Source organism: Sorex fumeus, unplaced genomic scaffold (genome assembly GCF_029834395.1).
Source record: "Sorex fumeus unplaced genomic scaffold, SorFum_2.1 ptg000055l, whole genome shotgun sequence".
Classification (NCBI taxonomy): Eukaryota; Metazoa; Chordata; class Mammalia; order Eulipotyphla; family Soricidae; genus Sorex; species Sorex fumeus.
The window spans coordinates 16,719,269-17,007,626 of record NW_026606112.1 but is presented as its reverse complement, the minus strand read 5'-3'; the positions used below and the strand labels follow the sequence as shown (position 1 = coordinate 17,007,626).

At 43.9% G+C, this 288,358-nt stretch overlaps 2 protein-coding genes across 2 annotated transcripts; one reads left to right on the top strand and one right to left on the bottom strand.

Annotated features, from left to right (window-relative positions):
• The first annotated feature begins 97,759 nt into the window (after positions 1 to 97,759).
• SOD3 (superoxide dismutase 3) lies at positions 97,760 to 102,726 on the top strand. Its single transcript, XM_056125596.1, has 2 exons — positions 97,760 to 97,822; positions 101,638 to 102,726. Exon 2 carries the CDS (start codon positions 101,654 to 101,656, stop codon positions 102,395 to 102,397), a length of 744 nt encoding a protein of 247 aa, XP_055981571.1. The 5' UTR covers positions 97,760 to 97,822; positions 101,638 to 101,653; the 3' UTR covers positions 102,398 to 102,726.
• Positions 102,727 to 109,411: 6,685 nt separating this feature from the next.
• Positions 109,412 to 260,819, bottom strand: CCDC149 (coiled-coil domain containing 149). The gene is made up of 14 exons (XM_056125578.1): positions 260,716 to 260,819; positions 198,449 to 198,610; positions 195,738 to 195,776; positions 177,187 to 177,294; positions 160,019 to 160,135; positions 157,727 to 157,899; positions 156,360 to 156,432; positions 152,976 to 153,060; positions 149,984 to 150,128; positions 137,463 to 137,539; positions 136,068 to 136,100; positions 132,318 to 132,434; positions 113,545 to 113,872; positions 109,412 to 109,583 (listed from the first exon to the last, which is right to left on the bottom strand). Exons 1-14 carry the CDS (start codon positions 260,761 to 260,763, stop codon positions 109,412 to 109,414), a joined length of 1,677 nt encoding a protein of 558 aa, XP_055981553.1. The 5' UTR covers positions 260,764 to 260,819.
• Between the last annotated feature and the right edge of the window lie 27,539 nt (positions 260,820 to 288,358).

Sequence of the window (288,358 nt, the reverse complement as noted above, 5' to 3'; positions counted from 1 at the left end):
GATTTCCCAGTATTAGAAAGTCAGAATAAAGCAATCGTGAAAGGGGTCCAGATAAAAGACAATTTTGGGGGTAGATGTGCTCCTAAGTGATGCTCATGTCATCTGGAAGTCCCACTGGTTATTCTCAGCCAATCTGGATGGTGGTTCAATGCCAAGGCCCAAGAGTAAACTTCTGCTTGGGTCCTACTGAGCTGGGATTACCTGGGTCACCATGGGGTTTATCTGCTGATCCTTTGGCGGGGGGTCCCTGTGTCATGTTCCCTAACTGCAATACTGTCTCCTGGCATGAGAAGAACACATCATTACCCATAATACCCTCTGACTGCCTTAGTGTCTAAAGCCAGCTGGACTTGCACCTTCCACCTCAGTCCAGCGGGGCGGGAGGGGGAGGCGGGGGGTCCACAGAGAGAATGAGACATACATAAGGAGACAATCAAACACACACAAGGACTGTCAAGCTTTAGGGCCGCTGTAGAATTGGAAAGTCATGGGGGGTGGGAGAGTATAATGACAGCAAATGAAGATTTGTCACATGAAATTATTTTGAAAATGATATAAAACAAAATGCATATTAGCAGTAGTAGTACCAGTCAACTCACTCAGCCATCAGTCAGCTCATAGGCTGCCCATTTATCCAATACAGTATCGCTCCCCAAACCTGGCTCCCAACATTGTTTAAGTTGGCAGAAACATTAAGGACACTTAATAAGCACATCAACATTCAATAGTCCCCGAAGAGCAGGGTTGGGGTTTCACATTGCCAATCACCAGGCACCCGCAATGAATACAGTAAAGTCACGGCAATTTCCTATTCTATTCTTGCCTAACATGCCCTCTACATATTAAAGATCCTAAACAATTTTATTCTATTATTTTCTGAGCACATTTTTATTTGCTCTGTAATCTATTCTATTATTTCCTGGGATGCTTCCCCCCCCCATTTCTGTTTGCCTGGATAATATTCTAAAAGACAAACTGGATTATAAGCTAAAAGACGAATTATATTCTAAAAGGACTATCCCAATCTGGAGATTGTTGTTAGGGGGGTTTCCCACACCTCAGGGCTCCTCCCAGAGAGACCTTCTGGGTGTCTGAAACACTGTTTAGGTCATAGACTTTCTTAAAAGTTTTGCCATGTGGTCAACTGACCTGAGAACACTGTTTTTATCCTGTCTCATGCCCACTCTTGTCCTTAATTTCACTTTTTACTAAGGAACAATTCTCAGCAGAATAAGTTCTTTGGGGGCCCCCAAAGGCAGGAGGTTCTAGCAAGGCTTTTAAATTTTTTCCCTAGACTTACTATTTATTGGGAGGTCTTTTTCCACTTACTGAGATCTTGGGACCACAACCAAAGGTGCTGATCCCTGGGGAGATAGTGCAGCAGGTAAGGTGCTTGCCTCTCATGCAGACACTTGGGTTCGATCCCAGGCATTTCATATGGTCCCCCAAGCACTGGCAGGAGTAATTCCTGGGTTCAGAACTGGAGTAAGCCCTGAGAATCCCTTAGTGTGCCCCCCCCACTACAATGCTTTGTCACTCAGGGATTTTGTAATCTGTTTCCTCAGATTGGGTCTTTTCACTGCAAATCCAAGAGGTCTGTCTCTTTGACTCTTTTCTCTTTTTTTTTTGCCATTAACTTGTACAAATATATGAATATATAAATACTTATAAAAATAATACCTTGTACAAATATACAAATTTTCCTAAGCGTGGCTTCACTGATAGTTCTACTTATGTTAGAAGTCTTTCCCCCACACTTTCAAGGGTTTCTTCATCCTCCATGTGTATCCATAACTTTTTCTTTTTTTTCTTTTGCTTTTTGGGTCACACCTAGCAATGCACAGGGGTCACTCCTGGCTCTGCACTTAAGAATTACCCCTGGCGGTGCTCAGGGGACCATATGGGATGCTGGGAATCGAATCTGGGTCAGCCGCGTGCAAGGCAAATGCCCTACCCACTGTGCTATCGCTCCAGTCCCATAACGTTTTACTGATAAAACTTTTTTTTTGGCATGGGAGGAATAAACTCTGGTGATGTTCAGGGAACTATGCACTGCCTGATCCATCACATCTGGGTTTCCTACCTACAAAGCATGCACTCCAGACCTTTGAGTCAGCTCTTAGCCCTTTCTGATAATAATTGATGTCCTAATGATCACTGATATCAAGGCCTGGAAAACTATAGCACACAGACAAAATCCAGCCCCCTATCAGATTTTGTAAATAAAGTTTTATTGGAAAACAACCATGTCTCATTCTCAAGAGTCTGAATGGTTTCCTGAGGATATTAAGGAGTCCATGAGTGTCCAATGCAAGAGAAGTCCTCAGCCGATGTAGCACCCAGATTGCTGACAGGTCCTTACCTCTTATTGTTCATTTCTACCCCATTTGTCATTCTTCTACCCCATTCTATCCATGTGCGTCTCCTTCATTCCTGATGCCCGGTCAGCTGTCCCATAGCCTTACCTGAGACCTAAAGCCATATATACTGGCCATGGCTCTGTCTTCAGAGAATGAACAGAATGACCCTCCTGAGGGAGGGTCCTGAGCAGACCAAGAATGGACCCGCTGGAATAGCATGATCCTGGGCATGTGGATCATAGTCTGAATTTAAACGTGGAATAGTCTGTGAAACAAGGGGAAAGACTTTGGTAGGACACCCCCTGGGTTTGTATACTCTCTGCCTGATGATGGGTCCTCACCCCGGGGTAGACCCAGTGGGAGAGATCTTGGAGCCTGTGAGGGGCAGAGACATGGGGCCAGACTGGGTGGGAGTAAGATAGGGAGGGCGTATGGGTTAAAAGGCTGTTATTTTAGCTCATGGGACGGTGTTCTGAGCAAGGAGCAGGGAAAGAACAATCCAGAGAGAGAATAAGGAGGAGCTGAGAGGCCTGATCCTCTGATCAGTGATGTAGTCTTGCTCCTGTACAGTCTGATCAGTGGCACCATAGCTGGGGAGGTCGCTGTTTTCATCACCAGGAGCAGTCTTTGAACACAGGGCATTGGAGGTTACAGATGGGAAATGCAGGGTTGAATCAAATACATATCCCTCCAAGGAAGTGAGATCTAGAGGTTATCTGGAGAAAGAAGGTGGATGGTGAAGGAGGAGGGAACAGCCTTCCAAACAGGACTGTGGAGAGGAGGACACACACACACACACACACACACACACACACACACACACACACACGGGGGATAGGGGGTTGGGGGAGCACATGGGAGGTGCCTCAGTAAGTGATTCATCTAAGAAGGGAGTCTGAATCCCCAACCAGTAGGGAACTGTCAACCTTGACTCCTAGCTCCTTTTCGTTGGTGGGCTCGTAAAAGTATAGAAATAATTCAATCTCAAAGAGCTAAAGACAAGAAATGACAGAAAACAACAAAATACCCACAAAAGAAAAGAAAAAGACCTGTCGATACCTCTTCATCGATATAATGAAAATAATTTGATGTTTGACCCAGGCAAACAACTGAAATATCAACAAGAGTTCTATGACTTAGACGCACATCACACCATTTCTGTTATTTCTTGACGAGTTTATGTTTGAGGCCAAAACAGTCCCAGAGGACTCCTGGGTCAGTTATCTCTAGATGGAACATTGTGTCTATGCTCTTTGCACAAAGCAGGGCCCACTTCCAAGAAGATATTACGTTTAACCCATCCATAAAGTTTGATTTTTATGGGTGTTTAAAATCATACTACCAAGACCCATTGGTATTATGGGTAAGTGCTGAACAGGCTCCAGGACTCAAACCTGCCAACATCCATCATCTTCTGAGCTCAGATGCCCTAAAACATTGCCCTTGAGGTTCTTCCCAGAAAGGCCAACCTTGCCAATGTTTCAGTACTCTTGAAATAAGAAAGAACTTTCTGAAGATTGGAAGTGCTTTGAAAGGGCTTGTGCTCCTCTCCAGGAGTGCTGGGTGAATTGCTTTCCTTCTAGATTGCCCTATTCAATGGCAATGTCCACTTCAACTACTTGCTACAAAATGATCCTTTTCTTTTCTCTTTGACCAGTAACCAAGATTAAAATTTTAATTTTTATTATTGATCTAGCAATGCATTGTAACAATATGTAAGTTTTGAGTGTGTATCATTAAAAATCAGCATATGCATGTACTATATTAAGTTCACCAAGAACATTTTATTCTAGCCTATAATATATCATTGACTTTACTTTTAAAAATTTTATTTTAGGCACTCTGCTTTATAATGTTGTTAGTGGTAGTGTTTCATACATCATACAATCTATCACCAAGAGTGTCACTTCCCTCCACCGTTGTTCCAGTGTCCCCCACTTTCCCCTAATCCTCTCCTGTGGTCAACTTCTTACTTCAGGTCAGTTCTTCATTTGTGTTGTCATTAGGCAATTGTTATACCTATACTATGTTTCTTTATGTTCCACATCTGAGAGACTTTTACCTGACTTACTCATCCCTTCTTCCTTCCCTCCTGGTAACTGATTAGTCTTATAGCCTGAAAGCCTTTTAATTCATGCATCTATCTGTTTTCCCTAAATACTGAGTGAAAATTTGTAGGGTTCTTGCCTCTCTGTTGACTTCTTTCATCAAGCACAGTGCCCTATAAGTCTATCTGTCTTGTTGCAAGTGGCAGGATTCCATTTTGGTAGTGGGTGGGGTGGGAGCACAACCATTGGTGCTTAGGGGATATTCCTGGCTCCATATTCAGAATTGACTGTTGATCGTACTCAGGGAAACATATGTAATGCTGGGGATCGAACCAGAGTTGACTACATGCAAGGGTTGGCTACCTACAAGGCAAGTGCCTTGCTTTCTATACTATCTCTCTGTACTAGCTCTAAAAACTTTCACCTTAAATAGAGTTCTACGGTGACAGTTTTGAATAACATGTAAGACCTAAAATGAAGGCTCCATAATACAAGCTGCTGTAATATTTGGCAAAATTGACAAAACCTTACATGGTCCAATATCCCCTTCTAAGGTCTTCTAGCCAAATAGCTTTCTTAACTGAACAGGAGTACTTCTTGCTCCTCCTTGAACCTTGAGGAATGGCTTTCCATTCCTTATTCGCCTGCAGAACTGTTCTAACTGCAGAAGAACATTGCCCTTTGATCCCCCTACAAAGCCTGCCCTCCCCCATTCCCCAGCCCCTAGTGGGTTATTCTACCTCCAAATTCAACCTCCTTGTGGTCCTGCAAGCACAATGTCCTCCCCAGTCTGAATCTATGTGACTAAGAAAACGGTAGCAGTTTCCCAGAGCCAGGCTTTGTGTACTTGACTTTCCTGGGGAGGGAATCTCTCCTCACCACCTGTCTGAATTGGAGGTAACTAAACCACAGGAGCCTGATAAAGTCCCCATCCTGCGCTAGCCCAGGTTTTGGTTGGTGTAATGGACACATTGTTTAGCTTCTCAGAGTCTGAATTCCTGCCGCTACAGTGCAAAGACCTGTTTTCTGGGTTGTTGGGAAGATTAAGTGGAATCATCTGCTCAACAAATCTTTATGAGGACTTCCTAGGTGCCAGGAACAGGCACCTAGAATGAGGAGCCAAAGATAGTTTTTGTCCATGTAGAATTAGGATTCTAAGGGGAGACACAAACCACAAGCATTTAAAAATTAATGAGATGGTTATGGATGATGTGAAGTGCTATGAAGAAAAATATCAATCAAGCCACAGGAGAGAGATGGCGCATGATGGGCCAGGGTTTGTGGGGAGTTATAATAGATCAGGATATCATGGAGGATTTTCCAGAAGGAGGTACCATTAGGGCCAAGACCTGAGTGATAAGGAATCAGCCACTGGAAGAGTTGGGAGGTGCATGTAGGGGGAACAGTTGTTACAAGCTGAGGGAATAGCGGGCATGAATACACCAAGGTAGGAACAAACTGGCATTTAAAAATATTTTTAATTATTTTTGTTAAAGAACTGTGATTTACAAAGCTATTGATAGTTGAGTTTTAGGCATATAATATTTCAACACCAATTCCATCACCAGTATCAACTTCCCTCCACCACTGTTCCCATTTTCCCTCCCACCCCGGCTCCCACTCCAACCCTGCCTGTCAACTTGACAGACACAGTACAAAATTTCAGTGGTTGCAGCTTCCAGCTCATGTTTGCAGTATTGTTGTCTGTATGTTGGGTATATGGCTATGTCATTCACTCATGTCACTGGCATAACTGATGCCTATTCACCCATAACTTCTCATTCTCCTTCCCCTCGACCCCCTTGATTTCTTTCCTTCTTTGTCTGTCTCCTCTCTAAACACTGGGGTCAAGGGTGATCTAGGACTTCCCCTTTCATTGCAATACTTTTCTCCTCTACAAACTGGGTAATTTGGATCAACCAAGTAATCACTGGGGCAACATCTGAGGGAGTGTAGTTTTTTTGTTTTTCTCTTTTTGGATCACACCCAGCGATGCAGAGGGGTTACTCCTGGCTCTGCACTCAGGACTTACTCCTGGTGGTGCTGGGGAGACCATATGGGATTCCGGGGATTGAACCCAGGTCGGCCGCATGCAAGGCAAACAACCTACCTGCTGTGCTATTGCTCCAGCCCCCAGGAGTGTAGTTCTTTTTTTCTTTCTTTTCTTTTTTTTTATTAGTGAAACACCATGAGGTACAGTTGTAGACTTACAAATTTTTGTGCTTGGATTTCTATTATACAATGATCAAATACCCATCCCTCCACCAGTACCCATTTTTCACCACCACGGGTCCCAGTATCCCTCCCACCCCCCATACCCCCATCCCACCCTGCCTCTGTGGCAGGGCAGTCCCTTCTGTTCTCTCTCTCCTTTTGGGTGTTGTGGTTTGCAAAAGAGGCATTGAGTGGCAATCATGTTGGTGCGGATGTGGCGAGAAAGGAGTGTAGTTCTTAAGAACATACAGCCTTTGCCCGAAGTCCTTGAAAGTCAATGTCCTGCATGTCACCCTCTCTGGTATCACAGGGAAGCAGAAGACACAAAATTCTGAGCCGGAAGGGTCAAGAAGGAAAGAATCTGGAGGAAGGGGGTAGAGTTTCCTGTCTGAACTAGTGAAATGTCTGAGAGTGGATTTGTTTGTTTGGGGGCCACACCCAGTGATGCTCACAGATCACTCGGGGTGTTCTCTGGGATCCAGCCCAGATTGACCTCAAGAAAAGCAGATGCCTTTTGCTCTTTACTCTCTCTCTCCAGCTTCCTGAGACTGTTGATAAGGAAATGAAGCCTCTCCAGAGGTCAGAATCCAAAGAGAACAAAGAAGCTTCAGCAAATGGAGATGCTGCTGGGAACTGCCTCCATCAAGAGTTACCAACTGCTTGAAACTAACACCACAACATAAGGAATCACCAGATCTCTATAGCCATTAAGGGACTGGGAAAATACTTGATTTTCCCCAAACTTGGCTGATGGAGTATCTACCAGTGTTTGCAATCAGGCAGCCATTGTTTTTTAGATATGCAGTTTGGACATAGTTTTTCACAGAAAAACCTCAGTTTCCTCATATATAAAAGGGAAATAAAGGTGATGATGATGACAACAGCACATGTTTGGTTTTTTGGGGTTTTTTTTGGCTTTTTGGGTCATACCCAGTGATGCTCAGGGGTTACTCTTGACTCTGCACTCAGGACTTACCCCTGGCAGTGCTCAGGGGACCATATGGGATGCTGGGAATTGAACCCAGGTAGGCTGCATGCAAGGCAAACGCCCTACCCGCTCTACTATCGCTCAAGCCCCAACAGCACATCTTTGAAGTTATTGGAAATATTGGAAATCTTAACCAAAATAATCTCTGGAAAGGTGTTAGCATGTCCTGTCTGGTTTCAACCTTAGTTCCTAAGGCTAATTCAAAATTTTGTGAGATACTTCACTGGTGGGAATGTTGACTGGTTCAGCCCTTTTGGAAAACAGTATGGACGATTCTCAAAAAATTAGAAACTGAGCTCCCATTTGACCCAGCAAAACCACTCCTGGGAATATAACCTGGACAGGAAAAAAAGTACAGTCAAAATGACATCTGCACTTCTATGTTCATTGCTGCACTATTCACAATAGCCCAAATCTGAAAAATCCCTAGTGCCCAAGAACAGATGACTGGTTAAAGAAACTTTGGTACATCTACACAATAGAGTACTATGCAGCTGTTAAAAAAGATGAAGTCATGAAATTTACATATAAGTGGTACTACATGGGAAGTATCATGTTAAGTGAAATGAGTCAGAAAGAGAGGGATAGGCATAGAAAGATTGCATTCATCTGGGGAATATAAAGTAACAAAATGGGAGACTAAAACCCAAGAATAGCCAAGATAAGTGCCAGGAGGTTCACTCCATGGCTTGGAGGCCAGCCGCACATGCTGGGGGAGAAGGCAGCTCAGATAGAGAGGGGAAAACCAAATAAAGGGTGTTGGGAGGATCCTCCCAGGATGAGAGATGCATGCTGAAAGTAGGCTATAGACCAAACATGATTGCCACTCAATGCCTCTTTTGCAAACCACAGCACCCAAAAGGAGAGAGAGAACAAAAGGGAATGCCCTGCCACAGGGGAGGGGTGGGATGGGGGGTGGGGAGGGGTGGGAGGGATGCTGAGAGCATTGGAGGTGAGAAATGGGCACTAGTGGAGGAATGGGTACTCAATCATTGTATAACTGGAACCCAAGCACAAAAATTTGTAAGTCTACAACTGTACCTCATGGTGTTTCACTAATAAAAATTTTAAAAAAATTTGTGAGTTGGTGTACATTATTTAATACAGAGGTTAAAGTTGTATTTGACTTTGGTTTATATTGCAACCCATTTGAAATTATTAGGACACTGCTAAAAAAATCTTTTCTATTAATTACCCCAGTGCTTCCTGACATAACGAGATCTTAGAAGAAAAAATTTATGTTAAACAATACAGACCAGCTATAGGGATTATGGAAAAGACAAATATTTGGAAGGCAGCTATGCTAACCACTATACGACCAACGCGACGGCAAAAGACAAATATTTGAAGAAACACAAAATCACCTCTAATTTCACTCACCCAGAGTTTTCTATTTTAGAATTTCTTCTTTCTGTCTTATCTATATGCCTGTAAAAATAGAGTTAATATCTTATATTTCTTATTTTTATCCTCATTTTCAAGTTAATTGTATCATAAACATTTTATGTTATTAAAGGCTTTTATAAACATTATAAGTGGCTACATAATATTCTGTTATTTGAATTTATCCTAATTTGCATAATAACTTTATTATCATTCGCTATGTTGTTACCTTCTGATTTATAACCTGGCATGGAATCTTTTGTTATAATATTGACATTATATCTTTTTTTCAAATCATGCTTAACTAGAAAATGAATATATATGATGCTCAGTTCAATATACTTAAATCTTTTATTAAAGATAATTTCATTGGTGAGTTACATGAAAAAGGAAATATTATAAGTATTATAGGGGGTTAGTAAACTATGGATTTTAGTCACATCAAACCAGACTCTTTTTTTGGATTTGGGGCCACACCTTATGGTGCTCAGAGCTTGCTCCTGGCTCTGTGCTCAGGGGTTACTCCTGGAAGTGTTTGGGGGAAACATATGCTGTGCTGAGAACTGAAACTGGGTCAGCCATCTGTAAGACACCTGGCCTACTGGTAATACTATCTCTCCAGCCCTCTGCATTGATTTTTTTTTTGGTGCATAGTTTGTCACACCTTATGGTAGTAGATGCTTCCAGATGTACGTCCATTAGTATGCATCTTCTGTTCAAGCTGCCCTTACTTTATACCACTGAAGTATTTTAACAATGCTGAGATAAAAGTTGCTCAAGTGTAAGCTCTTAAGGAACAGAATGCCAGAGTCCTACTCATATCTTCAGGATAGTAGGGCTGAGTCAGGATACTCATGCTCCTTCGTTTCAGCTCCACTAGACAGTTCTCAGAATGGTTATATAATCCTATATTCTATCAACAGTGAAGGAAGTTTCTTGTCTTCTCACATCCTTGCCAAGGAGTAATAGCTTTCTATTTATAGGAAGAGGGCTGGTCCAAGTCATATCTATTTCATTGATGTTTTAAAATTTCCAATTATTCATTACAAATGAGAGCCAGTGTTCCACCATAAACTTATGCTTTATTCAAGACTTTCCTTCTGTGAACTGCCTCTTCACACCTTTCGCCCATCTTTAACTGGCTATCTCTTTTCCTTATTGACATCCAGAAATTCCTGGAATGTTCTGGATGTCAATACCCTTGTTGGTTTTGGAGAGTGCAGAACTTTTCCCCAGTCTGTTTCCTTTCTTAAAGTCTAGTGAGCTTCATTGAACCAAATGTCTGAACTTTAATGTAGTCAAATAGTCAAATTACTTGTGTGTTGTTCTCAGAAGTTCTTACCAAGCCTTTTAATTCTTTTACTTTTATCTTTTCACTTCATTTAAATACTCTGGTTTATAAAGTTGTTTATGGTACAGTGGTTATGACATTCAGTGTTCCAACATCAATCCTACCACCAGAGTTAAGAATATAAAAAAAATACACATTTTTAAACTAACTCCTCATGCATAGTTAATTTTTATTTTTATTACAAATACAGGAAACACACTGTTTAATAGACTTATGATAATGTCATCAAAATAAACATCTGAAATTTTCAAAGTAGGGCCAGAGCGATAGTTCAGCAAGGAAGGTGTTTGCCTTGTATTTGGCAGATCTGGTTCTATTCCTGGCACTCCAAAATATCCCAGGGCCTGCCAGGAGAAAGCTCTGAGCATTGCTGAGTGTGGCCCAATATCTGCCCCCCACTGCCAAAATTTTCAAAGCATATTTTATTTTACATTTTATTTATTAAATATACTTAAATATCTCTTATATTCAAAATTGCTATTATTGGGTTACTACTAGATTTTATTCATTAATATTAATATCTGATGCTAATAAAACATCACTTCACAAGTTTTTTAATATTTGCATGTTTTTTCCTTGGTAATCCTACCAAGTTTAATTTGTGCATTTCAAAACTTTATTCTGAGTGGACTATAAATTTCCTCAGATAACCAAGAAGACCTATGTTGAGAACATACTTTATTTTTTTTTCAATTTTTATTAATGGAACACCATGAGGTACAGTTGTAGATTTACAAAGTTTTGTGCTTGGTTTTCAATTATACAGTGATCAAACATCCATCCCTTCACCATTGCTGATTTTCCACCACCACAGGTCCCAGCATCCCTCCCACCCCCCCAACCCCCCATCCCACCCTTCTTCTGTGGCAGGGTATTCCCTTTTGTTCTCTCTCTCCTTTTGGGTGTTGTGGTTTGCAAAAGAGGCATTGAGTGGCAATCATGTTTGGTCTATAGTCTACTTTCAGCATGCTTCTCCCATCCTGGGAAGATTCTCCCAACACCCTTTATTTGGTGCTCTTTTCTCTATCTGAGCTCCCTTTCCCCCTAGAATGTGTGGCTGGCTCCAAGCCATGGAGCAAAACTCCTGGTACTTATCTTGGCTATTCTTGGGTGTTAGTCTGCTATTTTGTTACTTTATGTTCCCCAGATGAATGCAGTCTTTCTATGTCTATCCCTCTCTTTCTGATTCACTTCGCTTAACATGATACTTTCTATGTAGTACCACTTGTATGTAAATTTCATGACTTCATCTTTTCTAACAGCTACATAGTACTCCATTGTGTAGATGTACCAAAGTTTCTTTAACCATTTATCTGTTGAGAATATACTTTAACTTTCATATTTAGGTCTTTATCTGAAGTGCCTCTTTCTATTTTAATTTGAATCAGATTCTTACCTCACATCATATGTCAGTATCATATACAGAGGAATACTTCTTTTTTCCCACTGATTTTTTGGTGTCATCTTTATTATGATAAAAGTTTTTATACATACCTGACTTCTGTCTCTGATTTCTATTCTATCAATCTTGCCTGCTAAAATTCTAAAACACGAGATGAAGGGTAAAGAAAATGTGGTTGGGTAAGCCCATAAAGTCTACATATGAGTTTTCTTTGATTTTTGACAGTTTTAAAATTGTTTACTAATTTCCCCTATGTTTTTAATGTAATGAATTTAAACAAGAAATTAAAAATATTAAGAAAAATTTTTGTTTCAGATTGTTAGATTTTGAGTGAGAAAGTTTGAATTTTCTCTCATTCTGTTCCCAAGAAATAACCAAATTTTTCTGTACAGAGTCAAATAATGAATATTTTAGGTTTTGCTGACCTAATGTATAAAGTTTTGCTTTCTTTATATAAAACTATCATAAGCCATATGGAAGAAAATGAGCACAACTGGAGTTCTAATAATGCTTTATTTATAAACAGGTCCAGAGAAATAGTACAGCAGGTAGGGCTATTATCCCCAACCCTTCCAGGAGTAATCTCTGAGCACAGAGCTCAGACTTAGGAATACGTCCTAAGCACAGCTAGGTTTGACTCCCAAACCAAAACCAAGACCAAAAATATGAGAGTATTTGAGTGATTTTTTTATCATGCATCGAGAGTATCTCGCCCACACGACATACTCAATATGCCAAACATAGTAACAACAATTCTCAAAATTAAGACGTTACTGGGCCCGCTCGAACAAATTGATGAACAGCGGGAGGACAGTGGAGTGCAGTGCACTGTGTTGATAAAAATTAAAAGTTAGAATACCAAGAAAAAAATTTAGCATGATACTATTTGTTAACTTAACAAAAAATAATTCAAAGTTTCAAGGTATCCATGTCTTCAGAATGAATGCACAAATGCACCAAGGCCAGATCACATAGAAAACATTTTTGACTTGTAGCAAGCTGCCCAGAAGACCAAACCCTGATCGATGATAAGCATCCCTGGAAGCCAACCTACTGAAGTCATTCATGTAAGACTGTCATACTGCTAAACAACCCAGAAAAGTAAACACTGATTTCTTGGCAATCAACCCCACATGGCACAACTTGATCAATTAAAGCCCCTTGATCAATTAAAGTCTCTGTCCCATTTCCAGCTCTGGAGCACCCAGAGGATTCTAACGGAGGCCTCACTTCTAGTTACTCTACCTTCAATTCCCCCAGGCCAACAGCCTCCAAGGGGAAAAAGCAAACACCTCGCTCCCTTCAACTCTTCCTCACTCTGCGTCTTTGAGTCTCTGTCCTCAGGCCAGCGGTGAAGGCTGGATTTCTTCCCCTAGTCAGGTGGTTCTCATTTTGGAGGGCAGGGGCTGGGGTGGTCTTCATTCATATCCACCACTTTCAGAGACGGGCCGGACACTGTGAGGGGTGACTCTTTGTAATATGGGAATAAATGGAAGTGGAGAACAGAGCCGCCTAGATCCAAAGACTGCGTTCCCTCTGCCTGCTGTGGGCAGGGCAGACGAGTAAACTGAACTCCCAGAGAAAGAGAAACGTGAACAATTGGATGCTTTTCATTTTCCGTACTGTAATTTTCTTTTTTTGCTCTTTCCTTCGTGTTATAGGTAGAGGGGGCCCTTCCCAAGTGGTGCTCAGGGGACCTGGGGATCACTCCCAAAGCTATCACATCCTAATGCTAGGGTCCCAGAACACCAGGGCCACATGCTCAGGGGGTCTCCAGACTGGGTGTGACCCAGGTCTCATCCACGCAAACCTGTGCCGCGGATCCCACCGCTCGCCCTCTGTTCCTGCTTCTGCCCCATTCAAAGCGTTTTTCCCTCTGTCTGGCCTTCCTTGAGTGCTAAGAAGCCAGTTCATCCTTCAGCTAGATAAAGCTCTCTCGGTGTCAGAACTCACCTGGCTTCTCAGGACTCGCAGCTGCGCTGTCAGGGCCAAGCTGCCTTTCCCTGGGAAACCCCAGCAAGGGTGCAGGCAGGAGTCTGGGATCTAGGTTTGCCGCCTACAGCCTGGTTTTATCTCTATTAAAGCATAGTTTAAAGCTCATGTCCTCCTTCTTCCCACTCAATGCTAGAGATTAAAGGAAAAAATAGCCCCAATGATTTCATCTTACTCCTTTTTGGCGAAAATTACTTCTCAGAGCTATTAAATCTTCCGTGAAGGTTATAATAGAGGACTTAGGTTCAGCTTAGCCTATTTATTAAGATATAGGCTACCCAGGCCCAATAGAAAAAAATAGAAAAAAATAAACAAACAACTAGCCGTTTACTTGGATTTATGCACAGTTTGTCTAATCAATCAATCTGTAAACACTATGCAAATGTGTGTAAACCCAAACCTAGCCCAGACTTTACGTATGCAGTTATGTAAACGATCAATCTTGTTAATGCAAATATTAATATAAACCTGACATTAAACACAGTTTACACAGCCTTGTTGGTTGAAGGCAACTTGATTTACATTAAAATGTAAATAGCAATAGTACTCTTTTTGGGACTTTGGAAAACAGTGTCTGGAGTTGAATGGGTGGCCTGTGCCCACCAAGTTCTCCAGATCTAGAACTCATTCCTTCATTCAAAGCAATTCAAGAGGAATTCTGAGAGAATTTGCAGAACTCATTATTAGTCCTGTTAATGGTGTTAATGGTTTTGAAATCTCCAGTCCTCAATCCTTCCCTTGGGACCACTGTTAATGGCCCGATGGTCCCAGAGTTTGAGTCAAAGGGACAGGAAGAACCATTTCCCAACATCCATTCTCCTCTCAGGAGAAGGCTTGCAGATGAGTAGTGTGTGTCTGTTTTCAAGTTCACCTCTTTGGGCAAGCCTTTCTGGCTTCTTGAAATTGAGGAAGTAATTAACGTTTCTCTTCAATTATTTTGTAGCCTAGCACCAGTATGTCCTATCCACAATGCTTCTCTCAACTTGTCAAGGAATAGTTCCATATTTCTGTGCTTGATTTGTTTAGGACCTCCATCAACGAGTTTCATGGGATCAGAGTTATGTGTACTTTGTTCATTACTTTATCCTTAGTGTCAAGCATAGGGGACATATTTAGACATTTGACTGACTGACCAGCTGGATAAGTGGATGGATGGATGGATGGATGGATGGATGGATGGATGGATGGATGAGTGGATGGATGGATGGATGGATGGATGGATGGGTGGGTGGGTGGAGGGATGGATGGGTGAATTGACACATAACTCTAGAAATTTGTTGCTTAGTGCAGAGGTTACCTTCTTCTCAAGAGCAGTCTCAGGAAATTGCTCAGTTCTGTCTTCCTTTTGGTCCTGGGCTTTATTTTGAAAATACTGATAATCTGCCTTGTTTTCTTCAGACAGAGATAGATTCTGTGCTCTGAACTCTTGCCAAGACAGGTGAAGTAGTATCAAATATTCAATAGCTACTAGGGCCCAGATATTGTACTATATGTTTCATCTGCATCATCTCATTCAAACACTAATCCTGAAGCCTATTTCTCAAAAGACCTGAGCTTCATATAAAGTCCAAAGTGAAGGACTGGGTTTTGGTAGCACTAAACTATTTGATAGTTCAGTGAAGTCAGTTACATCTGAGTTTGACTTGATCACATGAGTTGCTTTACCAGTTGTGGATCTTGGGGAAGACATTTTGTTCAGAGCCTTTACTTATTGAGCAGGAGAGCAAGGAAAGTGAATTTTTCCTTCATGGAGAAGTGAAGTTCTCCAGGGTGGTTGTAATGTTTAAATGAAATTGACAGTAGAACACAATAATTTAGTAACTATTAGGAATTAATGTGGCTCTTACACAAAGGTTCAGACATCTGGAGACCAAAGACCAGGTTGATTCTCTTCGGTCTATTTGTCTTCTTTGTCCTCCTCAGGATTCTTAGCTGCTTTGAGCTCTCTAGCATTCCTTCTTGTAGAGAAATTGAATGGGATTCTGGTATTGCTTATGGTCTATCCACTGAGATCAATCACCTCAAATTGAAATTGAGGAAGTGCAGGTGGGAGAAAGAAACACTAAAAATGACCCTGGAACTCTTATCCACACCAACCAGTTCTAATCCCAAAGGCACTGAAACAAAGGGAGTGGAACTAGACTGCGCAAGGCACAGTTAATTGGTCACAGCTTCCAGCTAGAGCACAGCTATTACTGGCCATGCCTATTTATGTCCCTGGAGAGCAGGCCTGTGTGTTACTCATCTCTGTAACTCAGCAGCCAACACTCTGCCAATATATGGTGGGTGTGCAAACAGTTTGTTGAATGCCCCTTCTACCCTACCCACTCGTCTTTTTGACTTTTACTTTCTTAATAATTTTGGTGTTTCTTTGGGAGGGGGTACTTTTAAGGTTGTCTTTGATTATTTTAATTCATGGGGAACCAGGGTACTTGCTGGGGAGAAGACCACAGCAACTAGAATATCCTATAGAGTGTCTCAGTTTTTAAACTGTTTCTGTAGAGGCTGAGTCTTCAATAAAGTTTATTCCCAGAGTCAACACTTGTGTATTTACTGAAAGGCAGCAGTGCTCTATCTCGGTGCTCTACCTCTCTCTCACCGACTGTGTTCATGGTCCCTGCCTCCCCCACCCTGGGGAGGCCATTGGCAATGGGCAGGAGAAGGAAGGAATGAGGGCCAGGCTGGTCGGTATCAATTGCACTTTATTCCAATTGCACTCCATTCTCTTCTGATTCCCCTTCTGCCTCTCTCTCTGGATTCCCCCTCATTCTTCTTCCGGCTTTCTCCAGCCCACTCTTACTGCCTAGTTTATATAGAAATCATGTAGGGTGGGGATACAAAGGTGGGGTTGAACATTAACAAATTAACAAAGAGAGGTAAGGTCACTCCTCCGGGAGATTAACTCAAGGATAAAATCTCATCTAAAGAGATTACTCCAGATTACTAGGAGATCCACTCATGGGCCGATTCCATCCAGGGTGTGTTGCTTTCTTCCTTCCTCAGCTAGCACTGTAGCACTGTCCTCCCGTTGTTCATTGATTTGCTCAAGTGGGCACCAGTAACATCTCACAACAAATTGTGAGACTTGTTACTCTTTTTGGCATATTGAATACGTCATGGGTAGCTTGCCAGACTTTGCCGTGTGGGCAAGATATTCTCTGTAGCTTGCTAGGCTCTCCGAGAGGGGCGGAAGAATCAAACCCGGTTCCGGTTCCGCAGCATGCAAAGCAAACACCCTACCTCCTGCTGTGCTATCGCTCCAGTCCCTCAGCTAGTAATCCACTTAAATAGTTGTAGTAAATTTACTTCTAATATTTCTAGCAATGTCATTTTGTATGAACACAGTAAGAGATATATCAAGCCTAATGTTTGGTTCTTCCTGAGGACATCTCACTATATATTCCAGACCACAGTCCTCAGGCCAGGTTGGTCTTCCTAACCCCAGCAGGGTTCTTATTAAGTTACCTCTTTTGGGTCATGACAGAGTTTGTCCATTTCCATGCTCTTGACTTACAGCTGGCCCATTTTGATGCCAGGTAGCTCACAGCTTGCCCTGGGTCCATTCAGTTCCTTGTCAGGACCCTATTTTTAGGGTGCTAGGCAACTAAGGGCAACTGAGACTTAAGTCGAAAAAACAGATATCTAGGAGTCAATATTATTCAAAGTCAATTAATTCCCAAGTTACAAAAGCATAATATTACCTGTCTCCCTGTGTCCATACAAAAGGACATTGCTTTAAAGTAAATTATGCAAAAGATGGGCAAAAGCAATATTTAACTTACAATATAAGCTCGGTGTCCTTAGAAGGATCTGACCTTACAAGTTAACAGAATTTGATTATGGGGAAAAGGTGATTAACTGGTTGGGGAGAAGAGCACAGAGAAGAGGTTACAGATAAGCACAGATGAATGGGAGTGATTCGTGAGCACTGTGATGGGTGTAACCCGATAAACCTAAGGTCCCTGTGGCAAGGGAGAAAGGACGAACCAATGTTATCCTACAAACACTGACCATTCCTCCAGCAGCTGCAGGCCCTCAGGCTCCAAACAAAACCAGAAATGCACACAGAGAGGAGAAACTTTCCTCTGCCCATAGGAAAAGTACAAAAAACTAAAAAGGAGTAAGAAAGTGGGTGGAACTATTAGCCTTACATGGGATATCATATACCTTTAATGGAATAGCAGAAACTGCCCCTGCTGTATTCTGTTAATTCTCACCATCCCCACCTGGTGGATGTATATCTTCCAACACAGACCAGCACGGCAGCTGGAACTTTCGGTGTGTAGCTGCTGCTGATCTTTCATGAGAACTCTAACCTTTGTGCAAGGCTCTTTGGAAGCATCTCAAGGTGAGTAAAAGGTTGGAAATAGTCCCCTGGAGGTCCCCAGGTGGAGTAACTATTTGTCCCAGGCTCACATGCCTTTCTTAGACAAAGGAAATGTTAACCAGAATGGGATTCCCCCCCCAAGAGAATTCTTCATAAGAATTGCCAGGCCCTCTGAGCTTCCACCTTGACATGACAGTCTCCCCCAACCCCCCCCCCCCCACCAGTGCCCTCCTCCCCCAAGAGACAAAGTGAAAGGGCCTTGCTTAATGTCTCATCCAAGGGTATTTGCAGCGCTGGCTTCATCATTCAAAGCAGGAAAGGCCTTTGTCATGGTCAAATGGCTTTAATGTGTTTTGAATGCTACATAAATTCAAACTTGATGGCTCATTTATTTGTTGGATTGAAGTTTTATACAATAAACTAAGCCTTGGTATTTACTAATAACGTGTGCACTGCCCTTTGTTTGTTTAGAACAGCCAGAAGGCAAAGAAGTTGACCGAGTCCCTCATGGCCAATATGGTGTTCACATCCTGGCATTTCCTGGGACGGTTTATGGATCAGCGAAAGGGATGAGGGAAGGTTGAGAAGAGGTGTGTGTGTGTGTGTGTGTGTGTGTGTGTGTGTGTGTGTGTGTGTAGGAAGCAGGGCTCATGCTGGGAAAAGGAGGAAACTGGGAAATATTTCAGCTAGGTGTTTGACTCCAGTCTTACTTAGTATTGCTCCAATCCAGCAGCTTCAGCTGCTAAATTCAGAACATTGAGTGACAGACCAAGCTTGGCCAATGACTTGTCGCCTGACCTTGAGAGATGCATTGTCTCCTGCTATGTATCATTGACTTGCTTGGAAAAAAAGCAAAAAGAATTAGGATGGAAAGAAAGAAAGAAAGAAAGAAAGAAAGAAAGAAAGAAAGAAAGAGACAGGGAGGGAGGGAGGGAGGGAGGGAGGGAGGGAGGAAGGAAGGGAGGAAGGAAGGGAGGAAGGGAGGAAGGAAGGAAGGAAGGAAGGGAGGAAGGGAGGAAGGAAGGAAGGAAGGGAGGGAGGGAGGGAGGGAGGGAGGGAGGGAGGAAGGAAGGAAGGAAGGAAGGAAGGAAGGAAGGAAGGAAGGACATCTACAATAAGATCTATTCATCATTCAAGGTGAGCTTCCTTAACCATTCTCCTTTCAGGAAACCTTTGCTCTTTACACCTTGACCACCCACAAACATTTCTCTCTTCCCCACACTTGGCTAGGAGTTATTTGGCCCATGTGTTATGGGAAAGGACACAGGTTTTGGTGTCAGACAAAGATAAGCATGAGTCTCAACTCTGTCATTCAACCATTTTTTTAAAAAAAATTGGGGGTCATACCTGGCTGTGCTCGGGGCTCACTCCTGGAGTGCTCAGAGGACTATATGTGGTGCTGGGGGCCAAGTGGTGTCAGCTGCATGCCAGAAAAGTGCCACAACCTCTGTCTGATCTCTTTATGTGCTCAGTCATTTATCTAAACTTGAATAAGGTTAGGGAATGTCAGGGAGCTTCTAGTTCCTCCCCTGAAATGGAAAAGAAATTCACATCCCAGTATGTTGCAGAGAAAAGTAAAGGTACAATATGAGTTCACAGAGCATTGCATGCAGGAAGTACTCTTTTTCCATTGGAGCAATATTAATTAAAACATGTTTGGGGCCCAGAGTGGATAGAAAGCTCCTTGAGGGAAGTCCCTTCACAGCACCCAGCCTGAAGAGTTGGACTCATTTTCCATGCTAACAGCCTACCTCTCAGAGATGGATCAGGTGCAACATTGCTGGGTTCATTTGAAGGTGTTAAGTCACAAAAATTCTACCAAGTTGATTTTAAAGATCTAATTGGCATTATCTGACAATTAATGAATTCTGAATTGGCAAAGTCCCATCTCGCAAATAGAAAAGTGCTCTGAAAAGCTATACAAATTAAAAGGACTGTATAATCAGAGAGAAACTGGAGAGAGAGAGAGAGAGAGAGAGAGAGAGAGAGAGAGAGAGAAAGAAGGTCATTCATACTGGAGTAAAAGTAAGTCCTAAATCAATATAGCCAGTTTCTTTATAATGAGTGAAGTTTGTAACACAGACAAAGGAAGAAGACCAAGCGATGGTGGAGAATAAAGAAATTGGAATGATTCAACTACAAAGCTTAAGACCAAAGATTTTGCAACACCAGAAATGAATAAAGAGGCAAGGAGCAAATTCTCCATCAAAACTCTTGGAAGCCCACACCTTGGTTTGGGACTCGACTCAGCAGAACTGAGACCATAAATTTCTGTTTTCTTAAATCACCCATTGTGTGACACTTGGTGACGGCAGCCCTCAAGAGCTGATCCTGTTTTTGACTGCAGGGGACCTGCTGTACCATCCTACTACCGCAAGGGGTGTTCCCAGCAAAGAGTTGGATGAATCCTGGGGTTTGGTGAGCTTCTCAATTAACGTGCCCAGGAAATTACCTTTCTCTAAACATTTTTGGATATGAGATAGAACATTTCCTTAGTGTTCCAACCATTTGGGATGGAGTTTTATGATACATGCGGACAAGAGCATCTGAGAGATCCATGGGTCTCATGATCTCAGACAGATCTTTCTGCCAAGCTCTCTTCGTGAATGAAATCACCACCCACTCAAGGGAGAAACTCAGTTGTCACCCTCGGTACTTTCCCCTCCCACCAACCCATACTCAGATAATCCGAATCCATCTCCAGAGGTAGGGCAGAGGCACTTGGATGATTCTGGAACATAAGAACTCTATGGACAAACACTCTCCCTTTATCTTGCTCCACTCTTAGATTCTTGGTGCTCAGCATCTATGATCAGCAGCCAACAGACAACAGCAAATATTTGTTGAATAAGTGAGGAAATGAGTTTCATATTAGCAAGTGATAGGCTTATATCACCTCATTCGCGTTGCTGCAACTGGCAGCGGTTTAGCTTTTTTCACAGGTAAAATGAGAAAAGTAATTTCTGCTAGGAAGTGATGCTCTGAGAATTCAAAATATATCAAGCACCTTGCATACCTTATGACATCTAGTAGCTGATTAAATAAAATGGTACTGTCATCATTAGGGGCCATTGATACCACTCAGATTCAACCCCCAAAATACTGGGTTTAAATTTGGCTGCCTACTCTCAGTCAGGAGAGGCTAAATTAGGCTGAGGTGATAAGCCAGCCCAAAACTTCAGAGGATAATTCAGGGAGGTTTGTTGTTAGCCTTCTTGTTAGTCACAGCTTGACTGGGGATGTCAATTTCAGTCCTGTGGCACACAGCCCCGTGACCAGGAGAGCAAAGGAAAACATTCAACAGGATTTTCCACAGGCAAATATTCAGCGTACAAGCAACTCACCTTGCTTACTCAAAGGATTGCAAAAAGTACAATCATAACAGATGCCCGGAAGACAAAGAATTTTGATAAGCAACACAAATGATTAGCACAATTGTTCTCAATCACACTGCACTACTCTACACATATTTACTCTGCCAACAGCAGAAATCAGTGATGGTCAGAGAAACAAGGAGCTATGGACACTTGCTGTTTTTTTGACACCCAACAAGACTTTCTCTTTCTTATGGAATCCACACTGAAATATATACATTTAAGTTAAAAACAACATAATGAAGTCTAATTTTAGAGATGACAAATTTCATCTGTTGCAAACGTACAATTTAATGATGCTTAGTAAATTTAGTTTTGCAACCATCACCACAATCTAGCATTTCTTTATTTTTTCTATTTTTATTAGTGAAACACCATGAGGTACAGTTGTAGACATACAAATTTCTGTGCTTGGGTTTCGATTATACAATGATCAAATACCCATCCCTCCACCAGTGCCTATTTTCTACCACCATGGATCCCAGTATCCCTCCCACCCCCATCCCCCCCATCACCCCCTGCCTCTGTGGCAGGGCATTCCCTTTTGTTTTCTCTCTCCTTTTGGGTGTTGTGGTCTTCAAAAGAGGCATTGAGTGGCAATCATGTTCGGTCCATAGTCTACTTTCAACATGCATCTCCCATCTTGGGAGGATCCTCTGAACACCCTTTATTTGGTGCTTCCCTCTCTATCTGAGCTGCCCTTTCCCCTAGAATTCCCAGCTGGCCTCTAAGCCATGGAGTAAACCTCCTGGTACTGATCTAGGCTATTCTTGGGTATTAATCTACTATTTTGTTACTTTATGTCCCCCAGATGAATGCAATATTTCTATGTCTGTCCCTCTGTTTCTGACTCATTTCGCTTAGCATGATACTTTCCATGTAGTACCACTTGTATGTAAATTTCATGACTTCATCTTTCCTAACAGCTACATAGTACTCCATTATGTAGATGTACCAAAGTTTCTTTAACCAGTCATCTGTTCTCAGGCACTCAGGTTTTTTTCCAACAATCCAGCATTTCTGTCATCTCCCACCCTAGTTAAAATCAATCCCCCACAAGCCAACCTCTAACATATATCCAACTTGGCCTCTCTGTATTGACCTTTTCTGAACATTTTACACAAATACAATCACAGGATAGGTCGTTTTTCGTATCTGCCTTCTTTCACTTTGCATAATGTTCTTGAGATTCATTCATACTGAGGCACTCGGGGGAGGGGTTCGAAGCATTTCAGCAAGGAAAAGGATCACACTAGCAAAAGTGGCACTCACAGAAAGCTTTGTGAGGGTGGTGCTTAGGAAGGCACTGAAAAAAAGAATTGCTTTCAGGGTGATAGCATCCAGCACCACCAGTGGGAAGCGGAGAGCAAGGGGCTCCCGAAGAAGAGTGAGAAGAGAGTGGGGGGTTTTGTCTCGAGGTACAATCATTCAGCAGTAAAGTGGGTCTTTGTTTTAAAGAACACTGAAGGACAGATGTAGCTTGGGGTCCTTAGGGTCCAGGGCTAAGATAATAAGATTTTACTTACGAATAGTAGGTAAGGCTTAGTGGGGAATGCAAAACAGGAAGTCTAAATGATCAAAAATCTGCTAGTACAACTATTTAATTTTTTGTTTGTTTTGGATTTGGGGCTACACCTAGAGGTGCTTAAGGTTGGTTCCCAGCTCTGTGCTTAGGGATTACTACTGGCTAGCTTTTGGGACTATGTGGGTTGCTGGGGCACCGAATCTAAGTTGGATGTGTGCAAGGGTACACACCTTCTAGCAGGTTGTACTATCTCTCCAACTCCATTTCTATTTTTAGAATAATTGGATTGCAAAATTTTGAGTTCCATCAGACTTTTCTACAAATGGGTCTCAGCCTGAAAAAAAACCTAGGGGCCAAAACACAGTTATTTTTGCTTCATTTATATATCAAGCATACATCAGTAAACAATCTCTTTCACATTTTTTCTCCTTTTTGCTGAATAGTATTGCATCATATTTGAGTCACATTTTATTTATCCATGCCTCAGTGGATGTACATCTAGGTGTTTCCAATATTTGTTTAACATGAATAATGCTGTTATGAACATTCACAAACAAGCTTTTTTGTTAGAATATATTTTATTTAGGTAGATTGCTGGGAATGGTATTGTTAGATTGTATAATAAGTTTATATTTACCTTTCTTGTCTTTTATATGTGTGTCAGACTCTGTGGTGTGAGATGATATTTCAGTGCTGGTGTTGATGTGGGGAGAAAGGGACTGTCACTTATTATTGGTGAGAATGTACACTGGTACAGCCTTACTGGAAAGCAATATGGACATTCCTCAAAAAACTAGAAATTAAGCTCCCATTTGACCCAGCAACACTACTTCTGGTAATATCCCTGGGGACCCAAAAACAGCAGAAATGCCATCTGCACTATTATGTTCATTGAAGCACTATTTACAACAGTCAGAATCTGGAAACAACCAGGGAACAGATGATTGGATACAGAAATGATGGTATATCTACACAATAGAATATTATGCAGCTATTAGGAAAAATAAAGTCATGAAATTTGCTTATGAATGGGTGGATAATGAGAGTATCATGCTGAGTGAAATGAGTCAGAAGGAGAGGGACAGATATAGAATGACTACATTCATTTGTGGAATATAAAAAAAATTGTATGAGACTAATGTACTATTCGTCTAATATACTATTAGCCAGGAAAAATAGGGACCAGGAGAACTGGTCAATGGTTGTAAGTTTACCACAAGTATGTGTGGGGCAAAGGGAAGTTAGAATCGAGAAGGGACCAGTATGATAATAATAACTGGAAACGATCACTCTGGACAAGAACTCAGTGTTGAAAGTAGGTAAAGAGATATACATGATAGCCTTTCAGTATCTGTATTGCAAACCATCATGCCCCAAAGAGGAGAGGACAGAGAGAGGACAGAGAGGCAGAGACAGACAGAGACAGAGGCCAAAGAAAAAAGTGCCCGCTATAGAGGCAGGTGGGGGCAAGTGGGAGGGAAACTGGGGACATTGATGGTGGGAAACGTACAACGGTGGGATTTATGTAAAAGGATGGGTGTTGGAACATTATATGACTGAACCTTTCTCCCCACCCAAAAAGGTTCACATGTTGGGAACCAGGTTGAGGAAGTGATATTGTATTGACTAAATGGCCAGTCTGTGAGCTCCTGGTGCCTGCCTAGGTGGCCTCAAAGCTTGCACAGTAGAAAAAAAAAAGTTTATATTTACATTTCTTAGAAACTGCCACAGTGATTCCAGAGATGTGACGTGGCAGTGGGACACCTGCGAAACGTGCTTCTGGAAGCACAACATAAGGTATGCAACCTCTGCACACTGCAGCTACTGTGCTAACACACAGCTGAGGGTGTAGAACCAGCTCAGCACCACAACAATTGAGAGGGAAAGAGGGGGAGGGAGCGGTGTTCCAGAAACCAGATTCTAGATTCATTGTAACTGTATCCTGTTCTTTCTGCAATGTGTGAAAGATTTAATTTCTCCACTTACTCAGCATTTGTTTTTATCTCTTATCTCTTTTTGAGTATAGCCTTTCCGATTGGTGTGAAGTCTGATTGTGGTGTTAATTTGCTCTAAAGCTTATGGCCAATGCATTAAAACTGATGGGCAAATGATGATGAGCATTTTCCATGTGCTTCTCAGTGAGTGATTCATGCATCTTCTTTGGTGATATGTCTGTTCGAATCTCTCACTTGTTTTCAAAGTGAGTTGTCATCTTCTTTATTCTGTTATTTATTCTGGACAAGTCTTTTATCAGCTATGAAATTGCAAATATTTTTTCCCAGTCTGTGATTTGCTTCTTCATTTCTGATTGATGTCTTTTGAACACCAAGTTGTTAATTTGGATGAAGTTCAATTTATTAATTTTTTTCTTTTATGTATCATGCTTTTCGTATCTAAGATCTCTGTCTAATCTACAATCACAAGGACTTATTCTTATACTTCTTTTTCGAAGTTTTATAGTTTTAGCTTTTAAATTTACATCCATCATCCATTTTGAATTACTTTTTTTGCTAGCATGGTATGCAATAAGGGCTAAATTAATCTTTTTGCATATGGATATTCAATTACCCCAGCACCATTTGTTGGAAAGACTATTCTTTTCCCCATTGAACTGTCTTGCCGTCTTCATCAAGAATCAATTGACCATAAATACGTGTTCATTTCTAGAATTGATTCCATTTAATTTAAATATATGTGACACTCTCTCACTTTCTTGAATACTAGTAGCTTAATAGTTCCAAAGTAAAAGTCACCCTGTATTTTTATTCTTTTTTCTACATCATTTTGGCTATCCTGAAAATTTTTTAAAGTTTTTTTTTTAAAGAAAGAAGTTTTATTTTATTTTGAAAGGTGGGTGTTTTGAACCACATTCTTGGCTGTGCCTAGGACTTACTCCTGGCTCTGTGCTCAAGGATTACTCCTGGTGATGCTCAAGGGTCCATACAAGGTGCTAAAATTGAATTAGAACTGGCTGCGTGCAAGACAAATGCCTTATTCCTTGTTCTATCTAATTTAAATATTTAAATCATTAAATTAGTTGTTTTCTATGAAAGGAAAGAGAGAGAGAGAGCAACAGAGAGAAGGAAAGAAGAAAAGGCTTACCATAGAGGCTGCCTGGAGGGAGATAGAGAGGGTTGGGGGAAGAAAACTAGGAACATCGGTGGTAGAAAATGTACAGTGGTGAAGGGATGGGTGGTGGAACATTGTATGACTGAAACCCAAACATCAACAACTTTGTAACTGTGTATCTCATGGTGATTCAATTAAAAAAAATCAAATACAAAAAAAAAGTTTTTGCTATACTTTGCTAGCTAAAACTTAACATTTTCAAATAGAAAATGGCTTGAGAGTACATGTTTTTTCAGCATGATATTTAGCTGTATGTTTTTCATAGACCTCTTTTACCAGCTCAGGAAAGTTTCTGTTTATTCACAGTTTTTTTTTTAAATTTATTTATTTATTTTTTTACAGTTGTAGATTTACAATTTTTTTTGTGCTTGGGTTTCAATTATACAATGATCAGATACCCATCCCTCCACCAGTGCCCGTTTTTCACCACCATGGATAATATCCCTCCCACCCCCATCCCCCCATCCCCCCCTGCCTCTGTGGCAGGACAATCCCCTGTGTTCTCTCTCTCCGTTTGGGTGTTGTGGTCTGCAAATTATTCACAGTTTTTTAAAAGACTTTTATGTGAATGTTTGTTGGGTTTTGTTAATTGATTTTTCTGTATCTATTGGATAATCATGTGGTCTTTGTCCTTTATTGTACTAACATAGTACTTTAAATTAATTAATGTTAAGTTGTTAAACCAACCCTGTACTAAGAGATAAATCCTACATGTTCCAGGTGCAGAATTCTTTTTATGTCTCTCTTGATTTGTTTTGCTAATATAGTTGGAGGATTTTTGCTTTTTTATGCATGAGGATATTAATCTATCTTATTATTTTCTTGCGATAGCTTTGTCTGATTTTGGCATCAAGATAATACAGGCTTTATAGAATGAATTGGAAATTCCTATATTTGGGGAAAGGTTTTTGAAAGTCCTAATCATTTATTAGGAATATTTAATAGAATTCATTAATGAAGCCATCTGTGTCTGAAGAGGTTTATTGATAGAAATATTGTTAATTGCTAAATCTATTTTAGTAAGTCTATTTTTATTTTGTACCTTTTTAGTTAGTTTCAATGACTTAGGTTCTAAGGATTTTAATTTCATTTAAATTATTTGATTTTTTTGTCATAATCTTCATACTAATCTTTTATAATTATTTTATAGAATCTCTTTTAGAATTAGTTTTTGTTTTTTCATTCTTTTTCTTGCTCAATCTAGCTGGAGTTTTTCAGTTTTATTAATCTTTTCAAGTAACGTTTTATGCCATTGATTTTTCAGTTATTTTATTTTTCTCTTACTGACATTCATTGTAATTTTTATTACTTTTTCTATGCTTGCTTTCTTTTCTCCCTTCCTTACGTTCTCTTTTTCCTTTCTGTCCTTCTTTCTTTTCCTTTCTTCTTTCTTTCCTGCCATCCTCCCTCCCTCCCTCCCTCCCTCCCTCCCTCCCTCCCTCCCTCCCTTCTTTTCTTCCTCCCTTTCTCCCTCCCTCCCTCCCTCCCTCCCTCTCTTCCTTCCTTCCTTCCTTCCTTCCTTCCTTCCTTCCTTCCTTCCTTCCTTCCTTCCTTCCTTCCTTCCTTGTTTCCTGGGATCAAATTCAGGGTCTTGTACATGCAAGGCAAGTGCTGTACTGCTGAACTACGTACCTGAGCCTTCTTCTCTTCTTCTAGGTTCTTAAGATTGGAATTTAAGTTATTTATTTGGTATAGTTTTTTTTTCTAATGTAGACTTTTTGTTTGTTTGTTTTGGGACACACCCAGTGTGCTCAGGATTTACTCCTGGTTCTGCTCAAGGATCACTCGGGTATATATGGGTAAAGCAGATTGAACCCAAGTGGGCTAGGCACAAGGCAAGAACTCTATCTGCTGTATTATCACCCTGGCCCCTAATATAGGCATTTAAAGCGTCCATTTTCCTTTAGCTGCATAAATTTTGATATGTTGTTTTATCTCTCCATTTTTGCTAATTTAAAAATACTTTCAACTTCCCTTGTAATTCTTTTCTTTGTTATACTGGTGACTTTTAAGTATGTTATTTAATTCCCAAATGGCAGAGAATTTACCTGTTCCATTTCTGTTGCTGATTTCTAACTTAATTGGGATTGATTCCTCCTAGCACATTTAATATGTCCTCCTTCTGGCTTCTGGTCGCCGTTGCTTCTATGAAGGCCTTAATTCTTTTCCCTGTTTGATTTGTTTTTGATACTCAGGGGTACACTTGACTTTGTACTGGTGGTTGCTCCTGGCTGTACTTGGGGGAACATGAGGTGCGGGGTATGGACCAGGGCCTCCTGCAAGCAAAAAATGTACTCATCCTGTTTAGCTATCGCTCCAGCCTTAGAATTAGTTCTTAATGGAATTTTTTATTTTTTTCTTGCTGCAGTCAAGCTTGCCAATTGCTATTTAATAGTTGGTATTTGAGGTATTTAGGTATAGATCTAATTACATTTGTCTTACACTTGGAATTCCTAGAACTTTTGAATCTGTAATTAACATTTGCTATCAGGTTTAGGAAAAGTCTGTCCATTATTTCTTCAAATATTTCTGTACCTTTTCTTTCACTTCTCTCATTTTGAAGGGTTCACTTGACTTTCGTGGAGTCTTTTAGCTTTCTAAGTTCATACTTATATTTATCTAATTTCTCTTCCTCTTAGGGTCTTCAGATGGGTAATTCCTATCAATTTATATTAAGTTCACTGTTTCTTAATTATGCCATCTCAAACATTGAATGATTTTTACTGTTGACAGTAAACAACTCTAGATTTTCCATTTGATTCTTTTAAAAGTATAATTTATATAATTGTCAATAAATTATATTTGATGAGGCACTGTCAACATACTTTTTCTTAATTTTAACGGGTAATTTCTCTTATTTTTAGTATTTTTTATTAGCGGCTTTTCAGTGTTTTTTTTTCTGCTACATTCATCGGCTTCGAGGCTTCTCAGAATTTATCTTGACTGATTTTCCCCATTTCTTCTGGTGTTCTTTTCTTAAATGTCCTGTAATAGTTTACTGGAACTGAGACACTTTCTATAATATATTATAGCAACTCTGAATTCTCATTCCTTTCTGGGAGTTGTTTCCATTACTATTTTTTGTTTACTGACTTGCTGGTCTTATTCTGTAAAATATCTCTTTACTTCCATGTGTGACAGCTAATGTCTTTGAAAGTTTTCTTTTTTTGTTCTTGCTTTTATTTCCAAGCTTGACTTTTTACCCTCCTTCCTGTATTCAAGTTCCGGAAATAGCTTCCTCATTGATCAGAGGCTGTGCTCAGACACAGAGTCAGTAAGGTTGCTGCTCTTTGCTGATAGTCTCTGTGGATTGGGGAACACATTTAAAATGCAGATAGTTTACAAACCTGCCTGTGCCCTAACTTCCTATTGAGACTGTTTGTGCCCTTGGTGCAGGTACATGGGATCTGACATTCATCCCGGAATCCATAGTGAGCTGGAATCTTCTCTAGCCTTTTCAGAGTGTGTGCCCAACTTTCAGCATGTTTGCAGCCTTGCGGGTCTCTTGGGATATGCTGGAACTTCTCTAGGCCCAGTTACATGCCTAGGTCCCTAGGTGCCCCTGTCAAATTTCTGGCTATGCTTCCAACGTGTTCTTGTCCTAACCAATACGATAGCTTCAGATTAACTGTGGCATTGGCCTTCTCCATTGGCTTGCAGATGCAATCTCCACTTTTTCCCTTTATATCTGGGGCATGGGATTTTTTCTGTGCTTCAGTACTTCAGTCCAAATCAGGTCAGATTCTTCCGGAAGAAAAGGTGTTGGTTTTTACAGCTTATCTTGAGCTGGTAGATCTACAAAATTCAGGGAATGCAGGGAGGATGGGGGTTGCCTCAGGCGAAAGCATCTTACTATCTTTACCCACATTTCAGTATATTTGAATAAACACTTCTCATTTTTTTTTGCATGGTTTCCAGTGCTTCAAAGGTACTTTTTTAAAAAAAAAGTTTCTCTCAGTTTTTATAGTTTTTTCTGGTTTTGGTTGGAGAGAAAGGGATAATTTGCTGAGCTCCTTTCTCTGTCATTCTGGAATTCTTACCTCTTCAATGTAATTGTATATTTTCATCTCCCCATTGAAAACTGTTTTGTTGAAGCTGCTGATGAGAGGTCAAACTATATTTGGGAAGGGAATTTTGGACCATCTCCAGAGGTGCTCATGGCTTCCTCCTGGCTCTGTGTTCAGGAATCACTCCTAAGTTTCTCAGAGAGTAATCTACAGTGACAGGCATCAAATTCAGTCATAAGCAAATGAAGTCCTTCCCCGGTTCCGTCTCTCCAGTCCTGTCTCATCATATTCTGTCCAGTAGGTACACACAACTGAAGTCTCAAGCTCTCTTAATTTAATTTTAAAATCTTGATGGAAGTGATAGAAACTCCAGAAAATACAAGCCGTCCTCGATTCATCTTAACCACGTGATAACAAAGTATCCACTTATTTCCTCCCTTTGTTCAAAGTCTGATTCTCTAGTCTTCCATCAATTCTGGAAAGATCCCCCAAGTAGCGCCAAAATATGCCTTTCCTATTCAAGTTAGCCAGAGCCTGTTTCCATTGCTTGCAAACAAAGAACCTGGACTGATGTCGTTTCCAAAGGACGTGCAGAAAGAAATCTTTTAAAGACTCTTGGTAAGAGACCGATTATTCATCTGACAGTTTTAGGGATTGCTACAATGCACAAGTGCCCGTGGGAAGCTCCTGAGTGGGAATGTGCTGTGTGCCTGAGGAGAGCCACTGGAGAGGCCTAGTGTGCACCTGTCACCAGCCACAAAGAAGATCCAATTTTTATCCATTTCATCTGGAGAACCATCTGGGTCGGGAATCTGTAATAATAAAAAATCATTGTCACCAGATTTCTTCATAGATAGTGATGATTTTGTTGTTGTTGTTGCTTTTGTTAAAAATCAAGTTTTCAAGTCTGGTGAATAAGCAGCCAGCAGTAGTTATACTGGCTTTCAGAGCTATATGACACAGTGTTGGGACTGAGCCTGGGATTGTGATGTAAAGAGACTTGGCAACTGGAGAGATTATATAGCATGTAGGGCACTTGATTTGCATGCAGCCAACCCAGGTTTGATCTCCAGCACCACATATTGCACCCTGAGCTCTACTAAAAGTGCCTGAGTGCAGAGCCAGGAGTAAGCCTCAAGAACAGCCTGGCAAATTTTACTCCATGGCTTGGAAGCCAGCCACACATGCTAGGGGAAAAGGGAGCTCAGATAGAGAAGGGAGCACCAAATAAAGGGTGTTGGGAGGATCCTCCCAGGATGGAAGATGCATGCTGAAAGTAGACTATAGACCAAACATGATTGTCACCCATTGCCTCTTTTGCAAACCACAACACCCAATAAGAGAGAGAGAACAAAAGGGAATGCCCTGCCACAGAGGCAGGGTGGGATGAGGGGGATGGGGGGTGGGAGGGATACTGGGATCCGTGGTGGTGGGAAATGGGTGGAGGGATGGGTATTTGATCATTGTATAATTGAAACCCAAGCACAAAAATTTGTAAATCTACAACTGTACCTCATGATGTCTCACTAATAAAATTAAAAAAAAAGGAGGAAAAAATTTTTAAAAAATTACAAAAAAAAAAAAGAAAACCCAGCCTGGCAATGACTGGAAGCTTGCCACAAGAGTGCATGTGTGTGGGGAAGGGCAGTTAGGATAGAGAAGAGAGCAGCATGGCAATCACTGTCCTCCCGTTGTTCATCGATTTGCTCCAGTGGGCCCAGTAACGTTTCCATTGTGACAATTGTTACTGTGTTTGGCATATTGAATACATCACGGGTAGCTTGCCAAGCTTTGCCGTGAGGGTGAGATACTCTTGGTAGCTTGCCGGGCTCTTCGAGAGGGGCAGAGGAATCGAACTTGGGTCTGCCATGTTGGCTGCTTGCAAGGCAAACACCCTACCCGATGTGCTATCGCTCCAGACCAGCATGGCAATAATAGTTGGAAAATGATCATCTTGGACAGGAACTGAGTGTTGAAAGTAGGTAAAGGGATACACATGATAACCTTTCATTATCTGTATTGCAAACCACAAGGCACAGAGAGAAAAAGAGAGAGAGAGAGACAGAGAGACAGAGAGAGAGAGACAGAGAGAGAGAGAGAGAGAGAGACAGAGAGAGTTCCTGACCTAGTGTCTAGTGGCAAGCAGGAAGGAGAAGGGCAGGAAGGGCAGGAGGGAAACTGGGACCATTGGCGGTGGGGAAAGTACACTGGTGAAGAGATGGGTGTTGAAAGATTAGATGACTGAAATCCAGTCATGAAAAACTTTGTAAATGTGTTTATCACTGTGATTCAATAAAAAAGAACAGCTCGGCATGACCTCAAAAGAAAACATGTGCAGTACTGATATATGGAAGATGCTTAAAATTTGTCCTCTCTCCAGTGACAGAGGATCAATGGACAGAAGCTACAATGACATTTGAATTCTATTAAATGTGTCCAAAAGACACATTTTAAGTTGCATTGTAAGTTGCAATAGTAATAACAGGTATGGGTTTTACATTTTTGAAGTTAATGCAATATACATACAGCATTTGTAAAAGAAATATGTTTGGTTTTGAGCATTTATTTACGTGAGGGTGTTTAAGAGTGTTTACGTAAAGTTTGTGAAACAATGTGTGAGAATTCAAAAAAACTAGAAGATACATACACGAATCATACCTTAGAGAAGAGATCAGACAGCTGACAAGTGAGAAGCAAGCGGTGAACCTGGAGGAAAGAGTGAGAATTAGAAGAGATAGGGCTCTACACCTGTCAGTTAGACAGAGCAGGGAATAATGCATCAGCTGTAAATTGAGGCAGATGGGAACATTGAATGTTGTTAGAACTTTGTGTACCACTTTAAAATTGGACTGTAGGACCACCACTCTTTTGCCATTTAAAAGGGCATCCATGGAAAGTTCAGTTCTACATACAATTGTCTCAGATTTCCAGATTTACCCAGTTTTCACAGTGATTTTAATATGGGACACACACATATATATATATATACAGATATATATATATGTATATATAGCACTGTCCTCCCATTGTTCATTGATTTGCTCTAGCAGGCATCAGTAACATCTCCATTGTGAGACTTGCTGTTACTGTTTTTGGCATATGTGAATATGCCACGGGGAACTTGTCAGACTCTGTCGTGCGGGCAGGATACTCTTGGCAGCTTGCCGGGCTCTCTGAGAGGGATGCAGGAATCAAACCTGGGTCAGCCACATGCAAGGCAAAATCCTACCCACTGTGCTATTGCTCCAGCCCATATATATATAATGATTTTCAATCATGCATATCGGGAAACATAATATAATTACATGTTACTTCTGTAGCAAAGTTTATCTGAAAATTACAGGAGTTAGACTTAGGAACATAGTCAGTGTATCCAATTCCTTTGAGTATATTAGAAAAAAAAACCCTGCCAGGCAGGTGCATTCCTGTAGGTGCTGTAGATGAACCTTATGGAGAGAGGAAGGTGTGCTAGACTTTAGCTTTCTCACACCTTTTGCTGAATATATTTGTGCAGGGAATAATTATGCCCATGGAATTGAAAGTTTTGATACCATGTGTTTCTATGTTCTGAAACTCCTGTTTAGAATGCTATACCTTTAGGATGAAATAAGAGAATGAGTTTATTCATTGTGTTTGGAAAGGAAAATGCCCTATTACATAAACAGGTGAGAAAGAATTTTTAGAGCTATTCAAATTTGTAAAGTTTTAGGAAGAAGAGAATTACTCATAACTAGAAAACTTCTGGCAAAGGTTTAGTTATCAGAAGCCAGAAACCATTCGAAGATGAAAACACACTGGAATAAGGAGCAGAGACGGTGAGACTGTGCCAGTGGATTCCAAATGTTAGGGTGCATCAAAACCCCTTAGAAATTTCAAACACGTATTGATGCACCTCGTAATTTTGCTTTTTTGTTGTTTGTGTGTGTGTGTGTGTGTGTGTGTTGGGGAGAATTATGCAGTGCCAGGCATTGAATCCCAGCCTCTGACATACAATACACATCTTCTGTTTGTGGGTTATCTTTCTGACCCAGAATTTCTGACTACACCGGGGTTCAAACAGGTCTCTAGATTAATGAACTGGTCCAGAGACCACTCTTGGAGACTGGCCTATACTGTCATTTTCAAATTTCAATGTTGGTACAAGTCACTTGGAGTATTGTTAAAATATAGTTTCTCTTTTAGTTAGACCTAGGATGAGGATCTGAGGTTCTTCATTCTCCAGACATGCTTTCAGGTACAGGCTAAATATTCAGCTTTTAAGGCAGAGCAAGGGCCCGGTTCCATGGTATATGCTGAGGCTGAAGTCATTTGAAAAATTATCTTAACTGTAGAGGCTAAAGGGTTGCTAGACATAGAATCAGGTAGTATGTTCATGCCTTCCGCAGATATGATTGCCTATAGAGTGCCTGGTGCTCCTAAAAGTGTTGGAAATATGGCACCAAAAAGAGAAGCTCTCTTTTTCATGAGTTCACATTCCAAAGAAGCAAAACCATGGATGCAGCTCATTCCCAAATATCTCAGAGGATTCTTTTTTGACAGTAACAAATCACAACTAATTCCAAGAATGAAGAAGAAATATAAAGGACTGCTGAAAAGAATATTAACTTAAAATACTTTTTTATTTAGGAAATATAAGGCTGGAGCAATAGCATAGTAGGTAGGACATTTGCCTTGCACATGGTCGACCTGAGTTTGATTCCTCCACCCCTCTCAGAGGGCCTGGCAAGCTACTGAGAGTATTCCGCCTGCACGGCAAAGCCTGGCAAGCTACCCGTGATGTATTCGATATACCAAAAACAGTAACAACATGTCTCATAATGGAGATGTTACTGGTGCCTGCTCAAGCAAATTGATGAACAATGGGAGGGCAGTGCTACAGGAAATACAACTTTTCAAAAACTGGTGAGTAAAATTTTCAGAAAAGATGTTCATATACTATATAGGTATACACACTTTTACTTTCTAGAAGTAATTTTTACAACATTTATATCAAGATGTGTCTTAGTGCCACTGAAATATAAAAATACAGATGTGTTTATAAGTCAGCCTAAACATTGACTTTAAATTGGGATTATTCAAATATGTGGATTAGGACACAGTTAGAAGACAGTAGACAATATGGATTAGGACAGAGCTGGAAGATGGTAGACAATGTTTAAAAGAAATTACTGGGAATTTTCAATGTTTTCTAGCCATTCCCAATCAAGTCTAGTTTGAATGGAAAGGAAACAACCAATATGTAGATGAGACTGTAAAGTGAAATTGCCCAAAACATGGGTTGAAATCTTGCTCCTATTACGAATATATTATGTGGCCTGGTAAAGTTACTTAATGCCTCTGATCCCTACTATCCTCATCTGAAAAGAAATAATACTATTTTTTTTTCGAGCGGGTAGGGCGTTCGCCTTACAAGCGGCCAACATGGCCGACCCGAGTTCGATTCCTCCGCCCCTCTCGGAGAGCCCGGCAAGCTACCGAGAGTATTTGATATGCCAGACACAGTAACAACAAAGTCTCCAATGGAGACGTTACTGGGCCCGCTCGAGCAAATCGATGATCAATGGGAGGGCCTTTACCTTTACCTTTATACCAAAGGTGTCTATTTTGCAAGGTGGTTGAGAGAATGCAAAATAGCATGCATAAGGCTCATAGTAAACTTTCAATGTTAGTGGTATCAAGCTAGAGGTATACCAGAAAGCCATATAGTCAGGCCAATTTTGAGAGACATATAAACTATCAAGTAGGATAGATGTATCTCAGGTTGCTAATGTTCTCCTTGGATAACTTCTTAGAAGGAGGCTTGGAGCATCATCCTCAATGGGGAAAAACTGAGAGCCTTCCCTCTAAGATCAGGGACGAGACAGGGATGCCCACTCTCTCCACTGCTGTTCAATATAGTACTGGAAGTACTTGCAATAGCGATTAGGCAGGAAAAAGATATTAAGGGCATTCAGGTAGGAAAGGAAGAAATCAAGCTCTCACTATTCGCAGATGATATGATACTATACTTAGAGAACCCAATAACTTCCACCAAAAAACTCCTAGAAACAATAGACTCATATAGTAAAGTAGCAGGTTATAAAATCAATACCCAAAAGTCCATGGCTTTCCTATACGCAAACAGTGAGAGAGAAGAAAGCAACATGAAAAAAACAATCCCATTCACAATTGTGCCCCAGAAAATCAAGTACCTAGGAATCAGCTTAACTAAGGAAGTAAAGGACCTGTACAAAGAAAACTACAAAACGCTACTTCAGGAAATAAAAGAGGACATGAGGAAATGGAAAGATATCCCCTGCTCATGGGTCGGGAGACTTAACATTGTCAAAATGGCAATTCTACCGAAAGCATTATATAAATTCAATGCAATCCCTATAAGGATACCCATGACATTCTTCAAAGAAATGGAGCAAACACTCCTGAAATTTATATGGAACAATAAGCCCCCACGAATAGCTAAAGCAATTCTTGGGAAAAAGAAAATGGGAGGAATCAACCTCCCGAACTTCAGACTGTACTACAAAGCAGTAATAATTAAAACAGCATGGTACTGGAACAAAGGCAGAACTGCAGACCAATGGAACAGGGTTGAATACACTGACATCTCTCCTCAATCATATGCTCATCTAATCTTTGATAAAGATGCAAGTAATGTGAAGTGGAGTAAGGAAAGCCTCTTTAATAAATTGTGTTGGCATCACTGGACGGCTACATGCAAAAAAATAGGCTCAGAACTCTGCCTAACACCATGTACAAAAGTAAGATCAAAATGGATTAAAGACCTCAACATCAGACCAGAAACCATAAGGTACATTGAAGATAAAGTTGGCAAAACCCTCCATGACATTGAAGCTAATGGTATCTTCAAAGATGCCATGCCACTGGCCAAGCAAGTGAAAACAGAGATAGATAAATGGGACCATCTTAAACTAAGAAGCTTCTGCACCTCCAAAGAAACAGTGACCAAAATACAAAGACAGTCTACAGAATGGGAAAGGATATTCACCGAATACACATCTGACAAGGGGTTGATATCCAGGATATACAAAATACTGGTTAAACTCCACAAGAAGAAAACATCCAACCCCATCCAAAAATGGGGCAATAAAATGAACAGAAACTTTCTCAAAGAAGAAATCCGAATGGCAAAAAAGCACATGAGAAAATGCTCTACATCATTAATCATCAGGGAGATGCAGATCAAAACCACAATGAGATACCATCTCACACCTCAGAGACTGGCCCACATTCAAAAGAACAAAAGCAACCGATGCTGGCGCGGATGTGGTGAGAAAGGGACACTCCTTCACTGTTGGTGGGAATGTCCACTGGTTCAGCCCTTCTGGACAACAGTATGGACGATTCTCAAAAAATTAGAAATTGAGCTCCCATTTGACCCAGCAATACCACTCCTGGGAATATATCCCAGAGAGGCAAAAAATGTATAGTCGAAGTGACATCTGCACTTGTTTGTTCATTGCAGCACTCTTTACAATAGCCAGAAACTGGAAGAAACCTGAATGCCCAAGAACAGATGACTGGTTAAAGAAACTTTGGTACATCTACACAATGGAGTACTATGTAGCTGTTAGAAAAGATGAAGTCATGAAATTTACATACAAGTGGTACAATATGGAAAGTATCATGCTAAGCGAAATGAGTCAGAAAGAGAGGGATAGACATAGAAAGATTGCATTCATCTGGGGGATATAAAGTAACAAAATATGAGATTAATACCCAAGAATAGCTGAGATCAGCACCAGAAGGATTACTCCATAACTTAGAGGCCAGCCAGGTATCCTAGAGGAAAGGGCAGTTCAGATAGAGAAGGGAGCACCAAATAAAGTATGTTTGTAGGATCCTCCCAGGAGGGGAGATGCATGTCGAAAGTAGACTATGGACTGAACATGTTTGCCACTCAATGCCTCTTTTGCAGACCACAACACCCAAAAGGAAAGAGAGAACACAGGGGATTGCCCTGCCACAGAGACAGGGGGGATGGGGGGATGGGGGTGGGAGGGATATTATCCATGGTGGTGGAAAATGGGCACTGGTGGAGGGATGGGTATCTGATCATTGTATAATTGAAACCAAAGCACAAAAAATTGTAAATCTACAACTTTAATAAAAATAAAATAAAATAAAGGGAAAAAAAAAAGAAAGAGGCTTGGAATACAATAGAAGAATTGTCAGAAAAAAGGAAAAACACCAACCAGATAATAAAGAATGGAGTTTAGCTGAGTAGGGGTGGATTCTGCAGCTATTAGTATGGATATTTACGATCAGGATAATGACTTTACAATGGAGATACAGGTATAGATTTTAAAGTTGTAATATTTCAAAACATGTTTTAAAGTTACAGTACCCAAAGCTGGTGAAGTTGTAATAAAACTGCTATACTCATGAGTATGGCAAATTGATGTTATCTTTTAGGAAGGTATTTTGACAGAATTCAAAGTTCTATAAATATTAATATTGTTAAATTTTGGAAAGTTACTTTATTTCAGTTTTTATGTTTTGAAACTTCATTTAAACACCAAAAAAGTTGCTCATAATACAATTGTTTAAGGCAATGTTCCAATACCTCCTTGCCACCAGTGCCCACAGTTTCCTATCCCTCCAAGCCTTACCCCTTAACAAGCACAAAAAAGTTTATATTGATTGTTACAACACACACTAACACATAAGGTAACTATTGCATTAATAATTCCCCTTGTAGTCAGGGTTGTTGCTTGGAATGCCAGGATGGCATATTCATTTGGCTCTCTGAGATTGTACATGCATGTTTATTCTCTGAGGTTGTACACACATGCTGGCTCTCTGAGGTTGCACATGTGTGCTGTTTCTCTGAGATTGCAAACATCAGCTGTGATGTCAGCAAATTTGAATGCTCTGCTCATTAATTTGGTTGAACACACTGTCATTTCCCTCCTACACTCCAATCCTGCACCTTTAGCAGGCACAAAATAATTTATTTTCTATTATTTGTTACAACAAGGGATTATCAGAAAATAGGTCAATAAAAGTCAATTTGTGATCACTGTTATGTCTCATGATATCTTACTGAAGTCATTGTCTAAGGATTTACTTAGCTGGTTGGTGCTAGCTGAGCCTTCTGTGTTATTGGTTTTGCTCATTGAGTTTGGTGATCTTCTACATAACTTTCCCGTCACATTTGCTGTGTTCCTACTGGGCTGTCAGTACTATGAAATTTGGAGGCATTCTAGAGCCATCGATGCTGCAGGGTCTGAGCAGCAATGCATCCTTGGGTGCCCACACTGAACCAACAATCTGGTTGGCCAAGAATTGTCTGGAGATCTCCCAACACAACTTAGAATACTTCCACCTCCTCACCAAAAGCAAAAGAAAAAAAAAAGAAAAAGAAAAATCAAGGGGAGGATTTAAAAAAAATTTTATTAGTGAAATACCATGAGGTACAGTTGTAGACTTACAATTTTTTGTGCTTGGGTTTCAATTATACAATGATCAAGTACCCATCCCTCCACCAGTGACCTTTTTCCACCACCACGGGTTCCAGTATCCCTCCCACTCCCCATCCCCCCACCCCACCCTGCCTCTGTGGCAGGGCATTCCCCCTTGTTCTCTCTCTCCTTTTGGGTGTTGTGGGGCAGGTTTTCCAGATTGGCTAACCCATAAAGATTTTGGGAGAACAATTTACCTAAAGAGGGTATGAAAGCTCTGTCTTTCCTTACATATTACCCTATATATTTCTTTTATTTTATGGTTGATTCATATCTTTTATATCTTTTAGTATCATTTGTAATTAATTGGTAATTCAATGAGTAAAGGGACTTCTTACATTAGTTATATACAACGTTCTAGCAAATCAAGTGTGAGGAGGGTATCATAGAAACTTCTGAGATATAACCAGTTCGTCAAAAGCACAGGTGACAATCTAGGCTTGCAACGTGAACCTGGAGCAAAGAAGGGGAATATAGAATTTCCATTCTGTAACTGGTTGACCAGAAGTCCAGGTGGAAGTCTGGACAAATGGCCAGTTTGTGTAGTGAAAGCATTTTGGGTACACTGAGCTCTTAACTTCTGAAATGTGATATTTTTTTGGGTGGATAGTATCAGATTTGAGTTGAATTCTGGATCACCCTGCTGGTTTCTGAGGATGGCTTGTTAGCTTGGAGAAAACTCCATATAAACACCCCTCTTAGAAATCAGTTCCAGAAAACTACCAGTGCAGAAGTATTTTTTATTTTCAATTTTTCAGAGGATTTTGAGAAGGATTAACATTACTTCCTATTTACATGTTTGGCAGAATTTACCAGTTAAATTATTTGGTCCTAGGCTTTCTTTTGTTGGGATTTTTTTTCAAAATTATGTATTCAACCTCCTTACTTATGAGTCTGTTAATATTTTACAGTTTTACATGTTTGTCTTGGTAATTGTATGTTTCTAGAAATTTATTCATTTTTTGTAGTCTATCCATTTTTCAGTTTATGATTATTCACAGTTGTTGCTTATGATTCTTTTTAATTCTATAGTTACTGTCACTGTCCTCCCGTTGTTCATCGATTTTTCTCGAGCAGGTAACGTCTCCATTGTGAGACTTTGTTGTTACTGTGTTTGGCATATTGAATACACCACGGGGAGCTTGCCAGGCTCTGCCGTGTGGGCGAGATACTCTCAGTAGCTTGCCGGGCTCTCCGAAAGGGGTGGAGGAATCAACTCGGGTCGGCCATGTCGTCTGTGTGCAAGGCAAATGCCCTACCCGCTGTGCTAATTCTATAGTATCAGTAGTAATATCTTTCATATTAAATTTTCTCATAGTTTCATTCTGTTTTCCTTATTCTAAATTATGGTGAGAAATGCCCAGTCTGTGATCCATATAAGGCCTATGAATTCAGGTAGGTCTGGTTATGGCATACGATGGTACATACATGGTATATGAAGACATATGTACTTCTCATCACAGCTCATATACCTGTATTTTGGGGCCAGTAAATTATGTTGTACATCTCCAAATGGTACTTAGTAGAAAAAGGTGCCACACTTCTTTCATATTTTCTAAAAATACCCAAAACCAAAACCTCCCAAAAGCTCATCTATTACAGGATAAGGCTTTTTATCTCTTTCAGCTCTAGCTGTAAATGAGGTTGTAAATTAAAGAGGTTAAGGAATAAAATAACCACAATAGAGGCCTTATTTTCTAACAGGTATGAATGGGAGGTTGAAGGTAGTTATTAGTTCATGGATCTTAGAAAACTGAGCTAGACGACATGTGAGAAGTTCTTGATTAGGATCCCAGGCTGTTCCTTAGGAATTACTCTCCATGACTCTTAGCTAACACATCTCAGCTCTTGACTCCTCCTTCTAAGTCACTCCTCTTCTCCTATAATAAAAAGCCTGTTTTTGAGGCTGAGCAGTTCGCTCATTATGCTTTCTTTCTCATCAAACTTTGGGGATCCGAAGGCTTCTTTCATTTTGTTCTGCTTCTGTCATTTTCAGTCCAATATGATGTATCTTCTGTCAATATAATTTTCTTTAAAATTTTGTAGGCTTTTATTAATCTCATTGTAGATTCCTTTTATTAGACAAAACCCACTAAGAGTCTTTGAAACAGGTCCTTCTCTCTGTCTTAGATTCCTAAAGGAGAGAAATGTCTTTAGGATCCTAGATACTATATTACATAAGAGGTAGCAATTTACAAGTCTGAACTTATGATCTTTTTACCCCACTATATTTAAAACTGTGGTTTACAAAGTTGTTCATTATGATTTATTATAGGCATTCAATATTTCAAAACCAGTCACACCACCATCACCTTTCTTCCATGGTTGGCTCTGTTTTCCCAACCATTCCTCAATCCTGCCCCCTCAGCAGGCCCATAGTTATTGATTTTGTTTGCTTGTTACCACTAAATAGCTAATGGAATTATCAAAAAATACGTCAGTAAAAGAAAATTTGTGAAAATTGTTGTACCTCACGTTGGGGACATTAAGTCCTTGCTTGAGAGTTTAGGGAGCTGTTGTTGCTAGTTAAGCCTTTTGTGTTGATGTTTTTGTTAGTCTAGATTATTTGGTTTTGACGTTATATTCCCATCTAATCTGTGTGCTCCTACAGGGATGCTTGTATTGTAGAGTTTGGAGATGTTGCTCCAGAAAATCCATAATATTTAACTAGGCAGTCTGGCCAGAGGCATGGTGGCCCCTACTGGGGTATGAGTGTGTCTACTGGGACTTTGGTAGGGCATGCATTTGGTCGTCTCCCTCCCAAGGTCACCTTGGATGGAGGTCTCAGCCAGGATTGAGTAGTTTAGAAATTATTTTTTTGGAAAAAATATATTTAATTTGAAATAATTATTACAAGAAGGGGAAAAGTGACCTTTGCAATGGGGAAGGAGAAAAAATTATAAAATGAATATATTATTTTTATCCATAAGATATCTGCAATGCTGCCCCATCACAAAGCTGAAGGCGAAAATACCCCGAAGGATCACACACTCACACTCGAGATCCCTGTGCTGCGTAAAATTCCCCCCACTGCAACCACCAAAGCCCCACATCTTTCTAAAGTCTCCGAAGCAACTCAAAACCCAGACACCGACGAGATATATGGGAGTGAAAAACAACCACAAAAGCACCCCAAAAGCTGTCACGGTCTATTGGTCACAGTACAGGGACTGGAGGTGAGAGGTTCTCACATCCTGCCACTAATTGGACTTCAGTGTCCCCTTCGACAGTGAAGTATCACGTTGTCCTTTAAATGTGTGCCGATAAGAGGCCTGATCCTCCTGACATCATTAGGAAGTAACCGTGCACTTGGAAGACTCCCCTCTGTGACATCATCCATCACCAAGGAGGTTTAAAGTGCAACATTCCAAGTGTAGAGAGACCATTAGGTCAGCTCAGGTGAATCAGTGCAAGGGGTATAAAGGAGAGGAGAGGCAAGAGCTGGTGGCCGAGTGTGCAGCGCGCGCCTCCTAGCTGCAGACGCTCAGGTCGCGGCTGTTCAGGACGGCCCAGGAGCAGAAGAACGCCTGGAGAAGCTCGACCAGACCGAGGACCAGCACCTGGTGGAGATGGAGGACGCCCTGAACAAGCTGCAGGAGGCGGAGACAAAGGTAAAGCACCTGGAGGGTGGCCCCGGCGAGGACAGCCAGGTGCGGGGGCAGGAGACTCTGTGCTCTTCTCTTCCGGGCGCTGGGTTTTATAGTCTCTGAGTCTTATCATCTCATTCCTACTTTGGACAAACTGGCAAGCTACCAAATGTATCCTGCTCCACGGCAGAGTCTGGCAAACTCCCCGTGGAGTACCCAATATGCAAAATACCAGTAACAATGATGGATCTCATTCTCCTAACTCTAAAAGAGCCTTGAATATAGCACTTTTTAAAAAATCTCAGGGTTAGGACGAAGGAGACGTTACTGGGGCCTGCTCGAGGCAATTGACGAATAACAGGATGGTCGTGATCGTGGTCGTGATATCTGCAATAAATGACAATAAAAATCTGTAAACTCTTTTTTTTTAATAGTGAAACAACATGAGGTAGATTTACAATTTACAATTTTTTGTGCTTGGGTTTCGATTATACAAAGATCAAATACCCATCCCTCCACCAGTGCCCATTTTCCACCACCATGGATAATATTCCTCCCACGCCAATCCCCCCCATCCCACCCTGCCTCTGTGGCAGGGCATTCCCTTTTGTTCTCTCTCTCCTTTTGGGTGTTGTGGTCTGCAAAAGAGGCATTGAGTGGCAAACATGTTCAGTCCATAGTCTACTTTCAACATGCATCTCCCCTCTTGGGAGGATCCTCCAAACACCCTTTATTTGGTGCTCCCTTCTCTATCTGAGCTGTCATGGGTATCCTTATAGGGATTGCATTGAATTTATACAATGCATTTGGTAGTATTGCCATTTTGACAATGTTAAGTCTCTCGACCCATGAGCAGGGGATATCTTTCCATTTCCTCATGTCCTCTTTTATTTCCTGAAGTAGCATTTTGTAGTTTTCTTTGTACAGGTCCTTTACTTCCTTAGTTAAGCTGATTCCTAGGTACTTGATTTTCTGGGGCACAATTGTGAACGGCATTGTTTTTTCCATGTTGCTTTCTTCTCTGTCACTGTTTGCATATAGGAAAGCCATGGACTTTTGGGTATTGATTTTATAGCCTGCAACTTTACTATACGAGTCTGTTGTTTCTAGGAGTTTTTTGGTGGAGGTTATTGGGTTCTCTAAGTATAGTATCATATCATCTGCGAATAGTGAGAGCTTGATTTCTTCCTTTCCTTCCTGAATGCCCTTAATATCTTTTTCTTGCCTAATCGCTATTGCAAGTACTTCCAGTACTATATTGAACAGCAGTGGAGAGAGTGGGCATCCTTGTCTCATCCCTGATCTTAGAGGGAAGGCTCTCCGTTTTTCCCCATTGAGGATGATGCTTGCTGTAGGCTTGTGGTAGATGGCTTTAATTATGTTGAGGAAGGTCCCCTCTATACCCATTTTGGCTAGGGTTTTCATCATAAAGGGGTGCTGGATCTTGTCAAATGCTTTCTCTGCATCTATTGATATGATCATATGCTTTTTATCCTTTCTTTTTTTTTAATAGTGAAGCACCATGAGGTACAGATGTAGATTTACAAATCTTTGTGCTTGAGTTTCGGTCATACAATGATCAAATAACCATCCCTCCAACAGTGCCTATTTCCACCCACTCCCCCTCCCACCCTGCCTCTGTGGCAGGGCATTCCCCTTTGTTCTCTCTCTCCTTTTGGGTGTTGTGTCTGCAAAAGAGGCATTGAGTGGCAATTATGTTCAGTCCATAGTCTACTTTCAACATGCATTTCCCCTCCTGGGAGGATCCTCCAAACACCTTTCATTTGGTGTTCCCTTCTCTATCTGAACTGCCCTTTCCCCTAGAATATCCGGCTGGCCACTAAGCTATGGAGTAATCCTCCTGGTGTTGATCTCAGCTATTCTTAGGTATTGGTCTCATATTTTGTTGCTTTATATCCCCCAGATGAATGCAATTTTTCTATGTCTATCCCTCTCTTTCTGACTCATTTTGCTTAGCATGATACTTTCCATATTGTACCACTTGTATGTAAATTTCATGCCTTCATCTTTTCTAACAGCTACATAGTACTCCATTGTGTAGATGTACCAAAGTTTCTTTAACCAGTCATCTGTTCTTGGGCATTCAGGTTTCTTCCAGTTTCTGGCTATTGTAAAGAGTGCTGCAATGAACAAACAAGTGCAGATGTCACTTCGACTACACATTTTTGCCTCTCTGGGGTATATTCCCAGGAGTGGTATTGCTGGGTCAAATGGGAGCTCAATTTGTAATTTTTTGAGAAACGTCCATACTGTTTTCCAAAAGGGCTAAACTAGTCGGCATTCCCATCAACAGTGAAGGAGTGTCCCTTTCTCACCACATCCGCGCCAGCAACGGTTGCTTTTGTTCTTTTGAATGTGGGCCAGTCTCTGAGGTGTGAGATGGTATCTCATTGTGGTTTTGATCTGCATCTCCCTGATGATTAATGATGTAGAGCATTTTCTCATGTGCTTTTTTGCCATTCGGATTTCTTCTTTGAGAAAGTTTCTGTTCATTTCATTGCCCCATTTTTTGATGGGGTTGGATGTTTTCTTCTTGTGGAGTTCAACCAGTATTTTATATATCCATGATATCAACCCCTTGTCAGATGTGTATTCGGTGAATATCCTTTCCCATTCTGTAGACTGTCTTTGTATTTTGGTCACTGTTTCTTTGGAGGTGCAGAAGCTTCTTAGTTTAAGATAGTCCCATTTATCTATCTCTGTTTTCACTTGCTTGGCCAATGGTGTGGCATCTTTGAAAGTACCATTAGCCTCAATGTCATGGAGGGTTTTGCCAACTTTGTCTTCAATGTAACTTATGGTTTCTGGTCTGATGTTGAGGCCTTTAATCCATTTTGATCTTACTTTTTTATTTATTTATTTATTTATTTACAGTTGTAGATTTACAATTTTTTTTGTGCTTGGGTTTCAATTATACAATGATCAGATACCCATCCCTCCACCAGTGCCCGTTTTTCACCACCATGGATAATATCCCTCCCACCCCCATCCCCCCATCCCCCCCTGCCTCTGTGGCAGGGCAATCCCCTGTGTTCTCTCTCTCCGTTTGGGTGTTGTGGTCTGCAAAAGAGGCATTGAGTGGCAAACATGTTCAGTCCATAGTCTACTTTCGACATGCATCTCCCCTCCTGGGAGGATCCTCCAAACACCCTTTATTTGGTGCTCCCTTCTCTATCTGAACTGCCCTTTCCTCTAGGATACCCGGCTGGCCTCTAAGTTATGGAGTAATCCTCCTGGTGCTGATCTCAGCTATTCTTGGGTATTAATCTCATACTTTGTTACTTTATATCCCCCAGATGAATGCAATCTTTCTATGTCTATCCCTCTCTTTCTGACTCATTTTGCTTAGCATGATACTTTCCATATTGTACCACTTGTATGTAAATTTCATGACTTCATCTTTTCTAACAGCTACATAGTACTCCATTGTGTAGATGTACCAAAGTTTCTTTAACCAGTCATCTGTTCTTGGGCATTCAGGTTTCTTCCAGTTTCTGGCTATTGTAAAGAGTGCTGCAATGAACAAACAAGTGCAGATGTCACTTCGACTATACATTTTTGCTTCTCTGGGATATATTCCCAGGAGTGGTATTGCTGGGTCAAATGTGAGCTCAATTTCTAATTTTTTGAGAATCGTCCATACTGTTGTCCAGAAGGGCTGAACCAGTCGACATTCCCACCAACAGTGAAGGAGTGTCCCTTTCTCGCCACATCCACGCCAGCATCGGTTGCTTTTGTTCTTTTGAATGTGGGCCAGTCTCTGAGGTGTGAGATGGTATCTCATTGTGGTTTTGATCTGCATCTCTCTGATGATTAATGATGTAGAGCATTTTCTCATGTGCTTTTTTGCCATTCGGATTTCTTCTTTGAGAAAGTTTCTGTTCATTTCATTGCCCCATTTTTGGATGGGGTTGGATGTTTTCTTCTTGTGGAGTTTAACCAGTATTTTGTATATCCTGGATATCAACCCCTTGTCAGATGTGTATTCGGCGAATATCCTTTCCCATTCTGTAGTCTGTCTTTGTATTTTGGTCACTGTTTCTTTGGAGGTGCAGAAGCTTCTTAGTTTAAGGTAGTCCCATTTACCTATCTCTGTTTTCACTTGCTTGGCCAGTGGCGTGGCATCTTTGAAGATACCATTAGCTTCAATGTCATGGAGGGTTTTGCCAACTTTATCTTCAATGTACCTTATGGTTTCTGGTCTGATGTTGAGGTCTTTAATCCATTTTGATCTTACTTTTGTACATGGTGTTAGGCAGAGTTCTGAGCCCATTTTTTTGCATGTAGCCATCCAGTGATGCCAGCATAATTTGTTAAAGAGGCTTTCCTTACTCCACTTCACATTTCTTGCACCTTTATCAAAGATTAGATGAGCATATGATTGAGGAGAGATGTCAGTGTATTCAACCCTGTTCCATTGGTCTGCAGTTCTGCTTTTGTTCCAGTACCATGCTGTTTTAATTATTACTGCATTGTAGTAGAGTTTGAAGTTCGGGAGGTTGATTCCTCCCATTTTCTTTTTCCCAAGAATTGCTTTAGCTATTCGTGGGGGCTTATTGTTCCATATAAATTTCAGGAGTGTTTGCTCCATTTCTTTGAAGAATGTCATGGGTATCCTTATAGGGATTGCATTGAATTTATACAATGCTTTCAGTAGTATTGCCATTTTGACAATGTTAAGTCTCCCGACCCATGAGCAGGGGATATCTTTCCATTTCCTCATGTCCTCTTTTATTTCCTGAAGTAGCGTTTTGTAGTTTTCTTTGTACAGGTCCTTTACTTCCTTAGTTAAGCTGATGCCTAGGTACTTGCTTTTCTGGGGCACAATTGTGAACGGGATTGTTTTTTTCATATTGCTTTCTTCTCTGTCACTGTTTGCATATAGGAAAGCCATGGACTTTTGGGTATTGATTTTATAGCCTGCAAATTTACTATACGAGTCTATTGTTTCTAGGAGTTTTTTGGTGGAGGTTATTGGGTTCTCTAAGTATAGTAACATATCATCTGTGAATAGTGAGAGCTTGATTTCTTCCTTTCCTACCTGAATGCCCTTAATATCTTTTTCTTGCCTAATCGCTATTGCAAGTACTTCCAGTACTATATTGAACAGCAGTGGAGAGAGTGGGCATCCTTGTCTCTTCCCTGATCTTAGAGGGAAGGCTCTCCGTTTTTCCCCATTGAGGATGATGCTTGCTGTAGGCTTGTGGTAGATGGCTTTAATTATGTTGAGGAAAGTCCCCTCTATGCCCATTTTGGCTAGGGTTTTCATCATAAAGGGGTGCTGGACCTTGTGAAATGCTTTCTCTGCATCTATTGATATGATCATATGCTTTTTATCTTTTCTTTTGTTGATATGGTGTATTATGTTGATTGATTTCCGAATGTTAAACCATTCTTGCATCCCTGGGATGAATCCTACTGGGTCGTGGTGTATGATCTTTTTGATGAGTAGTTGGATTCTATTTGCTAGTAGTTTGTTGAGGATCTTTGCATCTGTGTTCATCAGGGATATCGGCCTGTAATTCTCTTTCTTTGTGGTATCTCTGTCTGCTTTTGGTATCAGTGTGATATTCGCTTCGTAGAAACTATTCGGAAGTGTTTTGGATATTTCAATTTCGTGGAAAATCTTAAAGAGTATGGGGAGTAAGTCCTCTTTACAGATTTGGAAGAATTCACTAGTGAATCCATCCGGGCCAGGGCTTTTCTGCTTGGGGAGAATTTTTGTTACCATTTCAATTTCCTTGATGGTGATAGGTTTGTTCAGGTATTCCAGGTCTTCTTGGTTCAGCCTTGGGAGTCTGTAGGAGTCTAGGAATTTATCCATTTCCTCGAGGTTTTGATGTTCCGTGGCATAAAGCTTCTCAAAGTACTCCCTGAGGATCCTTTGAATTTCTGTAGTTTCTGTTGTAATGACCCCCTTTTCATTTCTGATTCGGTTTATTAGGGTTTTCTCTCTCCCCTTCTTTGTGAGTTTTGCTAGAGGCTTATCGATCTTGTTAATTTTCTCAAAGAACCAGCTCTTGGTTTCATTGATCTTTCAGATTGTTTTTTGGGTTTCCATCTCGTTAATCTCTGCTCTGAGTTTTATTATTTCCTTCCTCCTGTTCGGGTTGTGCTCCTTTTGTTGGTCCTTCTCCAAGCTCTTAAGCTGTGAGGTTAGTTTATTTATGTGCGCTCACTCCTCCTTTCTGAGGAATGCTTGTAGAGCTATAAACTTTCCTCTTGAGACACCTTTGCTGTGTCCCATAAGTTTTGGTAACTCGTGTCCTCATTTTCCATCGTTTCTAGGAATCTTTTGATTTCTTCTTTGATTTCCATTCTAAGCTACTCGTTGTTCAATAGCGCACTGTTTAATTTCCAGGTGTTTGATTTAGTTTTCTGTTTTTGTGTGTGATTTACTTCTAATTTAAGCGCATTGTGGTCTGAGAAGATTGTTGATACAATCTCTATCTTCTTAATTTTATGGAGGTATGTTTTGTTGCTCAGCATATGGTCTATCTTGGAGAATGTTTCATGTACGCTTGAGAAGAATGTGTATTCAGCCTTTTGAGGATGAAGTGTCCTGTATATATCTATTGAGTCCCTTTCTTCCATTGTTTCCCTCAGATTAAGTATGTCCTTGCTAAGTTTGAGTCTGTTTGATCTATCCAGAGGTGACAAAGCGGTGTTGAAGTCTCCCACTAGTATTGTGTTGTTATTGATGTCTTTTTCCAAATCTATGAGTAGTTGTTTTAAGTACTTTGCTGGTCTCTCATTAGGTGCATATACATTTATTATTGTAAGTTCTTCCTGTTGTACAGATCCTTTGATCAATAAGAAATGGCCTTCACTGTCTCATATGACCTTCTTCACTCTGAAATCGATGTGGTCTGATATTAAGGTGGCTACCCCAGCTTTTTTATGGGAGCTGTTTGCCTGTAGGATTGTTTTCCAGCCTTTGACTCTGAGTCTGTGATTGCTTTGATTGTTAAGGTGTGTTTCTTGCAGTCAGCAGAATGTTGGGTTCAATTTTCTAATACATCCTGCCACTCTGTGTCTTTTAATTGGTGCGTTTAGCCCATTGACATTGAGAGAGATTATTGTTATGGTATTTTGTCCCTTTGTTCTGTTGAAATGAGGTGTATTTGAGGGGCCTGTCCTTTCTTAAAGTAGCCCATTTAGTTGTTCTTGTAACGACGGTTTTGAGTCTATGAAGTTCCTGAGCTGTTGTTTGTCTGTGAAACTGTGTGTTGTTCCTTCTATTATGAATGAGAGTCTCGCTGGGTAAAGTATTTTTGGAGAGGCATTTATTTCATTGAGTTTTCTCACTATGTCCCACCACTGTTTTCGGGCCCTGAGGGTTTCATCAGAAAAATCAGCTGTGAATTTTAAGGATGCTCCTTTGTAAGAGATTTCTTTCTTCGGTCTTGCTGCTTTCAGAATTTTGTCTCTGTCTAAGGTTTTGGTCATTTTGATCAGGATGTGTCTTGGGGTATTTTTGTTCGGATTTCTTCTAGCTGGTACCCTTCGGGCCTCCTGAATGTGGTCACAAGTTTTCTTCAGCTCTGGAAATGTTGTAGCAAAGATGTCTTTGACAGTTTCTTCTTCATCAGGGTTTTCTTCCTGTCCCTCTGGGACTCCAATAATTCTTATGTTACCCCTCTTGGCTTCATCACGATCTTCTCTTGCCATCTGTTCCCGAACTGTGAGTCTCTTTTCCATTTTCTGCTCTTTTCTGGCGAGTCTCTGAACTTCATCTTCAAGCTCACTGATTCTGTTCTCAGCAGCTGTTACTCTGCTTCTGAGGCCTTCCACTGAGGTTTTCAATTCGCCTACCAGGGTTTTCAGGTCCGACATTTCCGATTGCATTTTTCTCATTTCTGCCTTCAAATCCTCTTGTCTTTTATTGGCATTGCTTTCCATTGTTTCTTTTAGTTCCCTAAGCATCCTAAGTAGCTCCCTTCTGAATTCCTTGTCAGAGAGGTTGTCTAATACTACAATACTGTTGGTGTCTTCTGGGCTAGACTCTTCAATAAGAAAGTTTGGTGGGCTTTTGCGTTGCTTTACCATTGTGACTAGAGTGCTTTAGTCCTTCACCTTCACTGTTACTATTCTGGCTGGGTGAGGAGAGAGTTCCCGGATCCCTTCAGCTTTGTTGCCGCGGGATCTGATGTTGCCTCAGTTCCGGTCCCATCAGGTCAAGGGAGAAAACTGGCAATTCTAGGGGATCAAGGTAGCTGCGCATTCCCTGGGGGAGTCTCAAGCCGTGGGGCAGGCTGTACCTGGTTGAATGAGGAAAGACTGCCAGGAGCCGTTCAGTTTTGTTGCCAAACAATGGGCCTCGGTTCTGTCCAGCACAGATTATACTATTCCCTCTTACAGTGGGAAGGGATTATGGATAAGTTTTTGTCCATGGTAGGCACCCTTCTATGTTTCTGAGTTTGACGTTCTTCTCAGTCAGGCGTTATTCTTTGTTTTATAACAGACATTGAGTGAAACTTTTGGAGGAGGTGTTATTTGGAAATGAACTTATACAGCTGTTTTCAAACAGGTCTTTGTTGGAAGTTGAGTAGGCGAGTGGGATGTTGTTGGATTGCATTAGAAGAGGTGGGAAATGTTTGGTTGGTATTAGGCAACAAGTTGTGGGATGGGAGTCCTCAGTGCTTGATGTGAGTGATATAACTGCGGCCGCCCTCCAAGGAGAAGGCCACGCCCACTTTAAGAGGCCATGCCCCTTTCCTGGTGGCCACGCCCCGAGCCTGTCCCAGGCGACACCCACCAAGGATCCTGAAATGGAGGAAGGGTGGTCTACAGTCTCCCCACTGGGCTTCAGCCGGGAATCTGAGGCGCGGCTGGGGGGGCAGGAGCACTTCCCGGCTGGACGCCCCCGACCCACCTGGAGGGGAGGAGCCGACGGACTGGTGGTCGGTCCCTCGGAGATGGATGGGCGCTTTCCCCACTGGGCTTCAGGCGGGAATCTGAGGCGCGGCTGGGGGGCAGGAGCAGTTCCCGGCTGGACGCCCCCGATCCATCTGGAGGGGAGGAGCCGACGGACTGATGGTCCTTATTTTTTCTTTTGTTGATATGATGGATTATGTTGATTGATTTCCGAATGTTGAACCATCCTTGCATCCCTGGGATGAATCCTACTTGGTCATGGTGTATGATCTTTTTGATGAGTAGTTGGATTCTATTTGCTAGTAGTTTGTTGAGGATCTTTGCATCTGTGTTCATCAGGGATATCGGCCTGTAATTCTCTTTCTTTGTCGTATCTCTGCCTGCTTTTGGTATCAGTGTGATATTTGCTTCGTAGAAACTGTTCGGAAGTGTTTTTGATATTTCAATTTCGTGGAAAAGCTTAAAGAGCATCGGGAGTAAGTCCTCTTTAAAGATTTGGAAGAATTCACTAGTGAATCCATCTGGGCCGGGACTTTTCTGCTTGGGGAGAATTTTTGTTACCATTTCAATTTCCTTGATGGTGATAGGTCTGTTCAGGTATTCCAGGTCTTCTTGGTTCAGCCTTGGGAGTCTGTAGGAGTATAGGAATTTATCCATTTCCTCGAGGTTTTGATGTTCCGTGGCATAAAGTTTCTCAAAGTACTCCCTGAGGATCCTTTGAATTTCTGTAGTTTCTGTTGTAATGACCCCCTTTTCATTTCTGATTCGGTTTATTAGGGTTTTCTCTCTCCCTTTCTTTGTGAGTTTTGCTAGAGGCTTATCGATCTTGTTAATTTTCTCGAAGAAGCAGCTCTTGGTTTCATTGATCTTTCGGATTGGTTTTTGGGTTTCCATCTCATTAATCTCTGGTCTGAGCTTTATTATTTCCTTTCTCCTGTTCTGGTTGTGCTCCTTTTTTTGGTCCTTCTCCAAGCTCTTAAGCTGTGAGGTTAGGTTACTTATGTGTGCTCGCTCCTCCTTCCTGAGAAATGCTTGTAGAGCTATAAACTTTCCTCTTAACACAGCTTTTGCTGTGTCCCATAAGTTTTGGTAACTCGTGTCCTCATTTTCCTTCGTTTCTAGGAATCTTTTTTTTTCCCCTTATTTTATTTTATTTTATTTTAAAGTTGTAGATTTACAATTTTTTGTGCTTTGGTTTCAATTATACAATGATCAGATACCCATCCCTCCACCAGTGCCCATTTTCCACCACCATGGATAATATCCCTCCCAGCCCCATCCCCCCATCCCTCCTGTCTCTGTGGCAGGGCAATCCCCTGTGTTCTCTCTCTCCTTTTGGGTGTTGTGGTCTGCAAAAGAGGCATTGAGTGGCAAACATGTTCAGTCCATAGTCTACTTTCAACATGCATCTCCCCTCCTGGAAGGATCCTCCAAACACCCTTTATTTGGTGCTCCCTTCTCTATCTGAACTGCCCTTTCCTCTAGGGTACCCGGCTGGCCTCTAAGTTATGGAGTAATCCTCCTGGTGCTGATCTCAGCTATTCTTGGGTATTAATCTCATACTTTGTTACTTTATATCCCCCAGATGAATGCAATCTTTCTATGTCTATCCCTCTCTTTCTGACTCATTTTGCTTAGCATGATACTTTCCATATTGTACCACTTGTATGTAAATTTCATGACTTCATCTTTTCTAACAGCTACATAGTACTCCATTGTGTAGATGTACCAAAGTTTCTTTAACCAGTCATCTGTTCTTGGGCATTCAGGTTTCTTCCAGTTTCTGGCTATTGTAAAGAGTGCTGCAATGAACAAACAAGTGCAGATGTCACTTCGACTATAAATTTTTTGCCTCTCTGGGATATATTCCCAGGAGTGGTATCGCTGGGTCAAATGGGAGCTCAATTTCTAATTTTTTGAGAATCGTCCATACTGTTTTCCAGAAGGGCTGAACCAGTCAATATTCCCACCAACAGTGAAGGAGTGTCCCTTTCTCGCCACATCCACGCCAGCATCGGTTGCTTTTGTTCTTTTGAATGTGGGCCAGTCTCTGAGGTGTGAGATGGTATCTCATTGTGGTTTTGATCTGCATCTCCCTGATGATTAATGATGTAGAGCATTTTCTCATGTGCTTTTTTGCCATTCGGATTTCTTCTTTGAGAAAGTTTCTGTTCATTTCATTGCCCCATTTTTGGATGGGGTTGGATGTTTTCTTCTTGTGGAGTTTAACCAGTATTCTGTATATCCTGGATATCAACCCCTTGTCAGATGTGTATTCGGTGAATATCCTTTCCCATTCTGTAGACTGTCTTTGTATTTTGGTCACTGTTTCTTTGGAGGTGCAGAAGCTTCTTAGTTTAAGATAGTCCCATTTATCTATCTCTGTTTTCACTTGCTTGGCCAGTGGCATGGCATCTTTGAAGATACCATTAGCTTCAATGTCATGGAGGGTTTTGCCAACTTTATCTTCAATGTACCTTATGGTTTCTGGTCTGATGTTGAGGTCTTTAATCCATTTTGATCTTACTTTTGTACATGGTGTTAGGCAGAGTTCTGAGCCTATTTTTTTGCATGTAGCCGTCCAGTGATGCCAACACAATTTATTAAAGAGGCTTTCCTTACTCCACTTCACATTACTTGCACCTTTATCAAAGATTAGATGAGCATATGATTGAGGGGAGATGTCAGTGTATTCAACCCTGTTCCATTGGTCTGCAGTTCTGCCTTTGTTCCAGTACCATGCTGTTTTAATTATTACTGCTTTGTAGTACAGTTTGAAGTTCGGGAGGTTGATTCCTCCCATTTTCTTTTTCCCAAGAATTGCTTTAGCTATTCGTGGGGGCTTATTGTTCCATATAAATTTCAGGAGTGTTTGCTCCATTTCTTTGAAGAATGTCATGGGTATCCTTATAGGGATTGCATTGAATTTATACAATGCTTTCAGTAGTATTGCCATTTTGACAATGTTAAGTCTCCCGACCCATGAGCAGGGGATATCTTTCCATTTCCTCATGTCCTCTTTTATTTCCTGAAGTAGCGTTTTGTAGTTTTCTTTGTACAGGTCCTTTACTTCCTTAGTTAAGCTGATGCCTAGGTACTTGATTTTCTGGGGCACAATTGTGAACGGGATTGTTTTTTTCATGTTGCTTTCTTCTCTCTCACTGTTTGCGTATAGGAAAGCCATGGACTTTTGGGTATTGATTTTATAACCTGCAACTTTACTATACGAGTCTATTGTTTCTAGGAGTTTTTTGGTGGAAGTTATTGGGTTCTCTAAGTAGAGTATCATATCATCTGCGAATAGTGAGAGCTTGATTTCTTCCTTTCCTACCTGAATGCCCTTAATATCTTTTTTCCTGCCTAATCGCTATTGCAAGTACTTCCAGTACTATATTGAACAGCAGTGGAGAGAGTGGGCATCCCTGTCTCGTCCCTGATCTTAGAGGGAAGGCTCTCAGTTTTTCCCCATTGAGGATGATGCTTGCTGTAGGCTTGTGGTAGATGGCTTTAATTATGTTGAGGAAGGTCCCTTCTATACCCATTTTGGCTAGGGTTTTCTTCATAAAGGGGTGCTGGATCTTATCAAATGTTTTCTCTGCATCTATTGATATGATCATATGCTTTTTATCTTTTCTTTTGTTGATATGGTGGATTATGTTGATTGATTTCCGAATGTTAAACCATCCTTGCATCCCTGGGATGAATCCTACTTGGTCATGGTGTATGATCTTTTTGATGAGTAGTTGGATTCTATTTGCTAGTAGTTTGTTGAGGATCTTTGCATCTGTGTTCATCAGGGATATCGGCCTGTAATTCTCTTTCTTTGTCGTATCTCTGCCTGCTTTTAGTATCAGTGTGATATTTGCTTCGTAGAAACTGTTCGGAAGTGTTTTGATATTTCAATTTCGTGGAAAAGCTTAAAGAGCATCGGGAGTAAGTCCTCTTTAAAGATTTGGAAGAATTCACTAGTGAATCCATCCTGGCCAGGACTTTTGTGCTTGGGGAGACTTTTTATTACCATTTCAATTTCCTTGATGGTGATAGGTATGTTCAGGTATTCCAGGTCTTCTTGGTTCAGCCTTGGGAGTCTGTAGGATCTAGGAATTTATCCATTTCCTCGAGGTTTTGATGTTCCGTGGCATAAAGCTTCTCAAAGTACTCCCTGAGGATCCTCTGAATTTCTGTGGTTTCTGTTGTAATGACCCCCTTTTCATTTCTGATTCGGTTTATTAGGGTTTTCTCTCTCCCTTTCTTTGTGAGTTTTGCTAGAGGCTTATCGATCTTGTTAATTTTCTCGAAGAAGCAGCTCTTGGTTTCATTGATCTTTCGGATTGGTTTTTGGGTTTCCATCTCATTAATCTCTGGTCTGAGCTTTATTATTTCCTTTCTCCTGTTCTGGTTGTGCTCCTTTTTTTGGTCCTTCTCCAAGCTCTTAAGCTGTGAGGTTAGGTTACTTATGTGTGCTCGCTCCTCCTTCCTGAGAAATGCTTGTAGAGCTATAAACTTTCCTCTTAACACAGCTTTTGCTGTGTCCCATAAGTTTTGGTAACTTGTGTCCTCATTTTCCTTAGTTTCTAGGAATCTTTTGATTTTCTCTTTGATTTCCTGTCTAAGCCACTCGTTGTTCAATAGAACACTGTTTAATTTCCAGGTGATTGATTTAGTTTTCTGTTTTTGTTTGTGATTTACTTCTAATTTCAGCGCATTATGATCTGAGAAGATTGTTGATACAATCTCTATCTTCTTAATTTTATGGAGGCATGTTTTGTGGCTCACCATGTGGTCTATCTTGGAGAATGTTCCATGTACGCTTGAGAAGAATGTGTATTCAGCTTTTTGAGGATGAAGTGTCCTGTATATATCTACTAAGTCCCTTTCTTCCATTGTTTCCCTCAGGTGAAGTATGTCCTTGCTAAGCTTGAGTCTGGTTGATCTATCAAGAGGTGACAAAGCGGTGTTGAAGTCTCCCACTAGTATTGTGTTGCTATTGATGTCTTTTTCCAAATCTATGAGTAGTTGTTTTAAGTACTTTGCTGGTCTCTCATTAGGTGCATATACATTTAGTATTGCAAGTTCTTCCTGTTGTACAGATCCTTTGATCAATAAGAAATGGCCTTCACTGTCTCTTATGACCTTCTTCACTCTGAAATCGATGTGGTCTGATATTAGGATGGCTACCCCAGCTTTTTTCTGGGAGCTGTTTGCCTGTAGGATTGTTTTCCAGCCTTTGACTCTGAGTCTGTGTTTGCTTTGACTATTGAGATGTGTTTCTTGCAGGCAGCAGAACGTTGGGTTCAATTTTCTAATCCATCCTGCCACTCTATGTCTTTTAATTGGTGCGTTTAGCCCATTGACATTGAGAGAGATTATTGTTATGGGATTTTGTCGCATTGTTCTGTTGAAATTTGGTGTATTTGAGGAGCCTGTCTTGCCTTAAAGTAGCCCATTTAGTTGTTCTTGTAACGACGGTTTTGAGTCTATGAAGTTCCTGAGCTGTTGTTTGTCTGTGAAACTGTGTGTTGTTCCTTCTATTATAAATGAGAGTCTCGCTGGGTAAAGTATTTTTGGAGAGGCATTTATTTCATTGAGTTTTTTCACTATGTCCCACCACTGTTTTTGGGCCATGAGGGTTTCATCAGAAAAATCAGCTGTGAATTTTAAGGATGCTCCTTTGTAAGAGATTTCTTTCTTCGGTCTTGCTGCTTTCAGAATTTTGTCTCTGTCTAAGGTTTTGGTCATTTTGATCAGAATGTGTCTTGGGGTGTTTTTATTCGGATTTCTTCTAGCTGGTACCCTTCGGGCCTCCTGAATATGGTCACAAGTTTTCTTCAGCTCTGGAAACGTTGTAGCAATGATGTCTTTGACAGTTTCTTCTTCATCAAGGTTTTCTTCCTGTCCCTCTGGGACTCCAATAATTCTTATGTTACCCCTCTTGGCTTCATCACGATCTTCTCTTGCCATCTGTTCCCGAATTGTGAGTCTCTTTTCCATTTTCTGCTCTTTTCTGGAGACTCTCTGAACTTCATCTTCGAGCTCACTGATTCTGTTCTCAGCAGCTGTTACTCTGCTTCTGAGGCCTTCCACTGAGTTTTTCAATTCGCCTACGAGAGTTTTCAGGTCTGACATTTCCGATTGCATTTTCCTCATTTCTGCCTTCAAATCCTCTTGTCTTTTATTGGCATTGCTTTCCATTGTTTCTTTTAGTTCCCTAAGCATCCTACGTAGCTCTCTTTTGAATTCCTTGTCAGAGAGGTTGTCTAACACTACAGTACTGTTGGTGTCATCAGGGCTAGACTCTTCAATAAGAAAGTTTGGTAGGCTTTTGCGTTGCTTTACCATTGTGAGAAGTGTGGTTTAGTCCTTCACGTTCACTGTTAATATTCTGCTTGATATGCAGTGTGAGTTAAGATAGGCTTATGAGTTATTGGCTACTGTGTTTCTAGTGACTGAGCTAAACTAGAGAAGTTTCCATCTAAGAAGATAGCTTATGGTTCCTATGGCATATGTAGTGGGAAAATATTTCGTGGCCGCATTAGCGGCCGGGGCTCTGGAAAAAGTCCCTGGCACTGAGCGAGGAGTTGGGAACGTCTACGGTTGGAATAAGGAGCCGTTCAGCTTGGTTGCCCAGAGCTGGGCCTCCTTGCCTGTCCCGTGCCGATCAGGGGAGAAAACCGGTTTTCCAGGACATGCAGCTAGCTGTGCATGCACAGAGAGGGTCCCAGGCCCTTGGGGATGGGCTGTACCTGGTTGGAATAGGAGCCGTTCGGCTTGGTTGCCCAGAGCTGGGCCTCCGTGCCCATCCCGCGCAGATCAGGGGAGAAAACCGGTTTTCCAGGACATGGAGCTAGCTGTGCATGCGCAGAGAGGGTCCCAGGACCTTGGGGGTGGGCTGTACCTGGTTGGAATAGGAGCCGTTCAGCTTGGTTGCCCAGAGCTGGGCCTCCGTGCCCGTCCCGCGCAGATCAGGAGAGAAAACCGCTCAATTTCTAATTTTTTGAGAATCGTCCATACTGTTTTCCAGAAGGGCTGAACCAGTCGGCATTCCCATCAACAGTGAAGGAGTGTCCCTTTCTTGCCACATCCATGCCAGCATCGGTTGCTTTAGTTCTTTTGGATGTGGTCCAGTCTCTGAGGTGTGAGATGGTATCTCATTGTGGTTTTGATCTGCATCTCCCTGATGATTAATAACGTAAAGCATTTTCTCATATGCTTTTTTGCCATTCTGATTTCTTCTTCGAGAAAGTTTCTGTTCATTTTATTGCCCCATTTTTTGATGGGGTTGGATGTTTTCTTCTTGTGGAGTTCAACCAGTAATTTATATATCCATGATATCAACCCCTTGTCAGATGTGTATTCGGCGAATATCCTTTCCCATTATGTAGACTGTCCTGGTATTTTGGTCACTGTTTCCTGGAGGTGCAGAAACTTCTTAGTTTAACTATATCTGTTTTCACTTGCTCGGCCAGTGGTGTGGCATCTTTGAAAATATCATTAGCTTCAATGTCATGGAGGGTTTTGCCAACTTTGTCTTCAATGTACCTTATGGTTTCTGGTCTGATGTTGAGGTCTTTAATCCATTTTGATCTTACTTTTGTACATGGTGTTAGGCAGAGTTCTGAGCCCATTTTTTTGCATGTAGCCGTCCAGTGATGACAGCACAATTTGTTAAAGAGGCTTTCCTTACTCCACTTCACATTTGTTGTACCCTTATCAAAGATTAGATGATCATATGATTAAGGGGAGATATCAGTGTATTCAACCCTTTTCCATTGGTCTGCAGTTCTGCCTTTGCTCCAGTACCTTGCTGTTATAATTATTACTGCTTTGTAGTAGAGTTTGTAGTTAGGGAGATTGATTCCTCCCATTTTCTTTTTCCCAAGAATTGCTTTAGCTATTCGTGGGGGCTTATTATTCCATATGAATTTCAGGAGTGTTTGTTCCATTTCTTTGAAGAATGTCATGGGTATCCTTATAAGGATTGCATTGAATTTATAAAATGTTTTTGGTAGTATTGCTATTTTGACAATGTTAAGTCTCCCGACCCATGAGCAGGGGATATCTTTCCATTTCCTCATGTCCTCTTTTATTTCCTGAAGTAGCATTTTGTAGTTTTCTTTGTACAGGTCCTTTACTTCCTTAGTTAAGCTGATTCCTACGTACTTGATTTTCTGAGGCACAATTGTGATAGGGATTGTTTTTTTCATGTTGCTTTCTTCTCTCTCACTGTTTGCGTATAGGAAAGCCATGGACTTTTGGGTGTTAATTTTATAGCCTGCAACTTTACTATACAAGTCTATTGTTTCTAGGAGTTTTTTGGTGGAGGTTATTGGGTTCTCTAAGTATAGTATCATATCATCTGCGAATAGTGAGAGCTTGATTTCTTCCTTTCCTATCTGAATGCCCTTAATATCTTTTTCTTGCCTAATCGCTATTGCAAGTACTTCCAGTACTATATTGAACAGCAGTGGAGAGAGTGGGCATCCTTGTCTCGTCCCTGATCTTAGAGGGAAGGCTCTCAGTTTTTCCCCATTTAGGATGATGCTTGCTGTAGGCTTATGGTAGATGGCTTTAACTATGTTGAGTAAAGTCCCCTCTATACCCATTTTGGCTAGGGTTTTCATCATAAAGGGATGCTGGATCTTGTCAAATGCTTTCTCTGCATCTATTGATATGATCATATGCTTTTTATCTTTTCTTTTCTTGTTGATATGATGGGTTATGTTGATTGATTTTCGAACGTTAAACCATCCTTGTATCCCTGGGATGAATCCTACTTGGTCATGGTTTATGATCTTTATGATGAGTAGTTTATGATCTTTAGATGAGTAGTCTATTTGCTAGTAGTTTGTTGAGGATCTTTGCATCTGTGTTCATCAGGGATATCGGCCTGTAATTCTCTTTCTTTGTGCCATCTCTCTCTGCTTTTGGTATCAGTGTGATATTTGCTTCGTAGAAACTGTTCGGAAGTGTTTTTATATTTCAATTTCTTTTTTTTTTAGATCTATGTCTTATTTTATTTTTTTTATTTATTTTTTTATATAGTTTATTTCTTTATTGAATCACTGTGGGAAAAGTTACAGAGCTTTCGGGTTTAGGTCTCAGTCATGTAAGTATCAAACACATTTCCCTTTACCAATACTTATTTTTAACCGTGAGCCCCAATAGCACCCCACCTCCCACCCCTCCAAATTCCTGTGAGGCAGATGAGTTCTAGTTAATACTCTATCTACTTTGACTAGATACATTGTTTCGATAGAAGATACACAATTATTGTTTAGAGTTAACGACCCCCCCACCCCAATCAGATATGCTGAAACAGTGTTGTGAAAAGATTTGCTTACTACAGCTTGGTTTAATAATAAAATGATGTTGCACGGCCGCGGTAGCGGCCGCGCGGTTTTGGATTTCTGCTGTTTCACTTATTGACCCTGGAAGTGTTTCTATTAAAAGTTAGATAGTTAAGAGATTGGTTTCTGTGCTCTGGAGTCGTGGCCGTGCAGCTGGTTCTCTGTGCTAAGTCCTTGTGCCTCCGGGGCCGTGGCCGTGCCGGAGAGCCGCTCGTGGGGGGCAGCCGGTGACCTCAGTCGGGCGTGAAGGACGGCCCAGAACGCCCCCTTTCCCATGAGGCCCCCGCTGCCCCCCGCCCCCGGCTCAGACCTGCTGTCCACAAGGCTCCCGTGCGGCCGCCATCTTTCTTTCCAGAGAGGAGCAGGCGAGCAGGACAACACCCTTTCCCCTCCGGGCAGGCTTGGATTATATTTCAATTTCATGGAAAAGCTTAAAGAGGATTGGGAGTAAGTCCTCTTTACAGATTTGGAAGAGTTCACTAGTGAATTCATGCAGGCCGGGACTTTTGTGTTTGGGGAGACTTTTTATTACCATTTCAATTTCCTTGATGGTGATAGGTCTGTTCAGGTATTCCAGGTCTTCTTGGTTCAGCCTTGCGAGTCTGTAGGAGTCTACGAATTTATCCATTTCCACGAGTTTTTAATGTTCCGTGGCATAAAGCTTCTCAAAGTACTCTATGAGGATCCTTTGAATTTCTATAGTTTCTGTTGTAATGACCCCCTTTTCATTTCTGATTCGGTTTATTAGGGTTTCCTCTCTCCCTTTCTTTGTGAGTTTTGCTAGAGGCTTATCGATCTTGTTAATTTTCTCGAAGAACCAGGTCCTGGTTTCATTGATCTTTCAGATTGTTTTTTGGGTTTCCATCTCGTTAACCTCTGCTCTGAGTTTTATTATTTCCTTCCCCCTGTTGGGGTTGTGCTCTTTTTGTTGGTCCTTCTCCAAGCTCTTAAGCTGTGAGGTTAGGTTATTTATGTGGGCTCGCTCCTCCTTCCTGACGAATGCTTGCAGAGCTATAAACTTTCCTCTTAACACAGCTTTTGCTGTGTCCCATAAGTTTTGGTAACTCGTGTCCTCATTTTCTATCGTTTCTAGGAATCTTTTGATTTCTCTTTGATTTCCTTTCTAAGCCACTCGTTGTTCAATAGAACACTGTTTAATTTCCAGGTGTTTGATTTAGTTTTCTGTTTTTGTGTGTGATTTCCTTCTAATTTCAGTGCATTATGATCTGAGAAGATTATCGATACAATCTCTATCTTCTTAATTTTATGGAGGTAAGTTTTGTGGCTCAGCATGCGGTCTATCTTGGAGAATGTTCCATGTATGCTTGAGAAGAATGTGTATACAGCTTTTTGAGTATGAAGTGTCCGGTATATATCTACTAAGTCCTTTTTTTCCATTGTTTCCCTCAGATGAAGTATCTCCTTACTAAGCTTGAGTCTGGCTGATCTATCAAGAGGTGACAATACGGTGTTAAAGTCTCCCACTAGTATTGTGTTGCTATTGATGTCTTTTTCCAAATCTATGAGTAGTTGTTTTAAGTACTTTGCTGGTCTCTCATTAGGTGCATATACATTTAGTATTGCAAGTTCTTTCTGTTGTACAGATCTTTTGATCAATAAGAAATGGCCTTCACTGTCTCTTGTGACGTTCTTCATTCTGAAATCAATGTGGTCTGATATTAGGATGGCTACCCCAGCTTTTTTTATCGGAGCTGTTTGCCTGTAGGATTGTTTTCCAGCCTTTGACTCTGAGTCTGTGTTTGCTTTGACTATTGAGATGTGTTTCTTGCAGGCAGCAGAACGTTGGGTTCAATTTTCTAATCCATCCTGCCACTCTATGTCTTTTAATTGGTGCGTTTAGCCCATCGGCATTGAGAGAGATTATTGTTATGGGATTTTGACCCATTGTTCTGTTGAAATTTGGTGTATTTGAGGGGCCTGTCCTTTCTTAAAGTAGCCTATTTAGTTGTTCTTGTAACCATGATTTTGAGTCTATGAAGTTCCTGAGCTGTTGTTTGTCTGTGAAACAGTGTATTGTTCCTTCTATTATGAATGAGAGTCTCCCTGGGTAAAGTATTTTTGGTGAGGCATTTATTTCATTGAGTTTTCTCACTATGTCCCACCACTGTTTTTGGGCCATGAGGGTTTCATCAGAAAAATCAGCTGTGAATTTTAAGGATGCTCCTTTGTAAGAGATTTCTTTCTTCAGTCTTGCTGCTTTCAGAATTTTGTCTCTGTCTAAGGTTTTGGCCATTTTGATGAGGATGTGTCTTGGGGTATTTTTATTCGGATTTCTTCTAGCTGGTACCCTTCGGGCCTCCTGAATATGGTCACAAGTTTTCTTCAGCTCTGGAAATGTTGTAGCAATGATGTCTTTGACAGTTTCTTCTTCATCAGGGTTTTCTTCCTGTCCCTCTAGAACTCCAATAATCCTTATGTTACCCCTCTTGGCTTCATTACGATCTTCTCTTGCTGTCTCTTCCCGAATTGTGAGTATCTTTTCCATTTTCTGCTCTTTTCTGGAGAGTCTCTGAACTTCATCTTCGAGCTCATTGATTCTGTTCTCAGCAGCTGTTACTCTGCTGCTGAGGCCTTCCACTGAGTTTTTGAATTCGCCTACCAGGTTTTTCAGGTCTGACATTTCCGTTTTCATTTTCCTCATTTCTGCCTTCAAATCCTCTTGTCTTTTATTGGCATTGCTTTCCATTGTTTCTTTTAGTTCCCTAAGCATCCTAAGTAGCTCCCTTCTGAATTCCTTGTCAGAGAGGTTGTCTAACACTACAGTACTGTTGGTGTCTTCTGGCCTAGACTCTTCAATAAGAAAGTTTGGTGGGCTTTTGCGTTGCTTTACCATTGTGACCAGTGTGGTTTAGTCCTTCACGTTCACTGTTACTATTCTGCTTGATATGCAGTGTGAGTTGAGATAGGCTTATGAGTTATTGGCTACTGTGTTTCTAGTGGCTGAGCTAACCTGGAGAAGGTTCCATCTAAGAGGGTAGCTTATGGTTTCTATGGCATATGTAGTGTTAGCGGCCACAGCTCCGGAAAGGGTCCCTGGCACTGGGCGCAGGCTGTACCTGGTTGAATGAGGAGAGAGTACCCGGAGACATTCAGCTTTGTTCCCGAGAGCTGGGCCTCAGGTCTCGTCCCGTGCAGATCAAGGGAGAAAACTGACTGTTCTAGGGGATCGAGCTAGCTGCGCACGCCCAGAGAGAGTCCCAAGCCCTGGTTGAATGAGCGAGAAATTTTTGCTCTTGATCGCTTTCAAAATATAATTATGAGTATTCAAAAAAGGGCCGGTAGATGAGCTTATATATGTGGGGGTGGTGGTGGGACATAGGTGTGACTGTAGGGGTTTTCAGAAGTACAGGGATGTGGGGTAAGGTTGTCCATCCCAGGTCTGGGGTTTTCAGGCAAAAAACCCCAGTGTACCTGAAATTTTCAGCAGTTTAGGATCTCTTTGAAGGTGATCTTAAGATATTTAGATGCTTCTTACTGGGCTGACAGTATGTATGAGATATCACTTGAAATTTTCTGAAAAAAATAATTGGGGAAGGGGGGTTGGGCCACAATCACAATGCTCATGTGTTACTCCTGGCTCTGCATTTAGGAATCATTCCCGGTGGTTCTTGGGGGAACCATGTAGGATGCCTGAGATAGAAACCAGGTCAGCTGTATACAAGGCAAGCAACTTACACTTTGTACTATCTCTCCAGTCTTGAATTTCTGAAATCTTTTAAAAGGTTGTTTTTTCAGTCAGAGCCTGGCTTCCTTTATATTCTATAACCACATTTTCCTAAAAATAGGCCTTTCATACTTTACCACCCTTTGCTGGATGAAAATGTTCTCTTAGTCCTTTTGCAGTTCCTCCAAATTCCATTTGAAAATAGAGTAGTTGGGTTTTCAGTTTACCTCTGTATCTGTTTGTTCTTATTTAATAATGGCTTGAGGAAACACTCTGTCTATAAGAAAACTTAGCTAGACTTAGAGTTCATTGAGTGCAGTTTCTACTTTCCTTCTTATCACAGTAAGTGAGTTTTCTACACTTTCTACTACTATATAACAATGATATCCTTCCCTTTGGTTTCTTGTAACATTTTCTTCACACTTTTTAAGTTCTTGCTAACTTACTCTGCAAGGTCCATGAATCTCTTTTCCATTTCCCACGGTCAAAGATAATGCCACATAATTTAGCTTCTCATCAGAGAATTATCTCATTTCTAGGCACCCAATTTTATTTTGGTTACTATCACTATGTGGAGAATTGCCGCAAAACTTAGTGGCTTAAACCAACCATTTTATTTTTTCTCATAATTTTGTACATAGAAATTTGAAAAGGGCTCAGCTGAGCAGTTCTCACTTGTGGTTATTCATGCAGTTGCAGTAGGATGTCAGCTGGGACTGCAAACATCTGATGACAGGGCTGGAGATCCAAGATGGCTCGCTCACACAGTGAAGAGTTGATGCTCACTGTCTGACTGTCAGCTGTGAGCTCAGCTGCGCTGTTGATCGGTGTCTCCATGCAGGCCTTCCAGCATGGCGGTCTCAGGACACTTGGCCTGCTTCCATGATGCTAGTTTCCCCTAGAGCTAACATCCCCAAAGAACCTGGCAAACACCACATAGCCTTTTTTGACCCAGTTTTGAAAATTGCCACAGAATCACTGCTGTTGCACTCAGCTGGCTATAACCAGGTCACTAAGTCATGCCAGATTTAGAGAAAGGAGATTTTGACTCTCTCAAAGAGAGGAATGACAAAGATTTTGCAGGTATTCTTAAAAGCTGTCATATGACACATTAAATTCTCAGACTACGTACAAAGACAGAATCTAAAGTTGCACATATATACTGTCTCTGAAGCGATACACAAGGAATAAACATATGGAAAGTATTATTTTTCTCCTTTTATGGTAGGGAAAAAAAGATAAAAAGACAAGAAAACAACATATGCAACATATTTCAAAGTGAATTTATGGGTTTTCCCCTAAGTTTTCTTTTGTCTTTTTAAGTAGTTTATGCATCAAGTAGCCATGAGCTTATGTTAACCTGGATTTAGGGGCATGGTGATATTTTAAGAATATGTTTAATTGGAGGCAGCCCTGTGTGTGTGTGCATGCATATGTGTACGTGTAGGGAGTTTACTGACTTTCAGTTATTCATGGGCTTTTAAATGTCACTTCTGGATCTATCTATAGTCATACATTACTCAATGCTCAATCAACAAAAAACTGTATACAATGGAGGTACCAGTAGAATACAAAATTTAGCCAAGAGTGTGGTAAGGTTATACCATCTGGTTTGCATAATTTCTCTCTATAATGTTCACACAATGAAACCATCCAATGACATTTTTTGAATGTATCCATACCACTAAGTGACTTATTACTCTAATTTAGGGCTGGGAAGAAGCCCAGAGGTGTTGTCTTCTTTGTTGCAGGACCAAGACCTCCCAAAGTAGATCTATATATTCCACTGAAACCCATTTGTGACTGTTCCCTAAAATAATTAACAGGAGAAATAGAACAAATGCTTAAATTGAAAAGTGGTACAATCCTGTTCAAACAGAATGTGCTTGCATTCAGTCCAAATGATTATAGGAGAAAGAACAGACGAATAGAAGACATTCTAAGCTTGCTCCTAGAGTTCTTCTGACACGCAGACCATCATTTATGGGGTAACTTTTACTTCTGGCACAGTAAATGTTCTAGGTTGTCTGATGATTTTTCTGCAGGTAGTGGGTAGCAAAGTGTACCCATAAGATGTCCCAGTCCTTATTCACATTATGAAATTGCCTTTTGTGAAGAGCCAGAAAATAAATTTGAAGAACATTAGTAATTTCTCCTGAGGAATATATTGAGAATAAAAATTTGTTTAAAGTTAAGAAAACGAGAACTATTTATTTCTTTTTATCTTTCTTCTTCTTCTTCTTCTTCTTCTTCTTCTTCTTCTTCTTCTTCTTCTTCTTCTTCTTCTTCTTCTTCTTCTTCTCCTCCTCCTCCTCCTCCTCCTCCTCCTCCTCCTTCTCCTTCTCCTTCTCCTCCTCCTTCTTCTTCTTTTTCCCCTCCTCCTCCTCCTCCTCCTCCTCCTCCTCCTCCTCCTCCTCCTCCTCCTCCTCCTCCTTCTCCTCCTCTTCCTTCTCCTCCTCCTTCTAATTCCCCCCCCTCCTCCTCCTCCTCCTCCTCCCTCTCCTCCTCCTTCCTCTTCTTCCTTTCTCATGAGAGCTATTTCAAGGATGAGAATGGCTTACTTCTGACCATTTGAGTAAGTGGAAATGATGCAGAGTTGCAATAATCAGGCTTAGATTGTAAGGAGAATGGAAAGCTTAACTCATTAGAATGGGCCAGGTACAAATTGAAAACAACTTTTTGAGGGAAGACCTTGAAGTTATGAACTAATTTTTAACAAATCTAATGTGTCTACAATCTCGGAGTTAAAAGGGAAGACAGAATGCTCAAGACCCAGTTCCTGTCTTCAAGGAATTTGCAATTTAGGGAAAGTTTTTTTTCCTTTTTTAAAAATTTTATTGAATCACCGTGGGATAGTTACAAGCTTTCATGTTTGGGTTACAATCACACAATGATCAACTCATACCTCCACCAGTGCACATTACCCACCACCAATCTCCCCAGTTACCCCACTTCCCCACCCTCCCCCTGCCTCCATGGCAGACAATATTCCCCATACTCTCTCTCTACTTTTGGGCATTATGGTTTGCACTACAGACACTGAGTGAAAATAAAATTTTATTTTGAAAAGAAGGTGTGATATTTATACTCGGTGGTAGGACTATACATAAGGCTCAGAGGTAAAGTACATGCCTTGATGTGTGGGTTTCTGGATTTAATGGGACAAATTCCAGAAGTCAGAGAGAAATTTGAGAGTTTTGGCTGATTTCCTGAAGCTGCTGTGGTTTGGTAGGAGGAAGGCCCATCATGATTGGAGCAGTGTTGCTCTTTTGATTCATTTTCTGTCACTGCCAGATAGGGAAAGATTTTTATTTACATGAGCTGCCAAAGTGAGTTCATGAAATACACAAGAATACTTTTCTCATGCTGGCCAAATAAATCAAAGGACTCATTTGCTGATTCAACTGACAGACAGATTTCAAAGTGAGACGGCACAAACTTAACGTCAATGAGGAAAGTTGTTTGAAAAGTTCAGGAGAGAAAACTATACCCCCTGCAAATGAAGTTGACCCATCATTGAAAAAAGCCTATTACAAAAGAAACTACAGAATGAGGCAATGAGGTTCACATGGAAACATGGAGCTATTAGTGATCATTGCGCTTGTGTTTGCTGGTGTTAAAAAAGTGTGTGTGAACAATGTTAACAGGAACAAGGTAATTGAAGAACTCGAGAAACCAGCACGGTGGCTAAGGATGCCTCTTCTGACACCACCTGATAATTGGTGAAGAAAAAGCATCCTGTTAATGTATCCTTCTCCAAACTTCTCATTTTCAGCTTTTGTTCCATATGAAACCCAACACAGGTCTTAAGCTTAACTTCATGCTTAACTCACGAACATCATATGCCTAGTTCATTTTGCAACATTCTAATAATTGAGCACTTTTGAAGACTGCTCCAGTTCCCCACACGGAAAATGCCTTGTGTAACAGTTAAAGGCCCAATATTTGGAGTGATAATCTCAGTCGAAGTCCTTAAAGATTCATAAGTTTTATAAGTTTGGTGGAGTTAAGACTTTCTGGACCTTGTTTTCCTATATAAACAATAGAAATGATAATAAATACTCTCATGGGAAGTGGGGTATACCTGAAAGAAACCTTGTCAGAGTCCTTTGAAAAGATGCTTGGAGAAAGACTGACAGAACCTGATGCAAGCTGTTGGTATCTCACAGCAGGTCCTGGAACTATGTCAGAAAATAATTTAGTCCTAATTATGTCACTTTGTTGAGGTAGCTTGTTCTGTGCATGTGGAGACATCTATGAACTTTCTGATGGTGATGGTGAGGAACTCATCCTAGCCCCCAGACAACTCAGGGTTTGTCAGGGAAACTGACCTGTTAAGGAAGATAAGATAGTCTTAGGCCTATCAGCTCTGCATGTTTGCATGTTTTTGCCTTCTTGAAATTATTCCAACATTTACCTTAGGTTTCATTAAAATGACACCTGAGTCTCTGGCCAGGTGGAAAGGCTTGCACATGTTTATAATTCAACACGAGAAGGTGGGTACTATTTCTTTGAAGTCATTTTGATGATGGTGGTAGAGTCACCAGGTGAGGATATTTGAAATCAGAACCATGTATGTGGCATGATGAAGGGGCCCAAATGATATCTGTGAAGAGTCTATGCTCCAAACACCTGGGAGAAGACAGTTGGAGGATGGAAATAACTGGAAAATGCAGTGATATAATGAAGTGGTATTTTCTGCTAACTAGGTACAAAGGCCTGTGAATTAGGGGCTGGCAATAATCCCTTTGGTTGCCAACACAATATTTTCCTTTGATGGAGCACACAGACACCCACACTCTGTGGCTTGTTATTCACTGTATTTAACTCCTTCTGTATTTTCAAGGACCAAAAGATATAGCTGACCCTAGTGCTAAAATTTCTAATCATTTATAGAAGCCAGAATACCCAATTGCTGGTGCCATGGAAAGGCTCCAAAAACCATTTTTAAAGAAGAGAAGGAGAAAATTGAGTTGTCTATATTTTTCCAAATAAATCATAAATTCCTTCTTGTTGAGACTTTTAGAATCCTCGATGTCAATCATATTTGAATTTAGAAGTTTGATGCCAGTAATCTTTAAGAGAAGAAAGGGAATCAGCTTTTCTTGATTCCCCACAGTCCCATGAATGAGTTCTTTGCTTGGGCAGTCTGTGAAGTTCAGAGGAAGGTGGTTGCAAGTGGGGAAAAAGACAGAGATTTGGGTCAATGAGTCAATGGTCTATATACTAAGGAGTATTTCAATGTTTTAACATGTGATCCTCAACATAACGAATGACCTGACACCTGAGTTGAACAGGAGGAAGAGAGCAGCTTGGAATGCCTTCAAAAGCGTCAAAGAAATAGCTAAGAGGAAGAAGAACCTCCGGCTCTGGGCACAACTCTTTGATTCCACTGTTTTTCCTGCATTAACATACACCTCAGAGTCCTGGGCCCTACGAAAACAGGATGAGAACGCTATTCAGGTCTCCCAAAGAAGAATCAAAAGATCTATGCTTGGAGTATCAGGCTTCACTCAAGTGAAAGAAAGAATCAGGAGTTCCGACCTCCATTGATGATCGAGAGTCAAGAACGCTGTCTTGTTTGCCACGGCGTCGAAAATCAGATGGGCTGGACATGTAATGCGATTTGGAGATGACCACTGGACTAGAGCCATTGCTGACTGGATTCCACGGGATGTCAAAAGATAGCGTGGTTGCACAACTATAAGATGGTCAGACTTCTTCTTCAAGACCCTGAAGGATCGGTTTGAGGCTTTTCGTGTTCCTGGAGCGAGCAGATACCATTAGGCTACACTAGCACTTGACAGGAATGAATGGAGACATTACTGACTCCCACTCAAGCAACTTGATGAGTAATGGGATGTCAAGAGATCAAGAGAACATGTGATCAATGGGTACTGGGGCGTGCTCCATACTTATACACAATGAACTTGTCTTCCCCTGGATGTCAATTCCTGGCAGGATTTAGATAGAGAACTTAGGCTTTGAGTCTCCTGAACTTTAGCTGGGAATAGGCTAGGAGGATTTCCTTGCTTCATTCCAGGCCATCTCTATTCTTAGGACTTTCCACAGGTCCTTGTGAATAATCAGGGACATTATGTGGGAGAGACATTGTGTTATTGTCTCTTTCCCTTGAGTCTCCAAAATAAAGCAGGTCCTCATGCCACAAATTCTGTTTTAGAGCTAGACTCTGTCTTGCTAAAAATAAAAGTTTGAATTATTTTTAATTTGAGCTCTTCAACTTCTGGACCTGCATAAATGTTAGTTGATTTGTATATGATAAAATGAGACTATTTTGATGGGTACAGAAACCCATCCAGGGTCCTCCCCAAAGTCAACCCACACTCTTCTACTCAAAACCAACAAGGCTGACTCAGTTTCCTGATGACTCACAGCTCTCCTGGCTTTACCAGTCAGTTGGTCTCATGGGTTAAAAGTGGCTCCAGGCAGAATCTAAGAGCCCGGGGAATCAGAGCATCACGTATGGCAGCTAAGAGAGGCTCAGAATGAGTCCTTCCCCTCCCTGTGCTGTCTTTGTGGCCTGGATCTTTTCACTAGATTGAATATGTCCAGTTTGCACTCCAAAATGGGAACTAGAGTAAGAGAGAGAGAGTGTGTATTGAGGCTTTGAACTTGTGTTTTCCCCGGGAAAAACACAAGTTCAAAGGCTCCAGTTCCTCATCTGTTCCTTGAATTCAACCACTGTGGGAAATTCAGGCAGCCAGATGGTCAGCTGCTTAGTAAAACTGAATTCTAAGCTAAACTTTCAATAAATTATGGGAGAAAATAACTCCCATTGCTGGTGCCATGTAAAGGCTCTATATCCCTTTTATAAAGGAGAGAAGGGATAATTAGGTTGTCTATGATTTTCTCAATAAACCACAATTCATTTCTGTTGAGACCGATTGAACTCTCCACACTAATCTTTCTTAATACTGGGTTTGATACTAGGGTGCTTTCAAGAGCAGATAAAAATCAAGTTTTCTTAAAGGAATATATGTATAGTTTAACATATACCTTTTTATAACCATGTTAGTGAATCTCCTTGCAGATTAACACTCATTCTTTCTGACAAAGTAAAAGTTGGTGGTAATCTTCAAATAAAAATATCCAATTCTGCTGATGAAACAAAATACTCTTATATTAACTCTTAATTTTAATAAAATATATAGACTCTGGGAATGGGGCTTACAAGTCACTAGTAAATGTTTTCTTTTGAGGGGAGCAGCCAAGGTATTTCAGAATCTATCTGCAAGCAAACAAGAGAACTACAACTTCAAATTATAAACAAACTTCTGTATTTAATTCCTAAAGATGAAGTGTTTGAGACTTGCTAAATATTTGTTCAATTTTGATGACGAATTTGATCTGTCAACTTGGCTGCCAACAGAGCCCAGAGAAGGTGGACCAACACAATTCAAGATGTTTCGGTAAGAGTCTTTGGATTAGACTCACAGTCAAATCTGTGGACTTCAGGATAAAGCAGATTGCCATTTATAATGTGAGCAGGCCTCATCAGTCAAAGGTCTGATTAGAACTAAAGATTGGTTTTCTCCAAACAAGAGGAAATTCTGTGGCTGATACCCCTGAGACTCCAATTGAATTGGCTCTTCCTTGGACTTCAGCCTGAAGTCCATTCTGTAGATTTTTGAATTTCTGCCTCTCTAGCCTCATGAGTCAATTCTTTAAGATAAATATCTTTACATACACACACATCTCACTGTTCTATGTCCTGGAGAACCCTGCCTAATACAAAAATGTTCCCATAGTTTCCTAATTTTATTCCCTCCACATTCTCTTTCACTTGAACAGTGGAATCACCAAGAGACTTTAACTACAGTTAAAGTTGAAATGATTTCGTCTTGACTGTGTCCTGGCATGGAGAATTTTTTTACATTTCCCAGCTAGTTCTAAAGTATAATCATACTTAGAAAACAATGTCTTAGAGTTCCTTGGTCGAAAACTAGGCAAGAACTGAACTATACATCTTTTCAACTATCCTATTTCCTGGTCCTTATGTTGGTTTTCTTTGTAGCCAATATTATCTGTATGAGACTCAAGGACTCAAAATGTCTCAGGCATGCATGTTTTTCTCATCTATCTTCTTGTGACAGCTTGTTAGGGTGGTCAAGTGTGAACCATTGACTGCTACACCATTTCCTATCTCTAAGAAAAAACATTTGTTTTTCCATTTTATTTCAAAGTTCTAGATAAAAATTTTTTATGTCTGCAAGTGGCTAGTTAATTTGCATCTGCAGGAAACTGGAACAGAAACAGATCATTCCTCTGCAAAGAATTCCTCCTAACAACCATGACTTTCCAATGAAGGAATACATTTTCTCTTTGAAAATTTTGTCCCATAGTAATTCTCAGTAAGTAATGGGACCAAGTTGCCACTATATTCACTCGTGAGCACAGTGATGTGCACACAAATGTATCTATTCAACCCAGAAAAAGCCTGGAAACAACTTGTCACTCAGGAGTTACTGGTCAAAAAATTTATCATTTATCCTAAGATAATATGTTGTTCATTCATAAAAGGAAATGAGGCCACTCTTTATACTTTAATGTAGAATGACCGAAATGTGCTGAAGATGGATTGGAACACTTCACTAGGGCAGGTGTTATAATGTCTTCCTACTCCACAGTGTTCTTAGTATTACTTGAAATTATTCACGTTGGAATTATATTTAGAAGTGTATAAATGCTACCAACCAGAACACTCCCTACCCCCAAAGAGATACCAACATATACCAAACATAAACTAGCCCAATGCTGGAAAGATATCCAGAACCCATTGTTACCAACATATACCAAAGAGATATCAACATATACCAAACATAAACTAGCCCAATACTGGAAAGATATCCAGAACACATTGTCAAGGTATTACGGAAAGGTATAGTACGATGTTTTACTTATTTATTTATTTTTTAATTTTTATTAGTGAAACACCATGAGGTACAGTTGTAGACTTACAAATTTTTGTGCTTGGGTTTCAGTTATACAATGATCATGTACCCATCCCTCCACCAGTGCCCATTTTCCACCACCACGGGTCCCAGTATTCCTCCCCTTCCCCATCCCTCTGTGGCAGGGCGTTCCCTTTTGTGTTCTCTCTCCTTTTGGGTGCTGTGGTTTGCAAAAGAGGCATTGAGTGGCAATCATGTTTGGTCTATAGTCTACTTTCAGCATGCTTCTCCCATCCTGGGAGGATCCTCCCAACATCCTTTATTTGGTGCTCCGTTCTCTATCTGAGCTGCCTTTTCCCCTAATGTGTGTGGCTGACCTCCAAGTCATGGAGCAAAATTCCTGATAGTACAACGTTTTAGAAGTTAATCTGCATTCACAAGTGTGAAAATAAGGAAAATACATGTTTTTTTTAAATTTGGATTCCTCAATATCTTAAATATAAAAAATTCTTCCATTTAAAGACAGAACCACTCTTTGACCCCCTAATTTCTCTCTGAAGTATATACTCAAGAGCAATGAAATCCTATACCTGAAAAAAGTGTGTATATATGTATTTCTAGGAGCAGTATGCTCAGTAGATAACGTATATAAAATTCCCACCAATAAATGAGTCCACAAATTGTGGTGTATATGCACACCCAGAATACTATTCAGTCACAAAAAGAGAAACAGACCGATAAATGCTACCACTTGGATAGACCTTAAAAACCATTAGCCTAAGTGAAAGAAACCAAACCAAAAAGTCCATGTATGAGTCTGTTTATATGCTATATCCAGAGCAGGCACATATGAAGAGTGGGAAAGCAGATTCAAGGTTATCATAGGGAAAAAGTAGAAGTGAAAGTTATTATTTCTTGGGTAAATTTTTTTTCTGTGGTGATTAAAAGGTTTCAAAAGGCAGCAATTGTACATCATTACACTAAATGCCTAATAGGAGGACCAGAGAGATAGTACAGAGGTTTTGGAGCTTGCTTTGCACATAGCTGACCCCAGTTCAATCTCCAGCAGTACACATCCCCCCCACCCCCCGGAGCACCATCAGGAGTTATCCCTGAGCACAGAGCCAAGAATAAACCCTGAGGGTTACCAAGTATGGCCCCTCAAAACAAACAAGAGGATCAACAAAGAGGGATATATAGGAATTTCACCTCAATTAAAATAAAAACCAAATATTGTGAAACTGGTAAACTAATGGTCACAGAGGGGAACTGGGTACTTGCCTGACAGAGATCAAGGATGCCTTTCCATTGTATATATATTTGTGTACTTTCAATTTTTGAATAATTTGTATAATGGAGATGATGAAGGTCTTACAGATGAAAGTATCACCTTTACAAAGCTTATCATAAATAGAGAAGGAATAAAATGGTGGCATATCACAACTTAGTAGCTACAAAGTGAGGTTCAACTCAGTTGTCCAAGCTCTAGTTTTCCAGAGACTTGATTGATTTCCAGAAACTTGAGCTCCATTCACCAGTGCTTGTCAGGTGGATATCTTATCCAAAGGACATTTGGGAAGCAGGATTTACTCTTGCCTATAATGGGAAGCTGCATCAGAATATTTGGCATAGTGGGTGAAGCAGTTTTAAGAATCACCACGTGTCCTTGGGCTAGATCCATCACTTCTTTGAACCTCAGTTTTCTCCTTGTTTAAGGGGATGATAGTAGGGCAGGTAGTACATTTGCCTTCCACATGGAAGACCCAGGTTCAACCCCTGAACATGGCCAGGAGTGATCTCTGAGTTTAGTGCCAAAAATAAGCCTGGAGCATTTCCAGATGTTGCCCCCAAACCAAAATAAATTAAAAAATTTTAGAGCATGACAATACCTAGCTTTTTTAGTTGATATGACAAAGTAATAAAGAATTAAGATAACATAGGTTTGTGTCCAATACCTTGTAGGACCGTGTTAATATCTTTCCCACTAGGGAACAATACTGCAGGTTCCTCTGACTTTCTTGCTGATGGCTGAACATGACGATTTGTTTAGCTGTTTTGTTTCAGCTAATTCAGCCACTAGAATTGTCATCTTCTCATATTTTTAAAAGCCTCTTCCTGGTGGAGGGATTGGTATTTGATCATTGTATAATTAAAACCCAAGCACAAAAATTTGTAAGTCTACAACTGTACCTCATGTTGTCTCACTAATAAAAATTAAAAAAAAAAATCAAGGGACCGGAGTGATAGAACAGTGAGTAGGGCATTTGCTTTGCATGCAGCCAACCTGGGTTCGATTCCTGGCATCCTATATGGTCCCCCAAGCATCGCCAAGAGTAATTCCTGAGTGAAAAGCCAGGAGTAACCACTGAGCATTTCTGAGTGTGACCCCAAAAGCATTAAATAAATAAATAAAGACTATTATTTCATTGAAGAGTATATTAGAAAAAGTGGGTAAGGGCTTTTTTCCCCCTCAAGCTGTTGTTCTCTCAACATGTATTTCTTTCTCTCCTCTGCTTTTGAAAAACACATCTCTCTTTAACAAGTATTTCTCTCTCCTCACACTTTTCTAAATTTCTTTTAATTAAAAACTATTTTAATTAAAAACTATTTAAAAATGCAAGAGAATTAGACTTTTTATTGTTCCCTAAAATGGTTGAACCAGTTGACATTCCCATCAGCAATAGATAAAAGTTCCTTTGCCCCCATAGCTGAACCAGCAGTGGTTATTTTGACTTTTTATGTGTGCCTATCTCATTGGGGTGAGGTCATATCTCATTGTTTAGGTTTCTAATTCTCTGACTATAAATTATGAGAAGCAATTTTTCAAATACTTATTATGCATTTGTCTGTCTTCTCTAAGGAAATGAATGCCCATTTCTTCTCTCTATTTTTTGATAGGAATATTTGGTATTTATTGTTGTTGTTGTCAAGAAAAAACTTCTCACCGAACCAAGAATTGAGTTTCTATACAACCCAGCAATTCCACTTTTTGGCAAGGGCCCAAAACCACTATCTTGAAAATAACATAAGAGCATTACAGCACTATTCACAATAGTCAAGATCTGGAAGCAACTCAAGAATCCAAGAATACATGAGTGGATAAAGAAACTGTGGTATATAAACACAATGAAATATTAGTCATCTATAAGAAAAGATGAAATCATGCAAATTGCTGCTATATGGATAGAATTAAAGGGTATTATGTTGAGCTCACTCAGAAGGAGAGGGCATATACAGAATTATCTCTCTCTTTCATATGTTGGAATATGGAGAAACATAGCAAGGGAATAACAAATAGCCAAAGTCAACAGAACCTGAGAGTTGGTCTAAAGAACTAAGCTTACAAAGGAGGGATGTCAGGGAGGGGGTTGGGTGGAAGAGGACTTAGGACATTGGTATAGCAAAGGGGGCACTCTGGTGGTGAGTGTAGTGTTGGAACATTACCTGCAACAAATTATCATCAACACTATTGTAAGTTACTTTGCCACAATAAGAATTGGAGAATAGAGAGAGAATTAGAGTCTTAAATAAGGTAACTTAGAATTGTGATTTATTGAGTGCTTACCTTGAGCCTCATTATTTAAAGGTATTATTTCTAACTCTTACAACAGCAGTAGAATTAACATATTACAACTCAAATGTTATGGGGCTCAGAGAGTCACTCACTTGCTCATAGCCACGCAGGTCTAAGTCAGGGATTGGAACCCAGGATCCCATGACTTTCCACTATATCATATTCCATCATGAAACCCCACTGGTAACTGGCAAAAATTCAAAACTCTCATATGGGTTTGGAACAGTCATGGAATATGGATGAAAGTTGGAAGAGGCCCTGAAGATTACTGAGTCTGAGCCCCACCTCAAAAGAAACCCTTGCTTCAACATCCCTGATTCTTTGACAGGGAGCTCCCCACCTCATGTGACAGCCATTCCATTTTTAGACAACTCTAATTACTAGGGAGACTCATAATGTGCTATTTGCCAGTCAGATTCACCTGCTATTTTCATTACAACTTCATACACCCTGATGAGGCCATCATTAAGACACCCTCAGCTGAAATCCTGAACTCCATTACCTCCTGGACTTGCAATAAGGCCTCTAACACCATTGCCAAATAAAGTTTCTTCAGAGCATCAGCAATGCAGACAAAGTCATGAAAGGGATGTTGATTGCTGCTTCAAATGAGTCTGGGATAGGTGATTATCTCTTCCTGAGAAAAGGTTATTCTGGATGGGATGTATTGTCACTCGGGACAGAGGTATAGCATATATTGCAGAAGTTTAAAATAATCAGAGTCGTGTATATGCAACACAATTCCTTGGTTAATTAAAATGCTGTGAAAAGCAATGAAAGCTGATTTTTTAGTTTCTCCTTCTTCCTGGTTTTCAGCTTCTCTGGCAGTTTTCTGTGGCATTGAAGGACAGTCAGCTTAAAATGATCAAAAATGAGTTAATGTCGCTAGCTTCCTGTACCGAGGGAGCGTATAGTAAGATCCAACAACAAAATAATGGAGATTAAAAATGGACCAAAACAGGAAGGAGGGTATTCAAGGTCTTCTGAGTGAGTGCGATGTGCTCATCTGATTCTCTGCAGGGGAAACAAAATACGTTTACATGATTGTGCGAATGGCGAGGAACTAAAAGATGCCAGGGTCAGAAGAGTAATGTGGTTCCTTGGGGATTTGGGTGGCAAATAGGATTGAAAATCTTAACTTTAATGAAGACAACAAAAATCACATAATTAACACACACTGTTAACACCTCATTAGTCTCCCGGGGCTTAAGTTATGCTAAAAATAATCAACACATTTTGTTTAAATAAGGTGTGCTTGCTTACAGGTGTCAGGAGGACTCCTTGGCCATAGCAAAATGAGGCCATTTTCCCACTTTTTTTTTCAGATCCTATAAAACAGGCCTTATCTTTATTCTGCGGAAAGGATTGCTAAAAAACATCTGTGGAACTTATCGAGTGGAAATGAATGTGTTCTTGAGAGCCTCTGAGCCTTGAGAATTCTGAGTCTGGCTCCAAGAACTTGCACAATGCTGTTTCACATCTTAAGATTGTCTCCCAAATAGCTGGGAATGATCACGCTGAACAAGATCTGAGGGTTTAAAAAGTAGGAAAGGGATATTCTTGATAACCTTTCAGTATTAATATTGCAAATCACAATGTCCAAAACGAGAGAGAGAGAGAGAGAGAGAGAGAGAGAGAGAGAGAGAGAGAGAAGGAAAGTGCCTACCATAGAGGCAGGCAGAGTGATGGGAGGGAAACTGGGGACACTGGTGCTGGGAAATGTATACTGGTGGAGGGATGGGTGTTGAAGTACTACGTGACTGAAATCCAAACATGAACAGCTTTGTAATGGTCTAAAAAAAGAGAAAAGATAGTCTCCTAAATGAATCTATTGGGAGAAGATCAGTGCTGGCTTGAGATCAATATGAAAGAGGTTCATTTGGTGCCTTCTTTGTGACATACTATGCTTCCTGTGACACGCTAAATGGTAAAACTCTAAAGTGTTATCTATCTTCTCTCACCATATCTAGGTTTGGTGTATGACTGCTTTGAGCAATGGAATTTGGAAGAGATGTTTGGGGAATTCTGAGAACAGATGCTAAGGCCTTTAGTCAGACCCTGACCCACCAGATAGGAAGTCCTAGTATCTCTGATATGGAGTGAGACCACTGAAGGGGCCTTGCAGAATGAGTCAAACTATGGAGTGTGACCATGTAAAAAATATATGCCCCAGTGCCAGCTTCAGCTACCCACTAGCTGCAATTAAAAGAAAGAACTCAAGCAAAGCCAGTGAGGAACTGCCAGCCCATCCCCAGTCAACCCCAATCTATCAATCCACAAGATGGGTTAGTGTTTTCAACAGCTGCCTTTTGGGCAGATATTATGAATGCAATAAACAACTAAAACACCTCCTCTCTGCTCCCTCTCTGAGTGCTGCTTCCCCATGGACTAGCTCTCTACACTTCCAGTTCCAGTTCCTTTCTACAGGCTTTTGAGAAAACCATACATGCATTCACATATATTTATGGAAAAAGGTCTCTCTTCTATGGAACCTATTTTGAGTAAGAACCTATCTTATCTCTAGCAATCTAGAACAATAAAATTTTACCCGTCAGCCTGACTCAAAAGTCTTATCTACTCACTGATTTATCCTTTTTGATGACTACAAAAGAATAACAACATCCTATTCTTTCCCATCTGTGATCGGGAAAGACAAGAGAACACCACTGTCGATTTTTACAAAAAGACTCCTCTTTGCAACATCCCAATCAAAGCAACCTCCTGTTAACCGAACCAAAATTTTAAAACAAATTAACTGAAATTAATTAAATAACTTTCTTAATCCTTTCAAAACTCCTACCGATTACTTGTTTATTGCAGCACTCTTTACAATAGCCAGAAACTGGAAGAAACCTGAGTGCCCAAGAACAGATGACTGGTTAAAGACACTTTGGTACATCTACACAATGGAGTACTATGTAGCTCTTAGAAAAGATGAAGTCATGAAATTTACATACAAGTGGTACAACATGGAAAGTATCATGCTAAGCGAAATGAGTCAGAAAGAGAGGGATAGACATAGAAAGATTACATTCATCTGGGGGATATAAAGTAACAAAATATGAGATTAGTACCCAGGAATAGCTGAGATCAGCACCAGGAGGATTAGTCCATAGCTTAGAGGCCAGTTGGGCATTCTAGGGGAAAGGGCAGCTCAGATAGAGAAGGGAACACCAAATAAAGGGTGTTTGGAGGATCCTCCCAGTAGGGGAGATGCATGTTGAAAGTAGACTATGGACTGAACATGTTTGCCACTCAATGCCTCTTTTGCAGACCTCAACACCCAAAAGGAGAGAGAGAACACAAGGGATTGCCCTGCCACAGAGGCAGGGTGGGATGGGGGGGATGGGGCTGGGAGGGATATTATCCATGGTGGTGGAAAATGGGCACTGGTGGAGGGATGGGTATTTGATCATTGTATAATCGAAATCCAAGCACAAAAAATTGTAAATCTACAACTGTACCTCATGGTGTTTCACTAATAAAAATTTTTAAAAAAGAAAAAGAAAAAAATACTCCTGCCGATGTTCAATGGAATACCATTCAGTCATCACGATCACGATCATCGTGTTCGGTGATTGCCTCGAGCAGGCACCAGTAATGTCTCCTTCGCCCTAGCCCTGAGATTTTAAAAAGTGCCATATTCAAGGCTCTTTCAGGGTAAGGAGAATGAGACCCATCATTGTTACTGTTATTTGGCATATTGGGTACACCACAGGGAGTTTGCCAGTCTCTGCCGTGTGGGCAGGTTACATTCGGTAGCCTGCCAGGTTGTCCAAAGTAAGAATGAGATAATAAGATAGCGATGAAGATTTTACTATTCAGTCATAAGAAAAGCAATTTGATGCAACATGGAACTAGAAGATACTAGGCTAAGTGAAGTGAGAATGACATGGACAGATACAGAATGACCTCGATTGTACGTGGAATATAAAGAACTATAGCAAGGAATAACAATTGGCAAATGATGTCAGATTCTGAGGGTTGCCCTGCAGAACAGTTTGCCAAGAGAGGGGGGTGGGTATGGGTGAGGACCTGTGGATTTGGTGGAGGGCGCTGACACTCTAAAGAGAGGTATAGTGTTGGAACAGAGTATGCCCGAGGCTACATTATTGACAGTATTATAAAGCACTCTAAGTAGAACTGGGGAAAAAAAGGATAAAATAAAAAGGATAACAAATAATATGATTAAATAAAACTCCTATCAGTCCTATCCTGACAGAACACACATTGTGTCTGCCTTTGCTGTAACAGGCCAACAGCATGATTCCTATTCTGGAATCAACACTTTGTTACATTACTTCCTTTTTAAGGCAACACTCCATGGCTTGGCAAAAACAATCATATTTGCTGGGATTTAGAGATGAGACTGCAGTTCTTCTTGTCTCAGGGAGAATATTAAGTTTCCTGTTCTTATTTACTCCTCATGTTAAACAGAAATGCTCATCTACAATCATGGGGTTACACACTAACCCCCTCGTGACGTGATGGGGAGTGGTGTGCTGGATCAAGTGCGGGGTGAGACTCCGTGTTTAACGACGCTGTGTGGGGAGCTTGTCTAAGTTTCACAGAATCCATGAGAGCTCTCTAAAGAGATTTTTTTCAAGTGATACTCAACTTGTAAGTTTTTCTGTTCCTGTCAAAAGTGAGGGCAGACAAAAAACACTGCTTCCAATTCTACAGCGAAAATTGGAACTTGCTCAGAACAGACAGAGGCAGAAAATTGCCATGTAGCTTTGCTGGAGAGAAGTTTTTAAAAAAACATTTTGAGAGCACATTTGAAAAAATATTTACGCAGACTCGTACAACAGCCTCAGCACTTACAAAGCTAATGTATTGTCAACAAAGTCTTTTTACTTACATTAAATTTAGAAAATTTGAGGCCCGGAGCAATAGGACAGTGGGGAGGGCGTCTGCCTTGCATGCGGATGACCAGGGCTCGATTCCTGGCACTCCATATAGTCCCCTGAGCACCAACCGCCAGGACTAATTTCTAAGATGCAGAGTCAGGAGTAACCCCTGAACATCGCCCAAAAACAAACAAACAAACAAACAAAAAGGATTTTAAATTTAGAAAATTTGGATTCAATGAAAAGATGGATGGATGGATGGATGGATGGATGGATGGATGGATGGATGGATGGAAGCATAGGTGGTTAGATAACTATGACAGGAAGAGAGCACATTTACCCGCCAGCTCTGCTTGAGGGAAATAACCACATATCATTGTGGGACCTAAGATCTGTGAATAGAGCATAACCAGGATGATGAGGAATGAAAAAGGTCTGGAAGAAACATTTCCCTCAGCTGCTTCAGGTTAAGATTTACATTGCTCCTTACTGATAAGGAATACACAAGACTTTATTACAGTTGTTTGTAGTTTGAGATCTCTTTATTCATGCTTCTGTAACAGTGAGCAGTTAATTCCATGGAATGAGCCTGGTCTTTCTTAGTTAATCTTCTTGCTGTCGTTTTCAATTCCCAATTAAAGAACTCCCTTAGTTCCTTAAAGAACTAAAGATAAATATCTGAAGTGCCATGGCCAGCATTGCTCACTGCCTACCTAATAAACATTTTCCCTTCCTTCTTAATAAAGAAAATTCAATTTTGTGAGGGCAGCATTATGTTCTGCTAAGAACACTGACTCTGCCAGATTCCCGTGCATCTAGGGATACATCTCTGGTCATGAGACATAAATTGATGTGATCTGGGAAATAGGGTGATGTTACTTCCCCCTTATTCCTACTTGAAATGAGGTGCCACATCTGGAGGCGTTTAAGGCAAAGTGCACATGCCAGGAGGCAATACTGCTGATGGGAATGTGGGTTTAGCTCCTGAATGGCATGTATAATGGAGATACCTTGTGAGTGCTGGATATTTTGTTGTTTTATTTTTCAGGGACCACACCCATCAGTGCCCAGGGCTTACTCCTGGATCATAATCACTCCTAGCAGGACTCAGGGCACCAGTTGGGGTGTAGGGGATTAAACTTGGGCTGACTGGTAAGGCAAGATCTGGCCTCCTGTACTATCTCCCTGATTATGAGCTCTGGACCCTTAATTCCAGGAACAGATGCCTAATTGTTTAAGCAGCTTTTAAAAAATTATGTTTACTGTTATTTTTGGCTAAAGAGTTACATTACTGGCAAATGCTCTTTGGTTGATCCCATTGGAAATTGCAGTCTGTGTTCTGGCACCCAAATCAAGCAAAGGAGTAAACATTCTTGGTGTTTAAATAACATGTCTTAACAATGGGCAGCTCCCCACAGACTCTGGCAAGTGTATAAAAGCCTGGGGCTGCAATTAAAAGAAACTCATGACTTATACTAACTTAATGGCATATCACAGAGTTGGAAGCCTACAATAAGAAAGGTATTGATACAGGGACCTCCCAGCTCCTGGGCTCGATTACTCCACTCTCTGCTTGGCCATCTTGGAGAACCCATGTGTTCGCTCAACTAGATTAATCAGGAACTTTCCCTGGTGTCTCCTTGAACCCCATAAGGCACAGCCGCATATCAGAATGAACAGCATACCTGTTAGAAATTAAAGCAGGAGTCAACAGTCAGAGGAAGCCAGAACACACAAAAGAGCTCATCACACACTTTATAAAAGAGCTTCGCAGAAAGTAGAAAGTCCACAACTCCAAAATAATGATCTTGCCAGCCTTGGGCTAACATTTGTTTGAACGCTTTCTGGCTGCCCTTTGGAAAGAAAGGAGGGTGTGTTTTCTTGTCTATTCAGCCAACATTTATGACTTCTCACTGAATGACATGATTCATTCATTTTATTTGACTAGTCTTATAAGAGGAAGTAATTAAAGTGGCCCAAGGAACCAAATAACCTGCTCATCAAAATGGAATAATTAATAAATAAAAACGATTTCTCTAAATGAAGCTATCTTCACTGTTCAAAAGGATGAAACTAACATAAACCCAAGCTCCGTTTAAATGGAGAGTTTCCATAGTCTATTTAATAATAAGACAAACTTCTGGATGCCTATTAAAATAGTCTTTTCTTTCTGCTGTGGAGCTAATGTTCTTAGGAATTTTAAGAACTGGTGCCTCACTGGGAATAGATGTGAAGACTGAGTGACAGGCTCATCACGTGATATGGAGGCAGCTTCACAGGAGTTCATTTCTCCCCAGAACACTAATCTGCTTGTGCATAATCCACCATGGCATTCTGCGTGCACACAGAGGGCAGAACAATTTGTAAGGCTAAGAGCCACCTGCCAGCCGTAGAGAGCTAGGACAGCACAGAGCAGCACCTGTGTTTCCCTTGGGGGTCTGTCTTTCCTCCGCTCCCCAGGAGGGTCTGGGGACACTGCCCCCACTCCTGACTGTGGGGTTTACTCATGACATTTCACTGTGTCTCCCACCCCCGTCATCAAAGCAATATTAGGTTCAGATGAGGAACTGTGACCCAAATAGTTTCAGGAAGATTCTGGGTCTTCTGTGGAAATTACTAGGTGTAGTGGAGCTACTGGGATAGCAGTTCCTAGAAGTTTTAGTGAGGTGAATCAATACAATTCTCTCCTTTTTTTGGCTAAAGTTTGGGCAGTTTCAATATACCTTCCAATATACTTTCAACATAATATTGAAACAAAATATACCAGTATCTTGAGTTCTAAGGAGGAGCCATAGAACTTTGTCCTATATTAGGTTACCTCTCACCTGGAAGGTCCTTTTTTTTCTCTTATCCTTTCCAATAAACTTTTCTACTTTGGAAAATGAAAGAGGAGAAACATGGCAGAAGCAATAGTACAACAGGTAGGGTGTTTGATTTGCACATGATTGACCCAAATTTAATCCCTGGCACCACATATGGTCCCCCAAACCCTGCCAGGAGCAACTCTTGAACACAAAGCCAGGGGTCAGTCATGAACACTGCTGAGTATGGCCCAAAATATAATACAATAAAATAAGGAGAAATAGTCACTTGTGATGGGAAAAGAAACTCATTTGCTATTCACCGCCATCATCTCATCCCCAGCCCATACCTTTGCGTGCTATATAATCTGCTTTATAACATGAATCATCCTTAGAGAACAGTAGAACTGGAGAACAGGAGATACTTGATACTGTTACCACCTGCCAAGAGTTTTCTGGGTTTTTTTGTTGGTTGGTTTCCAGACCTATGGCACTGAATCTTGACACCAAGCTTTATTGTGGACAAACACTGTGAAGGGTGTGCTAGTTTGGTGAGCCTGAAATTGGAACAGACTGTCCCACTCTCTCATGGCCACCCCAGAGGAAAGCGTGTGTGGCAGATTTTTCCAGGACTCTTCAGCTCCTCAACAAGACAGTCAACCCAACAAGAAGTAAGAATACCTTCTCTGTTATCTGGAAATCTCTCCTGCTCATGAGAAGTCTGATCTCAAATTCTGCAAGATTGATGTTTTTAGTCAATTCATTTCTTCTTTCTTTCATTTATTGTTGCAAAGCATTAGGGTTGTACATTTTGGGCGTGCAAGGGGTCACCTTCTTAGTTGTGGCTCTGTGAATTACGCTGGCAGACCCAGGGATCAAACAGGTGTCCCTACACATATGAGGCAGGCAATCCACCATTGAGCCATATCCAAAGATTTCTGCAAGACTGATTTTTTTTCAGAGGGTGTTATTTGAGGCTATGCCTGGCTATATTCAAAATCCTGGCTGGACCAGATGGGGTGCCTGAGATCAAACCAAAGTCAGTCGCATGCAAGAAAATGTCCTAACCCCTGTGCTATCCCTCTGGCCCCAAACTGAATATTAATGATCACCAACCTCAATAAAAATTCTGTTGGATGATCTTTCCTAGAAAAAATTGAACCTGAGGTTATCCTCACACCAGTGAAGTCAACCCAATGGCTGTCTCCTTTGTTACTCTGCTAGTGTTTACAAATGTCTCTGCTTTTGAAATTGATTGAGGTACAACTTACAAGCAATAAAATGCATGATCTGTGACAAATGTAAACTCTTGTGCCAGCAACCCACATACAAGATATAGAATCTATCAGCTAAGATAGAGTTCTTATGCCTCCATGGCTAAGTACTACTAACACCCAATACTTCTTCACCTCAGTCCTTAGAAACCACTGTTCTGATATTTTAAGATTAGCTCAGTTCTAGAACTTCAAGGGAATAGAATCATATACTAGGTACTATGGTGTGTGTAACTTCTTACACTCAGGACAATATCAGTGAGGTTAATCCAAAGTGACATAGTACCATTATTTAGTCCTTTTTATTTTTGAATAGTTCTCAGTTGTGGAAGTATGATACAAAAGTTATGTTTGACTGCTGATCGACATTTATGATGTTTCCAACAAAATGACTTGAATAATACTATATTACAAAAAATATTATAAAAGTATGTGTGTAGATATACATTTTCATTTCTATTAAGTAAATACTAGGAATGTGACTATATTTTATGTACATATTTAACCCCATAAGAAACATCTTTTGCAACATGGATATATCATTTAAGCTCCCTTCATAATGTATGAGAGCCCTAGCGGTCTGCAATCAGGTGAACAGTAACGTTGCCATATTTTGTTTTTAGCTAAGCCTAGTGACATTGGAACACACAGCAGATCTACTGAGAGGTTTCTACTGATCCCCTCCTTGGTTTTCATTGCCTTCTGATTCACCCATGGTTCCAACACTGAATGGGTTGAGTGACAACATTACAATAAAAAAAAACTTCCCAGAATGTGTTATGGACAAGAGTGCAATTTTTCTTCTCCACTGAGGAACAGCACTTTAAAAAAATGATAGTTGCATTTTAGACATATAGTATTTCAACACCAGTCCCACCACCAGTGTCAACTTTGCTCCACCAGTGTTCCCACATTCCCTTCCCATCACAACCCCCACCCAACCCCGCCTGTTACCTCGAAAGGCATATTACAAAGTTTCAGTGATTGCAGCTTCAATCTCATATTTTCATTTTTGTTGAGTCTGTGTTTTGGAGGGGCTGGAGTGATAGTACAGCGGTAGGGCGTTCGCCTTACAAGCGGCCAACATGGCCAACCCGAGTTCGATTCCTCCGCCCCTCTTGGAGAGCCCGGCAAGCTACCGAGAGTATTCGATATGCCAGACACAGTAACAACAAAGTCTCCAATGGAGACGTTACTGGGCCCGCTCGAGCAAATCGACGATCAACGGGAGGGCCTTTACCTTTTACCTTTATCTGTGTTTTGGATGTAAACCTATAGCACTCACCCATTCACCAGAATAATTGAAGCCCTGATGCCTGTTCATCCATTACTTCCCATTTTCTTCTCCCCCACCCCCTTGACTTCTTTTCTTCTTGTCCTTCTCCTCTCCAAATACTGGGGTCAAGGGTGATCTAGGCGTCCCCTTTTGCTGCAGTACATTTCCTCATCCAGTATTCTATATCCCACAGAGAAGTGAGATCATTCTGTGTTTGTCTTTCTTCTCTGGCTTACTTCACTCAACGTGATTATCTTCCAGTGCCTACCATTTTGTAGCAAGTTGCATGATTTCATCATTCTTTGCTTCTTCAAGGAATACAATAGTATTCCATTGTGTTTATATACCACATCTCCATATTCCATTCATCAGTCATTGGGATTCTCGGTTCATTCCATATCTTAGTTATTGTATTGAGAGCAGCGATGGATAATGAATAATAGTGTGCATATACCCTCTTGAGAGAGCATTTTTATGTCCCGGGAGTAGCTGCTTCAAAGTGAAATTGCAGGGTCATAAGGCATTTCAACTCTAAGTTGACTGAGAACTCTCTATACTGTTTTCCACATGGGTTGTACCAGACAACATTGCCACCAGCGGTGGATAAGAGTGAAGAACAGTATTTTTAGTAAGAATGGCAGGTGTGTAGAAATTACTTTATGATTATCTGGCACACCAAAGTCCTTAATCAATGTTATCATTTTATTACCAGCAATAAAGAATAATTCTTCTTTTCCTTATCCATCTCACCAGCAAGAATCGCTGATTTACTATGTATTAACCAAGCTTGTTTGGAGTAGTGGAACACGTTTGGTTTCACTGCTGCACTTTCCAGGGACTCTCTGAAAGATCCTGGGTACTCTGTGCAAACTGATGCCACGCAGGAGTTAGACTTTTAGGGAAGGAACCTGAAGTTAGACTTTTAGGAAAGCTGCTTTCAAAATATATCTCTTTCTGATAACCACTTTGTTTCCTAGTGGAATTTTATTCTATTGGCTTTCTTAGGAGTGATAGCTAAGCCTGGAGGGCACTTGCCTCACACGCAGCCAACTCGGACTGACCCCGATTCAATTTCTCCAACCCAGACGGAGAGCCTGGCAAGCTACCGAGAGTATCGCGCCCACACAGCAAAGCCTGGCAAGCTTGACTATTTGATATGCCAAACACAGTAACAAGTCTCACAATGGAGATGTTACTGGTACCCACTTGAGCAAATCGATGAACAACGGGAGGACAGTGCTACAGTACTACAGTGGCTTTCTTAACATAGTAACAAAAAAGAGAGGTTATTTACCCTGGGTATTCCTGCTTTAAAAAATACAAAGTTTTCTATCCACTGTTCTATAAAAAAGGAGTACTTTCAGATGCATCACTTAATACTGCTTTGTTATAGTATTTGCTTGATTTTTAAAAAGTGTTGATTAGGGCTAGAGAAATAATACAATGAGTAAGGTGCTTGTTTTGCATGTTACTCACCTGAGTTCTTTTCTTGACACCCCAGGAATAGTTCCTGTGAACAGAGCCAGGAGTAAGTCCTGAGTACTGCTGGGGTGGCTCCCTAAAACAAAATCCATTTTATATCAACATATGTGAATGTATGCTCCAACCCACTTCGATCCCTACCACCTCAGAAAATCCCCTGAGCATGGAGAGTTGTGGCCCAAAAATTAAAAATTGGGGGCCCAGGGAGATAATATAAAAAGTAAATAGCTTACCCTGCTTTTGGTTGTTCTGGGTTTGATCTCTGGAACAATATATAATCTTCTGAGCATACCAGGAGTGATCCTTGAGCACAGAGCAAGGAATAAGCCCTGAGCATAGCTGGGTGTGGCCCATTCCTTCTGAAAGAATAGCTCATTTTTTTTTCGGCCAGCTAGGTCCCATGCTCACTCACTGGTCATTTTATGTTATATTTCTAAATGTTAATGTTCCCTGACAGAAAATAAATTGGAATATTTTATTAATTATCAAATTGTTAATTTGGTAACATTTTTCCAAAGAGGAAAAAAATGTGACAAGAATGAAAGGTTGGGTTGAAGAAATAGTGCAGATCCGGTTTTCACCCTTGATCTGCGCGGGACGAGAATCCAGGCACATCACGCAGAAACAATGCTGAACGGCTCTTCACATTCTCTCCTCTTTCAAACAGGTACCTCCCGGGGCCCAGTGCCAGGGACTCTTTCTGGTCATGCGCAGCTACCTTGATCCCCTAGAGCAGCCGATTTTCACCCTTTACCCAGCGAAACTCTCATTCATAACAGAAGGAACAACACACAGTTTCACAGACAAACAACAGCTCAGGAACTTCATAGACTCAAAACCATGGTTACAAGAACAACTAAACGGGCTACTTTAAGGCAAGACAGGCTCCTCAAATACACCAAATTTCAACAGAAAAATGGGACAAAACCCCATAGCAATAATTTCTCTCAATGTCAATGGGCTAAAGACACCAATTAAAAGACACAGAGTGGCAGGATGGATTAGAAAATTGAACCTAACATTCTGCTGCCTGCAAGAAACACATCTCAATTGTCAAAGCAAACACAGACTCAGAGTCAAAGGCTGGAAAACAATCCTACAGGCAAACAGCTCCCATAAAAAACTGGGGTAGCCATCCTAATATCAGACCACATCGATTTCAGAGTGAAGAAGATCACAAGAGACAGTGAAGGACATTTCTTATTGATAAAAGGATCTGTACAACAGGAAGAACTTGCAATACTAAATGTATATGCACCTAATGAGAGACCAGAAAAGTACTTAAAACAACTACTCATAGATCTGGAAATAGGCATCGATAACAACACAATACTAGTGGGAGACTTCAACACCGCTTTATCACCTCTTGATAGATCAACCAGACTCAAGCTTAGCAAGGAGATACTTCATCTGAGGGAAACAATGGAAGAAAAAGACTTAGTAGATATATACCGGACACTTCATCCTCAAAAAGCTGAATACACATAATTCTCAAGCGTACATGGAACATTCTCCAAGACAGACCACATGCTGAGCCACAAAACATACCTCCATAAAATTAAGAAGATAGAGATTGTATAAACAATCTTCTCAGACCATAATGCGCTGAAATTAGAAGGAAATCACACACAAAAAAAACAAAACTAAATCAAACACCTGGAAATTAAACAGTGCACTACTGCACAATGAGTGGCTTAGAAAGGAAATCAAAGAGCAAATCAAAAGATTCCTAGAAACGGAGGAAATCAAAGAGGAAATCAAAAGATTCCTAGAAACGAAGGAAAATGAGGACACGAGTTACCAAAACTTATGGGACACAGCAAAAGCTGTGTTAAGAGGAAAGTTTATAGCTCTACAAGCATTCCTCAGGAAGGAGGAGCGAGCCCACATAAATAATCTAACCTCACAGCTTAAGAGGTTGGAGAAGGACCAACAAAAGGAGCATAACCCAAACAGGAGAAAGGAAATAATAAAACTCAGAGCAGAGATAAACGAGATGGAAACCCAAAAAACACTCCGAAAGATCAATGAAACCAAGAGCTTGTTCTTCAAGAAAATTAACAAGATCGATAAGCCTCTAGCAAAATTCACAAAGAAAGGGAGAGAGAAAACCCTAATAAACCGAATCAGAAATGAAAAGGGGGTCATTACAACAGAAACTACAGAAATTCAAAGGATCCTCAGGGAGTACTTTGAGAAGCTTTATGCCACGGAACATCAAAAGCTCGAGGAAATGGATAAATTCCTAGACTCCTACAGACTCGCAAGAGTGAACCAAGAAGACCTGGAATACCTGAACAGACCTATCACCATCAAGGAAATTGAAATGGTAATAAAAAGTCTCCCCAAACACAAAAGTCCCGGCCCGGATGGATTCGCTAGTGAATTCTTCCAAATCTGTAAAGAGGACTTACTCCCAATCCTCTTTAAGCTTTTCCATGAAATTGAAATATCAAAAACACTTCCGAATAGTTTCTACGAAGCAAATATCACACTGATACCAAAAGCAGACAGAGATGCCACAAAGAAAGAGAATTACAGGCCGATATCCCTGATGAACACAGATGCAAAGATCCTCAACAAACTACTAGCAAATAGAACCCAACTACTCATCAAAAAGATCATAAACCATGACCAAGTAGGATTCATCCCAGGGATGCAAGGATGGTTTAACGTTCGAAAATCAATCAACATAACCCATCATATCAACAAGAAAAGAAAAGATAAAAAGCATATGATCATATCAATAGATGCAGAGAAAGCATTTGACAAGATCCAGCACCCCTTTATGATGAAAACCCTAGCCAAAATGGGTATAGAGGGGACTTTCCTCAACATAGTTAAAGCCATCTACCACAAGCCTACAGCAAGCATCATCCTCAATGGGGAAAAACTGAGAGCTTTCCCTCTAAGATCAGGGACGAGACAAGGATGCCCACTCTCTCCACTACTGTTCAATATAGTACTGGAAGTACTTGCAATAGCGATTAGGCAAGAAAAAAGATATTAAGGGCATTCAGATAGGAAAAGAAATCAAGCTCTCACTATTCGCAGATGATAGGATACTATACTTAGAAAACCCAATAACCTCCACCAAGAAACTCCTAGAAACAATAGACTTGTATAGTAAAGTTGCAGGCTATAAAATTAATACCCAAAAGTCCATGGCTTTCTTATATGCAAACAGTGAGAGAGAAGAAAGCTACATGAAAAAAACAATCCCGTTCACAATTGTGCTCCAGAAAATCAAGTACCTAGGAAACAGCTTAACTAAGGAAGTAAAGGACCTGTACAAAGAAAACTACAAAATGCTACTTCAGGAAATAAAAAAAAAGTGGAGTAAGGAAAGCCTCTTTAACAAATTGTGCTGGCAAAACTGGATGGCTACATGCAAAAAAATGGGCTCAGATCTCTGCCTAACACCATGTACAAAAGTAAGATAAAAATGGATTAAAGACCTCAACATCAGACTGGAATCCATAAGGTACATTGAGGAAAAAGTTGGAAAAACCTTTCATGACATTGAAGTTAATGGTATCTTCAAAGATGTCACGCCACTGACTGAGCAAGTGAAAACAGATAGATAAATGGGACTATCTTAAACTAAGAAGCTTCTGCACCTCTAAAGAAACAGTGACCAAAATACAAAGATAGTCTACAGAATGTGAAAGGATATTCACCGAATACACATCTGACAAGGGGTTGATATCAAGGATATATAAAGTACTAGTTGAACTCCACAAGAAGAAAACATCCAACCCCATAAAAAAAATGGGGCAATGAAATAAACAGAAAGTTTCTCAAAGAAGAAATCCCAATGGTAAAAAGACACATGAGAAAATGCTCTACATCATTAATCATCAGGGAGATGCAGTTCAAAACCACAATGAGATACTATCTCACACCTTAGAGACTGGCCCACATCCAAAAGAACAAAAGCAACCAATGCTGGCGCGGATGTGGCGAGAAAGGGACACCCCTTCACTGTTGGTGGGAATGCCGACTGGTTCAGCCCTTTTGGAAAACAGTATGGACGATTTTCAAGAAATTAGAAATTGAGCTCCCATCTGACCCAGCAATATCACTCCTGGGAATATATCCCAGAAAGGCAAAAAAGTATATTCGAAGTGACATCTGCACTTGTTTTTTCATTGCAGCACTCTTCACAATAGCCAGAATCTGGAAAAAACCTGAGTGCCCAAGAACAGATGACTGGTTAATGAAACTCTGGTACATCTACACAATGGTGTACTATGTTGCTGTTAGAAAAGATGAAGTCATGAAATTTACATACAAGTGGTACTACATGGAAAGTATCATGCTAAGCGAAATGAGTCAGAAAGAGAGGTATAGACATAAAAATATTGCATTTATCTGGGGGACATAAATAACAAAATAGGAGATTATTACCCAAGAATAGCCGAGATCAGTACCAGGAGAATTACTCCATGGCTTAGAGGCCAGCCGGGAATTCTAGGGGAAAGGGCAGCTCAGACAGTGAAGGGAGCACCAAATAAAGGGTGTTTGGAGGATCCTCCCAGGATGGGAGATGCATGTTGAAAGTAGACTATGGAGCAAACAAGATTGCCACTCAATGCTTCTTTTGAAGACCACAACACCCAAAAGGAGAGAGAGAACAAAAGGTAATGCCCTGTGACAGAGGCAGGGTGGGATGGGGGGGATGGGAGTGGGAGGGATACTGGGATCTGTGGTGGTGGGAAATGGGTACTGGTGGAGGGATGGGTATTTGATCATTGTATAATCGAAACCCAAGCACAAAAAATTTGTAAGTCTACAACTGTACCTCATGATGTTTCACTAGTAAAAATTAATTAAAAAAAAGTAATAGTGCAGTGGGGTACAGCGCTTGCCTTGCATACAGCTAACCTGTTTTGATCCCTGACATCCCACATGGTCCCCTAAGTCCACCAGAAGTGATTCCTGAATGCAGAGCCAGGTGTAAGCCCTGAACATAGTTAGATGTGGCTCTCCCAAAAAACTAAGGGGGAAAAAAGAATACAGGTCAATGCCCCAGTACCTTCTTGAGAGAAGTAACTGTTGTTACAGGGGCGAATGAAAATGTTTGGGTGCTTCTGATGACCTGTGTTTGACATTTCTTTTATCTCTCTTTTAGATTGGGAGATAATATAATGTATCTATGAAGGGACCCAGCTAAGGAGTTAGTGAATCTTGAGTTTAAATATACTTTGTCATTTGCCAGCTTTGCATCGTTGAGGCCATTGTTATTTCTGAATCTCCTTTTCTTATCTACAGAGTGGCAAATTAATATCCATCCCACAAAATTGTTGCAAGTATTAAGCAAAGTACTATGTGGTGAAGTGTTTTGTAAATCCAGATGGCCCATCCTAAACAACTTGAGTTAAATTGAAGGTACAGAGTTAAATAGAAGGTACTTATTTACATAGTGAAAACAGAGCTTCAGGTATGGCTAGATTACAGGAGATCAAAATCTGCTGATAAGTTCAGATTTGGTTCCATTTTTATTCCACTCCCCTTCACCTTGGATCTATTCTCAGATTGATTCTCTTTTAGTGGAGGCAAAATATCTACAATCATTCCTGTCTCCCTCCTCCAGCTCAGGGTCCCATGAAAAAGAGAGGATATACTTTTCTTCCAACAAGTAGATCCTCTGAGTTGGAGAAAAGCACCATTGCATCTCATTCATGCGCTCAGAGTGTATTATCCTTAGAACAAACACAGCATCATAACTGGGAATGCTAAGCCATGGCCCCCTATTCTAGGTGTACAACCTGCGCAGAATGAAATTGCCATGGCTTTTTAATTAAATCACAGTGAGATACATAGCTACAACATTGTTCGTGATTGGGTTTTAGTCATAAAATGTTCCAACACCATCCCTTCACCACTGTACATTTTCCACCAATGTCCCTAGGTCCCTTCCCTCCACCGTCCCCTCCTGCCTGCCTCTCAGACAGACACTTCTCTCTCTGTCTCTCTCTGTCTCTCTGTCTCTCTCTCTCTGTTTCTCTCCTTTTGGGAATTATGGTTTGCAATACAGGTACTGAAAAGATATTAGGTATATCCCTTTACCTTTCAAAACCTAGTGCTTGTTCAGAGTGATCATTTCCAACTATCATTTTCAAGTGGTCCCTTCCATGTCCTGAGTGCCCTCCTCTACCCCACCCCATCCCCCACCCCCCACCCCTGCCACTTGTGGCAAGCTTCTAACAATGTTCCAGTTCACCTCACCCTCGTTTCTGCTTGCCTTGGTTTCTAAGCAGAAAACTGGGGAGCTAGTTCCAAAGGAAATGGGAATGAGCATTGCCAATGTCAGGATGGGGAAGGGTAAATTTTCCCTAGAATGCCTAGAATTTTCCCTAGAAAGTAAATATGGACTTTAGCATTAACTCAGATCCTTCTTCCTAAACTGTGGGTTGAATCCCAGACAGGGTCATGTTACTGAATGTGGGAATCATGAAAAAGGTGAAAATGGGACTTGCTTTTGGAATGCGCAAGAACCCAACATTTATTCAAAGTCAGATGCATCTTGAACCTGAGTATTTCTGGCAGTGCCTTCCATGTTGCATCTGGAAAATGCTGAATAAAGCCTGGTCTAGAGCACCAGAATGGATGGAGCTCTCCCTCAGACCTTAAAGGAAAGAAAATTAAGGAAAACAAAGATAACTTCGCACAATTCATGGATTTACGGGCTATTTAAAAAACTGAATGAACATGCTGATTTTAAAAGCTAGATCAAAGATCCACAGTGAGAAATCAGAGTTTGAGGGACTGGAAGAAAGCGATAGGGACCCAGAACTTGTGAGGCAGAATGGCTGTCCTGGAATGAAATTCTTCAGTTGGATATGTTTCTGTCAACCGGTAATTTTTTCAAGTTTGTTTGTCTCCTGGAGTAACCAGGTTTTTGTTTTGTTTTGTTTTGGGGCCACCCTGGCAGTTTATGTGTTCAGGGGTAGCTCCTGCAGGTGCTGGGGTGGGCTGTGTGTGGGGGAGAGGTACCTGATGCTGGGGATCGAACCCAGGGCTCTCGTATGCGAAGTAAGCAGGAGACTGCTTGAGCTCTCGCTCAGCCCAATGACCACCTTTAAATCTTTTTTCGATTTATTTCTATTCATGTTTCCTCTGTCACCACTTTATCTCTGCAGTCACTGGGGTTTCACTCTCGGTTGTGAGGCTCGCTGGGGTCTCCCACTTTTAGCTATGGTGTGTGGCTGACCACAACATGCCACACATGTCACCAGGGATGGCAAATACAGTGGCGCCACTGCTCAGTCTGTGGAGTGGACCTCACACCCACCCACAGGGCTCAGGGGTCTGGGTTTAGACATTTTCCGGCTGCCAGAATTCAAGTTCAGGGTTTCACGGATGGGACTCCGCCTCTGCAGGGGCTCACTGCACTGTACACTCCCAAGACTGGCTCCCTGGAGCAGGAAGGCCCCCACCCCCCCCCCCCGGAGAGGGCCATAGCACCCGCTCAACAACGATTCAAGGGGGACCCGGGCCAGAAGCGCTGGCAAGCATTTGGCTGCTCCCCACGTGGGAAAGAAAAGCTGCTATTTTTGGAGTGCGCTTTTGCAATGGAGAAAAAGTCATGGCAACAGCAAGGACTTTGGGGGGCAGGGGGTGTGGAGACTCACGGGGTCTTCCAGAGCGACCGCTTCAAAGATGCTTCTGTATCTTTCATAAATAACTCAAGTACAGAAGCACCATGAAAAGGACAGTCCTCTCTGCCAAGGGCACCCGAAGCCAGCTCTGGGTTGACACCATCAACCCATTTTATTTATTTATTTATTTATTTATTTATTTATTTATTTTTGGGTCACACCCGGTGATGCACAGGGGTTACTCCTGGCTCTTCACTCAGGAATTACTCCTGGCGGTGCTCAGGGCACCATATGGGATGCTGAGACTCGAACCCGGGCGGGCTGCATGCAAGGCAAACACCCTACTTGCTGTGCTATCACTCCAGCCCCAATCAACCCATTTTAAAGATGATGAAGGAAGGGGGTATGAGCTTGTGACCGTGGGGATTCAGCAGCCCTGTCCCCACCCTCCTGTCACCTCCCAAAGGCACCGTGGCTTGGTTCTAAGGAATCAAGTGTCCACCACGACCTCATGGACAGACCTAGCCACCCTTGGTTCAATTGCTGAGCAAGTTAGGGGTGAGCTAGAGGCTTCTCAAGAAAGAGGCCATTGTTCGTCTCTCCAAAGAGGCGATTTTCTGGCTACTTTTGACTCCTCTGCAGGGCGCTGAAGGTCATGGGTTGCGTCTGCAGAGGCCAGTGAAGTCATGAAATGAAATACTTGGCCAGGGAACTCGGGGCTGTGGAGGAAGAGGGGTGCGGGCTGGAGGGGGTGAGGCAATCTGAGCAGAGACAGACTGGCCAGCCCTCCCTTCCTGCCTTTCTCCCAAGGTGACCACTCCCCCAGGCTGGCTTCTGGGCTTGCCCTTAAATAGTGCAAGCTCCCTAGAGTCAGCCTGAGTTCCTGGGATCCGCTGAGTGGGCGCCCCCACTTCTCAGCAGGGCAAGCTCTCTCTGGAAGGGCTGGAAAGGTGGGTGATGAGCGGAGGTTTAGCTGATTCTTCAGAGCGGGCTTTGCCAGAATAAGAAGTGGGATGGGACCCTAGGCCTCCTCCTGAGAAAGGACTTGATGATTTTCTGGAGAGAAAACTCCTTCCTGATGCTCCCGCTCCTCTGATGGGTGGAGCTGGGTGCCAGGGGAGATGGCTGGGAGCCTATTGCTTCCCTTCGAGCCGGTTGGGTGCTGCAAGGGTTGGGTGGTTGGATGTACTCAGGAAGTGCTACCTGCACTTCGGGGTGGTGGAACGGGGTGAACGTGGCTGATCCAGGCTCATAGCCTTTCTAGAAGCGAGTCAAGGAGTTCCCCAGATGCAGATGTCAGGAAGAGGCCCGGGGTGTGCTGGGTCCTTTGTCCTCTTGAATAAGTTTGTCCTCCAAAACTATCTTGGGCAGTGGAGGGGAATCTTTGCTCCAGCAAGAAGGAAGAACTGGGTACAGGCCTGCTTCCAGAGTAGAAATAGAAAGCTTTCGGAAGAAGGGATCTGCTGACTCGGGGGGAGGAGGGAGGAGAATTTTCTTTTTTGGTGGGTGGTGGGGGGCATGACTGCACAAATACCCCTGCTTGGGATTCCTTCCAACTCAGAGCTCAGGAGTCACTTCAGGCAGTTCTTGGGGGACCATGTAGTGCTGGGGATCAAACCCAGGCTGGCTGCATGGAGGCATTCAGCCCTTTGAGCTCTCTCTCTGGCCAGGGAAAGTCATCTTTTAGGAGAAAAACATCTCGTTTAGGAGAAAAACATCTCCAGAGCAGTTTAAAGGCATCTCTGTCCGTCAGGGCCCCACCCACCAGCTGCCCTCGCTCCACTTTCAAGTTTTCTACCTGCAGGTGGAATGAACAGGAGGACCTGGGAAGGAAGTGGGGTGGGGGGAGTTTTGATGATGGAGAGTTGAAGCCCCCTAGGCCATCTCAGGGGTGCACCCTGAGGTCCCTTCCTGGGATTCTCCTGCCTTTCTGCTTGTCTCTTTCTTGTGGCTCTCCTGGGCGCCGTTCCTCCTGGGCCATGTCTAAACCCTGAGCTTACAGCTGAGCATGCATTTTATGTTCAAATCTTGTCCTCAGCTTTCACTGCAGGCATCACCTCAGGAGGTGCTGGCACTCTGTGCCTCAGTTTCCTGCACAGGGATAATCATAACTCACCGGGTTCTTGGGATGAGAATCAAGCTCTGCTAAGAGCAGATCACAGACATGGCATACACAGCCCATAAATGTTAGCTACTGGACAGTGTCCTCAAGGGACATTGCAGGCCTCAACGGTGAGAATGGTTACCCCTCATTGCAGTCTGTAAACTGGGGTGCAGGGGGCAGCTGGAGCCAGGCGCATACCTGTGCAGCATCTGTTCTATGGTCTGCTCCAAAAGCAAGAGGGAGAGCTACCCCGGAGGGGCCAGAAGGGGTGGGCTTCATTGTCCATCTTTGGATCCCACCTCCATTGCTCTCCGGCAACAGTTCAGGGTGGGAGAGAGAAAAATCAACCCGGGAATCTCAATATGATCCCACATTGGAGGCTGCCAAAGGCCTTGGAATGTGTCCTGGCCATTTCCCTCCCCTGACCCCCCAGGCTCTCCCTCTGCCCCTGCCAAACAAACAAACAAGGAGGCCATCACAGTTCATTTTGGGCAGACTGAAAAAAGTGAAATCTGCCAGATACACAGGATCTTGTTTACTCTCATGCAGCCGTTACGGTGTCGCAAACTCCTCTGTAAAACAAGAGCCATGGAGAGTCAGTAATTCTCCATGACGTGGTCGTTGAAGTTGGGATTGGCGTCTGTGTCTGACTCAGATTCCTGGCCAACAACCAGGAACTTTGATAGAGTTTAAAACTAACAAAAACCTCAGGGCCAGAGTGATAATACAGTGGCTGACCCAGGTTTCTTTGCTGGCACCCCATCTAGTCCCTCAAGCCCACCAGGAGTGATCCCTGAGCTCAGAGCCAGGAATAAGCCCTGAGCACCACTGGGTGTGCCCTCTTCCCCAGACCAAAGCCAGGAAACCAGCGCTGGAGAGATAGCACAGGGGTTAAGGTGCTTGACTTGCACATGGCTGACTGGCCTGGGTTAGATCTCAGCACTGTGTGTGGCTCCCCCAGGCACCACCAGGAGTGCTCCCTGAGCACAGAGCCATGAGTAAGCCCCGAGCACAGCTGACCATGAACCCCAAGCCACCCTTTCCACCCCCAACACAAACATAAAGTAACAAGCCCAGTCATGCCCAGTGGATAAGTCTCCCGGTCTGGGGTGGGAATCTGACGTGCCTGCCCCCACCCAGCCGTGCAGCCTCCCAGCGCCCCCGTCCCCTCTGTAGCTCTGCTGAACTCCCTCCCTGCTTTCTTCCCAGAGTCTGTCCCCATGTCTCCTGCTGAGGCCAGACACCCTACACTGCTCCCTCTTTCCTGTCTTCCGGGCCCATGCCTCTCCGTCTTGACTACTGCCATCCGGGCCAAAGCTTTCCCATTTCCGGTTTGAGTTTCTGCCCTGGCTTCCTTGCTTCTCTCCTTCTCCTCTTCTTTTGTCTCCCGTCTCTCTTAAGGCTCTTCCCCTTCCCTTATGCCTCATCCAGCCTCACATCCTCTCTCCAGCCAGACTGAACGAGCTAAAATCATCTCATCACCTGGTTCTCTGCCTGCCAACCAACACCAGCTCCACAAGCACCCGCAAAGCCACACTCCTTAGCACGGTCAACCCGCAGTCCAAATCCTGGACCAGTCTTCCCTCTTGAGTCTCCACTCCCCTTTGGTGGCACAGGCCATGATACAGGCACACCTAATTTCCTTCTTGTCCCAAATAGCATCCCTCCCCCACCTGCAGTCATATCATGCTGTGTCTCCCAGATGATGGGTCCCCCAGGCCAGAGAAACAGTACATGGGTTAAGGTACTTGCTTTGCATGTGGCTGACTCGGGTTCAATCCATGGCACTGTAGAGACAGCCCTGAGCATCACTAGGAATGATCTCTGAGCACAGAGAAAGGAGTAAGTCCTGAGCACTGCTCCGTATAGCTCCCAAACAAAATTAAAAACAAAAGGAAATAAAGTGAGAACGAAAGAAAGAGAAAAAAGAGAGGAAGGAAGGGAGGAGGGAGGAAGGAAGGAAGGAAGGAAGGAAGGAAGGAAGGAAGGAAGGGAGGGAGGGAGGGAGGGAGGGAGGGAGGGAGGGAGGAGGAAGGGAGCGGCGGGCTCCCTCCTAGACACAGGTTGTAGAATTCATATTCTATGGGACCTGCACAAAAAGTCACCTCCTCTGGAAAGCCTTCCTGGAGCTCCATCCAGCCTTGATCACAGAAGGGTTTGCTGACAGCTCTGTGTCCCCAGGGGAGTGCCTCATTCAACAATCACTATTCAACGCCCCTGACTGCCAGGTGCAGGCCCAGGTGCGGCCCAGGTGCTGGGGACAATGGTGAAGAAAATCGACTTTCTGCCTCCCAAGCCTGCTGAACAGAGAAGGGGCGGTGGGGCTGGGCCCTAAGCAGAGGCAGGGGTGGGCACGGAGGCTTCCCGGCGCTGGTGGGGGAGGCTGCTGGGAGGGGGGAGAGACGGGGGAGGGAGGCCTCTGAAGCTCCCCATTCGCCCCAGCTCCCAGACACCTCCCCCAGGCTCGGAAGGACAGGGGGTAGGCTCAGGGCGCAGCAAGGGTCGCCACCAGGAGACGAAGCCCAGAGCCCCCCAGGGCAGCCTGGACTAGCCGGGGCAAAGAGCCGGGGCGCCCGGTGGGGTAGGGGGTCGCGGGGCGAGCGCGGGGCGGCCCCGGGGGCGGCGGGGTGGAGTGACAGTGACGCAGCCCGGTGCCCGCAGGTGCCCGTCTGCCGTTATGCTGGCGCTGCTGTGTGCCTGCCTGCTGGCGCGCGCCGGGCTCGGGGCGTCCGCGGAGCCCGCGGGGCTGGGCGCCGACCGCACGGCCGAGCTCATCCGCGACCTGCACGCCAAGGTGACGGAGCTGTGGCGGGCGCTGCGGCCGCGCTGCGCCTGCGGCCCCGACGCCAACCCGGCGCCGCTGTTCGCCTGCTGCGCGGTGCAGCCGTCGGCCGCGCTGGGCGCGTCGGAGCAGCCGCGCGTGGCGGGGCTCGTGCTGTTCCGGCAGGGCGCGCCCGGGCCCGGTGGCTCCCTAGAGGCCTTCTTCGACCTGCACGGCTTCCCGGCGCAGCCCAACACCTCCCAGCGCGCCATCCACGTGCACCAGCTCGGGGACGTGAGCCGGGGCTGCGACGCCGCCCAGGGCCACTACAACCCGCTGAAAGTGCCGCACCCGCGACACCCTGGCGACTTCGGCAACTTCGTGGTGCGCCGCGGCCGCCTCTCGGTGTACCGCGCGCGGCTCTCGGCGCAACTCGACGGCCCGCACTCCATCCTCGGCCGCTCCCTGGTGGTCCACGAGGGCGAGGACGACCTGGGCTGCGGCGGCAACGAGGCCAGCCTGATGCACGGCAACGCTGGCCGACGCCTCGCCTGCTGTACCATCAGCCTGTGCGACAGCGAGCTCTGGGAGCGCCGGGCCCAGGAGCACGGTCAGCGCCTGCGGCCCAAGAAAGAGAAGAGCGAGTGCAAGAGCCCCTGAGCGTGCCCAGGAGCGGGGCGTCCCCCGTTCCTGGCCCAGACCCTCCTCCCGCCTCCCTGCGCTCGGAGACCCCTCTCCCGGGCTCCTTTCTCTACACCCTCCGTGCCCCAACGCCCCTCCCTGATCCCTAGAACCAACCCTTGGCACGTCGTGTCCCAGGACCCGCTCCACACCTTGACACCAGCCTGACCCACCGCGCAGACCTACTCCCAATGCCCTAGAAATTAGAAATTTCTGCCCCCAGCACCTGCACGGGTTTCAGTTCTTCCTTCCAGCTGCGCCTTGAAGTGGGGTACAGGATGGTTTGGCACATTAAAATTCCCGTGATTCAGTACCGCACTCGGCTTTTGGTGACCTTTTTTTGTTTGCTTGTTGGAAAGTGTGCCTCCCGGGCTCATTATTTTGGAAATGGGAAAGTCCCCCCAAATCCAGGCCCGAAGGACTTCTCCACGCCCCAACTCTGCTGGCCACTGAGCCCCATCGCGGATTATCCAGCTGTTCTATGGTTCTCCGATCAGGCGGCATCAGATCACTCAGGGAATGAAGAAAAGAAGGTGATAGTGGGGCCAGAGAGATTAAACAGCAGGTAGGGCCTCTCCTGGCACGCAGCTGACCTGGGTTGGAACCCCGGCACTACCTATGGTCCCCTGAGCCTTACCAAGAGCCAGGAGCAAGCTTGGGCGTGGCCCAAAAGCAAGGGGAAATAAGGCAATGCACTTCTGGGGTACATGGCAAAGCTGTGCAAACCCAAAGAGGGAGGAGTGGAGGGAATTGGCGGAAGCTGCCCAGTAGTACAGATGCATGGGCCACTGGCTGATAGGTGGGCCAACACCAAGAGCCTCTGGACCGCCAGGGGGCTGTGAGACAAGGGCTGTGAGGCTGGCGTTGGTCTATTTCCGGCTCTCCCCAACTCAGACCAGATTCTTCATCCTGGTTTCACAACACAGCAGAATTCGGAGGCAGCAGGCTCCAAAGGCAGGCTGATTCAATCAGAACTTGGGAGTGTTTGGGATGTGACTCTGCTGATAGATCTCTAGCTTCGTCCCTGGGTTCGATTCCCAGCACCAACCAAAATGGAAAATTGCTGGAAGTTGGGTGGGGGGAGGTGGTGTTCAGTGTCCTTTGGAAAATTATAACCTACACTGAGACTTGAATCTATCCCATCATTAGTGAACCAAAGCAACTCCTAATGTCCTTGATATCCCAGAGGAGAGGGAAAGTCACCTCCTAGCAGTGACTTAACACGCCGATGTCTCAGGATCCAGCTTCCATTCCACCCCGACTCTGAGGTGGTGAGTCAGCCTGCACCTCAGCCAGAAACCCATCCCCGGTGGTTATTTTTGCCACTTGCAGGGACTAACTTCTTATTTTAAAATCCTTCCCTGAACCCAAGTGACAACTGGGAAGAAAGGCAAGCGCCTGGTGACTTTGCTCCACCAACTGGTTCCGCTGGTTTGAAATATTAGCTTGAACTTGAGCTCTGCAGGTCAGTGCTGAGTGAATGAGCAAACAGAGTCCTTAAATATCCCACTCTCAACCGTGTTTGCCTCTCCCCGCAATTAAAGGCAGTGCAAGCCAGGCTCTGGCGGCAGGAACACAGGATGGGAAGGAATGAAATGCCAGATGCCCAGTCTTGGCTTGTGCTGCCTGGATTAGAGGTTCACCCAGGGCCATGCAGGAAGCAGAGGCTTATTTATGTCTTTATTTGGAGAATTTTTTTTAACCACATCCAGCTGTGCTCAGAGATTACTCTGAGCTCCATGATCAGGAATCACTCCTGGCGGAACTCAGGGAACAATACATGATGCTGTCAGATTCTGGTCAACTGCATGCAAGGCAAGTGCCCTACACATTAGACTATCTTCCAGAAGTGGTAGAGGATTATTTTATTTTATTTTTTTTATTAGTGAGACACCACGAGGTACAGTTGTAGACTTACAAATTTTTGTGCTTGGGTTTTAATTATACAATGATCAAATACCCATCCCTCCACCAGTGCCCATTTCCCACCATCACTGATCCCAGTATCCCTCCCACCCCCCATCCCTCCCATTCCACTCTGCCTCTGTGGCAGGGCATTCCCTTTTGTTCTCTCTCTCTCTCCTTTCGGGTGTTGTGGTTTGCAAAAGAGACAATGAGTGGCAATCATGTTTGGTCTATAGTCTACTTTCAGTATGCTTCTCCCATCCTGGGAGGATCCTCCTAACACCCTTTATTTGATGCTCCCTTCTCTATCTGAGCTCCCTTTTCCCCTAGCATGTGTTTTTTAATGAAACTAATTAAGTTATTTTTGGTTTGGGGGACACACCCAGCGATGCTTAAATGTTACTCCTGCTCTGCCTTCAGGGATCACTCCTGGTAGTGCTTGGTGGACCATATGAAATGCCAGGTAACAGACTTGGATTGGCCATGCATAAGCCAAGTGCTCTACCCATGGTACTCTCTCTCCAACCCCTCAAGGCTTTTTTTAGGAGCTTAATTCTTCTCTCTCTCATATTTTTCCCCAGGAGTCCTGGGGATAGAGAAAGGGAGAGTCCTCCCAAGTGGTATTCTGGGGACTCGACCATGACTCCCAGAAATTCACAGCCAGTCTGGCCCTGTAGTTGATTGTAAGGACATGAGGATGTAATGCTGTGGTGCAAGGGGACCACCAGGGACACCCCTGCAGTGATGAGGGGGGAGCCCCAAGACTGCATCCAGTGGTACTGGGAGTGGGGGAGTCATGGGGGTGCCACTAATAGAACTGCCCGGGGACCCTAAGCCCTGTCCTACCCCTGAACACGCTGCTATCACAACATATCACAGAATGGGTGCCTTATTAGTGACACCCACCACCTGGCCCCCTGGCGCCGTGTAATCCCATCAACGGCCAAGACTCAGAGACTATAAAATCCAGCTCCCGGACGAGACCAGTGCAGTCAGTCTCCTGCCCCTGCGCCTGGCTGTTCCTCGCTGGGGTCCCTTGGAGGGGAGCAGGTTGAGCTTTCCTCCCCGCCCCGACCAGGGCTCCAGCAGCCGAAGACCTCCAGGACCAGCCACCACCATGCTGAGACCACTCTCCGCACACATGAAGGTACTGGCAGAGGGACAAAGCCACGCGGGTTCCGGGGCCGAGATCTCCAAGCCTACTCGAATTGGAGTCAAGCATCCTCCACCCAGATCCTCCAAATTCCAGTAGGCGGGGGTCACACCCACCACCTGGCCCCCTGGCGCCGTGTAATCCCATCAACGGCCAAGACTCAGAGACTATAAAATCCAGCTCCCGGAACCGCGCGGCCGCGACATCTTATCAGGACATCTTTTTATGATATCTTATTATCTCATTCCTACTCTGGACAAACTTGCAGGCTATCGCATATAGCCTGCCCACAGGGCAGAGTCTGGCAAACTCCCCGTGGCGCACCAAATATGCCAAATACCAGTAACAATGATGGGTCTCATTCTCCTAAAGAGCCTTGAATATAATCTCAGGGCTAGGATGAAAGAGACGTTACTGGGGGCCTGCTCGAGGCAATCGACAAATAACAGGATGATGAATGAATGAATGAAATTAGTGACACATTTCTCACCGTTCTTGACGCTGAATTTGGGCGTTCCTCACCCTGCCTGTTTGCCCTGACCTCACATGGTAGAAAGCTCCATCTCATTCCTGAAGGCTCTCCTGCATACATGAGGCACCTCCCCAAGCCTCACCTCCTCAGGTCACTTTTGGCGGTTAGGATTTCAATATATAGATTGGGTGGGAGTAGACAGAGACCATAACACCTTCTGTCCTTAGCATTTCTCTACTTTTCTTCACCCCTAAATTAAAGGGAAGCTTCCAGAAACTATGTTCTATTTCTTCTCCATCCATGTATCAGAATGGAATCAATGAATTCTTATTCTGTAGCATCCCAGACCAGAAACCTAGAGAGGAAACTCCAGAGCAGTGTTTTTCAACCCTCTTCCACCTGCCAACTGTCCCCTGTCCTGCACACAGGTCCACAGACCGGCAGCTCTAAGTAGGGTTTTCCATCTTTCTTCACTTGTGGTCTATGGAGGCTTGCAGTCTGTGTGTCTGGAAGACTGAATAAATTGCTCTAAAGAGGGTCCTGGCCCTTCTGGTTACTGGAAGGGCCAGAACTGCCCCAGCTCCTTGGGAAAGGCAGGAACTCTGACTCTACCGCATCTGGAAGCTATGTGATCTGAGCGAGTCACTTCCTTCCCCTGCCTGGGTTCAACTCATTTCACCTGTCAAATAAGATGCTCACTTTGGATGGTTAGAACACCGCATCATGTTCATCGTGAGCACTGTTATCACAGAGCCTCCGAACTCTTGTGTCAACTCAATGACCAGGGCCAAAGCTGGGAAAATAGTGATGGGTTGCTTTGGCCTCCTCTGTCAGGGAGTGAGTGTGACACCCTGAGAAGGCTTCAGTTCAGGAAGGGGTGCTGCCTCGAGTTTGTTCCTGCTTCTGCATCCACTGAGACTGGATGAGATGTTGGCAGAGAAGCCAGTGCTTGGAGCTTGGGGGAAGGTCTCTAAAGTGAGGGATTATGGGTAGACAGACATCTGGCTCTTGGCACACAACCTCCCATGCGCTACCAAGTCCGCCCATAAGACCCCACTTGGCCCCGGAGTCTATTTTTACGCCCCTCATCTTATAGATCTATTTTGTTACTCTCCTTATATTTGCTGTTTTGACTCCCCAGCCAGCTTGCTAATCAGTTTGCCTATTTGACTCACAGGGTTTGCATTTGTCACTGAGACTTAAACACACACTTGTTTTGATTTCTTTTTGTAAAATTAGAAGTGTTTGATATAATGACTCTACCTAGACACAGCTGGTAAAGTGAGAATAATGCTCAATTTTGCACAGTTTAAACACAATGTAGACAATAATTAGAAATGCTATCTTTAGATATTTAGGATAAGCTTTTTCTCAGAATTGCAGTGAATTTTTTCCAAGTGAAGCTGAAGCTTTTCAGTGTGTGTGTGTGTGTGTGTGTGTGTGTGTGTGTGTGCACACATGCGCGTGTGCGTGGACACACACACACTAAAAATGTAAGAAAATAGAGCAAATCAATGAAGGTTTGGGTTAACTTGAAAGGCTTCAGGAAATAAACCAACTGATTTTGGATCTGGCTTTTTTGGGGATGGAATATATAAAATCTTTACATACTTCATATTTTTCATGACTACTGTATGATCTAATACTTGGAGCTGACAGATTGCACTGATAAGTTGCTACAATATTCTAGAAGCAACGCTCAGACTATGCTTGGCCTGCAGTGAGGGTGGAGAAGAGGGAGGGAGAATGACGCAAGTAATAAAGATAATTAATCATCCCTATCAGGAAAATTACCACATTTTTATTTCAGGTAACAAAAAAGATATAGTTACAGGATGACTATAGATTGCAATAAAGCGAGTTCTGCGAATGAATACAAGTCACTTTCCCCCCTTTCTATTAACTACAAAATAGCAGCTGATGTACTTTTTATTTTTAAAGACAATTGTTTCCATTTATGAGGCTATCATCATTGACCTCAGGTAAGCTCCCCAAAATATATTCCTGGGCTTACATAGATTCCAGAAACTCATACTTGCCAGGATTATGCCGATTTCCCTAAGAAGTCTGCACACCTCTAGTTCTGCTTTTATTCTGATGTTTTTGTGTATGTGCAGTGCCAGGTAAGGAACCCAGGATCTCACAAATGCAAGATAGCTGCTCTACTAATAAGTCCCACCCCTTTTCACTAGAGCCTGCATTTGAATACATTGAAGCTGGCATGGACCACTGGTGGCTCACACTTGAATGTGGTTTAAGAAGCACAAGAGGCAGCATTGGCATCAATGGTTCAGTTTCATTACTCAGGCTTTGGGGCTATTCCCAGTGGTGCTCAGGGCTTACTCTTGGCAAGATTCAGCAGGTTTTATGGGGTGCCATGATTGAACCTGGGTTGGCTATGTGCAAGGCAGGCATTCTACCTGCTGTACTGTTGCTCTGATCCCTGGCATCATTTTTAATGACTTTCATGCCATAGAGCATGTTTGGCCTAGCTTTCATGAGCACTCATTGAAAGAAGGGTCCTTATTTTATTTATTTCTCATTTCTAATTTGGTGGACTCCATTGCATTTCTGATGTTCAAATTTGTCTCTTTTCAGAAACATAGTTGGGGGAAAAAAGAGAATATATTAAAATAGAGAACTGAGGGGAATCCTTTGTCTTTTTGACATCTCAGAGCAGTGTTTAGGAATCTTCAATATTATTGAGGAGGAATATTGTTCCAAAGGGAAGCTTCCAGAATGAAGGAAGAGTGCAGGAGAAGGTGCTCAAGTAGAAGCCCTTTTCTTTCTTTCTTTCTTTTTTTTTTTAGCTTTTTGGGTCACACCTGGTGATGCACAGGGGTTACTCCTGGCTCCGCACTCAGGAAATACTCCTGGTGGTAGCTCAGGGGACCATATGGGATGCTGGGAATCAAACCCAGGTCGGTCGTGTGCAAGGCAAACACCCTACCCGCTGTGCTATCGCTCCAGCACCTAGAAGCCCTTTTCAAAGACAAGTAGAGCACCAAGTCACCCATAGGCCTGCAGGGAAGGATAGGGCCAGGAAAGAACCCCAGGATTTTTGGGGGGTGGGGTGGGGAGTTGGGGCAGCAGACAGAAACAAGAGGGTCAGAAGCATACAGTCTTTTTAAAGAGACGGTGGAAAGAACTACAGGTGAGTAGTTCACTGGCCTGAAAATCGTTAAGGACGTGATGTTACATGGGCTCAACTGCTCCAGTCCGATCCCAGGTCAAGATCTGTCTGGCGGCTGGAGAGAGTATAGTAGGTAAGGTGCTTTCTTTACACGCGGTTGGGCCGGGGCTCAATCCTCGGCATCCCATATGGTCCTTGAGCATGGCCAAAAGTGATTCCCGAATGCAGAGCCAGGAATAACTGCTGAGTTTGGACTCGACCCCCGCTACCCCGCCTCTGCCAAATTCTTTCCAACAGGTAAGTCACTGATAGCAGAGCACTTTCCTTAGATTATCCCCTCATGGAGGTGCGGTGGTGGTATGCTGATGAGGGAGTCACAGGAGAGGGACAAGGAGAGGGACACTCATTTAGCTTGCTGAGTTTGCCAGTGGGGAAGAGGAGCCTGCAGGGATTGAGCTGAATGCCATCAGGAGCCTCCGAGCTCCAGAAGCTTCCTGGGCGTCTGTGCCAGGGGCTGCTGAGAGGGTGGGGGAAGGCAGAGAAGACAAGGTGAGAGAAGGAGTTAGGGATGAGAAATGCCTGGTTGACAAAAACCAATCTATTTCCCCAGGCCTTAATTAAAAGAAAGACAAACACTCATATGTAAAAGCGCACACCTAAAGGCTTCAGGTACCGTGCACTCACCAGAAATGCAGTGTGTGCAAACAAGCTTTCATTAAGAGACCTGTCAGCTCGGTTTCAATTATCCAGACTCCTCTGCATTCTGCCCGCAACGGAGCTGGAGAAATAATGGCAGGATGGCCACACTTGAGGAGGGAAACAAAGGTGAGAAGTTTCCAGCTGCAAAACAGGACTGACTGAGACAGGATCCAGGGAGAAGAGATGAGATAGCATTTTTCTTTTCTTTTTGTTTTGATTTTTGGAGGCTCGAGGTTTACTCTTAGCCCTGCACTCAGGAATTACTACTGGCGGTATTCAGGGAACTACAGGGGACGCTGGGGATCAAACCCAGGTGAACCATATGCAAGGCAAACACCCTACCTGCTGAACTCTGTCCCCAGCCCCAAGACAGCGTTGCTCTTAACAAAGATCACCACCACCCCTTGCCCCAATTCAAATCTCTGCAGTGACATAACATTTTGAGGCTGGAGCGATAACATAGTGGGTAGGGCGTTTGCCTTACACGCAGCCAACGTGGCTGACCGGAGTTCGATTCCTCCGCCCCTCTCAGAGAGCCCGGCAAGCTTCTGAGAGTATCTCGCCCGCATGGCAAAGCCTGGCAAGCTCCCCGTGACGTATCCAATATGCCAAGCACAGTAACAAGTCTCACAATGTTACTGGGTCCGCTCAAGCAAATTGATGAACAACGGGAGGACCGTGACCGTGACATAACATTTTAGAGCTTTAAAGGAAAGAAAGAAAACTTTAACAGATGAGTGGGGTTTAGAGCCTCTGTCCACCCACAGTCTCCAGCCCTCCTCAGACATAGCTTAGTCTAGGAGTCTATCCAAGATCCCTGTCCGTCAGCCTATGTGCTGTGAACTGGGGCTGGTTGGCAGAAGTTTCCTGGTGATCCACCAAGAATATGTCCCCAGTCACATAGCAGCTACCTTGGTGATTTGAAAGCGCTAAGCTGTGGCCCACTGCTGGTCCTTGGCTATGGCAGGGCTGAAAACCACAGGTCTAGCATTGTGGCTATTAACTCCCAGTCCCTCATGGTGGCCTGTGAGTGGGTGCAAAACAGTTGAAAATTATTATTGTAGAAGGTCTGCGGCCATCATCAGAGGGTGACTGTGATGAACCTAAACCCATTTGCCAAGCGAGGGATAGGTTGGACATAGGCATGTGACATGTGACGTGATCACACAGACACAGGAAATAGACAAGAACTGTGTCCTGCTCTTGAAACACACACACACACACAGACACAGACACACACACATCCGACAGTGAGAGAAACTTCTTTCTGCCTTTGAATACAATGTGAGGATAGGTGATGCCTGGAGCTGCTGCAGCCATCTTTTCAGCATGAGTGAAGAGCTGCCTCTGGAGTAGGTAAAACCAGCCAAAAGAAGCCCAGAAACACAGTCCATCCCTGCTAACTTTCTTGAATGAACCAGTCCTGGAATTGTCAAATTTCTGAAGTTCTTTTGATGCGGCACCATTGTTTTTCCCATGTTTAAGTATCTGGAAGTCTGAATGGGAGCAGAGAGAAGAGTTACTGGCGCAGGGCTACCTGGTGGAGGAAGGTCGAGGATGCTGCATGAGTTCGCAGTGACGCTGAAAGTGACAAAAGACAACCACAAGTCATTGACCAAATTTTCTTTAATGTCTACGGGACAGTACCAGGCTGGGTCATTGGACTGGGTCAGTATCCCACCCAGGCTGGGGGCCAGTGTCGAGTAAACAGTTCATTGTACTGATTCCGTCTAATACCACAAGCCCCCTAGCACCTTCTGCTTTAGCTGACTGCAGGCAGAGTTTGGGTGACAGCTCCCTAGGACCCCCACCCCCCACCCATGAGCCCTGGGCTACACTCCCTGGGGCTCTCAGGAGCTTCCCTGCTCGCGATGCTGCAGTTTAGTAGAAGCCCAAAGTGATGAATGGGCCCTAAAGATGTGCACCTGGTCGACTGTGTGTCAAACCCAGAGCTTCTGCAGGGAGAGATTTTTCTTTTTATTATGATTGTATTAAATCTGGCTGTGTTTTCCTGTGGTGGCGGCCTATGCAATGGGGCTGAACATTTGCAGACAGTTAAGTTCTCACGTGCAGCAGGAAATTTATTTCTGGGGCTGGTGGCCAGCGAAGGCCTGCAGCTGTGGAAGTGGGGGTGGGTGGGAGGGGAAGGGGGTGCTGGGGAAGGGAGAGGCTGGAATGAGTGAGAGCTGGGCAGGGTACTGAGTCTGGTGGGCAGGGATGGAGGAGATGCGTGAGCATCTCACAGCCGCAGTGTGTTTTGACCTGGTGGGGACCCCCATTCATAACTGGGGGGTGGCCTCTGGCGAGGGAGAGGAAGCAGCTGGGGGTGCACAAGGGTATGTATCCGGCAAAGGACTTCATGGGGCGCAGGTGGCCTTCCTTTAAAGCGAGACAGCAGGAGGCCCAGTTCTACCGGGCTGGGCCCGGTGGCTGGGGTTTGAGGGGACCCGGCAGAGGTGTCGGGTTGGCCACACAGCTGTGCAGGGCACCTGGGACTGGGGGAAATGCCTGCTGGCAGGACAGTGTTTCTGCTCCTTCCGTCTCCAACACGGCTCTTTATTTCCTGTGGGAACAACTCCAGATGTCCAGAGCAGTGGCCTGAGAATCTGGGGGGCTGGTGCTTTCGGGGTACAGCTCAAAGACAGCTCTATTGCTGGATGGCCACCAGATGCCACTAAGAAAAAGCTCCTATCACCCCAAGGCCAGGCTGATGTCCTCCTTCTGCGGACACATATGTGCTGCCCCGCTGGCTCTTATCACTCTCTACCCCAGGCCGCCAAGCTCTGAGTCAGGATTCTGCAATCCCATGAGTCGGCAGGGTTTGGGAGTGAAGGTTGAGTTGGAGTTCAGAACTGAGAACTGAAACTCAGTTTCATGTGGGAAACTGAGTCAGCCACAGGCAACACCAAGGCATCACCTTGCAATGCTCTGGGCAGCTCGGGTGGAAACCAACGGGTGCCCCCAACACCAAACTCTCATCTCAGAAACAAAAAAATCGGACACCACTGCCCTCCACCCGCGTCTGAGATCATGAGATCCGTTCATCCTCCAGAAGGACGGGCTGCAAGACTCTTGTAGTCCTGGCTCTATGGGGGGCTGTGGAGGTTGGGTCTGAAACCCCACGTGAGAAGCTGGCCCCGGCCCCTCTCTGCCTGCCAGCCGGTGGGTGCTGTGGCTGGCAGCGAGCAGGGCAGCAGGATGGGATGCCGCCCACGGGCAATCTTGGGAGCGCTGACATAAAGAAGGGGTGCAGTGGGCAGAGGCCAATAAAGCATGACAAAGCCGGGACCCCAGACTGAAAACCCCATCCAATTCAAGCTCGGCCTGTAATTTCCCTCCACAAACATTCAATGCCCATAGGAAAACATCTGATTGAGAATAAAACAAATGCTGACTGGGTTAGAGGGCGGAGGCTGAAACTTGGCCATCTGGCGCCAGATTCCACATGGGTCCCGTTCACAGCCGTGTCTTAGGCAGGGAGAGATGGCCCGGAGAAGCACGGGGACCTGTGTCTCCTCACCCCAACGCTGCTGTCTTCATCACGACAGTCACAGTTGGCAACGGTGGCGGTGTGGGAGCAGAAGGCGACGTTGGTGAGCTGTTCTGAGCTAGCCTCTCCAGTTTCAGGAGCCTCTGGTCACACCATCGGGTCTGATCTTGCTTCTCCCGTCCCAACCCCTCCATCCTCCAGGGTCTCCTTGCCGTCTTCCCATGGGTCAGGGGTACAGCAGCTTTCCCTTTGATTGAACTCCAAGGGGTCTTACCCAGATTCAGGAAGCTCCCCCTTGGATGCCAGGCCCTGGGCTTGCAACCCCACCGCCTTCCCCGCAATTTCCAGGAGACTTTCACTCCTGACATCTTCCGGGTCTGCCTCTGTCTGGTCCTCAGCCAATTGCACGACCTCCCCTGCCAACCTGTTGGCTGCTTCGGTCTTGGAAGGCAGCGGGGGCAAGGGTGGGTGAACTGGCTGACCTGGGGTCCCCTGGTTCTGGTTTCCTGGGGAGAGGCCAGCGGCCCTCCCAGAGTCCTCCAACACCGCCAATGCTTCCGAGTCAGGTCGGCTGTCATCTCCTTCTTGGCTCAGAAGCTCTCCTAAAAATGAGACGAAGATAGCATCACAGCTGTAGGAAATCTCCCAAAGACAAAGCGAATGTCCATATCTTAAGGGCAGGTGGCTACTCAGGGCCTGCGTCCTTTCCCTTCCCGGGACATCTCTTCCCAGGACTGGAAGGGATGTATCCAGCCTCTGTAAAGCACCAGACAGCATTCATATTCTTTCTTTCTGGACACCAGCTGATCGCCCATTTCCGTCTCTAGCGGGGGTGCTGTGAACCCACAAAATAATCATTGACTCACCTACTTGGAGGATGTGGGGTCATGCCCCTTGGTGCTCAGGAGCTACTCTTGCTTTTGTGCTCAGGAGTAACCTTTGGTGGTGCCATGGCTTCAAGTTGGGCTTAGTGGGATACAAGACAAGAGGTATATGCCCTGTAACAACTCTCCAGCCCTCTGACATAGTGAAACGGAGGACAAAGTCTTCGTGGGTTCTGTGACTCAGACAAGACCTGGGACTCTCCAGGACTGAAAAGAGACCATGTCTGTCCTCTTAGTGGAAAATGGGGTGGGGGGAGCTGTTTGGGGAGTTGCTTCATGTTCCCCGTAACCTGTTCATTTGAAGCCTCATTTGTGGCTTCCTCAATTTCCAACTTAGGCAGAATCTGCAAAGGTAGCGCCAAAGTCTCCACCTTTTAAACTCAATGGTGGTTCTTAAGCCCCTTCTCTCCATAGTAAAAATTCAACATTTTCAACTGGAGGGGGCTGGGGTAAAGGAAAAAGGGGGGGGGTGCTTGGGGGAAGGGGTTAGGCTCCCTTTCCTATTGCATTGTTTTGTGAGCAGAAGGACCCGTGAGGCTTATTTCCCAGACACAGTCCTGAGTGCCCAAATTCTCTGATGTCCCTTCCAGGATGGACGATCTGCATGACCCAGAAGGGCTTTCCTGGGGAGTGAGATCCCAGCACCCAGAGTGGCAACTTCAGCACCAGAAGTTAAGACCTTCTTAGCACTCAGGACAAAGAGGTGAAATGTATAATGAGCTTCACCGGGCTAACTTTAGCCCAAGCTGAGGTGTCCAGGGCTGAGGGCCCAGCAAGGACACTCCCTGGCACCCCTGGATCAGCCGCAGTGGAGCCCCACACCAATTAGCCTTACTCAGCTGCATGTACTCAGCACGGCGCTCAGGTCAGGGACGGAAGGAAACCTAGAAGGGAAGCCGGCCTGACAGTTGGGATAGAGAAGGGACCACCATCAGTTGGGACAGAGAAGAGACAAAGATAGTTGGAGATGATCAGTCTGGATAAGAACTGTGTGCTGAAAAGAGGTAAAGGAACACATATGATAACCTCTCAGTACCTGTACTGCAACCCATAATGCCCCAAAGGGGAGAGAATGAGAGAGACAGAGAGACAGAGACAGAGACAGAGAAAGAAGGAAAGTACCTGCCATAGAGACAGGCGGAGAAAAGGGTGGCAGGAGGGAAACTGGGGACATAGGTAGTGGGAAATGGACACTGGTGGAGGGATGGGTGTTGGAACACTGTGTGACTGAAACCTGAGCATGATCAGCTTTGTAGCTGTGCACCTCACAGTGACTCAGTCTAAAAAAAAAAGAAAAAAGAAAAAGAAAGCAGCCTGTTTCATCCACGTCATTTGTTCTCCTATGCAAAGCCCGTCCTAGGGCCTGTCCCCTCAGGGATAAGTTTAAGTTCCTCTGACAAGCTTCCTTCTGAGATGCTTCTGTGTCACCCTGCAGCCTCCCTCTCCACAGCTCACACACATTCATCTGTCCTCTGTCTTTCAGTGCTCCCCTAGGTCTCTACACATACCACTGCTTCTCCCCTTCAAAAGCGAATGCAGCTTCCCTCCCTGCCGAGACCAAGAGTTGTGCCCCCCCCCCCGCCCCAAAAGTGGCTCTCCGGCACAGCCATGGCCCCAGAGGCACATGGACCTAATTCAGAACCCAAAAGCTTTTGGCAGAAATGTGAATGGACTATGCATTAAGCTACGATCCCTGCCCCCCAGGGAGGGAAAGGGTGTCTGTCTTTTCCGCCTTTCCACCCCTCCCCACCCCGTGGCACAGCGGCCACCACCTCAGAGCTTATTGGACAGCCAGGTATGAGCCGGAGGTGATGGGGCAACTGTGGCCTCATGGGAGGCGGAACCGGCACATCCTTCCCACTCCGCCGAGACCACCAGTTGCCCCCCACGAGCGGCTCTCCGGCATGGCCATGGACCCAGAGGCACACAAGCCAATCTCAGAACTATGCGGCTTTTGGCAGAAATCCCTCCAGATTAATTAGTAAAATATCATAATTCCAAAATTGTGATTGCGGCCGTGCAACATCATATGGTCTTCATAACCAGCAATAGAAGACATTATTTCACAATGCCTTTTCAGCAGGTCTGATTGTTGGGGTAAAATTTCAAATAATAACGGTGCATCTTTTGTTGAAATAATGAATGTAATCAAAGTAGAGAGAGAGAGTTAAGTGGAAAATCATCTGCTTCACAGGAATGGGGAGGGGTGGGATAGGGGCGTATATTGGGATTCTTGGTGGTGGAAAATATGCACTGGTGAAGGGATGGGTGTTTGATCATTGTATGACTGAGACTTAAATCTAAAGCTTTGTAACTGCTCTCACAGTGTTCAATAAGTAATTTTTTTTTACAAGAAAGTGAATGCAGTGAACACTTAAAGCAACAACTGCTCCTCTAAGTTTGGTGCTAGGTTTTCTTGTTCAAGAACTGCATCTCTCAACCCGGGGCACATGGCCCCCAGTGGATCCCCAGGATATTCTAAGGAGGCCACACCACAGATAAAAAATTGTGTCAACTGGTGTCCAAAGAACAAGACTAAGTGGACAGGAGGCAGAATGGGGGTCAGGAGGAGCACTAGAGGAAACCAAGGTCAGAAGGGGAACCATGGCTGGAAAAAAGTTTGGAAACATTAACTAGAACATAACAAAAAGGTCTCACCTGATCTGTTCAACTTTCTTGGCACATTCTAAGCATCCTAGACAGACGCTGAGAAACAGCAGCTCCAGGCCCGGAGGCCGGCTCAGGGCGCAGCATGTCCCTGCATGCTTAAGGCTGGCAGCTCAGCTCTGGGTGCTGCTGTGTTCACCAAGTGAGATCCTGGCTCGTGGGTGCTACACGCCACCTCAGCAGAGTGTGTGTGAGCACCAAGAGGAAAGAAGCTGCGACCCAGCGACCTCGAGTGTGACTACAATGACCGCCCCCACCCCCATGAGCACGCCAACTAGAATGTGCGTGAGTGACCACGCCCCCTCCTCCATGAAGCTCCCACCCCCACCCTGCCAAAGGGAAGCCTCCACGATGGAAGGAGGGCAGCTGGGTGTGTGAGCACCCCAACGTGCACCACAGCCAGGGTGGTGTGGCCCTTGCAACCACAACGAGAAAGGGCAACGGGGGGACTGGAGTTCCTTGCTTTCCTTTTCTTGATAGAAAAAACATAGAAGTATTCTAATTTAAAGTTGACATCTCACCAATTTCCACAAAGTGAACAGGGCCCTGTAACCAGCAACTAGGACCAGAAACAAGGGTCTTACAAACAGCCTAATCCTGCCACTCCCCCATGTCTTCTGCCCAGGGTGACTGATCTCCTAATCCAGACTTTGAGGATATATTCTGCCTGGTCCTTGGCCTTCAGCCATACAGAGAGAAAGAGTTCAGCTGTGTAAACAGTTGACCCCAATTCAATCTCCAGAATCCCATACGATTTAAGAGCATCACAAGGCATTCTCCTCACTCTGACTTACTACTCTTAATATGATACCTTCCTGATCCATCCACATTGCAATGAGCAGCAGGATTTCATCTTTCCATATAGCTGCATAGTATTCTACTACATGTATATGCACACCACAACTTTTTTATCCAATCATCTGTCATTGGAGGATATTTGGGTTGTTTCTATACCCTATTATTCATAAGAGTGCAATGAACACAGGTGCACATATATCTTTTTGAGTTAATATTTTTTTGGTTATTTGAGTAGATACTAAGGTGTGGAATTTATGGGTCATATGAAAGCTCTATTCTTAGACTTTTTTCTAGAAGTCTCCTTACTGTTTTCCATAGAGGTTGAACAAGACAATAATCTCACCAACAGTGACTGAAGGTCTCTAGTAAAAATTTGTATAGGATTCTTGGGAAATAGTTATCCCAATTCTCAATCCTAACCCTTTGGCCCTGTAATTCCACTACTAGGAATTCAAACATGGGTGAGAGTACAAAGGTTTGCAAACACATAGACTTGGATGCTCACTTTTGTGTTTTCTGATTCAGTTGGTGTGATTTCTTTCCTTTGGGGGTTGGGGACTTCCTACACAGTGCTCAGGACACAGTGGGTCCCTCCCAGAGATTCTTAATTGTCCGGGACAGCAGTTCAGTGCAAAGGCCTACGTGCCCTTGCTATCCGGGCCCTGCTATGCCAGGGATGACCTGGGCCACTTGGCAGTGCTGGGGCGTCTGCTGTACTCAGTGCTGGGTGGTCTCCAAGGCTACGCCTGGCAATGCACAGGATTGTTTTTAATGGAAGAAGCCTGAAAAGAGACTGTCCATCAATGAGGGAGGGGTTTGTAGATGCTTGCTAAGCCTTGAGATGTATGCTGTGCTGTATCTAGTAGGTTGCCTCTGGGAACCAAGACTGAGTGTCAGAGCAGGAAGGCTTTACATTTAATAGTAAACCTTTCTGTGTTATTACATTTTTAAAACATGTGCTAACTATTGCTGTTTGACAAAGATATGCAAATCCCAATAGGTTTTTGTACCACTTTAATATGCACCACTTCCATTTCTCAGTATGGAGTCACACCTACACCCTTCAGTGGGCCTCGATGCCTTCACTTCCGTGCGCTCTGTGCCCCCAGATCCAGCATACTTTACTCAGGAACTTCCGAGAAAAGTCCTATTTTTTTATTTATGTTTTGCCTTTTGGGTCTCACCTGGTGATGCACAGGGTGCATCCTGGCTCTGCACTCAGGAATTACTCCTGGTGGTGCTTGGGGGACCATGTGGGATGCTGGGAATTGAACCCAGGTCGGCCGCATGCAAGGCAAACACCCTACCCGCTGTGCTATGACTCCAGCCCATTCTGTCCTTTCTAAAGCATGTGTCCCATTGTTCATACCCTTCTGTGGACTACCTGTTCCTTCCTCTGGTTTCCTGAACACCACCACTCCCTTCTGTTCCACTTCCAAGCTCTGTGAGCACATCGTATTCATTTTTTTTTAATTGCAGCTGTAACAAATTTAGTGGTCTAAAAGAACAAATGCTTATACAGTTAGAGCTTTGGAGATAAGAAGCCGAAAACAGCGCCGAACGATTGTACATGGGCAGGGCATACTTGCTTTGTACTCGGCTAACTGAGTTTTAATCCCTAGCACCCCTAGTCCTGCCAAGAGTGATCCCTGAACACAGAGCACTGGGTGGTGTGGTTCCCAAACAAAAACCAAGTCCAAAATGAGTTTCCCAGGGCCAAAACTAGGTCCAATTGCCTTGGAGGGCGGGTCTTCAGTTTCTGGCGGCAACTGACAGTCCTGGGCTCATAACCACATCCTGCCAATCTCTGGCTTTGGGTTCACATTGTTCTCTCTGCTTTGTGTGTATCAGATTTCCCTTTGCTTCCCATGTGTAAGGATAGGGTACATGTGATTGCACGCAGGACCCAACTGGATTATCCAGGATAATCTCCACATCTCAAGATCAGGAAATCAATCATATATGCAAAGCCCCTTAGCCAAATATTTGTAGTACTAAGGATTAGGACTTGAACCCTTTGGGGAACCATTTTCAGCCTCTCAGTTTCTTCCTTGATCCTGATTGATCTTCTGGCCTGGCTGATTGGGCATCACCTGTGTCTTTCATCTTCATTTGTTCTCCCTTATTAGTTATGCCATGACCTTCATTACTGCCCGTCCACGAGTGCAGATCGCAAATCTGTATTTATGACTCTGACCTCTTTCTGTCAGGTACAGACCAGGTTTCCAGTTGTCATGTGGATTCTGCCCCACTTCATGTCCCACCCTCCTCTATGCTGTGCTTTGCTGAAGGTATTCTCTTCCCTCCAAGGCAGTTGGGTCTCGGTCCAAGGAAACCCATTTTGACCTCAGAGACCTCTCGCTGGCAATGTTGGTACTTCTTCATGATAAGATTGGCTATAGAACTTGAAGCCACATTGGTGCATTTCTTTTGCATTAATTTCCAGGTACTATTAGCTATTTAAATAGGTGGTATTCAGTATCAGTTCTATAGATTTAAATAGTTGTATTCTCACTCCACACCTCCAACCCCCACTCCTATGTTGAAGGCCTAATCCACAGCGTGAAAGCATTTGAAGGTAAAGCCTAAGGGAGGTAATGAGGTACAGTGTCGTTATGAGGATGAGATCTCTGTTGAAGAATTAACTTCCCCCTTTTAAGAGGAAGGGGATGCTCAAAGCCACTCTGCACATGCTCAGAAAACCTCACCCAAGGGGGGGGGGCGAGCCTCATCTAAGACGGGATGAACTTTACCCGGGAGCAAACCGGTAGGAAAACCCAGGCACGTGGAAACCCGTGACAGATCTTCAAGCCCACTCAGATCAGGACTGATCTCCTCCTTCCAGCTCCCCAGTTTTCCAAGTTTTCCAGTAGTGTGGCAGTCACACCCTCAAACTGCCTCCCACCCCATGCAATCTCATCAATGGCCAAGACCCAGAGACTATAAACTAAAGCTCCTGGAAGAGAGCGACACAGAATTTCTGGAGGCTATTAGTATAAGAGGCCTATAAGAGTATAGACCTCTTATACTCTACCTCACTTATTTATCAAAAGTATGACACATTTGTTTGGTTTCTAATATATTTGCTTGTATTCTCTTATATTTGGGCTTAAATGGCTCCAGAATGAAATACAACAACCCTTATACACTTCCTTCTTATTGTGGTGGGAAGGTGCTAGGTGGTGGGATGGTATTTGAATATTATCTGTAATGAACAATTGTGAACTACTTTTATAAAAATAAAAAATAAAAAAATTAAAACCCCAAAAAACAAAAAGAGGAAGGGAGATCAGAATTCTCTCCCTTCTGTGTAAGACAGTGATCTCAAGTCAAGGAATGGGCTCTCCCTAGATACTGAGTCGCCCAGCACCTAGATCTTGGATTTTTCAGGTACAGCAACTGTGAGGAAAACTTACCTGTGGTCTAAGCCACCTAATTTGTGATATTTTATTTTACTGTTGCCTAACAATACATACAGAGACAGCTTTTGCTTCTGCCCACTCTTCTCCTTTCTGAGTATAGACTCTTGCCAACCATGGAGTGTTTTCTTATTTTTTTTTAATTTGGGGGCCACACCTGGAGGTTCTCAGGGTTTATTCCTGTCTCTGTGCTCAGGGATCATTCCTGGGAGGGCCTTGGGGACCATATGGGATTCTGGGGATTGAATCCGGGTCGGACACATGCAAGGCAAGTGCCCTACCTGCTGCACTATCTGTCTTGTCCTTACTTGGGTTTCTGAGGCTCTCCCATGTACACACTTGGGCATTTTTACCTGAAGCTGACTGTGACTTTCATACCACCAACTCAGCCAATGAGCAGGTAAGCACTCAAGAAAGTGAATGCAAACCATTATATAAACTCAGACATCAGAGCATGGCAGAGGTACAGTGACTATAATAATTAGACCATTAGTACAATTACTAATTGTATTACTCTTAGCAATACAAAAAGTAATTTGGAAAGATAATTTGTATATATTAGAAAGACTATACTTAAAAGTATGTATATCTAAGTAGATACAACTGTAAACATAAGTAGAATATTAAATTCAGTCCAGAATTTCTGCACATGTAACAGTGGTATTATATGTACGTCACTATAATTTTAATGCAAGGTATTGGAACATATTTATTAATAAGAATAGCATATGAAATGAGTATCCATCTAAATGCCTCTAAGTGTTTTTGAGAACGTGTTTACCTAATCAAGGGTTTTTAAAGGTTTGAAGCAAGAGAAAAATGTTCAAGTCCTGAGAGTCATTCTGAGGAACTGCAGGAGAAATGAAATATGAGTGTGAAGATTAAATTAGAGATCAGTTGGACCATAAAATGGAAATGAAGCTGTCGATGGCCCCTGACTTACTCTGGTTTGACTTGGTGATTAATTGATTTTTATGACAGCACAAACGCAATCTCCATTCAGTACTTCAAAGTGACATGGAGTTCTGAACTGGGATCTTTTCTGGGGCAGTTTGGTGCTCCCTTGTGATGTTTGGTAGGCAGTGAGCCAGGGACTGGGCCAGTCCTGTGACTCCGAGGGATGACCACCTGTCTATAATCCCCAGTGTGCTGTGTGGCTAATGCCTTGGGATATTTTCCACTCATGATGAGATTCCTGGGACTGGAACCCTTCTTACATCAAGGACTATCTTGGGGCTCACGGGTGCTCAGTGGCAGAGTTCCCGCCTTGTAAGTATATGGGCCACCTCACGTTCTTGAGTATGATCCCAGCAGTTCTGCTGTTTGGGACCCTCAGGGTCAACCATGAAGTGTGTGATCTCTAGTGTACCACAACCAAGAGTTTGCAAGCATGACAACTCACGACTACTCATGGCCCCAATCTCAGTAGGATGAAACTCCACTGAATGGGAGAAAACATTTACTCATTGTACATCTGACAAACAGGCTAATACTCAAGATTCATAAAGCATCCACAAAACTCAACATGAACAAAAACAGACAACACTATCTCAAAATGGGGAGAAGAGTCGAACAGACACTTTTCCAAAGATGACAAAAAGAGAGCCAACAGGCATATGAAAAAGTGCTCATTATCATGGATTATCAGAAAAATGTGAATTGTAACAATAGTGAGATATCTCACACAGTTGAGAATCTGTCACTGTCACTGTCCTCCCGTTGTTCATCAATTTGCTCGAGCGGGCCCAGTAACGAACGTCTCCATCGTGAGACTTGTTGTTACTGTGTTTGGCATATCGAATATGTCACGGGTAGCTTCCTAGGCTTTGCCGTGCAGGCGAATTACTCTTGGTAGTTTGCTGGGCTCTCCGAGAGGGGTGGAGGAATCGAACTCGGGTCAGCCATGTTGGCCGCTTGCTAGGCAAATGCCTTACCCACTGTGCTATCGCTCCAGCCCACAGTTGAGAATATCTTATGTAAAAAATGTCTAGAAAAAAACAATGTTGAAGGGATACAGGGGTAAAGAAGCCCCTACTCACTGTTAGTGGGACTGTCATCTACGGAAAACACTCTATGGGAAAAGGTATGGAGATTCCTAACATAATGAAAACCAGAACTACCATATGACTCAGCTATTCCCTTCCTTGGTATTTATCCCAGGAACACACACACACACACACACACACACACACACACACACACACAAAACCATGAATCTATATAAATATATGTACACTTATGTTCACTGCAGTGATATGTATGGAAGACAAGATCTGGAAACAACCCAAATATCCAACAAGAGATGAGTGGATAAAGAAATTGTGTAGAATGCTACTCCTCTCTGAGGAAAAGGAAGACATGCATTTTTCTACAACATGGAGAACTAAAGGTGGTCATGTTATATGAAACAAGACCAAAAGAAAAGGACAAATATAGAAAGGCCCCACTCATATGTGGAATGCATGAAATAAAGCAAGCAAACATACAACAGCCTGTGAAAACAAACTCTCAGATGCTAATAACAGAACTGAGTTTACTGAGGAAGTGGTGATGGTGAGGGTTGGGAGGGGGAAGGAAAAGTGGAGTGAGACCCAGGGGCAGTGGGGAAAGGAATGCAGGCTCTTTGACAGTGTGATCAGTTGTATATATAAGGCACAAAAATCAATACTACTGTAAACCACGTGACAACATATATTACATATACACACACACATATATAATAGAACTATGTGAGTTTGGAAAAAAGAAAATGTAGATATCTATCTATATCTATATGTATATATACATATATATTATGATCCCAGAAGTTCTACTGTTTAGGCATATATATATATATATCACTATATATATCACTGTATCACTGTATCACTGTCCTCCAACTGTTCATCGATTTACTTGGGTGGATGCCAGTAATGTCTCCATTTGTCCCAGCCCTGAGATTTTAGCAGCATCTCCTTACTCATCTTTACCAACACTGCCATACTGGGGGCTCTTTCAAGGTCAGAGAAATGAGACCCGTTATTGTTACTGTTTTTGGCACATCGAATACACTATATATATATATATATATATACATACATACATATATATATATATCACTGTTACTGACCTCCCATTGTTCATCGATTTGCTCGAGCAGGTCCAGTAACATCTCCATCGTGAGACTTACTGTTACTGTGTTTGTTTGCCATATTAAATACATCACGGGTAGCTTGCCAGGCTTTGCTGTGCAGATGAGATACTCTCAGTGGCTTGCTGGGCTCTCTGAGAGGGGCGGAGGAATCGAACTCGGGTCAGCCATGTTGGCTGCGTGCAAGGCAAACGCCCTACCCACTGTGCTATCACTCCAGCCCATATATATATATATATATATATATATATATATATATAATTGTTGCCTACTGTCTAAACCTCACCAAATATGGTGTGGTAATTATGAAAAATGGGTAGGAAGTGTCTTATGATGTGTCGTGACCATGTGGTCCAGGAATATGTTCATTCATATGTGAAACTTGGCCTGAGTGCATGGAAAGCGGCCTGGAGTGTGGTGGTGTTTGGGCAGTGGAAGTCAGCTGCCAGGGCTGAGTCCCTTGGGGTGGGGAGGGCTCTCACCTGTTCCCCTCTGGAGTGCCCCTAGTGAAAACAGCCTGGCGCTGTTATATATATATATATAAAATCCCAGTAGTTCTACTGTTTGGGATTATATATAGAACTAAATGAGTTTGGAAAATATAAAGTGTAGAACTCCCAGCCAAGCTCTGCAACTTAATATGAGAGCAACACCATCAACTGTGGAACTCTTAATCATGCAGAAACAATAGCCACCACCATAGAAAGGAAGGTGAGTAGTGTGGGGGATACCAAGGAAGAGCTTCACTAGGACAAACAGGGAGGAGCTCAAGGAAGGAAGAGAAAAACCGTCACAGACAGATGGGTCTGTAATTACGACGATTGCCGATACTGGGGAGGAGCTCCGAGGAGCTCTGACAACCCTCTCCACGTCCCACCTCTAGTCTTTCTACAGAATCCCACCTTACATCCCCAAACTAGTACTTCCTTTCTCTTCCTGCTGATAGACAAAAGCCCAGGGCCAAGTGTTGAACCCTGTTCTACTTGATACAGGCTAAAGCCTGTATTTAGTCCCGGACAGCTAGGCATTACTCACCTAACAGCTCACTGACTTCAGAAAATACTGGACCTGAAAAACAAGGCCATTTCTGGGCACACAATGAAATTCATGAATGTATAAATGAGTGAGTGAGACAAGTCCTGATTTTTAAAAACAACCATTCAGAGTTGTTCAGCCGGGGATAATGGATGTGCATTTCTGACAGGTCTCTGCTTCTCATCGGCTCCTGCTCTAAGATAACTTATTGGATACGGGACCTTCCCTCAAGTCTTGTTGTTCAAAGTGGGGTCCAGACACCAGCCATAAGGACTGTCCAGGAGCAACTGAACCTGCAGGACCTATCTAGACCTACCTGTTTAGAATTTGCCTTTCAATGAGATTCAATGCACATTACAGTGTGAGAGCATTGAGACATCTAAATGGAACCATCACAGCAGTGAACGTCCAAAGGCTGCCACTGTCTTGGGCACAAAGATCAAGCTCTCATCCTCTCATTCAAGACCTCCAAGGATCCAACTTCCATCGGTCAACTGCTATCTCAAGTCCTCTTTTCCTGTACACTCTACTGGCATTCCAGTCCACCTCCTGGGCTTTGCTTAGGAGGTGACTCTCACAAGGACCATCTTCTCGATTTGCAGGGGATCAACTTCAAGAGTGCGCTCTTCCTCAGCCTCCTCCAGAAAGCCCACATGACTAATTTCCTTAGTTCCCCAAACCCCAGTGTTTGGGCCAAGAAGGGAACTGAGCACTTTTTTACATTCTACCCTTAAATTGTAACTCACACATAGGTAGTATATAAATACCACCTGAAATATTAAACCATACTGGAATAATTTTCTCAACCTTGACCATGTGATATAGTGGGGAATCAATAAATATCTGATTAAATATTTAAATCTAAAGGTATATATATGAATATATGAATAAATTAATACATTAGTACATCTATTTCAACACCCTGCTCCAATAAATGAATGGAATTTAGGAATTTATGATATTTGTTTCTGGTTGCAACCCGAAAAGTTCTTAAAATGGCACTTTCAAAAAATTTACAAAAAGAGGGCTTTTAATGTCTAGCTACAGCCAAAAGCAATCACATTTTCATACTAACAAATGAACATTTTTATAGTGGTTGTACAGGAGACCCGGGACGCACTGAGGTAAAATGAGCACGTTTTCAGCTGAGTGCGGAAGGAGTAAATTATAGTCCTTTCTGCAGTTAAATTTTTCACCAACGTGAGATGAATAAACGCCTTCTGGAAATTACTCTTATGAAATTACTTCTTCCAGGACACTTAATACTATATTCTAGAGCCCCTGAAAAATTAATTAACCTTACCTGCAACAACCTAACCCCTAAACCATTTGTGGTGTTTTTACTGCAGGTCAGGTTAATCTTCTCTGCCTTAATTTACATTTAAGTGAGGGTGGTCTAAATTACATGGGGGACTTTTGGTCACTTTGGCCTTATGCCATTTCTTTTGATGACATTATGCTCATATCCAAACATATGAATCATTTTTAAAATGGCAAACCTCTGAGATTACCAAGGAGAACTTTTAAACTTGGTTATGGGTTGGGGGTGGGGACAGGGTGACACTGCTGTCATCACTGCAGTGAGATGTCCCTTAACAGCAGACTAGACTCCGAGAAACGTGTCCTTAGGTGATTGCATTATAATGCAGAAAACACAGACCACACTTACACAAACGACATGACAGAGCCTAGTGCATACCTAAGCCCCTCATTGTAGGGGTGCAAAAATCCACTGCCCCCAAATACAAGTTTGTCCAATACATGTCTGTATTTCATGGGCTCTGTAGTCTCAATGGGGAGTGCCTTTGAATGAGATACTTACATGCAAAGTTCTCCAGTAAAAGCCAGCTACTCCCTCATTCAGTGGAGGAAGACCTATTTGTCTCATCACTCCAATGGAGAAGCCAGACCTAAGCCATGCATACCTTGGTCTTCTTGTGCTTCTAGAGTAACCTTCCCAACCTGTCCCTTCTTCCCAGTGTTCTCCGTGGTAATTATGATACACATAATTACAAACAAGGATAGTTTTGCGGGGGACCACACGAGTATGTTACTCAGCCTTGCTGGGTTTGTTTCATACCTACTGAAGGTGGGCATGTTATTAAAAAATTTATCCCTTAGTAGACATAAGGGCGAAAAGGATTCCCCCACAGCTTGGAAGCTGACCTCACATGCTGGGGGAAAAGGCAGTTGAGATAGAGAAGGGACCACCAAGCAAAGGATGCTTGGAGGACTCGCTCAGAGAGGGAGATAAGTGCTTAGACTATAGACCGAACATGATGGCCATTTAATACCTGTACTGCAAACCATAACACCCAAAAGGAGAGAGTAAAAGGGAATGTGCCTGCCACAGAGGCGGGGATAGTTGTGGTGGTAGAATGGGGTGGGGGTGGCAGGAGGGATACTGGGAACATTGGTGGTGGAGAATGGGCACTGGTGGAAGGAGGGGTACTTGACCATTGTATGACTTAAATGTAATCACAAAAGTATGTAAGTCTGTTAAAAACAGTTCGATTCCTCTGCCCCTCTCGGAGAGCCCGGCAAGCTACCAAGAGTATCTCGCCTGCACGGCAGAGCCTGGCAAGCTCCCCGTGACGTATTCGATATGCCAAACACAGTAACAACAAAATCTCCAATGGAGACGTTACTGGGCCCGCTCGAGCAAAAAATAAATAAATAAATAAATAAATAAATAAATAAATAAGACTTATAAAAAAATTGCCCTTCTGTGTTCATGCTAGACACCAACTTCCCATGCTTTAAGGAGTGTCTGTCTTTCTTTCTTTATCTTTCCTTTAAACAAATGCTTCAGGTGAGAGAGATAGTACAAGTCCTTGCCTTGCATGTGCCTAACCCAGGTTGGATCCCTGGCACCACTTATGATTCTCTGAGCCCTGCCAATAGTGATTCCTGGCTGCAGAATCAGGAGTATGCTCCAAGCACTACTGGGTCTCACCCTCAAAACAAAACAAAAACAGAAAAAACAAATAAATGACTCATTTACACCCCAATCCCCCCAATTCTCCTCCATCACCCTCCTGTCAGTCATATGCTTGTTGACTGTTTTGCCAGTCATTGAGGAATTCAATGAGGGATGGGGAGTGGAGGGGGGTAGAGGTAGGATATTTCATTTTGCACCCTGGCACTATCCACAGGATGCTGCTATTGATGTGGTGCATCCTTGGCTAAAGTCATTTAACAGTGCAGGATGTCACTGTCATGATGCCTCTTCAATATGGACAAGAGTGACATTTTATTGTTTGATATTATTAGGCATTTCTTGCTGAGATAGGGTAGATTTTCAGAACCTCGGACCAGAAGATATAGGAGCCAAGATCTGAGATGGTACTGTTGGTAGAAGAATCAACCAATCATCTTTTCTCTTTTGTTTATTCAATCTAAAAAGTCAGGGCTAGAGTGATAATAGAGCGGGTAGGGCTACAGTTAGGGTTAGGGTTAGGGTTGCATGCGGCCAACCCAGGTTCTATTCCCAGCATCCCATATGGTCCCCTAAGCACCGCCAGGAGTGATTCCTGAGTGCAAAGCCAGGAGTAACCCCTGTGCATCACCGGGTGTGACCCAAAAAGAAAAAAAAATTCATCTAAAAAGTATGTGTACTTTTCTCCACTACCAGGAGAAAAACGTTATTGAAAATGCTTCAACTACTGAACTACACCTCGAACCTCTGTTTCGTCCCCATTCGAGTTGAATCTTCCTCCATCCCGGTAATTCTGGAACATTCACTCTCGTCTCTGGGAGTTTGAGAACAGACACAGAGCTATGCCATTTTCATAAAAAATTTCTGAGCAAGCCAAGAGTTGGAAAATGTCACTACAAATAATAGTAATTATTCTGTCTGTTTGAGCAAACAGAATTAGCGTCATTAATACTTATTATTAATTTACCCACAATACACATATCAAAGATGATGAGGCAATCAGTTGATAAAAATGCATAATGACAAACCGCGTGGAAAGGAAAAAAAATTTTCCTCTAAAAGATCAAGGAACCATAGGAATCTCCGTAGGAAAGCTTGCTGGTCTCCTAAACATGTGCAACCCTCCCCCACACCCCTGCCAGCATTGGTCCAAAGGGGACATGTGGCTTCTTTTGTTAACTGGTCCCTGATGGGCTTTGTCCTCCTGAGTGTGAGCTGCTTTCAGTTGGAATTAATCAGAGAAGCCAGGGTGATGAGGCCATCCCAGCCGCTGACAGCCATGCTATAAATGCTTCCTTGTTCCCACCCGCGCTGGCGAAGGAAGAGGTTGGAACAATGGGAGCTAATGATGGAACTCTGGGAGCTATCATTTCGAATCAGGCCATCCCTTATGCCACCCTTGTGAAAATTCAGCCAGGCTCATGCTCCCTTTCAACTTAGCAGACTCTCCCCCACCCCTTGGCTCAGCGAGCCCAGAGCCAGCAGGGGGCTTCGGAACTCTATGTGGATACCAGATACCACACAGGAGGACCAGCAGCCCAGGGAGCTTCCAGATCACACAGTGACTGTGGCCAGTTACAGGCCAGCTTTGCCCACGGTCACATGCTGCTGGTTGGAAATACCAGCTTTGCCTCTGGCGCAGGTACAACTCACCAGGAAAGCTCTCCAGGAATCCTACCCTGCAAACGCTTGGGCAATCTCTCTATTGAAATCCCAGAGCTGTCCTGGCTTCTGTTCTTACCACTCCATGCGCTACTATGAGTGATTTGAACAGGCTTCAATACACAGCCGTACAGATGCATGAGTGAGCCTGGCCGAACCCAACTCAGATGAGCAGAACTGGCTGTCGGACCCATAGACACAGGGTGCATAATACACACTGCTGCTCAAAACTCTAATCTGGGGGGTGGGTAGTTTATCACACAATAATGGTGGCTGATACATCTGCTGAGTTCAGGTTGATGAAAGGACAGCTTCTATGTGGGCTAAATATAAAGATAGATCGGACCACGAGGCTTCAAATTTTAAGGGGAGTCACTGGGGATCTTTAAGCAAGAGTACACACAGCATGGAAAGCAGAGTTCCAGAAGCAGGAAGCAGAATAAAGGACTGAAGGAAGGAGGCAGGAAGTGCTCAGAGGACAGGTGAGCGGCGGGTATGGAAGGAAGGCTGAGAACAGCCAAAAGTGACACCAAGGTTCGAGAATATGACCACAAAGGACAGTAGCAGGAAAACTGGATGGAGTCATTACTGGAGAAGTCTGTAGAGTACTAGATGGGGAAGTTTTGCATTTGGAAATGTGAGGCCATTTAGCTCTGTGGATGAGGAAAACTGTAGCACTGTAGCATTGTCCTCCGTTGTTCATCGATTTGCTTGCGTGGGCCCAGTAACATTGTGAGACTTGTTGTCACTGCTTTTGACATAGTGAATATGTCACGGATAGCTTGCCAGGCTTTGTGGTGCGGGCGAGATACTCTTGGTAGCTTTCCAGGCTCTCCGAGAGAGGAGGAGGAATCGAACCCGGGTCAGCTGCAGGCAAGGCAAACACCCTACCCACTGTGCTATAGCTCCAGCCCATGGGGAAAACATTTAAGGCTATTTTCACAGAGGTGATGATGGTGGAAGGCTTGACTCCAGGCAAGAGAAGATAAAGTGTAGCTGTCTGGGTGAAGAACCTTGACACCCGTGGGCCAGGTGTATTTGCTGCTATTATCATTCATGGATTCATTCCTGGCAGTGCTCAGGGGATGGTAGGGAGTGCTGGGGATTAAATCCAGATTGGCCGTATGCAGGGCCAACATCTTTCCCACTGTACTATTGCTTTGGCCATTGCAGTGTTAGATAGTAACTGTGATACTAGCTGGTCCTAGAGGCTTAACTTGGTAAACAGCAGCTTTCTGCAGGTACCCTATAGAGAGATGTCTGCCTGTAGTCAGAATTCGGGATGTTTAATTTTAAGAAAGTATTTTTTGTGTTATTGTACATAATGGGCTGGAACGATAGCACAGTGGGTAGGGCATTTGCCCTGCATGTGGCCGATCCGGGTTGGATTCCTCTGCCCCTCTTGGAGAGCCCGGCAAGCTACCCGAGAGTATCTCGTCCACACGGCAGAGCCTGGCAAGCACCCCGTGGCATATTTGATATGCCAAAAACAGTAACAACAAGTCTCATAATTTGTTATGAGACATTACTGGTGCCTGCTTGAGCAAATCGATGAACAATGGGAGGACAGTGCTACAGTGCTATCATGCAAAAAATGTACCTGAACAGGTAGCAGCTTAAGACTTGGGAGAGCGGAAGAAATGTGGCTCCATGGTTTTAGCTAGTAGGCTCTCCTGAGGTTGTTGCCAGAGTCGGTGGCAGTGGAAGAAGGGATTGGGGATGAAAAGTGTAATTCCAAGATGGCTTACTCATAGGGTAGATGACTAGAGGCCTCCATTCACACCTTGTGCATAGCCTGTAGTGTACCTGAGTATCCTCATAACATGGCAACCAGCTCCCTCCAGAGGGAATGACCCAAGACAGACATCATATGTTTTTCCCTCTTACAAGTCACAAAGACCAACAACACTGATGCAATGTGGAAGAGGACTACCCCAGGGCACCAAGAGGTGGAATTCACCGGGAGCCATCTAGGATGGAGGATGTAACTAATGACAAGAGGACTGCCACAGAGAAAGAGACGCGACACCCATGCCGGCACATTCTCCATGGAGCACCCTGTCTCCCAAAACTGGACTGGTAGAGTAGAAGCTTATTTCTCTCATTTGCCTAATTTCTAGACCACTTATTACGGGCCAGGAATGATACAGAAATTCTCCTGAAATTGACACCATCATCTCACCACTTGCAGTAAGAAAAGCAGGCCTGAAATTACCCGGCCAAGTTCTTACCATCAATTTGAACTGAGACTAGACTAGGAACTCAAATTGGCCAACATTGAGCCCTCACCAGGAACCTCGATGCTACTAAGCTGATTGTAGTGGAGTGGAAGTGGTGGTGGTGGTGGCGGGGAGCTGACTTCCTCTGTTGGAAACTCTGGAACAGGTGACTTGGTGTGAGCCACACGAAGAAACACGAGCAATGACCCAAAGGTGCCTGTAGCTAGCAGCAGAAGCACAGCGTCATTCCCCTGCTGTGCGCCGGACAGTGATGGAGAAATCCAGTGGAGCTTACCGTCCTTGGGACTTGCTTTCTTCTCAGTGGGCAGCTCAACAAACCTCAGGAGAGGGGATCTGGATCTCTGTAGCGTGGGAAGAGTGGAGTCACTGAACAGGATGGTGTCCTTTCCCCCTGGCAAGAGAAGAGGACAATGGACATTCGATGTCTCCAGAGAGTTGGGGCAGCATCCAATCCACCCTCCCTCACTGGACTGGCTGTCTGTATGGATCAGGCATCCTCTCAACTGTGGCAACACTGTGAGGGAGAGAGGGCCAGCTGGACCTGTGTACAGTATAGAGACAGAGCCAGGAGCCGACTAAGAGCTCTGGGATCAGGAAAGGGCCGCTACAATGGAACCATTACGGGACAGCATCTGATATTAACCCAGCAGACTACTCCGAAGGAGATAATTACAATAGCAACAACAATAATGGATGGTACTGGCATGCGGGGTGGAGAGTACACTGCAGAGTTTGTGCTCCGGGTTCTGTCATCGCTTGCAAGCTGGGTGACCTTGGACACATCTCTGAACTTCTCTGAGCCTCAGATCCCACTTCTGTAATATACGCATGAAACATGGCAACCATCTTGCCCCCCATTCCCTCCACCCCCGACTGGGACTGGTATCAAATGCAGTGATTCATGTAAAGTTCTTGGGTGTTCTGCCAGCACTCAGTAAATGCCACCTCCTGAAATGATCAAAGTGTAGATAGCATTGCTGTAAACGCTCCATCTGATTTCATTCAATTATAGGATTAAATAGTAACAGCATCACAAGACAGGGAGTATCGGGTCCCCCAAAGGACCAGAGCTGAATTTCCCTTACCAGGGAAGCCCTACTCCTTATCATGTGTACGCCTCACAGGGCCAAGGAAAGTCTCAGGCAAGGACAGGAGAAACAGAAAACCATTACAACTCTATTTCCCATGTCATGGCAAGTTCTAAATGTGAGCTGCTGAACAGACACATGGTGAACAAAACAAGTACAGGTGGCCACCATGCCACACTGCCCAGGGGATGGTGGAGTCCAGATGCAGGAGGCAGAGCCCAACTTTGGTCCAAGAGACCTCTGTATTCTCTTGGTGGGAATTGTTGTGCCACAAAAGGAAAGTACGTGTGTGTGTGTGTGTGTGTGTGTGTGTGTATGTTCCTCCCTATGTTCTAGCCTTAATTGTGTGTCTCCAAGCAATACCTATTCTGAAGCCGAGTCACTTGTCATATCTGAGGTTCAGCTATGAGATTCTAAAATTCTGCAATTTTGTTTATTTGCAACAGAACACAAACTGGATCTGTGTCAAGACACCCACTAGTGTGTGTGTGTGTATGTGTGTGTATGTGTGTGTGAGTGTGTGATGGTGGGGGTGCTGTATCTCAAGTGTTCAAGAGCTTCAAGGACCCCTCTCCATGATTCTTAGTCAAGACTGTACCCCATGATACTCAGAGGACCATGTGGTGCTGGAAATTGAACCAGGAGTGGCTGCATGCTCTCTCTACCAACCTTACCTACTAGCCTACTGCTCCCCTACCTCCCCCACCTACTCACCTACTCCCTTCCTATCCCTTTATATGTTGAGGACAAGCTGGCTCCCAGACTCAGCCATGGAGCCCTCTCCTTGTTTACAGTATTGTCTTTCATTTGGCCATGTCTTACTGGATCAGTTTCCAAGACTAGAGAATCCTGAGCCCATAGTAAGTTCTTTAGAAATATCTGATATGCATCTGGTGCATTCTTGAGGCTCTGGGTCTGCACCATACTTGCTACCATGGGAAGATGGGGGGGCAGAGGTAGCCCCAACTTCTGCAATCTAGCATCAGCCTGGAAGAGGAGAAATTTGATAAGGGCCAACCCTAAAGCTCTCTGACAGCCAACTCTCATCTCATGGGTGATAAATTCAGCATTCTCAGGGCCTTGGTATGGAGCGCCTCCCGAAGAGGGTCAAAGAGCAACAGCAGAGGGGGCTACAGGAGGGTGCCAGAATGAAGTCCGGCTGGAGGGGTTGCTCTGTTCTTTCCACCAAGGACTGTGGGCTTGATCTCTCTCGCAGGAAGGGAGGCTGGCCACCATCTAGTCTTAAGAGAACTCAGAAACACTCCCCCTCAACCCTTCCTGTGCCTCAACCAACCTTCCAAGCCCCCTCTGCCCTGCTGACCACACGCATACACTGATATCCACTTATACACATCACACACACACTCTACCACACACACATCTACTTGCCCCAACACACATCAACACACCCACACACATACATGCACATCACATCCACCACACGTCATACCCATCCTATCACACACACTCACACACACTCATATCCACCCACACATATCACCCCACTCAACCCCACTCACACACATTTGCACACACATACTCATATCCACCCACAAATGTCATACCCATCTATCATACATAGTCACACCCAATCACCCACACTCACACACATACACACACTCATATCCACTCCCACATATCACCCCCACACCCTCACTCACATACACACACTCACACATGTACTCATATCTACCCATATACTGCATCCACACATACCCACTCACTACATACATACACGCACACACACATACTCATAACCATCCAGACATGTCACACCCACTCTGTGACACACATTCACACCCACCACACTCACACACACTGATACACATCCTCATACTCATCCATCCACGTCCACTCACCCCTGCCACAGACTCACACACATATACACCTTCACACACATATACCATCCACCTACACTTACATACAAACACACATACTCATTTCCACACAAGCACACTGACTCTCTCATCCCTGTCACAGACTCACAGACATGCACACTCACACACAAACCCACATACACACACCACTCACACCCTCACACCCACAGATGCCCCCTCCCCCTATATCACAAACACACATTCATACTCTGTGAATTGATTTAATGGAGGAGACATGGATTCTTTCAGAATTCTGGTGAGAGGAAGAGAGAGAGAGAGAGAGAGAGAGAGAGAGAGAGGAGACATAGAGAGGAGAGAGAGGAGACAGAGAGAGAGGAGAGAAAGAGAGAGGGGAAACAGGGAAACAGAAAGGAGACAGAGAGAGAGAGAGAGAGAGAGAGAGAGAGAGAGAGAGGAGAATAATTCTCTAACACCATTGAGAGTCTCCTCTGGGCTGTTGGAACACCAAGACTTGGCTCCTATTCAGGCAGAGAGAGGAAAAGAAAGAAAAGGAGAAATCAATGGAGGGTGAGGAAGAAGAAACAGAGGAGGGGAAGAAGGAGGGCAAGGGGCAAAGAGGAAGGGACAGCTCGCTGCCTCTGCCTGCCGCACCAGGGGCCCGGGATGATTTACACCAGGAAGCACCCCCCCCCCCTCACTCCCACCAGCTCGAGGATGAAGCAAAGGCAATGGCGCTTCCTGGGAACATCCTTCATCACCGTACCGGGGCAATGCTATTGCCCCCGTGGTGAACGGTATCTATCAGAGCCGGGGAAATGGCCACTCTTTCTGCCTGCCTCCCACTTCCTATCAACGTGGAGGCCAAAGATTAGAACAAACACTCCATGGCATAAACTCCATTCAACCGGGTCCTTCAAAGCTAATTTTGCCATTTAATATTTGTTTTGTGCTAATTGAATTCTCTGTTTTCGTGGACTCTTCTCATCAGGAAAATGCAGGGATACTTAGAAAATGCGTTTCTATTTATTTCCATGCAATGATGTTGCTAATGCACTGTGGATATGAGCCACAAACACAGATATTTCAAAGAGAACATACTCCCAAATCCCACGGAAACATTGTAGCTCAGGCCTTTGGGCAGCAAAAGGAAGGAAAGAAACAGCCGTTATTACACAATAACCATTTGAATCTAAGTGAGACCCAACAACATCCAGACAGAAAATTCTCAGCATTCCATCCTTTGATTCAACCGCCATCTTTTTTACATAAGTCAGAGAAATAAAACATTGGGAAATTTCACGAAGGCATTTGATGAAGGGGAAGGGGAAGAAAACAACAACTCGAGTAAACGCACAGAAATAGCAATCTGCCTGTGCAAATAGACGATCCCTTTGCCAGGCTGTGTTGAAATTCAAAGCAGTAACAGAAAGGCCTTCAAAGGAGATAAGGTTTAACCACATCAAAAGATTCATGTGCAAAGTGGATCATCCAAATCCACAGGACGGGACTCGCCACTAATTAGTTCTGTTAGGTCTTTTGACACCAAGTTCAAGGAATCGCAGCTAAACATTCTGATTTATGAAACACACTTCCGGCAACCTCAGGCAGCTTTTCAACTTTACATTCAGAAAAGGTATGGTTGCTTGTACTTGTCCCTGTCCCCGTGGCAATGTTCATTTCTCATACATTAGAGGGGAGTCGCCATATGATTCAGGGGAGAGGAGATCAGTGGGCACAGAAAGGTTAAGTAACTAAAAATATCTGTACTATGTTGCCTCCGAGGAATGAGGCGGTGGAGGGAAATGATAAATACAAGTTTCTGGGGAAAGGGGACTAGCTGTCGGGGGTCTTGGTGAAGGGGGTATTTTACCAAGACAAATGGGATAAATATAGCTAATTAAAGGGAGATTATCAGAGTTTCCACACACCGGGTACAACTGTGAAAAAAGATATCCCCACAGGAAATTTTGATTTTTAAGCTACATAAAAAACAGGATGGGTGAAGAGGGGGAAAAGGGCGTTGTGTAGTATATGTGGGTTACAATAATTTGTATTTAGATTCATGTTTAGGAAGGCTGATGAAATCGAACAAGTCTTACTAAGTTCTTATATATTCATCTTCGGGAATAATTAAATTGAGCAACGCTTTGTAAGTTCCTATCTTCATGTTTAGAATTGATGATTAAATTGAACACATCTTTATAAGATACCCACAGGTAAAATAAAAAGGAAACAATTTATTATATACACATATGCACACACACTGATGATTTCAGAATTGAAGTCAGCAGAACTTTACAGTGCCACAGAGGGGAGCTTGCATATTTATTGAATATTCTCAGATTTCTTCCCAAAAGGATGTCTTGCTAAGTTTAGAACACTTGTAGATTTCCCAGCAATGAGCTTCAAATAAAAGGGATATTTAAAAGGTAGCATCTCTATTGCAAATGTTTTTGATAAAAAAGGAAAACTATTTTCATGACGTTTTCTTACCTGGAAGACTCCACAAACCAGAAACTTCCAGAGTTCTTAATTTTTTCTCCAATTCGGCCACTCGATTCCCTAGAATTCTGGAAATGGGGAAGAAAGGGCAGCAAAGTATTACTGAGTATCTCATCAGTTCTTGGCTGCAGGTAGACCAACCACTCAGCAATCTATTAGGTGTGAAAAATCTATTGAGAGAAAGGTTTGAGATTCATTATAGTCATGTCAAGAGTAACATAATGACAGTTGTCCAAGACCAGTGTCCTACTCCCCTTAGTGTGAGGATGATTAGCCAAACCAAACACGATCTAGGTTTGGATGATCACACTCCTTGATGTTTGCAAAGTGATAAAATCTAACACTCATTTATCAGAAGGGATTCCAAGGAGGAATAAATCCACAGTATCTATGCTAAAAATGGGGCATTTGTTAATGTGAATCATATATAAACACATGCATGAGTCCACTATTAAAAAAACACCAAAAATACATGTGAATTATTAGAGAAAGACTAAGATGTTGTCCTAAAAGTGATCCTTTTCCACAAAAAAGAGATCCCCTGGGAAACCAAACCATTTCACTAGTATCCTATAAAATTTCTTTTGGGGAATTGCTGACCTTGAAAACTAGCTTTGAGTAGTTGTAGTATCACATCTGTTTGTTTCTGTTTCAGGGCCATATCTAGTGGAGTTCAAGACTGACTCCTGGCTTTGTCCTTTTTTTTTCTTTTGGGTCACACCCGGCAATGCACAGGGGTTACTCCTGGCTCTGAGCTCAGGAATAACTCCTGGTGATGCTCTAGTGACCATATGGGACACTAGGAATCAAACCCGGGTTAGCCACATGCAAGGCAAATGCCCTACCCGCTGTGCTATCACTCCAGCCCCTCCTGGCTTTGGCTTAAGGATCACTCCTGACAGGCTTGGGAAACTATATGGGGTGTCTGGGATTGAACCTGGGTCTGTTGTGTGCAAGGTAAGTGTCCTTCGACTGTACTATCTTTCAGGCTCCAGTGTATCACATATTCATTCATGGAGTGTGAATTTTAATTCTGCAAAGCAAAATATTATTTTTTTTTTAAATAGAATCACAGTGAGATACAAAGTGGTTCATGACTGGCTTTCAGTCATATAATGTTCCAATATCTGTCCTTTCAATATTTTCCACCACCAATGTCCCCAGTTTCCCTCCCACCCCTGCCTGCCTCTATGATAGGCACTTTTCTTCTCTCTCTCTGTCTCTCTCTCTGTTTCTCTCTCTCTTTCCATCTATCTGTCTCTCTGCCTGTCTGTCTCTCTCTCACTTTGAGCCTTATGGTTTGTGATGCAGATACTGAAAGGATATCAGGTATCAGGAGAAGGGCAGTTAGGATAGAGAAGGGACCAGTATGACAATAATAGTTGGAAATGATCATTTTGGTCAGGAACTGAGTGTTGAAAGTTCATAAAGGTAAAGGGCAAACTTTTAAAAAAAATGCATAGTTTAGTTTATTCTGGGCTGGAGCGATAGCACAGCGGGTAGGGCGTTCGCCTTACAAGCGGCCAACATGGCCGACCCGAGTTCGATTCCTCCGCCCCTCTCGGAGAGCCCGGCAAGCTACCGAGAGTATTCCATATGCCAGACACAGTAACAACAAAGTCTCCAATGGAGACGTTACTGGGCCCGCTCGAGCAAATCGATGATCAACGGGAGGGCCTTTACCTTTTACCTTTTTCAGGCCCATTTAAGCTGTACTCAGAGGCTGTTTCTGAGCCTGTGCTTAGAAGTAATACCTGGTAGATAGAGGTTTGCTCAGGGAACCATATGTTATGCTGGAGACCAACTGGGATTGGCAGGGATGACAGGGCACCCTTGTACTACCTCTCCAGTCCCCATGAATTTGAATCCTGGAAACAACTTTGTCTAACAAAATACAATGGGTAAACATGTCTGGATAATGTTACTAAGTCAATAAAATAGTAATATCTGCTTTATTCTATCTGTAGAACTATGTCTTTGATATGGAGAATAATGCTTGGTAGACAGGAGGTGTTCAGCAACCACATTTGATGAAATACATGCTTTTCATTTCTCATGGCTTGTAATTATCTATGGAGTGAATTTAAAAACAGGTATTTCAAGAGAATTTGCAATGGCTGCAGAACCAGAAGAATAGCTGTCTTGTTTTCCAAGGTGACCATTCTGACTCACTGTGAAAATGAACCACACTGGAATGTGTGTTTAAAATTGTTTATCTGGAATCCTCACTTTCTCTATATGCATGGACATAAATGTGAATCTACATTTCCCCTCCTTCATGCTACACAAAATTAAATATAGTTGGAAATGATTTGATAGTCATCTGAAACTTCAATCACTTTCCATTGGCTGGAAATTGAAAAACCAGTCTTTACATTATTTGGGGGATTTTCTTGGCACTGCTGTGCTAAAATGATGTGGAAATCACCTTAATAGCAAAGTTTCAATGCCTTTCAGCGGGAGAAATCAGAACGCCAGAATTGTTCTCCCACTTCTCTCTTTATATTCCAGAGATAGCAGCACACACCCACAGACATACAGAGCCATGAATATGTATATATCTGCACATATATATGTGGCTTTGAATTCATCTTTATTTTACCTGAATTGACTTGCAGCATCTTAATTAATATTCCCCTTGAGTTCACAGAGAATTCTTTGACATTACTATATGTGTTTTCTTCATCTAGGTACTTAGGGATTTTCTTCTTTTCCTTACATCTCAAACTCTGCATAGTCTTTATCAATTACTTTCCATTTCCACTCCATTTCTTGGGACTATTCCACTTTCCTGTCTCTAGCCCTTCAAGAACCACCATTCTTCATAATCCCACTTTCAATATTTTGCTCAGAACTTCTGATGCAAGCTTCCTTCCGCAACTGATGGGTTTGCCAAGCAATCATAGCGGTACTCAAGCTGACACCTGTTTCTTAACAAGATCAGATCATCTGTATGTGGCTGCCTCTCGGAAACAAAAGATAAAGCTAAAATCCTCTGTGTACGCCAAAAGATGCCATCAGGGTGCGGGGAAGAGACTTTTGATTTTTTTTTTTCTGAGGTTCCTGGATACACAGCCATGTCTGCCTGAGGTGAATTTGCTGGTGTGCCCAACAGTCTCCTTAGGCGTACCCTGCCTATGACAGCCAGTGGTGACTGCTTTTTCTGGCATCCTGCCTTCTCAAGCATCCTTTGTAGGACTGGAGCTAGTAAAATGCATCCCATAGAAACCTTGTAAAAGTATACTGGTACTAATGCCTCAGTCATAATAGCAGCTCCACTACCATCAGCGGAGAAAGTAAAAGTGACTGCCCCTGAGTCTGGGTTCTGAGCAAGAGCCCAAGCTCTGCTTAGTAGGAACATCCAACTGAACTTGCATTCTTTTCCCACCTGAAAATAAGTCCTGCAGTGTGCATTATATCATGACTCTCCTTTATAATACAGACCCTAAGGAACAGAAAGGTTAAGAATTTTGCCTCAAGCCACACAGCTCATTATCAAACCGTGCCTTTTCCCAATACCTACTATTTTTGTGCCACACACTCTACTCTGCCCATTAGGAAACGAACACAGAAGTTTGTTACACTGACCCAAACCACAAGCAGGATTCAATTGGTGATGAGTCCAGATGAGCCTCAGTTTATTTCCAAAATGCATGTTCTTAACTAACACCTCAACAGGTTACTTCTTATACTTCTTATATAATATACATCTTACATTATTTCTTGAGTCTGGGGCTGGAGTGATAGCACAGCGGTAGGGTGTTTGCCTTGCGTGCAGCCAGCCTGGCTGAGCCGGGTTCGATTCCTCCTCCCCTCTTGGAGAGCCTGGCAAGCTACCCAGAATATTCAATATGCCAAATACAGTAACAAGAAGTCTCACAATGGAGATGTTACTGGGCCCCCTCGAGCAAATCGATGAACAATGGGAGGACAGGACAGGACATTATTTCTTAAATTATATGGCCTGGAGAAGTATTCTCTAATTATCATTCACACTGTGATAAGAAGGGTAAAATGTAGGAAGTCGTCCACAGCTGTTGACTTGCAAAATACAACCCAAGAGTCTTCAAATGATAAAGCAAAGACCCTCTGACTGGCTTGACACTGAAAAATTAATGGCAGGGGGGTCAACTGGATGTGGTGTGATGCAGCTCAGAGGGGAGAAGATTATTTGAGATTTCCTGGAGCAGGCACTATGGAGCTGGAGCTGATGGAAACAGCAACTCCGTCCACTCGATTCAGCTGGACCAGCAGATAATGATCATGGACAGAAGGGAAGATGACAAGAAATAGACTCATTCCCTGTACCTGAAGGAAAAGTGTGGTGGGAGACAGACAGATGTTTGTTTGTTTACTTATTTATTTGCTTTTGGGTCACATCTGGAGATGCACAGGGGTCACTCCTAGCTCTGTACTCAGGAATTACCCCTGGCGGTGCTCAGGGGGACAATATGGGATGCTGGGATTCGAACCCGGGTTGGCCGTGTTCAAGGCAAACACCCTACCTGCTGTGCTATTGCTCCAGCCCCCGGATGGATGTTTACACATAGACCACAAGCACCTAGGCCAGTGAAAATATCAGTATCTCTCAATATTTCTTCATTGCTGGTTATGCACCAGGTATGATTCTAAGTGCTTGCTGAGACATTCTCTCCTCCAGTCCCTGACCACTGATGTGAGAGCTTTTATTATGATAACTTTGTTAGATAAAGAAACTAAGACTTTCAGAGGCTCACGCAGAAGATAAGGGAGGGCCCAGGGTCAATGCCTGGGCCTGGAAACCCACAAACGCTTTGGTGGAACTAGACAGTGGAGCAAACTCAGTGAAAGACGGATGAGCTGGTTGCCATACTGAGAACATGCAGACTGGTCAAAGGGAGAGATAAAGAAGTTTGAGGAGAGAAGTCCAGACGTACTCAAGCACAGAAGTATTCTGGATGTGAAGCTAAGAATGGGTGGCAGGGGTGGAGAGGGGGAGGGCTGCAGAAATAGTACAGTGGATAGGCTGACCTAAGCTTAATGTCCCAGCACCATACAAGGTCCCTAGATCACCAAGCGCAGAGTCAGGAATAAGCCCTGAGCACTCGGGGTGTGGCCAAAACATCCCGCATCCTCCCCATCAGAAAAAGAATGGAAGGGAAGGAATTGCCAGAAGAAAGACTTGTTAGAAGAGATTATCCGGATGTTTCCTGATGATGACCCAGAACAAATCTGCTGGACTGTGGGGAACTTTCACAAGGGCAATAAGGAGAGGCAGCAGAGGGTCCAAGATACCCATTAGTATGCAGCAGGGCAGGCAGGAAGAGGAAATATTTGGGAATGCACAGATAAGAGTGTAGGCAGTTCACTGAGACACAGAGTGGGAAGTTAGAGAAAGGGGGTTTAGAATACTGGAAACAGAAAGAGAGGCCCTGGGAACACAGTTGGAGAGGGAGGAGGCCAGCCTGGGCAGCGTGGGGCTGGACGCCAAGGTCAGGGAGAATTCCAGGTGGGTTGGCGAGCGCGACGCTGTGTTATTCCAGAACACGGGCATGCAAGAGGAAGGAGGCTTCTTAGAGGCCATGCCTGAGCCCTGAGAGAGACGTTGCAGGGCTGAGGATAGAAAATTCAGTCACGGTGGGCCAAGAGGAAGCTGGGCCAGTGCAGAACTGAATCACTGAGAGGGGCCCAGAAGGAGTCTGGGAGGCCAGGAGCGGGAAGGCATAAGCAGACTTGGAAGAGAGATTATGAAAGTTGTTGCAGTACAAGGCAGACAGGATCAGATGATCTCACACCCTTGGCCTTGGATGAGGGAGATTACTGAGCAGTGGGGGGTTGGGGGGAGGGGAGACTGAGATGGGACCAGAGTTGACATCAGGACAATGGAGACTGAGATAGGGCCAGAGGTGACATCAGGAGAGTGGTGGCGGGTGAAGAGTACATCGGTGGTGCTGAGGGGCGGTAACTGTGCACACTGGAACAATAAGTACTGAGTCTGGACAATGGGACAGTGGGTAGGATGTTTGTCACACATGCAGCCAGCCCGAGTTTGATCTCTGGCACCCCATATGCCCTCTCGAGCACCACCAGGAGTAATTCCTAAGTGCAAAGTCAGGAGGAAGCCTTGAGCATCACCAGGTGTGACCCCAAACAAAACCCCCAAAATACATTTTTAAAAATTCCACAAATTTTAACACTGTTGTGACCCTGATACCTACAAAAAAGTAAAAATAATAATAAAAGCCAAAAAATAATAATAAAATAAAGCAAAGATTTTTATTTAACTACAGTTTGAAGTCAGGGCCGGTTTCACCGTGCATAGAATTAGAAAAGAACAAGGGCTGGAGAGATAGTACGGCAGGTAGGGCGCTCGCCTTGTATGTAGCTGACCAGGGTTCGATCCCTGGCATCCCACATGGGTAGGCAAGACCACTAGGAGTGATTCCTGAGCGCAGTCAGGAGCAAGTCCTGAGCACCACTGGAAGTGGCCCCCAAACAAAACAAAACAAACAAAGAACAACCCAAAACTAACCTGGGGATTTGGACCACAGCACTGAGGTTGGAAGGAGAGGGTAAAAGGGGACAGCGTTGTGATGGGGGCCAAGTGTCTGTGATGGAGTCAGGGGACACGTTGGCTGTGGGTATAGTGTAATGACTAACTTCTAGAGACGTGTGAAAAACACACCTGAAACACACATAATGGTGCAAACTGGTGTTTCCTCAATTAAAAAAATAAAAAAGCAGGCATTAGTACACTCCACCCATTTTTCTAGAAGCAGTGTAAGACACCAGGCTCAGCACAGGGGATACTGGTTCTCAAATGGCCAGGGGAGTTCCTGGCCCCACCTCTCTCAGTTGACGCCTTTTGAATCCCTGCTCCCATCCACAGCAGCCCATACCATACTGGGACCGGTATCTCGGACCTCCAAACTATTTCGTCTTAGCCAGGGAAGGAGAAGGTCGCTGAGAAGTTCTATTTAGACTCATTTATTTGGAGGTGCTGGGAACTGAACCCTGGTCTTTGACGTATGACGCCAGCACTCTACTGCTGAGCCATGTCCATGATGTCAGGAAGTTTGAGCAGGAAGGATTGCAAAGGGGAAATAGGTCCTCATCTACCAACCATGACCAAAACTCCTGGCAAAGGGAAGGCTTGCTGGGCAAAGCCAGGAGAGCAAAACGTTTGGGACCAAGAGTCCTTCAACAACTATCTATTAATGCTTCGGCACCTCCTTATGAGACAATGGCCATCGAGTATCACAAGTGAAATGTCTATTAATTGAACATCCTTTCAAAATGTCAAGTATAGGAGTCAGTTCTTCAAGATGGCTCCCACTGGACTCTGTCAACTGGACAGTGGACAACCAGGAGGGGGTGTACACACCCATAGAACAAAGCCCACTGCATCGCGCTCCACCCAAACACAGGGCTTCTCTTGTTTTAGTCACAAAGGGGTATACATCAGCAGGACAAAGGAATTCATATTTTAGTGCTAGCTACCAACTCCACTGAGGCTACTTCCTGCCATGAATTTTCCCCGACTCTCATACTCATGGAAAGTAGGAAACTTAAGATCTTCTAAGTATGGAAATGACACATTATACGTGATAAGGAGAATCGTCAAGATCAATAGTTAGAGGGGAAAAAGCAATTGTGGAACTGTGAAAAAGACACACACGTGTGTGTGTGTGTGTGTGTGTGTGTGTGCGCACGCGCACGCGCACGAATCCAAGTTGTAAAAAATAAGCCATTTGTAAATAAAATAAAATTAAAAAGTATATCAATATCTAAACAAAGATATGATTACGTCCATCTAATAAATACATACACAATGCATTTGTGTATATATGCATCCTTGGGAGGAGACATAAGAAATGAGGGATGAAGGTTTCTGCCAGGAAGGGAAATGAGCAGCTAAGAGATAGGAGCAGCCTGCCAATGTATCATTAACCTTTTAAAACTTTGTGCTAGGAGATCAAATTTATTATATAATTGTCAAAATGAAAAGGTGTATTAAATCAAGCACAAGCCTGGGCCAGGCAGCTAGTGCAGGGAGCTTGAGCATATGCCTGGCAGGTGGGCACCCAAGGTCTGACAATCGGATACCCAGCACTGCACAGTGCACCTCACCCCACCGCCCTGGACCCCGAGGCTGCCCCAGGTGGCCCCAGTACTGCCAAGCACAGCACTGAACCTTCAGTTCACAGAGCAGCAAGAGTGACCCTAGGGATCCCTGACCACTGCCAGGAAAGTTCCCAAAACATGAACCCTGGTAAGAAGGAAAGGCCAACCCCTCTTGGTGGGGGGAGGCCAGGGATGCTCGGGTGGGAGTGGCTGTAGCAGGGGGTGATGGGGTCACATCAGGGAGTCACAGGGAGTGGTGTGCTAATCGGAAGTGCTGAGCTCAGCAGGCGTGGGGACTCAGTGAGCTAAGGAAGGCTGTGGGGGGCAGGTGAGTGGGGGTCAGTGGGTGGTGGGTGAGTGAGGTCAGTGGGTGGCGAGTGAGTGGGGTTGTGGGGGGCAGGTGAGTTGGGGTCAGTGGGGGGCAGGTGAGTGGGGGGTTTGTGGGGAGGTGGGCAGGGAAAGTGGGCTGAGGGTGCCATGTACAAGAGGATTTCCTCACAACCAAGGGTGGGCTGGTGAGTAGACAGTAGATGCAGGTGGAGGGTTGGCCCTTGGCAATGACTCTGGGAAAGAAAATACTGAAGAACTGAAAGCATGTAGCTTAATGAGCAATTGGGTGTAAGCGTCAGGGAAAGGGAACAAGCGTTAGGAAATCTTTCCAGCGGACTCATCACTTGACCATGTGCAGATCACGGGGCCCTGTGCTGTCTGAAAGAAACCTGAATGTACAAGCACTGTGCCTGGAGCAGTGAGGAGTGTGTGAAGACTCAGCACAGCCTTTGACTGTGCTTTGTTGCACTTTTAATGTTCTGTTTCAGGGATATTTACCTTTTTGGGGGGAGGGTTATTGCACACCTGGCAGTGCTCAGGGGTTATTCCTGGCTTTGCTTGGGGGTCTTCCCTGATGGTTCTGGGGGTGTCATGCGGGAGGCAGAATCCAGGCCTCCCCATGCAAAGCAGGTCATCAGCCTATTAGGGGTGCCCTGGTTCCACATCGCACTTTAAATGGCTGCATGATATTCTGGCTGATGGATTTACGAGGATCTTAATCATGTTCCATTAAACACATGAGTTCTTTTTCTCCTTAGTTCTTACAATTAAATACCAAAGTAAATTATATGTACATATACAGACATATACATATATATGTTTTGATCCTTTAGTTTTGTGGGCCACACCAACTGTGCCCAGGATTTACTCCTGGCTCTGTGCTCAGGAATCACTTTGGGTAGGGCTCGGGGAACTATATTAGGTGCCAGGGATCAAGCCTGGGTCAGTTCGTGCATGGCAAACACCTCACCTGCTGGACCATCTCATCAATATTTTTTATAGAAATGTTGGGGTGTCATTCTGATGATTATCTTATACAATAAATTCCTAGAAGCAGATCATCTAGGTCAACACACACAAACGTGTGTGTGTGTGTGTGTGTGTGTGTGTGTGTGTGTGTGTGTGTGTTGGGGGGTAGAAGGCGGGGGAGGCTACACCTGGCTGTGCTCAGGGATCATTCCTGGCCCCGTGCTCAGGAATCACCACTGGTGGGGCTTGGGAGACCGTATGAGGTGCTGGGAACTGAACCGGGTTTGTCTGCCTGAGAGTATAAGAGAGTGTAAGAGATTATATCCCTTCAACTCTCTTTGGCCCCAGTACAAACATTTGAAAAATGTCCTTGAGTCCACTGCAGAGAGAGCCCATCCTGACTTAAAGCTCGCTGGAATGTAGCAGCTAAAGGGCCATCCAAGGAAATTCTCTTCTCCAGAGCTCCCGGCTGATGCAGGGTGCAGACAGGAAGATGGTTCTGAGAAGAATCTGCTGGGGACTGGAAGGACAAAGAGAGGCTGGGACTGAGCCCCTCAGGAGGGATCAGAAGAGGGGAGAAGGGGAGGGGGGGGAGGGGCCGGGTATCATTGGCAAGAGGCGAGGAGCCCAGCAAGACGGATCTCAAGGTGGGAGCTGGGACTGACATAGCAGAGTGGACTGCGGGCAGCCTTAAGGAAGTTTCTTCTGATGAATCCGATATGAGGAGGTTTGGGGGACACCGTGATATCAGCATAATATCACAGGGGGTGGTCAACTCCTACACTCCAGTATTGCCCCATCCCACACCCTACACAGGAAACTCCTCTGAACAGGAATTTCTTCTCTTTCTCCCTTTGGTTTTGGGACCACACCCAGCAGTGCTCAGTGCTCACAGTCCTGTGCTCAGGGATCATCCAGGTAGTGCTAGGAAGACCACATAGGGTCCTGGACATGAAATTGGGGTGCTTGCCAGGAGACCCCACTGGGCTATTTCTCCACCCCCTAGTATACATTTTAAATCAGGCAACAAGTAAGTCTAACCTGGGGGTCTGTTGAAGAAGAATCGATGGTTTAGTCGTTGACAAAGATTCGAGGTGGAAGGCATCGTGGGGTGTGGCAGAGCAGAGGAAGGGATGTGATGGGCACAGGAAGAGTGCAGGGATGGAAAGGGCAGGAAGGGGCTGAGACTTTCTTTAAATTCCTTTAAAGGAACATTTGTCAGTGAAGGGGCAAAAGTGGAAGAGACGGAAGGGGCGAAAGAAAGCCCCAGAAGGGGAAGAAGCCCCCTCAGTGGGAGACAAAGGGGCTCAGGTCCCGTGAAGAGAACTGCAGGTCTTGGGGTTCATGACAAATGGTTCTGTTCTCGCCGAAAGGAGGGGCTGAAGTTACTGGCTGGGAGCACCTCAGGGAGCAGGAGACCTAAGCAGGTTTGAGCACCCCAGTGGGTGCTTTCTGGGGAGTTGGGGAGAACAAAGGAGGCTCACGGGAACCCGGCAGCCTGTGGGGATTTTGCTGGGATAAAATAGACCTGGTACCTATTCTGGGGAAGATTCCCATTCGGGCTGTTTCCCCTGAGAAGGTTAGGATCCATGTTCCCGCATCTGGCTGCCTCATTCCTGGGTGAAGATTTCCTTTAAAAGAATTCTGAACACTTCTCCTGTCATAAATGATCCCTGTCAGCCCTCTGAGAGCTCCGGCTTCCCTCCACTGCTCATGGCCTGTCACAGAGAGATCTCGGTCTCCTGTGGGTACCACCGTCCCCCACTCCCGGGGCTCTGTTTCTGTTTGGTTTTCACAATATTCTCCATCACTCTCCTGGGGCACCCTCCTGCCCCACACTCCCCCCACCCCCGCCTTGCTTGTTGAAAGCCCAGCCTTTCTGTACCTGATCTTTGCCCCCACACCTCCACACCTACTTCTGCACATGTGACCTAGACCAGCGATGTATTTGCAGGGCGCTACGCAGAATGAAAACGTAGGGTCCTCTGTTCAAAAAAAGAAAAAGATACATTTCAAGCCAGCTGCAGTGGAGCCTTATACCATGGGTGGATGTTTCTAAACGCAGCCCTGTGTCACCAGCATGGGTCTCTTGTGCAGGAAATGCTTCGGTTTTCGAGGCATTTGCTGCTCTGATATGTTATTTATTCACCATTTTCTGATCATGTTCCCTGGTCCCCCCCCACCCCACCCCGTGTGTCTATTTAACTTACTTGAACTGGACTTTGTCCAGCGAGTATATAGGCTTATAGAAACCAAGTCTGGAGGCTGGAGTGATAACACAGTGGGCAGGGTGTTTGCCTTGCACATGGCTGTCCCGGGTTCGATTTCCAGCATCCCATATGGTCCCCCAAGGCCCACTAGGAGTAATTCCTGAGTGCAAATCCAGGAGTAACCTCTGTGAATCGTTAGGTGTAACCCCCTCCCCCCCAAAAAGGGAAAAAAAAATAAGCCTGATATGGGGTTTGAATTAGAGTTGCGTTTGACACCTTTTTTTGTTTGCTCATCTGAAAGTAACCTGAGCGGCCAGCAGCCTGGGGTTCCGTGCTCCGTGTCCTGCAGGCAGAGTTGCTGGAGTCTCACAACCACCTGCTGTGGCAGTGGCACTCTCCTGGAAACACAGGCCTGGGTGCAGATCCGAAGGACAGCCGGGTCAACAATGCCACCCTCAGTGCCCGAGCCCAGCCTGGAGGTGGCTCAGAGAAAGCGTTCCGAGAAAGCATTTGAGAGCAATAGTACTGGTCCCTACTGCTCCACTGTGGGCCTCCAGCCCTAACCCAGGAGGGGTTCTAACATAGTTTTTTTTTAATTGACTTAATTTTGTTTTTTGGGAATCACACAGTCATGCTTGGGGCTGACTCCTGGCCCATGAATCACTGGGGTTTGGGGGACCATATGGGATGCCGGGGATCGAACCCAAGCCAGCTAGGTGCAAGGTAAGTTGCCTTCCCCACTGCCCTATGGCTCCGGCCCTGCTGAGGCACTGCTGAATGTCTGTTCTTTCCAGTGGGAGGACTCTGAGGTCCTTCTCTGACAGCCTGCCTGGCTGTCACCGCTGGCAGCCTGGACCCATGTTTCCCCCCGCCCTCCTCCGGAACCCAGCCCCCACCTACTTGTTGGTCTGCCGCTGATGCTGGATGACCATGTTTTTCTCGTGGATTGTCTCCAGAAGGGCGGTGGCCAGAGATTTCAGGTCCGAGATGGATTGTGGTGTTGCCGGGAGGCTGCATCCGTGACCCTCTGATAACAGATCTTGAACTAGGGAGGGTACAACAGGGACAGCTCAGATTCTGATCCTCCCTGATGCTGGGGTTTCCAGCCTCCAACGCAGCTTATACTGACACTTCTCGCTCAAAAGTGGCACAAAATGACATTTGGCGCAAAGATGAAGCAGAAAGGAGATGGTTCTCAAGGGGGTCTAGCAACAATTTAAGTATGTGAACTTGATTTTTATTATTTATTTACATTCACTTTATTTTTTGGTCCAGCAGTGCTCAGGGCTTACTCCTGGTTCTGCACTCAGGGATCTTTCCTGGCAGGGCTGGGGGGGGATGACTCCGGGGTGCCGGGGATGGCACGCGGGTTGGCTGGTGCAACGCCAGTGCCCTGCTCACTGTCCTATCTCTCTAGTCCCTGAATTTGATTAAAAAAATAATAACCAACTTCCGGTTGCTAGGGCTGTGGGGGGTACAAAGGAGGACTCAGCATGTTACTGACTGGTTGTTTGTTTTATTTTGTGGTGCAAAGATCGAATCCGGGGTCTCAAGCATGCAAGGATAGTCACTGAGCTATATCCCTAGCCCTTAGAAAGGGATTTTTGAAAGAACGATCTGTTGTGTTTGACACTTCCAAAACCACTTTCAAATGGATGAATTTATTTGATATCTACAATTGAGAAAAAAAGAAAAAGAAAAGAAAAAAAACTCCTTCCTGGAAAGTCATTATTTCCTCCAGGAAAGTCAGGGGCTGGAATTTCAGAACACAGACTTGGGTCTCAGCGCCGGTGAGCCCCAGTGACTCCTATTCTGAGCTCCTTGCTGGACGTCAGCATATCCCCTGACATGAGGTTTGCCAGGGGGCTGGCATGACTTAGACGGCAGAAAAATATATTTTATATATGCATATTTTCAGAAAGAGGTGATGGGGACTGGAGAGATAGTACAGGGCAGAGGACACTTGCCTTGCAACTGGCTGACCCCAGTTAGGTCCCTCACACCCCACCCTGAGCACTGCTAAGAGTGATCCCTGAGCAGAAGGCCAAAAGTTGGCCCTGAGCATGGCTGGTGTAGCACAAACCTGGTCCCTAGCTCCAAAGGAAAGAAAAGGGAGATTAACCAACAGTCAACACAAAAAAACATTACCCATTTGTTCTCTTAGGAGGCAGAAAAGAGGACAGCATGAATGTCTCATTACATGTCTTTGAATCCCCTTCCCTACAGGCCTATATGTAGATATACAAATTCAGACATACGTCTCCAAAAATAGGCAGAAGCCTGCTTTCTCTTCTAAAACATTAACCACAGCGGCTGCTTAGTCGTCCATGTATATAACAACTGACATAATTACTTTATGGACCTTTCTGTTATTTCCATTTTTTTTATTATAACTAATGTAGGAAGAACTTCCTTGGAGCAAAATGCTTGCACATGTTTGTAATTATTTCTTGCTGGTCTGAGGGGGGATCCGTTTAAAGCCTTTCATAGCGGGCTGTCGAATGGTTATCTGGAATGGAGGCGCCAGGTTTACAGCTCACCCACGGGTGGCTGAGTGTGGTTGGTGTTCCTAGTGGGGAATAATACTGGGTTGTCAATATTCAAAGATGTTTAGCTATCGAGTACAGCCAGAGCTCCGCTTGTTCATGCTGCTTCCCATTTTAATGCCGAGTACTGCAGCTTTCTTGTAAAAAGACTATTCTAGGGTGTCTTTTTTTCCAGTTGGGTGGAAGGAAGGTGCTGGGGAAAGTGGCCTGATTAATTAGGTAGGTTGGCGCTTCAGCACTTTCCCTCCCCCCCCACCACCCACAAGCCACTCTAGTTGGGATGAAGCCTGTCGTGTGGTCACTGAGATGTGCCCTGCCAATAACCTGAAAATGGGCCAGACAAGCGTGTTCAACCCGAGGCTTATGAATTCCCAAGTCTGAAGTGTCGGGAGGCAGCTCCCTGCTATTTATTCCCCTGGACTCTTCCTGGGAGATCATTATTTTTCATCGGAATTGACATGAGGGAGGAACGAAATTACAATCAATAAAAGCTTCTTTGAGAAAGGCCTGGGTTCCAAGTGGGGGAGGGGAGGGGGGGATTCGAGCAGCTCTGAGACTTTTCTAGTGTGATCAGAGGCACCGGGAGGAAAAACTCGATGAGATGGAAACATCCCCTCAGAAGCACTGGGCTGGTGAGGAGGGGAAGGACGAGCAGGGCATGGCGGGGAGGGGCGCAGAAGGGCTGCAGCCACGAGAAACAGCTGGAGGCAGAGGCTGTCCAAACAGGCTCCCTAAACAGCATCACCATGCACGTGGTCCAGTTTCACCCCTCACTCACCTGATTCTGGGGTAGGGCCCAGGAGTTTCGATTTTATTTTAATTTTACTTTATTTTCATAAAGTTGTTTTGTTACATACGATGCTTGATTACACTCAATATTTCAACACATATCACACCACCATTATACCTTCCCACCACCATTATTTCCAATTTTCCCAACCATTACCCAAGCCTGCCCCAATAGCAGGACCTAAATAATGTATTTTGTATTGCTTGTTATGAATAATTTGCTAAACATGATCAAAAAAGATTTCCTTAGACGAAAGTGTGTGAAGATTGTTGTATGAGCCATAAGCCCTTGTCTAGGAGATTACTAATATGTTACAGGTTGAGCCTTGTGTGTTAATATTTTCTTAACTGAGATTGGTTGCCTTCTACTTTATATCTCATTCAACGTGGTATGCTCAGGAGTCTCGATTTTCACCTGGGATTTAGGCAACTGTGATGGGTGAAGCTTAACTGTCCGGGTTTCCAGTTCCCACAGCAGGTTGGTGGAGGCCGGCGTGGGCTCCGGCCTATGTTCCTAGGGGCGCTCCCCCATCCCTATCCTCAGGTATAAATCCTACCTTGCTTGGCTGACAGGACTCCGGTCAAAGCGCTGCTGTTGGATTTACTCTGGCCTTTGGAGTTTTTCCGCCTCTCAAGAGCACTCTGAAGCAGCACCAGGAGTAAAAGAAAAAACTTGGTCAGAAAACGCAGCTGTGGAAAAGGCCCGAGTAGAGCGGAAGCAGTCTCCCACCCGCACTCAGTGCCTGGGACCTCACTGCTGCCCAGCCTTCAGAAATCACACTCCCGGCCAGAGTTCCGATTCTTATTGACTTGGGAATGGGTTGGGTTTTTTTTTTTTATTATTGTCTTGTTGCTGGTTTGGTTGGTGGTGGTTTTATTTTTTTTGTAAATTAATCTGTAAGTGACTTGATTTGTTGCCTACTAATCAAATCACTTACAGATTAATTTACCAAAAAAATCATAGAGGGAAATATATATATATATATGTATATATATATATATACATATTTTCCGTCCCTCTCAGAGAGCCCAGCAAGCTACCAAGAGTATGTTGCCCACACAGCAGAGCCTGGCAAGCTACCCATGGCGTATCTGATCTGCCAAAAACAGTAACAATAACAGTCTCATTCTTCTGACCCTGAAAAACCTCCTACATGGCAGAGTTGGGAAGGACGAGAGGAGAGGCTGTTAAAACCTCAGGGCTGGCAAACAGTATGGATAAATCTCAAAAAATTAGAAATTGAGCTCCCATTTGACCCAGCAATACCACTCCTGGAAATATATCCCAGAGAGGCAAAAAATTACAGTCAAAATGACATCTGCAATTCTATGTTCATTGCTGCACTATTCACAATAGCCAAAATCTGGAAAATACGGAGTGCCCGAGAACAGATGACTGGTTAAAGAAACTTTGGTACATCTACACAATGGAGTACTATGCAGCTGTTAGAAAAGATGAAGTCATGAAATTTACATAAAATTGGTACTACATGGAAAGAATCATGCTAAGCGAAATGAGTCAGAAAGAGAGGGACAGACATAGAAAGATTGCATTCCTCTGGGGAATATGAAGTAACAAAATGGGAGACTAACACCCAAGAATAGCCGAGATAGGTACCAGGAGGTTCACTCCATGGCTTGGAGGCGAGCCGCACATGTTAGGGGAAAAGGCAGCTCAGATAGAGAAGGGAGCACCAAATAAAGGGTGTTGGGTGGATCCTCCCAAGATGAGAAATGCATGCTGAAAGTAGACTATAGACCGAACATGACTGCCACTCAATGCCTCTTTTGCAAACCACAGCACCCAAAAGGAGAGAGAAAACAAAAGGGAATGCCCTGCCACAGGAGTGGGGTGGGATGGGAGGGATAGAAGCACTGGAGGAGGAGAATGGGCATTGGTGGAGGGATGGGTACTCAATCATTGTACAACTGAAACCCAAGCAACAAAAATTGTAAGTTTACAACTGTACCACATGGTGTTTCACTAATAAAAAAAAGAAAAAAAATCTCAGGGCTGTGATGAATGGAGACATTACTGGCACACCCTTGAGCAAATTGATGAACAACGGGATGACAGTGCTACAGTGATACAATGCTAACCTGTAAGTTAGTAGGGAGCAGAACAACAGGCATTACAGAGTGCTCAACAGTCAAGACACCACAATGCATCTGCTAAGTAAAATCAGAAGCAAAATCTCCACCTAAGGGGCGAGTCACTGATTAGTCACTAATTATGGAAATGACTCTGTTTTTTGTTGTTGTTGTTGTTGGGGGAGAGGGGGAGAAATGTTTGGGGCCACATCCAGTGGTGCTCAGGGCTTACTCCTGTCCCAGTTGCTCAGGGATCACTCCTGGCAGGATCTGGAGGACCATATTTGGTGTTGGCAATCAAACCCGGGTCAGCTGTGTGCGAGTGCCTTCCCCACTGTACTACTGCTCTGACCCCTGCTGTCGCTGTCCCTGCTCACAGACAGGAAATGAAGGAAGGTTTATTTTCATGCACGCCACAAGATCATTGGGGGCATCTGGAAGGAGTCTGTGGCTGGGCTGGAAGAAGAATCGTGATCCAGTTAGTGGCCTCCTCTGTGAGCACAAGAGATGAGTGGACCTGTGCTACCTACATGCCATTCATGGGGCAGAGCCTCACTTGCAAGTCATGTGTTCATTATAGCCAGTGCCACATGCAGAACTGAATAAAGGTCTAAAATACACACCCAGGGCTGGGTATGGATACCTCGCACCCCACCCTGAGCACTGCTAAGAGTGATCCCTGAGCAGAAGGCCAAAAGTTGGCCCTGAGCATGGCCGGTATAGCTCAAACCTGGTCCCTAGCTCCAAAGAAAAGAAAGAGGAGATTAACTAACAGTCAACACAAAAAACATCACCCATTTGTTCTCTTAGGAGGCAGAAAAGAGGACAGCATGAATGTCTCATTACACGTCTTTGAATGCCCTTCCCTTGCCTTGCATGTGGAGGTGACGGTGAAGGCCTTGCACGTGGAGGTGAAGGCCTTGCACATGGCTGACCCCTGTTCAATCCCCAGCACCACAGATGGTCCCCTGAGTACCACCAGGAGTCACTCCTGAGCAGAGAGCCAAGAATAACTCCTGAAGAAAGCTGGGTGTGGGCCCCCCCCCACCCCAGCCCTCCCACAAAGTGAACAAAGCAAAATGAATATATGAAGAGAGTTTAAAAGCGTGTGTCAGTTATGAACCTATCTAGCAGTGTCCAGTTCCATGTCTAGACAGAAACTGTTCTCTACAGGAGTGTGGCCCCACAGAAAGCAGAGACATCTGGGGGGGAAATACCCCAACAAAACACCAACACAAAATGCCAGAGACTGGAGAAGACTCTCCAGCATCGAGACTGCTGTCAAAACTCCAGCCTCGGGAAGAGAAATCAATCTATTTTCCAAGCAGAGAAACCCAGGAGATTTTTCTAATTATAACACTTACAACTAACATCTGCAGAAGTAGATATTATCAAACTAATGGTGCTGGAATTAGACTGGGGATCAGTGGGGAGAAGTTAAACATTCTGTGGGACGTGGGCACTCGCATGTAGAGGGTGATTTCCCGCGTTGTGTTTCTGCATTGCTCGGAAACCATTTTCTCATGGAGGCTGAGAGACAAATACTACCCAGTGAAGGCACCTCGTCTTGAAACCTCGAGTAAGCAGTGTCATTTTGTATGGACTAAAGAAGATAGGTCAGTACTGAGTCCACCATCAGATGATCTCAGTGTGCCCAGCCCAGGAACCAGCCCCAAGAGGCGTTTGCAGAAGCTGTTTGGGTTTTGTTGGCTATTTGATTCTTACTGGCCGTCTTGATCTAGACTCTCTCTGGGAGGGCAGGCAAGCACTAAAATATCTCTGGCACATGAAGGGTCATGAAAATAGAGCGACATTTAGCGACCATCGTGAATCAATCCTGCTTTTGCTACCTTGTATTTGGCGATGTTCGATTTCAAGAGGTTGACCTCCTCGTGAAGTTGCTTTAATCGCTCTTGAAGGTACCTGGAAAAAGAATATAAATGGCTGGGCAGTGTCTGGCACACAATGAAATACGCACCCTGGAGTCCAAGACAGGGATGGGGATGGGAAGGAAAAGCCTCGTGAGCCACGTTTCACACCAAAGACCTGCTTGGCACGGGAAGGAAGAGGAGAAAAGTGCATCTCTGCGACCTTTACGTAAATGGATGTGATCAAGGTCAAGTCTGCCCAAATCACAGCAACCCCACTTTAAAACAGCCCTGTGCAGAGATCCCCTACGGGATAGCAACACAGTTTTCACATAATTCTCATTAAGATGATTCCACTGGGAAGGCAGACAGGGAGAGGCGACAGAACACATAACATTAACTCAGACACACACACACACTGAAACTCGCCTCGGGGAAAAGAAACAGCTAAGGGAATTTCTCAATTTATTTTCTTATTCTCTCCCCTTCTCCTTGATGGCAATAACAAGCAGCTTCCACGAATTCTCTCCCCTTCTTGTCCAGCATGGAGGGAGAGAGCCGGGAAGAGGAGAGGGGAACCGGGGCAGGCAGGGGACACTGAGCTCCTGAGCTTACTGAGCGGCTCTGACCAAGTCGTGACTGGCTGTGGTTCTTATTTTCATCTAGGTACTGTGATTTCGCAGAGATGCACTTTTCTCCTCTTCCTTTCCGTGGGCTGGAGCGGTAGCACAGCAGGTAGGGCATTTCCCTTGCACGTGGCCAACCCGGGTTCGATTCCTCCATCCCTCTCGGAGAGCCTGGCAAGCTACCGAGAGTATCCTGCCTGCATGGCAGAGCTCAGCAAGCTCCCTGTGGCATGTTAAATATGCCAAAAACAGTAACAAGTCTCACAATGGAGACGTTACCGGGGCCCGCTCAAGCAAACTGATGAACAACAGAAGGACAGTGCTACAGTGCTAAAATGATTTCAGTGGTGTTTGTGTTCATGGTCTTGATAAACAGGGACTGCAGCACCCAAATGGCCCATATCTTCCACCAATGGCCATTCTTGTGCCCACCCGAAGTCTGCATCTTCTCTCCCTTCCTCTCCCTCTTCCCTCTCCCCCTGACCCCACCCTCTTGGCCTGGTAATCCCAGTTTTACAATCAAAGGCCAAGGGGTTGACCTCCTTTGATATTGTGCCTTGACACTAAAACCATCTTTTGGAGTTGGTGACTTTTCCTTCTCCATTGCCTTGGGTGACAACGCTCTGTCATGCAGATGGTGTCCCAAGCTACCTTCAGCCTGCAGGGCCCAGGAGAAGAGCCAGTGTCCTTCCTGGGGAGCCGGCCTGGGCTAGGGCTGCTCACCTGTTCTCCATGCACAGGGCATCCACATCGATGATCCGGTTCTCGTGCCCACCCAGAATGTGGTTGAGCTCCTGGTTCAGCCTCTCCACTTTGTCCTGGTAGGAAGATCGCTCTTCTTTCACATCCTGCAGCTCGTCCACGGAGGACTGCAAATCGTGCTCCAGAGTCTCGATCTGAAAGTCAAGGAGATCCTCTTAGTCCTGAGGTGAGCCTGAAGGCAAAGATAGGGCCTTCCACATGGCTGACTGATGTTTAGTTTTTATGAATCCCGCCTGCATGGTAGAAATCCAGAAGGGCCCACACACTGGAAGATAATGAAAGCTGCAAGCACAAGGATGGTGTCCATCTGGGCACTTCCTGTATCAAATATGGGATGGGACCACTGTCTGTAACACTGTCCTCCCATTGTTCATCGATTTGCTTGAGCGGGCTCCAGTAATGTCTCCATTGTGAGACTTGTTGTTACTGTTTTTAGCATACCGAATACGCCACAGGGAGGTTGCCAGGCTCTGCCGTGCGGGCGTGATACTCTCGGTAGCTTGCTGGGCTCTCTGAAAGGGACGGAGAAATTGAACCCAGGTCGGCCATATGCAAGACAAACGCCCTACTGGATGGGAGCTTCGGTTTAGAAATACAGGGCTTGCCCCTGACCCCTCCCCTCCGCCTCCCCCCCCCCCCCCCCCCGTGATGTGCAGAGAAGACAAACCCAGACATGGGCCACAGCAGCCATGGCATTAGAAATACAGACTTTCCATGAAATCTGCCTATAAATGGATGGACATGGAGAGTATCATGCTGAGTGAAATGAGTCAGAGGGAGAGGGATAGATATGGAATGACTCATTTGTGGTACATAAAAATAGATAGTAGAAGACTAATATCAAGGTCAGGGGAATCAAGGGCTAGGAGGACTGTTTAACGGTTGAAATCTACCACAAGTGTGTGTGGTATGGAGGGTAGGTAAGAGAGAGAAGAGACCAGTATGACAGTAATAGTTGGAAATGATCACGCCTGACAAGAACTGCGTTAAAGTTGGTAAAGGAATTTACATGACATGCTTTCAGTATCTGTACTGCAAATCACAATGCCCAAAAGGTGTGCGTGTGTGTGTGTGTTTTGTGTGTGTGTGTGTGTGTGTGTGAGAGAGAGAGAGAGGTGAGATAGGGTGGGGTGGGGGTGATGGGACACTGGGGTGCTGGAACACTGTGTGATTGAAACTAATCATGAACAGTTTTGTATCTCAGTGATGCAACTAAAAAAAATCTGTAGAACAACAACAACAAAAGAAATACAGACTTTCTTGGAGCTAGAGCAATAGTACAGCAGGCAGAGCACTTGCTTTGCACAAAGGTGACTCAGGTTCCATCCTTAGAACCCCCACGTAGTCCCCTAAGCCCCAGCAGGAATGATCCCTGAGTGCAGAGCCAGGAGTAAGCCCTGAACACCACTAGATGCGGCACCAAAGCCTCCACCCCTGAGGGGGAGATTTTCTTCAGATCATTCCAACTCCAGTCCCATAAATCTGGTTCTGCTCTTCAAAATCATTTAGTGGGAGAAGAAAAACAAGGTCCAGACTCTCGGAGCTAAGGCTCTGACCCCATTGAGATTTTGCCTAAAAAGCATCGTTCAGCATTTCAGCGGAAACTTGCAAATTAAGGCCACTTTGCCACATTTGGCTCCCTCCCTGTTGATGCACGGCAGAGGGGAAGGTTTCCTGCGCTCAGAACAATGGTGCCCCAAGAAAGAGAACAGATCTGCACCCTATACTTTCTTTTCCTTTTTTTATACTTTTTTTATTGACTCACTGTGAGAGAGACCCTTAAAAAGCTATTCATGATTGGATTTCAGTCATACAGTGTTCCAACACCCATCCCTCTACCAGTGTACTTTTCCCAGCAACAGTGTCCCCGGGTTCCCTTCCATCACCCCCCAACCCCTAACCCCTGCCTGCCTCTATGGCAGGCGCTTTTCTTCTCTCTCTCTCTCTCTCTCTCTCTCTCTCTCTCTCTCTCCCTCTCTCTATCTCTCTTTCTTTATCTCTCTCTAGCTCTCTCTAGCTCTCTCCTTTTTGGCATCATGGTTTTCAATACTGATACTGAGAAGTTATCAGGAGTATCTCTTTACCTACTTTTTAACCCTTCTTATCTTGTCCACGTGATCATTCCCAGCTGATATTGCCATGGTGGTCTCTTCTCTCTCTTACCTACCCTCCGCACCCTATACTTCCGGAGAAGCAGGGGTGCTGTCTACTGTCTGTGCCGTGACCCACCCGGCCCCCTACACAAGGGAGAACCTGCTCCTTGGCGCGCTCCAGCTGCTGAACCAGGTCTTCACGTTCATGAGCCGCGAAGTGCCGCACGCCAATATCTTCATCTCCCAGCCTCTGTTTGGCGATTGTCATCCTCAAGAGCTGCACATTCCATTAGTGAAAGAGGAAAGAGAGAGTGTGTGTTAAAGTGAACAGATAGAAACAAAAATGCAAGGAAGTCTGGCAGATTTTTTTAAAGAGCTACTGGGGAAAAACATAAGACAAAAGGTATTTCTTGGCATTATAATGAATTAAATTGCTTAACACGCCATATAATATGTAGTATACCTGCATGCAGGTATACGTGTGTACACTACAAGGTTTGAGGTTACCAGAAACACGACCAGGGCATTTGAAGATGGGCATCGTAGGAGCAAATGCTAGGTGTCTTTAAAAGGTAGCCCAGAGTTAAACACACACACACACACACACACATACACACACACACTCTCTCTCTAATGTAACATTGGGAAATATTCTGCATTTATTTGTTCCTAGTGTCAAAATCTGCTTTCTGGTGCTTTTGTCCCAGAGCGGCCCCATGTCACTACAGGGAGCCAGTTCTGCTTTGCAAAAGACAGTTGTCACTAGATAGGAGCATGCCCAACTGAGGTCACACACAGTGATATCTCCTTGCCTCCCTGTTGCAGCAAATACACACACACAGTACATGTTCTTCTCCTGGCGTGTGTGGTGCTGTTTCATGACATTCGTGTGCTGTTTTTGTTTGTTTGTTTGTTTGTTTGGTTTGGTATTTTGCTGCCTAAGATGGACCCACACCTGCTGTGGAAATGTGGTCTAGGGTTGTGGCAAAGGGTCTGAACAGGAAAAAGCATGTGCATCAGTAAGCTCACAAGGGCATGGACAGTAGTGTCAGTGATGAGAACGAGAAACTTACATTTATTTTATTTTTCATTCTATTTTAGGCACGACACATCATAGGACACTCCCTACTCATTTTCCATAATTACCACACCATATTTGATGGGATTCAGACAGTAGGCAACAAATCATAGAGGGATATATATATATATATACATATACATATGTATATATATATGTTTCTCGAAGAGACCGGAAACCTATTGAGAGTACCCCACTCACATGGCACTCACATAGCCTGGCAAGCTACCCATGGCATATTCAATATGCAAAAAAACAGTAACAATAACAGGTCTCATTCCACTGACCCTGAAAGAGGCTCCAACACAGGAGTTGGAAAGGACGAGAGGAGAGGCTGCTAAAATCTCAGAGCTGGGACGAATGGAGACGTTACTGGTGAATGCTGGAGTAGTCAATGAACAACGGGATGACAGTGCTACAGTGCAGTGCTATTTTAGGCACCATGATGTACAATTCTGTTAACGGCAGGGTCTCAAGCACACGACATCCAGCACCGCCCCCACCCCCACAATACCTGCTTTCCTCCACCACTGTCCCAGGGTCCCCTGGCCCCATCCTGCTCCTCCTTCCCAGCCCCCAGATGGGCAGTTTCCTCCTAAAGACCAAATCTCTGTTTCTATTGCCTTTGGGCATTTGTTATTCCATTAATATGTTTCTTTATATCCTACACATGAGACAGATCATTTTGTCTGTCCCTCTCCTGACTAATGTCATTTAGCATGATACTCTCCAGATTCATCCATACACCAGCAAATTGCCCAATTTTGGCAATTTATAGCCAAGTGGTATTCCATTGTAAATGCAGGTCAAAGAATGGCCTCTCTCTCTCTCTCTCTCTCTCTCTCTCTCTCTCTCTCAAGAACATCTATCTATCTATAGATACACATATAGTATATGTAGATATAAAGAGCTTTATATATAAATCTGTCTTTGTCTCTCTGTTTCTCTCTGTCTCTCTCTGTCTCTGTTTCTCTCTGTCTCTGTCTCTGTTTCTCTCTCTCTCCATATATATATATATGTATATATATACATATATGTTTGGTTTTAGGATCATACCCAACAATATTCAGAGGTTACTCCTGGCTCTTTGATAAAAATTATTACTGATAGTGCATGGGGAGTCATATAGGATTCCAGGGATCAAGCCCTGGTTGGCCTATTGCTCCAGCCTTGAAGCTTCCATTTTAATACATAAAACAAGATGACATATTGCCAGTGGACCCAAAACAACATGAGTAGAGACTGGCACGAACTTAGTCCTGTCTTGCCCCTAGGGCCAATGAGACTTGATATCTGCTAACTCAGTTTTGGTGGTGACTGTAGAGAGCATAACTATGGCAGACCCCAACAGGGAACTGTGTTTGGTGGGATGCTGAACTGGATACTTCAGCTGAAGACCATGTGTGGAAACATCTTCCCCATCACAAGAATCCTGTTCAGGATGCCAGAGCCCTAAGCGGTTCTCCAGAAAAACAAACAGTGAACCAAAGCAGAAACATTTCTCAGAGCAGAGGTTCAAGGAACAAGCAGGCTTTTTTTGCCTTTTAGGGCAAGAGGCAGAAGAAAGCCTGTGACATGTTTTTGGAAGCAGGAGCGCTTTTCTTGATCTGTGAAAAGCCAGACTGACAGCATGAACTTTAAGTAATAAAACGCCACTGTGGTTTTCCATTCACAATCTGCTTCGCTGAACAGTTAATTTAGATTCACACAATTATGTTTGCTTAATGCCAATTAATTATTAAACATGTTTATTGAGGTCTGACAGCCATATAAGGGAGCCATCTTTTATATACTGGATGCCTGTTAAGCTTCAGTAAATATGTTAACAATCATTGGGTGTTTAATGTGCATACAATATCAGCTATTAAATATCAGGGCTGGACTGGTTGAAACATTTATCTTTAAAAGTGAGACCCAAGTTGGGAAGAGCTGGATCATGAGTTGGGCCTGGGCCCAAGGCGACAACACACTAGGGATGGGTGCACCCTGAGGAGCGTGCTTCAGGCTTTCCAGCTGAAAAACCACAGGCTCTGGAGTTTGATTCCACAGTCCATGAGCAGCGAAACCTTGAGCATATGCCTGAGCCACTCTGAGCCATGGTATGCTACTATAAGACCTGGGCAGTAAGAGGGACCCCCTGCTCAGAGGGTGACTGTACATATGACGAGGCAACGGACCCATAGGCAGTGAACATGCAATGTTGGGAGGTTGAAATATATCTGCTTGGCTACAAGAGGAGTCGTGGGTGGAAGGGGGAATAAAGAGGGAAAGAGAAGGGGGGGAAAGGATGAGTGAGAAATCAAAAGTAGAACAGTTGGGTTCTACCCAAGCCAATGTCGCAGAGCGAGGCAGGAAAATGATAGCGGAGCGATAGCACAGCGGGTAGGGCATTTGCCTTGCAAGCGGCCAACATGGCCGACCCGAGTTCGATTCCTCTGCCCCTCTCAGAGAGCCCGGCAAGCTACTGAGAGTATCTCGCCCGCATGCAAAGCCTGGCAAGCTCCCTGTGACGTATTCGATACGCCAAACACAGTAACAATTGTCACAATGGAGACATTACTGGGCCTGCTGGAGCAAATCAATGAACAATGGGAGGACAGTGACAGTGACAGTGATGTTCAAGTAAGACGATCCTCCTCACGATGACATGCCATCTCCCTCATTGAGGATATTCGTTACCAAGTGCCTTCAACTTTACCCACCAGCGAAGGGGAACTGCAAAGGGAATTTCGGCTAGATTCAAGTTTGTCTCTTCCACACAGACCTCCAAAGTTGATCTTACATATGGGAAGAAGGGATTTCTCTGAGAAACAGAGCAGTCTCCAGAACATGGAAAGTGCACAGACCATGAGAATTGATCTGTGATGACTGTGAATGAGGGTGAATGAGGGTGGCCATCCTCATTCTACTTCATCTGGATCCCCCCACGAAGAAACAAACCAACAGAAAACACCCACCCAGGAAGTCTGATCTTGCACATAGGCCTAAGGAACCAGAGCTCCGCAACCAACCTTAGCTGCAGACTGCAGGATTAATAGGCAATTAATTGTGCAGGTTTCCCATCTCAGAAACAGCTAGAAAGTCACTGACATGGGGAGTCTCATTCCCTCTGACAGGGCCGTCGGAACCCCAGAGGCAGCCCATTTGTGCCAGTACCTTTGTGCAGCAGCACACTCCGACCCAAACACACACTCATTTCATGTAAAAAAAACCTTTAGTTAAAAAGAAAGTGCATGAGCCTCTAGCTTGTGGACATGCACTGCTTCAGCTGGGATGAGCCTGAGGCACATGGTGTCATAAAAATATAGACAATACCCCTAGGGTTCAAAAACACACAGTAAAAATGACATCTGCACTTGTATGCTCATTGTAGCACTATTCACTATAGCCAGAATCTGAGTGCCCAAGAACAGACGACTGGATAAAGAACCTATGGTACATCTGCATAATAGAATACTATGCAACTGTTGGGAAAAGTGAAGTCACAAATTTGCTTATAAATGAATGTACATGGAGAGCATCATGCTGACTGAAATAGAAGGAGAGGAACTGACACAGAATGAGTACAAAGATTTGTGGGATATTAAAAAAAATAATATGAAACTGATACCCAAGGATAGTAGAACCTAGGGCCAGGAAGATTGGTCCACAATTGAAAGCTGGCCTCAGGTGTTGGGGGAGAGTGCAGTTAGGATGAAGAAGGGATCGTGATGATAATAATGGTTGGAAGACATTGCCCTGGATGGGAGATGTGTGCTGAAAGTAGGTAAAGGACCAAACATGATGGCCTCTCACTCAGTACTCGTATTGCAAACCATAATGCCCAAAAGGGGAGAGAGAGAGAGAGAGAGAGAGAGAGAGAGAGAGAGAGAGAGAGAGAGAGAGAAGTACCTACCATAGAGGTAGGCTGGGGGTGGGGTGCAGGAGAAAGGGTACGAGTGACAGGGAATGTACAGTGGCGGAGAGATGGGTGTTGGAACATTTTATGACTGAAACCCGATCATGAAAGCTTTGTAACTCTATCTCAGTGATTGAAAAAAAAGATATAGGCAATGGCTCTTGGGTGCTCTTGCCCACCCCTGCCCTGTCCACTCCTACTCTCCTGGAGTGGGGTACTCCTGAGGCTACCCAGTTGGAAGGATATGCTCCTTGATCTCTGTTCAGCTCCATTCCTCATCCCTCAGGGTTGGATGATTGGAGGGATGAACTCTCCCTCCTCCCCATCATGCTCCTGTGTCTGGACCCTCTTCCCAGATGGGGAGGGAGAGACCGTGGATGAGTGGGCAGTGGGGAGAACAGTGGTTGTGGTCTCTGGGTAATCTCTTCCCACAGCTTCCTTCTGTCTATGCGGCTGAGTGTCCCCAGCAAGATGGCTCACCTCAGGGTCTCATGTGACATGGGGTTCACTCTGAATGGACGCGCTGAGTTCATCAGCCTGACGTCACAGGCCATCATAGATCAGCATCTTGAAAACCATGAAATGTTTACTTTTCACAGTTCTGGAGTCTGAGATGGTTAAGATCAATGCCTTGGGAGACCTGGGTCCAGGTGAGGGCCCATTCTCTAGTCCATAATGAGCTGTCTTCTCACTGTGTCTTCACAGGTAAGAGGACTGAATGAAGGGGAAGGGAGGAGGATTCTTCTCAAAGGGCTCTTTTCCTATTCCTGAGGGTTATACCTTCATAATCAATGTATCCTCCAATGACACTACCTCTAAATACTAACCGACTGTGGATTTGGCTGCAACATATTTAGGGAGGAGGCGACACTATAGGGCATGGTAAGGAAAATATCTATCTTACAGTGACAATCACTGTGGATTGTTGCTCAGTCAGTGCACTGCACTCTGACTCCCACTCTGGGTCTTTGTCCCCCTAATGGCAACATGCAAGACAATGATCATAGTTGATACAACTCTCCAGAGAGCTTAAAAACTATACAGTCATAGTTTTTCAATTATAATTCTTATATGGTTACTCTCCATTTGCTAGAGTTATGGGACACAATACTAATGATCAGGAAGTGGCTGCCAGCACATTCTGCCCCCAGCCCTTGTGTGTTGCTGCAAATAGGGGCACCCTATGGAGAGGTCACCAAAAGGCATTTGCAGAGCAGTCATCTGGCTGGGTGCTGGGCTGGGCGAGCTCATGAGCAAGGCCCTGCCTGACTTTTGTTTACTTGTTGGTTTTCTCCACATCCCCTTCCACTGCCCCCCTGACCTTTTGAAATACCCATGACAAAATTGGACACAAGAGTTTAAAAAGGCCTCCAGTGAGCCGTTCTTTTGTGTGAAACTCGAGACCCAATTCCCAGGCCGATATGACATTCTAGCTCTGACTTTAAACAAGAGAATTTGTCACGTATAACAGCAGCAGCAGCAATTTTTATTCTCTTCCTCCCAAGGCTCTGGAGACCATCACGCACATTCATTAGTGTGTATGAGTGCTACCCAGTTAATGAGCACCCTATGGAGGCCAAACAATACGCTAGAAACTTTGCATCACCCCTCTGTTGACTTTTCACTGCTCTGGAATAGATGTCAATGCCCCGCTATCGGCTAACAAAACCCACCAGGAGGAGAGGAGATGATCCTCCTCTTCCCAGGTTTTAGCCTCGATGACTCTTGCCAGGTCCTCACACACCATGATTTGCCGCCCCGGGCCCACTGGGGACTGGAGTGATAGTATAGCAGGTAAGATATCTGCCTTGCACGCAGCCAACCTGGGTTAGATTCCCAGCATCCCATATGGTTCCCCAAGCACTGTCAGGAGTGATTCCTGAGTGAAGAGTCAGGACTAACCCCTGTGCATAGCCGGGTGTGACCCAAAAAAGAAAAGGAAAAAAAATGAATCACCTAATACCCAAGAATAGCTGAGATCAGCACCAGGGGGATTACTCCATAGCTTAGTGGCCAGTCGGGCATTCTAGAGGAAAGGGCAGCTCAGACAGAGAAGGGAGCACCAAATAAAGGGTGTTTGGAGGATTCTCCCAGGAGGGGAGATGCATGTCAAAAGTAGACTATGGACTGAACATGTTTGCCACTCAATGCCTCTTTTGCAGACCACAACACCCAAAAGGAGAGAGAGAACACAGGGGATTGCCCTGCCACAGAGGCAGGGGGGGATGGGGGGATGGGGGTGGGGGGGATATTATCCATGGTGGTGGAAAATGGGCACTGGTGGAGGGATGGGTATCTGATCATTGTATAATCAAACCCAAGCACAAAAAATTGTAAATCTACAACTGTACCTCATGGTGTTTCACTAATAAAAAAAATTTTTAAAAAATGAATCACCATGAGATACACAGTTACAAAGTTGTTTATGGTTGGAGTTCAGTCTTCTAATGTTCCAACACCTGTCCCTCCACCAGTGTGCATTTCCCACCACCAATGTGCCCAGTTTCTCTTCCCTAGACCCCCTACCCACCCACCAGGTTGCCTCTATAGCAGTCCCTTTTCTTCTGTCTCCTTCAAGTCTCCGGTCAGATGCCACCTCCTCTAAGACACCTTCCCTAGGCAGCATCATCAAAGCTCTCCATGCCCACGTCGCTCCACCTCACTCTACCTTGCACCTGTGTTTTTATCCGAAGCATCAGCATAAAAGATCTTGAGAAGAAGAGAGGACAGTGTCTGATCGTGCATCCCCACGGTCACCTCCACCTCGTCAAGAGCACTTCGGTTCTGTTTATGGAGTCACTGAGTCCCACAGCTGTGTCTGGCCAACAGGAAGGAGTTTCCAGATGTTTCTGAAATCTGGGGTGCTTCTCTCTGGATGCATCCTACAAACCCAGGAGGCAGACACTGTCCTCTCCTCTGTACTGGCGAAGCTTCCAGAGAGGAGGATGTGGGGCAACAAAGCCAGTCTCTGGAGCCTGGAGTCTATTAACCTAGGGGGTCCAGGATGTCACCAAGGTCCTCAGCCAAGACGAAGCTGGGCAAGGGTATTAGTTTAGCATTACTGGCAAAGTTTAGCATTACTGGTATATTCGGTTTCTTACCACTAGAGCAAGTCTCCTGTCATCAGTTTCCCACATCAAGCCCCACCCTGTGGGGTCACACCCTCCCTGTTCATTTAGTCCAACAAATACCCAATGAACGACACTTACTACCCCATCTGTAGGTGAGCATCAACAAGGGACGAAGTATCTGGCCCACACCACCAGTCTCATGAATGTAGGGCACAGAGCTGGACTCAAACAGTCAAGGGTACTGGAGGTTATGCCCTACATCTCTCTTCACAGACACTGGACAGATGTTGGAGAATAGTTTTTTCCCCATCAAGCCGGGTCCAGGCAGACGTGGGGTGAAGTATGATGGGCGTGTGGAGAAACACCTTCTGCGAGCAGCTGGTGGCTGTCCACTTTATTGCCAAATACACACATCTTTTATAGAGGGTTTCAGTTTACAGAAAGGTCCAATCACATAAAGTTTAGCATTAATGGCCTATCACCTTTCCTACTCTGCTTCGTCCCGGTCCAATCCCAATCAAGGCTAGATGTTGCAGTTACGATGACCTGCTAAGTATACGTGACAGTTTCTGTGTCTTGGGTGCTTGTGACTAGGAAGTTGAGTGAAGCTCAAGGCCAAACACCTGATGCTGACACCTAATTCTTGCCAACTTTGCCCAGATACTCCTTTCCGTGAGGCCTCGTTTCAGGACCACCTTGCAAGGTTGGGTCTTTATCTTCTTCAGTGCCCATCACCATGCTCCACAGACAGGGCTTCATTAATTGTGTAGTTTTTCAAAATTAATACTTATCCTAAAACATACTAGACACCCTACCAAACTTACTCCAACCTTGGGGTCTCATCCCCTGTTTATCCAACCATTTCCTGTCACACATTCTTCAGGTGAACAAAAGGCCTGATGCATTGTCTTTGCCCCCCGCCCCAGTAAAGCATATCCCTCTCTTCCTAGGGGTGTGCTTATTTAATTTCAGCCCTCTTAGCTTTAATTATTTTACTTAGCACTTGGCATAATGGGCACATGGTACTCCACTATATCAGTCTCTATCAACTTTAAGATTATACATCTTTTATTTTTTTTAAATTTTTATTAGTGAGACACCATGAGGTACAGTTGTAGATTTACAAATTTTGTGCTTGGGTTTCAATTATACAATGATCAAATACCCGTCCCTCCACCAGTGCTCATTTCCCACCACCACGGATCCCAGTATCCCTCCCACTCCCCATCTCCCCCATCCCACCCTGCCTCTGTGGCAGGGCATTCCCTTCTGTTCTCTCTCTCCTTTTGGGTGCTGTGGTTTGCAAAAGAAGCACTGAGTGGCAATCATGTTTGGTCTATAGTCTACTTTCAGCATGCTTCTCCCATCCTGGGAGGATCATCCCAACACTCTTTATTTGGTGCTCCGTTCTCTATCTGAGCTGCCCATTCCCCTAGCATGTGTGGCTGGCCTCCAAGCCATGGAGCAAACTTCCTGGTACTAATCTCGACCATTCTTGGGTGTTAGTGTCCTAGGCAAGATTATGCACCTTTATTTTATTTTTCCCCCTTTTGGGGTCACACCCAGCGATGCACAGGGGTTACTCCTGGTTCTGCACTCAGGAATTCCTCCTGGTGGTGCTCAGGGGACCATATGGGATGCTGGGAATCGAACCTGGGTTGGCCGCATGCAAGGCAAATGCCCTCCTGCTGTGCTATTGCCCCAGCCCCCAAGATTATGCATCTTTAAAAAGAATGAAAGGTGCCAATCATAAGTACATGATGCCATTAAAAACAGTAGGGATATCCCAATGTGAAAAACTGCATCACAGAATCAGTGAAGTCAGTAAAATCAGAAATCATGCTTGCAAAACATGTGTTAGAACTGTGTGAGTCCACTCATAAGGGGATTATTTTCTAACCAAGGATTCAGCATTCGGGGATTCAAGCAACCTTGGATGTACTGAATCCAAGTATATGGAACCTGTGGCAACAAAGCACCAACTGAAAGGGACTTTAGCACCTATAGACTTGGGTATCCATAGGGGCTCCTAAAATTAACCCACACATACACCAAGGGACCACCCACCATAGTTATGTCAGGGGAGTCAAAAGTATCCAGATTGGGCTGAAGCAATAGTACAGTGGGTAGGGTGTTTGCTATGTACACGGTTGGCCTGGGTTCAATCCCTGGCATCCCATAAGATCCCCTGAGCACCACAAGGACCACAAGGAGTAATTCCTGAGTGCAGAACCACAATAACCCCTGAGCATTGCCAAGTGTGACCCAAAAAGCAAAAAAAAAAAAAAATCCAGGTTTTTCTGCTGTGCTGTGGTTGTTGCTCCTAACCACTACACGGTTGAAGGGTGAACTATATTTCTGTTGGTGTATTTGCTTATTTTCCATATGTTCCCGAAAGAATGGGAGCCACATGAAATCAAGATTCACTGGCTTTGTTTACTACCTGCTTCCCAGACCACACGATTGGGCCGGCAATAAAAATGCTTTGAAATGAGTTATACTGATTCTACCTCTAAGAGGAAAGTATTGTACTGCTGTCATCCCCACTGTACAGATAAAACAACTGAGACACAGATACGTCAAGCAACAGACTCAAGAAAACACAACTAGAAGCCCCCTGGTACCACCAGAAGAGTTCTAAACATGTTGCTCTCAGAAAAGCAAAGGTTTTTCAGGCATTCCACCCAGCAATTTCATCGCGACTTCAATGTGTTTCTCTGCTAAGATCATTAGTATATGGCATACTATATGTCTTGGGCAGAATTCTCAAAACCAATACTCTACAAAGAAGTGCAGTCACCATGCATGGTCTATGGGGTGAATTACGATTGGGTTGCATAGCTCACCCAGACTGTGAATTCATACAAGCCAGGACAGGAGCAAATCAGACCTCTGTGACCAAATGCCTCTAACTTACTCGGCAATAAAATGACAGTCCCTGAACTTGCTGAACTAGCAGAGTACTACCTCCAGTTCCCAACAAGATTTCAGTTAGAGAGTGGTGTGATGAGACTAGAGCAAGTGAAGGGCCCTTATCACTCATTTTAACTCTTGGTAATTAATTCCTTTAATGCCCCAAGGTGAGAGCTTTTCATTAGAGTGCCCTCTTCATTTGGGTTTCCTACAGGCAAAGGCCTCTCTGTCCTCCTTGGAAGCATAAAGAGGAGTGGTTTACAAAGAGCTCTCTGGTCCCTCATTCTGGACCATGACAAACAACCACAGCTGAGCACTCTTTTTAAACCAAATACACTTTAATTCGTCACCTGCATGCTCAGTGGACTGCCTTTATAGGCTCATAGCTTGGACTTCATTGGTTGCTGGCAAAATCCATCCAAAAGTCCCACATCAGTAGAGGTATGTTCACAGAAGGGCCGATGGTTTTATGGTGCCAACACCAGATAAAACAAGAGGCATTTAAAATCCATCAGCTGGTGCAACATAAAGCTTATTATTTAAGGGCAAAGGCTGTGCTTCTGCAATACCAAAATCAGCTACACAAAAATTGGCCATAGGGATCAAGAAAGGTGAATGCATGCCACAGGCAGAAGCAGCTTCCCCACCTGAACTTCCTGACTCTTGAACGTTGGCCATCGCATTCTTCTGCAAGAAAGAGCTGTGGCATGCATAATGAAGACAAGAGCCAAACAGACAAGAAAACCGATCAGTGGCGCTCTGACTGGGAACCTGACTGAAAAACTCCTAACAGATGTTGATTTCCTCTGGGCTGCACAAAATGCAGCGGAGACACCAAGGGATATGTTTAAGGGATGAATTTAGGGATCTATCTGCCAGATACTAGTTTTTTTCACCAACCTTTATCTCTATTGGGAAGTAAGCTCACTGGGAAAACTGGTAAGGAAGGACACCCTTGAATTCCTGGTGGAATTCTTGTACCAGACAATTATAAACCAATCCATAAAAGATAACTAGCAACTTCCTGCTAAAGATTCGCTAGCCGCACTCACCTTTTCTGAGTGGCAGGGACCATTCTGAATCCTAGACACTTCATATTGGCAGCACGCATGTGCACGCACACACACACTCACACACACTCTCTCTCTCTCTATCTCTCTCTCTCACACACACACACACACACAAAGTCAATCATTAAATCTCATGGTCTTATTCTCTTTTCTTACTGCCTGATGACATTAGGTATTTTATTTTCTATCTGTTCCTCCAACTGTAATAAAAGTCCTATGAGAATGAGTTCTTGTCTTTCTTATTTCTTGATGAAGTCACAACTACTAGAATATTAATAAGCAGCATAGAGATAAGTCCTCACTCAGGTGTTGATAAATAAACGATGAAATATGACAGCAGTTCTATACAAGGTTTTGTGCATTCCCATTTTGCAGATGAGAGAATTCAGGTCTAGAGAGGAAACAGTTCTCCAGGTCATGCAGGCGATAGCTGGCAGAGGGAGACTGAAAAGCTGACTCTAATACTTCCCACAAAGGGCCTCTGGGACTGTGTCATACAAGCTGGCAGTGGTAGGCTGGAGCACACACTTTCTGGAGCACCAGGCTCTGCAAAGTAGCTTTGGGAAACTGGTATTTGTCATGGTATTAGTATTTACACTACGGCAATGAGCAAAGGACTTCACTAGTCAGATCTCCACTTGCAGAGAGATGGGCTATCAGCTCACCTCTGGGTATTTGTGACTCCAATGTATTCTGCTACTTCTTTGTTGTGCTTTTACTACTCCATTCATTCACATGCATCTTTCTCCTGTTCCCTTCCTGCTGAATCAACTCTGAAGGTCTGGAGGAGGAAGCGTGCTGTCCTCAGAGGCAGGAAGGGGAATCACAATTCTCTCCTTGGTCTGTGTGTCAGACTCAAGGCCCCTGATTTGTCTGGGCCTTTCCATAAAGTCAGTCCTTATTCTCAGCAGACTGACACAGACAGTGCAGGGAATCCAGATGGCACGGAAGTCTTTGCCTTCAACCTGCAGTTCTCAGGGAAGTGGGTGTTAGTGGGTTTTCTTTTCACAGTGCTTAAGGACTACTATTGAGGGTGGTTCAGTCCAGCTGCTCGGAGAAGTTCTTAGACTCTGCTCAGAGTAGTGTTGGATCCTGAGATGCCCAGAACCACCTCACCTCCACCCCACATGAGTGCTAAGCTCTTTGTAAGCAGGGGAGCCAACAAATCTTTCAAGAGGCTGCTTGCAAATGCTTTATGGCACGTAGGGCTATAGGGCGCTAGCTGAACAAATGGAAAATTCGTCTACCTTAAAATACCCAAGGCCAGTCATTTCCCTTCATCTTGTTTCTTAAATGTACTTAACATTGAGAATCTGGGCTTCCCAAATATGAATAAGGGTCACTAAGGAAGATGGTAACTCAGAGATGAAACTGCCATGTGAACAGTTGCCTGGAAAAGGAAGCCGTGAGCTCTTCTCTTCAGAACTGGAGTGAGGAATTGAATCGAATCATACCAGTGGCTAAGTCTTCTGACCAGAGTGGGCAGGAGCTGACCTGGTGACCTTGTGAATTAAGGAGCTCACTAGCACAACGTTTATTCTCTTCATCCCCCAAGTCTCATACTTAGCATTGGGCTGGGATGGATTGGCTGGTTCTTGTAGGTCCCTTTTTTCTCGGTTCTAAACTACTCAGTTGTCTACAACTAAGTACCCTCAGTGTCTTGTATCTGAATAATTCTTTGCTGAATAATCAACAGATTGCTGGGATTGGTGACTTCCCCAAGTCTCAAGGGGAGAGGGATGCCTAGCAGTGCTCTGGGGTGTTCCTGATTCTGTGTTCAGAAGTGACCCCTGGCGGTACTTAAGGACCATATGTGGTATTAGAGATTCGAACCAAGGCTGGTGGGTGCAAGGAAAGTGACTTAATCCCTGTACCATCTCTCTAGCTCTTGGGAATTGTGATTTTAAGTGATGCATGAGGAAACCAGATCCTCAGATAACTTATAGACCCAGGTTTTGTAACTTAAAAAAATCAACAGTGCAACTAAACAAAATGTAGTGTAACTGAACAAAATTATGTTGTTAGAAGACCTGCTGAATTCTTTTCCCTTTTTATTTCTCCATCCTTTGTCCTAAGCCCTTTGCTCTTTTTAAACTTCCATTCTTCATCTCACTTACTCATTTACTCCTTTCTAGTACTTTCAGAAAGAATTTCTAAAAATTGTTTTATTGATTGGAATTCTGTGGTTTCAATTCTGTCACTAATGGTTTATCATGCACATAATTCCAACACCACGCCTATCATCAGTGTATCCACCTCCCTCTAAGGACCCTAACACCCCTTCTTCTCATCTCAACCGCCGACTGCCATCCCAATTGTGTGGATCACAACTGAAGGTACCATTATGGTACCTTAAATAAAGATTATTAGAAATGATCTTTGTATTAGGTGGCAAGAATGCTACTTTTTTGCAATACACCTGCAAAAAGTTCGTCGTTATGGGTAGGGTATCCCACACAGGCATGTAGGAGTGTTGTGGGGGAGAGCAGAAGACTGTGGATATGCGTGGAACCTGCCATTTGGGGCTGGAGAGGAGCCCCAAGAGGCAGGTTCTATGATCAGTTATTTGATCAATGATCAGAAAACCGAGAAAACATTTTCAGGGGAATTAGAGGAACACAGGGTTGCAGGTTGAGCAAGTGGCAGGTGCAAAAGCCCTGAGGGATAAAAAGATACAGCTCAGACACAAAGTGGAAATTAAGGCTTCAGGACTGAGGATGATGATGAGACGGATAGAATTCATTAGCAAGGGCCCCTCACAACACCTCCTCAAGGACAGGAGACTGGATTGGGAAGGCAGTGGGCTGACTGGAGCCCTGAGCCACATGAATGAAAGGAAGTAAGTTAACCCATTCAGTCCCCTTCTCACAGAGGCCTGGTGTCATTGTGTGGATGAGTAATCTGACCTTAATGTTGGTAACTGGGGGTGGGGAGACTGTGACTCATGGGCTAGGGTCTGAAAATAAACCAGCCCTGTAACTTCAGATGCAAATAAGAAATGGAGTTGGGGGCTCATGGCAGTGGATCTTTTGTGAGGGAGAAGCTGGATCCTGAGATATAGGGTCTGCTGAACATTTTAAACATCCTCCCTGCACCTTTTGGCAGGCAAATGACTTCACAGGCCATGCATATGAGTCACTAAATTCTAAACCTTGGGTGAGAAAACCAAGTTTGACAAATGTGTTCAGCTACTAGAATAAAGACCCAGAGTAAGAACAAATCAAGTAAGAGTGGCCATACCAAAGGTATTGGATCTCTGCCTCGTCACACACACACACACACACACACACACAGGGTCACTCACATCCACACATGTGTACATGCAACCTTACACATTAGCACTCACTTGTTCATACTCTTTTGCCATTAAGACAAACTCACACCATCACATACATATCATCAAATACACAGCCTCCTTTTCAGGCACACACACACACACACACACATACACATGAACAACCATAAACATACCCTCAGACATATGTTCTGGTACACATGTGTATGCTCATGCACAAAACTGTTTTCCACATGAAAATATCCATTACAAAAATCAATTCCTAAATTAACGCATGCCAACGCAATCAAATTAAGTGATCAAAAGATAAAGCAAAGGCATATGTAGGAAAGTTGGGGGTAGTTCATGGGGTTTGGAAGGCAAGAAACAAGAGGGAAAAATCAGTCAGCCAGGAAAAAGCGAGAATTCAAAAACCACAGTTCAATGTGTCTCAATATTTTGTTTATAATGTCTCTAAAGTCCCTCTAGTACCTTTATGGCTTGGAAAGAAACGACTGCACAAGGCTTTGTTTTCTTCTCTGGAAACAATCCTCACCCTGCAGTTATCTCTAGAGGAAGTGACCAAGGAGGCCTGGCCTTTGACTGCTGACCAACATCCTGGGGCAAGGAACTGACACCCTTTCAGGACACCTGCAGCTACACCCCCAGCACTAGTGTGGCCAGCAGGGTTCAGAAGCTTTCAGAGGCCTTCTTTCCACCCTCTCCTTCAAGACCAGGAACAGTCTGATCTCTTCAAATGTACATAAATCCAAGAGGTTTACAAAGCTTTCCTCACCCCAAGCAGAGGCTCTTAAGAAAGACAACCCCCCACCCCAGGGTGCCAGCCACAGCCGGAACTACTCTAGGCAGCACACTCACTCACACAGTCCTCGCTGTGCTGGCGGGGACCAGTGACAGAACACTGTCTGTCCAAGGCCCAACTATGTAAATCACGGTGCTTTAATAAAATCAACTAGAGAAAAAAAAGCTCTGCCGGTGCTTCTGTAGGGATGAGCTCATTGGATAACACAAATGCATCCATGTATGTATGTATATATATATATATATATGTATATATATATATATATATATGATGGTTGGTTGGATTTTTAAGGTAAGCATCCTTCAAAGTAACACCTTCCAGTTACTAACTCCTCCCAGAAATAAACCACCTCACTGCTCTTTGTCAAGGAACTTGGGAACATTTCCAAGAGGTTTCCAAGCAAACTCTCCTTCCCCGCCCCATGTAGTTTTCTTGAGTGAAACCTCAATGACCATTTTGGTTGCAAAAGCTGCTGCTGGCAAGGAGTTAAAAATGAATCTATTTTGGCAAAGGGGGAAATGATTTGGGGGAATGGAATTAAACTTCGGTAGTTTTTCTTCCTCTCCTCAATTGTAGTTTTGTTCATTGCTTCAGCTGGGAGAGAGAGGACGCACATTTAGTTTGGAGTTTATGAGTTCATATTTTATAATTAACGTTGCCAACAGGGGAGTTTGATTAATACCAAGCAGTGGATTTTGAGCAATGTTCCATACAAATTGCCAAATTTAGCAATAAAATAAATTGGTTATGTGAACATAATTAGTAGGATGACTACTTAAAATTCAAAACCGAATGTGAATAATTCCAAATCATCTCAGCCACAAATCCATTATTTGTATAGAAGGGGAGAAAAGTATAGCATTTGGGTTTTATTTTGCCCTCAACCACAATGTTATTTCGCTACCAAGCTGAACATAATGAAACTTCTACAATGGGCTGTGACAATATTTTAGCTCAACCCAGACACACATACACACACTCACACACACATACACACGCGCACACACACACGGGTGCACACACATACACAAAAGGAAAGTAATAAATATAAGAAATGTTAAACGTTGTATTTTCATTGCAAATGTAAAAATATGTAACAAATTTTTCGGCACATACTGCATCACATTTTCTGATGCGCTCCACATAAACCCCAAGAACACAATGATGTATCACAGCTTTTCCCTTTAAATATTCACAGTACCTTATTGTCACCCTGTACTTCTCCAAGTCTTTGCTGAAGCTCTTTAATTTCTTCTCCCAGACGCTTATTCTGGTCCTGAGAATCTCTCAGTAGTTGTGCAAGATTAGCCTGGAAATATCAACACATTATGAAATGCAACCAGAAACGGAGAAGTTGGATGGCAAATGCAAAGCTTAATGGTTTATGGAGTTGGGTGTCCAGTCCAGCTGAAATACACACAGCCATTATAGTGGATGCATATCTGAGCACAGCAAGTGTGCAAATCAAGCCACTCTAACTGCATGAAGGGAAATGAACTTGGCCATGAACCTCATTTGAGGGATGCTTTTTGTTTCTATTATGACTCACAGACAAGTAATGGAGGAGTCAGTCTTAGATGATGGTTTGGAAATCAAAATTTTTAAGTGTGCCCCAATTAAAAACATTACAAATGGCTACTGGGTTCAATTCTAAAATTTAGGCCAACCACATGAAAAAAAAAACCACCACACTTCCTTTCTATGTATAGTGGCCCTCCACTCCCAAAGATCTTGTTTTAATGACTTCTTGATGTCCAGTATCTCTGCTTCAAAGGAGTACTGACTGAGTACTCTCTCACTGAGAGGTGGAGCAGTGATCTGTCATGACTTTAGAAATCAGAATCAGAGGTAACAACATTATCCTGAACTGGCTGTCCCCCAAATTTATGCCTCAGTTGTAACTCACTGAGATTCTAATGACTATGATGACCCCTTTCAATGACATCTTCAGATCATTCCTTCCATTGGATTTGTCTTATGCTGAGATGCAGATCCCAGGGTGACCATGGGTGGCTCTCCCTTAGCTTCTATTCTTAATCCAGCTCCATCTCACACAATCAGTACTCCTTTCTGCAGATCATGGAACTTTTAACCTGTTCCAACAGGTTAAAGATGAAGACTTTCTCCTCACTCCCTCAGCATACCCATCTCTTGCTCTAGCAAGTGCTTATATTCCAGCAAATGTCTTATAAACTCTTAAAAAAAAACAGAGGTCCCCACGAGCAGCTCTCCAGCACGGCCACGGCCCCAGAAGCTCAAGGACTTAATGCAGAAAACCAGCAGCTTGGAGCAGAAAAGCGAACGGACTATGCGTTAAACGGCGCCATTATGCCTGCCCCGAGGGGAAAGGGTGTTGCCCCATTTGCCCTCTCCTCTCTGGAAAGAAAGATGGCGGCCACATGGGAGCCTTGTGGACAGCAGGTATGAGCCGGGGGTCAGGGGCAACAAAAACCTCATGGGAAGGGGGGTGTGTTACGGCCCGTCCTTCATGCCCTACCGAGGTCACCAGTTGCCCCCCACGAGTGGCTCTCCGGCACGGCCACGACTCCAGAGCACAGAAACCAATATCTTAATTATCTGACTTTTAGTAGAAATACCTCCAGGATTAATAAATAAAATAGCAGAAATCCAAAACTGCGTGGCCGCAATAGTGGCCGCGCGGCATCATTTAATTCTTGAACCCAGCTGTAGCAAGAAAATCATTTCACAACGCTTTTTCAGCATGTCTGATTGGGGTGGGGGGTAAACTCTAAATAATAATGGTGCATCTTTTATCGAAACAATGAATCTAGTCAAAGTAGATAGAGTGTTAACTAGAACTCATCTGCCTCACAGGAATTGGGAAGGGTGGGAGGTGGGGTTCTATTGGGGTTCGTGGTAAAAAATAAGTATTGGTAAAGGGAAATGTGTTTGATATTTACATGACTGAGACCTAAACCTGAAAGCTCTGTAACTTTTCCCACAGTGATTCAATAAATAAATAAATAAAGTTTAAAAAAAAACAGAGGGAAGCAAGCAAACAAGAATGTGATATCTAGGAAGATGCTATTCAGAGCTAGTAGTACCAAGAGATTTTAAAGATTTTTTTTGGTAGATTTCCATCATGCTATAATTGAACAAACCAAATCCAGACTCATGTGATGGTATGTATGCATCTCCAAACACCTCAATGTTAATATTTTGCGGGGGAATATTCAATTATGTTAGGTACAAAAAGGAAAATAAAGATACAGAGATACAGATGAAAACTTGTCTCATCCTGAACTCCTCATTTTGGGAAAACCAATTGTGTCTGCCTGCAAATATCAACACCTCATCTTTCTCCATCCAGCCGAGTTTGCCTCCCTGCTAATCCCCTGCATACCAGGCATGATGTTTCTTAGAACAGTGACCACAGCCAGATCCCTTCATTGTAACGCTCTCTCTCTCTCCAGAATACCTCTTGGCCCAATCTCTCAACTTTTTCTAAGTCTGTGTCCTGAAAGTCTCCATGGGTTTGAATTGTATCATTTAAAAGAACAGCCTCCACACCTCTACCAAACTCCCAGCCCCTTCTCCTACGCTTTTTATTTTATTTCCATAGCACTTGACCTCGTTTTACATACCAGGCCATTTACTTCATAGTTTATTTCTGGCTGTTTATTTTCTGTCTCCTTCTTCCTGCTAAAATAAAAGTTTCATTGAGGGCAAGGAGCTTTGTTTTCTCTGCTAACCCTCCTCAAGCCCCTACAACATAAAATATTTTTGAAATAAGTAATATCATGCTGAAGCTAACAATGACTAACCCAAACAAGGTCCTGGATTGAATTCTCACGTTAAATAAATTCCCTTCATTCCCATTGACTGGACCTGATTTCTCCTCACTTCTTTGTGTGAACATTCTTCGGGAAAGGAGTCTGGTCTGTCTGTTTGTTTGCTTTGAAGGCACATGCAGTAGTGCTTGGGGAACAATTCCAGCTTAGTACTCAGAGCTCACTTCCAACAGTGCTTAGAAGACCACATGGTGCTGGAGACTGAGCCTGAGGATCTTGCACGCAAAGCATGAGCTCTAGTCCACTAAATTTATTCCCCAGCCTGCAATCTAATCTTTTAACTCTTATACTTGCAAAGCTCATCTTTTATAATAGTTGTGCTCTAATTTTCCCGATTTCTGTATCATTAGATTAAAAAATTAGTGAAGGATGAGGAAATTAAATTCCCATCTTTGAGGATGGAAAGCAAAGAGATTAACAGATTTCTTTGAAAATTTCTCTCTATTGATTAGAGATGCTAAGCTGAATCCCAGTACTTCTACCTCCTGGACTGAGTGACCTTGGGTGACCAGGGTTTCATAACCTCTTGAGTATCCCCCTCTGTAAAATGGAGCTAAACACATATATTTGTATGTTTAGGTCCATTGATGCCTAAATTGAGTAGTGGATATAGAAAATCTGCCCCAGTGCTTGGTTTGGTACAGGCACCTCCCCTTCCTGGTGCCATTCAGTGGCTCCATCTTGAACACAAGATTGGATTGATGTGACCAAACTCCTCCCTAGAACAGCTAGCTCCTTTGTGACTGTTCTTTATCTACCCATTCATTTACACAACAAGTATTGAGCATTTACAGGTACTTGGCACTGGTTTAAGCTCTGAAGATACATGAGACACCCTCTGAGAGAAAGCTTAGCAGGAGCAATAGCAAAAAATTCACAGAAAGACTTTCTTTTTAAATTCTGCAACATCAGTAATCTTTCCAAATCAATAATGGCTTGAGAGCCTTGGGGACTGAGGTACCAACAAAACCCCAGAAGATAACTAGTCTTGCTCAGTCTATGAGAGGGAAAAGATCAGTTCCGTATTCCAATCTGTTACAGACTAGCAGTTTTGCAAAATTTGATAAAATTTAACCATTAGGGGCTAGAATGACAGCACAGTGGGTAGAACGGTTTTCTTATACACAACCAACCTGGGTTCAACCCCCAGCTTCCCAGATTGTCCCCTGAGCCTGCCAGGAGTGATCCCTGCATTCAGAGCCAGGAGTAAGCCCTGAACACTACTGGGTGTGGCCCCCGAACAAACAAACAAAAACAACTATTAGGAAAATTATTTTAAGGCGACATCAAGACCCCAAGTGTTGGTTAGATTCAATAGGCTTAAAGCCATGCTGTCAATTGGCTGTAAAATTTCTCAGCACTTACTCTCACTTTCTGTCCTGATCTCATCTTGGGCCAGAAATGAACAGCTTGTCACCTGCCACTTGTCCTTGGGTCTCACTTTGAATAGCATGGAACTCCATGAGATACCAAGGTATTTGGGTATTAAAGCCAGACACATTAATGTTATATACATCAAAGGTTCCGGTGAAACAGTGAAGCAGAGGACGGGGCTGCTTTGGAGAAACTGTGATTTAGAGACCAAGTGATGTGATTGTCAAACATTATTTTCTCTGCAGCCAAGCTGCAAAGAAAGCCACACAAATAAAATCCAGCATTTCTACAGTCTACTGCACTTCTACACTTTTACTGCAAAACTGCAAAACAGTGGTTAATTAGAATCAGATGCTTCCAAGTTCATAGTAAGCCTATCACATAATTAAAATTGACCTCTGGGGTGAGGGGGCATGGGAAACCCCCAAACCCTTTTAGAACAGGTGACTGTAATTTTCTTTTCTATTTCACAGGTTGGCTTATTGTCAACATACCGTTCTTTCTCTATTCAGTCCTTCCACCTCCGCAACTTGAAAACAATAACTTTGAAAACTAGAAAATGACTATTCTGATAGGGTGCCTAATTCCTTGACATATAACTCAAAGAACAAAAAAAGAGAGAAGGAAAGAAAGAAAAGTAGTACATTTCAAAGCACTCAAAATAGAGGAAGGAAAGTTCACACAATTCTTTTGACCAAAAATAACACCCATGACTCACACACATTCACTATAACAATCCATCAAGCTAACATGCGGTGCCTGCTTATAATTTATCAGCTATGCACAGAGTTTTGTCTCCATGTTATTGAGAAGGACTCTGTGACCATCAGTTTAGAACAGCAGCACTATGTAAAGGAAATGTCAGGGTAAAAGTGGCAGACCGTCTAACACTGGGAAGGATTTTTACAGGGAAGGAAAACAAAAACCAAGAGATTATTTCCTCTAACTCTCTGGAGCAGGGGGTAGCATAAATAGAAAACATGAAAAGGTTTACAAAGAAGCCTCGTTTAAATATTCAGATCTAGCCAGGCCTGATGTTAAAGGTTGACATTTTGGTTCTGACAATAGCAGAATGCTGAGTAGTATGAAATGTATTGTGGGATCCATACATTTCAGTCCCTTTTTTCTAGCTACGAGTTTGGCTATTAAAATCATGATAGGGAAGGGAGGGAAAGAGACAGACAATGAGAATAGAGCTGGGGGAGGGGGTCATGGGGGGCTGAAAAGATGTTATGGTTCTCCATTCCAACACACCTTCCTTTGTCAAGCAAGAAACAATTCAACCCCCTGTTGTAATCTGTGGCTGCAAATGCATTACGCAAAGGCCAGCTACGGGTGTGGGAACTTCAGTACTGATGAAAATTCTCTCTGCACAGAGATGAAGCCTACATAGTTCCCCATGGTGGTCATAAAGGCAGAGATCTGGGAGCCAAGAGAACAGAGAGGGCCAGATCCAACCCCTGCATTTTTGCAGAAATTCTCACAGAAGCAAGAGGAGATGTCCTCCTCTGATCTTCGAATCCAACTGCACCCTCAACTCTAGCTCTTGCCTCTCTGTTGGAGTTTCTTTCTCCATGCCAAAAGCACACTGGGACAATTTCCCTAGAAATGTAAGACATTTTGGGGGGTGTGCTTCCCAAGCAGTGATCAGGAGGCTCAGAGATGACTCTGGTGATTCTTAGTCACATAAGCCAGATGGTTCAATGCTTGGACCTGAGAATGTGATGCTTCCAGTGCCTGCACTACAGGAGATTACCTGGCTCACCCTGGTATTACTTTGGAAGTATCAGGACCATTGAGTTCTAGGAAACCTTTTGCGATGTGGCCTATGATACTCAGGGGACCATGTGCTATTGGGGATAAAGTCAGGGTTGGCTGCACATAAGGCAAGCATCTTAAACCTAGAACTGTCTCTCTGGCTCTGCAAGATATCTTTTAATTTATAGAAAGTGATGGACATTTTAGGAAACTATATTATACATCAAACTTGGCGGCAGTGGCCACCACTAGGAAGGATGCCTGATTTCAAGGATCAAATCAATGACACCGGCTCACAAGGATTTCTGCATCTTGGTGATAAGTAACATCCCTAAATCCCACAATATACCATTTCTCTTGCTGAGGTCAAAAATGAAAAGATGAAGACAAGGACATTAGGAGGTACCACTCCAAAATATTTCCCTGTGGCATACAGATTATTTTGAGCTAAAGCAATTAAAAACCAAGATACCAGGGTCAGCAAAAGAGCACAGGACAAGTTGGATCTCTGGCACCAAATGGTCCCCTGAACATTACCAGCTAGAGTCCCAGAAGCCCCTGGGTACCATTGGGGTAGCTTTGGTGCCCCCCACCCAGCACTGCTGAGTTTAGAAGCATCCTCAGGCCCTAGCAATGCATCACCAGGAGTGGTCCCAGATTGTGGCTTTAGGGCAACTCTCCCCAAAATCAAATCAACAGGTATGGAAAGTGCTCCCTCTCCTCTTCTGTGTATAAGCTGGTGTAATTTCCCCACTGTGAAAGTCCTCCCCACTCTGGGGGTAACTGTCCCCAGGGACTAGAACCATGATAACTCTGCAGAAACCAGTATTTCTGAGATGACCCTTCTGCTCCATTAGTTTCCACTAGACTTCCTAGTCACCTCTCCACAATGTATTGTCCCTTCACGCCCAAACCTCATTTTCTCCTGTTAAGATGGCATAGAAGGCCCCAAACCTAACCACTGTTTAGAGCAGCACTTACTTCCCATGGACTCCCATACACATCCACAGATTCATTGAGTCTAAATTTCATTATCTATCAATTGGGGGATACATGCATCTCCCTTAGAAAACTCACTAGACAGAATGCCCCCATTAATCTGTCTTTGCTTAGTTAAAGCAGCAGCCTACAGTTCCTGAATCTAAGAAGATAGAGGTAGTATGTCTCCTCACCAATAAAATGAAAAGGAAAGGGTGACAGACATGTTAAAATGACTTCCACCATGCAGGTGCCAGGCACCATGAATGGCATTAAGAACAAGACGCGCTTTTGCTCTCTGAATCTTCAGATCAGCAACCAGGAGGGAAGGAAGGAATATCCTAAAAATAATTCTTCGAATCCTGGGGAATCTTGGCCTTGTAGCATTCCAATAGGTATCCTAGTCATGGAAAAGTTATCTGACATCATACTATCAAAAGGATGTGTACCAGAAAGCCCTATAACTTATTTCTCAATTTGCTGTGTTAATGATATTGGAATTACAAGTACAAGGGAAAGATAACGAGAGACTGAAAAAGGGGAAAAGGTAAACCCCTGACCTAAATATTTCCTTAGGAAGAACAAATTGGTCAGAAGGACAGCGGCAGATACAGCATGTTCTCTTAAATGTGGGACTTAAACATACACAGTGAAGTAGCAAAAAGGATTCAAAGGCAACACAAGGGGGGTTGTGTTGGAAGGGAGATGAAAGAGAGGGGGTTGGGGCACTTGGGGGAGGGAGATGGGTATTCTGATGATGGATGTGGTGTTGGATTTATATCCACAAAAATCATTATTAATGGTATTGTAAGCACTGTAGCACTGTCCTCCCGTTGTTCATTGATTTGCTCGAGTAGGCACCAGTAACAACAAATTGTGAGACTTGTTGTTACTGTTTTTGGCATATTGAATATGTCACAGGTAGTTTGCCAGGCTTTGCCGTGCGGGCGAGATACTCTTGGTAGCTTACCGGGCTCTCTGAGAAGGGTGGAGGAATCGAACTCGGGTCGGCCATGTTGGCTGCATGCAAGGCAAACGCCCTACCCACTGTGCTATCACTCCAGCCCATGGTATTGTAAACCAAAAATAAAATTAAATTAGTTAAAAAGGAGGAGGAGGAAGATGGAAGGAAAGGGAGGAGAGGAGAAGGAGAAGATGGGAAAGGGAGAAGGAGAGAGGAGGAGGAAAAGGAGGAGGAAGAGGAGGAGAAGGAAAGGGAGAGGGAAGAGGAGAGAACAAGGGGGAGGAAGAGGAGGAGAGGAAGAGGAAGAGGAAGAGGAAAAAGAGGAGGCGGTGGAGGAGGAGAAAAGGAGGAGGAGGAGGAAGAAGAACAAGAAGAAGAAGAAGAAGAGGAAGAGGAAGAGGAAGAGGAATAATAGGAGGAGGAAACAGCAGGAGCAGGAGCAACAGCAGCAAGATCAGATTTGGAAACTTGCTTCAATTTAATGTTACAAAAGTTTTATTCTTGCAGCCCTTAAGCCCACACCTTCAATTAGCAGAAATACTAGATTAAGCAAGAATATGTTTACAATATATTTGATGAAACATCAAGTATACTGGAGCTGTGTGATTGATAGCAAATTTAATTACAATTTCTACTCCAGTGCTTTGGTCCATGGCAACGCCTGTGTTAATAGTAATAGAGTGGAACTGACTTTGCTGAGCAAGGGCCCCCAATTCATAGCAGCTGCCAAAGTGATGACCTCTGCGAGAGCGACAGCTTTCTGGTTTACAAAAAAAAAACACCCAAGAGCTTATTCTGTACACATTTGTTGGCCATGCTGGGATCCCTCAACAGTCGACTCCCACCTCATAATCTCAAAACACACACTTGGCACTGAATGTGTTTCCAGGCCCCACAGGAAAACAACCTTCAATAGGCTTGGGAGGTTGCTATTTAAATAAATGTTTGTTCAATCTTGACCATTATGATTCTGCATCTGTGATTCAGCAGTTCTTCAATAGTGCCTGAGTCCTTTAGATTCATTGAGTCTAAATTTCATTATCTATCAATTGGGGGATACATGCATCTCCCTTAGAAAATGGTTGCAGGGATTCAAAGCGTTTCTACATAGCCAGGTGCATTGGTGCTCAGAATGAAGGCGCTGTTGCTATGCTTTAGGAGGAATCCCACAGGCTGGACCCTGGACTTCTTCCCAGCTTCCCTGCTATGGAAGTATAGACCTATTCTTCAAAGTGTTATAAAAAGAAACATCTCAAAGCACTCAAGATCTTTGAAGGAAGTTTTAGTTTCTGAGCATCAAACCCCGAGGAATGTACAGAGACACTCTGATTTGCCATCACAGGGGATTAAAATAAAATTGACTAAAAAAGAGTTAGTCACAGAAGTACAAGTTTCCCTCCCATTGCAAGAAGGGCTTCTCTACTCTGATTTCTCTCAGTGTGTCATCCTAGGGCACGGCACCATCTAAATAAGCCATCAATTTTTAAGGGAAGACAGTAAAGGTTTCCTCCTGGATCAGGAGTGCCTCCTGGGGATGTCTGCTTGAAATCAAAAGGAGAAAAAGAGATCTTAGAGATGTGTTTGATTGTTTTTTTCTAGGCGGATATGCATAGGAGAAATGCACTGGCATGACCCCAAAGAATCCCATCTTAGAAGAACATTAACCCAAGTTAATTTAAATTCCCCTTTGTCTTTTAAGGGAACTGCTTGTTTAGTAAAAGAAAAATATTGAAAGGGTTGTTTGAGATCTCTGGGCGGTCTCTGGCTGTGGCGCGGAGGTGCTCTGTGTACAGTTCTGCCTGGAGTATCAAGAAGAAATTTTCATTTCAATATCCCATGAGAAGCTATTAGTGCAATCACTGTTGTCACGATTTCTTCACAGCTTCCTTAACGGATGATTTGCCATTGGAAATTGAGTTGTTTTAGAAAGGATTTTGAGTTCTGAAAGAAAGCCTCAACAACTATATTTCTAGAACTCCAAACAAGAAAATTCTAGTTTGTCCTTTAAAGAGGAGACAAAAAAAGAGCCAGAAAATAAAATTATGGTCAGATTTTGGTTGCCACAAGAAAGCAGTGGTTGAATAGGTAAAAAAAATTCTGATTCTGTTTCCAATTCTCCACTGCATCTTAGCCAAGGGTGTAAGATAGAGCACTTTCTTCATCTTTGGACTTAGATGGATTTAGTGCTGACTCTGCTTGTTTTTATCAATCAGCCTAAGAGTCAAATATAGGGCAAAGAGCCAGGACTAGGTCATTGAACTCCAAGTTAGCAAACCTGGATTTTAGTTCAGTTTTAACCTGCTGTGTAACCATGGACAGAAAAATAAAGCATCCGATATCCATTGGGAACTCACCAGAACAAAGTAATGACCAAGTTCAGCATGAGTATATTATTCCTCATCATAATTTTAGGAGTACCTCTCACAGGCTCATTTTGGAGAGGAGAATATTGGATCTCAGAAAGGCTATCTGGCTTGCCTAAGATGAAGAAGAAAATTTTATCATCTATTGTCACACAAGATGCTGCCCTATAATAGACTTCATTTGCTAGTGAGATATATAAAGGTTAGGAGATTATTTGCACTCATCTATCTGACCAGTCAGCCAGACAGTCAGCTTGCTACTTTACATCCGTGCATACAAGTATATATGCATTCATATATATGTATTTATATCATCTCTCATCTCTTGCGCTCAATGGACACAAAGCATTATAAAGACTGAGGATATGACATTGTCCCTACCTATATTTGGGAATAGTTCTCAAAATATTTAAAGCAATATGTTTTAAACTCAGTCCAAAGAAGTCAAGAATCCTTGGATGAGTTGAAGAAGGTCTATGAAACCCTGAAATTATAAACAAATTCTCGTATGTGTGCACATATAACATTGTGGGAACAAAATGTCTTTCAATGTATCCTCAAAGATATCCATGTGGGGGATTGTTTTGTTTTGTTTTAGAACTTGAACTATTTACTTTTTTCCAGTTTTCTAGTTTTTTTAAAAAAAAAATCTGAATCATAGTGAGATACACCATTACTAAGTTGTACACGATTGCATTCCAGTCATATAATGCTCCAACACTACCAGTGTACATTTCCCACCACCAATGTTGGGGGTGGGCAGGAGGGAAAATATTGATGGTCAAAGGTACCTTCAGTTTGTAAGAGTATAAGAACCAAGGGTTCAGAGAGATGAAATTGAGAGAAAGAGGAATGGTCAAAACTAGAATATTTTAGATCGAACTACTATAACAAACTATCATAAATTGGGGGGACTTTAAATAACAGTTTACTCCTCTCAATTCCAGAGGTTGTAAATATAAAACCAGAGTGCCTGGGTGGACAGATTCCGGTGAGAAGTCTATTTCAGGCTGAAGACTTCGTATAGACAGAGCAGGAAGAAAAACGGACTATCAGAGGGACACAAAACCCATTCGTGAGAGCACCACCCTCACATCCTCGTCTAATCTGAAGCAACAACCAAAGACTGTGGGGGCAGAGTGGCGGCAGCACAGGAATAGGAGACACACACACACATTCAGTCTATTATTGAGTAAAGCTCCTAGCAATCACCGAGTCAAGAAATAAAGAGGAGACCACGTAGACATCCCTTCTTCCGAGTCAAACCCACGCTACGCTTCAAGGTGGGAGGGCAACATAATGCTAGTGGAGTCTTTGCTTCCTTTGCAAAATGTCCACCTTGTGACCTTCTCTTCCATCTGTTAACTCGGCAGCTGGTTCTTGTTCCAGTGCCTTCTGCTTGCTTACACGGGCGAGTTTGCTCCATCCACTATCCTGTTTCTAGGACAGTGACTTTCAACTGCTGGGGTTTGGGCTGGTGCTGCGCTGCAGGTGTGGGTTAACTGCATTTTTAGGATTGTTTTTAGGATTAACAGCACTTGTAATATGGCAGAGTGCTGCATACTTCTGCTGATGGAAACGTGAAGTGAATAATTGTGCCTTTTCCCCAGCACTGGAACTGTCATGTCAAAACTGTCTACTATGGCTAATAGCAGAAACTTACAGAGTTTCACTGCAACCAGAGCCTAGAAATTTAATAGGGCATTTTCTTCTCTACATTGAGCTAATGAAGAAGGTATCCTGGCACCTCTACACAAGAAGCAATTCTGTCCTTTTAAAAGCTAGCTAAACATAAAATTTTGTTTGTTTATCTTTCTTGGGGAGGGGAGATAGGAGCTTATTTAATGGTGCTTGGGACTATTCCTGGCCCTGTGCTCAGGGGTACTCGGAGGTACTCAGGGGATCATGGGTACAAGGGATTAAACTAAGTCACTGCTTATAAAGCACAGGCCTAAACCCCTATCTCTCCAGCCCCAGGTAATTTTTTATGTAATTATTTTTAAACAGGCATGTTTATTTTCTCTCCCTCCAAAGCTAGAATTATGTTTCCTTATTCTTAAAATTTCTTTTCAGATTTTATCTTATATTATTTTTTAATTTTTGCCTTTTGGGTCACACCAGCGATGCTCAGGGGTTAGTCCAGGCTCTACACTCAGGAATTACTCCTGGTGGTGCTTGGGAATCATATGGGATGCTGGGAATCGAACCCAGATCAGCTGCATGCAAGGCAAATGCCCTACCTGCTGTGCTATAGCTCCAGCCCCAGTTTTCTTACTCTTAACCAAAATATTTGTTCCATTACTAACCCAGAACACTGACCCGCTGCTCTGGGAAATATCTCTTTTGTCCATATTACCCATTACCATTTCACATCCTATGTATTGTAATTCTGTTGTTTACTGCCTCTTCATAGCATCCCTAATAGAATTAAGGTAACTATATTAGTTCTCATGAAAACCAAGATATGTTAGAGAGTGAAAGGGAGCATTAGTAAAACTATGCCAAAACTAGAGGTGTAAAAGGAGAGGGTCAGGGCTGGAGCAATAGTACAGCGGTAGGGCATTTGCCTTGCATGTGGCCAACCCGGGTTCAATCCCTGGCATCCCATATGGTCCCCCGAGCACCACCAGGAGTAATTCCTGAGTGCAAAGCCAGGAGTAACCCCTGAGCATTGCTGGGTGTGACCCAAAAAGAAAAAAATAAATAAAAGGAGAAGGTCTAGACAGCCTAAGGAATGGGGAAAGGTTATTCACCCATTACCCTTCTGAGAAGGAGTTAATATCAAAGATATACAGGCATTGGTAGAACCTTACAAGAAAAAAAATCCAGCCCCATCAAAAATGGGGAGAAGAAATGAACAGAAAATTTCTCAAAGCAGAGATTCGAATGCCCAAAAGGCACATGAAAAAGTGCTCTTCATCACTAATCATCAGGGAGATGCAAATCAAAATAACAAGGACATATCACACACCACAGAGACTGGCACACATCCAAAAGCACAAGAACAATCAGCGCTCACGTGGATGCAGGGAGAAAGGGACTCTTCTTCATTGTTGGTGGGAATGCCAACCGGTCCAGTCTTTTTTTTTTTTTGGAAAACAATATGGTCATTCCTCAAAAAAACTAGAAATTGAGCTCCCATTTGAACCAGCAATACCACTTTCGGGAACATACCCTGGGCTCCCAAAAACAAACAACAGAAATACCATCTGCACTCCTGTGTTCATTGCAGCACTAATCATAATAGCCAGAATCTGAAACAACCTGCATTTCCAAGAACAAATGAATGGATAAAGAAACTATGGCACATCTACACAATGGAATATTATGCAGCTGTTAGGAAAGATGAAGTCATAAAATTTGCCTAGAAATGGACAGAAATGAATGGACTTGGAACGTATCATGCTGAATGAACTGAGTCAGAAGGAGAGGGACAGATATAGAATGACTGCATTCATCTGTGGTAGAAAAAAATATGTTGTAGAAGGCTAATATCCACAACCAGGAAACAGGGGCTAGGAGGACTGTTCAATGGTTGGAATCAACCACAAGTGTGTGGGGGGCATAGGGTAGGTAAGAGAGAGAAGGGACCAGTATAACAATAATATCTGGAAGTGATCATGCTGGACAAGAACGAGAGTTAAAAGTAGATAAAAAAGATATACCACATAACCTTTTGGTATCTTTATTGCAAACCATAATGCCCAAAGAGGGGGAGAAGATAGAGAAGGGAGAGAGAAGAGAAGAGAAGAGAAGAGAAGAGAAGAGAAGAGAAGAGAAGAGAAGAGAAGAGAAGAGAAGAGAAGAGAAGAGAAGAGCCTGCCAAAGAGGCAGAGGCAGGCTTGGGGATGGGGTGATGGGAGGGAAACTGAGGACACTGGTACTGGGAAATGTACACTGGTGGAGGGATGGGTATTGGAACACTGACTGAAATCTTATCATGAACAGCTTGTAAGGGTTTATCTCACAGTGCCTCACTAAAAAAATCCTAATAATTAAAAAATAAAAATACATTTTTAAAAAGGCTAGAGCGATAGCACAGTGGTAGGGCGTTTGCCTTGCACGCAGCCAACATGGCCGACCTGAGTTTGATTCCTCCGCCCCTCTCGGAGAGCCCAACAAGCTACCGAGAGGATCTCACCCGCACGGCAGAGCCTGGCAAGCTCCCTGTGACGTATTCGTTATGCCAAACACAGTAATAACAAAGTCTCCAATGGAGACATTACTAGGCCCACTCGAGCAAATCGATGAACAACGGGAGGGCCTTTACCTTTACCTTTACCTTTTAAAAAGGAGTAGGTTTGGGAAAAATGGAATGGTTTGGTCACCCTAACTACCTTGCCAATTCCAGCTGAGGAACTGGGGTCTGACTGCTCTCACTGCTGGGTCCTCACTGTCTTTATGAGTTGAGGATGCCCACCAGGAATATGAATGCTTATGCAGTTATGGTGGTTGTGAGCATGACCTCTGAGTGAACTAGAGGGGTATAAGCTTCGGCTTTATCACCAATTAGTTTGCTTTTCTTGAGGAAAATCCAGGTTGCCACGAGCTCTGATCTCCTCATTTGTCAGCTGGCAATGATACCGATAGCATTCATAGTTGTGTGAGAATTAGATGATTTCAGGAACGAGGCCCAGCACAATGCAAGGCTGACTATTTCCAAACCTTGGCTGCCATCATTATTAGTTATCATCCCAAGACTTCCTTAAGTGCAGGTGGTTAAAACATTATCTTTCAGTACCCCTTCAAAAGACCAAGAGTAGGGGGCATAGAGACAGTAGAGTGAGTAGGTCTCTTGTCTTGTAGCAGACCCAAGTTCGATCCCCAGGACCCCATATGGCGTCAAGTTTGTCAGGAGTGATCCCTGAGTGCAGAGCCAGGAATAAGCCCTGAATACTACCAGTGGTGGCACCAAATAAACAAAAGAGGACAGGATTATAAGCTACTTTGTATCACTAGGTTACCTGTCTGATCCTTACATGGACCCCTGACCAAACACTTAGGATCCCCAAGGATCTCTCAACTGAGACTTGGGGGTCTGCCCTAAGTTCTAGTGGCCAGTGATATAGGATCTGTTGCCCTCCTGTGGTCAGCATTCAGGCTTCCCACATCCTCCAAAACAAGTGGCTCCAGAGAGAGAGAGAGAGAGAGAGAGAGAGAGAGAGAGAGAGAGAGAGAGAGAAAGGGAGAGAGGAGAGAAATAGAGAGAACCACAGGCACAGTGAGAGGAGCAGTGGAGCAACCTAGGGGCATCTGAGCTCTAGTGGAAGCAATGTCTGAGATGGAGCCCTTCAGGGTGACTGTCTTACCAACCCTTCTGAGGCCTTCTGAGCTAGGAACCTTCAAGCTACTTCCAGCTTCCAAGTGTGACTGAAAGTGTCCTGCCGAAGGCCATGGCGGACAGAATCATCACTCTTGACATAAGTGATTCTTAGGAAGGGATGAGGAGGAAATGATCAGTGTTTATAGATTGCCCATCTGTTACTGTGTTATGGCAGCTAAGGACACGACTTGAATTTTTCTCCCTTCCTTCTTACAGCAATTCTTTGTGGTAGGAACCATGTTAATTCCCATTTTAGGGATGAGAAAGCTGAGACCTAGACACTCAAAGTAATCTTCCAGAGGTCGCACAGTTAGTTTGGTGGATATTTCTGCTGGCTTCCTAACAGCCCTTCCTTCAGTGAACAAGTAAATAACCTAAGCTAATTCCTGTGCAATAATCCCTGAGAATGTTAATGTAAGCAGGAATGGGGCAAGTCCTACCGTGGCCCAAGCAGGTTGGAAGAACATACATTCCATAGCTGCGTTTTGGCCTCTCCTGCTTGGAGGAAGAAAAATAAGGCTACATTCGAGAGGAAGCTAATACTAAACTTCACAGAGTGGTCAGATGAAATACAGCTCAATTTGCATTTCAGATAAACAATGAATAATATTTTAGAATAAGTCTGAGCTGAATATTGCATGGAGCTTACTTTTATACTAAAAGAAAGATTCTTTGTTGATCTGAAATTCAAATCTGCCTTGGGGTACTGAATTTTAATTTGCTAAGTGTGGAACTGCAGAGAGAAGGAGTCTGTGAAGATTGAGCAGGACCCGAAGCCTGCACTGCTCATGAACTGGTATTTAAGTGAGATCACTGGCTCCCTGATTGTTCAGAATCAGTCATGAGGGTGGCTGAGAACTCCCATCACGTGTACCCCTGTGTGTGTGTGTGTGTGTGTGTGCGTCTGTGATTGTGTGTGTGTATATGTGTGTGTGTATTCATGCTGTCTCATACAGCCCTGTGGTAATTCTTCTCTGCAGGCACAGAGGCTGGAAAAGTCAAATTCACACCACGGTCCCAAACTCAAAAAAGTAATGCCATATTAAAAGCTGCAAAGTCAATGCTCAGGACAATGCATTTGCTTTTTAAGAACTGCAGGATGTGGCTTGACAAACTAGAATTCATCAAATTCTCCTCAGTCGATGTAAATTTTTTATTATAAAGTCACAGAACGTGAATTTACTTAAACTGTAAAACTCCTTCATGAATACTAACAAAGTCTGAAATCGCAGTGGAGATGACTGCTCACAGCCTCTAAAAGCACAAAAACAAAAGTATTGAGCCAGTCTGGAGCAAAAATTCCAAAATTTAAATGTTCACATTTAAAAAAATTATTAATAGCTCTCCATGTAAATTTGCTTAGAAAAAAATTAACTAGCTCCACAGAAAAATTTGATTGTGGATTAATGTGTGAAATATTATAAAACAAGTGAAAAAGGGAAAGAGAATGAGAGAGAGTAGAAGGGGGTAAGCACAGAATCAAGCTGTTATTCTGGGTAAAAGTCCTCTGTGTGTGTGTGTGAGAGAGAGAGAGAGAGAGAGAGAGAGAAAGATTATGTATATATGTGCATGCATGTTTTATAAATAAGCCTGTATATGTACATGTGTTGTTCATGCATAAATATTCACATGTGTTGTGAATATGTTCACGTACACTCTTATGTGAGCATATGAGTGTATGTATTTTGTGTGAGTATGTGTACATGTGTTTAAGTGTGTATGTGCAAGCTACTGAGAGTATCTCACCCTCACAGCAAAGCCTGGCAAGCTACCCATGATGTATTCAATATGTCAAACATAATAACAAGAAGTGTCACAATGGAGATGTTACCGGGCCCACTCGAGCAAATCGATGAACAACAGGAGGACAGTGACAGTGCCTTTTGTTATGTATGCATTCACGTGAATATGTGTTATGTGCATATAACATGTACATGTGTGTTGTGTATATGCACTCATATATTGTGTGTGCATGTGCATTCTGATTATATTGTGTGAAGAGGCACATGTGTTCTGTACATATGTATGTGTGGAGTTTGTGAGTGTATGCATATGCGTATGTCTTGGGCATAGCATTTACTCAGTATTAAAAATATCATGGCAATGAAGCCCAGGAGTTTATAGGAGTGGGGCCCTATATCATCAGCAAACAATACATGGTGCTGAGCTGACCATTACAGCTATCAAGAGACCAGTATTCTTTTTGGTATCTCCCAGTTTGGAAATCGTGATCGGGTGCAAATGCTTCCCCATACATGGAACACAGAGTACTTACATTACATCATCTGGGATCTTTTTCAAGTCTACTAAAGTCAATATTGGTTATAAAAAGGCATGTGAGGAAGAACAATTGTGAAATACTATTCTAATATATATCTAGACATATAAGTATGAATGTTTGCAACTGAATTATAAGGAATTTGTGATATTCCTGAATGTATTGCTATAAAAATACTTCCTTCCCCAAAGTCAGTACTACTACCTGTGCTGATACCATACAAGACAATGCAAAGAGCTCAGTGGAAAAGAACGAAAGGTCTAAATGTCACTTAAGGGAAAAATAGATAAATGGCATTCGTTCTTAGTAAGATGGTTTTTCAAACTCTAAAACAGGGGTCAGGGATGCAGTGCAGTGGTAGAGCTAAAGCCCTGGGTCCCATCTCCAGCACCACAAACAGATGGAATGGTAAGTGAGAGAGTTGTAAGCGAGATCCTCTGTCCATGGTTCCCAAACAGATCACCAATAAGAATGGGATGAGTCAACCAGCACCCAATTCCTAGCTCACTGGTCTCCTCACACACTGTCCAGCATCTCCTCTTGGGTTGCATGAATTCTCCATCCCCCTCCTGAACCACACACACACACACACACACACACACACACACAGTCACACCAAAGAATTATAAGAAACTAAAAGATTTCTCTAATCGGTTTGGGATTACCTATATAAAATATCCAATATATAATACATCAAAAGACTAAACCTTAGAGGCTAGAGAGATATTGCAGTGGGTAGGGCTCTTGTCTTGCACACAGCCAACATGGGATCAACCCCTGGCATCCCATATTGTTCTCCCGAGTGCTGCTAGGAGTAATTCCAGAGTGCAGAGACAGGATTGACCAATTGTTGACCAAACGCTCATCACTTAAAAAATAGGTTTTAAAAATAATTGTCTTACCTGTTTCCTCTTTTCAGGTGGAAGTGATGGATCGCCATCCTACAAAGAAACAATATTTCATTTTAATTAAAATAAATAAAATGACTGAGGTGTAGGTATTGAATAAAAATTCAGACCTACCTAATTGCACCTCTTGTAAGCAGTAATATGTTGAACCAAGTTCAAATATACATGCAGATTATCATAAACTGAAACAGTTATTTTGGGAAGACTCTTAGGGAAGGGAATCAGTTACAATTAGGAATAATCATATATATATGAATTTTTAAAAAACTTGCAGTTATTGAAATTATTATTATTTTGATTTTCAAGCCACACCAGCCCTAGCCACCATATGATCACTCCAGGTCCTGAAATTATTTTAGAGTAGAGTTTAAATGAAATAATATTTTATTTATTTAGTTTGAGAGTCTCTTTTAAGTAGTTGGCTGTAAGGAATAGTCATGGACAAGGGTGAGCACACACACAAACATACACACACAGAGATAGTCCTAAATAATTTCTATGCACAGAATAATTGGGGAGGAGGTGGGGGAACAGAAGCAGGAACGAACATGCTCAAAACAGAAAAAAATAAATAACCGAGGATTTTCAATCCCGTCAGGCCCTTCATCTTAAAGAATGCAATCCCTTGGGCTGGCAAAGTGGAGGAGGAATGAGCAAGAGTCCTATGTGTGCGAGCCTTGGGTTGTATTTCAGGCACCACTAAAGAGAAAAAAAGGGAATTTATTACCTTTTGCTTTTGGTTTGTTTGGGGACATACCTGGTGCTGTTTCACTCCTGGTGATGTTTGAGGGACTATGGATGCTGGAGGTGAAGCCTAGTCCTCCTGCATGCAAAGCATGTGCTCAGCCCACTAAGGCATCTCCTCTCCTCAGCCCTTAGAAGAATTTAATTCCTCTCCATTGTGTGGAACACAAATATCTCAAGCAAATAAGTAAACACCCACTAAAGGGGGACTCCTCTACATGATGCTATCTACATGTAAATCAGAATTATTTTGACCGGTGCAATCTTTCTACTGTTTGGGAACAGTTCAACGATCCTAATGCAGTAGTGTGTGAGCAATGGTGTAACATTTAAAGGTTCGCAGCATGGGCATTCACAGAGCAAGCTCAAAGGGCTGAGTGCAACCATATAGAAGCCCTGGGTTTGATCCTGGGGCCGCGTGGTCCCCTGAGCCTGGCTGGGAACACTCCCAGAGCACAGAGCTGGGAGTAGGCCCCAAGCACCATCCAACATGACAGAAAAAAAATACAGATCCCATCCAATTGCTTCAGTGAGGGAAAAAAAAACAATGCAAAAATAACACTACGCAGCTCGTACCCTCCAATGAAGTAAAATTTGCACCCTTGCAAATCTTATCTGCCATATATAGGGAAACAAAAGAAGTGTGTAGATGATATCGGTAACAAGCCTTGAGTACTAGAACACAGGTTGGGAGTGGCACCAGGTAGGTCTTGGACACTTTGGTGGTGGTGAGGTGAGGTAAGTGTGTGCATCAAGACCATATCTGGGGTGGAGCGATAGCACAGCGGGTAGGGTGTTTGCCTTGCATGTGGTCAACCTGGGTTCAATTCCCAGCATCTCATATAGTCCCCTGAGCACTGCCAGGAGTAACTGCTGAGAGCAGAGCCAGGAGTAATCTCTGTGCATCACCAGGTGGGACCCAAAAAAGCAACAACAACAACAACAACAACAAAAGACCAGGCATATCCACACCAAATCTCAGTTTATAAAAACCTAGAGAAAAATCTATATGCCTCGGAAAATGGAAATGTGGGTTTTTTTTTTAAATCAGAAATATTTCTATTCAGGTTCTTTTTAATGATCTAAATTTGTGTGAAAAGAGCACTGTAGCACTGTCCTCCCATTGTTCATCGATTTGCTGAGCAAGCCCAGTCACACGAGACTTGTTGTTACTGTGTTTGGCATATGAATATATCCCGGATAGCTTGCCAGGCTTTGCCGTGCAGGCGAGATACTCTTGGTAGCTTGCAGGGCTCTCCGAGAGGGGCGGAGGAATCGAACTCAGGTTGGCCGGGTTCGGCCACATTCAAGGCAAATGCCCTAGAATACTTATATGACACTATCCCAGGAAACTCTTTGCAATAGTGGAAATGTGTCTTGGTTAACTGTTAAATATTGACTAAACTGGACATTTCTGTCCAGTATTGAAAATGTTCTGTATTAATGAAATCCAGAAATGTTCTGCATTAATGAAATCCAGCAGAGTAGCCACAGCCTCCTATGGTGATTGAGCCTATGAAATGTGATGACTGAAGAACTGAGTTTTCTGTTCTATTAATTTTAAATTAATTTAGAACAGAATTGAGTCACATGTAGCTAGTGTCCACCTTAAGGGGAAAAAATAAGCGAACTGCAGGTAACTAAGTGAAGTGAACAGTCCCCTGCCCCCCACTCCCTCACCCTCCCAACCCCACCACCACCCCAATCACCACACACACAGCCACCTCGGATCTACCCTGTATTCCACAGCCCAAACGGCCGGCCATGTGCCAGCATCCAGCAGCAACTAGCAAGCAGGACAGGACGGAGGAAGATGTCAGGCTTACTCTAACCACACCAGGAAAGTCTGAATTGAGTCCTTCCTTGGCTCATTGACTGCTGGAAGGCGTGGCCTGTTAAATGTTCCCCCTTCTGTCACCTGGAGGAACCAAGAATGTCACGGTGACGTGTGCGACACATACAATCAGCTCTCGGTACTTCTTCTTCAGGGACTGGTGGCGCTCCCGCAGCTGATTGGCCATGAGCTTGTACTGGTCTCTTTCCTGTTGGCATGTGTCCAGCTCCTTGGACAGGATCAGCAGGGCCTCCTTTTTACTCTCCAGCTTCCTCTTACATACCAGGTACTGCAAAACAAACAGAGACAAGTCAGGGCCACAGTCACAGTCCAGCTGCACTGAACACCCATTTCTGAGCGACACCTGCCCAGCTAGAGTTTAGAGACAGCATGGACATCTGCAAGATTCGGAAGTAGAATGTTCCTCCTTAGTATGATTTTGTGGATTATGTGGGGGCAGCAGGTCTGGGAAGCACAACCCCAGCCCTAAATAATCTATTCCACACGGGACAGGAATGTTCCACTTTGAGATAGTAAGGAAATCTGCAACAGAAATTTCTCATACAAACCAAAAGGAAACGAGAACCTGATTTATTTTCCACTTTACAGGACCAAAAGCTTGGAGGATTGTAAATTTTGTCAAACTGGAACAAATAAGATAATCTAACTGATAAACAAGTCATAAAAGCAGAATTTTGTTTTGTTCTTGAGCCACACTGGAGGTGCTCAGGGCTTATTCCTGTGCTCTGTGCTCAAGGGTCACTCCTGGCAGGGCTAAAGAGGTCATATGGGGTGCCAGGAACCAAAACCAACCCACTGTACTATCCAGCCCCAAACCAGAATACTTTTTAATTACTTGAACAGATAGCTGGAATACAATTTTTAAAGGAGTTATTATTTCCAAATAAGATTATTCAATTTTTTTTAATTTACAAAATCCTGAACACTGGAAGATGATGAATTAAAATTGTGTACAAGTTCACTAATTATTAACCCTGGGTAACAAAATCATTTGCATGCTCCCTTTTACAATGTTTGTTCTTGGGACCAGAGAGGAAGTTAAACAGGCTGGGCATGGGTTTGCATGCAGGAAGTTTACATTCCATCTCTGGCACAGTAAGGTTCCTGAATATCACCATGTAAGCCCCCCCCCCTTTCTTAAAGAAAAAATTTATTCCTTATGCTTGTTTTCTAAATTTTTGTAGAATAGATCCATTTGGCTTCTATAATAAAATTTCTTAAAGTTATTAAAGATAATATAATTGAACTATAAATCACCATGATAGATTATATCACCCACATAATATAGCAGATCCTTTCTCACATGAGAATTTTAATTCACTAAATTGGCCAGGATAGGTGTAATTTCTTTGATTCCAACACAGGCACCCACCACCTCAAGATCAATTTTATGAGCTAAGTATTTTTCCAATGACTTTTTAAAACATAAATTTGTATTGAGGTTTATAACATTCCATGTTTCCATTGTTCAATTTTAACATCTGATTACTGTCCACTCTGATCACCACCATCCTCAAAAGTCTTTTTGCCATCTGCCACTGTAAAACTAACTCCACTAACACCCTCTCCTTAAGAATCATTAAATATGTTCTCTGTATCTGAATGTTTTGCTTAGTTTTGTTTGTTTGACTGGCTCTTCATATATTCATCTAAGTAAAATCATATGGTGCTGATCTTCATCTTATTCATTTCTTCGTTATTGTAGTTTAGATGGTAGGAATACAATAGTGTTCAAGTTTCTGGCAACGATGTACCAAGTTACTGTCCACCTCCCTCTGCCATCAAAGTTTTCCATGACCCTTACCCCCATTTTAATGTCCACTCATATCAAATGTTCCTTGCCTCCCACCACAGCTCCAATTATTTGCTAGTTGACAGGGAGTGATGGTTTGGGTGCCTACTGTTACTTAGCACCACTGACGTGCTTGAGATCTTCCACCTATGTTTCTAGGTTACTTCCCAGAAGCCCATTCATTCTTTCCTTCTCTTCCCCACCCACTCGAGCACTCTCAGGTCTGTATTCTGGTACCCAAGCATTATTATCAATTGATTTTGCCCAACTAACTTTGATTTGTTTATCTATATACCACATAAGACTGAGATCATCCTGTCTTTGTCCATCTCTCTCTGAGATGGACAGGATCCCACTGAGCAGGATCCCTTCCAGTTCCATCAAAGTTACCATGAACTAAGCGAGTTTCCCCCTACAAGCTGCACAGTATTCCACTGTAAGTATCATAACATCTATTCATTCATCTGTTGTTGGACTTTGGGGTTGTTTCCACATTCTAACTATTGTATTAAGAGCTGCAATGAACATAGATGTGCATATATCTCTTTGAATTAAAGATTTTGTTTTTGGGTGATAAAACTAAGCAACAAAAGATATTCATATGCAATACCTTAGATAAAGAACTAACATTCAAAATCTATAAAGCACTTACAAAGTTTAGCAAAAAAAGTATTAACCTCATCAAATGAACAGAAACTTCTCAAAAAAGAAATACAGATGGCCAAAAGTTACATGAATAAATGCTCTACATCATTACACATCAAGGAGAAGCAAATCAAAACAATGAGATATCATCTTACACCACAGAGACTAGCACACATCCAAAAGAACAAGAACAACCAGTGCTGGTGAGAAGGTGGGGAGAAATGGATTCTCTTTCATTGTTGGTGGGAGTGCTGACTGATCCAGTATTTCTGAAAAATAATATGGACATTCCTCAAAAACCTAGAAATTGAGCTTCCATATGACCCAGCAATACCACTTTTTTGCATCGGGGATGCAAAAAAGCACAGTATAAATGACATCTGCACCTGTATGTTCATTGCAGCACTGTTTACAATAGCCAGAATCTGGAAACAACCCAAGTGTCCGAGAACAGACAACTGGTTAAAGAAACTATGGTACATCTACACAATGGAATACTATGCAGTTGTTAGAAGAGATGAAGTCATGATGATTCATTTGCTTATAAGTGGATGGACATGAGAGTAGCAAGCTAAGTAAAATGAGTCAGAAAGAGAGAGACAGACATAGAATGACTGCACTCATTTGTGGGATGTAAGATAACATAATATGAGACTAACACCCAAGCACAGTAGAGATAAGGAAGACTGCTCCATAGTTGTAAGCCTGCGTCATGAGCTAAGGGAAAAGGCAGCTGGGATAGAGAAGAGATCACTAAGCCAATGATGGTTGGAGGTATCACTTGGGATGGAAAATGTGTGCTGAAAGTAGATAAAGGACCAAACATGATGGCCTCTCAATATCAGTATTGCAAGCCATAATGCCCAAAAGTAAAGAGAGAGTAAGAAGAAACTTGTCTACCATTGAGGCAGGGAGTGGGTTAGGGTGGGGGTGGTGGGAGGGACACTGAGGACATTGGTGGTGGGAAATGTACACTGGTAGAGGGATGCGCTTTGATCATTGTAAGACTGGTGGAGGGATGCGCTTTGATCATTGTATGACTGAAACTCAAACATGAAAGTCTTGTAACTGTGTCTCACGATGATTCAGCAAAAAAATAAATTAAAAAATTTGAGGAGGAGATGAATAGAACTTCCATAAGAAGACATATAGGTGTCCAATAAGCATATGAAAAAAGAATCTCATTGTTACTTTGATTTTTTTTCTAGAATCATAGAAAAAATCAAAGTAACAATGAGGTACTAATTTACAACAGTGAGAATGGCATATATACACATATAATTGAAAATAAGAAATGTTGGCGGGAAGGTGGTAAAAAGAGTACCTTCATGCACTGCTAGTGGGAATGTCACCTAGTCCAGGCTTTAAGACAAAAAATATGGAGATTTCCTTTTAATTTTTTATTGCCTTTTTATTGACTTACTTAAGCCACTCTTTACCTATCCCCAACATCTAGGTGTGTCCAGATAAAACTCTTCCACAGAGTTGTGGGGTATATTCCCCCCGCTACACACATACACGCACTCAAAAACATGCACACTTTTCCTGACTCTCCCATCCTCATCTGGCAAACACTCACTACATGGGTCAGTGTGAGCCCAACTGGGATTCTCTATTTGCATTGGATACACTGTACCGTCTGGTGTTATTCACATATGTGAAATGTGGCACTAAATACCTTTTGAATTTGCCCCGTAAAAGACCAAATTCAGAGCATTCATGAAAACAATTTATAGTTTCATTATACACTCTGACATGAGCACTTTGTCATTATGGACGCTCGCACAAAGCCGAGAGAATCAGCACTCCCATACTATTTGAGTCAATGCTCTTTTATGGACAAAAAGCATTACTCATATAGAGTGCTTGCTAGGAACTGACTTTGTTAAGTTCAATTTCAAATAAATGAAAGGGGAAGAAGAGTTTTGTGCATTAGCACAATTTTTTTTTCTCCTTTAAAAAAAAAGTAATTGCTTAGCTTCAAAAACAAAGGAGGAAGAAAAGCCATTCTGAGACGGATTTAAGTTCTAAGAAAGGACACTTCCACCTTGGAGGAATCTTATTCCTGGCAGTAATGAGGTTGGAATCCTGCCTTAAATGTCCTGGATTTTCAGACTTTGACACTGTCTTCATGGAGGCAAAATGTTTCTGTTGCTGCAGTGATTTCTCAAGAGTAAAATCCTCAGTGAGTAAACACCAGAGAGAGGCCCCAATCCCTCTACTGCTCAGTCCTAAGGGACATGTTGAGGCTTCGAAGGAACAAATAGCATTTGCACACAATTCAGCAGGTCTACCTGGTGCTTGGAGCCCTTTGCCTGCGTCAGCAGCCTTGGATGTCCAATGTTAATCGCATTGGAGGCACCAGTGGTCAGCTTTTCTTCTGTGACTTATCTGACCCAAATGTGAACCCCCAGAGGTATTCAGTTTCTTTCAACTTTGGGGAAGAAAATGCTGACCCCATTTTAATGTGCAGTGGGCAGACTAGATGTAACATCTGGTCTACCAAAGGCCAACACTTATTGGCAAAATGGAAGGAGAAATTCTGTGACCTTGAACCATAATGTGTTAGGGTCTCAGAGGGAAGCTGCCTATCTCTCAACATAAGTCCCTAATGGTGCCTCAAATATGGTAATGGCAATAACAGATCTACCTTCTCCAAATGCTAAGAGACCTGATACCAAACTCTATGAAAAGTCATCTGTTATTTCACCAACAAATATTTGGAAATAAAACCCAAGAAAGAAGATAGATTGTAGAGTGTTCATACTGAGATCCACGCATGCATCCACAAATCCAAGACTGAGAACCTTCATACAGAAGATACACTTTGGAAGGGTCTCCCACCCTGTTTGCTGAGAGAGGCAAACAGCACCCAGTGTCTCACCTGCCCCCAGAGGCCAGGTATTAAAAGTCTGTGGTTGCTGAAGCACACTACCTGGACACTACCCGGAACCCAATTTTATTCAAATAAAGCTCTGAATATTTGGGTTTCCACAGCCCAGAGGTCTAGGATTTGAGGAGCAGAATCTCTTCATTCAAGTTTCTCTTTGTACATAGAAAGGGGTCAGTTAGAAATCCCACCAAAGGACAAGGAAACAAGTCAGTATCAAGGTTGAAGCAATGAGAATAAAAGGGCAACATTGAGGGGCTGGAGCGATAGTATAGCAGCTAGGGCATTTGCCTTGCATGCATCTGACCAGGATTTGATTCAAAGCATCCCATAAGGTCCCCCAAGTACCACCAGGAGTAATTCCTGAGTGCATGAGCCAGGAGTAACCCCTGTGCATTACTGGGTGTGACCCAAAAAGGAAAAAAAGGGGAGAACAACATTGAGAGTGTCGCTACCAGGCTGCCCTTTCTTCTCTTCCCTTGATCCAGAAGAGCAAATTTCAGATTTCTACTCCACACCTTTTATTTTGATCACTAAAGCCTCACTTTCAAATCAGTCCAAAGTGATGCAGTTCAGACCAAAGGTGATGGGGCATCCCGACTCCCTGAACCCTACCACAGCCCTTCACCTTGAAGGTGCATAGACAAGGAGTCCTAGAAAACTCAACATCACTACAGATGGCTTATAAAGAGCAGATGTATGGAATAGGATGGGCATGTGCAGGGTTTGGGGCAGGAAATGGCACAGGAAATCAGCACATGGGATGCTGGGATGCTCTAGAAACCCAGGTTCAGAAATCCTTGAGCCTACTCCAGTGGTTGGCAAGGACTAGGACAGTGGCACCAAGAGTTCTGGGGTGAAGAATGTTGTCACCGTCATCCCAGGAGTGTCTGTGCCAGCTGGCAAAGCACAGAGGGATTCTAAACAAGTCAAGACACAGATGATTTTTTATTGTATCTGACCAAAGATCTTGGCTAATATTTGGTATTATTAAAACAATGTCATCAGCAAAGTGGAGGTGGTGTAGTTGCCGACCTTCTATCTTCACTCCCATTCCTTCCTATTCCAGTCGTTGCATGACATTCTCGAGGGTGGCACTGAAGAGTTTCAGTGAAATGGTATCACCCTGCCAAACCCCTCTCTTGACATTGATGATCACTTCCTTGTAAAATGGTGAGATCCTGGTAGTGAATCCGTAATACAGCTCACGGAGGATCCAGATGTATTGAGTTTGAACGCCCTGTTTGGCTAGGGCTTCGATGACCGCTTCAGTCTCAACAGAATCAAAGGTCTTCTTTAAATCAAAGAACATTAGACAGAGCGGCATCTTGAACTCCCAAGAAACCTCAATGAGCTTGGCTATCGTGTGGATGTGGTGGATCATGCTGAATCCTTTTCGGAACCTGGCTTGCTCGCATGGTTGTCCTTCATCTAGTGTTCTGCCAATCCTATTTAGGATGACGTGAGTGAACAGTTTGTAGACAACAGACAACAGGCAGATCAGGCGATACTTGCCAGTGTTGTGGATGTCTCCCTTCTTGTATAGTCCTGCTGGTTTTCCACTGGGGTGGAACCTTGCATTCAGACAGGTAGCATGCGAAGAGCCGAGCCAGTGTATTGATGAGTACTGACGGCAGGTTCTTCAGGTGTTCAGGTCTGACCTTGTCTGCGCTGGGTGCTGTTTGCTTCTTTACCAACAAAATGGCGTGTCAGATTTCTGAAGGGAGAACTCTGGGAATGACATATCCATCCTGAGGAATTTGGTATGTGGGCAGGTAGATGTGGCTATCGAAGAGATTTGAGTAAACGTCATGGATAATCTTCTCCATTGCCCTTCTGGAAGATGTGACAGATCCATCAGGATGTCAGAGGGCAGTCATCTTGGCCTTGTAATTGGCGAAGGACAGGCGGGCATTGCGAATACTTTCTCCAGCTTCTGCCGCATCTGCCAGCACTGCTGCTCTTTTCTCTTGGAGGTCTTCCTTTATCATTTCTCTGCACTGCTTTGCAAGCTCGGACATTCGCTTGTGGTTGCCTGAAGCTTGTGCCAAGCCACGTTGGTGAATGAGCTCGAGAGTTTTCAAAGACAGGCATCTTTTTGTGGCTATCTCTCAGTGTTCCTCACACAATAATGGAGGTGTTGAACCAGTTGATCATATTCCTCGTCAATGTTGTCAATGAAGGCATCTTCCCAAACATTAGCTAAGCGGCACAAATGCCGGTAGACTTCAACCATGAGTATGGAAAGGTCGTACTACAGCTGAATCTCATGAAGACGATGCTCATGAGAATGGTCCCATTCCTGATGTTCCATTCGCTCTCAATGGAATGAACATCTCTGAATGCAACAGTTATGTGTACCTAGGTTGAGAAGTCAACATAATGAATGACCTGGCACCTGAGTTGAGCAGGAGGAAGAGAGCGGCTTGGAACCTTCAAGAGCATCGAAGAAATAGCTAAGAGGATGAAGACCCTCCGACTCTGGGCACATCTCTTCGATTCAACTGTTCTTCCTGCATTAACCTGAGAGACCTGGGCCCTATGAAAACAGGATGAGAACACTATTCGGGTCTCACAAAGAGGAATCAAAAGAGCTATGCTTGGAGTATCATGCTTCACTCAAATGAGAGAAAGAATCCGGAGTTCCGACCTCTGTCAACGCTCAAGAATCAGAGACGCAGTCTCATTTGCCAAGACATCGAAAATCAGATGGGCTGGACACATAATGAGATTTGGAGACAACCGCCATTACCAACTGGATACCACGGGACGTCAAAAGATTGCATGGCTGCCCACCTACAAGATGGTCAGACTTCTTCATCAAGACCCTGAACGATCAGTTTGAGGCTCTTCGTGTTCCTAGAACGAGCAGACACCATTGGGCTACACTAGCACGTGACAGGGACAAATGGAGACGTTACTGGCATCCGCTCAAGCAAATCAATGAGCAATGGGATATCAAGTGATCAAGTGACCAAAGATCATGTGAAAGTGGTAGTTTCATGAAAATAATAGAGAAATCCAGGAGACATGTGTGTCTATGTGTGTGTGTGTGTGTGTGTTTGTGTGTGTGTGTGTGTGTGTGTGTGTATTGGGCAGAGGGGGGAGTATTGGAGAAGGGGGTGGCAGTTCTCATAATCATTTTAAAATGGTTAGTGTTCGGTCCCTGTGATGATGACTGTTAAAATATCACATCGCCTAGCTCTCTTAATCACTTAAATCACTTAACTTCCCGTTAGTCGTCGATTTGCTCGAGCGGGCGCCAGTAACGTCTCCATTTGTCCCTGTCGCGTGCTAGTGTAGCCCAATGGCATCTCTTCGCTCCGGGAACATGGAGGGCCTCAAACCGATCGTTCATGACCTTGACAAAGAAGTCTGACCATCTGGTAGGTGGGCGGCCACGCGGTCTCTTGACATCCCGTGGAATCCAATCAGTAACAGCTCTAGTCCAACGGTCGTCTTTAAATCTCATTACGTGACCAGCCCATCTGATTTTCGACACCTTGGCAAATGAGACAGCGTCCCTGATCCTTGATCGTCGACGGATGTCAGAACTCCGGATTCGTTCTCTCATTTGAGTGAAACGTGATATTCCAAGCATAGCTCTTTCTATTCTTCTTTGGGAGACCTGAATGGCGTTCTCATCTTGTTTGCATAGGGCCCAGGTCTCTGAGGCATATGTTAATGCAGGAAGAACAGTGGAATCAAAGAGATGTGCCCGGAGCCGGAGGTTCTTCGTCCTCTTAGCTATTTCTTCGACGTTCTTGAAGGCGTTCCAAGCCGCTCTCTTCCTCCTGCGCAGCTCGGGTGCCAGGTCATTTGTCATGTTGACCTCTCGACCTAGGTACACATAGCTGTTGCATTCGGAGATGGTCGTTCCATTGAGAGCGAATGGGGCGTCAGGAACAAGGCTGTTTCTCATAAACATTGTCTTCGTAAGATTCAGCTGTAGTCCTACCTTTCCACACTCACGGTCAAAGTCGGCCAGCATTTGTGCCGCTTGGTTGATGTTTGGTGTTATTAAAACAATGTCATCAGCAAAGCGGAGGTGGTGTAGTTGCCGACCATCTATCTTCACTCCCATTCCTTCCCATTCCAGTCGTCGCATGATGTTCTCGAGGGTGGCACTGAAGAGTTTTGGTGAAATGGTATCACCCTGCCGCACCCCTCTCTTGACATCAACGATCACTTCTTTGTAGAATGGTGAGATCCTGGTAGTGAATCCGCAATACAGCTCACGGAGGATCCTGATGTATTGGGCTTGAATGCCCTGATTGGCTAGGGCTTCAATGACCGCTTCCGTCTCAACAGAATCAAAGGCCTTCTTTAAATCAATGAACGTTAAGCAGAGCGGCATCTTGAACTCCCGAGAAACCTCAATGAGCTTGGTTATCGTGTGGATATGGTCGATGGTGCTGAATCCTTTGCGGAACCCTGCTTGCTCACATGGTTGTCCTTCATCTAGTGTTCTGCCAATCCTATTCAGGATGACTCGAGTGAACAACTTGTAGATGACAGACAATAGGCAGATCGGGCGATAGTTGCCAATGTCATGGATGTCTCCCTTCTTGAACAGTAGTACGGTCCTGCTGGTTTTCCATTGAGATGGAACCTTGCATTCAGACAGGTAGCGAGTGAAGAGCCGAGCCAGTGTATTGATGAGTACTGACGGCAGGTTCTTCAGGTGTTCAGGTCTGACCTTGTCTGGGCCAGGTGCTGTTTGCTTCTTTACTGACGAAATGGCGTGTCGGATTTCGGAAGGGAGAACGTTGGGAACGACATACCCATCCTGTGGAATTTGGTATGTCGGCAAGTGGACATGGCTATCGAAGAGATTTGAGTAGAAGTCATGGATAATCTTCTCCATTGCCGTTCTGGAGGATGTGATGGATCCATCAGGACATCGGAGGGCAGTCATCTTGGTCTTATAGTTGGCGAAGGACAGGCGGGCGTTACGAATACTTTTCCCGGCTTCTGCCGCATCTACCAGTACTTCTGCTCTTCTCTCTTTGAGGTCTTCCTTGATCGCATCTCTGCACTGCTTTGCGAGCTCGGACGTTAGCTTGCGGTTGCCTGAGGCATGCGCCAAACCACGCTGGCGAATTAGCTCAAGAGTTTTCGAAGATAGGCGACTTTTTGTGGCTATCTCTCTCTTGGCGTTCCTCGCACATTCATGGAGGTGCTGAACCAGTCGATCGTATTCCTCGTCAATGTTGTCAACAATGGCATCTTCCCATGTTGCCGCAATAGTACCAAAGAGTTCCCAGTTGGTGGTCGTTCTGGGAGTTCTCTTTTTGAACTTTGCAGCCCTTTCTCCCCGCTCTGTGAAGTAGAATTTTGCACGAAGGAGACGGTGGTCCGATCCCGTTCGAAATTTTGGGACAACAGCGACATCAGTCAGGCAAAACCGTCGATTGAATATGATGTGGTCTATTTCGTTGTGGAATCGTCCACCGGGAGACTCCCATGTCCATCGTTTAGATTCTGCCTTCTGGAACTGTGAGTTACCATGAATGGTCTTGGTCGACATGATGAACTCAGACAGTCTCTCACCCTGTTCGTTCCATTCTAGGCCATGGGTTCCGATGTGAAGTTCTTCAGCTGATCTTCTCGGTCCTATCTTGGCATTAAAATCACCCACAATGATCTTGTAGAAGGTGTGGTCTTCTTTATAGAACTTCTCTAGCTCCATGTAGAACTTCTCGATTTCTCTTTCATCATAATGAGATGTTGGTGCGTAGACAACGAAGATAGAAACTGCAGGCAGTGAGCCACATCTATTCAAATGTAAACGTCCGATTCGGGTTGTTAGGCATTCGAATGAATCAATGCTCTTGGCCAAGTTTGTGTTGACAAGGACACCAACGCCTCCAACACCTCTTTTATCGCATGTTCCGAGGAACAATTCTTCTCCAGTGTCGAAAACGGCATGGTGAGATTCGTGCCTTCTTGTCTCGGTCAGACCAATGATGTCGTACTTGATCATTCGCGCTTGTACCATCAGGTCCTCGATGGATGCATCTGATGCTAGCGTACGTGCATTGAAAGTACAGACGATCATTTTTGGACACTACTTCCACTACCCAGCCGTCGCCACACTCCAGGACGCTTTCCGGACCCGCGCGGCAGCTCCGGCCGAGACCCACGCACAACTGAAGACCCACAGAACAAGGTAAGCGGAACTCTCTGAGACCTTGGACTCCAGGCTCGGCGGACCCAGGGACAGAGCTTCTCTGCTAGGTCCCACCACCACAGGTGACAAAGGGATTCTAATCAGGAGCCCCACCCTACCCTGCCCTGTCTGCTTCCATCAACCACCCAGGGATCGAATTGTGCACAGGAGACCCACCCTACCCAGATAAATACCCCACTGGCAGACTTCCACTCTCGACACTACTTCCACTACCCAGCCGTCGCCACACTCCAGGACGCTTTCCGGACCCGCGCGGCCGCAAGCGGCCGCGCGACACATCATAAGACACTAAATACCTGTCTTCTGGAATTGTCGTACCATATTTGATAGGGTTCAAATATGGTAACACCTACAAGGGGGATTAGAGGTCACCCAAAAAGCCTCTATACCTCTCGGAAAGACTGGCAAGCTACCGAGAGTATTCCGCCCGCACGGAAGAGCCTGGCAAGCTATCCGCTGTGTATTCGATATGCCAAAACCAGTAACTACAACTGGTCTCATTCACCTGACCCTGAAGGCTTCACCGACATGGCAGCACTGAGAAGGATGAGAAAGGAGAGGCCTACAAAATCTCAAGGCCGACCTAGGCTGCCACAACGAAGGAAGACAAAAATGATCGCCTAGCTCTCTAATTGGAAGCAAATCAAAGCAACAATTGGAAGGAAAGAAGATCCTCCCTGGTTGGCATCTCTGAACAGTCAGCAAATGCATGGAGAGAGCCTTAGGGGGCAGCAAAAATAGAACAGAAAGCCAGACACACCGAGTGACTGTGCTGAGAATGTTCCTGCAGGAGGAGGAGGAGGAGGCAGTGGAGACATCAGGGCAGGTGCCCAGCAGACAGACGAACCAGCCAGTAGAGGCAGGAGAACTTGCTCCAGGGACAGGGATCCAGGGATGATGGACCAATCCTAAACCATCACGATGGGAAGAGACACTCTAGTATTCCCGCACTGCCAGGACCTCAGCTATCACATGAGGAAACTGGCACAGGGGTGGGGGGTTGTCCAAGAATACCCCCACACACACACAACTTGCAGAATCCTCCATTTAATTTTTATTTTTTTATTTCCATTTTATTTGGGGGCCATACCCAGTGGCATCTGGAGGCTACTCCCAGATCTGTAGTGCTCAGGGTCACTCCCAGGGAGGCCCAAGGGACCAAGTGGTGCCAGGGATCCACTCCCAGTCTCCTGCATGCAAAACATGCACTCAGCCCGTTGCGTTCTCTCTCTCTCTCTCTCTCTCTCTCTCTCTCTCTCTCTCTCTCTCTCTCTCTCTCTCCAGCCCAGGAGTAATGCTCATTTTTCAAAGCACTGGCCAGTACCACAGGGGTAAAAGGGTACTAGGGTAACACTGGGTCTCAGGGGCATGTGCCTCACTTGGAGCACCTAGAAATTGCTCTGTCCACCCTGTCCAGGACAGAACTGGCTCAGTGGTTTCCAAAGATGGCCCATCTAAGACAGCAGAGTTGTGACATCTCTCTCGCAGATGGAGATGAAAGGTGCAGGGCTAAAGTTGAGTTTTTAAGAACCAGGCACAATAGAGTGACAAGGTCAGCCTAGCTAGGCAGCCAACATTTAGAGCCTCCCCCCCAGCATTTCCAGTTTCTCTTTCTTTTCAGGCAAAGGGCATGACAGATTCTCTCCATTGCTCTGGAATCAGGCTGTGACCTGGGGCAGGCTTTATTCCGTGAGGTCCATTGGAAGGGATCTGAGCCACTTCCAGGGTAGAAACTTGAGTCTGGCCAAGCTCTCACTGCCCTGTGGCAGCCACGGTATAGCTCTGCTCCTGAGAGCCCACCTGAGCAGAACAGCCTGGTGCAGGCAGCCAACACACACATGGCTGCCCAAGAGAGCTGTTCAGGTCCACAGAGAAGCGTGGGGTCCAGAAATCAATAGTGTTAGTGGAACGCTATGGAACAGTGGAGGTTTTTGTTACCAGAGCCTAACCTGACTCATTTTGGCCAATATGCCTCATACCAAAGAAGGCAAGAACAGGCAGACAGGAGGAGATCTTGTTGACAGATAAGAGACATTCTGTGTTTCTGCAAAGTGACCATAATGAAGGACGGGATGAGCAGTATTGCAATGCATATCTCACCAGTACCCATCCTTTTCTGCAGTTCCACAGTGGATGGTTTCTACGTGTGACATCCTGTAGTGGTAATCCTTAACACAGTGAGATTATGGTCTCAGTATCATGTACATTTTCCTGCCTTTTTGCAGGGAGGTTGCCTGTCCCTGTGGGAGCATGCAGTACCACTAACTGGGCACTGAGCTCCTCCATGCAAAGCCTATCACGTCCATTTTCTAAATGAGAAAGGGAGGCATCCATAAAAGTGCTTATATAACAACACAAGAGCCTGGCAGAGTCAAAACTTGATACTGGGTTTTTGTAGAGTTCAGCCCTCAGAACCCCACTTCCTGGCACACTAAGCCTTCTGCGCCTTCCTCACCCCCCAGCATCTCACTGTGTTAAGGATTATCAGTACAGGATGTCACACCTGTACTGATAATCCTCCACTGTGAACCTGGAGAGAAGGATGGGTACTGGTGAGATATTCATTGCGATATTGCTCATCCCCTTCGTCATTACTGACAGAGTTGGTTACTATGCTAAACTGGTTTTTCCAGCATAGGGAAGCCAAAGAAAAAGATGGGGTAGTTTTAAATTTTTCTACATTTTAGTGCTAGAACAAGTGGGTAAAATGTTTACCTCCTTACTCGGTGCCTGCCCAATAATGGGATTACTCTTTCTTTCCTCATATGGAAGGTCTCAGGGAGACGTAAAAAGGCTGACTTGCACCTCTCCCCTTGCTCCTTTTGCGAGGACCATGTGGCTGCAATAAGGTTTCCATCCACTCAGAAAAAATGGGATAAAACATTTCCGAGTCTCAGGAAATGAATGGGAAACCTATTTCCACACAAGAAAGCTGAGGGTAACAGAAGCTTCCCTAAGCTCGAGTAGGGCATGACCTTTCGTTCAAGAAATAGCTCCAAGATACCAGGCATGAAGCCAAGCATTGGTCTAGAAGGGATAGAAGTTCTACTGGTTTTGAAAAGAAAAAGAACAGTACGTGAAGCACCGACTATTTTCACAACCCTCCAGGATTTTCCAAAACTCCCCAGAGTTCTGAAAACCAGAAACCTATTTAACCCCAAGACTGACTGTGGCTAATGGGGCACATTCCCAGTCTTTAAGCCACTGGTGTGGACTTACTTCACTCATGTGCTGAAGGAGGAGTGATGTGTTTGATGGCAGGTCACTATCCCCAGTTCTGCCTGGCAAGGCACAGAAGTGGCAGTGTGCTTATTGGATTGCCCTTTTGATTCCAAGATGTGTGTATCTGAGACAGATCTGGAGCCCAGGCATTTTGGAGAAGGAGACTTGAGTTTTATTGAAAGCCACCTTTACCATCTCTACAGGGTCTCACAGACATCTGCGTGACTAAAATAAAAAACTCCCACAAGCAAATAACTGTCCCAATCTTAACATTGATGAGATTTCAATGTCCTCAGGTAGGCCGGAAAAACCAAACGATGCATTCCAGGTAAACCTTCAAGCTCTCCTGCTTCTGTGCCTGTCCCCACGGCCCCTCCCCCTCCCTCCATTCCTGAAGTCTCTGGAATTTGTACCTACTACAGGATAATGCGAGAGATGGGATTGACCTCATAGATAAACTCAGGGACTCGACCAATTGCAAAAAGTAAGGCAGCAGGCAGCCGGCACATTCCATATCAGTGTTTCCCAAAGTGCAGGTCCTGGGCTGGGAAATAACTCAAAGGGCTGCAGTGAATATTTTGCAGGCAGGAACTGTGGGATCACATGATCCTCCACACACTAAGAGGTCCCCTCCTCCCCACAAAATAATAACAAAATAGACTGTGGGGCATAATACATGCATCTGGGCAGGGAAGTGAATATAGTGACAGCCCCCATTTTCTTCCTCTTATTTTTTCTTTCATATGTGTGTGTAAATAGTCATTACTTTATTACTATAAAAATATATATAGGGTAGGCATGTGCTCAAGTGGTAGACCATTTGTCACATGGGTACAAAGCCCTGAGTTTAAGCCCAGGATTGCACAGTGCCCAGAGCACTTCTGGACATCATCACCTCATACACATGCATAATACTCCTATGGCATCATGTTTGGGTTGTGTACTGAAGTAAAAATAGTTTACGTGAGCTTATGTGTTTAGGAGGTACAATTTCACATGTCTTTGAAGTATTATGACCAGCCCTCATATTCTTTTCTTGGTGGGATGAATGGGGAGCTCCCAATTAGTGCTCAGGGGTGGGGGGCACAGTCACTCCCAACTGGTTCTGGGTAAACTGAGCTGGGCAGTTGAGTGCAAGGGCACAGGCATGGTACTGGAGTTGGACACTTAGGACCCTGTAGAGTCGGGAACCACCAGAACCTCCCCAGCAATACTCGGGGTCTCCAGGAATATATCTGGTGCTGCTTGGGGGACTTGGTAGTACTCCCTGGGGCACTGTGGGGGTATCAAATCATGCCTTAGGGTAAGCACGTGCCAACTGTACCATCTCCCCAGACCCAATGCTCATTTTCTTTTAAAAAATGACAATGAAATAGAATCTGGATTAAATTCCGTGTCATGTAAGCAAACTAAGTACAATTCCATCAAACTCTTCCTTTTGAATATGTGTATAGGGACAAACACTCATATACGCAAATTCTTGTATACCGAGAACAGATAGTTGCTAATTTTGACAGCTTCCATTCTATATGTCACCCTGAACATTCATTCATTTAACAAATATTTAATGGTAAGGTGGCAAGAGGGGCTGAGAGCACAGCAGGGGTTGGATGCTGAGCAGGAGGAGAAGCGACATAGAGAAGATGCTTGAAACGAGCTTTGAAGAGGAGTAGGTGCAGTGCACCTGAACCAAAGCTGCAATGGAAGGGCAATAATTAGCTCATTCTTTGGAACTGGGGCTCACCTTTGACGAATTCTTTGGGACTGGGATTCACCTGTTTTTCCCACCTTAGTAACCAAGGTTACTAAGAACCAAAGATGAAAGGGGATATATGCCAAAGGGGTTTCATAAACTTTGTTTCAAATGAAATTAAAGCTATTGCTTTAGGGTCACTTAAGGTGAGCAACAGGACACATTCTGGGACACTCTTCCCATCAACACTAAATGACAACTAGGAATAAATCTGTTATGATTGTTTATAATCAAAATAGCTGAGATTTAGTCTTTCTTAGGCTGACCTGAAAACTGTGGTTCAAAATTTTTGCTCAAAGCCAGAGAGAGAGAAGAGGGGTTAAGGAACTTGCCTGCAGAAGGATGACCCCTATACAATCCTTGGTACAACACGGTCTCTGAGCATTACTGGATTCAGCCCTGGAGGTCCTGAGCACTGCCAGTCTGGCCTGGATGACTCCCCAGAAAAGCAGGGCTAGTGCAACACTGCACTCCGTGGCCCCTGCATTGAACTGCCAGTCTGGTTGACCAAGAACTGCCAGGAGTGGCCCGCCTGCACCAGTACATGGCTTGGGAGGCCTCATTCAAAAGGAAAACAAAAATTTGGACTCTACTTGGGAGGAGAGAGACTATAAGTAATCATAATAAGGGACTAGGAGGGCCACAGCAAGTTATGGGGCAAGGTATATGGTCCATTTGACCATATCCCTTAAGCTCTTAACTGCAAGTTCAAGGCTCTTTTGGCAATTCTATGTTGGAACCAAGTATATTCTTAGCAGGCTTACATTTTTCCTCTCATGGGTTAAACCATTTCTTTTTGTTCTGTTTTGTTTTCTGGACGTGCCTCATGTTGCTCAGGGGCTATTCCTGACTCTGGGCTCAGGGATCACACCTGGAAGTACTCCAGGGATGATCTGTTATGCCAGAGATCAACTGGGAATGGCTACTGGATGGTGAGTACCATAATGTTGTACTATCTCTTGGTACCCAACCCATATTTTTAATGACACCCTTGATAACTGCACAACCAAAACAACACATTTCAATGCATAATTTGTCTACCAGGCCCAGTTTAGAATAGACTCACAGCCCTCCTAGGGCCTTTTTTTTAATCTTACTTAGGGACAATGGTTGAAGCACAAAGGCCACCCATGGATCTTCCCAGTGGCCACCCCCATGTTCCCCTCTGCACAGGTCTGGGTAGCCAAGTGTCAGGTAATGGGTACTGTACCACTCCCACATCTTCATCACCAGAATCATGGGCTGGAGAAATTCGATGCAGGTTGTGACTGAGGTCTTAGCCCTCTTCTCTTTACTAACTCTAATCAAGGTGACCAAACTCTTATCCAATGACACTGGCTCGTGTCTATATGCTACATTCTCCCCCGGTGAATGCATCAGCTTAAGCCTCTCCCTGAATTCTTACTCTGAAATCCCACTGTACAGTGCCATCTGAGAGGTATCTTCCACCCAAACCTGGGCTCTTCCCTTGAGGCTGCCCCTCTTTGAATCTCCCCCTTTAGATAACGGAATCACCTTTGTAGCTTCCTTCTCCCCCAGCCCTTACCTGACTTGGCAGCAAGTGCTTTGGGTCAACCTTCCCACAGTGTATTGGATTTAAACACGCCCTGTGCATCTTCATTCCAACCACTCAGCATCTCTTGACTGAACTGAATTTGAACTCCTGCTTCTACCCACCTGTAATCTGTGGTTCATGTATTCACCAGAAAGGAGCTTGTTTAATGGCAGAAGATGGCAACATGTAGTGGCTCAAAATCCCCTGGGGCTCCTATCTCACTGATAACAAATCCACGGTCCTTCTACTCGCCCTTACTACCTGATTTCTGTTTGCCTGAAGCCCACTGCTCCTACCTCAGGTCCCCACATTGCCATTCTCTGTACTTGAACTGGACAGCTCCCCCCACCCCCACCCTCACACACATCCTCTAGGATTCATCTAAAGCTCTGTTGCAATGTCTCCTTCTCAGCAAGCTTTTCCCTTGTCTGTATCCTCCCCTTCTACAATGTCTCAATTTTGCTTATCTTCATGGCACTTCTCACTTGATCCAGAGTTAAATAATTATTGGTCTATTTTCAATATCTCTTTCCCCAAGGTAGCAAGGAGAAAAGTATATTTTTCATTCCAGTTCCCCAGTGCTGAGAACAAAGCATGGTATTGATGTTACACACACACTCTCTCTCTCTCCTCTCTTTCTCTCTCTTGCTTATATAACTTCATATAAAACAATTTACATGTCATCCACAGCTTAATCATACTGGTGCCACAAGTAATATTATCCCCATTTTACAGATCTCACACTCATAGCTAATGAAGACTCCAAGAACCACAAGGTCAGACCTTTTGCTTTATTGATAATGAAACTGAGGCTCAGAATGGTAAACAGACTTACCCAAGACTGGCAAGGAACCAACTGAAAACCTCCACGGAAGATGCTTTTCATTCTAAGCCTTCACTGCACTGCCAAATTAAGGTAGGCAAGTCTCACTAGAGAGACACAAATGTAGGCTTAGAGTGGTGCCTTTCTATACTTACAGTTACATCAATAATTATTATTATAAAAGAGGTACTAATATATGACACTACATATGATGATCACTACTAATTACTAGTTGCCATTACAAATTACTGATAGTTTCTAAGTAACATAAAGAGAGTCAAAGTTCCAAAATCCAGAAGGATGCAGTTCAGAGCCACGATTTTCAGGAGGACTACATGTTGAGTGGTAATACAACTTTTATTTCAGTATATTTCTGTGTACCAGCACTGGTCTGGCCATTGGAAATCATCCAGGGTCACAGCCCAAGTCAGGATGCCAAAATTCAGACCCTGGGTTGGCCACTCCCTCACCCCGTGATCAGTTACTCAGCCTCCCCATGCCTCCTCCTTCCCACATGCTGGTGGGTGTGATTAGAGCACCCTCTGAGGGCTGCTCTGAGAATCCTTCCCTGGAAAACATTCCAGAGGTGCTACTTGGGTGCTGGCACGACTATTTTTATGGTGAGGATGAAGCGATCACAGGGCAGAGAAGGTGCTCCAAAATTTGGGAAAACAGTGAACACTGGCATTGGGTCCACAGGAACAGGTAAAGGGAATCACTTTCTCTAAAGATGAAGGCGTGGCATGCAGTGGTGGTAAAAAATGCTGCTCTTAGGAGCCAGAGAGATAGTGCAGCTGGTAAGGCACTTGCCTTGCATGCAGTGGCCTGGGTTCGATCCCCTGCACCCTATATGATGCCCTGATCTCTGGCAGGAGTTATTCCTTCGTGCAGAGGGAAGAGAAGGAGGAGGAGAAGGAGGAGGAAGAAGGGGAGGAGGAATACGAGGAGGAGGAGAGGAGGAAGAGGTGGAGGAGAAGAGGAAGAGGAGGAGGAGGAAGAGGAGGAGGAGGAAGAGGAGGAGAAGAGGAAGAGGAACAGGGGGAGGAAGAGAGGAGGGGAGGAAGAGAGAAGGAGGAGGAGGAAGAGGAGAAGGAGGAGGAGGAGGAGGAGGAAGGAGAAGAAGAAGAAGAAGAAGAAGAAGAAGAAGAGGAGGAGGAGGAGGAGGAGGAGGAGCAGCAGCAGCAGAAGGAGGAGGAGGAGGAAGAGAGGAGGGGAGGAAGAGAGAAGGAGGAGGAAGAGGAGAAGGAGGAGGAGGAGGAGGAAGAAGAAGAAGAAGAAGAAGAAGAAGAAGAAGAAGAAGAAGAAGAAGAAGAAGAAGAAGAAGAAGAAGAAGAAGAGGAGGAGGAGGAGCAGCAGCAGGAGAAGGAGGAGGAGGAGGAAGAGAGGAGGGGAGGAAGAGAGAAGGAGGAGGAGGAAGAGGAGAAGGAAGAGAAGGAGGAGGAGGAGGAGGAGGAAGAAGAAGAAGAAGAAGAAGAAGAAGAAGAAGAAGAAGAAGAAGAAGAAGAAGAAGAAGAGGAGGAGGAGGAGGAGGAGGAGGAGGAGCAGCAGCAGCAGCAGCAGCAGCAGCAGCAGCAGCAGCAGCAGGAGGAGGAGGAGGAAGAAGAGGAAATGCAACTCTTGGCCTAAAAACAATCATCCCCAGGGTACAAAAGTAAGATACCTGAGCACTACCAGAAGAAGTGAGCAGAGGGCTGGCTACTGCAAAGGTGTCGACAAAAGCTGCTTTGTGGAGAGCTGGTAGGTGAGACACATGTGCCAGCCAGGTGAGAAAGGGTGGGGGGAGGGGTGCTGGTGCCAGAGGGTCTCCAACTAGGGAAGTGATGTCAAGAATCCTTCCAGAAAGACACTCCTGCCCTCACACCATGCCGTCGGAATCATCTTCCGGACTGACAGCTTGGGAAAAAGGCTCTGTCAAGCCCCAGGGATGGGGAAGGCGGGCGGGGTTCAGGTTCAGGTGCTCTGAGTTGGCAGTCCTATAGGAGCCTGATTCTGTTGCTTCTGACCAGGGGCACAGGCAGTGCCTCGTCCAGCACAGTCTTGCAAGCAGAGTGCTATCCAGGCAAGCAGGAGCACCCAAGGCTGCGGCCTCGGCCACCCATAGCTGTTATCGGCTGGGTCACATGTCCATCAAGCCGCACCCCAGAGGGCCCCAGCTGAGGAGAACAGACTGATTACAGGTCACTCAGGAGTGGGCCTACACACACAGTCTGACCTCTTTCCACCACTTGCTTTTGTCTTGCAGTCAGAATGCCATTCTGCTTGTCAAGCTCTTGTGTAAAGTAGGTGCCAGACACATTTGCTCTCTTTCCTCGCCTCAGAAAGGATGTTTTCAGTATACTTTCAAGAAAAGTTATTGGTATCCTCTGAATGTCTTCCTTGTGCCAGACACGTTTAAGAGTGACAATTAGGAGATAAAGACCCTTCACAGCCATGCCTTAATGAGCATCATTATTTTGCAAACTGTGCTCCAGGCCCTATTTGAAGCATCCTATGAATCTGACTGACTACCCTAGAAGACAGGTGTTAAGATTAGCCCCATTTCACAGGTGAGGACAGGGAAGATCAAGAGGTGATGTATTGGCATTCAGCCGAAGAGAAGAACAACATGGAGGGCGGGATCCACAGATCCCGAAGGAAAAAAAAAAAAACAATTTCCAAAAAGAGCCGAGATCATCGGGAAGTCCGAGATGGGGTAGGTACCGCATCCCGCCTCCCCCAGATGGAACCCCGGTGACCAGAAACCTCTACAAGCACAGCTCGAGTATGCGGGACCTAGGACTTTTCCTCAAAAATGCCGGGACTACACCTCCCAGGTAACCTCAGATTCCGAAAGTCACGCCCACAGCCCGCCCCCCAGCGCCATCTTGACAGCATTCAGCCGAAGAGAAGAACAACATGGAGGGCGGGATCCACAGATCCCGAAGGAAAAAAAAAAAAACAGTTTCCAAAAAGAGCCCAGATCATCGGGAAGTCCGAGATGGGGTAGGTACCGCATCCCGCCTCCCCCAGATGGAACCCTGGTGACCAGAAACCTTTACAAGCACAGCTTGAGTATGCGGGACCTAGGACTTTTCCTCAAAACCGCGTGGCCGCAAAAGCGGCCGCGCGACATCTCTCTATATACAAAATGATCCATGGGAAGTAAACCACCTAATGTTTCTCTCTGAAAATCATAGTTAAGCTTTGAGCCCGGCCACAGCCCCAGAAACACAAGGACTTAATGCATAACCCAGCAGCTTGGAGCAGAAAAGTGAACGGGCTATGTGTTAACCCAGCCATCAAGTCTGCCAGAGGGGAAAGGGTGTTGGTCCCTTCCGCCCTCCTCCCTCTGGAAAGAAAGGTGGCGGCCACATGGGAGCCTTGTGGACAGCAGGTATGAGCCGGGGGTGTGGGGGCGACTAAAACCTCATGGGAAGGGGGGCGTTCCGGTCCGTCCTTCACGCCCTACTGAGGCCACCAGTTGCCCCCCACGAGCGGCTCTCCAGCACGGCCACAGCCCCAGAAGCACAAGGACTTAATGCAGAACCCAACAGCTTGGAGCAGAAAAGTGAAAGGACTATGCGTTAATCCAGGCCATCATGTCTGCCAGAGGGGAAAGGGTGTTGGTCCCTTCCGCCCTCCTCCCTCTGGAAAGAAAGGTGGCGGCCACATGGGAGCCTTGTGGACAGCAGGTATGAGCCGGGGGTGTGGGGGCGACTAAAACCTTATGGGAAGGGGGGCGTTCCGGTCCGTCCTTCACGCCCTACCAAGGTCACCAGTTGCCCCCCACGAGCGGCTCTCCAGCACGGCCACGGCCCCAGAAACACAAGGATTTAATGCAGAACCCAACAGCTTGGAGCAGAAAAGTGAACGGACTATGCGTTAATCCAGGCCATCATATCTGCTGGAGGGGAAAGGGTGTTGCCCCATTCGCCCTCTCCTCTCTGGAAAGAAAGATGGCGGCCACATGGGAGCCTTGTGGACAGCAGGCATGAGCCGGGGGAGCGGGGGCGACTAAAACCTCATGGGAAGGGGGGCGTTCCGGTCCGTCCTTCACGCCCTACCGAGGTCACCAATTTCCCCCCACGAGCGGCTCTCCAGCACGGCCACAGCCCCAGAAGCACAAGGACTTAATGCAGAACCCAGCAGCTTGGAGCAGAAAAGTGAAAGGACTATGCGTTAATCCAGGCCATCATGTCTGCCAGAGGGGAAAGGGTGTTGGTCCCTTCCGCCCTCCTCCCTCTGGAAAGAAAGGTGGCGGCCACATGGGAGCCTTGTGGACAGCAGGTATGAGCCGGGGGTGTGGGGGTGACTAAAACCTCATGGGAAGGGGGACGTTCCAGTCCGTCCTTCACGCCCTACCAAGGTCACCAGTTGCCCCCTGCGAGCGGCTCTCCAGCACGGCCACAGCCCTAGAAGCACAGGGACTTAATGCAGAACCCGGCAGCTTGGAGCAGAAAAGTGGAAGGACTATGCGTTAATCCAGGCCATCATGTCTGACCGGAGGGGAAAGGGTGTTGCCCCAGTCGCCTTCTCCTCTCTGGAAAGAAAGATGGTGGCCGCATGGGAGCCTTGTGGACAGCAGATATGAGCCGGGGGAGTGGGGGCGACTAAAACCTCATGGGAAGGGGGGCGTTTTGGTCCGCCCTTCACGCCCTACCGAGGCCACCAGTTGCCCCTCACTAGCGGCTCTCCAGCACGGCCACGACTCCAGAGCACAGAAACCAATTTCTTAACTATCTGACTTTCAGTATAAATACTTCCAGGGTCAATAGGTAAAATAGCAGAAATCCAAAACCAACATTTAATTCTTGAACCCAGCTGTAGAAAGCAAATCACTTCACAATGCTTTTTCAGCATGTCTGATTTGGGGGGGGGGTAAACTCTAAATAATAGTGGCGAATCTTTTATTGAAACAATGAATCTAATCAAAGCAGATAGAGTGTTAACTAGAATTCATCTGCCCCACAGGGACTGGGAGGGGTGGGGGGTGGGGTTTTATTGGGGTTCTTCATGGTAAAAAAAAAGTATTGGTAAAGGGAAATGTGTTTGATATTTGCATGACTGAGACCTAAACCTGAAAGCTTTGTAACCTTTCCCACGGTGATTCAATAAATAAATTAAAAAAAAAAAAGAAGAAAAAAAAATAAAAAAAAGAGGTGATGTATTCTCCAGCTGGAGTGATAGCACAATGGGTAGGGCATTTGCCTTACACGCGGCCAACCTGAGTTCGATTCCCAGCATCCCATCTGGTCCCCCAAGCACTGCCAGGAGTGATTCCCAAGTGCAGACAGAGCCAGGAGGTACCTCTGAGCATCGCCAGGTGTGACCCAAAAAGAAAAAAGAAAGAGGTGATGTATTCTTTATCACAAAGGTGAGCCAGATTATTAGATACATATCTGTTAGGAATCTTTGGTCATAAGCAGCCTTAAAGGTCACGCTAACACAGAAATGCCTGGGGAGGACAATGACACTTGAGGGGCTGGCAAGAAGACAGAGAAGGAGACTTATAAGAGGATAGGAGGCTAGTGTCTCTGGAGACTGAGGTCAGGACCAAAGTTACCATGGACAGGAAAGGTGGATCAGGGGCTGGAGGATATTTGTAGAGCTGCTATCCCTTGCATTCAGTTTGTCTCTGCTCCCCAAGGTCTCCAACCAATTTAAGATGTGCTATCCTGTGGCTGTGGGAGCCCTGGGTACCTATCCACTGTCCCTGCACATCAGACCAGCAGTCACTCCTCTAAACTGGGGGGGAAAGAATAGATAAGAAATGGGGCAGTTGGACCACCAGGACCCAAGCAGAGTCACTGTCTTGAGTTCATATTCCAACCTAGTTCAGGTTTCCTTCTCATGGTTCATGAATAAAGGCTGAAAAGAAATGGCAGGTATCGCCATGCTCACGGCGCCTCTCCACACGCTCGAGCTGAACCTCACCCATGAGTGAATCCCTGGAAAATCCAGGTATGCGGGAGACTTTGTGACTGAGACCTCTGGGTTCAGTGGGACTCGGAATGAAGAACCTCTTCCAGTATCCCCCTGTCTCTGGCAGGTCAGCAGTCCCACCCGAAAGCACCTCTCGCTGGCACCAGATAATCTCATCATCAGCCACCATCCAGATCACATGTCCTTCTCTCCCAGAAGGGAGCATAGCATGATGCTTGCCATAACCATGCCTCTGGACCCCGTGCCAGGCTGTTTCACTCAGGGCGCCCCAGAGGGAGGTAGGTGAGCCCCTCCCCACCCCAAGGGACCCAGTCCCAGCAGCTGAAAATCTCCAGAACTCAACCGCCGCCCTGATCATGGCCGCTCTCCATATACTCGGCCGAACCTCAAGGACCCATCAGTCAACCTATTCCTGGACTACGCAGCTGCATTTGTACACTTCATACCACATACCCTACCCATACTCCAAGAGTACTGCACAACTTTTGATGGGGTTAAGAGTAGGAGGCAATCAATATTAGAGGGAAATATTTTTTACAGATATATATATATATATACATATATGTAGTTATATTATATGTATAAACACACAAGGCTCAACCTTTAACAACATATTTGTAATCTTTTTTAGAAGAGCTTAATGGCCCCTGGGTGAAATACAACATTCTTCACACTCTTTCCTCTAAGAATACTTTTTTGTAGCATTTTCAGCAGTTTTTCATAACAAACAGTACAAAATATATTATTTTGGTTCTGCCTTGGGGCAGGGATTGGGGTTCAGGATGAAAACATCCAAAATATGGTGGTGGGAAGTTGTAATGGTGTATGATGATTGGTTTTTGAATATTAAATGTAATCAAATATGATGAACTATTTCATAAGATTTTTTAAAAATTAAAGAAATGGCAGGTATTTCATAGTCATTCCTTTTATTTCAGGGAGTCTCTGAGTGTCTATTAATCATACACAGAGGCCCTCAGTGGTGAGGTTGACACAGCTGCAGAAGGGCGTGCCCTTACTGATTAGACAAAGGGCAGACACCGCCCCTAGAGAACCAGTGCCACGAGAAAGGAAAGCAGCAGTAGCAGAGGCCGGTCTGGGACAAGTGTGCCAGCTAGCGGGAAATATTTCCATTATCCTCTCAAGACTAGGTATCTTTTGACTTGCATTTCAATCTCACTCTTGTAGCAGGGCCTGACATCCACTTGTTAGTGTGAATGCATACATGCACACCAACGCCACCAAGTCAGCCATGTGCATATGGTCCTGAGAATGCAAACCCCCCCATTTTCACCACTGAGCACCCTTTATCTCTCCCTCAATTGTTATCTTCAGTAAAGTCCAGAGGAATGGCTGCGAGGAAGCTCATAATAATTAAATGGCTATCTGACATAAGACATTACTATTTAAATGGCATTACAACCAGATAACTGCCAGAGGGATGAACAGTACCTGGGGTGTCAAGGAGGGAACCTCTCTGCTGAGTGCCCCTCTGCATCAATGACGGGTGGTCCTTGGAGAATTTTACTGATGGGATCAATTTTGTCCTCATTAGCCACTGCAGGAACATGACCTGTGAATCCAGAGAGGCTCCCCAGGGAAAAGATGTAACACATATGGCTGACGGGCTCCTATACAGAAATAATTTAGAAAATCCTCAGTGAAACCCTCATTCATTCAAGGCATTTCCTTCCCTAACTACCTCTACTTCTGGCTCTGTGACTTTCCCTCCTCCTACCTTACACCCCCCATCGCTCATCCAGGAACAGAGCTTTAGTGAAACAGCACACAACAGTTCAACACAAGTGCCTTACCTCCTCCATTCTAAGAACTACAACTTTGTTGGCAGAGATCTCTGGGTAGAGGCATCATGAAAGCCTCTGCTTGTCTTCCAACCTGCTCAGAACAGGTTCAAATGCCTTGGGAAACCATAAATCAGCTCCTTTCTCTTGCACTACTACTTCCTCCTTTAAGGAAACTGGCAAGCAAGAACCTTCTACTAGCTGGCTGCAATCCCCCTCCCTGAACTTTCCTGCTTCTCAAATTCCTTAGACCTAACCACTGCTCCTGCATCAGCTTCATCTTCACTACTCTCCTTTTCTTGGTCTGGAGAAGCTCACAGGGTTATGTGTGGGACACCCTCTGTCCTCATTCACAAACTCTAGGGAAGAAAAGCACACTTTCAACAGTCATGAGTAATGGGCATCTGGTCAACCTTCACTAGCACACCACTTCCTAAACTGTGGGTCACAACCCCATATGGGGTTAAAAAATTTTTAAACGTCAGTTTTAAAATCAAGTTCTGTGTGATCTGTTACCATTCCATGTTAGATATCTATACCTATTTTATAAAAACAGTAAAGTAAAAAGTAAAGGCCCTCCCGTTGATCGTCGATTTGCTCGAGCAGGCCCAGTAACAGTCTCCATTGGAGACTTTGTTGTTACTGTGTCTGGCATATCGAATACTCTCGGTAGCTTGCCGGGCTCTCCGAGAGGGGCGGAGGAATCGAACTCGGGTCGGCCATGTTGACCGCTTGTAAGGCGAACGCCCTACCGCTGTGCTATCGCTCCAGCCCAGACACAGTAACAACAAAGTCTCCAATGGAGACGTTACTGGGCCCGCTCGAGCAAAGAGATTATATTCCATAATAAAATAATAATAATTATAAAAACAGGTGGCATGAAAATGTCTTGGGTCATGAATAGAAAAATCCTGAGACGCCCTGACAGAGCATCACAGCCCACTTGTCTGACTGTCCTCAGATTGAAGCCATTCTGTAGTCAGAACCTGACTTGAGTACTTTTGCGGGTACAGAGCTAAATACAGCACAACTAAGCTCCTCTGGAGTGAGTACTCAATGAATATTTGAGAAACAGTAAATTACAATTCCTTCCCAGCTGAAAAACACATCACTACTCATATATTTGTGGTGCCTATTAGAATTTAGTCATTAAATGATTAAGTATTATTGAAATATATTTAATTTGTTGTTATTAAGCTGCTACTCAAATTATCTGATCATGTAAATCCCACTTTGGCATCATGTTTAGAAAGAGAAAGTCCCATTATACTAGCCTGGTGTAGGTAAGACAGTGCCTGCAGAAGTATCGAAATGGCCTTTCTATTTTGACTTGATTTTATTGCTTAAAATGAACCCATCCCTCCTCTTCCCTGGGACTATGCAGTTTCGAAGTCTTGCTAAGTCACCTCTATTGCTAGGCACACAGAACTGTCACTGGGGGTGAAGCATATGCACTTCAACTTTTGGATGACATCTGGGCCTCTAGAGAGTCAAATGCCCTGGGGTGAGCGGCACACTGACGCAGGCTTGGTTGAAATGCTCCAGCTCATTTCCTCCCACAGCCACACCTTTCCATCCATGTGCACACACCAGGCTGCAACCGTACAGCTCTCTGGGCTCTTTCCCAGGCTCCTGCTAAGTTTGGGTCTGCCGCTGTCATTTGCAGATAACACTGCGGCAGTTCCGAGTTGGTAACAATGCTTCCAATACCATTCTCCAAGATGACTTGTTTTATGATCTCTCTTTCATGGAGTCACCAGGGTGGTTTCCCCTCTCCAGTATTCCTTTCGACAGGCAAACTTTGATTATTTGAAGGCCCCAGGGGATGTGCTGAAATTTAAGTTAAGTGAGATTTCAGGTAATTGGAAGAGTTTATAATGTGAACTAGAGTAGCTGGGGGGGATGTGAAATTCAGTGACAGTCTTGGTTAACTGAAGGATTGAATTGCTTTACCTGAATATCTATTTCAGTCCTGCACTCCTGTGATTCTCCCCTCTCCCATCTTCTCAGTCTCTATACTCTCCAACGAGTGTGTCCTTGTTCTTTTCTGGTCTATAAATACAAGGTGGGGGCATGCAAAGCTCTCCTTCCAATCATCCACAAATGGGCTGGGAAAATTCTCTTGTTTGCAGGAGAGATCACAGATTTTAAAAAAATCATTGCTTGCCCAACATGAACTGGCTGCCTCTTCCGGGATGAGACTGAACAGACCTTGCCTCAGGGCTGCGGTGCTGGTGGTGCTGCCTAAAATTCTTGGTTCCAGAACCAACACCATCATTACCCACTATCAGGGTTCTCCCTTTCCCATCCAGGTTTCCAGCGGCCTGAACTAGGATGGGTACAGGCACTAATCCTTACCTCACTAAAACATCTCACATTTCATGATTACATAGCTTAACACCAAACAGTCACACATGTGGAAATGTCCCCATAGCATCACTGACTTATTCTGTTTCATGATCATTTTATTCCTTTGCAGAGAGCTTTTATTGGGGTCTGGGTGGCAGTAAAAAGTCAGAAGCCTGGATAATCTTTTGGTGAAACTGACTTTTAAATGCTATAAAACTGCTGCAGCTAATCTTTCTCTTAACACAACAAGAAGTCACAAAAAAAAGACTCCAGAACCAGGACTAGAATGATAACACAAGGTTAAGGCAGATGCCTTTTATACAACTGACCCTGGTTCAGGCTCCAGCATTGCATATGGTCCTCTGAGCACCACCAGGAGTGACACTTGAGCAGAGTCTGAAGACAAGCACTGCTGGGAGTGGTCCTAACCTCCACAAAGACTCTAGGGCCCCTATGGAACCCTTACTTTGGAGGGTTTGGGCCACACTCAGCAGTACTAAGAACTTCTGGTTTTATGCTCAGGGGTCAGTCCTGGCAGTGCTGGAAATTAAATCAGCGTCCGGAGCATTCAAAGCAAGCACCAAGCACCTCAACCTTTGTACTAATTCCGTATCCCACCCTCACCCCCGCCCCCCACACACACACCTTTTTTGTCTTTGGGACACACCCAGTGATCTTTAGGGGACATGCCCTTTGTGGTGCTTAGGGGTCATTCCCATTGGGGCTCAAACTATGTGTTGCCAGGGATCAAACACAGGACCCCTGAATGTGAAGTGTACACTCCAGTCCTTTGAGCTACCTCACCAAGCCTGGAACCATGGTGTACCCCGACCCCTGCTGCCATGGATAGATCAGCTCTCCTCTTCTCAGATTTTCCCCTCCAAACACCAGGAGGCAGAGGGGACCTGTAGCAGCACTTCAACGTTATTGAGCAAATGCTGAGAGGCTTAAGAGGTAGGATTTGTAGGAAGAAGTTGATTCCTGTGGCGCCCATTCACTGAAGCAATAGAAATGAAGGCATTAATAACAGAGGTCATGCAGTGCCTGGAATTTCCAGTGAAATGAAGGGGGATGTGCTGCCCATCCCTGCCACCAAGCCCATGAGAAGCCCTTTCTCCATATGTGCTTTGGTCCTCTTCTATAAATGATAATGTGGGTATGGATAACTATCATGTATAGAAACCATTAATCCTCACTATACCCCTAAGGTACATATTATAGATATTAATCCCTTCTACAGATGAAACAAACAAGGTTCTAAGAGGTTTAAAAAGACACAGGAAAAAGAAAGAAATCATATAGCTTGTAAAGTGGCAAAGGTGGGATTTGAGCCCAGGCGTGTCCCTTACTCTTTAGGCAGTAGTACCTGGCCTCTCTCACAGAGAAGCCATAAAAGTTCTATCAGACAACAAATACTAAAAGAAAAATAAAGAAGCACTAAAGCCACTAGTTACTAAAGATCTGAGCAATCAAAAGAACTGCTTGTCCTATTCAGAGAAAAAGAAAATCTACACTTGTCAGCAGAGCTTGTCTTTTTGAAAAATACCCCCCCCCCCCGTCCCATCCCACCCCCCTCCCCGGATGAGTTGTGCAGAAGGCCAAAGTACTCAAGATTAAGATTTAACTCAAGATGAAGCATTCACAGGACTATTCCCTGGCTCCTATCTCTTCAATACTTGAGTCAGGTGCAGATACTCTAAAGCAAGGAGGGGTTCCATCCCGGTATGCCCCCAAAGGCAGTCATCTGCAGCTTACAGATCTTGAAATCAGCCATGCAAATCCATTGCCATTTTAATTATCCAAGTAAATAGAGCTCTTACCACCATCTGCCAAGATTTCAACCAATCATGATCATTGCAACTCCGCCAGCAGTTCTCTCCGGATGAGAACCCCAGTCATCTCTAAAGGGCCACTTGGGCTAGAATCTCCATCTATAGGATGACAGTTTTCTCCAGCTGAAGCTTGTGGCTGGGAGCTATTTTCCCCCCTCTCTGGCTGCCTTGCTCCTGTTTTTCTGAGCACCGTTAATTTGTTCCTGCACTTCATCTTTGCTGTTCTCAGTTTCTTTCTACCAATTCCAGGCAGGACTGATTAGTGAGCAATTCTCAACAAGAATTGTCAGTTCGGAATTCAGCCCCATAGCAAAAAGTTAGGTGGAGATTCACCCGGGACAGCGAGTGGGTGTGCGATGCTGCAGATCCAAATCCCCAGAGCTTTCTGAGGACAGACTGAGACTGTAAATGCTTCCTAATGTGGGAACTTCATCCGGGTCTATTTTCTGGCTGGTAACTGTGCCAATGGGTCGATTATGTCAGCAAAAGGCTCCCAGGGGTGACCTAAGTTAATTACAGCTTTCAGAGAAGATGGCAAAATGCTCATTGGCCCACACATTCTCGATGGACCACCAGGCAATACTGTACATGACATCACTAACTTTCCTTGACAGTCATTTCCTTATCACCTTTGACTCATCAGGAGAGCATCTACACCAACAAAACAGTCTACTTCACTTTCTTCTTATACACACATACACACATACAACCTTTTAAAATACTCCTTGGAGATTATATATATATATATATATATATATATATATATATATATATTTCAAGAAAACAATCCTCTAAAGGCTGGAGTGATGAAACTCATATAAGACAATATACACTGCAAGTTTAAGAATCCTATGAATAGAAAAAGCCTTTTCCAAATGATCCAAGGATATGTATTTCAGGGATAAATCACAGGCCAAAACATTTATATATTTAATGACAGACTGTCAATCTACCTAAACAACTACTAATGTTCCTGAAGAAGATACTGACCCTAAAATAAGTGGGAGACTTTAGCACTGTTTTATTACACACAGATCACTTGATCGCTTGACATCCCATTACTCATGGATTTGCTTGAGCAGGCACCAGTAATGTCTCCATTCGTCCTTGTTGCGTGCTAGTGTAGCCCAATGGCGTCTGCTCACACCAGGAACATGAATAGCCTCAAACTGATCGTTCAGGGTCTTGATGAAGAAGTTTGACCATCTCGTAGGTGGGCGGCGATCTTTTGACATCCCGTGGAATTCAGTCGGTAACAGCTCTAATCCAGAGGTCATCTCCAAATCACATTACATGTCCAGCCCATCTGATTTTCAACGCCTTGGCAAACGAGACAGCGTCCCTGATTCTCGATTGTTGATGGAGACTGGAACTCCGGATTCTTTGTCTCACTTGAGTGAAGTGTGATACTCCAAGCATAGCTCTTTCAATTCCTCTTTGGGAGACCCGAATAGCATTCTCATCCTGTTTTCGTAGGGCCCAGATCTCCGAGGCATATGTTAATGCAGGAAAAACAGTGGAATCAAAGAGAAGTGCCCGGAGCCGGAGGTTCTTGGTCCTCTTAGCAACAAGTTGGGCTTACTTTTCTTTCCCTAATTTTTCTAAGTATTATTTTACTAAAGTACCATTATTTAAAAGTTTAAAAATAGCTGAATTTTAGACATACAATTTTTCATAACTCATCCCACCATCAGTATTAACATCCCTCCACCAGTGTTCCCAAGATCCCTCTCCTACCTTCCACCCCAGCCTGCCATCTTAACAGGCACCTTTTAAAATTTGATTATTAAAATTTGAATCTAGCTGACTCTGTGCTTTGGATATTTAGCTTTATCACTCCTTAACACCAACTTTGTGTCTTCATCCCTTGACCTGACAGAGCATCCCTATTGCTTCTCACCTCTCTTCTCCCTCACTTCCTTTCCATTCATGTCTGGTATCTATCCTTTGGGACCAGAGGTAATCTAGGTATCCTCTCTTGAAACCATTGCAATCCCTCATCCAGTTACTCTAAATATCATATATAAGTAATATCATTCTGTGTTTATCCTTCTTCTTCTTGCTTACTTCGTTTAACATAATATATTCCAGTTCCATCCATTTCATCCAGTTCCATCCATTCCAGTTCCACCCATATTGCATAAAATTGCAGTTTCATTGGGCTGGAGTTATAGCACAGCGGGTAGGGCATTTGCCTTGCACGAGGCCAACCTGGGTTCAATTTCTCCATTCCTCTCAGAGAGCCTGGCAAGCTACAGAGAGTATCCCGCCCACATGGCAGAGCCTGGAAATCTCCCTGTGAGATGTTACTGATGCCCGCTCGAGCAAATTGAAGAACAACGGGAGGACAGTGCTCTCTCTCTCTCTCTCTCTCTCTCTCTCTATATATATATATATATATATTAGAAGACTAATATCCATGGCCAGGAAAAACAGGGGTTAAGAGGACTAATGAATGATTGGATTAACCACAAGTGTGTGGGGGGCAGAAGGTAGGTAAGATAGAGAAGAGACTGGTATGACAATAATAGCTGGGAATAATCATGCTGGACAAGAACTGAGTGTTAAAAGTGGTAAAGGGATATTCTTGATAATTTTTCAGTATCAATGTTGCAAACCGCAATGCCCAAAAGGAGAGAGACAGAGTGTGTGTGTGTGTGTGTGTGTATGTGTGTGTGTGTGTGAGAGAGAGAGAGAGAGAGAGAGAGAGAGAGAGAGAAGTGCCTGCCATAGAGGCAGGCAGGGGATGTGGTGGGGGGTAATGAGAGGGAACCTGGGGACACTGGTACTGAGAAATGTACACTAGTGGAGGGATGGGTGTTGGAACAATGTATGACTGAAACCTAATCATGAACAGCTTTGTGAGGGTCTATCTCACAGTGATTCAATAGAAAAGTTTAAAAACTAAAAAATAAATTAAAATATCTCTTGGAGAAGAACACACAAACCTCACTCTGCTGAGCTTTGGGTGTATTTCTTTCAGAAAGGAAAATTCAAAGAAAGCTAAGATCACCTCAGATAGTAAAATTAAGGCACATTGCTGAGATGTTCTTAGTAATGGGTCTGGGCTGACCCATCCAAAAGTTGGAATCTCAGAGGCACGTACACTATTGGCAGGACAGAGAGATCAGCAGCTAGCCTAAGGAAGACCCTGTGAAAAGGAGATACAATCACAGGCGGCTGTGGGGAACTTTCCAAGTATCATTCCTTCTTACGGTACAGTGAACCCTCAAGTGGAGAAGCTCGCTCCTGAGCAGAGAGGGAGACCAGAGGAAGGAAAGGTATCTGTATCCCTGATGAACTGAGAGTCAGATCAGTCTTAAAAGAATTATCGTTATACAAGTCCTAAACTTACCAGCTCCAAAATAACTATATTTAAAGGAGATATACAAATAATTCTCTTATTTAAACCATTATTATTTCTGGTTCTATATTAGTCATTATAGATCAATGTAAATTATTAATTACAATTAGGTTCTTTTGTTCGTTTGGCTGATTTTGAGACCATGCTCAGCAGTGCTAGGGGATCATGTGATGGCAGGAATAGAACCCAGGCAACAAGTTCAAGGCGTGAACTTTTGAACTATCCCCCTGAACCCTCGAGGTATTGCTGTGCCTAGACAACTAATATTGGAAAAACTACCACCTCATGACAGGATATACAATAAAGTTTATAATGTAACCCTACATCACCACTGAGAGTTGATGTTGGAAATTCACAAGGCAAAAGTGTTTCCAAAGTGAGATGAAGCTTGCCAGAAAAAGGGAGGGAGAGGGCAGTTAGGACAGAGAAGGGACCACTCTGACAATGGTACTTGGAAATGATCACTCTGGACAAAACTGAGTGCTGAAAGGAGGTAAAGTGATATGCATAATACCCTTTCAGTAGCAGTATTGCAAACCACAGTGCCTAAAAGGGGGTGGGGGGAGAGAAGTGTCTGCCGTAAAGTCACTTGGGCTGCAGAGGTGGGGGCGGAAGGCAGGCGGGAGGAAAAGTGGGGATGGAGACATGGGTGGTAAGAAACGTACACTGGTGAAGGGATGGGTGTCGGAACATCGTATGACTGAAACTCTATCATGAACAACTTTGTAACTGTGAATCTCACGGTGATTCCATTTTTAAAAAGTGTTTCACGGAATGAAATGAGGTTTACATGGAAGACTATGTCCTTCCATAGCAAAGATGCAAGGTGCTAAAAATAAGTATTCATTGTCCCACATATGTTGGCTTACTCATTCAGTCCTATTCATTCACTCAGTGAGGTTGTAGTAGATGGAAAAATACAGAATTTGAACTCAGAAAAACCTGAGCTCAAATCCCAACCCTTGCATCACTGCTGTATTCCCACATATTCACATGTCCACTCTTAGCCATACTGACCACAGCACTGAAGCAGTGGGAATTCTAGCATCTGAGTAGGGAGCCATGCATTAGAAAAGACTCACTCACTTTTTCCTTCATATATGTGCCTAAACATTACACGACATGCCACATTTATGCCTAGAAAACAAGTACTTAGTATATGGAAATGGTAGGAGAACACATTTTGCTATTAGTGAAAAAAATCATAAGAACGACTAGCCATCAGAGCAGTGGTTATGGTAGCAGTAGTAGTAGAAAATGATCAAAGCTAAACCGGGAGAGAGGGTGAAAGAGGGGCGCTTCTCACATGCACATGGTTGATGCCTGCAGGGGAAAGACTTAGCTGTTCAGCACTCAGCAGGAAGCTGTTTCAGGAGGGCAGGAGGGATTTTTCTTGTCAGTGACTCCATGAATGAGTCCACTAATCAGAACAGCTATTTTCCTTGCTCACCAATGTCATCTCAAAAGAATTTCTTCTAAACTGAGGTGCTTAAATTGTTCCATGAATTTCCCTCCTAAAAATTTTTGTTTAAGGAAACTGAGGAATGGGCTATAATAGTACATCCTAGAATTTGCTCCCTTGGAAAAAAAAACCTTTACACTAATTATATTCTGTGATATAAGACATCCTTTCCAACACAGATGGAGTGTGGTTGTTAGGACATTCAGCATAAACACAATGCATTCCAAGAAATTAGGGGTGTTCAGAGAAGGCACAAAAAAGGCCTTGAAACACACACACACACACACACACACACACACACACACACAAAGCAAAGGAAAACCTTGAACCACTCACTATCCCTACAACCAGTTCACTGTCCTCACAACCTGTTCTAAAGCTAAATAGAACCCCTGAGGTCAACATATCAGAAAGCCATCTGGGCTTTGTAATAGTGAAAAACAGCCCAGTAAGGATCCTTAAGTCATAGGCTTGAAGCTCAATAATGTATGGTTCATCCTATCTTGCCATTAAGACTTATTGTTGGAGGGTCCTGGAATGCTCACCATCCCTGAGCCTCTTCCTGTTCATCCCCAAAGCTGTGCCCGGTCTTTTTCCTCCCCCAGATTGTACGCCCCCCCCCTCCCACCAAACCAGGTACCCGTAGGGGGCATGGCGTCTTCAGAAGTGGGCATGGCCTCTGTAGAAGTGAGTGTGGCCTAATTTTGGGCCAGCCAATGCTAACGCAGCTGCAGGTAATTCACTCATATCTAGCAATCTCTTGTAACATCTCAGTCTCCATATCTCCATACCAACATGAAGAAACAACACAAATCCCCACCATGAGGGGAGGATGATGAAAAGAGTCCAGAAGCCTCAGTAGGTGCTACTCACCTAAAGGACCTCTCTGAGAAAGAATTCAGGTATGAAGTAATGAAGATGTTCAATGAACTCAATCAGTGAGACAATATCCAGTAAATTAATGAACATGAGAGAAACAATCAAGAAAATACAAGAAGAAATGACAGCAGAAATTGGAAAGCTATGCACAAAAAATGTCACAAATAAAAGATTCGGAAGATGAAATAAAAAACTCAGTCTGTGCCCTCCAACAGTAGAATGGCCACAGCTGAAGACAGAATCAGTGAGCTGCAAGATCAGTTGCACGAAGCCTACAGGCAACAAAAAACAATGGCAAGAGACCTCAAAATAGCTCTAGAGCGAATCAGAGTCCTAGGAGATGATTCCAAGAGGAACAACATTAGAATCATTGGAGTGCCAGAAGGCCAGGGAAATAATCCCAATGAAAAGTTCACGGTTAAACAAATCATTCCTGAAAAGTTCCCAGAGCTGGACAATGCAGTCATTCAGATTCAAGAAGCCCAAAGAGTGCCAGCTAAAAGAGACCCTAACAAAAACACTCCAAGACATATCATAGTTAGAATGATGGATGGCGCGGATAGAGACACAATACTGCAAGCAGAAAGGTCAAAGAAGGAAATCACAAACAAAGGAGCACCCCTTAGATTCACAGTAGACCTATCAGAGGAAACCCTCCAAGCCCAAAAGCAATGGTGGGATAGAGTAAAAAAAAATACTCACTGAAATGAACGCTTCAACAAGAATACCCTATTCAGTTAAACTCTCACTCAAAATCAAAGGAATGATGCACTATTTTCTAGATAAACAGAAGTTCAGTAACTTCATAGACTCAAACCAAACCTAAAAGAAAGGCTAAAGGGGCTACTATAAGACAAGACAAACCCTACAAACATAACAGACCCTTACAGAAAGATGACACAAAACCCCATAACAATAATCTCTCTCAACATCAATGGATTAAATTCACCAATTAAGAGACACAGAGTGGCAAAATGGATTCAGAGACAGAACCCAACATTCTGCTCCCTATAAGAAACTCACCTGAACAGTCAGAGCAAACACAGACTCAAAGTTAAAGAATGGAAAATAATCCTGCAAGCAAACAGCTCCCTCAAAAATGCTGGGGTGGCCATACTAGTATCTGACAACATAAAATTCAGTTTGAAAAAGATTGGAAGAGACAGCGAAGGCCATTTTCTATTCATCAAGGGATACGTACAACAGGAAGAAATCACACTCTTAAATGTATTCGCACCTAATGAGGGAACGGCTAAATATTTAAAACAACTGCTAACAGATTTTAAGGAGGACATGCTAGCAACACAATAGTAGCTGGAGACTTCAACATTGCCTTATCACCTCTGGATGATCACCAAGAACAAAACTCAGCAAGAAAATATTGGCTATGAAGGAAGAAATAGGAGAGGGCTTATAGACCTATACAGGGCCTTACTCCCCAAAAAGAAAGAATACACATTCTTCTCCAGTGCACAAGAACATTTTCCAAAATAGACCATGTTCTAGGCCATAAAACATACCTCAATAGAATCAGGAAGACAGAAATAGTATCAACAATTTTTTCAGACCATGATGCACTGAAGATAGAAGTGAATCACACACAGACACGGAGAACCAAATCAAACACCTGGAAATTAAACAACTCAATGTTGAACAACGAGTGGGTCAGGAAGGAAGTAAAAGACAAAATCAAAAGATGCCTGGAAACAAATGAGAATAAAGACGCAAGCTACCAGAACCTATGGGATGCAGCTAAAGCTGTGTTAAGAGGAAAATTTGTATCTATGAAAGTATTTCTCAGGAAGGAAGAAAGAGCCCACATAAACAACTTGACTTCACAGCTCAAGATATTAGAAAAGGACTAACAAACGTAGCCCAAACCAGGCAGAAAGAAAGAAATCATAAAACTTAGAGCAGAAATCAACAACACGGAAACCAAAAAAACAATCCGAAAGATCAATGAAACCAAGAGCTGGTTCTTTGAGAAAATAAACAAGATAGATAAACCACTAGCAAGACTCACAAAGAAAGAGAGAGAGAGAACCCTAATAAACTGAATCAGAAATGAGATGGATTCAGAGACAGAAACCAAAGAAATTCAAAAGGTCATTAGAGACTACTTTAAAAGTCTGTATGCCATGAACAATAGAATCTAGAAGAAATGGATAAATTCCTGGATTCCTATAATCTCCCAAGGCTGAATCAAGAAGATCTAGAGTAGCTTAATAGTCCTATTAACATCAAGGAAATTGAAACTGTAATCAAAAATCTTCCCAAAAACAAAAGCCCAGGTCCAGATGGATTCACTAGCAAATTTTTCCAAACACTTAAAGGGGTCCTATTGCCAGTTCTTCTCAAGCTTTTCATCATATCAACAAAAGAAAAGATAAAAACCATATGATCATATCAATAGATGCAAAGAAAGGATTTGACAAGATCCAGCAGCCATTTATGATTAAAACCCTCGCCATGGGTTATGGGTATAGAAGGGACTTTCCTCAATATAGTTAAAGCCATCTACCACAAGCCTATAGCAAGCATCATCTTCAATGGGGAAAAACTGAGAGCCTTCCCTCTAAGATCAGGGACGAGACAAGGATGCACACTCTCTCCACTGCTGTTCAATATAGTACTGGAAGTACTTGCAATAGCAGTTAGGCAAGAAAAAATATATTAAGGGCATTCAGGTAGGAAAGGAAGAAATCAATCTCACAGATGATATGATACTATACCTAGAGAACCCTAAAACCTCTACCAAGAAACTCCTAGAAACAACAGACGTGTATAGTAAACTTGCAGGCTATAAAATCAATACCCAAAAGTCCATGGCTTTCCTGTACACAAATAGTGAGAGAGAAGAAAGTGACATGAAAAAAAATCCCGTTCACAATTGTGCCCCAGAAAATCAAGTACCTAGGAATCAGCTAAACTAAGGAAGTAAAAGATCTGTTCAAAGAAAACGACAAAATACTACTTCAGGAAATAACAGAGGACATGAAAAAAATGGAAAGATATTCCCTGCTCATGGATCGGGAGAGTTAACATTGTCAAAATGGCAATACTCCCCAAAGCATTGTACAAATTCTATGTGATCCCTATAAGGATACCCATGACATTCTTCAAAGAAATGGAGCAAACATTCCTGAAATTCATATGGAATAATAAGCCCCCACGAATAGCTAAAGCAATTCTTGGGAAAAAGAAAATGGGAGGAATCAACCTCCCTAACTTCAAACTCTACTATAAAGCAGTAATAATTAAAACAGCATGGAACTGGAACAAAGGCAGAGCTACAGAGCAATGGACCAGGATTGAATATACTGACATATCCCCCCAAACATATGATCATCTAATCTTTAATAAGGGAGCAATAAATGTGAACTGGAGCAAGGTAAGCCTCTTTAACAAATTATGCTGGCAAAACTGGACAGCTACATGCAAAAAAATGGACTCAGATCTCTGCCTAACACCATATACAAAGTAAGATCAAAATGGATTAAAGACCTCAACATCAGACCGAAATCCATAAGGTACACTAAAGACAAGGTTGGGAAAAAACCTCCACAACATTGAAGCAAACAGTATCTTCAGAGATGACACACCACTGGCCAAGCAAGTGAAAAAAGAGATAGGACAAATAGGACTATCTTAAACTAAGAAGCTTCTGCACCTCAAAAGAAACAGTGACCAAAATACAAAGACAGTCTACAGAATGGGAAAGGATATTTGCCCAATACACGTCTGAAAAGGGGTTGATATCAAGGATACACGAAGTACTGGTTGAATTCCACAAGAAGAAAACATCCAACCCCATCAAAAAATGGGGCGATGAAATAAACAGACACTTTCTCAGAGAAGAAATCCCAATGGCAAAAAGGCACATGAGAAAATGCTCTGCATCATTAATCATCAGGGAGATGCAGATCAAAACAACAATGAGATATCATTTCACACCACAAGAGACTGGCCCACATCCAAAAGAACAAAAGCAACTGGTGTTGGCATGGATGTGGCGAGAAAGAGACCCTCCTTCACTGCTGGTGGGAATGCCGACTGGTTCAGCCCTTTTGGAAAACAGTATGGATGATTCTCAAAAAATTAGAAATTGAGCTGCCATTTGACCCAGGAATACCAGTCCTGGAAATATATCCTGGAGAGGCAAAAAATTACAGTCAAAATGACATCTGCACTTCTATATTCATTGCTGCACTGTTCACAATAGCCAAAATCTGGAAAAAACCCGAGTGCCTGAGAACAGATGACTGATTAAAGAAACTTTGGTACATCTACACAATGGAATACTATGCAGCTGTCAGGAGAGATGAAGTCATAAACTTTGCTTATAAATGGATAGACATGGAAAGTATCATGCTAAGTGAAATGGGTCAGAAAGAGAGGGACAGACATAGAAATATTGCATTCATCTGGGGAATATAAAGTAACAAAATAGGAGACTAACACCCAAGAACAGCCGAGATAAGTACCAGGAGGTTCACTCCATGGCTTGGAGGCCAGCTGCACATGCTAGGGGAAAAGGCGACTCAGATAGAGAAGGGAGCACCAAGTAAACGGTTTTGGGAAGATCCTCCCAGGATGGGAGATGCATGCTGAAAGTAGACTATAGACCGAACATGATTGCCACTCAATGCCTCTTTTGCAAACCACAACACCCCAAAGGAGAGAGAGAACAAAAGGGAATGCCCTGCCACAGAGGGAGGGTTGGATGGGGGTGATGGGGGGTGGGGTGGGAGAAATACTGGGATTAATGATGGTGGAGAATGGGCACTGGTGGAGGGATGGGTACTCGATCATTGTATAACTGAAACCCAAACACAAAAATTTGTAAGTCTACAACTGTACCTCATGGTGTTTCGCTAATAAAAATTTTAAAAAAAATAAAAAGTTTTACATGTAAGTTATAGTAAAAATAAAAATCGAAGAATTGATGAGAAGTAGGAAAAAAAGACTTATTGTTGTTAATGATGATGATGAAGATGAAGAGTACAATGTGAGTTAATGACGTGGTAACTATTCACTACTTATTGTTAAGTAGAAAAAAGAACGAGTTATAAATGTAGCAGACAATGACCGAAGTCAGAATAATGGCTATGAGAGGGGGTGTATTGGCTGGGAAAGAGAATTTGGAATCTTCTAGGGAACTAGCCACGTTTTAAATCTTGATCTGGGTGGTGGCACACAGGTTTACAGACACATAAAGATATTACAGACACATATACAGAGCATTCATTACACAATGCTAGCTTCAATACTATGATATAAACTTTAGTTTGAATTAAAGGCATGAGAAATTATCTGAAAGATAATATACTAAATTGTTAACAGCAATCAGCTCTGGATGCTGAATAAAAACTTTTTTATAAAAACAAATCTGTGGTTTCTAAATTTATACATGTGTAGTGAGTTGATACTACTCAGATAAAGTTAAGTTCAACATGACCCAAGATTTTGGCATCTTAATGGTACACTTTAAGTCACTCACTTTTGTCCCCAACCCTCTTCTCATGCACAGATTAAGGTGTTAAAAGACAGTGTCTATATTTGCTTCCACTTGCATGGTCAGTGCTGTTTCATCCTTAAAGATGTTTTTAGCTTCAATGACGTGGAGAGTTCTGCTTACATTTTCCTCTGTTTATCTTATGGATTCATGTCTGATCTTGAGGTCTTTAATCCACTTTGATCTCACTTTTGTGCCTGGCATTAGACAGAAGTCAGCGTTCATTTTTTTGCAGGTAGCTATCCAGTTTTCCCAGCACCACTTGTTGAAGAGGCTTTCCTTGTTCCACTTCACATTTCTTGCTCCTTTGTCAAAGATTAAGTGGTCATATATTTGGGGGTCTGTGACAGAATATTCAACTCTGTTCCATTGGTCTGCAGGTCTGTTTCTAGCCCAGTACCATGCTGTCTTAATTACTACTGCTTTGTAGTACATCAAACTAAGAAGCTTCTGCATTTCAAAAGAAATAGTAACCAAAATAAGAAAGTGCCCACAGAATGGGAAAGAATATTTACTCAATACCCATCTGACAAGGGATTAATATCCAGTATATACAAGACACTAGTAGAACTGTACAAGAAAAAAACCCTCCAACCCCATCAAAAAAAATGGGGAGAAGAAATGAACAGAAGTTTCCTCAAAAAAGAAATACAAATGGCCAAAAGGCATGTGAAAAAATGCTCCATATCACTAGCCACTAGGGAGATGCAAATCAAAACAACAATGAGATATCATCTCATCTCACACCACAGAGACTGGCACACATTCAAAAGAACAGAAGCAACCAGTGTTGGTGTGGATGGGGCTGGGGGCGGGGGGGAAGAGACACTCTTTCACTGTTGGTGGGAATGCCCATTAGTCCAGCCTTTCTGGAAAACAATATGGACAGTCCTTCAAAAACTAGAAATTGAGCTTCCATATGACCCCTTAATACCACTTCTGGGAATATATCCTGAGGATGCAAAAAGCACAGTATAAATGACATCTGTACCTATATGTTCATTGCAGCACTGTTCACAATAGCCAAAATCTGGAAAAAAACCAAGTGGCCTAGAATAGATGACTGGTTAAAGAAACTTTGGTACATCTACACAATGGAATACTATGCAGCTGTCTGGAGAGATGAAGTCATGAACTTTGCTTATAAATGGATAGACATGGAGAGTATCATGCTAAGTGAAATGAGTCAGAAAGAGAGGGACAGACATAGAAGGACTGTACTCATTTGTGGAGTATAAAACAACATAACATGAGGCTGACACCTAAGGATAGTAGATACACAGGACAGATAGATTGCTCCATAGCTGAAAGCCCGCCTCATGAGCAAAGGGGAGAAGGCAGCTGTAATAGAGAAGGGATCGCTAAGAAAAAGATGGCTGTAGGAATCAGTTGGGATGGGAGATGTGTGCAGAAAGTGGATAAAGGACCAAACATGATAACCACTCAGTCTTTGTATTGCAAACCATAATGCTCAAAATTAGAGAGAGAGTGTGGGGAGTATTGTCTGCCATGGAGGCAGGGGGAGGGTGGGAAAGGGAGGGTATACCGGGGATATTGGTGGTGGGGAATGTGCACTGGTGGAGGAATGGGTGTTTGATCATTGTGTGACTGTAACCCAAACATGAAACTTGTAACTATCTCACGGTGATTCAATAAAATTTTTAAAAAAAATAAGAGTGTCCTGTAACTGGAGCAATAGCACAGAGGGTAGGGTGTTTGCCTCTCACACTGGCAGGTTCAATTACCAGCATCCCATAGGGTCCCCTGAGCACGACCAGAAGTAATTCCTGAGTGCAGGAGCCAGGAGTAACCTCTGTGCATTTCTGGGTTTGAGCCAAAAAGAAAAAAAAAAGGCAGCGTCTATGTTCAAAGGTAGTGTCCACAGTGAACAGCTGCCCAAGGCAACACTTGGTGGCAGGTGGTGGATTAGGATGGGGTGTGGGGTGGAAAGATCGATCTTGGGGGGTGTTAGATTCTCTCATTCCCTTAGAACCTCTTCTGGGACAGTGCTGGGACCTGGCACATTTTCTTTCTGCCTAAGGCAAATCTATCTGACTTGGTGTTCAAATGCCAGTTCCACACACACTCCAGTCTTGCTGAGTGACCACAGGAAGCACTCTAAACTTCTGAACATGTTATAAACACCGAATTTTCATTTCATTGCCTAAAAACTGAGGAGACAAACCTGTGCTCTTTCTGACAAGGTGTGTATGGGAATTCAATACAGTAATACAGAGGAAGGTCACAACATCCTGTTGAATTTTGTACCCCAAGTTTTTGCAGAGTGCCTGGAATACAGGAAATCTTAAATATTGGTGTAAAAACAATAAATGGAGGAATTGTTGTTTATTTATTATTCTGTAAGATAACAATCACAGGAATTAAAAAACTATTGCACACGTTTTTCTTGTATGAGACCCAACCCCACCGGTGATCAATAACCTTAGCCCAACTGTTAAAGACTGGTGTGTACCCAGACACACTATAACTCAGGTCACATCCTATCACAGAAAGTGGCTCTTTGTAACCAAATGATTCCCCACCCACAGCTTGTGCCTGAATCTTTTCAAGCAATATATCTGGATACAATAAAATTCCAGTTTAGAAATAAAGGCAAGGGAGGGAGGGGTTAAGGGAGGAAGGAATTGACTTCTAGTAAGTTCATAAATTCCTTAGAGCTCATTGAAAGGTGATTTGACTCACTACCTTTAAAAGATCACAATCTATATTTCTGAAAGTCAGAAGGTCTGTGAGATCAAAGGGCTGTAAAAGGACTTTGGGGAAAGAAAAAAAATGGGACCGTTGCTCTGGCCAAAAGAAAGGATATCCTTATTTTTAATTCAGTAGTTTTTCCACTCAAGTATCAACTCAGACAGACTCCCATAGGTTTGTCATCTCTTTATCTCTTTTAGATTGGTTCACTACTTACAGGGCACTGTGGGAGATTAACTCATATGAATCAGCCTTTTCCTGCTGCGAGTAACTCCACACAGCAGATGAGGCAAGGACATAACAGGCAGCCAGGAGAAGCCAGTCACAGAGGCTCATGTAGGTGCTATGGGACTACAGTTAGGGCAAAGCAGTTGTAGCCGAGCCTCCAAATTACAGAGAGAAAGAAGGCAAGACCTGAGTGAAGACCAAATTCTCAGAAACGCCACTTTCAGATTTTTAACTCCATGCACAAAAGTCTCATCAAGAAATGGATATCAAGCCAGAATCCATACATTTTATTAAGGAAAACGTTGGCAGAACGCTTCATGACACTGAATTGGGCAGAGACAATGATTCAATGCCATTTGTTAAGAAAATAGAAGCAAAGCTAAATAAATGGGATGACATCAAACTAAAAACTTCTGCACTTCAAAAGAAATTATGACCAGAATGAAAAAAAAACAGCCCACAGCCTGGGAGTGTCTGCCCACCACACATCTCACAGCAGGCTGGTATCCAAGAGATATAAGGCACAACTAGAACCTTATAAGAAAACAGCTACCAACCCCATCAAAAAGTGGGGGGAAGAGATGGACAGAAATGTCTTCAAAGATGAGATACAAATGGCCAAAGGTGTATGAAAAAATAGTCTGCACCACTCATCACTAGAGAAATGCAAATCAAAACAATAATAAGGTATCCCTTCATACATCACAAAGGTGAAAAGCAACCAGTGTTGGCAGTGATGCTGGGAGTAGGGCACCTTCACCCACTGCTGATAGGAATGTCAACTGGTCTAGCCTTTTCGGGAAACAATATGGACATTCCTCAAAAATCCAGGAATTGATCTCCCATATGATCTGGCAAATCCACTTCCTCGGCACTTAACCCAAGGGCCCAAACAACTCTCTTCAGAAAAGAGATTTATTCTCCATGTCCATTGCTGCACTATTTCCAATATCCCAAATCTGGAAACAGCAAAGAACAGATGACTGGTACATACACACAATAAAATACTGTTTGGCTATAAGTAAAGATGATATCGTGTTCTCTACAGGTACTTGGATGGGTGCTGAGTGGAGTTAATCAGAAAGGGAGGAACAGACAAAGAATAACTTTCCTCATCTTGTGTCCATAAAGTAATATAGTAAGGAAAAAACAAATCCTCAAAGGGAAGAGAAACTGAGAACTGGTCTTTATAGGAAGCACATCAGAGTAGGGGAGATGGGAGATAAAAGGGGGTGCACTGAGATATACAGCAAAGTTGACACTGGTGAAGAGTAAGATAACATTGGTTTGTCCTTTGTCCCTTCCTGCAGGGAGCTTAGGTTTACTGGGTTACACCCATCACAGTGCTCCCGAGGCACTCCCATCCATCTCCAATATTGCTTGACTGTGGGGTCTGCAGATGACAGAGGAAAAGGAAAAGGAAGAGGAGGAGGAAGAGGAGGAGGAGGAGGAGGAGGAGGAGGAGAGCGAGGAGGAGGAGGAGGAGGAGGACGAGGACGAGGACGAGGAGAGCGAAGAGGAGGAGGAGAGCGAGGAGGAGGAGGAGGAGGAGCAGGAGGAGGAGGAGGAGGAGGAGCAGGAGGAGGAGGAGCAGGAGGAGGAGGAGGAGGAGGAGGAGGAGCAGGAGGAGGAGGAGGAGCAGGAGGAGGAGGAGGAGGAGCAGGAGCAGGAGGAGGAGGAGGAGGAGGAGGAGGAGAAGAAGAAGAAGAAGAAGAAGAAGAAGAAGAAGAAGAAGAAGAAGAAGAAGAAGAAGAAGAAGAAGAAGAAGAAGAAGAAGAAGAAGAAGAAGATGATGATGATGATTTAAAGTGACTGTTTATATGGCTATGGACTAAGGAAAGGAGAAATATGTCCTTCTTTGTCTTAGAAGAGCTTCCTGGATGGAAGGGCTTTATATATGTTGATTGTGCTACCAGACCTAGGTGTGGTTACTACACCCATTGCTGGAAGGTTGAGCACTAAACTGGGCGAGGGGAGAGTAGCAAGAGGGACAGGAGGAGACGGGAATGAAGGGCAGTGTGAGACTGTTATGGGGCACTCAGTGAGACTGGAACAGGTGCACTGGGAGAATGGAATAAACGGCAACTGATCAACAACCAGCTTGGCGGCCCTGTTCCCTCCTTCATGCGTCTGCTGGTAGTGGCTGCTGGCCAGGGTCAGGAAGCAGCTCATGGCCACTGAATGCACATGGCTAGAGATAGCCCATGCCACATATTTATTTTGTGATTACTCAGTGAAGGGTTTGGTTCTCAGAATTTTTTTTATTTTTTTTTTTTACATAAAGTCTTGACTGGAGCAATAGCACAATGGGTAGGGTGTTAGCTTTGCACACGCTGACCTGGGTTCAATTCCTCTGTCCCTCTCGGAGAGCCTGGCAAGCTACCGAGAGTATCCCGCCTGCACGGCAGAGACTGGCAAACTCCCCGTAGAGTATTCGATATGCCAAAAACAGTAACAACAAGTTTCACAATGGAGACGTTACTGGTGCTCGCTCGAGAAAATTGATGAACAATGGGAGGGCAGTGCTACAGTGCTACATAAAGTCTTGCCATTATCAATACTGTATATTGTGGTGCCTAAAATTAGAATTTTAAAATAGCAAATAAATTAAATAATAATATTGCTTATGGCAAAAAGTGGGAGAGAGTGATTCTGTTTGCCAAGAGTATGGGTTGCTTTGACAGGAAAAACAATAAAGTAAGACTGAACATTTGGTCAGGGTGCAAGTTAAGACAGGGCTTTGAATGACAATAGAATATGAGAACAAGTGAGAGCCTGAGGGGCTACCAGGCCTCTGAGCAAGAAAAAGGCAGGGTAGGAGTCTTGTGAGAGTGAGGGATGGAATGGAGAAGCAGAAGGAGATGCAGGAGGCAGGTGACGAGGAAGTACCTGCAAGGACGGGGTGAGATATGTGGGGATATTGTTATGTCTTTACAAGGCTGTGTCTTCCTAAGCACTAAATTATTTAGTAGGAGGCTTATTCAAAACTGCAACAAAGGAGGAAAGTAGGGAGTTCAGCAGATGGCTATGAAGAGCAGAAAGAGGTTAAGAATGGGGAGAGGGGTGGATTAGACTAAGCATTGGGGCTGGGGGGAAACACCAGTACAGGGAGCACAGAAAAATCCTGGGAAGTGGAAGGTGCTCTGGAAGTGACTGAGCAGCCTGCCAACAGGCTTGAAGGTCTGGGGAAAGAAGAAAAGGTTACAGATTGACCCTGACAGCGTTCACCAGGCTGGAGCAAATTAAAAAGCAAATTGGAACTGGCTAGAAAAAGGGAGTCCCGTCCCTGCCATCTCCAATATTACTTGACTGTGGGATCTGCAGATGGCAGAGCAAGCAGGTATGTCGGTCTGTGCCCCATCAATATGAATTTTTAGTGGCACTGGGTTGACAGTCAGCTGCTGACACATCACCTCTCTCTACAGAAGTGACTCTGGAGGCCCCAGGAAGGGTTTTCCCAAAGCCCCAGTAAGGAGAGGACCACCGTTGTTTTTTTTTTTGTAGAGGATTGGGGGCTTTAAAAATCTCATTTCACTCTCATCTTAGGTGAGATGCAGGCACAGCTTAGCCTCTTAGTCCTAAAGGAAGGATTGTGAAACTGCAGTCAGGAGATTGTACCCAGACCATGTCGCTACTTACTGGTGAAACTGGTTGACTCACATAAACCACTGCAACTTTGAGACAAAAGGACAAAAAGATGCTGAGCATGTGCTGACCTAAATAGATATTCACTCAGTCCCTTAGGGTCAGGATCATCCTGAGGGGAATATTGGAAATGAGGCCCACTGGCCCGTGGTATGTCCTGGCTACAAGGGGAAAGTTGAAATGGTAAGTGAACTGTCGTTCTTCCTCCCATTCTTCTCTGGTTCCTCCTTCCCTCTGTTCATCACTTCCTCCCCCTCGCTTTTCCTTCTTGCCACTAATATTTCTGAGTAGCTTGTGTCTGGAATTGTGTTAGACAAAATAGGAATTCATTCTTCTGAGGGTCTCTGCCTCTGCCAACCCATTATTTTCTTAACTTGCCAATAATCACCCATGCCATCTTCCCAACTGAAATACAGGACCCACTTCCCAATCTCTTGAGGCCCAACCAACAGAAGGAAGAAACTCAAACGCATGGGTGTCATATTTAAATAGCTAGACTTTATAAAGTAGGGATAAGATGTCACCTTTGGACAAACAAAAGGTTTATAGATGTCTCCCGGGCACTGAATAATCTGGTAATATTGTATGGAGAATGGGGACATGGGGTATATAAAGATAATGAGAGTTACTAGGGATAGAGAGGAAACAAGCACTTAAAGGCCAACTGAAGGACTGTTTTTCATTCTTCAAACCCTAGAATAACTGGAGAGCTTTAAACAGAGGAGTGGCAAATCATGTCCGGGTGTTAGAATGACAGCTCCCGTAGCTTATGAGAGGGAAAGATGAACTTCATGATGTTGCAGAGACCTTGGAAGAGTGAATGAGAACCAGGACCAAGGAGGGACAGAGGGAGTAGTCTCAAGAACCTTATTTAAGAACTTTGTGAAAAACAGAAAATATAAGCCTTAAAAATTACTTATCATGGAGTTTGGAGGTAAGTTGGACAAAAGAATGAAGAAATATTTTCTATAATGATATAACTGAGGTAAGGTGGAAGTAGGAGAAAAATATAGGAAAGGTATAGAAGGTAGAAGGAGGATTAATTCAGTATAAAGATACACTGGGTGTAAGATGCCTGGGGACATGCCCAGTGGCATCTTATATAGATGGATCTCTATATAGTGGCATCTCCATATAGATGGATGGGGAAGTCCAGCGTCTGCATGTGGGGTCAGTGGATAAAGTGTTAGACACTGTTCATCAGGCATCAGGTAGGTTGAAGCCTGAAGAAAGACTACTGGGAGGGGCAAATATGAGGATGGATTGGGTTGACCTTGGCAGGGGCATTTTCAGAAGCAAAAGTGGGAATGAGAAGTAGACTAGTGGTCACAGAACATAAGGGTAGATGATTCAGAAATATAGGTAAAGAGGAGTTCCTGTGTCTTGCTAAACACTCATCCCTGCCCACACCCTCTCCTATACATGAAATTTAGTTTCTTTCCTAATGCAGGCAAACTCTCCTACACAGGGGATTCAAGCATGGCCTGGAGTCATCTCCAGAAGGCCACACTCAGGAACCCCAGTGCTCTCTGGATACTTACAGTGCACTTTAATATTCTGACTAGCAAACACCACTGAGTGTCACAAATCAGAGACCAGACATTCTGGGATTTCCCACAAAAGTCCTGCATGTACCAAGCTTGGCCCTTCATCAATTCATTCCTTCACCTCACACATCCTTTACACCTCCACATACCGAATCCCTGAACAACTTTCCTAGCCTGCATCAATCTCATCAAGACCCTTCTTCTATCCCCCAAGTTAAATGATCTTCCCCTTGGTCTGTAGACCACTGATCACAAAAAGGTTTACCATCATAGTGGTCTTACCCGCAATTTCTACTACCACTGAACTCTAAAACTCTCAGAGCACTACCCTCATATTCGAGGCTTTGCACACAGTGACGATAATATGAGTGCATATAATAGTATCTCTGTGTATATGATAAATGCCGGCCCTCCCCACCTATATTCATCTGTCCCATTAAAATACCTCTGAGCTATCCTTTACCCCTCCTTTGGGCCAATCAACCAAGCTTAGTGATGGATGGATACATCCTGATATCACTGATTCCCCAACCCCCACCCTCTCATACAAAAACCTGTGTGTCTGCCATTAATAAAATCATCCATGGGAAAAGGTTTGTCCAGAGGTGAGTCTCCATCCATAAGAGAGTATGTGAAAGCAAGGCAGAGAACCAGCAAATAAGTCAGACTTAGGTTGATTCAGTATTCTCACTTAAGACCTATGACTCTTCGGTCATAATATAAGGCTCATCATGACAAAATTCCCAACTCCCACCTCAGCCCTGGTGGTCACGGTCTCTTTCCTTAAGAGTACACAACTCTGAACAGGAGTTGAGATCCACACACAGAGATCTTTCCTTAGAAATGAGAAAGTAAGGGCTGCCAGAGTGGTTTGGAGCCTTCTAAGCTATAACAGGCTTAGATGAAGAGCCCACTTTAAACTTGAGTGATCGTGAATGATTTTATGTGGGACCAAAGCATTTATACTCCACCTTCAAGGACAAGTAAAGGTTCTGGTGGTGCAAACCACAACACCCAAAAGGAGAGAGAGAGAACAAAAGGCAATGCCCTGCCACACACGGGGGGGTGGGGGATGAAGGGTGGAACCATGGTGGTGGAAAATGGGCACTGGTGGAGGGATGGGTACTTGATCATTGTATAACTGAAACCCAAGCACAAAAATTTGTAAGTCTATAACTGTACCTCATGGTGTTTCACTAATTAAAAAAAAAAGATGTGGAATACCCAACTAGCTAAGGTCAGGGTATGAGAAGATCCGGAAAAGATGACAGAAAAGTTTGGCTGGAGAAACAAAATTATGAGATCAAGAAAACATAAACCTAGAGAGAGAGAGAAGTCAAGGCCAGATCAAATACCCAGGAATGGGGAACCATGAAGACTTCTGAGTCTTCTGAGTAAAAGGACCTAATGAAAGTATTCTGTTTTTGTTTTAGGTGACTCAAAGGAACAATAGCATAGACCAGTGATCTTCATCCACAGGTTTTCAGGTGTAGAAAGGTTGAAATTCAATGGTCTACCACAGTGGTTCTGCCAGTCCATGGACCAATATTCTGGTCCTCAGGTGCAAAAGGTTGAAGAAGATACAAAAAAAACAAACAAAAATTAAAATATATTACAATAAAATACAAAGGAAGTGGAGTGTACTTGGAGAAATGAAAGTGAAAAGGTTACAAAACATGAAGTCACCAGAGTGTATGTTTCTGGGGAACCAGGTGTCCTCCTCTTTCTGGTGCCTTTTTTTTACCTCAGGAACAGTAACATGTATAGCATTTCAACCTAGCAAAGTCTCTGCTAGGAGGTACCCCAATCCCAGTAATGTTTTGTGGTATAAAAACAGGCCAGGGTATGAAATGTCATTCACTTTGGTCATTTTCATTCAGAAACTAGCCGAAGTCCTTTTTTTCAGCTTCAGCCAATGTATTTTATTCAATGTGAAAGTCACTAAATTAATTTTTAACATAATAAGAGTAGAAATTGTCAATTTTAGAAGCACATATGCGAATTTCCCTGCACAGGAGAGAACATGAATCCCATTAGTTAAAAATAGCAGTTGCGCTCACTTTCCCCCACATGCTAATTTTAATAAACTTACTCTGAAATTAGCCTGCCACTATGAAGATAGCTGCTCATCAAAAATGTTCCCAGTAAGCACTAAGCTTGCCTCACAAGAGTTCAAGTAGTCCCAGGAAACTTCGAACAATACAGAGTTCTAAAGGAAATTCATCCTGATCTCACCAGACTCTGTCACCTCCTTCCCCTCCCTGTCATCCCAGCATCAGAACACCCCAACCAGCCCCCTCAAGGGTCATCTTGAACTCATTCTGCTCCAACTTCCCAATCCAGCTAGAGTCCTTTTATTTAAAAAAAAAATCTTTCTGAGTCATCCCTTTTTCTTTTTCCCATGGAGATGTGCCCCTTTATCATTTCAAATGGCCAAGTGTTCAAATAACCTACACTTACTGAGTACCTGCAAAGGGTAGGTCATAGTGATGATTGAGAAGGTCACAATTTAACAATGTTGGTTCCCTATTCTCAAGGAGATCAAGACCTTTTTGGGTCCAGTAGAAAGTTAAACAAACGAAGATTAGTTAGAAACCTGTATACTGAGCGGTGAGACCGGTATATCAGGAAGTCATCTGGAATGTTGGTGACTGAAAAGACTAGATTACTGGGGCTGGAGCGTGCAGTGGGTTGTGTGTTTGCCTTGCATGCAATCAACCTGGTTAGTCCCAGCATCCTTGAGCCCTGCCAGAAGTAATTTCTGAGTGCAGAATAACTCCTGAGCATTGCCAGGTGTGGGGGGAAAAAAAGATGGCTAGATTACTTATAGCTCACCTAACTTTTTTTTCCCTGATTCCTGGTAGGATTGCCCAATTTGCCTTTATATCCCCAGCCCTCTGCTCCAGTTTCTTATATTCCTGCTAAAAATGCATTCGGCACCTCACCATTACCAGCTACCTTACAGTATATCCTTCCATCTGGCTTTGAAATTGTTCACCATCTAGTCCACACTGGTTATCTAACCTTGACTTCTGTTACACCTCAGCCCATTTGTTTCAGTCTGTATCTGGCAGCTTTCTGCAAAGATCCCCCTAGCCGAGTGTTCTTATCTTCCTATAATAAGATGAGATGAGGTGATATTGGTACCACAAAGCAGTGGGTGGTTGGGGGTGGCAGGGTGGGATGAGCAACTAAGTTCCTGGTCTCCTTTCCTACAAAGCTTTTTCCCACGTCTTCAATCCCCAGCTATATAGTGGTGACTTGTCACTAACGGACACTCTTCCCCTTTGATAACGGTATTGGTGAATGGAATACTCTGTGTTCCACCTTGACTCCATTTCCAGAAAACCTTATCTCCTTTCTCCCCTACTCACCCACCTCCCATTTCAGAATCCACATATTCTGCCTTCATGTCCAAGAAAGAGAGCACCCAGGACAACCCAGGAAACAGAGACGGGCTTTGGGTTGGGGGGAGAGGTGCAGCTCAGTTCAGAGTGCATGCTTCACACATCTAAGACCCTGGGTTCGATCCTGGTACAGTGGAGGAAAAACGTGAGTGACTTTTCCATTTCAGAGCCTGATCCTTAAGACATCAGGACGCAGAAGTCTTTCCCATAGCACCTTTCCCCATGACCCTGTGAGGAAAGATCATCCATCACTGAGCAAAGAGCAAAATCAGAGTTTGAAGCAGGCAACTTGGTTCTTGGAGAGTCAGTGAGAACAAGCACTCGGCTGGGCCTCATTAGCTTGGGGTGGTGTGAGCAGAGAGTAAGCTCTGGGGAACTGGAGAGGAGGAAGGATTAGTTGTACCTGAAACCTATTAGACAGGGAGTGGGAGAAGGAAGGAGGAAAGTGCTCTGTCTCCATGGCTGTCTTGAATATCTATTTCCCTGCCTTCAAACACTGAGATTTGCTGAAGTACGACTTACACAAGGAGAAAAATTCATCCTTGGTGGGCGTCCAGTTCTATGAACTTTAACAACACTATACCCTCATCTATTCATGACTGCACCCCAGGAGATAGAATATGCCCATCATCCCCAAGGCTCTCCTGTTCCTCCACAGTAAGGAACGCCTCCCCCAGTTGTGGAAACCATTTATCTGTTTCCTGTGCTTTCAGTTGTGCCTTTCTAAGAATTTCACACCAATGGTACCCTGTGGTAGGTACTTCTGAGATTCTGACTTCTTCGCATACAAACAGTGTTTTAGAATCTTCGAGGTCTTTGCACAAATAGCTAGTTTGAGCTAACTGGACACCAAGAGGAGTCTATGAGGCAGTTATACTCCAGCATAGCCGCTCAACAGTAAAGGGCATTGGGATTCTCGGAGTTCTTTTAGGTTTTCAAGAAACATAAGTAAAAGTACTCTAAAAGAAACCATGTCTTTTAAAACTGTACAGCACAACCTGTGGGATTTTTTTATTTTGTTTTAAAACATACTTTATAATTTATCATCAGTGAATTTATTTTGCACATCTACCTTATATAGCTATATACCCAGGTTTGCATAAAAAGTTCTCAGGAGAAAAGGGATCATAGGTGGAAAAACTTTAAGAAGCTCTGCTATAAGTCATCCACATACAGGGTTTTGTGTGCACAGGTATCTTTGTTCCTTCTGGGTAAATACCTAGGAGTATTTACCTAGGCTTTTTTGGTTAAGTGTATGCTTGATTTTATAAGAAACTAAAAACTATTTTCCAAGGTGGCTGTGCCACTCTCTCCTTCTCCAGGACTGAATAAGACTTCCAGATGGCCCACATCCTTGTCCAAATTTGGTTTGTCTGTTTTTTGGTTGGATTCCCATTTTGATAAGTCTGAAATGGCATCTTGTTGAGGGCCAAACATACATTTCCCCAAAGGGAGTAATATGTATCTGTTCATGTGCCATTAACATTTCCGCCATTAAAATTTCTTCTTGAGTACAGTGCCCATATTTTATTCTTCAGCCCATTTTTAAAAAGGTGTTGGGGGGGGGGGCTGGAGCAATAGCACAGCAGGTAGGGCCAACCCAGGTTCAATTCCCAGCAACCCATATGGTCCCCCGAGCACCACCAGGGGTAATTCCTGAGTGCATGAGCCAGAAGTAATCTCTGTGCATCGCCCAGGTGTGACCCAAAAAAAAAAAAAAAACAGTGTTCGCTTATTATTGACTTGGGAGAGTGTACTTTATGTTCTGAAGATAAGATGACTTGTGCATATATTTTTTCCCAGATTACCTTTCCATTTTTCTTAACAAAGTCTTTCCCAGAGCAGAGGATTTTAACTTTCATGAAGTCTAATTTAGCCTTTTTCTTTCCTGGCTTGTGATTTTGTGCCCTATATGCCCTCTTTAGAAGCCTTCCAAACTTCAGTTGGACCCAGGCATTTTCCCCAGCCTACCTTGTCACTCTGCTCAGACCAATGGATGTAAGCAGATGTGATTGGCATTGCTGTCCTATCATCCCTCATTAAAAAAGACCCTTGCCCTAGACATTCTCCTCACTCACTTACCTCTTTCCCTTGGCTGGGGCGAAGAGGACAGCAACCCAGCTTTAGCCCTACAGTTGAGGACTGCCCTAGACGATGCAGTAAAGCACCACAATGGAAGAGACCTGAGTTTTTAACTGACTCATGGAGCAGAACTTCTCTCCCAGACCAAACTACTACATTATTAACATGAGACCACACTATGAAAGAGACCTAAATGTCTATCTTTTTTCAGTACAATATATTTTGATATGTGAACATGGTTCCAGTAGTTCCCGGTCTTTAACCTAACAAGTACACCTCCCTTTTTTAGGAAGTTAAAAATAAAACACATTCATAGGACCCCGCCTACATTGGGTGGTGAGTCTATGCACACAATTGCATCGGAGTTTTCCACAGCTCAGGACTAACTCAGGGGGAACAGAATATTACCTTGCTCTTAGCTGGGGCACTAATATGAAGTTCCTATCAGGTCCTGAGCACTAAAGGAGCTCTATATCAAATTTTTCTTCACCCATTGTGTCATGAGGTGGTACATACAAGGGGTCAGAAGAGGCCTGAGAGGGAAAAGAGAAGAAACAACATAGGCATTGGCCTACCGAATCCTAGGCTGAGACTGAAAGAAGAAAAGTGTAAGTGTAAGAAGTGTAAGAAGAAAACTGGAAGATCCAGAGCAGATGGGTGCCCACCCTGTCCCCATTGCAGAGTACTAAGTCCTGCTACATGGCCTCCTAGAACTTAAACTCAAGGACCATGAAAGGGAGAGATGATGTGTCCACCTTCCCCACAACAGGAGGTGGTCACGTCCTTCTCTCCCAGAAGGGAGAAACACGACGCTCACCATAACATGCCACTTTCTGCAGGGACCTCGCAGAAAGCTGTTTCACCTGGAGCACCCCAGAGGGAGGGCGGGTTAGACACCTCCCCGCCCCAAGGAACCCAGTCCCAGCAGTCAAAAACCTCCAGAACTCAACCGCTACCATGTTCATGGCCGCTCTCCACACGTTCGTGCTGAGCTTCACCCATGAGTGAACCCCCAGAAAACCCAGGTATGCCGGACGTTGTGACTGAGAACTCTGGGACCCGTAATGAAGATCTTCAGCCGGTATCACCCCACCCTGTCTCTGACTACTCAGCGTCACGTGCATAAGCCACCCCTGGCTGGTGCCATATAATCTCATCATCAGCCACCTTCCAGATCACACGTCATTCTCTCTCAGAAGGGAGCAACATGACACTCACCATAAATATCCCGCCGGGACCCCATGCCAGGCTGTTTCACTCAGGGTGGCCCAGAGGGGATGGAAGAGACCCCTCTCGCCCCAAGGGACCCAGCCCTGGTAGCCAAAAACCTCCGGTACTCAACCACCACCCTGCTCATGACCGCTCTCCACATGCTCAGGCAGAGCCTCACTCACGAGTGAATCTTTCCCTGGACCATGCTGCCGAATTCACGGCCGGTAACATTTCATAGGATACACCCTACCCATACTCCAAGAGTACCTCACCACTTTTGATGGGATTCAAAGTAGTAGGCAAACAACCATAGAGGGAAATATTATGTTATTTCGGTTCTGCTTTGGGGAAGGGATTGGGGTTTGGGATGGTAACACCCAAAATATGGTGGTGGAAAGGTGTAATGGTAGTGGGATTATTAGTATTTGGACATTAAATGTAATCAAATATTGTGAACTACTTTATAGAATAAAAAAATTAAAAAACAATGGTCAATAGGAGGTGGTCATAGGAATTTGGATGTCAGAGCAATGTGGTTACATTTTCTTTTTCTTTTTTTTTGTCTTTTGGGTCACACCTGGCAATGTACTGGGGTTACTCCTGGCTCTGCACTCAGGAATTATTCCTGGCAGTGCTCAGGGGACCATATGGGATGCTGGGAATCGAACCCAGGTTGGCCGTGTGCAAGGCAAATGCCCTACTCTCTGTGCTATTGCTCCAGCCCCACATTTTCATTTTTTGAACACCTGCATTGTGCCCCAAAATCCACTCTCTCTGTACCATGACCACTAAACACAGCTTGTCAGGCAAAGGTGTGGGCACTCATGAGCATAATTTCACTTGATCCTCACAATTAGAGCACCTATAATGCAACTTTTATGATCCTATTTTAAAGGGAGAGAAAAGAAGTGCGGGAAAGTCATGCAATGTCTCTCACCACCCATTTTGTCCTTCTGAAAAAAAAAAAAGTCCTCTGGGTCAGAAATTGTTCAAAGGGTTACAGTGTCACGTGCTCAAGGCCCAGGTTCAATATTTCGGCACTATCTGGCCCTCTGAACACTGCTGGCAAGTCCTGAGCACCAAGTGAGGTGCAGCACCTGAGCACCGCCAAACAAAATATATTCCCTAGGGCTTAAAACAATGCAGTACCACGGGATCGAATGCAATGCAATGGGAGAACTGATCCACACAATCGAGTTGGGAGAGAAGTTGGAAGTGAGGGGCACTGAGGTCCTTTAGTGAGGGAGGTGGGTAAACTGGTGATGGGTGTGGTGTTGGAATTACATATGTGGAAAACCATCATTAACAATTGTAAATTACAGAACCTAGCACAGCGGTAGGGCGTTCGCTTTACAAGCGGCCAACATGGCCGACCCGAGTTCGATTCCTCCGCCCCTCTAGGAGAGCCCGGCAAGCTACCGAGAGTATTCGATATGCCAGACACAGTAACAACAAAGTCTCCAATGGAGACGGTACTGGGCCCGCTCGAGCAAATCGACGATCAACGGGAGGGCCTTTACCTTTACCTTTACCTTTACAGAAACTCTATCAATACAAAAATGATCTTAAAAATTAGTTCCAGGGCTCCCACCCACTTATCGCATGTGCCTGGACGAGTCTGAACATGAATCCAGGCCTCAGTCAGATCGCTTCGTCCTGAGTGATTTCTCTTGGGGCAGGCGACTGGTTTAAATGAGGGTTCAAATGGGAGGTCCTGTGTGCCCTACTAAATAAGAGTTTCAGTCTTACCTTCAACCCCCAAGACTTAAACCTGTCCACAAGCAGACCCATGGATAGAGAGAAAGCTCCCATTTGAGTTAGATCTGGCTGCATCCAAGACCATCTCTACCTGCATCTAGGCCACCTCATACAATGTGTCCAAGGAACTACTGTCTGCTGTATTTGTCTGCCAGAGCAATTTGCCATAACTAGGCAGCTCAATATAATAGTGACTTTTCTGAGAGTCTTGGAGGTTAAAAACACAAAGTAAAGGTGTGGAATGGGACCATACTCCTTACTCAGATTCTAGGGATAGAATCTCCTTGCCTCTTACTATTTTCTGGGAGTTATGTAACCAAGGCTCCACTTCAGTTATTACATGGCCTTGTTGCCTCTGTGTTTCACGCAAGGTTTAGCCCCTGAACATATCACTGAGGTTATGCAATCCAATCTATAGCATTACCCACTGAGCCAAATGACTCTAGGTTGGGTTTCTGACCAAAAAAGAGGCAGAGGAAAAACTTACCCCATATCTCAGTCAATAACAAAGACCCCCTTGATAATGAGGCTGGACTCAGTGACGAGATTGTCTCTCTCTCTCCTCCAAAGATCAGTGGGTCTATTTCGGGCAGATGCTCAGGATTAATTCTCTTCTATCTGCTTCTAAACCATTTCATACCATATGTCCAAGGAATAAGAGAATGACTGCTATCAAATTAATTTGCTAAAACTCAAATAGTGAAACTGAATGAGGCTTACTTTATCATAGGGCAGTAGGTCGAGATGACCAGGACTTTTTATCTTAGAAATAAAAAGTTATCGATTGTCTACCCTGTCTACCCTGATGCATTTCAAGATTACCCCTTGATTGGAAAAGATCACCTCAGGTAATGGTAAGAAGAACATTTCTCCCTCCCTAGACATTTAATTTCCAAAATAAAACAGAAGGCATGCTCTCTGCACATGCATGGCCCTGTTTACTTCAGGGCCCTGAGAGGAGGCTGTAATTTCAGCTTGTTATACTAAAAATATGAAAATAAAACTGATCTCTGTAGGATCATTTGAAATGAAAACTGTTTCCTAGAGGCAGGCCAAGGCAGCAAACTGATTGAAAGAGAACAAGGAGCTCCAGGCAGGAAGGGCAATGGAGTGTGAATCCAGGCAGGAAGACCCACAAATTCCACAGAGACAGACATGATCTCTGCAAAGGCTTGTCCTGCCCTGGACAGAGTCAGGGCATTGCTTCCACAAGGTCCCAAACAGCTTTGAAACACTCCCAGCTGATACGTTCTTCCTTGAGTCCAGCTTGCTTTCCCTGCTGATGGTTTCTCTTGTCAAGATTCTAACCCTGGCCTCCATGCAGCTCTAGCAACCACTCTCAAGCTTTGGTCTTCCTTGGTCTTCCTCTTGGCATCTGCCCACACCTTCTCCCTGAAGAAGTTCTCTCTCAACTCTTTTTAGCATTCTTTTCTACGAATGCCAGTCATATGACTGAGGGTCTAGCCTAATTCCCAAATGTGATCAGCTTGAATTTCTTAACTGGATTCTATATGCAAAGACATATTTCCAAATAGCGTGACATTCATAGCCACCGGGGGCCGAGGAAGAGGGGTTATGTCAGGACTCAGGACTCTTTCTTTATCCGTGGCAGGAGTGGGAAGAATACACAATTTAACCCATGACAGTGGATTCAGGAGGAAACTCAGAAACCTGCATTTTCCCCTACATGCAGAAATATTTCCAACCTCACACTATGGTGAAAACAAGGCTGGGTAAGTTGCTCAGTATTAATGACAGACCCAAGAAATAGCTGTTGGTTATTATGAAGGCAGAAGCAAGTTCATTTTCACACCCCCAGGTCCCTTGCTGCAGGCTTTCCACAGTCTAGGCCTTTAACGAACGTCTGTGGGAGGAAGAAGGCATTACTCAGGAGAAACTCCACTGGGCTCGGCAAGACAACTCCTTTCAGGATCTTGACTTCTTTCATCTGCATTTATCGAGCATCTGCTGTGTATGGAACTGAATGTTCAAGCCCTGGGAATAGAGGGCTCAATAAAAGACTTCAGTTCAATGTGGTCAGTGCAGGGCCCACAGGAAGAGGCAATCAGGGCACAGGCCAGCAACTTCCTTCTTTGGCAGCTCCATCCTTTCCAGTTCATTTTTGAAAATAGGGCTCCTCCGCCAGCAGCACTCAGGGACCCGGGGACCAATGAAATGCTTCTCAGGGTGGGCCTTGGTTTTGACCAGGGCCAACCTATCTGGTGCTGGGGAGAGAGTTGTAGGGCTAGAAGGATCAAACCTTAGGTTGGATCCATATGGTAAGGACCAAAGAATGTGCTCCCGCTCTCTGAGCCATCCTCCGAGCCCCCTCCGTTTCATTCTTTAGTATGTGCTTATGATTTATAGCCTGGGTCTCCTCCTCAGTTCTGATTCAGTTCTTTGAGGCAGAGGGATAATCTATCTTCAACGATACCAGGTTACCAAGCAATGTATCTGACTCCTAAGAGTATCCAGTCAAATTGCATGTTAGAAATGGAATTATTCTGCAGCTGTTCTGAGCCCAGCTTCAGAACTTGATGCAGAACCCCCTTCACCCTCCTTAACTGAAGGACTTGATTCATCTCTGTTTATAGGGACCACCCTCTCAGTGCTGAGGGAGAGAGGATTATTTCCAATGAGGCTTTGGTAGACCTGATGCATTGGTGACCAGCGCGGCAGTGCTTCGAGATCTACAGGGTTGCACGCTGCATAGATAACACTCTACCACCTCAGTTACCCCTCCCGCCCTGAGAATAATTTTCCCGGGGACCAAGAGAAGAAATGTCCCTGGGTCCAAAGGCTGCACGGGGAGCAGGGCACAGCTTGCAGTGCAACAGATCTTCAATTCCAAACAGTCCGAGAGCGCGTTCTCTCCATCAACCAATACTGGACAAACCAAACCAGAGGAGAAGACAGGACATCTCAAAACCCTTTGGAAACACCATGCTTTGCGTTATCCAACTGACGGCAAAGCACAGCGAGTGATTCGAGGAGGAAGAGAACAGAGGGGGTTCCCTTCCAACAACTCCCAAAGGCGAGACTCGAGGAACATATGGGAACTCTGGCCCAGGAGTAAAGCACCGGTAGCTTGTTTGGTCTTGGGGGTGGGGATGGTTCTAAGGAGTCAATGGGGAGCCAGGGAGGGGGGGAGGGATAGGCAAGGGTGGGGAGGGCGGGTCCTCAGGGCAAGTGCATCACACACACACACACACACACACACACACACACACACACACACACTCTGCAGCTGGGCAAGTCAGTCGGCTCCTCCCATCCCCAAACCACTGAGGATGGGCAGCCAAAATGTCCTGCAGTGAATGCACACGGAGGTCGGTGTCCCAAAACAAAAATTAAAATAAAAATTTGAGGGCCGGGTGGGGGTGGGGGAAGCAGGGTCTTCTCCGGCTTCCAGACTTTTTGCAGAAGTGTCTCAGCTCGTGGCGAGGCGCGCCCTGCACGTCACGGAGCGTGTCTGCGATGCTGAACACGTGCAGAAGGCACAGGGTCTGTGCGAGAAGAGCGCAGGCCCCAGGCCCGGGGGTGCCGGTGGGGCGGGAGGTGGGCCCCCCCGGAACGCCAGCGCCCGAAACTGGGCCGCAGGGCAGCCCGCCTCGGCGCGGGGCGACCCTGGGACCCGGGTTGTCCCCCCACCCCCGGGCTCCCCGTTTCCGTTTGGGCCCGGGCCGGCCAATCCTCGGGCTCCCCGAAGCCCCGGCCGGGTGGGGCTTGGCGCCTCCCACCCCGCGCCCGCCGCGGCCCCGCGCGCCCCCGGCCCGGGCCTCACCTCGCTCACCAGCCCCTGCCAGTCGCTCTCGCTCCGGTCGCCGTTCATGGTCGCCGTCCGCCCGCGGCCCGGCCTCCCGGGCAGCCCCGCCAGGCCCCGGCGCCGCCGAGCCTCCGCGCGCGGCTCCACGTCAGCCTCCGCCCGGGAGGAGGAGCCGCGCCCCGCGCCCCGCGCCCGCGCCGCCCCGGGCACCGGGCCCCGCGCGCCCGCTCGGAGGCCGCCTTCGCCCCTTGCCCGCACCCAGCGGGTCCCGGCCCTGCGCCCGAGCGCCCGGGCCGCCCCCCTCCCCCCAGGGGCGCGCACGGCCCACCCCTGCACACAGTAGGCGCCTCGCGGGCCGCGGTCGGTCAGGGGCCGGCTGGACAGAAGCGCCCCCCCCCCCGCCCCCGGGGGGTAGGGGCAGCATTGCCTTCGGAGCTGCGCTTATGTATTTATTTATTTATTTATTTATTTATTTATGTATTGATTGAGATGTCGCGGTCAGTTTCCCCGGCCACCTAGTCCAACGAGGCACCCGTCCCCCGGGGCAGTCTCGGCCCCATCCACGTCCAACCCCCAGCTCAGTTTTGTGGATCAGTCTCTGAGGCTGCCCTGTAAGATGGGTGTTCGTGCCCTTCTCTTTTCTTTTTTTCCTTTTTCTTTTGTTTTTGCTAATTTATTTATTATTTTTTTTAATTTTAATCACCCTGAGATAGTCATAGGATGGTCCAATACCTGTCCCTTCACCAGTGTACATTTCCCACCAGGATAGTCCCCAGTTTCCCTCCAGCCCTGCCCTCTTTATGGCAGGTCCTCCCTGGTCCCTCCCTCCCTCCCTCCCTCTCTCTCCTTCCCCCTCCCTCCCTCTCTCCTCCTCCTCCCCCCTCCCCTTTGAGCATTATGACTTGCGTTGCAGATACTGAAATTATCATTCATATCCCTTTACCTACTTCCAGCACTCAGTTCTTGTTCAGAATGATCGTTTCCAACTATTACTGCAGTCTTGGTTCCTTCTCTGTCCTAACTGCCCTCTGCCCCACCCCCCACACCCCCTAAATTTGAGTGTGCCCTTTTCTGAGGGGAGAAAACAGCCCTGCAAAGTGGAGAATCAGACTCTGCCAGGATTTCCATCTCCAAAAGTTCCCTTCCAGCATCTCAGAAGCAAGGTCTCACACCCGGGAGTTGGAAGTACTACAAACTGTTGCTCATGGGAAACTGAAAAAAAACAAAAAACAAAAAATGTGAAGAAATCACCAGCCTTTCCCAGCCATCTTCTGTAACTTGGACTCTTACCCCCTGCCATATGAGTCAGTGGTTGCCGAGGCACCTTACATAGGGGGGAACCCATGATCACCGCCAGAGAAAGGAGCTACGATGGTGACCAGCTGGCTGCCAACCAACCAACAGAGGCCCCAGATGCATCTGGCAACCCTGCTGGGACACACCCAACCCACTGACCCTCGGACCCCACGCTTAATAAACTCTTAGGTTTAAAACCACTCAGGGATGGTACATGTCAGTCAATAACTGCTAACTGCTATGGATAGTAATTAGCTCCTGGTAGGTCCTCATCTGAAAAAGTTACTGCAATAAATTCTGACAGCCAGGTACTATGTAAAGGAGCAATCTAGTCACCTATTGTATCCAAATTTTGGAAAGTTATTATATAATAATTATGAGAGGAAATCAAATTATGCAAATTGACTCTTTTGGGCTGAAGTGAAAGCACAGCCTTTTTTTTTTTTGCCTTGCATGTTGCTGACCTTCTGACCCTCTCAGAGAGCCTGGCAAGCTACCAAGATTATCCCACCCGCATGGCAGAGCCTGGCAAGCTCCCCATGGCGTATTCGATATGCCAAAAACAGTAACAACAAGTCTCACAATGGAGACATTACTGGTGCCCACCCAAGCAAATCAATGAACAACAGAAGGACAGTGCTACAGTATACAAATACTATATTCATCCAGGGAGTTGCAGGCCTTCCTTGCTCCTTCTCCTGGAGGGTTTTCGAGCTTTCAGCTGAGATGTTATCAACAAAAGCTGCTGGGAATGAGAAGAGGCTAGAAGACTTTTAAGACTGTCCGAACCGCATTAGGCCCTCTTCTTGATCCAAGGAGACTAAAAGAAGGTCACCTCGGAGCTGACTGTCTAGGGTTAATTCAATGTCAAGCACTAACAGCCCAATGTCTCATGCTAAGAAGCAAGGTACAGTCTGCCAATATATCGCCCTTTGGCAAGCCATCTGGCTCCAGCCTGACCTGTCGATGAAATAGACTGGAGGAGGACGAGGCAGAACTTGGCCCATCTGCCTCCTGCTCTGCCTCTTGCTTCTGGCTGGCTTTCAGGTGGGAAAGCTGCCCTCCCTGCCCAAAATGCCCACATTCCCCTGAGGAGCGCAGTGCTGGTCCTGGTTTGAAAGCATCATTGGTGTTGCAGGCAAAGAATAGATGATGGATGGGTGAGCTGTTGGGTACCAAAGATTCCTCACATTTCACATCATGCACTTTTTTTAATTTTTGGGTCACACCTGGTGATGCACAGGGGTTATTCCTGGCTCTGCACTCAGGAATTACCCCTGGAGGTGCTCAGAGGACCATATGGGATGCCGGAAATGGAACCCAGGTCAGCTGCATGCAAGGCAAACGCCCTACCCGCTGTGCTATCACTCCAGCCCCCATCATGCACTTTTAAGACAACGCTAGGGGCTGGATCGATAGCACAGCTGGTAGAGCCTTGCATGCAGTCAACCTGGGTTCAATTCCCAGCATCCCGTATGGTTTCCCGACTATCACCAGGAGTAACTCCTGAGTGCAGAGCCAGGAGTAACCCCTGAAAATCACCGGGTGTCCCAAAAAGAAAAAAAAAGACAACCCTATTTCGCCTATATGCTTCCCTTCCCCAGAGTAAGTCAGACAGCCACTAAGGTGCTTAATAACAAAATGTGGAGGGGGAGCAAGAGGGAAACCAGAGAATGGCAGGACTCTACCCACCCCCACAGGTAAAGAAACGTTCAACTCAGTGGAAACAGCATCTCTTGTTCCATGGGATTTCCTCAGAGGCTTCATGCCCCAAGTGCCAGCTCGAACCTGCTTAGTTTGTGAGATGTGATGAAATCACAAACCAAGGCAATGTAGCTGCGAGCGATCCTTTTTTATCTCTTTTCATTTATGTAGCCTGACATTGAGTAATAATAATAATTAAATGCACTTTAAGCTTTTAGGCACCTATACCAGAAGGCCTCTAGACACCTCATCAATGGCAGCCCAGGCTGACAAAAACAAAGCTAATTATATTGTGGTTAACTTTTCCCAGAGAAAAAAAAAAAAACATAAGCCACTCACCACTACCCTTCCCTCTGACAGAAGCAGGATTTAACGGTTCTGCCGACAGTTCATTTGTACAGGGCCAGGTTAAAACCAGGTGTCATTGTCTGAAATTTACCAGCCAAGCACTAACTGTTGAGACATGAGTTTTCCCTCTATTTTCTCACCCCTGCAGCTGATGTAAAATTCTCGAGGGACCCAATATTGCCATATAACTTCACAGCCCCAGGGCCAGTTCTATTTATTTATTTATATGCTCGTAGAATGTTAGAAGAAAGTGCCCCTGTGCTTGTGAGTGGTGCTTTTCACTTTTCAAAGTTTGAGATGGGTTTTAGAGGCGGAAGCTCCAAAATAATTTCATCTAGGAAATTGAACAAAGCAACTGCTGATAAAAAAAAACAAAAACACCACCAGACAAAACCGGAAGCTCTCTGGAGAGCTGGGAAAGAAAGAAACTGATCGTTTCTCTTTACTGGTCATCTACTGACTTCCAAGTTGACTTTGCCCAGACCCCAAGAGCCCCAGATGCACGGGAAAACCCTAAAGCTTTCTAGACAAATTCTCTAGACAGTGGTTTCAGTTCAAATTCTAGCTGTCGAGGCAGAAGTGTCAGGGTTCTCATTCCAGGGACTGAAGCAAATCTCCAGTGGAGTCTTTGGCTCTGTTTTTCTTGGAACCATAGAACTGGGGCACTGTTCACGCCGCCCTCCTTTCCCCTGCCTGAGTTAAGAAACTCGATTGGAAGAGCTTGGGATGAAAATGATTCTTAATGACAGTGCTTTAGAATGGTCTGTGTTTCTCCCCATACTCGGGTAGGTGTGCGTCAGCTTTGTCTTTGACATGAGCCAAGGTCCCGAGTTCTTGCTCTCATCCAGGAAGAGCCACTTTGACGAGTCCCAGAGCAGCCCCATGACCTGATTGCTAACCGCCTTCCTTTGTTCCTGCCTGGCAGCCAAGCCTCTGCAGGGCCTGAGACCTGTGGTCCCCTAGGTCCCCTGGGCCATCACTTCAGTCTGTAACATAATCCCCCCCTTTCAGCCTCCTACCTGGGGGACTCTCAGCCAAGGACCTCATACATCATTTTCCGTATGGTGGCCAGACAGACAGACACCAGACAGACTGGGGGTTCTTTCTGATCAGGTTCCCAGAGCATCCCGTCTCTCAGCCCCCTGAGTGCCCTGCTCACTCTCTGCTGCCAGGAAGCCCTCCCTGCCCAGCAGCAAACAATCAGCTGCGAGCTGCTCCCCTCCCAGCCCTGCTGGCTGCCAATCAGCCCTGCAGCAGGGGGTGGAAGGAAGTTCCACTCCCCGCTGAACTTCCACGGAGGTTCTCAAAATGACTGAGTGGAGCTGATGAGGGCCTCATATGCGACCCACGCCTACGATTGCCAGTTAGAGGGGGCATGGGCATGGTCTTGATTGGCTGGGACATGGCTGGGGCAGAGGAGGGGACGGGAAGGCTCTCAGAAAGGAAGACCAGGTTGTCAGAAGCAAAGCCATAGAACTGGAGTTAAATTGAAGAAAGAAAAGTTACAAGGGCACTGCCCAGCTGCCAGTGCCCAATGAAAGGACCCCAAATGAAGGTGATAGAGGGAAATTTGGACATAGGACTGGGTGGGGAGAAATCCACACAGGCAGACAGGGGGCAGGGGTATGTGATAAAGGAAATGGGCTCAATGAAGGAGTTAAATGGGAAAGGGACAAGGAAAGTCACTGAACTCTCGGATTATTCAAATTTGTTGTTCTTATTGATAATGTAGTTCATTTCTTCTGCATGGGGGGGATATGATTCAGCACAAATTTGATGTAAATTTATGGAAATGGCAATGCAGAGAGACTGTAGGCCCCTGCCGCTGGCAGGCTGGCTGCATGGCCCTGGGCTCAGAGGAGGTTATCACTCTCTAGACTTGGGGAGCTTAAAATAGAAATGTCTGACTCGGGGGCCACTGGCCTCTTCTGCAGGCCAAGAGAGGGACTGGCCCTGTCGCTCTCTTCGCTCTCAAAGCCGGCTTCTTAACAAAATTAAAAAGTCTGATGACTGTCTAAAATAGAATCACCTACAACGTCCTCCTATCTTGGGGGGGGCAGTGTTGAGGCTGGTGGGGGGAGACCACTTTTACTTAGTAGTTAGGGAGTCGGGAGAGAAAGAGAGAGACAGAGAGAGAGAGAGAGGAGTGAAAGAAGAGAATCAGTGTTATCTGGAACCAACTCTGTACAAAGAATACACTGGTGGCAGAAATGTGTTTCCTGTTTCCTTCTGCACCGAGGAAGGTAAGTGGGACTGGAAGGAAATGATGAGCAGAAAGAGCACAGAGAACGTGATTTGATGGAGAGGGTGAAAAGGTGGCATTCCAGACAAATGGACGGGGCTGGTGAAATATTTATCATCCATTAGGCTGTCCTTCCAGACACCAGAAGTTGGCATTTATCTTGCCCCCTCCTACCAGGTCATAGCATTTATCTCATGATGTGCTTTCATTTTGCTAGCAGCCTCTTCAAGCTGGCCATGACAGTGGCCACGACTATGACAGCAAAGAGGACCTTTCAGAGTTGAGGGACAGCCTCTTAGAGCCAGGGCTTGCTCTAAACCCACCACTGTAGTGATAAGGGAAAGTCAAGACCCCAAGACACACAACTCAGACAAAGGGTTTTTACTCCCTTTCCTCCGGTTACAGACCAATATTACCAGCTCTGGGGCCATATTTCTAGCCAAGGCTGTGATTCCATTCAATGTCCAAACAGTTGCATGATACACAACTCAGACAAAGGGTTTTTACTCTCCCTTTCCTCTGGTTACAGACCAATATTACCAGCTCTGGTGCCATATTTTTAACCAAGGCTGTGATTCTGTTCAATGTCCAAAAAGTTGCATGGTCCTGGGCTGTCATGGCTCATCTGGTCTGGGGGCAGATAGAGGTTCTGGGCTATAGTCCCCAGCTAGGGTTTGTGAATGTATTGGAGCAATTGTGAGTGTGAACTGCTTACTTTATTCCATCCATGGGGCAGAACCTGTCAGCCCTTGGTGACACTGATAATAATGCTTTGACCTCATTCAGTCACCAAGAGGCAAATTGCTCTTTGTTCTCAAACAGGAACACAAAATGGCAAGTGAGCATGATTTCTAAAGGGAGACTGTCAACAAAGGTATTTCAAAGCTTATCATGTACTCACTAGAGCCAGGAGTAGTTTTTCTTTGGGGAAAGAGGAACCAGGGGACCCCTTACATGCCCTACAATGGGTGACATTTATTAACACCACTTAGTCAATGACACAAGAAAAAGAAATATCTAGGAGAGTCTCCTTTAATTTCCAGGCTTATGTGTTCTCTCAGCAAATATCTCAGATTTTATATGCACAGATATAAAAATCAGGTTTTATTGTGTCTTATAAGTTAGTTGGGACACAGGAGGATAACCAAGCTAAAACCCCATACTCTGCCTTAAGGCACCTAGGCTAGAAAAACATGTTCACTAAGTTAGCTAGTGAAGAATCAAGGGTAAATGCTCTAGAATTGGCCTCTTCTGCAAGAAGGTGACATCCAGTCAACCTCTGTAGAAATTAGGAATGACCCATGAAACTAAGATAATTTGGTACATCTAAAAATGACTAACCTTTACATTTTATGTGTCTCTATTTTATCACTATGAAAGAAGAATAAATGACCCTTTCCAAATTAGAGAGAGCAGTTGTGGGACCACCACCTGAGAAAGGAAATCAGGAGTGGAATATAAGCATGGATGCTGGAGCACCTCACCACTCTTAAATTGAGCATCATCATCCGTCCAGATTTGATTGGGTGGCCTCAAAATGTCCGGCTCAATGAAATTTAGGAATAAACTTACATTTGGAAGAAGACTACACATAAGTATAGTAAAAGTATTATTATTATATCCAAGAAAGAGTGTAACACCATACAGCACTAGAAGTATGAGCAATCTTAGCTGTCTGAACCCCAGAGTGTACAAGAGAAGAAACAGGTCCAGAGTGAAGAAGTGATTTGCCCAGGACCACAAAGCCTATTAGGACCAAGCTGTCTGAACTCTGCCAAGAATCCACAGCTACCAATTCCTAGTCACTGGCTCCTTATCAATTCTTAGAAGCAAAGTTGCTTTGTTTTGTTTTGTATTGTATTGTTTTGAGCTTATTGAAAAGCAGAATTCGGATTCACTGTTGCTATGCAACCAATAGACCCAAAGTTAGTCCTTAAACATCAATTGACCCATATGGTTTTGTGGGTTGACCAGTTATCTGGGTAATTTTCATAGGACAATTCCATAGTGGTGATCAGATGAAAGCTGAGGCTGTGGTTCTTAGGAAGCTTGGCAAGATTGGAAGGAAGGATGTAAGGGCTGCCATTCTTGGAAGCAAACTACCAGAGCCACAATTCTGGTTTTTGCCTCAAATGATCCTGTTTGGATAAGGAATACGTGGCATGTATTAACCAAAGCTGATACTCTCTATCATAATGAAAGCCAAATCAACAGAGTTTGTGCCTCTCTCTCCATCTTCTTCTCTCTCCCTCTCTCTTTCTCTCTCTCTGTCTGTGTGTGGGAGGTGGGAGGTGTGTAACTTTGTCTCTATAGCTAGCTATGTAACGTTATGTTATCTAGCTATCTATATAAAACCCACCAGTTCAGAGATCACTGAAGCTAAATCATAATGTAAGAGAAACCTTAAAGAAATATTCAAATTTAAAAAATGGATGATAACATCTCATGTGGGAAGGAAAGGAAGAGGAAACCAACCACCACCAGCTCTGAAACACCGAAACCTTCCTTCTTCCACCACTATGAAAAACAGAGACATAGAGAACAACGTCTCCATTCTGCTAACAAAAAACTTTCCAACAACAGGAATTGTGTCTCATTACTCTTTGCACCTCTAGTGCCCAAAACAGTGCCTGGAATGTAATAAGTGCTGAGAACTTGTTTTCAGAGCCCTGTTTAAATTCCATTCTTCTTATTAATAAGTAAACTGGCATTTATGGAACATTTTCCATGTGCCAGGCACTTTGCTAAGCACTTGACATGTGTCACCTCATCTAATCTTCACAGAAATGTGTAATTATCTGTAATTATTCCAGACCTGATATTCAGCAGGTAAAAACTGGGAAGTCCCTATTGGTTGTTGAAATATTTAAATACTTCCATACAACTTGTAAATAACAGCTGTTCTGTGCCTCTTGAACGAACCACTTACCCTCATGACTTTTCTCTACCAAATCCCTCCAGTTTCAAGCAGGCATACCCAGGGAACTCCCATAGCAGAAGAGCCTTGTGTAGGAAACTCATCCCCCTTGAGGAACCTCATCATCCCATATCTTTTTTGGTGATGCAACCATACTCTGAAAGGACAGCAGAGCCCTGATATAGGAGGGACTGGCATCCCTGCTTGCTGTCTTCCGGAGTAGAATGAATCTTCAAGACAGTTGCACTATATTCTCTCTCCTACGGACACGTGGAGGGTGGGCTGCCTCTGCAGTGTCCCATATCAGCTGTTTAATATTTTAATATCATTTCTGATTACTTTGAAAGAGAGGAAAGCTGAGAATTTTAAAGTTTTGAAATGACTTGATAAAAATCACACAGCCAGCCAGGGTTGGCACCAGGACTAAATTCCCTCTCGCTATGTGCTGTGAAAGTTACTCCCTGTAACTTATGGTGGATGTCTCCTACCTAGTGACCTTATGGGTCTTCTCTACTTAATATTATATCCTGGACAGATTAAGGACAACAGCCTGGGTGGTTTTAACAACAGAGAGATATTGGTTCCTAATGCTGCAGTGGAAGTATGATTCCAAAATCAATTCTTAATTCCTCCTGAGAAACATGGTGGCAGGATCTGTGCCCAGGCTTCTCTCTTGGGCTTGGAGACAATCGTCTACCTGCATGCTTCCATACTACCTGCCTCTGAGTTCAAATGTCTCCTTTCCCTAAAAACTCAACCATACTCAATCAGGGACACACCTTACTCCATATAGAAGACTCAGAATTACTAACTTTATCTACAATGACTCTTCTTCCACAGGTCACATTATGAAGGGATTAGGTTTTCAACATAAAGACTAGGGAAGGTACATGACTCAACCAGGTCAACTGTTCTCTTTGCAAAGGGATTTCTCCCCATTGCTGTAAAGCTAACTAGGCATCCATACACATTATTCAGAAAAAGTTCCCAGGCACAGGCCCTCAGCTCACCAAATTGAATACTTAAACAAACATTCCCAAAGGCTTTCCCTTCTTTAAGTCAAGTGGACTGAGTCTGTGTGAACTTACTTACATTTGCCAACTCCAACTCTGGTTCCTCAGTCCATCTATCCATTGTGCCAACCCATTTCATTTGGATAGTTTGTCAAAGGCTGTAAGATGAAACATTTTTCACTCTGCTAATTCTTTTTTAGGTATCTTCAATGTCCTTAAGCTCGTTGCTTTTTCTACAATAGTGGCTGCCCCCTGAGGTAAACAGATCCTAAAACTGCCCTTCACATATGATGGATCCTTTCTGAGACCAAGGGGAGACTACAAAAGTCTTTCCCAGGAAATGGTGGAAGAAGACAATACCTTTGGAACTTTCCTCACCCTGGGAGTTCAGCTGTATTCTGAGTATATAAGATTCGCCTAGCTTTCTTGCATACTCCCTGGAAACAGAGAGTAACCTTGGTCTCCGATGCAGTGTCCTCGGACTTAGAAACTCATTGGACCAAAAATGTCTACAACTGATTTTTCCCCTTAGATTTTCTTTTTTTTATTGATTTTCCATTTTTAGCACAAGATTGATCACCAGCAAAATACCAATTTACATACAGATTCTGCTAAACTCAGCATCCTATATACTTGGGACTTTTTCATCCATAAACCAATTTTTTAAAGAGAGAGATTCTATTATCAGAAGTATCCCTGATGACACTCAAGATGACCCATAGGGAAAAACACCCCAGAGGCATAGACCCTGGTGCAGGGAGCTCAGCTGATTTGTGAGCTTAAAATCTATGAGGCCAAGGTCATAGTTTGGTCTTTGATATCCTTCTGGCCAGACTCATCTTTTGCTTACTTTTAGAGTCACAGCCTAAATTGCAAATCTTAGTCAGTTAAGTTTTAAGTCCATTCAACAAATACTTATTGTGTACCTACTATGTGGTGAGCAGCTTAGGTGCTAGAAGTAGAGCAAGATTCAAGAAGGACATGGGCCTTACTTATCCCGTAGTGTCTTTAGTATAATGGTGAAGCGTATATCAAAGAGTTGGACCCAGGATGATTTTGTTACCAAAATGTACAGTGCTACGAAGAAAAAAAATACAGGTTGCAATGAGAGTCTACAGAATCTAAGCAAATTGTGATTTAAGGCATGCAAGTTATAGGAGCCAAAGGTCGTTTTGAGAGGAAAGCAGAGAGAATAGCCTGAGAACAAAAGAATGTCATGTAAGCTATGCAGAGCACAGAAAGCAGGGAAGAGAATGACAGAAAAGAGGGTTGAAGGGAGGACCAGAAACTTAGCCTTGTTAAGGAAGTGGGATTTATCACACAAGCCCTGGGAATCTTGATGGATATACTGGAATTAAAGTGATAACTTCAGTTAGTGACTTAAATAAGAAAGAATTTAATTTCTCCTCCACACATCAGTCAGGCATGCCCTACCTTGCTCCCCAAGGCCATTCCTATCCCTGTGTTTCTTAGCTGTTGTGATTCTTTCTTCAGTGAGAATGCCATCTTCAAGTACAAGTAGAAGCTGAGTTTGAAAGTCAAGAGTGCCTCCGCTTGTGGAAAGGAAACTCCTCTAAGGTAGGTTTCATCCTTCCAAGCAAGTGACAGATAACGGGGCAGCTGTCCCTCCCTCTCAGCCCTGCCAAAGACAGAGTTGTAGGGTACATCCCACCTACACAAGACCAAAGGATGCTGGGAAATGTGTTCTCTAACTGAGTAGCCCTGGGTGTAGGGGAAGATTTGGAGTGGGGGGAGGAGGGAGGACAGACAGTCTGACATAAAAGGTTTTTAAATCAGAAAGTGATGAATGAGATCAGATTTTAAAGTCACTGTATCTGAATTTAAAAAAAAGTATTGTGGAAGTCGTCTACATCAAACTCATCTTACAAATGTTGAAACAAAATGAGGTCCCAATCTTCTTCGGATTGCACAAACATCCATTCCACACGGGGCTGTTGGGGGTGGGGGAGAGGGGTACAGAATGCATCTTGCTGCCCACCAATTCTAGGCTCAGGAATCCAGAAGGGGCACAGAGGAGGACGCTTCTCTTCCTGCAAATGTGGGACCTCAGCTGGGAAGGCTCAGGAGCAGAGAGCAGCTCAGTGGGCCATCTGAAGGCTCATTTGTCTTGTATGCCTCACACCTGGTCATGGAGGACTAATACTGCTGACCAGAGTACTTACACGTCGAGTCGTCTCTCCACTTGACTGTTTCTCCTCACTGCATGGCCAACTCAGATGGTGATTTCTCCCAGGATGTTGTGGGGCCACAATAATTCTCATTCCAAAGGACATGGTAGAAATTAAACAGTCTTGTATGATCTATCCTAAGAAGTCATTCTGCATCCTTTCCACTATATATATTTTATCATGGTGAGTAGAAACTGGCCCAGACTCTACCTCTGGATAGAAATTGTCAAGAAAGCAATTGTCAAGAGAAATTGTCAAAAGAGCAATTGTCAAGAGAGCAATTCAGAGAAGCTTCTAGACCTTTGTAGTTATCTTGGGAAGATGTCATCTGTCACATCACACCTACTGGTCACGGTACCCATTGCACATTCTAAAGGAGTTTGTCAAGATACACAAAGTCTCAACCCATAATTGCATCGGTTGTTAAGTCCAGAATCTCTTCATTTAAACTTGGTGTGGATGAGTATCCTGAGGCACAGTGAGTTTTTTGTTTTTCTGCCAATTCTTCAAGCACCATTCCTCTTGATCTGCAAAATGGTGAACAAAGATGCAAGTTATCTGTTCTTCATACATGCAGCATCAGCAGTTGGCTAGGCCTAAGTAACTGGAGTTGACATTCCTACTCAAAACAGTGAAAACAGAAGACATCTGTGGTCACAGGACCATAACAATTCTGAAATCTGGGCATAAATTAGGACTCAGTCTTACTCTCTGGGCATTTTTCTCTGAATGGTTCTTGGTTTTCCCCTCTGGGTTATCCCTTCTCTTCCACAAGAAATCACTTTTGCATGTAATTCTAGCCTTTAAGCATGTTTCTTCTCCTTAAATTTAGGGTTAGTGTGGGAGTCAAAATACATTTCTACCAGAGCTACCAGGATTTTCTTTCTTTAAAAAAAAAACCTGAATTTTATTTGACTGTGCATCATTAAAATCCACTGTACCTGAAAAAATCACACATAGAGATTTCTTTGTGTCCTCCCTTCCCCCTTTTGGGCCCTCAGATAACTATTATGGATGGAACATTTTCCTGAAGATTTTTAACGTTTTCTCATTTAAATAATAGGATCTACAAAATTTGAATGACTTTGAATCACTTTAGTATTCCTTGAAAAACCACTGAGGTAGTACCTTAGATCTTTCTGCAATTTAAACAAAGCATCTTATAGTCACATCCTGAATTTCTACTCTTTTTCTGAAGTTACTTCTTAATTTGGAACCCTATCCTGGCTGAAAGGACTATTCTGGGACTTTTATATAGTTTCTAAATTATACTTGAAAACAGACGAATTCATTCTTGTGAGTTAGACTTACAAACTTCTCATTTTGCTGTGGGCAACACAAAGTAAGTCTACTAGATATATTTTATATTTTGTACATTATTACAGGAAACAACTTGGCTGGAATTTTTTTTCTCACCACCATAACAAGAATTGCTCCTTTGGTCTCTTGAAACATTTTCTTCTGGTTCTTTTAAACTCTGACAACACTCTCCTGAGGCCTTCTATCTCTAATGGCCTAGTAAGGGGTTTCTAGAACATACCAGAGTCTGGATCCTCAAGCTAACATCACATGCTTTTGCTGCTAAGTCTGTTCCTATTGCTTGTAAACTTCAGGAGAATAAAATACTATATCATTACCAGTTCTGGGTTGGAAATCCATGAAGGCATAGGAAATACAGCAGATCTCTGGCCTATCTGCAGCCTCAGGTGGCAATTGAATATTGGGAGTAATTCATAACGGGTAATTTGGATCCTCTGAAGATGTCTTCAAATATATGCCTGAAACTTGGGTTGGAAGAGTCAAAGACCAAGTTCCTCTGAGTGGAGGGTTAGACCTGGCTACTCAAGGCACTCACGACATGATGAATGGTCCAACATCTGACCTCACAGCACAACTCCTAGGTCAGATGTTTTTAGTGATTTAAATGGCCTGCATGGCCCATATTGACTCTGGCTAAAAAATCAAGCACAGTAATTTGTGCCACATTCCACTGGCACAAAGGAAGCCACAAGTGCATTTGGATTCTAGAAGAAATTCACTCACTTCCTTGCAAGGGAAGTGGGACAAGGTCACCCTGTTAAAAAGGATGAAGGATGTGAGATTTTAGAAGCATCATTGGAAAATATAATCTGCCACATGCAGGAAGGTCATTACTGACGAAGCAGAACTGAATCTCAGTTGTTTTTATGCCCGGACCCCTGTTCTTTTGCTGTACATGCTGATGAGTCAATAGCATCATTTGCATGAATGAAGGACCTTATGTTATTAAAAAGAAATGTTGAAACATAAGGCAAGAAGCCAAATTCAGCCTCAATTGAACATTCTCTATATTACAAATGCAGCATAAATATATGTTTTCCATGGCTCTCACAGAGCAAACAGCTGCATTTATTTGCGTCCAAAAACATGGAAAAAATCCAAACTATAAGCGAAGGGAAGTAACTCAAGAAAACTATTCAAACTTCTATAAGTGTAAATCTTCATAAAAAAAATAAAGTAGTAAGGTTGATTAAAACAGGTGCTGAAACCTTCTCTTAGCCTGAAGTGTTCCACTTACAAACGTCTCCTTTACCATGTAATGATGTCATTCTCAAGGAGCTACTTCTATATTTGGCTAAGCAGGCAACTGCCAATTATACTTCCTTATATTATCTTGATCCCCCAGTGCCTGCCATTCCATAGACTCTCCCTATCCTCCACCTTCTTCTTTTTCTTCTTTCTCTCTTCCTTTTCTCCTCTCTCTTTCTCTCTCTCTCTCTTCACATAAACCCCCACATGCATGCAGACACTGTCTATACACCCTGGAGTCCTTTAGAGTTCTAGATTATTTATAATATCTTTTATTTTATCACCAAGAGTTTGCTCTGCTCAATTCCATGACATGTTTTGTTCCAGATAAATTTATTTTGTCCCATGCATGAAGATACAGTATAAGCTTGTGTTATACCTAAAATGGGTGATGCTGGAAAAATAGTGCTGGAATAATGGTGGGGGTAGGGGACCAGTAGTAGAATTGGGAAGTAGCACTACTGTCTGTTTGTTCTCTTAAACAACTTAGATTTCTGGGAGGTTGGAGGGGAGGAATGCTGAGTAATTTTTGTGGAAATGGAACTGTGAGCCAGATAAGTTTTGGAACTTCTGGTCTAAAAGAAGAATGAGTCCAGTGAACCTTTGTGATACTACTCACCCCTTTCCCCCCACTCATATTCTATCTCTATGGTCTGGGAACCTAAAAATGTCAGGAAATGCATTGTTCCCTATGATTTAGCATGAGCAAGAGAGCTCTTTGAAAGGATTCCATTACATCTTTATGCCTTAGCACATAAACTTGGTCTTCTCTAAAAACTTAGTTCAAATTTGATTTGCAGTGAAAATCCCTAAAGTTGTAGTAAAGATTTTAGGAGATAAGGAAGGGAAACACCACTCAGTGCTTATAGCAAAAGGTAACAGACTGAGTTCTCTTCGAGAAATGCTATTTTTGAATGGCAGCAACAGAAAATAGGTCAATTAGTGTTGTGGCAAGAGAGAGAGACCAAAGGTGGGTAGGGCACTTTCCCCACCCAGGTTGATCCCTTGCACTGCATAGATTTCCCCCTGCATGCCAGGGGTTATCCCTGAGAACAGAGCCAGAAATAAGCCCTAAATGTATCCAGATGTGGCTCCAAAACAAAATACACACAAAAAGATTAAGATTAGTGTTGTGTGTGCATGCAGAAAGCACCCACCATCACAGTGCTGAGGGCAGTGAGCACAGGCTGACTTGGAAGGAGATCTTTAATTTGGAAAGTGAATGATGTGTGAAGCAAGAGAGCAAGAGCCGCTCTCCTAAGGACCATGGGGTGTGGCTCCCCCAAAAACAAATTAAATTTGAAAACCAAAGGAAAGAGCTTGGCATTTACTGTCTTTATCTCACGTTCTTTTTCATTATTGTTATTTTAAAAATAAGATGTTTCATACTATTCACCTAATGTTCTGCTGGTTTGCTTGACATTTTCTTATCCCATAGTTATTTGTGTTATAAATACCTTCATGCAAAATGACTCTTGTTTTTTCTGTTGCCATTCTTGGATTTTCGGTGGGGAGTATTTTCATAATCTAGAAATTCATTGATAGAATCAAAAGCAATGTTTACTCATGCAGTTTGCATATGTGTCTGTACTTAAAGTCCATTTTTTTAACTATCTTTTTAATAACCGATTCACCTTTCCCTCTCCCCTTCCCTCCATCTCTTCTTTTCAGGTAACCTTCGTTCTATTATTAATGTTCTCTGGTTTAATTTTTAAATTTTTGTCTGTTTATCAATTTTATATCCTTATGCACCTAGGGTGCGCTTTTGTTTTTCTTTCTGACCTATTTCATTTCACTTAATTCTTAGAACTCCTTCCATCTTGTTACAAATGGCAAGATTCTTTCTTTTATACTGCTCAAGAATAGTCAGCTGTATGAATGTACCACATCTTCTGTATATAACTACATTGTTTCTGTAATTTAGATCTTTCAAGCATCACTGCAAATAAGCATTAAATTAATGGATTTCCCCGTTCACAATTGTGCCCCAGAAAATCAAGTACCTAGGAATCAGCTTAACTAAGGAAGTAAAGGACCTGTACAAAGAAAACTACAAAACGCTACTTCAGGAAATAAAAGAGGACGTGAGGAAATGGAAAGATATCCCCTGCTCATGGGTCGAGAGACTTAACATTGTCAAAATGGCAATACTACCAAAAGCATTGTATAAATTCAATGCAATCCCTATAAGGATACCCATGACATTCTTCAAAGAAATGGAGCAAACACTCCTGAAATTTATATGGAACAATAAGCCCCCACGAATAGCTAAAGCAATTCTTGGGAAAAAGAAAATGGGAGGAATCAACCTCTCTAACTTCAAACTTTACTACAAAGCGGTAATAATCAAAACAGCATGATACTGGAACAAAGGCAGAACTGCAGACCAATGGAACAGAGTTGAATACACTGACATCTCCCCTCAATCATATGATCATCTAATCTTTGATAAAGGTGCAAGAAATGTGAAGTGGAGTAAGGAAAGCCTCTTTAACAAATTGTGCTGGCATCACTGGACGGCTACATGCAAAAAAATGGGCTCAGAACTCTACCTAACACCATGTACAAAGGTAAGATCAAAATGGATTAAAGACCTCAACATCAGACCAGAAACCATAAGGTACATTAAAGACAAAGTTGGCAAAACCCTCCATGACATTGAGGCTAATGGTATTTTCAAAGATGCCACACCACTGGCTGAGCAAGTGAAAACAGAGATAGATAAATGGGACTATCTTAAACTAAGAAGCTTCTGCACCTCCAAAGAAACAGTGACCAAAATACAAATACAGTCTACAGAATAAGAAAGAATATTCGCCGAATACACATCTGACAAGGGGTTGATATCAAGGATAGCACAGCGGGTAGGGCGTCTGCCTTGCACGCAGGAAACATGGCCGACCCGAGTTCGATTCCTCCGCCCCTCTCGGAGAGCCCGGCAAGCTACCGAGAGTATTCGATATGCCAGACACAGTAACAACAAAGTCTCCAATGGAGACGTTACTGGGCCCGCTCGAGCAAATCGATGATCAACGGGAGGGCCTTTACTTTACTTTACTTTTACAAAATACTGGTTGAACTCCACAAGAACAAAACATCCAACCCCATCCAAAAATGGGGCAATGAAATGAACAGAAACTTTCTCAAAGAAGAAATCCAAATGGCAAAAAAGCACATGAGAAAATGCTCTACATCATTAATCATCAGGGAGATGCAGATCAAAACCACAATGAGATACCATCTCACACCTCAGAGACTGGCCCACATTCAAAAGAACAAAAGCAACCGTTGCTGGCGCGGATGTGGCGAGAAAGGGACACTCCTTCACTGTTGGTGGGAATGCCGACTGGTTCAGCCCTTTTGGAAAACAGTATGGACGATTCTCAAAAAATTAGAAATTGAGCTCCCATTTGACCCAGCGATACCACTCCTGGGAATATATCCCAGAGAGGCAAAAATGTGTAGTCGAAGTGACATCTGCACTTGTTTGTTCATTGCAGCACTCTTTACAGTAGCCAGAAACTGGAAGAAACCTGAGTGCCCAAGAACAGATGACTGGTTAAAGAAACTTTGGTACATCAACACAATGGAGTACTTTGTAGCTCTTAGAAAAGATGAAGTCATGAAATTTACATACAAGTGGTACAATATGGAAAGTATCATGCTAAGCGAAATGAGTCAGAAAGAGAGGGATAGACATAGAAAGATTGCATTCATCTGGGGGATATAAAATAACAAACTATGAGATTAATACCCAAGAATAGCTGAGATCAACACCAGGAGGATTACTCCATAGCTTAGAGGCCAGCCGGGTATTCTAGGGGAAAGGACAGTTCAGATAGAGAAGGGAGCACCAAATGGAGGGTGTTTGGAAGATCCTCCCAGGAGGGGAGATGCAGGTTGAAAGTAGACTGAACTGAACATGTTTGCCACTCAATGCCTCTTTTGCTGATCACAACACCCAAAAGGAGAGAGAGAACAAAAGGTAATGCCCTGCCACAGTGGCAGGGGGGATGGGGGGATGGGGGGATGGGGGGATGGGGGGCAGGGATATTATCCTGGTGGTGGAAAATGGGCATTGGTGGAGGGATGGGTATTTGATCATGGTATGACTGAAATCCAAGTACAAAAATTTGTAAATCTACAACTGTACCTCATGGTGTTTCACTAATAAAAAATAAATTTAAAAAAATTAATGGATTTCATCTTTATGGCAACACTTTTATATTCTTTGGTATAATCCCAAAGTGGGATTGCTAGTCCTATTGCAGCTGTTTCTAAATACTTAAGTAAGCTACACAGTGTTTTCCAAAATGGTTGTACCAGTTGGCATTGCACTAGCACTTTCTCTGAATTCTTTTGCTCCCACACCCTCTCCAAGACCTTGACTGTGACATCATGCTATATTGCCGTCTCCACAGTTCCCTGAGGATGAATATTTTTATATGCCTATTTTCACTTGTATATCTTCTTTGGAGAATGCTTTCTTAAATATTATGCTTATTTTTTATTGGATTTCTTTTTAAAATTCAGTACAAATTCTAGATGAACCTAGAGTGTTAACCCCTCATCAGATATATATGGTACTAATACTTTCTTCCATTCAACAAGTGTTCTTTTCATTTTGTTTATATTTTCTTTTTTTTGTATACAAGATCTAAATTTAATATACTCCTAATTGTTTCTCTCTCTCTCTCTCTCTCTCTCTCTCTCTCTCTCTCTCTCTCTCTCTCTCTCTCTCTCGGTGGCAGGGAGGCTGGGGGTTGAATCTGGTCGTCTCGACCTTACTCCTGGCTCTGATCTCAGGATCATTCCTGGCTATGCTAAGGGGACCATATGTGGTGCCAAGGATTGATCAATGGTCACAGAGAGAGCAAGTGCCTTAACTCCTGTGCTAGCTCTCTGTCTACTTTATTTCCATATCCCTTGCTGTTGGGATCCAGTTCCCAAAACAATCTTTAATCATAATATCATGGGTACCTTTCACCTGTGTTATCTTCTCATGCACTTTATAGCTTCAGGTCTTAGATCTAGACCTTAAGTACAGTTTTTAAATTTAGTTTTATACGCGGGAATAGAGATCTCTTGCGTTATCGATGATTTTGCTTTCTTTCCTTCTCACTACCAGTTACTCCACAACTCAGAACAGCTTCTACCTCCCTCCCACTGCTCAATCCTTGCTCGTTCTGCCTATCACTCTGGCTGGACACCCCCTCACCACAAGGTCTTTGTAATCATTGTTCCTCTTGGAGGACCCTCCCCTAAGGGCCAGGGCTGCAGGCTGCTTCTCTTTCAAGCTCCCAGATTTGTGGTGATTTTTTGTGCTGCCCTCACACCCCCTCAGAAACTGATGCAAATGTGTGATCATTTTCTGAATGGGGAGGGAGTGATTTTCTATCACTCCCTGGTGCATCTGGGAGCTGATGTGAGTTTCGCCAGCAGAAGGAAGGCAAATTGGTGGCCCTCATGCAGGCTGAGAAACTCACAGGAGTGTTTAGGTTCATTCCTGGTCAACTAAAATGATCTACAGCCATACTATTCTCCCACTTAGTCCACAGCTATACCTGTGGATAAAGGAAAGCATTCAGTTATCCAGGGTCAACTGTGGTTCCAAATGAGATAGTTAGAAAGGAGGGAGGGTTCTTTTCACATCACTCTATGGCATTTTGACTGTAATCACTCTATTTTATTATCAATTTTTCTGGCTGTCCTCGCCGGGGCCCCTTGGAGGGGAGCGGGTTGAGCTTTCCTCCCCGCCCCGACCAGGGCTCCGGCAGCTGAAGACCTCCAGGACCAGCCACCACCATGCTGAGACCACTCTCCGCACACATGAAGGTACCGCCAGAGGGACAAAGCCACGCGGGTTCCAGGGCCGAGATCTCCAAGCCTACTCAGATTGGGGCCAAGCATCCTCCACCCAGATCCTCCAAATTCCAGTAGGCAGGGGTCACTCCCACCAACTGGCCCCCTGGCGCCGTGTAATCCCATCAACGGCCAAGACTATAAAAACCAGCTCCCAGAACATCTTATTATGACATCTCATTCCTACTTTGGACAAACTGGCAGGCTACCAAATGTAGCCTGCCCACATGGCAGAGTCTGGCGAACTCCCCGTGGCGTACCCAATATGCCAAATACCAGTAACAATGATGGGTCTCATTCTCCTAAAGAGCCTTGAATACAATCTCAGGGCTAGGATGAAGGAGACGTTTCTGGGGACTGCTTGAGGCAATCGACAAATAACAGGATGATTTGTGATTTGTGATTACTCTGCCTAACTTAGACATTGGACTTTACCACACTATGCACACTAAGTCCTCCCCTGAAGCCCTCCAAAATTTCTTGGAAACTGTGACTTTAAGCAAAACGACATGTGATAAAATAATAAAAGCAGGACCTTGAACATTGCAGTTCTGCTTCAACCAGGATTTATTTTCCCTTCATCATTGTTATAACAGAACAATGTTAAACAAAATTGACTTTATTCAAAGAGCAGAAATCTGCATGTCTGGCAATCTCGTTTCTAGCATTCACTGGGTGGGAGGTGGGGATGGGGTGTTTTGGAACATATCCCCTGTAGATGGGTCAGGGTGGTGCCTTTGACTTCATCTCTCAGGTTGCTGTAACAACAGATTTGTGTATATTGTGAAGTGAAGAACACTCACTTTTCTTAGCAAAGAACTCTAGCTCTTTCACTGGTGCTTTTCAAAGGGGTTGAAGGTGGAGAGAACTCGCTGTGGGTCTCATGGTCTGTAAAGATGTTGGCTCTCCTCCAGAGTCAGTCTCAATGTACTGTTCTGTGACTTTCGTGTTCTCCAATCTGATTGTCAAGTGGACCTGCTCCACTGGTTTTTAAAAGCTGTCCATAATCTACTGCACTTTTTCTAGTGTGGGCTCCCACGAAGTGGAAAGATGCCCAGGGCAGCGTATGCATGGTAGCTCAAAGATTCCTTTCAGAGTGAGGCAGAAAGGTTTCTGGGTGGATTAGGGAATTTTACCAAAAAAAAAAAAAAATCTCCGCTCCCTCCTAATCATTAGCATCACTACTACTATCATTTCCATAATCATCTTTATAATTATTTGAAGTGGAAAGAGAGCAGGGTACCTGCTTAATGAAAAGTAGGGAAAAAATAGAAACTGTGGAGATAGGTGATTGACTAGCCTCTCAGAAACGCACACTGTCAGATGTGGTTAGTGAGACTTTGAGGGCAGAGGACCTCAACACCCTTTTCCAGAGTATAACTGCTCTTCCTGATTCTCCCACCCTGCACGCAAGTCACATTGAATCTGCTTTGTGCTTTTAAGCCATCAAGACTCTTTTGATGGCTTACCTCTGTCCCTCTGCTCATGTTTTACCTATAATTCCCCGATTATAGCATAGAATTTTCTATTTTATCTTATGCATACATATATACATATATGTGTATACATAACTGGATTTTGAACTCATTGAAGATTTCCTATTGCATTATTTTGCCCCCAACATGCCCTACATGCTTTGAACAAAATTGGTATTAAATAAATGTTCAAATGATGGGAAACCAAAAGTTCACGAACTCATTTTTTTCAATAGGCACAACAAGAAGAATGGTATTTGGGGTGGAGGGGAGGCAAGATCCTTAATGTTAGAGCCAGATATTATTCCACATACAACTTTCTTCTTCTTCTAGGGCACACAGGGAAATACCTATTTTGCAGTCAGAGGATACTCTATAGCTCTGCTATAAGTAAGCTCTGCCTACTTCCATGAAACAGACAGGTTATTTTTTTAAATTTTTCTTACTGAGACACCATTAGGCACAGTTGTAGACTACAAATTTTTGTGCTTGGGTTTCAATTATACAATGATCAAATACCCATCCCTCCACCAGTGCCCATTTCCCACCATCACGGATCCCAGTATCCCTCCCACCCCCCATCCTCCCCATCCCATCCTGCCTCTGTGGCAGGGCATACCTTTTTGTTCTCTCTCTCCTTTTGGGTGTTGTGGTTTGCAAAAGAGGCATTGAGTGGCAATCATGTTTGGTCTATAGTCTACTTTCAGCATGCTTCTCCCATCCTGGGAGGATCCTCCCAGCATCCTTTATTTGGTACTCCCTTCTCTATCTGAGCTCCCTTTCCCCCTAACATGTGTAGAAACAGAGAGGGTTTTACCATGCAATACCTCCCTGTTGATCTCTCCTCTTTTTACCTCTTTGGTGTTGATGACCACAGTGGCCATAAAAAGTACATCTAAAAAATGACAAAATCCCAAGATGGAAGGATCCCATGTCCTTGAATCATCTCATGGAGAAAAGTGATGACAATGAGAAACAGTTTCAGAATTATAAAAAAAATAAATAAATGTTGATACCAATTACCCACAGAAACATGAAAAAATACTCACCATTATTTATTATCAGGGAAATGAAAGTTGAAACCCCAATGAGACATTACCTCACTCCCTTGAGAATGGCTTATGTCAAAAAGATTGGAAACAAGAAGGAAGTAGATCAAGAAGAACCCCTGCTGTACTCACTATTGATGAGAATGTAAATAGGAGCAGCATTTAGCAAAAAAGGTATAGAGATAGCTTTTTTCCTTTTTTTAAAAAAATGAATTTCCATATGATATAGCAGCACCATTAATTCCTACATATTTATCTAAAGCATGTGAAAATATTGATTCACAAGGATATTTGGACTTCTATTTTCCTTGTGGCATCATTTACAATGACCAAAATATGAAATCAACTTAAATGCCAACAGATGACTGGGTAAAGAAATGGTAATGTATTATGAGAGTGATAGCACAGTGGGTAAGGTGCTTACCTTGCACACAAGATAACCTGGGTTCAATCCCTTGCCCCCCCCAACTGCTCTTGTGATTCTTTGAGTGATCCCTGAGTGCAGAACCAGGAATAATCCATGGGCACAGTCATGGTTTTGGGTGTGGTCCCAAAACCAAAACCAACCAAAAGAAATGGTGGTATAAATACGAATGGAAATTTACTCCGCATTTAGAAAAATAAAAACATTCTACCTGGAGCAAAATGAATAGAACTTGAAGTTTATGATAAGTGAGTTAAGTACATAAGTAAAAGACAAAGACTTAATTGTTTCACACATATGTGGAATATAAATAACTGTAGCAAATAAGCAGCAAAAGACAAAACAGCAAAACTGGGCTGAGGATGTGGTTCAGATGTAGAATGTATGCCTCACATGTTCTATTCCCGGCACAATACACACACACACACACACACACACACACACACACACACACACACCTTCTAGACTGGTGGGGTGGTTATCAGAGGATCAAAGGAAGGAGAAAGGAGAAATGAGTAACGGATTCTTTTGTGGTGGTGAGTGTAGTGAGTCTGATACACGTACAGTGGCACAAGGCTCTACTCCTGGTATTAGATTATATAGTACTTGAAAAGAAATGTTTACCATGTTTGAGCCATGACATAAATGTGTCTTTGTATCTAGCATTTATATAGAGATCAACATTTCGGGGAGAGGGGGTAGGGGGTAAGCGTAAAAACCATGATTCTTGTTTTGTTTTGTTTTTTGTTTTCATTTTTTTAAGTCAACAGATTCCTTTCCACTTTGGTCAAAAATGTGTCCTTATTTAAGTTTTAATTATGGTTGCGGGCGTATGTAAAAGCAATTCCATCTCCAGAACTGTTCTCAATCACAAAACCCCATCTCCACCCACACTAGGCATCATCGCTGAAAGAAAGCATTTTGGCACTTGGTTATTCTTCCTAGAAGCTTTCTTACTGAAACATTGTTCCAGTTCCAACAGCAAATAAAGAGCTGTTCCTTCCTGCTGCTCTGGGCAGCAGCAGAATTGTGTTAGGATATACTTGTCTTAGATATCTTAGAACCCAATTCTTATTGGTACTGTCCTGCAAAATGAACTAGTGTTCTGAGCTTATTAAGAAAGGGAGATACCCTCTAGCTCAAATAGGATTCAGTACAAATGATTGGACATCATGAATACCTCTTGCTCTTCAAGGAGCTCACCCTTAATACTACCTTCCTGTGTAATGATCTCAGTGGCTTCCTATTACTTCCTAACCCCTGGAATTTAAGAACCTTTATGATCTTACCTTGGCTATTCTTTCCAATTAAACAAATATTTCTCCCAATATAATGTTCATATTTTTTCCCTCAGACTTTTCCACCACCAACTCTGTGTGTATGTGTAACTTTACTCAAGACAGACCAAGTTACATACACTACAATGGTGTTACACCCCATACCCTAACAAGACAGCCTACAAAACGCTCATCATCTTTTCATTCTACTCATGTACTGCATCAGGAGCAGGGACTAACATGTGTGCTTGGGCCAGAAGGAGTTTCTCTCCTACACCCATAAATTTGGGAACTCAGGTTGATACATTTCTCCTCTTTGCATTTGCAATGTCAAGGATTAGTGGCATCCTTTCCTGCAACTGGGACATATGCAAAGAAAATAAATATAGTCACAGGTTATGAGCATTGCTGTCTTTGCCACTCTTTCAGAGATCTTAACTTGTTTCCTCAAGCTGCAAATCATGTCTCCTACTTCTGGATTTTGACTCTACATGGCGGTCCCTTGTAAAAGTACTTCCTACAATGTAAGGACCCATGTATGGACACACACATCTCTCTTCATATCTCTACAAAACAGAAGTCACTTACTATATGGCAGGCATGCCCCTATTTGCACTGAATTCATTTAAACCCTTTCAGTATAACCTATAACCCTATAAGGTAGCAATCTAATTGCTTTCAACTTACAAATGAAGAAACTGAGGCACAGAAAGACGACTACCCTAACAGGATTTTGTCACAGCCCATGTGTTTACACAGGGCAGGGGCAGGCTCTGTATGAGATGACTGCACTATCTTGCGGCCTCTTTTTGTGTGTGGCCTTATTAACTGAGAGGAAGATATAAAATTGATTTATTTCTTTATTTCCCACAATGCTAAGCATAGTCTTAGGCACCTAACAGATTTTCTGAAATGTATTGCACACAACCAATATTCCTTCTAATCAAGACCTTCAATAAATATGATCTTTCAGTAACTTTACTTTCTGCATGGCCAGATTGTTCCTGAGGTATCAGGAGGCACTTTGGGAGAGGCAATTATCTCTCCGTAAAAAGCTCCAAGTACTCAAGAAGATAGAAGAGGGTCTTTGGGGACATCTAGGGGTCAGCAAGATAGAAGGCAACAGAAGTTAAGGTAAGACACTCCAGCCACTTTATTTATATTGTGTTTGATTTCGTGCTTAAGAGACTGTTAAATTGCAAAAGGGGAGTGTGGCTGCTACGTCTATTTGGTCTTCATTTGAGTCCCCAAACTCGGTAAATAAATCCCAATCCCTAGAGAGGTCTTCCCTTTGCTTAAATGTGGATACCTAGTAAGCTGCAATTCCTTTTCATTGGCCATGAGCCTTCTACAGACTAAATTTAGAAAAATTAAATTACAACCTAGCAATGTGGCTCTCAAAATGAAATGTACAGGGCAGAGCACCTGAACACACCAGGGAAAATGTTTGTGAAAGGAAAGTGTCGAGGACCTGGTAGTCAATTTCCCATGTCCACAGTCAGAAAGGCAAAATCCTGCTCATTTAGAAAGAAATGGGATTGTGCAAACCAATTTAGAACCATCAGAGCAATAATCTGGGAGAGGAGCCTTGTCCTAATTATGACTCTGGGTTCCAACCAGGCATGAAAAAAAGTCGCAGTGAACCTATTTCAGAGAAAGGCAAAACCCAGACTGTCAGGATTCCATGCCTTATGCATGATGAGGGCCAGTGAGTCAGGGAGGAAAAATACTAGAAAAAAAATCTTATTTGATGACTAACAATGAGGGGGTTGCTTGTTCGCTCGGCCCTGATGGAAAAATTGGTAAGATCTCAGGAATGAATAAGGATCTCTCTGCTCCTACTGGATGTTCTGTCCTAAAAATGGGACGCTGTATGTATTTAAATGGGAGGAACTGGGTGGCACCAGAGATCTATCCCAAGGAGATAGGAGACTAAGTGGAATGTTGTCATTAACCTATCCACAGGATAGCTATGACTAGCCAGTGAATGGTAATGATGTTCAAGTCATCTGAAAGCACGTCTCAGGCCTCCACCCAAAGCATTTTCTGCATTGGAAAAAATGATGCCTGAGAAGGTTTCCCAGTATCCTGATAGAGATCTTGGATTTAAAAGACAAATGAACTTAGATATTGGGATTTAAGAAAACAGCTTCCATGAAGATGGATATGATGATTTCTGTAGAGAAGCAAAGCTTCTATTTGTCGGATATGGTTCTTGCTCTATTAATGTAGGCAACAAATGCTTATTGAGTCCTAAAATAGGCCGGGAATCGTTCCAACCACTGGGAATGCTGTGAACGAGACAAAGTCATTTTCTTCATAGACTTTATATTCTAGAGGGAGAGGCAGATAATAAACAGTAGACATATAAACTAATGATTGCTTAATTTCTTACTGAGATAATTACTACAAAGAAAACAAACAGTGCCCTACTCTATGCAGAAGACGATAACAAAATACCATAAAAATATGGTGTAAAAATGTGAAGAGATATGGTAATAAACGACTTAAATTTATTTCTGAGGGTTGGGGAGCCATGGAAGTCCACGGTCAAGGAGTTGGCACATCGGTGTCTAGCGAGGACTTGCTGCCTGACCTCAGGAAGCTTTCTCTGAAGTCTTTATTTATTTATTTATTTTGGGTTTGGGGGTCACACTCAATCAGGTGTTACTCCTGGCTCTGCTCAGGCATGGTTTCTGGCGGTGTGCAGAGGACCACACATGGTGCCGGCAAGCACCTTATGGAATGCTCTTTCTCCTGAATAAGATTAGTCTTAATTTGTGAGTCCTCATAATACTGTTTGAGGGAAGACAGAAACATCCGGTCTACAGCTGAGTGAGGAATTTGAAAGTCTCTCAGTTATTTATTGTTTAATAATAACAGACCATCATCACATATTTTATGATTCTGCAGGACAGAAATTTGGCAAGGGCTCAGCTGGATGGTTTTCCTGTTCCATGTAGCATCAGCTGGAGTGAATCACTGGGCCATATTCATTTGGCACTGGACTCAACTAAAAGGTCCAAGAGTTCATTCATATAGATGGAACCTCGGTGCTTGTTCGTGCCTCTCTCTCTCCATGGGGCCTCATCATTCAATATTCTAACTTGACATTCTTTATAGCAGCAGCTGGCCTTCCCAGAGAAAACAAAAGTGAAAGGTTTCAAGCCTCTTAAAGGCTAGTCCTGGAATTGCAACACTGCTACCTCTTCTACCTTTTATTGGTGAAAGTAGGTTACAAGATCAGTCCAGACTCAAGAATGAGGAAATGGACTCCTCCTTGGTGGCAGAATTGAT

What these genes read in the sequence shown, in the direction of transcription:
- SOD3 (XM_056125596.1), top strand. Translation starts at nt 101,654, where the DNA reads ATGCTGGCGCTGCTGTGTGCCTGCCTGCTGGCGCGCGCCGGGCTCGGG.
- CCDC149 (XM_056125578.1), bottom strand. Translation starts at nt 260,763, where the DNA reads ATGAACGGCGACCGGAGCGAGAGCGACTGGCAGGGGCTGGTGAGCGAG. An exon ending in CACCTGAAAAGAGGAAACAG is followed by an intron (nt 177,295 to 195,737) that starts GTAAGACAATTA and finishes TGATATTTCCAG; the next exon opens with GCTAATCTTGCACAACTACT. An exon ending in TGTTTCCGTGGGATTTGGGA is followed by an intron (nt 132,435 to 136,067) that starts GTATGTTCTCTT and finishes TTCTCTTGCCAG; the next exon opens with GGGGAAAGGACACCATCCTG.